Source organism: Ranitomeya variabilis, chromosome 7, assembly GCF_051348905.1.
Source record: "Ranitomeya variabilis isolate aRanVar5 chromosome 7, aRanVar5.hap1, whole genome shotgun sequence".
Classification (NCBI taxonomy): domain Eukaryota; kingdom Metazoa; phylum Chordata; class Amphibia; order Anura; family Dendrobatidae; genus Ranitomeya; species Ranitomeya variabilis.
In genome coordinates this window covers 79,908,588-80,196,945 of record NC_135238.1, presented here as the reverse complement: position 1 = coordinate 80,196,945, position 288,358 = coordinate 79,908,588, and the positions used below count along the sequence as shown (strand labels likewise).

At 44.0% G+C, this 288,358-nt stretch overlaps 2 protein-coding genes and 1 long non-coding RNA gene across 13 annotated transcripts in view; 1 reads left to right on the top strand and 2 right to left on the bottom strand.

Annotated features, from left to right (window-relative positions):
- LOC143786117 (uncharacterized) overlaps window positions 1–188 on the top strand; it is a 1,997-nt gene extending 1,809 nt beyond the window's left edge. Inside the window, exon 3 of the long non-coding RNA XR_013218242.1 lies at window positions 50–188. This is a non-coding gene — a long non-coding RNA (uncharacterized LOC143786117). The remainder of the gene's footprint in view (window positions 1–49) is intronic.
- A 51,608-nt stretch (window positions 189–51,796) lies between these two features.
- Window positions 51,797–115,309, bottom strand: LOC143786116 (acyl-coenzyme A amino acid N-acyltransferase 1-like). The gene is made up of 4 exons (XM_077275362.1): window positions 115,177–115,309; window positions 70,343–70,837; window positions 59,427–59,629; window positions 51,797–53,744 (listed from the first exon to the last, which is right to left on the bottom strand). The coding sequence occupies exons 2-4, from the start codon at window positions 70,803–70,805 to the stop codon at window positions 53,166–53,168; spliced, it is 1,245 nt and encodes a 414-aa protein (XP_077131477.1). The 5' UTR covers window positions 70,806–70,837; window positions 115,177–115,309; the 3' UTR covers window positions 51,797–53,165.
- A 20,212-nt stretch (window positions 115,310–135,521) lies between these two features.
- Window positions 135,522–257,678, bottom strand: USP22 (ubiquitin specific peptidase 22). Of its 11 annotated transcripts, none has more exons than XM_077275344.1 (17): window positions 257,346–257,579; window positions 253,346–253,792; window positions 243,979–244,260; window positions 240,807–240,939; window positions 233,807–233,920; window positions 229,841–229,885; window positions 208,656–208,700; window positions 205,534–205,635; window positions 204,039–204,208; window positions 172,420–172,567; window positions 154,664–154,769; window positions 152,915–153,073; window positions 144,728–144,854; window positions 142,835–142,926; window positions 139,829–139,891; window positions 137,174–137,323; window positions 135,522–136,353 (listed from the first exon to the last, which is right to left on the bottom strand). In XM_077275344.1, exons 3-17 carry the CDS (start codon window positions 244,096–244,098, stop codon window positions 136,311–136,313), a joined length of 1,617 nt encoding a protein of 538 aa, XP_077131459.1. In that variant the 5' UTR covers window positions 244,099–244,260; window positions 253,346–253,792; window positions 257,346–257,579; the 3' UTR covers window positions 135,522–136,310. The 11 variants fall into 11 exon arrangements, with proteins under 11 accessions (XP_077131459.1, XP_077131460.1, XP_077131467.1 ...); XM_077275345.1 differs by having other exon boundaries at window positions 257,350–257,579; XM_077275352.1 differs by lacking the exon at window positions 208,656–208,700 and having other exon boundaries at window positions 253,394–253,792; window positions 257,533–257,590.
- Window positions 257,679–288,358: the final 30,680 nt, after the last annotated feature.

Genomic DNA, 288,358 nt, shown 5'->3' with positions numbered 1-288,358 from the left:
AATATTCTGTTGCTCCATGTTTAGTCATAATCTGTTATTGTTTCTGCAGAAAAATCAAGAAATTGCTGTGAGATCCAATAAAGAACAAGGAATCCAGCAGGAGATGACGACTCCGCCACAACTCCATTACATGGTGGCTACCATGTGAGGATCAGGCAACCTGTGATTAAGCAAAAAGAGGCAGATTCCGGGCTCGGTCTCTGCTCTCACCTATGGATATGACACTTACCGGACTTTCCACAGGCAGATATATTCACGTAAAAGTGACTTATCTGCTGCATAAGGAGGCAGATTCCAGGCTTGGACTGCTCTCACCTATGGATATGACACTTACCGGACATTGCACAGATGTGTTCACGGACAAGTGACTTACCTGCTGCATGAAGAGGCAGATTCCAGGCTTGGACTGCTCTCACCTATAGACTTGACACTTACCGGACTTTCCTCAGGCAGACGTGATCATGGACAAGTGACTTACCTGCTGCATGAAGAGGCAGATTCCAGGCTTGGACTGCTCTCACCTATAGACTTGACACTTACCGGACTTTCCACATGCAGACATGTTCACGGACAAGTGACTTACCTGCTGCATGAAGAGGCAGATTCCAGGCTTGGACTGCTCTCATCCATGGATATGACACTTACCGAACTTTCCGCAGTCAGATATGTTCACATAAAGTGACGTACCTGCTGCATTAAGAGGCAGATTCCGGGCTCGGACTGCTCTCAACCATTCATATGGCATTTGCTAGACTTTCAGCAGCCAAGTGTACTCACAACACAGGTGAGGTACCGGCTGTAAGAAGAGGCAGATTCCGGGCTCGGACTGCTCTCATCCATTAATATGGCATTTGCTAGACTTTCAGCAGCCAAGTGTACTCACAACACAGGTGAGGTACCAGCTGTAAGAAGAGGCAGATTCCGGACTCGGACTGCTCTCATCCACTCATATGGCATTTGCTAGACTTTCAGCAGCCAGGTGTACTCACGACACAGGTGAGGTACCGGCTGTAAGAAGAGGCAGATTCCGGACTCGGACTGCTCTCATCCATTCATATGGCATTTGCTAGACTTTCAGCAGCCAAGTGTACTCACAACACAGGTGAGGTCCCGGCTGTAAGAAGAGGCAGATTCCGGGCTCGGACTGCTCTCATCCATTCATATGACATTTGCTAGACTTTCAGCAGCCAAGTGTACTCACGACACAGGTGAGGTACCAGCTGTAAGAAGAGGCAGATTCCAGGCAGATTCAGTCTCTGCTCTAACCTATTCGCAGCCCAAGGGAAGGGCACTCCTTTAACCATGGTTCCCTAGAGGTTTCCACCATTGGGGGTTTTTCCTCTCCTGAGTGTTAAAGGACAACTCATTCTGAGTCAAGGGCCCATCATCATCAGGGCCACATTTAAGATTATTGTCCTGACTTTTAATGAAAACTTCCACATTATCCAACTTGAATAAAGATATTAATGAAGTCAGTGTATATCATGTGTATCTGAGCTTTTTTATGGATCTTTACAATACAGCAGAAAATACATAGCATTTGACTACTTTGTATAGTCATTACCTTGGTCACAGTTGAAGGGAAGATGAATGCAGCATTTTATCATCAAATACTGGAGGCAAATTTGCAATCATCAGCCTGGAAGCTGCACATGGGACGTGCTAGGATGTTCCAACATGACAACGATCCAAAACATAAGGCCAAGTCAACCTGTCATTGGCTACAACAGAACACAGTGAAGGTTTTGGAGTGGCCATCTCAGTCTCCTGATCTGATTATCATTGAGCCACTCTGGGGAGATCTCAAGTGCGCAGTTCATGCTAGACAGCCTAGGAATTTACAGGAACTGGAAGCTTATCGTTCATATTCTCTCTAAAAAAAAAAAAAGGCCAAGAAAGCAAAAATTTTACTGGGGTATTTAAACTTTTGAGCCCAACTGTAGGTGTATCTGCAGAAATATATGAAAAAAGGAGGTCCAGTAAATGGCATCACAAAGCAAACATTTTTTAAGTTCTTTTAAAGGCATAACTTAAAAAATAAAATAATTAAAAAACATGTCCATACAGTTGTCATCACAAAACAGCAGTACAACAACTCTATAAACCAATGAAGGCTAAAAAAGCGAATAAATGCCACCGGATCCCATGGATTATTAAGTTAGGATCCTGTGACTCACAGTTTATTTATCGCTTTTTCAGAAAAACCCACAATGGTCACAGAAATAACTTGAATCTGAAAAAAGTAATAATAAATAAAAGATCTATGAAGATAAACAAATGAAAGTCAGACATTACTTTTCAGCTACGCTTCCACAGAATTTAAAAAAATAAAACTCATGAAATAGGCCTGGACAGAAATGATGGTACCCCTGAAAATAATATGATGAAAGGGACATGTTAAATCAAGGTGTGTCCACTAACTAGCATCACAGGTGCCTACAATCTTGGAATCAGTGACTGGGCCTGTATATAGGGCTACAGATACTCACTGTGCTGTTTGGTGACATGGTGTGTATCACACTCAACATGGACCAGAGGAAGCGAAGGAAAGAGTTGTCTCAGGAGATTAGAAAGAAAATTATAGACAAACATGTTAAAGGTAAAAGGTATAAGACCATTTCCAAGCAGCTTGATGTTCCTTTGACTACAGTTGCACATACTATTCAGAAATGTAAGATCCATGGGACTGTAGCCAACCTCCCTAGACATGGCCACAGGAGGAAAATTGATGACTAATCAAAGAGACAGATAATAAGAATGGTAACAAAAGAGCCCAGCAAAACTTCTAAACAGATTAAAGTTGAACTTCAAGCTCAAGGAACACCAGAATCAGTGTAAGCAGGTGCAAGAATGTGGATCGCCACCAAGGGCCGTGGGATATTCGTTACCGGGCCGGTTCTTAAAAGGGATGTGGTCACGGCAGCAGTGATCCGGTCCCTGGCCCTGGGCGTCCAAGTAAAAGGGGAATAAAGTTTATGGGATAAATGTTTCAGCAGACGTACTTTACGGCCTCATGACAAAATTGTTCCCAGTAGAAGAAAGTGTGTCTCCCATACTGTTTTCTTATGCATTGAATGCAAGGCCTGCCCTGCCCCAAAGTTACATGCACCCCAATAAGCCTTTCAGCAGATGTACTTTACCGCCTCATAACAAAATTGTTCCCATTAGAAGAAAGTGTGGCCGCTCGTTTTTCTTTACTTAGCTGCTTTTTTCTTGCCATAATACAAATTCTAACAGTCTATTCAGTAGGACTATCAGCTATGTATCCACCAGACTTCTGCTCAACACAACCAATGGTCCCAACCCTATTTATAAGGCAAGAAATCCCACTTATTAAACCTGACAGGGCACACCTGTGAGGTGAAAACCATTCCCAGTGGCTACCTCCTGAAGCTCATCAAGAGAATGCCAACAGTGTGCAAAGCAGCCATCAAAGCAAACGGTGGCTACTTTGAAGTACCTAGAATATAAGACATAATTTCAGTTGTTTCACACTTTTTTGTTAAGTATAGAATTCCACATATGTTAATTCATAGTTTTGATGCCTTCAATGTAAATGTACAATTTTCATAGTCATGAAAATACAGAAAAATCTTTAAATGAGAAGGTGTGTCCAAACTTTTGGTCTGTACTGTATATATATATATGTATTCTATGTGTATATTTCTATTCTACATATTCTATTCTAACCTGTCAGTGTGATTTTACAGTACACCGCACATGAATTACCAGCTTTTCAAAGGACACCGGTGCGTAAAAAACGGACAGCACTCGCATGCTCTGAGTCCTGTGCATTTTTTTCTCGCACCCATAGACTTGCATTGGCGAGACTTGGACGATATACATTTAAAATCGCAACATGCTGCGATTTCACTCACACGTAGAATATGCCCGAGAAAAAAAATGGTGATGTGAGCTTCCCCATAGATTAACATTGGTCCGAGTGCTATGCAATGTTTTATCGCAACGCACTCGTCCGTATGATACGCTAGTGTGACGCCGGCCTAAGAGCACCACTCAATGACAATTTAGATGTAATGTGTATGAGGCACTCCTTTATGTCTAATACAGGGTGTATCTGATCCTTCTTCTAATTTTTGGAAGTTCTTGCTTCCTTCATAAATTACACTGACATTTCCAATTTTTAAATACAAAATTAATAAAAATTAATACAAAATTCAATTTTTGTTTACTGAAATTATTATTTTTTTTAATCCTTTTAAAATGTGCTTTATATACAAGTCATTATGCAGCAAAGAATGTAGGGTCTGCCAGAGAAATGCTCGTATTTCCCATTGACTTCCATTATACTTGTTACTCATAGCAAGCACCCGAGCATTTGGAATTGCTTGGCATGCGTAACGAGCATCCGAGCATTTTAGTGTTTTTTCATCGTTATTCTAAACATTTGTTGGTTAAAACTGTGTGCATTTTCTCACTATGTTAAAAAATAAAGAAGGCTTTATCTTGGAATACACATGTCAATAGCATGATTGCTACAGTTATCTTCACAGTATGCAGGAATGCTAAACATTATTGATATTTTTCTGCCAATTACTCATGTTATCTATTATGTGAACACCTTACAGATCATATATACCACAGTGGATTTCCTCCCTTTTTGAAACATTATCAATACATCCAGATTATTTTTCTACATGGCAGCTCCAGCAAGAACTGTGTGATATCTCATCACAGAAGGCAGTATGGCTTGTTGTTTTCTATTTTGAACACAATTTTTAATGCTCCCTATAGCTTTACCAAAACATGCAATGTACCTTTTGTACCTCCTTTTCTAATTAGGGCTCCATTACCTTTTGATAGGGAACAATCCGAGATGAAACCGCTGTAAAAATATGGAGAAATATAATTTGTAATTTTATTTTAATGTTTTAAGATTTATTTCTACAAGAAATTGTAGCTTCAAAACTGCAAGTTTACTGTTACAACACCTGGCAAAAATTATGGAATCACCGGCCTTGGAGGATGTTCATTCAGTTGTTTAATTTTGTAGAAAAAAAGCAGATCACAGACATGGCACAAAACTAAAGTTATTTCATATGGCAACTTTCTGGCTTTAACCCCTTAAGCCCCAAGGGTGGTTTGCACGTTAATGACCGGGCCAATTTTTACAATTCTGACCACTGTCCCTTTATGAGGTTATAACTCTGGAACACTTCAACGGATCCCGGTGATTCTGACACTGTTTTCTCGAGACATATTGGGCTTCATGATAGTGGTAAAATTTCATTGATATTACCTGCGTTCATTTGTGAAAAAAACAGAAATTTGGCTAAACTTTTGAAAATTTCACAATTTTCCAACTTTGAATTTTTATGCCCTTAAATCACAGAGATATCTCACACAAAATACTTAACAAGTTACATTTTCCACATGTCTACTTTACATCAGCATAATTTTGGAACCAAAATTTTGTTTTGTTATGGAGTTATAAGGGTTAAAAGTTGACCAGCAATTTCTAATTTTTACAACACTTGGGGGTCACTTGGGGAATAGTGATCACAAAATAATAAGTTTTCATGTATCCTTTAATAAGATGGGTAGTAGGGGGGTGACAAGGACACTAAACTTCAGGAGGGCAAATTTCCAACGGATGAGAGAGGATCTTGGTGCAATTAACTGGGACAATATCCTGAGACACAAAAATACACAAAGAAAATGGGAGACGTTTATTAGCATCCTGGATAGGACCTGTGCACAGTATATACCGTATGGGAATAAACATGCTAGAAATAGGAGGAAACCAATATGGCTAAATAGAGCTGTAAGGGGCGCAATAAGGGACAAAAAGAAAGCATTTAGAGAATTAAAGGAAGTAGGTAGTGAGGAGGCATTAAATAAATACAGAAAATTAAATAAATTCTGTAAAAAGCAAATCAAGGCAGCAAAGATTGAGACAGAGAGACTCATTGCCAGAGAGAGTCAAAATAATCCCAAAATATTCTTTAACTATATAAATAGTAAGAAACTAAAAAATGACAGTGTTGGCCCCCTTAAAAATAATCTGGGGGAAATGGTGGATGAGGATGAGGAAAAAGCCAATATGCTAAATGACTTTTTTTCATCAGTATTTACAAAAGAAAATCCCATGGCAGACAAAATGACTAGTGATAAAAATTCCCCATTAAATGTCACCTGCTTAACCCAGCAGGAAGTACAGCGGCGTCTAAAAATAACTAAAATTGACAAATCTCCGGGCCCGGATGGGATACACCCCCGAGTACTGCAGGAACTAAGTACAGTCATTGATAGACCATTATTTTTAATCTTTAAAGACTCCATAATAACAGGGTCTGTACCACAGGACTGGCGTATAGCAAATGTGGTGCCAATATTCAAAAAAGGGGCAAAAACTGAACTCGGAAATTATAGGCCAGTAAGCTTAACCTCTACTGTGGGTAAAATCCTGGAGGGCATTCTAAGGGATACTATACTGGAGTATCTGAAGAGGAATAACCTTATGACCCAGTATCAGCACGGGTTTACTAGGGACCGTTCATGTCAGACTAATTTGATCAGCTTCTATGAAGAGGTAAGTTCCGGACTGGACCAGGGGAACCCAGTGGACGTAGTGTATATGGACTTTTCCAAAGCTTTTGATACGGTGCCACACGAAAGGTTGTTACATAAAATGAGAGTAATGGGGATAGGGGAAAATATGTGTAAGTGGGTTGAGAGCTGGCTCAGGGATAGGAAACAAAGAGTGGTTATTAATGGAGCACACTCGGACTGGGTTGCGGTTAGCAGTGGGGTACCACAGGGGTCAGTATTGGGCCCTCTTCTTTTTAACATATTTATTAATGACCTTGTAGGGGGCATTCAGAGTAGAATTTCAATATTTGCAGATGACACTAAACTCTGCAGGGTAATCAATACAGGGGAGGACAATTTTATATTACAGCATGATTTATGTAAACTAGAAGCTTGGGCTGATAAATGGCAAATGAGCTTTAATGGGGATAAATGTAAGGTCATGCACTTGGGTAGAAGTAATAAGATGTATAACTATGTGCTTAATTCTAAAACTCTGGGCAAAACCGTCAATGAAAAAGACCTGGGTATATGGGTGGATGACAAACTCATATTCAGTGGCCAGTGTCAGGCAGCTGCTACAAAGGCAAATAAAATAATGGGATGTATTAAAAGAGGCATAGATGCTCATGAGGAGAACATAATTTTACCTCTATACAAGTCACTAGTTCGACCACACTTAGAATACTGTGCACAGTTCTGGTCTCCGGTGTATAAGAAAGACATAGCTGAACTGGAGCGGGTGCAGAGAAGAGCGACCAAGGTTATTAGAGGACTGGGGGGCCTGCAATACCAAGGTTATTACACTTGGGGCTATTTAGTTTGGAAAAACGAAGACTAAGGGGTGATTTTATTTTAATGTATAAATATATGAGGGGACAGTACAAAGACCTTTCTGATGATCTTTTTAATCATAGACCTGAGACAGGGACAAGGGGGCATCCTCTACGTCTGGAGGAAAGAAGGTTTAAGCATAATAACAGACGCGGATTCTTTACTGTAAGAGCAGTGAGACTATGGAACTCTCTGCCGTATGATGTTGTAATGAGTGATTCATTAATTAAATTTAAGAGGGGACTGGATACCTTTCTGGAAAAGTATAATGTTACAGGGTATATACACTAGATTCCTTGATAAGGCGTTGATCCAGGGAACTAGTCTGATTGCCGTATGTGGAGTCGGGAAGGAATTTTTTTCCCCATGGTGGAGTTACTCTTTGCCACATGGTTTTTTTTTGCCTTTCTCTGGATCAACATGTTAGGGCATGTTAGGTTAGGCTATTGTCATGATTCTCAATGGCGAGAGAACATAGCCCAGCATATATGAGAACTAGCTCTTGGAAGATGGAAACTATACTGACCATGAACTAAACCTGCCGCACAACTAGAAGTAGCCGGGTAGCATGCCTACGTTTTTTAACCCTAGATGCCCAGCGCCAGCCGGAGAACTACCTAATCCTAGCAGAGGAAAAGACAGTCCTGGCTCACCTCTAGAGAAATTTTCCCAAAAGGCAGACAGAGGCCCCCACATATATTGGCGGTGATTTTAGATGAAATGACAAACGTAGTATGAAAATAGGTTTAGCAAAATCGAGGTCCGCTTTCTAGATAGCAGGAAGACAGAAAGGACACTTTCATGGTCAGCAGAAAACTCTATCAAAACACCATCCAGAAATTCCTTTAAGACTCTAGCATTAACTCATAACACCAGAGTGGCAATTTCCGATCACTAGAGCTTTCCAGACACAGTAACGAAACAGCAGCTGTGAACAGGAACAAAATGCAAAAACACACAAGGACAAAAGTCCAACTTAGCTGGGAGTTGTCTAGTAGCAGGAACAAGCACAGAAGGCTTCTGATTACATTGTTGACCGACAAGAAACTGACAGAGGAGCAAGGTTATATAGCGACTCCCACATCCTGATAGGAGCAGGTGAACAGAGGGGATGATGCACACAAGTTCAATTCCACAAGTGGCCACCGGGGGAGCCCAGAATCCAATTTCACAACAGTACCCCCCCCTCAAGGAGGGGGCACCGAACCCTCACCAGAACCACCAGGGCGATCAGGATGAGCCCTATGAAAGGCACGGACAAGATCGGAGGCATGAACATCAGAGGCAGTGACCCAAGAATTATCCTCCTGACCGTATCCCTTCCATTTGACCAGATACTGGAGTCTCCGTCTGGAAACACGAGAGTCTAAGATCTTTTCCACAACGTACTCCAACTCACCCTCAACCAACACCGGAGCAGGAGGCTCAACGGAAGGCACAACCGGTACCTCATACCTGCGCAACAATGACCGATGAAAAACATTATGAATCGAAAAGGATGCAGGGAGGTCCAAACGGAAGGACACAGGGTTAAGAATCTCCAATATCTTGTACGGGCCGATGAACCGAGGCTTAAACTTAGGAGAAGAAACCCTCATAGGGACAAAACGAGAAGACAACCACACCAAGTCCCCAACACAAAGCCGAGGACCAACACGACGACGGCGGTTGGCAAAAAGCTGAGTCTTCTCCTGGGACAACTTCAAATTGTCCACCACCTGCCCCCAAATCTGATGCAACCTCTCCACCACAGCATCCACTCCAGGACAATCCGAAGATTCCACTTGACCGGAGGAAAATCGAGGATGAAACCCCAAATTACAGAAAAACGGGGACACCAAGGTGGCAGAGCTGGCCCGATTATTAAGGGCGAACTCCGCCAAAGGCAAAAAAGCAACCCAATCATCCTGATCCGCAGACACAAAACACCTCAAATATGTCTCCAAGGTCTGATTAGTCCGCTCGGTCTGGCCATTAGTCTGAGGATGGAAAGCAGACGAAAAAGACAAATCTATGCCCATCCTAGCACAGAATGCCCGCCAAAATCTAGACACGAATTGGGTCCCTCTGTCAGAAACGATATTCTCAGGAATACCATGCAAACGAACAACATTTTGAAAAAACAGAGGAACCAACTCGGAAGAAGAAGGCAACTTAGGCAAGGGAACCAGATGGACCATCTTAGAGAAACGGTCACACACCACCCAGATGACAGACATCTTCTGAGAAACAGGCAGATCCGAAATAAAATCCATCGAGATGTGCGTCCAAGGCCTCTTCGGGATAGGCAAGGGCAACAACAATCCACTAGCCCGAGAACAACAAGGCTTGGCCCGAGCACAAACATCACAAGACTGCACAAAGCCTCGCACATCTCGTGACAGGGAAGGCCACCAGAAGGACCTTGCCACCAAATCCCTGGTACCAAAGATTCCAGGATGACCTGCCAACGCAGAAGAATGAACCTCAGAGATGACTCTACTGGTCCAATCATCAGGAACAAACAGTCTACCAGGTGGGCAACGATCAGGTCTATCCGCCTGAAACTCCTGCAAGGCCCGCCGCAGGTCTGGAGAAACGGCAGACAATATCACTCCATCTTTAAGGATACCTGTGGGCTCAGAATTACCAGGGGAGTCAGGCTCAAAACTCCTAGAAAGGGCATCCGCCTTAACATTCTTAGAACCCGGTAGGTACGACACCACAAAATTAAACCGAGAGAAAAACAACGACCAGCGCGCCTGTCTAGGATTCAGGCGCCTGGCAGACTCAAGGTAAATTAAATTTTTGTGGTCAGTCAATACCACCACCTGATGTCTGGCCCCCTCAAGCCAGTGACGCCACTCCTCAAAAGCCCACTTCATGGCCAAAAGCTCCCGATTCCCAATATCATAATTCCGCTCGGCGGGCGAAAATTTACGGGAAAAAAAAGCACAAGGTCTCATCACGGAGCAGTCGGAACTTCTCTGCGACAACACCGCCCCAGCTCCGATTTCAGAAGCGTCGACCTCAACCTGAAAAGGAAGAGCAACATCAGGCTGACGCAACACTGGGGCGGAAGAAAAGCGGCGCTTGAGCTCCCGAAAGGCCTCCACAGCATCAGGGAACCAATCAGCAACATCAGCACCCTTCTTAGTCAAATCAGTCAATGGTTTTACAACATCAGAAAAACCAGCAATAAATCGACGATAAAAGTTAGCAAAGCCCAAAAATTTCTGAAGACTCTTAAGAGAAGAGGGTTGCGTCCAATCACCAATAGCCTGAACCTTGACAGGATCCATCTCGATGGAAGAGGGGGAAAAAATGTATCCCAAGAAAGAAATCTTTTGAACCCCAAAAACACACTTAGAACCCTTCACACACAAGGAATTAGACAGCAAAACCTGAAAAACCCTCCTGACCTGCTGGACATGAGAGTCCCAGTCATCCGAAAAAATCAGAATATCATCCAGATACACAATCATAAATTTATCCAAATAATCGCGGAAAATGTCATGCATAAAGGACTGGAAGACTGAAGGGGCATTTGAAAGACCAAAAGGCATCACCAAATACTCAAAATGGCCCTCGGGCGTATTAAATGCGGTTTTCCACTCATCCCCCTGCTTGATTCGCACCAAATTATACGCCCCACGGAGATCAATCTTAGAGAACCACTTGGCCCCCTTTATACGAGCAAACAAATCAGTAAGCAGTGGTAACGGATATTGATATTTAACCGTGATTTTATTCAAAAGTCGATAATCAATACACGGCCTCAAAGAGCCGTCTTTCTTAGACACAAAGAAAAAACCGGCTCCTAAGGGAGATGTTGAAGGACGAATATGTCCCTTTTCCAAGGACTCCTTTATATATTCTCGCATAGCAGCGTGTTCAGGCACAGACAGATTAAATAAACGACCCTTAGGGTATTTACTACCCGGAATCAAGTCTATGGCACAATCGCACTCCCGGTGCGGAGGTAGTGAACCAACCTTGGGTTCTTCAAAAACGTCACGAAAGTCAGACAAGAATTCAGGAATCTCAGAGGGAATAGATGATGAAATGGAAACCAAAGGTACGTCCCCATGAGTTCCTTTACATCCCCAGCTTAACACAGACATAGCTCTCCAGTCGAGGACTGGGTTATGAGATTGCAGCCATGGCAATCCCAGCACCAAAACATCATGTAGATTATACAGCACCAGAAAGCGAATAACCTCCTGGTGATCCGGATTAACACGCATAGTCACTTGTGTCCAGTATTGTGGTTTATTACTAGCCAATGGGGTGGAGTCAATCCCTTTCAGAGGTATCGGAGCCTCCAGTGGCTCCAAATCATACCCACAGCGTTTGGCAAAGGACCAATCCATAAGACTCAAAGCAGCGCCAGAGTCGACATAGGCGTCCGCGGTAATAGATGACAAAGAACAAATCAGGGTCACAGATAGAATAAACTTAGACTGTAAAGTGCTAATTGAAACAGACTTGTCAGGCTTCTTAGTACGCTTAAAGCATGCTGATATAACATGAGTTGAATCACCACAATAGAAGCACAACCCATTTTTTCGTCTAAAATTCTGCCGCTCGCTTCTGGACAGAATTCTATCACATTGCATATTTTCTGGCATTTTCTCAGTAGACACCGCCAAATGGTGCACAGGTTTGCGCTCCCGCAGACGCCTATCGATCTGAATAGCCATCGTCATGGACTCATTCAGACTCGCAGGCACAGGGAACCCCACCATAACATCCTTAATGGCATCAGAGAGACCTTCTCTGAAAATCGCCGCCAGGGCGCACTCATTCCACTGAGTAAGCACAGACCATTTGCGGAATTTTTGGCAGTATATTTCAGCTTCATCTTGCCCCTGAGACAAGGACATCAAGGCCTTTTCCGCCTGAAGCTCTAAATGAGGTTCCTCATAAAGCAACCCCAAGGCCAGAAAAAACGCATCCACATTGAGCAACGCAGGATCCCCTGGTGCCAATGCAAAAGCCCAGTCTTGAGGGTCGCCCCGGAGCAAGGAAATTACAATCCTGACCTGCTGTGCAGGGTCTCCGGCAGAGCGAGACTTCAGGGACAAAAACAATTTGCAATTATTTTTAAAATTTTGAAAGTGAGATCTATTCCCCGAGAAGAATTCAGGCAAAGGAATTCTAGGCTCAGACACAGGTGCATGAACAACAAAATCTTGCAAATTTTGTACCTTTGTGGCGAGATTATTCAAACCTGTAGCTACACTCTGAAGATCCATTTGAAACAGGTGAACACAGAGCCATTCAAGGATTAGAAGGAGAGAAAGAGAGGAAGGCTGCAGTATAGGCAGACTAGCAAGTGATTCAATTAAGAGCACACTCAGAACTAGAGGAAAAAAAAAAAAAAATTGTAGCAGACTTCTTTTTTCTCTCCTTTCTCAGCCAGTAATTTAACCCTTTTTTGGGCCGGTCAAACTGTCATGATTCTCAATGGCGAGAGAACATAGCCCAGCATATATGAGAACTAGCTCTTGGAAGATGGAAACTATACTGACCATGAACTAAACCTGCCGCACAACTAGAAGTAGCCGGGTAGCATGCCTACGTTTTTTAACCCTAGATGCCCAGCGCCAGCCGGAGAACTACCTAATCCTAGCAGAGGAAAAGACAGTCCTGGCTCACCTCTAGAGAAATTTTCCCAAAAGGCAGACAGAGGCCCCCACATATATTGGCGGTGATTTTAGATGAAATGACAAACGTAGTATGAAAATAGGTTTAGCAAAATCGAGGTCCGCTTTCTAGATAGCAGGAAGACAGAAAGGACACTTTCATGGTCAGCAGAAAACTCTATCAAAACACCATCCAGAAATTCCTTTAAGACTCTAGCATTAACTCATAACACCAGAGTGGCAATTTCCGATCACTAGAGCTTTCCAGACACAGTAACGAAACAGCAGCTGTGAACAGGAACAAAATGCAAAAACACACAAGGACAAAAGTCCAACTTAGCTGGGAGTTGTCTAGTAGCAGGAACAAGCACAGAAGGCTTCTGATTACATTGTTGACCGGCAAGAAACTGACAGAGGAGCAAGGTTATATAGCGACTCCCACATCCTGATAGGAGCAGGTGAACAGAGGGGATGATGCACACAAGTTCAATTCCACAAGTGGCCACCGGGGGAGCCCAGAATCCAATTTCACAACAGGCTATGGGTTGAACTAGGTAGTTACAACCATAGCCAGTATATGGATAGAAGCAAGATAAGACACCAGACAGGAGGTGTATATAACAAACGCCTTTATTAGATACAGTTGGCAAACATACGTATATTTAAAATACTCATAAAACAAAAAAGTACACATAAGGACTGAAAATATATATACCAAGATAATGATAAATATTATAAAAGGATATATAGAAAAGATGGCTGACCTCAACCGTAATAAATATGAGATAGAGGGTGTGACTCCTACCCCATGTATATATCTAAAAACCCATATATATATATATATATATATATATATATATATATATAATTAAATACCGAAGCACTAAAAACAAATATATAGACAAAGTGCAGAGAAGAATAAGTATAGACACCACAACCAATCACTGATGTAAATACTAGACCACATGGATCAAAGTATAAAGAGCAAAATATCTAAAAAAAGAAAATTCTTTTTAAAATAGTATATAGTGCAAACACCAATGTGCACATCACATTACAAACCATATGTGAAAAAGAAAACTAAAAATACAATGTGCAAAAAAGGCACAAACAGTAATAAAACTAGCGCAGGAAAAATATCAATCCAATATATCTATATCCTATGGTGTGAATATAGAAAGCAAAAAAGTGCGACAGTGCAGTATTGCCAAATGAGTGGGAGCAGTTGCGCGGTATAATACCAACATACAATATATATGGGAAAATATTGCTAACTCAGTATTTGTAGAGAAAGCAATGTAGAGAGTCACTAAGGATCGCATGTGGCCCTAAGTGCCACAACGGACCAAACAATCACGCTGTGATAGCAATGAGGGAGCACACTGTACCTCAATCAATAGCTCAGATCAGCGAGGTCAGCCCAGTCCTCATGTGAACGCGCCCCGACGCGCGTTTCGGATAGTGATCCTTCGTCGTCCCCCTGACGAAGGATCACTATCCGAAACGCGCGTCGGGGCGCGTTCACATGAGGACTGGGCTGACCTCGCTGATCTGAGCTATTGATTGAGGTACAGTGTGCTCCCTCATTGCTATCACAGCGTGATTGTTTGGTCCGTTGTGGCACTTAGGGCCACATGCGATCCTTAGTGACTCTCTACATTGCTTTCTCTACAAATACTGAGTTAGCAATATTTTCCCATATATATTGTATGTTGGTATTATACCGCGCAACTGCTCCCACTCATTTGGCAATACTGCACTGTCGCACTTTTTTGCTTTCTATATTCACACCATAGGATATAGATATATTGGATTGATATTTTTCCTGCGCTAGTTTTATTACTGTTTGTGCCTTTTTTGCACATTGTATTTTTAGTTTTCTTTTTCACATATGGTTTGTAATGTGATGTGCACATTGGTGTTTGCACTATATACTATTTTAAAAAGAATTTTCTTTTTTTAGATATTTTGCTCTTTATACTTTGATCCATGTGGTCTAGTATTTACATCAGTGATTGGTTGTGGTGTCTATACTTATTCTTCTCTGCACTTTGTCTATATATTTGTTTTTAGTGCTTCGGTATTTAATTATATATATACTGTATATATATATATATATATATATATATATATATATATATGGGTTTTTAGATATATACATGGGGTAGGAGTCACACCCTCTATCTCATATTTATTACGGCTGAGGTCAGCCATCTTTTCTATATATCCTTTTATAATATTTATCATTATCTTGGTATATATATTTTCAGTCCTTATGTGTACTTTTTTGTTTTATGAGTATTTTAAATATACGTATGTTTGCCAACTGTATCTAATAAAGGCGTTTGTTATATACACCTCCTGTCTGGTGTCTTATCTTGCTTCTATCCATATACTGGCTATGGTTGTAACTACTTGGTGTTCAGTGGGTCTCCACTAACCTTCCACAGCGCACTGGTCACGTTTATGGTTTTTAATATAGACTATTGTTACATTTATATGTGTATGTATACCATTGTGCTCTGTGGATTTGTCTAAATCTATGGGTTGAACTAGATGGACTTACAGTCTTCCTTCAAGGGAACCTATCACCCCGTTTTTTTCGGTATGAGATAAAAATACTGTTAAATATGGCCTGAGCTGTGCATTACAATAGTGTAGTTTGTGGACCCCGATTCCCCACCTATGCTGCCGAAATACGTTACCAAAGTAGTCATTTTCGCCTGTCAATCAGGCTGGTCAGGTCGGATGGGCGTGGCTTCTTCCCCCAGATATTGCGTAGTTTTCCGTTGGTGGCGTAGTGGTGTGCGCATGTCCAACGTCCCCAATCCTGCACGGGGGGGTGAAAATAGCAGCGATGTCCGTTATTCCATTGGTGGTCGGTGGGCGCGGTCTTCCTTTGGCCGCGCGTGCGCAGAAGCGGCGCTCTGCTGGCCGCGGCTTCAGGAAAATGGCCGCCGCGATCTCCATCTGCGCACGCGCGGCATCCCGCGGCCATTTTCCTGAAGCCGCGGCCAGCAGAGCGCCGCTTCTGCGCACGCGCGGCCAAAGGAAGATGGCCGCGCCCACCGACCACCAATGGAATAACGGACATCGCTGCTATTTTCACCCCCCCGTGCAGGATTGGGGACGTTGGACATGCGCACACCACTACGCCACCAACGGAAAACTACGCAATATCTGGGGGAAGAAGCCACGCCCATCCGACCTGACCAGCCTGATTGACAGGCGAAAATGACTACTTTGGTAACGTATTTCGGCAGCATAGGTGGGGAATCGGGGTCCACAAACTACACTATTGTAATGCACAGCTCAGGCCCTATTTAACAGTATTTTTATCTCATACCGAAAAAAACGGGGTGATAGGTTCCCTTTCAACCTTAATAACTATGTAACTATGTAACACCATTTTCTTTAGGGACCACATTACATTTGAAGTCATTTTGAAGGGTCTATATGATAGAAAATAACCAAGTGTGACACCATTCTAAAAATTGCACCCCTCAAGGTGCTCAAAAACACATTCAAGAAGTTTATTAACCCTTCAGGTGTTTCACAGGAATTTTTGGAATGTTTAAAAAAAAATGAACATTTAAAAAAAATTTACTTCAGCTCCAATTTGTTTTATTTTACGAGGGATAACAGGAGAAAATGGACCCCAATAGTTGTTGTAAAATTTGTCGTGAGTACGCCAATACCCCATATGTGGGGGTAAACCACTGTTTAGGTGCATGGCAGAGCTCGGAAGGGAAGGAGCGCCATTTGACTTTTCAATGCAAAATTGACTGGAATTGAGATGGGACGCCATGTTGCGTAAGGAGAGCCCCTGATGTGCCTAAACATGAAACCCCCACAATTGACACCATTTTGGAAAGTAGACCCCCTAATGAACTTATCTAGATGTGTGGTGAGCACTTTGACCCACCAAGTGCTTCACAGAAGTTTATAATGCAGAGCTGTAAAAATAAAAAATCATATTTTTTCACAAAAATTATATTTTCGCCTCAAATTTTTATTTTCCCAAGGGTAAGAAAAGAAATTGGACCATAAATGTTGTTGTGCAATTTGCCCTGAGTACGCTGATACCCCATATGTGGGGGTAAACCACTGTTTGGGCGCATGGCAGAGCTCGGAAGGGAAGGAGCGCCGCTTGACTTTTCAATGCACAATTGACAGGAATTGAGATGGGAAGCCATGTTGCGTTTAGAGAGCCACTGATGTGCCTAAACATTTAAACCCCCCACAAGTGACACCATTTTGGAAAGTAGACCCCCTAAGGAACTTATCTAGATGTGTTGTGAGAGCTTTGAACCCCCAAGTGTTTCACTACAGTTTATAACGCAGAGCCGTGAAAATAAAAATTCCTTTTTCTTTCTGCAAAAATTATTTTTTAGCCCCAGTTTTGTATTTTCCCAAGGGTAACAGGTTGTTGTCCAATTTGTCCTGAGTACGCTGATACCTTATATGTGGGGGGAACCACCGTTTGGATGCATGGCAGAGCTCGAAAGGGAAGGAGCGCCATTTGGAATGCAGACTTAGATGGATTGGTCTGCAGACGTCACGTTGCATTTGCAGAGCCCCTGATGGTCTTAAACAGTAGCAACCCCCACAAGTGACCCCATATTGGAAACTAGACCCCCAAGGAACTTATCTAGATGTGTTGTGAGAACTTTGAACCCCCAAGTGTTTCACTACAGTTTATAACGCAGAGCCGTGAAAATAAAAAATAATTTTTTTCCCACAAAAATGTTTTTTTAGCCCCCCAAATTTTTATTTTCCCAAGGGTAACAAGAGAAGTTGGACCCCAAAAGTTGTTCTCCAAGTTGTCCTGAGTATGCTCATACCCCATTTGTTGGGGTAAACCTCTGTTTGGGCGCACGGGAGAGCTTGGAAGGGAAGGAGCACTGTTTTACTTTTTCAACGCAGAATTGGCTGGAATTGAGATCGGACACCATGTCGCGTTTGGAGAGCCCTGATGTGCCTAAACATTGAAACCCCCACAATTGACACCATTTTGGAAAGTAGAACACAGTGGAAACCCCCAATTGCAACTGATACCCTATCCCAAACACAGCCCTAACCCTAATCCCAACCACACCCCTAACCCCAACCACACCTTTAACCCCAACACACCCCTAACCCTAATCCCAACCCTAACCACACCCCTAACTCCAACACACCCCTAACCCTTATCCCAACCATAACCCTAACCACACCCTTAACCCAGACACACCCCTAACCCTAATCCCAGCCGTAAATGTAATCCAAACCCTAACCCTAACTTTAGCCCTAACCCTAACTTTAGCCCCAACCATAACTTTAGCCCTAACCCTACATTTAGCCCCAACCCTAACCCTAACTTTAGCCCCAACCCTAACTGTAGCCCTAACCCTAACTTTAGCCCCAACCCTAACCCTAACTTTAGCCCCAACCCTAACCCTAACTTTAGCTCCAGCCCTAACCCTAACTTTAGCCCCAACCCTAACTGTAGCCATAACCCTAGCCCCAACCCTAACCTTAGACCCAACCCTAACCCTAGCCCCAACCCCAACCCTAGCCGTAACCCTAGACCTAACCCTAACCCTAGCCCTAGCCCTAACCCTAGCTCTAGCCCTAACCCTAGCCCTAACCCTAACTTTAGCCCCAACCCTTTCCTTAACTTTAGCCCTAACCCTAACTATTGCCCCAACCCTAACCCTAACTGTAGCCCCAATCCTAACTGTAGCCCCAACCCTAACTGTAGCCCTAACCCTAACGTTAGCCCCAACCCTAACCCTAACTTTAGCCCCAACCCTAACCCTAACTGTAGCCCTAACCTTAGCCCTAACCCTAACCCTAATGGGAAAATGGAAATAAACACATATTTTAAATGCTATTGCAGCGCCCCAGAGTCCTGGTCGTTGCAGTACTGACGCTCCGCCGCTAAGGGGAGTGATGGTACGTCTGATGGCACTTAAGGAGTTCACCTGACCAGGTATCACAGTCACACTTTACACTTCACATTCTGGCCACCAGGGGGAGCAAAGGGTTCTATGTATTAGGCCACGCCTCACAATTTGGTAAAACTGGGGGCTTGATAGGAAGTTAGTCAGAAGCTGACTGGGTTGGATCCAGGCAACATCCTGTGGCAGAGGGTGTTGTAGGGGAAGATTCAGGGGGGTCTCTGTCAGGGGTGGGATCCTGACAGTGGCCTAGCGAACAGAACAGAACATTACAGAGCCGCGTCTGCACCCGTTGTGGCGGCATCCTAAGAAAGGAAACGAAGCGAGGTTTATTGTGGAGAAGCCAGTAGGAGTTGTGCCGTAAGATCGAGGCAACATCCTACTGAGGCGCGTAGCCGGTGGCCGGAACGCCGAGGAAGTATTAGGCTCCAAGCAATACTTCAAACAGCGGCAGGACAGTTAATTTTAGGTTGGCTGTCTCACCTAAATCACCTAAGCAGACATAGGGGACAATTGTGGGAGAGGGGCGACGCTAAGGTCCCGGAAGAACTCCAGGCCTACCCGTCATACGGGTGCGTCCTATCCATATCATCTGGGGGACGGAGAAAGAACATCAGAACAGATACGAGTTGTGAGAGAAGAACATCAGAAACAGACACAACAGTTGTGAGGACTATCCCGTGGTGCTCAGCAGGGAGATACTACAACACACAGGCGCTAGAAGATAGGCACTGATTTCCACCTGCAAAGGAAACTCTGGATATGCCTTCGGACCGGCCGGTCTCAGCCAGCCCTGTAGCAGTACTCTGGATTGAGGATCCTGAAGCCTTCAGTAAAGAGGTAAAGAGACTGCAACCCTGTGTCCTCGTTATTCATCGCGACCTGCACCACGCACCATCATCACATCTTTCATTGGATGCCCCTTAGCAGTGTCACAGACCGGGCTAGCCACCGTGAAAATTCCAGAACTGAGACAGAGAGTCCCGGTACCGAGTACCCCGCGGCCCTGTGTCTGGGGGCGCTCCACTATTATTTTTCCATAACTAAGGGGGTGATGAAGGGGGGTTTGATTTACTTTTATAGCGGGTTTTTTAGCTGATTTTTGTGATTGGCAGCTGTCACACACTAAAAGACGCTTTTTATTGCAAAAAATAGTTTTTGTGTCTCCACATTTTGAGAGCTATAATTTTTCCATATTTTAGTCCACAGAGTCATGTCAGGTCTTGTTTTTTTGCGGGACGAGTTGACGTTTTTATTGGTAACATTTTCGGGCACGTGACATTTTTTGATCGCTTTTTATTCCGATTTTTGTGAGGCAGAATGACCAAAAACCTGCTATTCATGAATTTCTTTTGGGGGGGGGGCGTTTATACCGTTCCATGTTGGGTAAAATTGATAGAGCAGTTTTATTCTTCGGGTCAGTACGATTACAGCAATACCTCATTTATCTCATTTTTTTAAGTTTTGGCGCTTTTATATGATAAAAACTATTTTATAGAAAAAATAATTCTTTTTGCATCGCTTTATTCTGAGGACTATAACTTTTTTATTTTTTCGCTGATGACACTGTTTGGCGGCTTTTTTTTATGAGACAAGATGATGTTTTCAGCAGTACCATGGTTATTTACAGTGCCTACAAGTAGTATTCAACCCCCTGCAGATTTAGCAGGTTTAATAAGATGCAAATAAGTTAGAGCCTTCAAACTTCAAACAAGAGCAGGATTTATTAACAGATGCATAAATCTTACAAACCAAAAAGTTTTGTTGCTCAGTTAAATTTTTATAAATTTTAAACATAAAAGTGTGGGTCAATTATTATTCAACCCCTAGGTTTAATATTTTGTGGAATAACCTTTGTTTGCAATTACAGCTAATAATCGTCTTTTATAAGACCTGATCAGGCTGGCACAGGTCTCTGGAGTTATCTTGGCCCACTCCTCCATGCAGATCTTCTCCAAGTTATCTAGGTTCTTTGGGTGTCTCATGTGGACTTTAATCTTGAGCTCCTTCCACAAGTTTTCAATTGGGTTAAGGTCAGGAGACTGACTAGGCCACTGCAACACCTTGATTTTTTGCCTCTTGAACCAGGCCTTGGTTTTCTTGGCTGTGTGCTTTGGGTCGTTGTCTTGTTGGAAGATGAAATGACGACCCATCTTAAGATCCTTGATGGAGGAGCGGAGGTTCTTGGCCAAAATCTCCAGGTAGGCCGTGCTATCCATCTTCCCATGGATGCGGACCAGATGGCCAGGCCCCTTGGCTGAGAAACAGCCCCACAGCATGATGCTGCCACCACCATGCTTGACTGTAGGGATGGTATTCTTGGGGTCGTATGCAGTGCCATCCAGTCTCCAAACGTCACGTGTGTGGTTGGCACCAAAGATCTCGATCTTGGTCTCATCAGACCAGGGAACCTTGAACCAGTCAGTCTCAGAGTCCTCCAAGTGACCATGAGCAAACTGTAGACGAGCCTTGACATGACGCTTTGAAAGTAAAGGTACCTCACGGGCTCGTCTGGAACGGAGACCATTGCGGTGGAGTACGTTACTTATGGTATTGACTGAAACCAATGTCCCCACTGCCATGAGATCTTCCCGGAGCTCCTTCCTTGTTGTCCTTGGGTTAGCCTTGACTCTTCGGACAAGCCTGGCCTCGGCACGGGAGGAAACTTTCAAAGGCTGTCCAGGCCGTGGAAGGCTAACAGTAGTTCCATAAGCCTTCCACTTCCGGATGATGCTCCCAACAGTGGAGACAGGCAGGCCCAACTCCTTGGAAAGGGTTTTGTACCCCTTGCCAGCCTTGTGACCCTCCACCATCTTGTCTCTGATGGCCTTGGAATGCTCCCTTGTCTTTCCCATGTTGACCATGTATGAGTGCTGTTCACAAGTTTGGGGAGGGTCTTAAATAGTCAGAAAAGGCTGAAAAAAGAGATAATTAATCCAAACATGTGAAGCTCATTGTTCTTTGTGCCTGAACTACTTCTTAATACTTTAGGGGAACCAAACAGAATTCTGGTGGGTTGAGGGGTTGAATAATAAATAACCCTCTGAAAAGACTTTTCACAATTTAAAAAAAAAATATGAACAAAGAAATAACATTCTTTTTTGCTGCAGTGCATTTCACACTTCCAGGCTGATCTACAGTCCAAATGTCACAATGCCAAGTTAATTCCAAATGTGTAAACCTGCTAAATCTGCAGGGGGTTAAATACTACTTGAAGGCACTGTATATCCGTTTTTTTGATCGCTTGTTATTCCACTTTTTGTTCGGCGGTATGATAATAAAGCGTTGTTTTTTGCCTCATTTTTAGTTTACGGTGTTCACTGAAGGGGTTAACTAGTGGGACAGTTTTATGGGTCGGGTCGTTACGGACGCGGCGAGACTAAATATGTGTACTTTTATTGTTTTTTTTTATTTAGATAAAGACATGTATTTATGGGAACAATATATTTTGTTTTCTTTATTTTGGAAACATTTTTTTTTATTATTTTTTTTTACACATCTAAATATTTTTTTTTTTACATTATGACATTGTCCCAGGGGGGGACATCACACTATATTGACAGATCGCTGCACTTTGCAGAGCACTGTGTCAGATCAGCGATCTGAGCAGGCACTTGTAAGCCACCTCCCTGCAGGACCCGGAAGTAGCCCCGTGGCCATTTTGGTACGGGGCCTGCAGGGAGGACACGCTCGGTACAAGGTGAGTACATTGCCTTGTACCGAGGGTTTCAGAGAAGCCCGCAGGGGGCCCCCTCCCCACGCGATGCTTCCCTATGCCCCCGGAACGCTGCGATCATGTTTGATCGCAGTGTCCAGGGGTTTAATGTGCCAGGAGCGGTCCGTGACTGCTCCTGGCACATTGTGCCGGATGTCAGCTGCGATAGTCAGCTGATACCCGGCCGTGATCGGCCGCGCTCCCCCCGTGAGCGCGGACGATTGCATATGACGTACTATCCCGTCATTGGGAATTAAGTCCCAGGTCACCTTGACGGGATAGTGCGTCATATGGGATTAAGGGGTTAAGAAACACTAAAAGAAATCAAGAACAAAAAATGTGGTAGTCAGTAATGGTTACTTTTTTTAACCAAGCATAGGGAAAAAATTATGGAATCACTTAATTCTGAGGAAAAAATTATGGAATCATGAAAAACAAACAAAAAACACTCCAAAACATCACTAGTATTTTGTTGCACCACCTCTGGCTTTTATAACAGCTTGCAGTCTCTGAGGCATGGACTTAATGAGTGTGAAACAGTACTCTTCATCAATCTGGCTCCAACTTTCTCTGATTGCTGTTGCCAGATCAGCTTTGCAGGTTGGAGCCTTGTCATGGACCATTTTCTTCAGCTTCCACCAAAGATTTCCAATTGGATTGAGATCCGGACTATTTGCAGGCCATGACATTGACCTTATGTGTCTATTTTCAAGAAATGTTTGCCCAGTTTTTGCTCTATAGCAGGATACATTATCATCTTGAAAAATGATTTCATCATCCCCAAACATCCTTTCAATTGATGGGATAAAAAAGTGTCCAAAATATCAACATAAACTTGGGCATTTATTGAAGATGTATTGACAGCCATCTCCCCAGTGCCTTTACCTGACATGCAGCCCCATATCACCAATGACTGTGGAAATTTGCATGTTCTCTTCAGGCAGTCATCTTAATAAATCTCATTGGAACGGCACCAAACAAAAGTCCCAGGATCATCACCTTGCCCAATGCAGATTTGTGATTCATCACTGAATATGACTTTCGTCCAGTCATCTACAGTTCACGAATGCTTTTCATTAGCCCATTGTAACCTTGTTTTTTTCTGCTTAGGTGTTAATGATGGCTTTCATTTAGCTTTTCTGTATGTAAATCCCATTTCCTTTAGGCGGTTTCTTACAGTTCGGTCACAGACGTCTCCAGTTTCCACCCATTCGTTCCTCATTTGTTTTGTTGGGCATTTCCTGTTTTGAAGACATATTGCTTTAAGTTTCCGGTCTTGACGCTTTGATGTCTTCCTTGGTCTACCAGTATGTTTGCCTTTAACAACCTTCCCATGCTGTTTGTATTTGGTCCAGATTTTAGGCACAGCTGACTGTGAACAACCAACAGCTTTTGCAACATTGTGTAATGATTTACCCTCTTTTAAAGGGAAGGTGCCGCATTTTATTTTTTTGTATTAAAAATGGTTGTTTATATAAACAATTATTTTTAATACAAATTTACATTTTTTAACTTTAACATTTTTTTATTATTAATTATTTTTTCAGCCACTTTGCTTTTTGCTTTGCAGGAGTGTAAGTGTAGCTGCACGACACTTACACTCTGCAAATATGGCTGCCCTGGGCATAGGAGACTGCGGTCGGAAGCCGAACCTATACTTTATTTTGAGCTTCTCCCTGCTGTGATCTGGCTATGCCCCCTGAGCCATCCACATCACAGCAGAGGGAGGAGATCAGCTCCATCTTTCTGGAGCTCACAGTGTGTCTGTGAGCTCCAGTTTCCCAGTATATTCGCAGGAGCCGTGCGGTTATAGGAGGAGGAGACCAAGGACGGAACAGGAGGGAGAAAGGACTCAGCAGTGGAGCAGTGAAGTAAGTATCAGTGGGGGAGGGGGAGGGGGAGAGGTAATCTAATCCTATCCTTTGTGATGCTGACTCTGAGCAGTGTATCTCCTCCCATGTGTGTTACTGTGCTGAGATGTGTATCTAATCCTCTCCTGTGTCATGCTGTCTGCTGAGCCATGTATCTAATCTTATCCTGTGTGATACTGACTGACCTGTGTATCTAATCCTCTACTGTGTGATACTGTCTGCTGAGCCATGTATCTAATCCTACCCTGTGTGATACTGTGCTGAGACGTATATCTAATCCTCTCCTGTGTGATGCTGTTTGCTGAGCCCTGTATCTAATACTATCCTGTGTGATACTGACTGAGCTGTGTATCTAATCCTCTCCTTTGTGATACTGTCTGCTGAGCCATGTATCTAATCATACCCTGTGTGATACTGTGATGAGACGTGTATCTAATCCTCTCCTGTAGGATACTGTGTGCTGAGCCGTGTATCTAATCCTATCCTGTGTGATACTGTCTGCTGAGCCATGTATCTAATCCTATCCTGTGTGATACTGACTGCAGAGCTGTGTATCTAATGCTATCCTTTGTGATACTGACTGCTGAGCCATGTATCTAATCCTATCCTGTGTGATACTGACTGAGCTGTGTATCTAATACTGTCCTGTGTGATACTGACTGCTGGGCCATGTATCTAATCCTCTCCTATGTACTCCTCTCCCCCCTGTTTTGTGTGATCTATATGGCGGTATTATGTGTGATCTTTATGGTGGTATTATGTGAGAACACTGGCGGAATTATGTGAGATCTATATGGCGTCGTTATGTGAGAAGTATATGGCGGTATTATGTGTCAAGTATATGGCGGTATTATGTGTCAAGTATATGGCGGTATTATGTCTGATTAATATGGCGATATTATGTGAGATCTATATGGCGTCGTTATTTGCGATCTGTATGACGGTATTATGTGAGAACTATAGGACAGTATTATGTGTGATCCGTATGGCGGTATTATGTGAGAACACTACGGCAGTATTATATTCAGAAAGGGGACCCAATCTAGGGTGGTTCTGGTTGAGCAGCTGCACACGGGTCTGGGGTAATAGAGGAAGCAGCATGACCTCCAGTTAGGTGCAGTCAGGGGAAGGCTGGTGAGGCAGCTGGAGAGAGGGGTCTCATTTTTATCATTACTATATGGCTATGGAGCGCCCCCAGACGCAGGGCCGCGGGGTACTCGATACCGGGCCTCTCTGTCTCAGTTCTGGGGTTGTCACGGTGGCTAGACCCGGTCCGTGACCCTGCTAAGGGGCGTCCAGTGAAAGGTGTAGGTGGTGGTGCGTGGTGCAGGTCGCGATGAATAACGAGGACACAGGGTTGCAGTCTCTTTACCTCTTTACTGAAGGCTTCAAGATCCTCAATCCAGAGTACGGTTAACAGGGCTATCTGAGACCGGCCGGTCCGATGGCACCTCCAGAGTTCCCTTTGCAGGTGGAAATCTGTGCCTTCCTTCTAGCGCCTGTGTGTTGTAGTACTTCCCTGCTGAGCACCACAGGATAGTCCTCACAACTGTTGTGTCTGTTTCTGATGTTCTTTCCCACAACTTATGTCTGTTCTGATGTTCTTCTCCGTCCCCCAGATGATATGGATAGGACGCACCTGTATGACGGGTAGGCCTGGAGTTCTTCCGGGACCCTAGTGACGCCCCTCTCCCACAGTTGCCCCCTATGTCTGCTTAGGTGATTTAGGTGAGACAGCCCGCCTATAATTAACTGTCCTGCCACTGTTTGAAGTATTGCTTGGAGCCTAATACTTCCTCGGCGTTCCGGCCACCGGCTACGCGCCTCAGTAGGATGTTGCCTCGATCTTACAGCACGACTCCTACTGGTGTTATCTCCTTTTTGCTTTGATCTCGTTTCTCACTCTCCACAATAAACCTCACCTCTTGTCCTTTCTTGAGATACCGCCGCGATGTAGTGCAGGCGCGGTTCCTTAACGTTCTTTCCTGTTCGCTAGGCCTCTGTCAGGATCCCACCCCTGACAGGGACCCCCCTGGATCTTTCCCCGCAACACCCTCTGCCACAGGATATTGCCTGGTTCCAACCCAGTCAGCTTTCTGTCTAACTACCAAAGCCCAGATGTGAGTCTTCGAAGCCCTGAAATAGGCCCAGACAATTAATCACATGGAAGTGAGGGCACCCCAGGGCCGTGGGGCACTTGGATCGATGGTACAGCTCTCCACGGGTAGAGCAAGGCCCCAGGGCAGTTATAGGGTAAAGGTACCGTCACACTCAGCGACGCTGCGGCGATATAGACAACGAGCCAACCTAAACTAGATCGCTGGAGTGTCGCTGTTTAGGTCGCTGTAGAGACATCAAACATAGCAACTCCAGAACGATGCAGGGGCGATCCAGCGACGTAACGGCGACTCACTTCTCGTTCTCGCTGGTTGTTAGCTCCATTACATCCATTGTTATCGTCGTTGCTTTTGATGTCAAACATGACGATACACGCCGACCTGGCGCCGAAAAAAAGTTCTGGACTTCTAGCTCCGACCAGTGATGGCAGAGCGGGATCCAGATCGCTGCTGCGTGTCAAACGCAATGAGATCGCTATCCAGGACACTGCAACGTCACGGATTGTTGTCGTTCTCTTTGCAAAGTTGCTGAGTGTGACGGTACCTTTAGTTTGCTGATGGGAACTGTTGTAGTAGAGGCAGGTGACGCAGTAAATAATTCTGAGGACACAGCAGGGTGCAGTCTTCACACTTTACTCACAGTCTCCAGGTTACAATCACCAGCCGGGTGCTGTGTCCTCCAGGTCAATGGTCCAGTCAACTCTCTGGTAGTTTGGGGTGCACTTTTCCAGGACCCCTTCTTCTGTACCTTTCCAGGTCCCCTTTCTGCTCTGACTCAAACCATCCTGACCTGTGCCATACACACAGTGTCCCAAGCCGGGAGCCTCAGGTCCTGTTGGGCGATGTCCTCCTGATCCCCTTGACCCTATGTGGCTAGCTTTTAGTGATTATGTGTAGATTTGGCTGTGGCACATACAGACACCACAGCTTCCAGTTTGCTAGCTGAGTCCTACAGTCTCTCCACTAGTCTGGGGCCGTTCCCCATTGTGGCCTGGTACCTCCACCCGACTACGGTCAGCATGGATTCGGGTCCCATGGGTGGATTCCTCACTTCCCTGGTCCTTAGGAGCACTTCTCTCTGGAGCTCCTCTCAGACACCTGCGTCCTCCTCTCACAGACTCCTCACTAATTTTGCTTCACTCCCGCTTCCTGGAAAACTTCACACCTTCAACTGTCACTCTACCTCATCCACCCACACCCTCTACCTAGTTCACCCTCCAGCCTGAGATGGGGTCCTTCCTAAATAGGGTCCGCCCAGATCCCCTGGCCTGGAGTGCTGTTGGATGCTAGTATGTGGGTACCGGGTAGTGCCCCCTCCTTAACCGAGACTGGGACACCACACTTCTGGCTGAGCTGCAGTACCTCTGTGGCGACTGGACCCTCGGGCTCCACAGAAGCACGCCTGCCCTCCTGCAAAGACCGATATGGAGCATGAGAAAGTTCAATGGAGCTGGGCAGATGGAGCAGGGCCCGACTAGAGATAGGTGTGTAACATTTGCTTTATTTTTTAATTGCTGATCATCGTTGTATCTACAGGTAAATAGTGTTTCTGGAGATGACAAGTTCCCTTTAAAACCAGCATTTTAGAACATTGCTACATATTTTATACTTCTTATGATTTCTTTAAATAGGATTGAAATTATTTTTTTTTACAAATATTATAATTCAAATATTAAAATAACTTATAATGCATATAATAAAGACATACTGTACATCTTAATGCAATTAAATATACACTGAATTGAATTGTAAGGACAAAAACTTATTCATTCTAAAACCTGTCAGGACTGGCTGTGATGCTGTTATTCCAGAATGCAGGGTGGTTGATTGGGAAACATGTAGCTGAAATGGGAATGGATAATTGGATTATAGTGCAACTCTTCGAGAAAAAAATGTTCCCCAAAGATTGTAAATGGAGAGACATGCAGACAAAGTTCTTGATGAAGATTTGGTCTTTTAAAACAGTGCTTTTCCAACTGTGAGGCTGACTTCACCCGTGAGGCACCCCCTAGTTGTTGGCGATGTGCTCAGCTGGTGAGTCTGCTTTCATAGAAGTGATAATATGCTGCACAGTCCTTGTCTAGGACTTCTGGTTTATTAATATAATTGACATATTCCATACTTTTTAATAAACTCCTACAAATATTAAACATCATACAGTAGTAAATGTAAAATAAATGCTTTATTATTATATTACATACAATGGCATGTAAACGTTTGGGCACCCCTGGTCAAAATTACTGTAATTAACTGTTATTATGAACAATTAAGTAAGTTGAAGATGAAATGATCTCTAAAAGGCCTAAAGTTAAAGCTGACACATTTAATTTGTATTTTAGGGAAAAAAATATATACATTTTCATCTTTTACATTTAAAAATTGCAAAAGCGGAAATGGTCCAGTGCCAAAGTTTGAGCACCCTGCATGGTTAGTACCTAGTAGCACTCTCTTTTGAAAGTATCATAGCTTGTAAACACTTTTTGTAGCCAGACAAGAGTCTTTTAATTCTTGTTTGAGGGATTTACGTCCATTCTTCTTTGGAAAATTCCTCAAGTTCTGTGAGATTTCTGGGTTGTCTTACATGCACTTCTAATTTGAGGTCTAGCTACAGATTTTCAATGATATTATGCACAAAATTACCCACAGCAAAATCAAATTGTTGGACAGAGGACTCAACTCATAATCAGAACTTCAACAAAACGGAACTAAAACGCTCATGGCATATAATCCAAAATATCAAATTTTATTAATCACATAAAATATTATTTTTTTCTAATAAGGTACAGAGACTGCCAAGCTACACTGAAGGGAACACACTGACTAAATTCATAAAGTGCAAAGTGCAAAGCTATGTAAACAATAAATTGTGCAAAGTAAGGCAAATTTCTACCAGATTTTCTTTACAGTAGAACAATGTACCACAACTCAAATCTTTCTGAAGTTTTTTTGCAGTCATCAAGTGGAGGTTCTGATTTGCCTCTCAAGCAATCCAAAGAGCAGCACTCACTGAAATTTTGCTTGGTCTTCCAAACCTTATCTTGACCTTTGTGACGCCCCAGGGTCCTGGTCGTCACAATGGTATTGCTTTCCTCATGGGGAGAATGATGTCACGCTTGAAGGCAAGGAAGGATAACTTTCACCAGGTTAACACAAACATGCAACATGCTCACACTCCAGGACACAAGGGGGAGCTTTTGATCCTAATCCTAGGTGACTTCCCTATATATATTGTGGTTTTGGAGAAAAAGTGAGTCAGTTCCTATCAGAGAGACAGAGGGAAAGGAAAAAGAGGGGCAGTGCAGCCACGAGAAAGTGCTGCAGATCCTGGACAGAGACAACACCAAAAGAAGACCAGATTTTAGTGAGCATGTAGGAGAGAGAGGCACAGGCGAGGACACCAGGGGGAGGACAGCAGCGAACAGACTGTCTCCCTGGCAAAGTGCAGATAACCGGTAGCCGGAACACCGAGGTTGTAAGGGACTCTAAGACTTACAGCAGAGACCGGTAGGGCAGCTGAACTGCAAGTTACCTGTCTGCCTCAATACCCAGGAGGCACAGTGACGCATAGAGCCCGGGGCATGATAGAGTCCCTGTAAAAAGGCTCGAGTCACCTGTCATACGGGTTTATGACCTATACTATATGGGGGACAGAGAGAAGAACTGTGAGGACCTTATCAGAAGCCATAGGCAGTAAGGGACTACAACACCACCACGCTAGATGAAGGCTTTCATCTCCACCTGGAAAAGGGGACTCCCAACTTGCCTCCAAGCCAGCCGGACCCTGCCTGTACCTGTGATCTGGTGCCCTGGACTGCGGTTGCCTGAATTCTTCAGGAAACAAGAGACTGCAAACCTGTGTCCTCATTCCTTACTGCACCATTCACCATCCTCCATCTACACACTGGGAGCCCTGGGGACATACTTCACCTGTGGGAAGTTATACCATCTAGCTGCCATAACATCACCCCAAAGGACCCCTTAAAGCAGCGTCGGTCCCCACTGACCGAATACCACAGGTGGCATCACGAACATAAACTTTATTCAATTTCCCTTTTACATGGGCGCCCAGGGCCACGGACTGGGTCACCGTGACATCCCCCTGTGAACACCGGACCCGGTACCGGGTACCCTACGGCCCTGGTGGGCAACTCACCTTCACTGTTCCCGTTAACTGCCATTTCTTAATTACATTTCCAACTGAGCAAAGTGCAACTTGAAAATGCTTTGCTATCTTCTCATAGCCTTCTCCTGCTTTGTGGGCCTCTACCGTTTTCATTTTCAGAGAGCTAGGCATCTTGTTAGAGGAAAAAATGGCTGCTGTGTTTTGGCACAAGTTTAGAAGAGGCTGGGTTTTTATAAACTTGGGGAATTTGCATTACCTGACCTTTCCTAATGATGATAGTGAACAAGCCATAACCCTAAGGTTATGTGCACACGCTGAGTAAATGAAGGCAGAAATTTCTGCACCATTTGTACATCTCTTGGCAGAAAAAGTGCAGTTGCAAAAAAGCGCATTTTTGATGCATTTTTGTCAGCATTTTTGCCTGGGTTTTTGCCCTCCATTTTTCTGACTGCTTTGAGTGAGGTGAAAAACACTGGCAAAAACCCACAGAGAATTGACATTCTGCAGATTATTTTCTGCACCAAATCTGCAAGTCAAAAATACTCAATCTCTGCATAACAATTCAGGTTTCTCATCCACTTTGCTGGCGTCAAGATTGCTTCAGATTTTGCAAACAAACCTGCATGGCAAAAATGCACCAAATCTGCAATGTGTGCACAAGCCCTTACAGGCTAATTAAGGTCTGAATCCTAGGTCAAAGTTATCTGAGCACACAAATCTCTAAGGGTGCCCAAACTTTAGCATTTTCTTTTTTTGTAATTTTTAAAATGAAAAAAAAAAAGACATGTTTTTTGCCTAAAACACAAAGACTTTAACTTTATGCCTTCTAGAGATCATTTCATCTTCAACTTGCTTAAGTGTTCACAATATCAGTAATTTTGACCAGGGGTGCCCAAACTTTTACATGCCTCTGTGTAAAAAAACTAAAATGGAGTAATATAAAAGGCACATTCACACAGAAACATGAGTCCGCAAACTGTATGAATAAGCAGTGATACATAGTAAATACATAATCTATACAGGCAGGTTCAGTGGGAAAAAAATATTTCATATACTGACGATTTTGCAAGTTTTCCCACCTACAAAGAATGGGGAGGTCTGTTATTTTTATCGTAGGCACAGTTCAACTGTGAGAGACAGAATACTACAAAAAAAAAACATAAAATCACATTGTATGATTTTTACATAATTAATTTGCATTTTATTGCATGAAATAAGTATTTGATACAATAGAAAAACAAAACTTAATATTTGGTATAGAAACCTTTGTTTGCAATTACAGAGGTCAGATGTTTCCTGTAGTTTTTGACAAAGTTTGCACACTGCAGCAGTGATTTTAGTCACTGGGGAACATTGAGTTTCCACTTCTTCCAAATCTTCCTACAAAAATTTTCTATTGGGTTCATGTCCAAAAACTGGCTAGACCACCCCAGGACCTTGAAATCCTTCCTATGGAGCCACTCCTTAGTTGCCCTGGGTGTGTCTTTCGGGTCATTGTCATGCTGGAAGACCCAGACATGACTCATTTTCAATGCTTTTACTGAGAGAAGGAGATTTTTGGCCAAAACCTAGCAATACATGACCCCATCCATGCTCTCTTCAATTGGGATGGTGTTTTGGGGGCTGTATTTCCTCCAAACACGGCGAGTGTAGTTGATACCAAAAAGTTCTATTTCGGTCTCATCTGACCACATGACCTTCTCTCATGCCTCCTTTGTAACCTCCAGATGGTCATTGGTGTCCACTACAAAGATGGCGGAATTTAGCGCTACTGCACATGCGCCGACGTCTGCTATTGGCCTGCAGTCCAGGATAGTATTATGACGTGCCAGACCTGCGCACTAGATTCTTGTGAACGCCGATAGACGAGATGGTGTCCTCCATTACTAGCAAGTCTCTATGGCGGTAAGAACAGCGTAACTTGGAATTATGTATACATAAGAGGCAGAATTATGCACATACGCACTTTATATAATGTACTGTATTACATGCACTTAAGTAATTACAAATGGCTTTGATCAAGGACTGTTAATTATCTTAAAACACTATATATATGCACTATAATGTTGTACTCACTGCTTGACAAAGGCTCATTCAGAGCCGAAACGTCACACAGACATGTGGGTCTGATTAAAATCCTGCACATTTTGTAAAGAAAAATGGAGTGCTGCCTTCTTTTTTGAATTTATAGATAGATAGATAGATAGATAGATAGATAGATAGATAGATAGATAGATGGATAGATAGATTAAAAGGTGGCAAATGATCTGCCATGTACTGTATAATCACAGACTGACAGGTTAGAATAGAATAGATAGAATAGAAATATACACATAGAATATATATATATATATATATATATATATATATATATATATATATATACATATATATATATATATACACTACATGTCAGTAACACACACACACATATATACAGTATATGTATTCATATTGCACAGAAAGATAGATAGAAGAAAAGCAGGTAATTCATCTGCCGGCTTCTATAAAATCACTGCAGGAGCCGACAGAAGAGATGGATTACATACAGTAAATAGAAATAGAATAGATAGATATATAGCTGTCAGTGACAAGTACAATTAGTACAGTGTGTGTGTAAATTACTGGACATGTATTTATTTACTAAAAGATTATTTTGGGGAAAAAAATGGCATGGGCTCATGCGCAATTTGGGAAACCAGCAGGGGGAAAGCCAGCGACTGAGGGCAGATGTTTATAGCCTGGGAAGGGGGTAACACCCATGGAGCTTCCCAGGCTATTAATATCAGCTCACAGCTGTATACGTAGCCTTTACTGGCTAATAAAATAGGGGAGCCCCCCAAAAATGATGTGGGGTCCCCCTAGAATTAATAACCAGCAAAGGCTATGCAGACAGCTGTGGTCTGATATTAATAGCCTAGGAAGGGGCCATGGATATTGGCCCCCCTGGCTAAAAAGATCAGCAATCAGCCGCCCCAGAAAAGGCTCATCTCTAAGATGCGCCAATTCTGGCACTTAGCCTCGCTCTTCCCACTTGCCCTGTAGCGGTGGCAAGTGGGGTAATAGTTGTGGGTGTTGATGTCACTGTCAGGTGACATCAAGCCCCAAGGTTAGTAATAGAGAGGCATCAATAAGATGCCCCCATTACTAACCCCATAGTCAAATTGTTAAGAAAACACAGACACCCAGTAAAAAATCCTTTCATTGAAATAAAGACACAGCGGAATGAGCTGCTGAGAGGGGAGCTTCAGTGACTAGCGGTGATGTCACTGAAGCTGCGCTCCCTCACAGCCTGAACTGCAATGAACTCCGGACCGTGGGAAAATGACAGTGCATTTTCTCATGGTCCAGAGTTCATTGCAGCTCAGGCTGTGAATAAGTGCAGCTTCAGTGACGTCACCGCTAGTCACTGAAGCTCAACTCTCAGTAGTTCATTCACCAATGGTTTTCAGCCAGGATCGTTGCATCTTGGCACTGTCCAGGTTGAAAACTGTATACCCCCAGATCTAGATTACTGCGTGGGACACAACGACGGACAGGTATGGGTATATTGTTGGTTTATTATTTAACTTTTATTACAGGAGATCAAGGGAATCGGGGAATTAGGTGTGGCAGTAAGTATGGTGTAATTTAGAACATTAAAGGAACCTGTGTCTTTATTTCAATTAAAGGATTTTTAACTGAGTGTCTATGTTGTTGTTGTCCAATTTGTCCTGAGTACAATGATACCCCATATGTGGGGGGAACCACTGTTTGGGCGCATGGCAGGGCTCAGAAGGGAAGGAGCGCTGTTGTGAATTCCGCTCTTGGGCTCCCTCCGGTGGTTTTAAGTGGAACGGCTGCTCCTTGGATTTAGCAGTCAGCAGCTGCTTCCACTGATCGTCTTTTCTTAACAGTTTGACTATGGGGTTAGTAATGGGGGCGTCTTATTGACACCTCTGTTACTAACATCGGGGCTTTATGTCACCTGACAGTGACATCAAACCCCACAACTATTATCCCACTTGCCACTGCTACAGGGCAAGTGGGAAGAGCAAGGCTAAGTGCCAGAATTGGCACATCTTAGCGATGCGCCTTTTCTGGGTTGGCTGAGTGCTGTTGTTTTTAGCTGGGGGGGGGGCAATATCCATGGCCCCTTTCTAGGCTATTACTATCAGCCCACAGTTGTCTGCATAGCCTTTGCTGGTTATTAATCCCTTAAGCCCCAAGGGTGGTTTGCACGTTAATGACCGGGCGAATTTTTACAATTCTGACCACTGTCCCTTTATGAGGTTATAACTCTGGAACGCTTCAACAGATCCTGATGATTCTGACAATGTTTTCTCATGACATATTGTACTTCATGATAGTGGTAAACTTTCTTCGATAAGACTTGCGTTTATTTGTGAAAAAAATGGAAATTTGGCAAAAATTTTGAAAATTTCACAATTTTCCAACTTTGAATTTGTATGCCTTTAAATCACAGAAATATGTCACACAAAATACTTAATAAGTAACATTTCACACATGTCTACTTTACATCAGCACAATTTTGGAACCCCAATTTTTTTTTTTAGGGAGTTATAAGGGTTAAAATTTGACCAGCAATTTCTCATTTTTACAGCACCATTTAGGGACCACATCTCAATTGAAGTCATTTTGAGGGGTCTATATGACAGAAAATAACCAAGGTGCTCAAAACCACATTCAAGAAGTTTATTAACCCTTCAAGTGTTTCACAGGAATTTTTGGAATGTTTAAATAAAAATGAACGTTTAACTTTTTTTCACACAAACTTTACTTCAGCTCCAATTTGACTTATTTTACCAAGGATATCAGGAGAAAATGGACCCCAAAATTTGTTGTACAATTTGTCCTGATTACGCTGATACCCCATATGTGGGGGTAAACCACTGTTTGGGCGCATAGAAGAGCTCGGAAGGGAAGGAGCGCCGTTTGACTTTTCAATGCAAGTTGACAGGAATTGAGATGGGGCGCCATGTTGCGTTTGGAGAGCCACTGATGTGCGTAAACATTTAAACCCCCCACAAATGACACCATTTTGGAAAGTAGACCCCCGAAGGAACTTATCTAGATGTGTAGTGAGCACTTTAACCCACCAAGTTGTTCACAGAAGTTTATAATACAGAGCCGTAAAAATAAAAATCATATTTTTTTACAAAAATGATCTTTTCGCCCCCAATTTTTCATTTCCCAAGGGTAAGAGAAGAAATTGGACCCCAAAAGTTGTTGTGCAATTTGTCCTGAGTATGCTGATACCCTATATGTAGGGGTAAACCACTGTTTGGGCGCATGGCAGAGCTCGGAAGGGAAGGCGTGCCATTTGACGTTTCAATGCAAAATTGACTTGAATTGAGATGGGACACCATGTTGCGTTTAGAGAGCCACTGATGTGCCTAAACATTGAAACCTCCAAAAGTGACACCATTTTGGAAAGTAGACCCCCTAAGGAACTTATCTAGATGTGTTGTGAGAGCTTTGAACCCCCATGTGTTTCACTACAGTTTATAACACAGAGCCGTGAAAATAAAAATTATTTTTTTCCCCAAAAAATTATTTTTTAGCCCCCAGTTTTGTGTTTTCCCAAGGGTAACAGGAGAAAAATCATATTTTTTCACAAAAATGATCTTTTCTCCCCCAATTTTTTATTTTCCCAAGGGTAAGAGAAGAAATTGGACCCCAAAAGTTGTTGTCCAATTTGTCCTGAGTACGCTGATACCCCATATGTGGGGTAACAGGAGAAAAATCATATTTTTTCACAAAAATGATCTTTTCGCCCCCAATTTTTTATTTTCCCAAGGGTAAGAGAAGAAATTGGACCCCAAAAGTTGTTGTCCAATTTGTCCTGAGTACGCTGATACCCCATATGTGGGGGGGAACCACCGTTTGGGCGCATGGCAGGGCTCGGAAGGGAAGGAGCGCCATTTGGAATGCAGACTTAGATGGATTGGTTTGCAGGTGTCACATTGCATTTGCAGAGCCCCGAATGTACCTAAACAGTAGATACCCCCCCACAAGTGACCCCATATTAGAAACTAGACCCCCCAAGGAACTTATCTAGATGTGTTGTGAGAGCTTTGAACCCCCAAGTCTTTCAATACAGTTTATAACGCAGAGCCGTGAAAATAAAAAAATCATTTTTTTCCACAAAAATTATTTTTTAGCCCCCAGTTTTGTATTTTCCCAAGGGTAAGAGAAATTGGACCCCAATAGTTGTTGTCCAATTTGTCCTGAGTACGGTAATACCCCATATGTGGGGGGAAACCACCCTTTGGGCACATGGCAGAGCTAGGAAGGGAAGGAGCGCCATTTGGAATGCAGACTTAGATGGATTGGTCTGCAGGCGTCACATTACGTTTGCAGAGCCCCTAATGTACTTAAACAGTAGAAACCTCACACAATTGACCTCATATTAGAAACTAGACCACCCAAGGAACTTATCTAGATGTGTTGTGAGAACTTTGAATTCCCAAGTGTTTCACTACAGTTTATAACGCAGAGCCGTGAAAATAAAATATCATTTTACCCCACAAAAATGGTTCCTTAGCCCCCAAATTTTTATTTTCCCCAGGGTAACAAGAGAAATTGGACCCCAAAAGTTGTTGTTTAATTTGTCCTGAGAACGCTGATACCCCAAATGTTGGGGTAAACCCCTGTTTGGGAGCACGGGAGAGCTCGGAAGGGAAAGAGCACTGTTTTACTTTTTCAACACAGAATTGGCTGAAATTGAGATCCATGTCGCGTTTGGAGAGCCCCTGATGTGCCTAAACAGTGGAAACCCCCAATTCTAACTGAAACCCTAACCATAGCCCCAACCCTAACCCTAGCCCCAACCCTAACCCTAACCCTAGCTCCAACCCTAGCCCTAACCGTAAACCTAACCCTAACCCTAGCTCTAACCCTACCCTAGCCCTAACCCTAGCCCTAACCCTAGCCCTAACCCTAGCCCTAGCCCTAACCCTAGCCCTTACCCTAGCCCTAACCCTAACCCTAGCCCTAACCCTAATGGGAAAATGGAAATAAATACATTTTTTTAATTTTATTATTTTTCCCTAACTAAGGGGGTGATGAAGGGGGGTTTGATTTACTTTTATAGCGTTTTTTAGCGGATTTTTATGATTGACAGCCGTCACAGGCTAAAAGACGCTTTTTATTGCAAAAAATAGTTTTTGTGTCTCCACATTTTGAGAGCTATAATTTTTCCATATTTTGGTCCACAGAGTCATGTGATGTTTTGTTTTTTGTGGGGCGAATTGACGTTTTTATTGGTAGCATTTTCGGGCACGTGACATTTTTTGATCGCTTTTTTAAAAAAAAATTAGAATGTCCCTTTCTTTCCTTCCACATTACTTTGATTCCTGTGAAGCACCTGAAGGGTTAGTAAACTTCTTGAATGTGGTTTTGGGGACTTTAAGGTCTTTAGAATGGTGTAATTTTTGGTAATTTTCTGTCATATAGACCCCCCAAAGTCAAATGTGATGTTCCTAAAAAATGGTTTTGTAAATTTTGCTGGAAAAATGAGAAATTGTTGATCAACCTTTAACCCTTCTAACTTCTTAACAAAAAAAATAAATTAACAAAATGGTGCTGGTGTAAAGTAGATATGTGGGAAATGGTGTTTATTAACTACTAGACTGTGGCCCGATTCTAATGCATCGGGTATTCTAGAATATGCATGTCCCCGTAGTATATGGACAATGATGATTCCAGAATTCACGGCAGACTGTGCCCGTCGCTGATTGGTCGAGGCAACCTTTATGACATCATCGTCGCCATGGCAACCATTATGACATCTACGTCGATACTGTGCCCGTCGCTGATTGGTCGAGGCCTGGCGGCCTCGACCAATCAGAGACGCGGGATTTCCAGGACAGACAGACAGAAAAACCCTTAGACAATTATATATATAGATTTTCTGCGACATAACTCTTTGGATTAAGTGCATTAGAATTAAGTTTGAAAATTGCTAAATTTTCAACATGTATGCGAAATTTCTGATATTTTCACAAATAAACGCAAGTCATATCAAACAAATGTTAGCACTATCATTAAGTATGATATGTCGCAAAAAAACATTCTCAGAATCACTGGGATCCGTTGAAGTGTTCCATAGTCATTACCACATAAAGTGACAATGGTCATAATCGTAAAATTTGGCCTGGTCATGAAGGTGAAAACAGGCTAGGGGGGGTGAAGGGTTAAAGAATATGGCATAAATGGAATATAACATATTTTTTTACCACGTTTTATCAATTTTTCGCTATGTACCCTGCCCTGCTCTGGATTTTTACTAGGGAACCTAATCTGACCCCAAAAAATCATTAAATAATATTTATTTAAAAATATATCAATTTGTTAAAGAAAATTGCATAATTGAAATATAAAGAATTTTTTTTTGCTAATTAATAAGAATCTTTTCTCTTCCTGCCCATCCGTGCACAGTAGATGAGGATGATGCTGATTAGGGATGCAGATTGACCAACAGAAAAAGTATCACAAGGACCAGAAGGAGGACTTTTTGAGCCTTGTTCATTTCGATGGTCACTTTTCTCTCTCCATATTTGCTTTCTCCAAGTGCTGACGGAGCTACATAGTTGCTAGTCGGTAAGTGCAAAGATGTGCATGGCTTATTTTCCAAAAGGAAGAACCTGCGCAATGGCAATAGATTGGTCCTCTGGCAACATGGAAAAAAATTCCCACACCTGAAATGTTTGGACATAGGACCCACTAGCACCACTATGACCACCACCACAGCTTTTAGGCACTGTTGAGCTTTCTACATGAACATGATTTGCCACATCTCCTGCTCCCGAGCTGACCGTAGAACAAGCAGATCTTGCAGCATAAGATGTTTTGGCTGGATATGTTTTGGCTGAATTTTTTTTTAATCGGATCATGTTTATTAAGAAAATTACACAGTAAAATTTTTACAAAAAGAGGTCAGTAGAACGAAGAGATTTTCAGTATTACATGGTATCAATATAATTGTTATACAGTACATAAAATACAATAAAGTTGTTATCTTCTTCCAAGGATTCGATTTTTTTCCATTAAAACAAACTAATGTAACCCTCCACCCCCCAACCACTGATAACACTCCAGAGAAATCCATATTCATTCTATTTTTATGATGTATATACACTCACCGGCCACTTTATTAGGTACACCATGCTAGTAACGGGTTGGACCCCCTTTTGCCTTCAGAACTGCCTCAATTCTTCGTGGCATAGATTCAACAAGGTGCTGGAAGCATTCCTCAGAGATTTTGGTCCATATTGACATGATGGCATCACACAGTTGCCGCAGATTTGTCGGCTGCACATCCCAAAGATGCTCCATACAAGGCAGGATGGATCCATGCTTTCATGTTGTTTACGCCAAATTCTGACCCTACCATCCGAATGTCGCAGCAGAAATCGAGACTCATCAGACCAAGCAACGTTTTTCCAATCTTCTACTGTCCAATTTCGATGAGCTTGTACAAATTGTAGCCTCAGTTTCCTGTTCTTAGCTGAAAGGAGTGGTACCCGGTGTGGTCTTCTGCTGCTGTAGCCCATCTGCCTCAAAGTTCGACGCACTGTGCGTTCAGAGATGCTCTTAGGCCTACCTTGGTTGTAACGGGTGGCGATTTGAGTCACTGTTGCCTTTCTATCAGCTCGAACCAGTCTGCCCATTCTCCTCTGACCTCTGGCATCAACAAGGCATTTCCGCCCACAGAACTGCCGCTCACTGGATTTTTTTTCTTTTTCGGACCATTCTCTGTAAACCCTAGAGATGGTTGTGCGTGAAAATCCCAGTAGATCAGCAGTTTCTGAAATACTCAGACCAGCCCTTCTGGCACCAACAACCATGCCACGTTCAAAGGCACTCAAATCACCTTTCTTCCCCATACTGATGCTCGGTTTGAACTGCAGGAGATTGTCTTGACCATGTCTACATGCCTAAATGCACTGAGTTGCCGCCATGTGATTGGCTGATTAGAAATTAAGTGTTAACAAGAAGTTGGACAGGTGTACCTAATAAAGTGGCCAGTGAGTGTACATTAGAATATCTGCCATTCAGTTGTAATAATTACCTTGTATGTGTAATGGCCATACCTATATCATTTAACTTGGAATGATCATGCCACAAGTGTTCCTGAAGCTAGAAGCTAGAGCCATATTTTATCTCTCAGGAGTTCTCCAGATCACAGGGCTGGCTGGACCATTCAACCAGGATCCCAAATGTTTTCAAATTTGATTGCTTTTCTCTGTCTATATACCCATTTTTCCAACCACATAATATTGCTTAGCTTATGTATTAACTCATTAACGGTGGTCAGTGGTTGAGCGTCTAGCCAATGTTGTGAAATAAGATTGCGTGCTTGATACAGTGTTTGTGAAAGACGTAAAGCTATCAGGGATTCAAAAATCGACCAATTCTCTCAAATATCTCAACAGCTCAGTGTTCTATATACGCTATGAATAAGGTATATCTGTGAGAGCCTCTGAGATTCACATGGGGACAGTCTTGGAGTGAGTTCCAACACCTCTTTCCACTGTTCTTCGGTAATTGACCCCATATCTGCTTTCCAATTGAATTTAGCTGTCAGGGGATTGTCTCTCATGCGAGACTGTAAGAGTTGCTGATAGATTTTTTAAATGAAACCAGTTGTTTATTTTGCTGCTGCTATTGAGTCTAGTAAATAATGATTCTGTATATACGATGCCACAGCATTATTATTATTATTATTATTATTATTATTATTATTTATTATTATAGCGCCATTTATTCCATGGCGCTTTACATGTGAGGAGGGGTATACATAATAAAAACAAGTACAATAATCTTGAACAATACAAGTCACAACTGGAACAGGAGGAGAGAGGACCCTGCCCGCGAGGGCTCACAATCTACAAGGGATGGGTGAGAATACAGTAGGTGAGGATAGAGCTGGTCGTGCAGCATTAAACTGCATCGGCTATGCATGCCTTGTAGGTGTTGAAAGAAGAGGCAGTGAGGCAATCCAAACTCTTGTTGTAGTTTTTTAAAGCTTTTAAGTGTTCCATTTTCTATTTTCTGATCTAAAGCCTGAATTCCCCTTGATTACCAACCTCAAAAAGCAGTCAATTTGCCAAACTCCACCAGTCGCTGATTTTGCCATAATGGGGTAAAATTAGAGTATTCCCTTATCCCCAACAGTCTCTTCCCCGTCCCACACCTTGTTCATCATTGCTGAGGTTAGTCTCTCTCTATCTGTGTACTTAGTACCCACCTCCAGTACATATATGGGCAACACCTATTTTTTGTCTTGAAGGACAAGTCTACCATTCTTGCCCACACTTTTACTTTCTTCCCACCCATGAAAATATTGCATCTGTGAAGCTATAAAATATATCCATGGATCTGGAATCGCCAAGCCTTCCTCAGTTTTGTCCCTTTGAAGTGATGCCCATTTTATCCTTACATTTTGCTTCCACCATATCAGAACAATGATTGCACCTTTCGAAATATGGGAAGGGGGATCCACATGGGGAATTGTGAACAAATTCAACATTTGTGGCATCAAAATCAGGCTCTGCCTTTAATATGAATACACCACCCTCCCCCTCTGATATCACCTCCTTGGGCCCCCAATCTAGTTCCCAATCGTAAGCCAAATTATTCATGAATCAGATTACAGTTGTCACAGTGTGATATATGTCCTGAGCTCACTGCCCTCTCACCTCATTACCACCTGTAGATTCGCCCTGACTCAGAGGGCTTCTAGCACTCCCAGTGATCTCACCACCACAACTGGCAGAGCCAGCAGCACAGAGAGACGTTTGAATCGTGTCCTCCACCTGTGCCCCATGCCATCCAAGTACAATGGCTGCTTCTCCATCTCATCCAATAAATCAACACAAAAAAGTTGTTTTAGCAGATGAGGGTGTCACTGACATCATAGAAAGCCTGCTTTGTAAATAATAGGTGATTTGGTGGAGGAAGATGACTGTAAAGAACACTGACTCAAATTATACTGGTACCGGTGGTTCTATTGCCTCTATTGCTAATGGCTCACAAATTATGTGCTGTGGTATGGGTTTTTATCAGTTTACTCTACCACATGAGTTGGCAGTGCCACTTCCTCCTTCAAGAATAATGTCATTACTGATAGGCCCGGTCTAGTCTCTTCTCTCCCATTGCCAGGGTTCTGTTAGTGCGCTCTGCTCTGTAGTCTCTCTGAACCTCAGCAAGGATATTGAACACACTGAGTATGCATCAGAAAGACGACAAATGCTCAGTGTTCTCTCTTCTTGCCAGTGTTAATAGCGGCATCAGCACAGCAAACTGACAGAACGCTGGCAAGGACTGAGCAGACATTGAGTATCTATGAGAATGGACAATCAGTTCATGCTTAGTGTGTCTCTGTCCTTTCCAGTGTTCTGTCAGTGCGCTCTGCTCAGAAGCCTTTTGGAATACCCTCAGCATGAATCGGTTGTCTATTCTACTGCTCAATGTCAGTGCTCTCTGCTCTGAAGACTTTCAGAATACCCTCAGCATGAAACAGTGTCTATTCTGCAGCTCACTGATTTGAAGCCTTTTGGAATACCCTCAGCATGAAGTGTTGTCTATTCTGCTGCTCACTGTCAGTGCACTTTGCTCTAAAGCCTTTCGAATACCCTCAGCATGAAGCTGTAATAATTATAGGGGATAACTCAGGAGACTCTTTGCGTGGAACAAAACAACTACAGGACACAGTTTTATAAGTGGTAAAATCTATATTATCACACGGTGATTCAAACAGGTGCAGAGAGAAACTCAAGTCCACAACACTTGGTGCAAATATCAAATGCAGCTCAGCCGTCTATAGGAAACTTCAGAGGAAAATGCAATCACGCAGAAAGTCTATGAAACACAATTATTCTTGAGGATACTTGACACGAATTAGTCTTTGCTTAGTCCAAAACACAGATAGATATGCTTATAAGGCAGTTCAAATAACATCTTAGCTCAACCAGGGAGGTCTGGGTAATAGTCTCAGGTTCTCGCAGAGCAGAAACAGCTTACATGTCCAGCAAATGCAGATGGAAGCAAACACGAGCAGCAGATGGAGGAGGATTACTGGAACTGGTGTATGCAGCAGGAACTCAGAGCAGAGTAGCAGGATAACCCCACAGGTTCACAGAAGCAGGTATATAGCCAGGGAGTCACCAGAGGTCAGGAGCTGGATGCAAGGCAGAATACTCTAGCACAGACTGAAGGCTGGGGTGGAGTTTTATAGCAGGAAGACACAGTGCACATGAGACCAAAGACGCCATCTTGGAAAAGGGCAGTAATGCACAAAAAGGTAAAAAAAATGTTCAGAGTCCTGACAGAAGCAGTGTCTATTCTGCTGTTCACTGTCAGTGCGCTCTGCTCTGAAGCCTTTCGGGATACCCTCAGCATGAAGCAGTGTCTATTCTGCTGTTTACTGTCAGTGCACTCTGCTCTGAAGCCTTTCGGAATACCCTCAGCATGAAACAGTGTCTATTCAGCTGCTAACTCTCAGTACGATCTGCTCTGAAGCCTTTTGGAATACCCTCAGCATGAAGCAGTGTCTATTCTGCTGCTCACTGTCAGTGCTTTCTGCTTTTGAAGCCTTTTGGAATACTCTCAGCATAAAGTGTTGTGTATTCTGCTGCTCACTGTCAGTGCACTTTGCTCTGAAGCCTTTCGGAATACACTCAGCATGAAACAGTGTCTATTCTGCAGCTCACTGTCAGGGCTTTCTGCTCTGAAGCCTTTTGGAATACCTTCAGCATAAAACAGTGTCTATTCAGCTGCTAACTCTCAGTACGATCTGCTCTGAAGCCTTTTGGAATACCCTCAGCATGAAGCAGTGTCTATTCTGCTGTTCACTGTCAGTGCGATCGGCTCTTATGCCTTTCGGAATACCCTCAGCATGAAGCAGTGTCTATTCTGCTGTTCACTGTCAGTGCGTTCTGCTCTGAAGCCTTTCGGAAAACCCTCAGCATCAAGTGGTTATCTATTCTGCTGCTCACTGTCAGTGCGCTCTGCTCTGAAACTTTTTGGAATACCCTGAGCATGAAGTGGTTGGCTACTGGGCTGCTCACTGTCAGTGCACTTTGATCTGAAGCCGTTCAGAATACCCTGAGCATGAAGTTGTTGTCTATTGGGCTTCTCGCTGTCAGTGAGCTCTGCTCAGAAGTCATTCGGTATACCCTCAGCATGAAGCGTTGTCTATTCTGCTGCTCACTGTTAGTGCACTCTGTTCTGAAGACTTTTGGAATACCCTCAGCATCAAGTGTTGGCTATTCTGATGCTCACTGTCACTGCGCTCCGCTCTGAAGCCTTTCATAGTACCCTCAGCTTAAAGCGTTGTTTATTCTACTGCTCACTGTCGGTGCACTCTGCTCTGAAGCCTTTCATAATACTCTCTGCATAAAGCATTGTCTATACTGCTGCTCACTGTCAGTGCGCTCTGCTCTGAAGCATTTTAGAATACCCTGAGCATGAAGCGGTTGTCTATTGGGCTGCTCACTGTCAATACGCTCTGCTCAGAAGCCTTTCGGAATACCTTCAGCATGAAACGGTGGCCTATTGGGCTGCTCACTGTCAGTGCACTCTGCTCTGAAGCCGCTGAATGTTGGCAGTTAGACGGATATGTGTTGCAAGAGTAATAGTTTCCATCTTGACACATGCATACATATCCACACTGTTTTTGAATATTTTGACTTAAGGGAATGTGGGGAGAATGTAGCGGCTCAAATCATGTTGATTTTCTAGTCTCACAAATTACTAACCTTGAATCTGTCTATTATATGATCTACACTACAGTTCCAAAGTTTAGGGTCACTTAGAAATTTCCTTATTTTTGAATGAAAAACTGATTTTTCCAATGAAGCTAACATTAAATGATTCAGAAATACACTCTATACATTGTTAATGTGGTAAATACTATTCTAGCTGCAAACGTATGGTTTGTAATGCAATATCTTCATAGGTGCATAGAGGCCCATTTCCAACAACCATCATTCCAGTGTCCTTATGGTATTTTGTGTTTGCTAACTGTGTAAGAAGGCTAATAGATGGTTAGAATACTCTTGAAAACCCTTGTGCAAGTATGTTAGCACAGCTGAAAATAGTTTGGCTGATTAGAGAACCTATAAACCTGACCTTCCATTGAGCTAGTTGAGAATCTGGAGCATTACATTTGTTGGTTCCATTAAACTCTCAAACTGGCCAGAAAAAAATAACTTTCATATGAAACTCGACAGCCTATTCTTGTTCTTAGAAATGAAGGCTATTCCATGCGAGAAATTGCCAAGAAACTGAAGATTTCCTACAACGGTGTGTACTACTCTCTTCAGAGGAGAGCACAAACAGGCTCTAACCAGAGTAAAAAGAGAAATGGGAGGCCCCACCGCAGAACTGAGCAACAAGCTAAGTATATTAGCGTCTGTAGTTTGAGAAATTGACGCCTCGCAGGTCCTCAACTGGCAGCTTCATTAAATAATACACCCAAAACGCCAGTGTCAACGTCTACAGTGAAGAGGCGACTCCGGGATGCTGGCCTTCAGGGCAGAGAGGCAAATAAAAAGCCATATCTGAGACTAGCTAATAAAAGGAAAAGATTAATATGGGCAAAAGAACACATACATTGGACAGAGGAAGATTGGCAAAAAGTCTTATGGACAGACGAATCCAAGTTTGAGGTATTTGGATCACACATAAGAACATTTGTGAGACGCAGAACAACTGAAAAGATGCTGGAAGAGTGCCTGACGCTATATGTCAAGCATGGTGGAGGTAATGTGATGGTCTGGGGTTGCTTTGGTGCTGGTAAAGTGGGAGATTAGTACAAGGTAAAAGGGATTTTGAGTAAGGAAGGCTATCACTCCATTTTGCAATGCCATGCCATATCCTGTGAACAGTACTTGATCGAAGCAAATTTCATCCTACAACAGGACAATGACCCAAAGCACACCTCCAAATTATGCAAGAACTATTTAGGGAAGAAGCAGGCGCTGGTATTCTATCTGTAATGGAGTGGCCAGCGCAGTCACCAGATCTCAACCCCATTGAGCTATTGTGGGAGCAGCTTGACCGTATGGTAAGCAAAAAGTGCCCATCAAGCCAAACCAACTTGTGGGAGGGGCTTCTGGAAGCATGGGGTGAAATTTCTCCAGATTACCTCAGCAAATTAACTACTAGAATGCCAAAGGACTGCAATGCTGTAATTGCTGCAAAGAGAGCATTCTTTGACAAAAGCAAAGTTTGAAGGAGACAATTACGGTATTTCAAATAAAAATCTTTTTTTGTCAATGTCTGGACTACATTTTAAATTCATTTGGCAACTCATTTGATTAATAAAAGTATGAGTTTTCATGGAAAACACAAAATTGTCTGGGTGACCCTGAACTTTGGAACTGTAGTGTAGTTCTAGTAAGTTTCACTGTGCTGTTGTTAAAATCTCAAGGTTGGTGTCTTACTGAACTTGGTTCCCAGTAAACTGTCTGTGGGAAACTTCTACATGATTGTCCATTAGCCATCTGTGTTTTTTGTCTTAAAGGTGTTGTCTGTGACTTTTATATTGATCGCCTGTCCTTAGGTTAGATTGTCAATATCTGATTGCTGGGGGTGTGACACCCAGTACTCCCACTGATCAGTGGGGGCCAGATATGCTCAGATGTAGAGCTGCACAGCTCCATGGACAATATAGTGGCCACCCAGGGTACTGTACAGTCGCTTCCTATTTGAATCAATAAGCAGCTAATCTGCAGTAACTGGCTGTGGACATTACACAGTGGAGCACATTTATAAGATTATCTCAGCACGGGAACATTTTTTTAAACACATCCAATTGTGGAAATTATTATTATTATTATTATTATTATTATAAGATCTATTGATTAAAGTGTACTTTGTTAATGGAGAAAATCCCTTTAAGTTACAAATCAGAATTCACTGAATGTGACTGCAGACTTGTGAATTCCTATATCTGTGAAGACTACCAGCCCCTAGACTGGTTTGTTTGCCCCATAAGTTATCCCTCTTTATCTGGACTGGAAAAATGCTCATGATTTTGCAGCCATTCTGATATTCATATTCAAAGTAAGTGCACCTGCCATGTCAGGTATAAGATATCCATTCAATAGCGTATGCAGTTTGTATCATGTAATCTGATGAAAGAACCACTTGTTAAAGGGGTTGTCCTGTAAAAGCAAGATATCACCTAACCTAGAGATAGGTGATGAGCTATTGACCGGTGGACCCCATCCATTGGCAGAACAGGCACTTTTATCCCTGTTAGGATGGAGTATGCAGTGCGGATACTTGAACGCTGCCCCATTCATTCCCTATGGGCCTGCTGAGTGCTGTGCTCAACTTTACCTGGCAGCCCCATCGAGAATTAATGTAAAGGCGATTGGCCATGCGCACTGCCACTCCATCAGTAGAGAATACCCTTTTTTGCTGATTGGTGCATGTCAGACCCCCACCAATCTATACCCTCTGGAAAGGTGATAATTTGTTTTCAATTAAGAAACCCTTTAAAGAACTGTGCATGTATCTAACATTTGTGTAGTTAGCACATAGTGTAAGAAGCAGCAGCACTGGAAGAAAAGAATGTAGAATGTGACCCAGCAGACCAGTATGTAATAATGCAGCAGGCTGAGATGGTACGCCAGTGCCAGAAGATTGTAGAATGTGACCCAGCAGACCAGTATGTAACAATGCAGCAGGCTGAGATGGTATGCCAGTGCCAGAAGATTGTAGAATGTGACCCAGCAGACCAGTATGTAATAATGCAGCAGGCTGAGATAGTACGCCAGTGCCAGAAGATTGTAGAATGTGACCCAGCAGGCCAGTATGTAATAGTACGACAGTGCCAGAAGATTGTAGAATGTGACCCAGCAGACCAGTATGTAATAATGCAGCAGGCTGAGATGGTACGCCAGTGCCAGAAGATTGTAGAATGTGATCCAGCGGACCAGTATGTAATAGTACGACAGTGCCAGAAGATTGTAGAATGTGACCCAGTGGACCAGTATGTAATAATGCAGCAGGCTGAGATAGTACGCCAGTGCCAGAAGATTGTAGAATGTGACCCAGCAGACCAGTATGTAATAATGCAGCAGGCTGAGATGGTATGCCAGTACCAGAAGATTGTAGAATGTGACCCAGCAGACCAGTATGTAATAATGCAGCAGGCTGAGATAGTACGCCAGTGCCAGAAGATTGTAGAATGTGACCCAGCAGGCCAGTATGTAATAGTACGACAGTGCCAGAAGATTGTAGAATGTGACCCAGCAGACCAGTATGTAATAATGCAGCAGGCTGAGATGGTACGCCAGTGCCAGAAGATTGCAGAATGTGATCCAGCGGACCAGTATGTAATAATGCAGCAGGCTGAGATAGTACGCCAGTGCCAGAAGATTGTAGAATGTGACCCAGCAGACCAGTATGTAATAATGCAGCAGGCTGAGATGGTACGCCAGTGCCAGAAGATTGTAGAATGTGACCCAGCAGACCAGTATGTAATAATGCAGCAGGCTGAGATGGTATGCCAGTGCCAGAAGATTGTAGAATGTGACCCAGCAGACCAGTATGTAATAATGCAGCAGGCTGAGATAGTACGCCAGTGCCAGAAGATTGTAGAATGTGATCCAGCGGACCAGTATGTAATAGTACGACAGTGCCAGAAGATTGTAGAATGTGACCCAGTGGACCAGTATGTAATAATGCAGCAGGCTGAGATAGTACGCCAGTGCCAGAAGATTGTAGAATGTGACCCAGCAGACCAGTATGTAATAATGCAGCAGGCTGAGATGGTACGCCAGTGCCAGAAGATTGTAGAATGTGACCCAGCAGACCAGTATGTAATAATGCAGCAGGCTGAGATAGTACGCCAGTGCCAGAAGATTGTAGAATGTGATCCAGCGGACCAGTATGTAATAGTACGACAGTGCCAGAAGATTGTAGAATGTGACCCAGTGGACCAGTATGTAATAATGCAGCAGGCTGAGATAGTACGCCAGTGCCAGAAGATTGTAGAATGTGACCCAGCAGACCAGTATGTAATAATGCAGCAGGCTGAGATGGTACGCCAGTGCCAGAAGATTGTAGAATGTGACCCAGCAGACCAGTATGTAATAATGCAGCAGGCTGAGATGGTATGCCAGTGCCAGAAGATTGTAGAATGTGACCCAGCAGACCAGTATGTAATAATGCAGCAGGCTGAGATAGTATGCCAGTGCCAGAAGATTGTAGAATGTGACCCAGCAGACCAGTATGTAATAATGCAGCAGGCTGAGATAGTATGCCAGTGCCAGAAGATTGTAGAATGTGACCCAGCAGACCAGTATGTAATAATGCAGCAGGCTGAGATGGTACGCCAGTGCCAGAAGATTGTAGAATGTGACCCAGCAGACCAGTATGTAATAATGCAGCAGGCTGAGATGGTACGCCAGTGCCAGAAGATTGTAGAATGTGACCCAGCAGACCAGTATGTAATAATGCAGCAGGCTGAGATAGTACGCCAGTGCCAGAAGATTGTAGAATGTGACCCAGCAGGCCAGTATGTAATAGTATGACAGTGCCAGAAGATTGTAGAATGTGACCCAGCAGACCAGTATGTAATAATGCAGCAGGCTGAGATGGTACGACAGTGCCAGAAGATTGTAGAATGTGACCCAGCAGACCAGTATGTAATAATGCAGCAGGCTGAGATAGTACGACAGTGCCAGAAGATTGTAGAATGTGACCCAGCAGACCAGTATGTAATAATGCAGCAGGCTGAGATAGTACGCCAGTGCCAGAAGATTGTAGAATGTGATCCAGCGGACCAGTATGTAATAGTACGACAGTGCCAGAAGATTGTAGAATGTGACCCAGCAGACCAGTATGTAATAATGCAGCAGGCTGAGATAGTACGCCAGTGCCAGAAGATTGTAGAATGTGACCCAGCGGACCAGTATGTAATAGTACGACAGTGCCAGAAGATTGTAGAATGTGACCCAGCGGACCAGTATGTAATAGTACGACAGTGCCAGAAGATTGTAGAATGTGACCCAGTGGACCAGTATGTAATAATGCAGCAGGCTGAGATAGTACGACAGTGCCAGAATATTGTAGAATGTGACCCAGTGGACCAGTATGTAATAATGCAGCAGGCTGAGATAGTACGACAGTGCCAGAAGATTGTAGAATGTGACCCAGCGGACCAGTATGTAATAGTACGACAGTGCCAGAAGATTGTAGAATGTGACCCAGCAGACCAGTATGTCATAATGCAGCAGGCTGAGATAGTACGCCAGTGCCAGAAGATTGTAGAATGTGATCCAGCGGACCAGTATGTAATAGTACGCCAGTGTCAGAAGATTGTAGAATGTGACCCAGCGGACCAGTATGTAATAGTACGACAGTGCCAGAAGATTGTAGAATGTGACCCAGCGGACCAGTATGTAATAGTACGACAGTGCCAGAAGATTGTAGAATGTGACCCAGCAGACCAGTATGTAATAATGCAGCAGGCTGAGATAGTACGCCAGTGCCAGAAGATTGTAGAATGTGACCCAGCGGACCAGTATGTAATAGTACGACAGTGCCAGAAGATTGTAGAATGTGACCCAGCGGACCAGTATGTAATAGTACGACAGTGCCAGAAGATTGTAGAATGTGACCCAGTGGACCAGTATGTAATAATGCAGCAGGCTGAGATAGTACGACAGTGCCAGAAGATTGTAGAATGTGACCCAGCGGACCAGTATGTAATAGTACGACAGTGCCAGAAGATTGTAGAATGTGACCCAGCGGACCAGTATGTAATAGTACGACAGTGCCAGAAGATTGTAGAATGTGACCCAGTGGACCAGTATGTAATAATGCAGCAGGCTGAGATAGTACGACAGTGCCAGAAGATTGTAGAATGTGACCAGTGGACCAGTATGTAATAATGCAGCAGGCTGAGATAGTACGACAGTGCCAGAAGATTGTAGAATGTGACCAGTGGACCAGTATGTAATAATGCAGCAGGCAGAGATTGTACAATCTTCTGGCACTGTCGTACTATGTGACCCAGAAGACCAGTATGTAATAATGCAGCAGGCGGAGATGGTACGACCAGAAGCTTGCATTCGCCTGCTGCCACGTGTCCGCTAACAGATGCATGCTTATAATGGCAGGGCAGCATTAGGAGAGTATAAGGGTCTAACACCGCTGTGGTTTTTGCTCTGAATTATTGAGTAGACAGCACGTTACAGCCTGATAGATTCAATCAAAGAAATCATTTAATAATTTTTTTTGATCCTTTAAACTGACAGATTTTTTTTCCCTTTTTAAATGCTTTTTTTCAAGAAACAAGAGAGGAAAGGGAGTATTAAAAATGGTTTGACAGAAGAGAAAAACCTGAAACAGAAATCCTTTCTCATCTATAATACCATGTATAGAAAAAACTGTTTCAAACAAAGTCATCACATAGCATTAATGATTAAAGGGGTTGTCCAGCTTTAGGCTACAAGTTTGCAGTCACTTTAGAGCAGCAGGTTTGTGACCACAAGTATACAATTTGCATATGTGCAGTCACATGCCGACTAGATGGGCAGGGCCTCACTCAGTGCAACTGTACTGAACGAGGCCGGACACGTCTAGGCGGAATGTGGCCGGAAGATGCAAATCGCACATTTGTGGTCACATGACTGAGAATCCTCACAGTGTGTAGTGCGCGCGAGGATTCATAAGGATTCATAAGTCTGCAGTAACAAAGATTAACTGTAGACTAGTAGCATAAGGCCGCACAACCCTTTTACAATGTAGATGAACTAAAACTCACACAAAATGACAAGAATATTTCAATGTGCTAAACCTTTTGATCAAAATTTTGTTAGATATTTTCTTTGTCTTCTTAATTGCAAGTAGTTCAATGGAGCTCCAGGTCCTGAGACCCCACCGATTGCTAAAAAATGTCTATGCTTTCTATTGTAGAATAGTAGGCAATCATTGATGAATTTTTACAATCTGTCTCAACAGCTGCAAACATATGTTATTGTCATATTTCACTACACATGTCTAAGCCGGCATCTGGTTGCTGTTCATGTGAATCAGCGTGTCTACACTCTTTGCTTCTGGTGGCTTTCCATCCATTCTGCTGCTCTTCTAGGTTCTGGAGTCAGATCATCACCGCACGCCCTCAGGAGAGGAGTGTGTGAAGGGTTGGTGACCATCCAACGAATCTAGATCGCAGAAGAGAGGCAGATTGGATGGAAAATCACCAGAGGAAAAGTGTTGAAAAATATTGAATCAAATGAATGGCATGTAATGTAATAAGACAATTACAAATATGCTTGTCTGCAGTTATAAAGACACTAGAGGGGCCATAATCTACTGGAAATTGCCTTGATCAGGTATTTGTTGGATTCAGTTTTTAGAGATTGCTAGATAGAGTTAGATGCTGCCGAAAAAACAACTGAATTTCTTTCCAGATTGCATTCTCAGCTTGACAATGAGGGATTACATCTCCACCCCATACGATCGGTAACTTACGACCACGTAGATGCGAGGCTAAGCAAAAAGGGTATCCTGGAGGCTCTATTAGATGACCAGCCCCGGGGTAGGAGATGATTCTTCCATTCTGCCTTCCATGTTTCTTCATTCTAGATAGAGCCACTTCAGCAAAATATTTACTGCTGTAATACTGATCAGCTTCCCCAGCGATAAAAAGGATTTGCCCTTGAGCTCTCTCTACCGGAATATATGATGTAGGGGTCTCCTGATAGAACCCAGCCAGTTTCAGGAAACCCTCTGGAGTGATCACCATCTTCTCCTGCGCGTACGGTGCTCCTTTAATGAGAGCTTTACCATCGTAATAAATTGTGCCCCCATATACGTTGCAAGATCCATTAATGCTGACTGTAGCCCCTACTTGGGGTAAATAGGAAGCTACAACAAGAGCAATCTCTGCACCTTTTGAGACGCTTAAAATTCCAACATTTGGCTTAGAAACCTAAAATAAATAAAATCAGAGATATTTAGTTTAATGTTTTTGTCCAAAAGTTACCGTAGTATAAGATTTAACTTTCATGTTAAAATCTCCCAGCACCTTCAACAAAATAAAACTTCCATTAAGTTGAAGAAGATATGGTCGGGGATGTGTATGTTGACGGTTTCCAATAATCTTCAGAATTCTGAATGTAGCTCTGGACTACTGTACTTCAGATTGGTCTTAAAGGGTTATTCCCAGGCTCATAAATGGTTTTTTTTGGATAGTTCATATAAATACAAATAATTTTGCCATGTACTGCTTATTGCCACTTTCAGCCATTATTGGGATATTATTTTTCTTTTGTTTACAGCCCGTTGCTTTGGAGAATGACCACTTCTGCTAAACAGTAGAATGTGTGCAGTGCTTACAAACTCTTCTCTATTGAGCTTGTAAGCACTGTTTTGAAACTGGAGAAGTTCACTGTATCGCTCGCTTACCACCTAAACCCTGCATTGCTTCAGTGCACAGCTTACAGTCTAGACGGCAACATTGGTTGGTCTCCTAAGCAGCTATAAACAAAAGGGTTACTATCTCGAGAACAGATGCAAATTTTAACAATCAGTAAAATTGCAAAAGTGCTTGATTTTCCGATCACTGTCTCGGAAAATGGGAATAACTCTTTTGATCATACCAATCATTATGGCTTTATTGCAAAAGTCAATAAGGTATGTAAAATAATACACTTGTGTTTCTAATTCCAAGTACTCCAAAGTTTAGGCAGGTCCACTTCTACTTTGAGTTCAACACAGTGGAGATTTTTCTGCATGGTCATGTGATCAGTGCAAAATGTAAAGGGGCTGGTTGAATGCTCATTTTAATAGCTAAGCCAGCTCCCTTTTTTCCTATGCATGATACAGAAAGGGTCTTACTTGACTTTTGAAATAAGCAGTAAAGTGCCCCCATAAGTAATGCTAACCCATGTCAAACACAAGATAGAAGTGGAGTTGCCGGAACAACAGACTGCTGTTGACATCTAAAGGTGGAAGAACCCCTGTAAATACAAATATAATGATAATGTCATAGTTTTATAGAAACACATGTAAAGATCTTTTTTTTTTTTTTTTCCTTTTACCCCTTTTCAACATTAGCTGTACCAGTACGTCCTGGTGATTGTGAAGGCACAGGAGCTGTGCTAGCATGATCGCTGCCGGGAGCTTGACTTTAAGTGATAGCCGAGCCCTGCCTGTCACAGCCAGGGGCGGTGCTCGCACCAACCCCGCTGAATGCCTCAATCAATAGCGATCGCAGCATTTACAAGGCTAGCAGACGGAGGGGGCGTCTCTAAATGTAATTTTTTCTTTCTTCACCGCTCAATGATATAAAATTCTGTGAGGCACATGTGGTTTCAATATGATCACTGCACCACTAGATTAATCAATTGGGGGTGTAGTTTGTAAAATGAGGTCATTTAAGGATGGTTTCTGCTATTTATGGCTCCTCAGTGGCTCTGCCAGTAAAGCATGGCACCCTCAAACCAATCCAGCAAATTCGCCAATATGATGCTTCTTCCCTTCTGAACTTTGCACTGTACCTCAAAAGAAGTTTTTAACCCCTTTCTGACATTAGACGTACTATCCCGTCGAGGTGGTCTGGGCCCCTATGCCCACCGATGGGATAGTACGTCATCACCGATCACCCCCCAGTGATCACCGATATCACCAATCATCCAACCGTGAGCGCGGCCAATCGCGGCTGGGTGTCAGCTGATTATCATGGCTGACATCCAGCACTATATGCCAGGACCGGTCACAGACAACAACTTTTGGGGTCCAATTTCTCCTGTTACCCTTGTGAAAATACAAAATTTTTAAAATTACGTCACGGCTTGTGATTGGTTGCGTGCCGCCCATGTGACCGCGACGCGACCAATCACAGCAAGCCGTGACGTAATTTCAGGTCCTGATGCCTATTTCTGCATTCAGGACCTGAAATTACGTCACGGCTTGCTGTGATTGGTCGCGTCGCGGTCACATGGGCGGCACGCAACCAATCACAAGCCGTGACGTAATTTTAAAAATGCGTGCGTCTCCTGCCTCCCGTGACGTCACGGCTTGTGATTGGTCGCGTGCCGCCCATGTGACCGCGACGCGACCAATCACAAGCCGGAACGTAATTTTAAAATCATGAATGCCTAGAATTAGGCATCGAGGACCTGAAAATTACGTCACGGCTTGCTGTGTTTGGTCGCGTCGTGGCCACATGGGCGGCACGCGACCAATCACAAGCCGTGACGTCACGGAAGGAAGTAAAAGCGCGCATTTTAAGCAAACAACGCTGCCGGTTCCCTCGGTAAGGTCCAGGCTGCGTCGGAGAGGTGAGTATAGCAATATTTTTTATTTTAATTCTTTATTTTACACATTAATATGGATCCCAGGGCCTGAAGGAGAGTTTCCTCTCCTTCAGACCCTGGGAACCATCAGGAATACCGTCCGATACTTGAGTCCCATTGACTTGTATTGGTATCGGGTATCGGTATCGGATTAGATCCGATACTTTGCCGGTATCGGCCGATACTTTCCGATACCGATACTTTCAAGTATCGGACGGTATCGCTCAACACTACTAGGAACCAAAATGTCTGTGGAACCCTGTGAGTTAAAACAAAAAATCTGCAGTGATCATACTGCTGTGGGGACACTGAAAAGTGATGATTTAGTATGTACTGGATGGATTACCAAAGGCGACAGAGTCTGGGGCCCTCATATAATGTTTAAATGTCAATTAAAATTTCCACCTGTCCTATTAGCTCGCAGGGTGGAGAATATCCCCATCTGTTCTGCTGCTGTAAGGGACGTAAGGCCGAAGTCACACTAGACCGTAATATGGATTAAAAAAAATAAAAAATCTCATAGCACTTGGACCAATGTTAACCATCTTCCCTGTCCCTGCATCATGCCCAAACCATAATGCTGCCCCCACCATTTCTGACAGTGGGGATGGCGTGTTCAGGGTGATGAGCTGTGCTGCCTTTACGCCAAACATATCGTTTGGCATTGTGGCCAAAAAGTTTGATTTTGGTTTCATCTGACCAGAGCACCTTCTTCCACATGTTTGGTGGGTCTCCCAGGTGGCTTGTTGCAAACTTTAAATGAAACTTTTTATGGATATCTTTGAGAAATAGCTTTCTTCTTGCCACTCTTCCATAAAGGCCAGATTTGTGCAGTGTACGACTGATTGTTGTCCTATGGACAGACTGTCCCACCTCAGCTGTAGATCTCTGCAGTTCATCCAGAGTGATCATGGGCCTCTTGGCTGCATCTCTGATCAGTCTTCTCCTTGTTTGAGATGAAAGTTTAGAGGGATGGCCGGGTCTTGGTAGATTTGCAGTCGTATGATACGCCTTCCATTTCAATATGATTGCTTGCACAGTGCTCCTTGAGATGTTTAAAGTTTTGGAAATCATATTGTATCCAAATCCGGCTTTAAACTTCTCCACAACAGTATCATGGAGCTGCCTGTTGTGTTCCTTTGTCTTCATGATGCTCTCTGTGCTTCAAACAGAACTCTGAGACTATCACAGAGCAGGTGCATTTATACAGAGACTTGATTACAATTACACACAGGTGGATTATATTTATCATCATTAGGCATTTGCATTGGTTCATTCAGAGATCCACAATGAACTTCTGGAGTGAGTTTGCTGCACTGAAAGTAAAGGGGCCGAATAATATTGCACGCCCCACTTTTCAGTTTTTGAATATCCACGAAAATTTAAAATAACCAATAAATTTCGTTCAACTTCACAATTGCGTTCCACTTGTTGTTGGTTCTTCACCAAAAATTTACATTTGGTATCTTTATGTTTGGCCGGTTTCACACGTCAGTGGCTCCGGTACGTGAGGTGACAGTTTCCTCACGTACCGGAGCCACTGACACAGGTAGACACATTAAAATCAATGCATCTGTGCAGATGTCATTGATTTTTTGCGGACCGTGTCTCCGTGTGCCAAACACGGAGACATGTCAGTGTTCGTGGGAGCGCACGTATTATACGGACCCATTAAAGTCAATGGGTCCGTGTAAAACATGTACCTCACACGGACGTTCTCAATGTGGCGTGCAGGAGACAGCGCTACAGTAAGCGCTGTCCCCGCCACATGGTGCTGAAGCCGCGATTCATATCTTCTGTGCAGCAGCGTTTGCTGCATAGAAGATATGAATAATAGTGTTTAAAAGAAAGATCTATCTGTCCGCCGCCCTCCCACCCCCTGTGCACCCCCCGCTGTTCTGAAAATACTCACCCGCTTCCCTCGTTGGCTGTCGCTGCTTCCTGTGCTGGCCGCACCTTCTACTGTATACGGTCACGTGGGGCCGCCGATTACAGTCATGAATATGCGGCTCCACCTCCCATAGGTGCACAGAAGATATGAATCGCGGCTTCAGCACGATGCAGGGGACAGCGCAAAACTTTAGCGCTGTCTCCTGCACGCTCTGTGTGGTACCCACTCGGCACACGGGCGGCACACGTGTGCCGCACGTATGGCCTACGTGAGCTCACGGGCACACGGACACGGATAACTCCGGTACCGATTTTTTCCGGTACTGGAATTATCTGGACGTGTGGGACAGGCCTTTGAAGCATGATATGTGGGAAAAGGTTGAAAAGTTCCAGAGAGCCGAATACTTTCGCAAGGCACTGTGTGTGTATGTATGTATTATATGTCCATTTTGCATGACGGCGAGAAAATCTCGCCATACGGATGACTCACGGATATTTTTGGGAAAAAAAATGCATCCTCACACTGCACACGGATCACTGTTCATGAAACCGATTTTTTATTTTTTTTTATATACGTTGTGTGTGACTCCAGCCTAAAGGTACCGTCACACATAACGATTTCGTTAACGATGTTGTTGCTTTTTGTGACGTAGCAACGATATCGTTAACAAAATCGTTATGCGTGACAGCGACCAACGATCAGGCCCCTGCTGGGAGATCGTTGGTCACTGCGAATGATCAGGACCTTTTTTTGGTCGCTGATCACCCGCTGTCATCGCTGGATCGGTGTGTGTGACGCCGATCCAGCAATGTCTTCACTGGTAACCAGGGTAAATATCGGGTTACTAAGCGCAGGACCACGCTTAGTAACCCGATGTTTACCCTGGTTACCATTGTAAATGTAAAAAAAAAAAACACTACATACTCACATTCCGGTGTCTGTCACGTCCCTCGCCGTCAGCTTCCCACACTGACTGTGAGCGCCGGCCGTAAAGCACAGCGGTGACGTCACCGCTGTGCTGTGCTTTACGGCCGGCGCTGACACAGTCAGTGCGGGAAGCTGATGGCGAGGGACGTGACAGACACCGGAATGTAAGTATGTAGTGTTTTTTTTTTTTTACATTTACAATGGTAAACAGGGTAAGCATCGGGTTACTAAGCGCGGCCCTGCGCTTAGTAACCTGATGTTTACTCTGGTTACCCGGGGACTTCGGCATCATTGGTCGCTGGAGAGCTGTCTGTGTGGTCGTGATCGTTGGTAAATCGTTAAGTGTAACGGTACCTTAAGGGTTCTTTTCAGAACTCCTAAACAATTCAGTAATGTCTCAAATTTCAAGTTACCGAAAACACTCGTTTTTCTGTGTTCATCCTCCAATGAAATTGAACCTTCATAAATATATTTGGCTAAAAGTGACATTTAATACCTTGGGATGTTTCAGAAGCAGATCTGCAGCTTCTTCAAAATATTCCAGCTGTAGTTTTTCAAATGATCGCGGTAAATCAGAATATCCAAAATATGCCAGAGCGAGCACCACAAATCCATGGCTGGCGAGGAGACTAGCTCTATATTCTGCAAGGCCTCCAGCTCCACCATACAGGTCAATGATGCCAGGGAATGTTCCTTTGCCTATTACAGCATGAAATACAAGAATATAATTTCGGGGTTTTTATTTTTTTCAACTGAGTTGAAATTCTTACATGAGCAGAAATAAAGTATGTTTATTAAAGAAATGGAAGAAAATAAGATCATTGGATGAAAACATTAACACTGATTACAAAAAGTTGAGCAGATAAACTGGTTTTATAAAAATAAAGTCTATTAATTGCATATTTACAAGTTATACATTTTTTCTTTATAACTCACAATTTTGTGGTAGAGAATGGAAACACTGGTACGATTCATTAAGACCAGCATTGTTCACGCCGGTCTTGATGAGGGAATATGTTCAAGTCAGACGCCCCTGACTCATGGCAAGGCGTACACCTCTTCAGGGAGGTCAAAAGTCCATACCTATAAGGCCGGGGTCACACATGCGTGTTTTACGGACGTAAGAGCGCAGAAACTACGTCCGTAAAACTCGCATTACATACGGCACAATTATTCTCAATGGGGCTGCTCCTATCAGCCGTATATTACGGATCCGTAATATACGGCTTTCTACAGCCGTACAAAATCGCAGCATGCTGCGTTTGTCAGCGTATTGCGCAAAAAAATCGCCAATGAAAGTCTATGGGGGCGAGAAAAATACTGATTCCACACTGACCAGCAGTGTGACTTGCGAGAAATACGCAGCGGTGTGAGTGAAAAGTCGGTAATTCAATTGCCGGCTTTTCATTTCTCCTGCACAAACCCGACAGGATATGAGACATGGTTTACATACAGTAAACCATCTAATATCCCCCTTTTTTTTGCATATTCCACACTACTAATGTTAGTAGTGTGTATGTGCAAAATTTCAGCGCTGTAGCTGCTAAAATAAAGGGTTAAATGGCGGAAAAAATTGGCGTGGGCTCCCGCGCAATTTTCTCCGCCAGAGTGGTAAAGCCAGTGACTGAGGGCAGATATTAATAGCCAGGAGAGGGTCCATGGTTATTGGCCCCCCCGTGGCTACAAACATCTGCCCCCAGCCACCCCAGAAAAGGCACATCTGGAAGATGCGCCTATTCTGGCACTTGGCCACTCTCTTCCCACTCCCGTGTAGCGGTGGGATATGGGGTAATGAAGGGTTAATGCCACCTTGCTATTGTAAGGTGACATTAAGCCAGATTAATAATGGAGAGGCGTCAATTATGACACCTATCCATTATTAATCCAATTGTATGAAAGGGTTAAAAAACACACACACACACACACACATGATTTAAAAGTATTTTAATGAAATAAACACAGCGGTTGCTTTAATAATTTATTGCTCTCTCAATCCATCAGCAACACCCTCGCTTGGCAAAATAATAAACGCACAAGATACATACCTTCTGATGTCCTATCACGTCCAACGAGGTAATCCATCTGAAGGGGTTAACTAATATTACAGTCACGAGCTGCGATAAACCACTCGCTCGTGCCTGTAATCCCCGGGTGCTGAAAGGAAAGCAGTGATCTATACTTACATTGAGTTGCGGTGATGCGCCCCTGCTGGATGTTCTCATGAACTGCAGCCTGGGAACTTTTTCCCACGCTCCAGGTCATATGAGGACATCCACCAGGGGGCGCATCACCGCGACTGAAGGAAATGTAGGTCAATGACCTACATTTCATTCATTCGCCGGGGATTACAGGCACGGAGCACAACTGCATTTGCAGGGCTCCTGCCTGTAAAATTTTTTAACCCCTTCAGATGGATTACCTCGTTGGACGTGACGGTTCAGCTGAGGGTATGTATCTTGTGCGTTTATTATTTTGCCAAGCGAGGGTGTTGCTGATGGATTGAGAGAGCAATAAATTATTAAAGCAACCGCTGTGTTTATTTCATTAAAATACTTTTAAATCATGTGTGTGTGTGTGTGTGTGTTTTTTAACCCTTTCATACATTTGGATTAATAATGGATAGGTGTCATAATTGACGCCTCTCCATTATTAATCTGGCTTAATGTCACCTTACAATAGCAAGGTGGCATTAACCCTTCATTACCCCATATCCCACCGCTACACGGGAGTGGGAAGAGAGTGGCCAAGTGCCAGAATAGGCGCATCTTCCAGATGTGCCTTTTCTGGGGTGGCTGGGGGCAGATGTTTGTAGCCGGGGGGGGGGGGGGGGGGGGGGGCAATAACCATGGACCCTCTCTAGGCTATTAATATCTGCCCTCAGTCACTGGCTTTACCATTCTGGCGGAGAAAATTGCGCGGGAGCCCACGCCAATTTTTTCCGCCATTTAACCCTTTATTTTAGCAGCTACAGCGCTGAAATTTTGCACATACACACTACTAACATTAGTAGTGTGGAATATGCAAAAAAATGGGGATATGAGATGGTTTACTGTATGTAAACCATGTCTCATATCCTGTCGGGTTTGTGCAGGAGAAATGAAAAGCCGGCAATTGAATTACCGACTTTTCACTAACACCGCTGCGTATTTCTCGCAAGTCACACTGCTGGTCAGTGTGGAATCAGTATTTTTCTCGCCCCCATAGACTTTCATTGGCGATTTTTTTGCGCAATACGCTGACAAACGCAGCATGCTGCGATTTTGTACGGCCGTAGAAAGCCGTATATTACGGATCTGTAATATACGGCTGATAGGAGCAGCCCCATTGAGAATAATTGTGCCGTATGTAATGCGAGTTTTACGGACGTAGTTTCTGCGCTCTTACGTCCGTAAAACACGCATGTGTGACCCCGGCCTAATAGTGAATGGGGCTGTTCACAAGTCTGTGATTTGTCACAGACCAACTAGTCCTTGCAAAACTGTTGAAGTGTCCCATATTGATTAGCGTGTCAGATCAAAATTGCCAATTCAATTCTATGGGTCCATGAAAAAAATCAGAGAGCACTCAAATGCCATCCAAGTGTGGCCTGATTTTCACAGACTACTAGAAAGAAGGTGTATAATTTTTTTTTTCCCGTATATCAGAAAAACTGACGAAAATTAGACTAAACTTTGATAAAGATCAAATAACACTGATGAAAATCTGATCACTAATGAAATTTGGTCTGTTTTTTTTTTTTTAATGTGAAAAAAATGACAACTGAATGAGGCCTTAGGCCGGCGTCACACTGGTGTTTTAAACGGCCGAGTGCAATGCGATAAATAATCGCATTGCACTCAGACCAATGTTAACATATGGGGCAGCTCCCAGCAGCTGACTTTTTGTCTGCCATTTTCTTCGGTCTGAGACAATCGCAGCATGCTGCGATTGTCTCGGACCGAGGAAAACTCTGGGCTCACTCGCACCCATATAAGCCTATGGGTGCGAGTGAGACAGCGCACACCACTCGGACATCATCCGAGTGCTGTGCGTTATAAGCGGAACCCAGCAATGGAGGAGATGGAGAAATTCATTTCTCCGCCTCCTCCGCAGCTGTGCTCCGATCCTCCCTGTGTGAGAGAATCGGAGCACAGACGCATGACACTCGGGTCCTGCACTGCTGCGAGCAGGAGCCGAGGGTCATTAGCATATCGCATCCGATGATCTCGCATCAGATGCAATATGCCAGTGTGACGCCGGCCTTAGTCTAGGTTCCCACAATGAGTTTTCGGTGAGTTTTTTACACTGTATTTTCGGAAGAAATGCACATATCCTGCTTAACTTAATGGGTGCAGAAATGGTGCAGAAAATCTGCAACATCAGAAACTCACCAAAAGCTCATTGTGGGAACCTAGTCTAAGGCCACGTTCACACATTCAGTATTTGTTTAGTATCCCCTTCAAGACGCAGCCCTTTTTCGTTTTTGCATTTTCGTTTTTCACTCCCCTCCTTCCCAGAGCCATTTGGCCATGTGAGGGCTTATTTTTTGCAGGACGAGTTGTACTTTTGAACGACACCATTGATTTTACCATGTCTTGTACTAGAAAACGGGAAAAAAATTCCAAGTGTGGTGAAATTGCAAAAAAAGTGCAATCCCACACTTGTTTTTTGTTTGGCTTTTTTGCTAGGTTCACTAAATGCTAGAACTGACCTGCCATTGTGATTCTCCACGTCATTACGAGTTAATAGACACCAAACATGTCTAGGTTATTTTTTATCTAAGTGGTGAAGAAAAATTCCAAACTTTGCTTAAAAAAAAAAAAAAAAAATTGGCCATTTTCCGATACCAGTAGCGTTTCCATTTTTTGGGATCTTGGGTTAAGTGAGGGATTATTTTTTGCGTGCCGAGCTGACATTTTTAATAATACCACTTTTGTTTAAATACGTTCTTTTGATCGCCCGTTATTGCATTTTAATGCAATGTTGCGGCAACCAAAAAAACGTAATTCTGGTGTTTTTAATTTTTTTTTCTTGCTATGCCATTTACCGATCAGGTTAATCCTTTTGTTTAATTGATAGATCGGGCGATTATGAACGTGGCGATACCAAATATGTGTATTTTTTTTATTATTATTTTATTTTGAATGGGGCGAAAGGGGGGTGATTTAAACTTTTATATATATTTTTTTTTTTCATATTTTTAAAAACATTTTTTTTACTTTTGCCATGCTTCAATAGCCTCCATGGGAGGCTAGAAGCTGGCATAGCCTGATTGGCTCTCCTACATAGCAGCGATCATCGGATCGCTCCAATGTAGCTTAATTACAGGCTTGCTATGAACGCCAACCACAGGGTGGCGCTCACAGCAAGCTGGCATCAACAACCATAGAGGTCTCAAGGAGACCTCAGGTTGTCATGCCGACGCATCGCTGACCCCGATCACATGATGGGGGTCGGCGATGCGCGCATTTTCAGCCCGATGGCCGGAAGCGGTAGTTAAACGCCGCTGTCAGCGTTTGACAGCGGCATTTAACTAGTTAATAGCGGCGGGTGGATTGCAATTCCACCTGCCGCTATTGCGCGCACATGTCAGTTGTACAAAACAGCTGACATGTTGTGACTTTGATGTGGGCTCACCGCCGGAGCCCACATCAAAGGGGGAGACACGACATGCGCCGTACTAGTATGGCGCATGTCGTGAAGGGGGTATTTTAACCTCAGTATTTGTAAGTCCGAATCAGGAGTGGGTGATAAATACAGAAGTGGTGACGTGTTTCTATTATACTCTGATTGTTCCACTCCTGGTTTTGGCTTAATACTGAGGTAAAAAAACCTCACCAAATAATGCATGTGTGAACGTGGCCTAAGGGTGCATTTACACCACATGATTATCAGAGACAAGCCCTTCAAGGAACACTTAGTACCCAAAAATCAGGCAGTGTAAACAGGATGCTAACGAATGAGCAAAAGGCTTGTTTGTTGGGAGTAATTAATTTTAAGCTTCTTTAAAAAATCTTTCTTTTCGGGAGCACATCGTCCTGTTTAAACAGATCATGTGCTGCCCAGAACATTTACAATCTTTGTCTAGGGAACAGTCTATTAAAAATCGTTCTGTGTGCCTGTCTGACAAGCTATTAAATTGCCTTCTATGTAGCTGGTGGGAGGTTATTGACATCCACAATTTTCCCACTGCTGCGCTGACCCACAAATCCAAAGTGAGTCAGAAGTAAAAGTTGCTTGCGTAATATGTGGATTTAACTGTACTGACCTGGGGTTTCACTACTACTAGATTGAAAGGTGTTAAATCTAAACTTAAAATCTTACAAGGTGCAGATTTCACGATTCGCTTGGTGTGTCAGTTGGGGTACGTGCACATTTTTTTAAGAAGTTTTAGAGCAGAAACAGAGCAGAAACGCTGCAAATCCTGTTGAAAATTCCTTTTTATCTTGTAGTTTCTGCTCAGTTTCCGCTGCAAAAACTCTGCTACAAGACTCAGTATGCACATACCCTTTCTGCATGTGGTAAAAAAATGTAAAATCTCATCCACATGTGTAGGAACTGTAAACAGTTGTGAACTGCAAATCTGCAGGCAAAATCTGAAACATTTCTGACTCGATAAGACATTAAATGCCTTGACAAGAACCAGAAACTTTAAAAATTAATAAATTATATCAGAAATAGTCATAATACTTTATCGCACAATGGTTAAATGCAGGGGCATAAAGATTGTGGTCGCACAGGGTGCGACCATGACTGGGCCCGAGCAGGAGGATGCTCGCCGACCCCAGCTCCTACTTCAGCTGGATGTGCATCAGGCCAGCAGTTGACATTGGTGTGCCAGACATTGGCGTCACATGGCAGTGACATTATATGTTGCCATAGCAGGCACGCCGGTGTCAGAAGAGGATGCCGCAAGTCAAGGGAGCGGAGGAAGGTGAGAAGAATTTTTTTTATATGTAGACCATTCCATGCCAGAAAGGAGCCCAGGATGAGAGGACATATATATATATATCAGGATGGGGGACATTTATACCACAAAGGGAACCAGAATGGGGGACATATGTACCAGGATAGGGGCATATATATGCCAGGATGGGCCCAGGATGAGGGACATATGTACCTGGATGGGAGCATATATACCAGGATGGGGGACATATACACTCACTGGCCACTTTATTAGGTACACCTGTCCAACTTCTTGTTAACACTTAATTTCTAATCAGCCAATCACATGGCGGCAACTCAGTGCATTTAGGCATGTAGACATGGTCAAGACAATCTCCTGCAGTTCAAACCGAGCATCAGTATGGGGAAGAAAGGTGATTTGAGTGCCTTTGAACGTGGCATGGTTGTTGGTGCCAGAAGGGCTGGTCTGAGTATTTCAGAAACTGCTGATCTACTGGGATTTTCATGCACAACCATCTCTAGGGTTTACAGAGAATGGTCCGAAAAAGAAAAAAAATCCAGTGAGCGGCAGTTCTGTGGGCGGAAATGCCTTGTTGATGCCAGAGGTCAGAGGAGAATGGGCAGACTGGTTTGAGCTGATAGAAAGGCAACAGTGACTCAAATCGCCACCCGTTACAACCAAGGTAGGCCTAAGAGCATCTCTGAACGCACAGTGCGTCGAACTTTGAGGCAGATGGGCTACAGCAGCAGAAGACCACACCGGGTACCACTCCTTTCAGCTAAGAACAGGAAACTGAGGCTACAATTTGTACAAGCTCATCGAAATTGGACAGTAGAAGATTGGAAAAACGTTGCTTGGTCTGATGAGTCTCGATTTCTGCTGCGACATTCGGATGGTAGGGTCAGAATTTGGCGTAAACAACATGAAAGCATGGATCCATCCTGCCTTGTATGGAGCATCTTTGGGATGTGCAGCCGACAAATCTGCGGCAACTGTGTGATGCCATCATGTCAATATGGACCAAAATCTCTGAGGAATGCTTCCAGCACCTTGTTGAATCTATGCCACGAAGAATTGAGGCAGTTCTGAAGGCAAAAGGGGGTCCAACCCGTTACTAGCATGGTGTACCTAATAAAGTGGCCGGTGAGTGTATACCAGGAAGGGCCCCATGATGGGGGATATATATACTTGGAAGGTGCCCAAGGTTGGGGGACATATATACCTGAAAGGGGCCCAGGATGGACTGACATGTATACCTGGAAGTGATGGGGGACATTCCTACATAATGAAGTGGGGGAGGGGGGCAAACATGTATCTCTTTAAAGGATTTAGAATGTCACAAGGGCCCATACATCTGACCAAAATGTCAGGGGACCCAGGTCCAATTTTGCATCAGGGCCCATCGTATTCTAGTTACGCAACTGGTTAAATGTGTTGTTGAGGATTAGAAAACCATGTTTTTTTCCTCCACAAACTGTGCGGCACCTTTGTGCAGGTTGTGTGTGATCCTACAGCTCATCCCCATTCACTTAATAAGAGATAAGCGGCAATATCAGGTACAACCAATAGACAGGACTGAGTGATGCTGTTTCTGGAAGAAAGCAGCCAGTTAATCCTAAAAAAAAACCCTTTATGATGTACTAACTTAAAAGGGTTGTCCATCTCTGGGGACGTTTTTTCCTTGATTACATCAATTCACTTATTTTGGGTTAAAAATCATTATTTTTACTTTGTTTAACTAACCCCTTTCTTATGTTGGGAGTAATAATACGCCCTTGTCGGACTCCCTCCCTTTGACGTGGGTTCGGGCGCTGAGCCCACATCTTTCCCGGCACATATCAGCTGTTTTGAACAGGTGAAATGTGCCTCTAAGGCCGGTTTCACACGTCAGTGGCTCCAGTACGTGTGGTGACAGTTTTCTCACGTACCGGAGACACTGACTCAGGCCGGTTTCACACGTCAGTGGCTCCAGTACGTGTGGTGACAGTTTTCTCATGTACCGGAGACACTGACTCACGTAGACAATGTGACGTAGACAGAGACAATGGGTCTCTGCACATGTCAGCGTGTTTTCACGGACCGTGTGTCCGTTTGAAAAACACGGAGATATGTCAGTGTTCGTGGGAGCGCACGGATCACATGGACCCATTAAAGTCAATGGGTCCGTGTAAAACACGTACCGCACACGGATGCTGTCCGTGTGCCATGCAGGAGACAGAGCTACAGTAAGCGCTGTCCCCCCAGCGTGTGGTGCTGAAGCCGGAATACATTCCTTCCCCCAGCAGCTTTTGCTGGAGAGAAGGAATGAATGAACCTCCCATAGGGGTGGAGCCGCATATTCATCACTGTAATGAGCGGTACCACGTGACCGCTCATACAGGAAGAAGCTGCGGCGTGGAGGGGAAGCATCGAGGGAGCCGGGTGAGTATTTGATTGCCAGCGGGCGGGCGCACAGGGGGTGGGAGGCGGGCAGTGACTGGGATCTTTATTTTAAACACGCAAAAAATAAAAAAACAATGATTTTTCATTCATTCTCTCCAGCGAACGCTGCTGGGGGGAAGGAATGAATTCCGGCTTCAGCACCAGATGCAGGGGACAGCGCTTATCTCTAGCGCTGTCTCGTGCACGGTCCGTGTGGTACCCAGTCGGCACACGGGCGGCACACGGCTGCCGCACGTGTGCCACACTGATGTGCCACGTGAGCACACAGACACACGGACACGGATAACTCTGGTACCGATTTTTCCGGTACTGGAATTATCTGGACGTGTGGGACAGGCCTAACAGCGATCCACGCACATCTGTTAACTAGTTAAATGCCGCTGTCAATCTTTGACAGTGGCATTTAACTTGCTCTTTCCGGAAGCGCGCCGGAAATCCAACCCATCGGTGACCTCTTCACGTGATCGCCGGTCATCGATGGGTTGGCATGACAACCAGAGGTATCCAGGAGACCTCTATGGTTGTCATAGCCAGATTGCTATGAGCACTTCGCAGTGGTCGACGCTCATAGCAAGTGAGCATTTCTGCTGCATACAGGCGATCTGATAATCGCCTGTGTGTAGCACAGGTGATCAGACAACTGCAGCTTCTAGTCTCCCATGGAAACTATTGAAGCATGCAAAAAGTAAAAAAAAAAAAAGTTATTAAAATAAAAAAAAGGAAAAGTTAAAATTACCCCCCATGCGGCCCATTAAAAGTAAAACAATAAAAAAATCAAACATACACATATTTGGTATCGCCGCATTCAGAATCACCCGATCTGTCAATATAAAAAAAGGATTAACCTGATCGCTAAACGGCGTAACAATAAAAAAAGTCAAAACACTAGAATTACGTTTTTTTGGTTGCCGCTACATTTCAATAAAATGCAATAACGGGCAATCAAAAGAACATATCTGCACCAAAATGGCATCAATAAAAACGTCAGCTCCGCGTGCAAAAAATAAGTGCTCACCCAACCCCAGATCACGAAAAATGGAGACGCTACGAGTCTTGGAAAATGGGGCCTTTTTTTTTTTTTTTTTTACCAAAGTTTGGATTTTTTTTCACCACTTATATAAAAAAAGAACCTAGGCATGTTTGGTGTCTATGAACTCATAGTGACCTGGAAAATCATAATTGCAGTCAGTTTTAGCATTTAGTGAACATGGTAAAAACAAACAAACAAAAATAAATGTGGAATTGCACTTTTTTGCAATTTCACCTCACTTGGATTTTTTTCCCCATTTTCCAGTACAATATATGTTAAAACCAATGGTGCTGTTCAAAAGTACAACTTGTCCGGCAAAAAACAAGCCCTCACATGGCCATTTTGACGGAAAAATTAAAAAGTTATGGCTCTGGGAAGAAGAGGAGCAAAAAACAAAAACTCAAAAACAAAAATACCTCTGGTCGGTAAGGCGTAAAGATATTGCACCTTTTGCCTTTTGCAAGATCTTTGTTTCTCTGCACCCAACTTTTGATATGGTCGGTGGTCATAAATTAGCAGAAAGGAGTTCAGAAAAAGAATAGAGTGAAATGCAAGGAAAAAAGCCGATATTGGCACAGCCCCAGAGAATACCATTGGTCCAACAGCCATATGATGTTTTTTCAGATCGAACTTGGACCAAAAATACAGTCATGTGCAAGAGCCAAAGGCAAATAAGAGTTAGAAATTCTCCTCTTGGACTGTGAGTTCACTGACCGATGCTTATTTAACCCATTCAAAAACCAGAACACACAGTGCAACATACAGGCTAAGGAAGGCAAAGGGTGCAATATTGTCAATGAAACCCAATTACAAAAATGATTTAGCCAAAATATATCCACTTAAGGAAGAAAAACAAATTGGCACCAAAAGTGGACAACTCGTAAAGTCTACAGCTTAACACAAACCAATATCAATGACATTTTATTTGCTATCCTGTATTATACTATAGACGATAAGAAGCCATTAAACATGAGAAATTAGCAGTCAGAGGAAACCAGGAAAGGATTGTAATCACTGTATATGTAAAAATATAGCACAGCCTTTATTTTATTACCTGTAGGACAAAATAAAGCGCCTCTGATCTTCCCTTCTTGGATCACTGTTCTTTGTATTCCTGGAGCCATATGCCATCTCGTACACGTCTTGGATAGAATAGGCTGTGGATCGGCAGAAAGTCCTAATGCCAAATTATCGATCAGATCCACTGTGTATTGGAATGGGCAGTTTTCAACATCTTTTTTCATAGGAGTTTGAAATGGTTTTAAAGGTTTTAAGGACCACACTAGACCCATGGGATGTATGCCTTGGTAGGTTCCTCCAACTGCAGGCGTTTTATCCAAGCTTACTTCTCCTAGATTGTCAGCTTCATAGAACGCCCGTGACTGGAAGAGTTCACCCTTGTCATCCTTGAGTGTTAATCGAATAGTCACTTTTTGGGAAGGTTGGAGTCCAGTCACCTTAATAAGCATAGGCTCATCTGTCAAACCTTTCTCAGGGACAACAGTAAGGTTGGCCATTTTTGGAAGATAAAAATTTTTGCAGATAAAACCTTAAAAAGAAAGACAAAGTAAAGTATTTTCCAGATTCTTCAGCAAATAAAGAGATTGTAAACTCAACATCATACACTTAATTCTGATTTAATAAAGAAGGATTTTCGGTTGAGGATCACCATTTCTTGGACACAAAGGTAAAAAAAGATCATCTCTAATTCTGGAGGACCTGTCTTTAATAGTGTTGAGCGATACCTTCCGATATTCGGAAATATCGGTATCGGATTGGATCGGCCGATATCCAAAAAATATCGGATATCGCCAATACCGATACCCGATACCAATGCAAGTCAATGGGACACAAATATCGGAATTAAAATAAGCCCTTTCTGTCCTTGTACATCCTGTTCCGGAGGGGGGAAGAGTGTGGGCGGAGACTGCGTGACTGTGTGGGACCGTGGGGGGTCTGTGCGGGCCTGCCAGGGGTCTGTGCTGGCCTCTCGGGGGTCTGGGCGGGCTGCCGGGGGTCTGTGCGGGCCTCTTTGGGGTCTGTACGGGCCTCTTTGGGGTCTGTGCAGCCTGCCGGGGGTCTGTGCGGCCTGCCGGGGTCTGTACGGGTCTCTCGGGGGTCTGTGCGGCCTGCCGGGGATCTGTAAGGGCCTCTCGGGGGGGTCTGTGCGGCCTGCCGGGGGTCTCTGCGGGCCTCTCTGGGGTCTGTGCGGCCTGCCGGGGGTCTGTGCGGCCTGCCGGGAGTCTGTACGGGCCTCTATAGGGGTCTGTGCAGCCTGCCGGGGGTCTGTGCGGCGTGCCGGGGGTCTGTACGGGCCTCTCTGGGATCTGTGAGGCCTGCCGGGGGTCTGTGCGGGTGTGCAGGCATCGTCCGATGGGACTACAAGTCCCATCGGGCTATGCCTGCTACAATGGCAGTGATTGACACATTAGCCAATGATGGGACAGTAGTAGTCCCATCATCCGGCTAATGTGTTGAATGTTAAAAAAAAATAAAAAATACAACATACATACAACATACATGCAACATACATACAACATACATACTACATGCATACTACATACATACATACATACAACATACATACTACATACATACATACATAGTACATACATAGTATATACACTGTGTTCCAAATTATTATGCACATAGAGTTTAGGAGTGATAAGGTTAGAATTTTTTTGTTTGTCATTTAAACTCATTGATGGTGATGTGTGTCAGGGCTCTTTATATCACTTAAAGCAATTGCAGATACCTGTGCAAATTAGTTTGGCAGGTGTGTCCAAATAAAGGCAAGACTACTTAAGAAGGCTGTTCCACATTATTAAGCAGCCTACATTTTTCGCCAAAATGGGAAAGAAAAAGGATGTGTCGGCTGCTGAGAAGCAACAAATTCTGGAGTATTTAGGTCAAGGCATGACTACAATCAACATTGCCAAGACACTTCATCGTGATCATCGCACAATCAAGAAGTATGTAGCTGATTCCCAGCACACACGTGTGCGTGCTGATAAGGAAAAATTGAGGACTCTTTCCAACAGGCAATTGCGTAACGTTAAAAGAGCAGCTGCAAAAATGCCTTGTCATAGCAGCAGACAAGTTTTTGAAGCTGCTGGTGCCTCCAACGTCCCCAGAACAACAAGATGCAGGGTCCTTCAGAGGTTTGCAGCTGAGCGTAAGCCATCCTGTCGACCACCTCTATCCACTGCAACAAGCAGAAACGGCTCCAGTGGGCCAAACGATACATGAAGACTGACTTCCAAACTGTTTTGTTCACCGATGAGTGCCGTGCAACGCTCGATGGTCCAGATGGATGGAGTGGAGGATGGACACCCCATGAAAACACGGCTAAGGCACCAACAAGGAGGAGGTGGAGTAATGTTTTGGGCTGGAATCATGGGGAGAGAGATTGTCGGCCCCTTTATGATCCCTGAAGGGGTAAAGGTGAACTCCATAATCTATGTGGAGTTTCTAAAACAACACTTCCTGCCATGGTTCAAGAGGAAGAACCGTGCTTTCCACAACAAGATCATTTTCATGCATGATAATGCACCATCTCATGCTGCAAAAAACACATCTGCATCTCTGGCTGCTATGGGCATAAAAGAGGACAAACTTATGGTGTGGCCACCATCTTCCCCTGACCTCAACCCCATTGAGAACCTCTGGAGCATCATCAAAAGGAGTGTCTATGATGGCGGGAGGCAGTTCACATCTAAGCAACAGCTCTGGGAGGGTAGTCTGTCCACATGCAAAACAATTGAAGCAGAAACCATCCAAAAACTGACAAATTCAATGGACGAGAGAGTTCAGAAGCTTCTTTTGAACAAGGGGTCCTACGTGCAAATGTAACATCACCTAGAATAAAGTTTTCACTTGAAAACTGTTTGATTTAATTTTGTAATAAGCTGATAATGCTTATAACTTCACAGTTAACCATTTTTTTGTTCAAAATAAAAAAAAAGGTTGAAAACTCTGCTGTGCATAATAATTTGGAACATGCATTTTGAGTGTTTATTTTTTTTAAAAAGATACTGTTTTCATAGGCAGTTTTTTCCAAAACATTGCAATTATATTAGAATAGTAGATGACTGGAAAATAACAATGACTGCAATTCAGATAGGTTATTTAGAGAAAATATGAGGAAATATTATTTGCATAATAATTTGGAACACAGTGTACATACTACTAACTACATACATACAACATACATACATACATACATGCTACATACATACAACATACATACTACATACATACAACATACTACATACATCCATACAACATACATACAATATACATACAGACATACAACATACATACAACATACATACAACATACATACATACATACATACATACATACATACATACTACAAACATACTACATATATACTACATACAATACATTCATACATTACATACAATATAGACATACAGTACATATAACATAGATTACATACTCACCATCACTTGTCATTTTGATCCCCGAAGCCAGTGTCATCTGTAAAAAAGATTAAAATAACAAACAACCAACATACTCCCTGATCCGCAGACATCCACGAGTGTCCCACGACGATCTCCCGTGGAGAACGGCAGCATCAGCTGATGCAACCGCTCTCTAGGGGCTCCAGGAACACAATGACGGGAGGAAGGTATCCTTCCGCACTGTATTCCTCCGCCACTGTAAAGAAAATAGTCCCTAGTCTCACTTTTGGCATTGCTGTGTGAGAAATTTTCCCACGTAGCAATTGCCATAAAGTGAGACTTTGAACTCTAGTAACCTCTCAGTGATGCACTGCGGGAGCCATTGTCTCCTGTCAGTGTGTCACTGAGGGTCCTATAGAGCAGTGACATCACCCGATGTCACTGTTCCATAGGGGAGATCATCGTGGGACACTCGTTATTAATTGGACTACGGTGGACAGGTAGTATACGGTTTATTATTTTACGTTTTTTGCAGGCACTGAAGTATGGTAAGTATGGTTAAATGAAGAATATTAAAATACTTTTTTCCTAATGTGTGTGTGTTTTATTAACCCTTTACTAGTATTGGATTAATAATGGATAGGCATCTTATTGACGCCTCTCCGTTATTAACCCGGCTTAATGTCACCTTACAATAGCAAGGTGACATTAACCCCTTATTACCCCATATCCCACCACTACACGGGAGTAGGAAGAGAGGGGCTAAGTGCCGGAATTGGCACATCTTACAGATGCACTATTTCTGGGGCGGCTGCGGACTGGTATTTGTAGCCGGGGGGGCCAATATCCATGGCCCCTCTCTAGGCTATGAATATCAGCCCGTAGCTGTCTGCGTAGCCTTTCTGGCTATAAAATATAGGGGGACTCCACGTCATTTTTTTGGTGTCCCCCTATTTTAATAGCCAGTAAAGGCTACACAGATAGCTGCGGGCTGATATTCATAACAGGCTACAAATATTGGCCCCTGGCCGTCGGCTTTCCCCCTCTGGCGCAGAGAATTGCGCAGGAGCCCATGCCGTTTTTTTCCATTTTGTTGTTTGTTTTTTTTAAATTAAACGCTCATTAAGGCCTCTTTCATACTTGCGTCGGTACGGGTCCGTCGCTATGCGTCAGGCCGACGTACTGACGCACGTTGTGAAATTTGTGCACGACGTGGGCAGCGGATGCAGTTTTTCAACGCATCCGCTGCCCATTCTGAAGTCCAGGGAGGAGGGGGTGGAGTTTCGGCCGCGCACGCGTGGTAGAAAATAGCAGACGCGACGGACAAAAAAAACCATTCACGACGGTCCGCCAAAATACAAGTCTATGGGTAAAAAACGCATCCTGCGAGCACATTTGCAGGATCCATTTTTTTTCCGCCGGATCCGTTTTTTTCTCAGAGTTGTATTAGCTCCGGATTGCGCCTGATGGTCACACGTTTCATCCATTTTTTGCCGGATCCGTCAAAAAAGCTGTTTCCGCCGGACAGAAAACGCATACAGAGGAACGTTTTTTCTGTCCGGCGAAAACGCCCACAGTGATGGATCCGGCAAAAAATGGATGAAACATGTGGCCATCAGGCGCAATCCAGCGCTAATACAACTCTATGAGAAAAAAACGGATCCGGCGGAAAAAAACGCATCCTGCGAGCACATTTGCAGGATCCGTTTTTTTCCACCGCATCCGTTTTTTTCTCATAGAGTTGTATTAGCGCCGGATTGCACCTGATGGCCACACATTTCATCCGTTTTTTGCCGGATCCGTCAAAAAAACTGTTTCCGCTGGATGGAAAACACTTACAGAGGAACGGTTTTTCTGTCCGGCAAAAAAACGCACAGCGACGGATCTGGCGAAAAACGGATGAAACTTGTGGCCATCAGGCGCATTCCGGCGCTAATACAACTCTATGAGAAAAAAACGGATCCTGCAAATGTGCTCGCAGGATGCGTTTTTTACCCATAGACTTGTATTAGGCCTCTTTCACACTAGCGTCGTGCACTGCACGTCGCTATGCGACGTTTTGCAGAAAAAACGCATCCTGCAAAAGTGCTTGCAGGATGCGTTTTTTCTCCATAGACTTTTATTAGCGATGCAGTGCGACACATTGCCACACTTCGCATCCATCGTGCAATGGATCCGTCGTGTTTTGGCGGACCGTCGTCACGAAAAAATGTTCAAGTGAACATTTTTTTTGTCCGTCTCGTCCGCCATTTTCTACCGCGCATGCGCGGCCGAAACTACGCCCCCTCCTCCCCGGACTTCAGAATGGGCAGCGGATGCGTTGAAAAACTGCATCCGCTGCCCACGTCGTGCACAAATTTCACAACGAACGTCTGCCCGACGCATAGCGACGGACCCGTACCGACGCAAGTATGAAAGAGGCCTTAATGAGCGTTTAATTAAAAAAAAACGGCGTGCGCTCCCGCGCAATTTTCTGCGTCAGAGGGGGAAAGCCGACAGCCGGGGGCCAATATTTGTAGCCTGCTATGAATATCAGCCCGCAGCTGTCTGCGTAGCCTTTACTGGCTATTAAAATAGGGGGACCCCAAAAAAATGACGTGGGGTCCCCCTATATTTTATAGCCAGAAAGGCTACGCAGACAGCTACGGGCTGATATTCATAGCCTAGAGAGGGGCCATGGATATTGCCCCCCCCCCCGGCTACAAATTCCAGTCCGCAGCCGCCCCAGAAATGGCGCATCTGTGAGATGTGCCAATTCCGGCACTTAGCCCCTCTCTTCCCACTCCTGTGTAGCGGTGGGATATGGGGTAATAAGGGGTAAATGTCACCTTGCTATTGTAAGGTGACATTAAGCCGGGTTAAAAACAGAGAGGCGTCAATAGGACGCCTATCCATTATTAATCCAATACTAGTAAAGGGTTAATAAAACACACACACATTAGGAAAAAAGTATTTTAATATTCTTCATTTAACAATACTTACCATACTTCAGCGCCTGCAAAAAACGTAAAATAAACCGTATACTACCTGTCCGCCGTAGTCCAATTAATAACGAGTGTCCCACGACAATCTCCGCTATAAAACAGTGACATCGGGTGATGTCACTGCTCTATAGGACCCTCAGTGACACACTGACAGGAGTGATGGTGAGTATGTAATCTATGTTATATGTACTGTATGTCTATATTGTATGTAATGTATGAATGTATTGTATGTAGTATGTATGTATGTATGTAGTATGTATGTATGTTGTATGTACGTATGTAGTATGTGTGTTGTATGGATGTATGTAGTATGTTGTATGTATGTTGTATGTATGTAGTATGTATGTATGTATGTATGTAGTATGTATGTAGTATGTATGTATGTATATAGTATGTATGTAGTATGTATGTTGTATGTAGTATGTTTGGTGTTTTTTTTTTTTTACATTCAACACATTAGCCGGATGATGGGACTACGACTGTCCCATCATTGGCTAATGTGTCAATCACTGCCATTGTAGCAGGCATAGCCCGATGGGACTTGTAGTCCCATCGGATGATGCCTGCACACCCGCACAGACCCCCGGCAGGCCACACAGACCCCCGGCAGGCCGCACAGACCCCAGAGAGGCCCGTACAGACCCCCGGCAGGCCGCACAGACCCCCGGCAGGCCGCACAGACCCCCGAGAGGCCCGTACAGACTCCCGGCAGGCCGCACAGACCCCCGACAGGCCGCACAGACCCCAGAGAGGCCCGTTCAGACCCCCAACAGGCCGCACAGACCCCCGGCAGGCCGCGCAGACCCCTTGAGAGGCTCGTACAGACCCCTGGCAGGCCACACAGACCCCCGAGAGGCCCGTACAGACCCCTGGCAGGCCCGCACAGACCCCCCCACGGTCACGCACAGACGCAGTCTCCACCCATGCACCGCCCACACTCCATTATAGTGCATCATTGCACTATAGGAACTTCCGATTCCGGTATCCGATATCTTAAATATATCGGAACTCAGTATCGGAAATCCTATACAGTGAATATCGGCCGATACCCGATATTTGCAGTATCGGAATGCTCAACACTAGTCTTTAATTAGATGGACTTCCATTAATTTGAATGTACTTTTGATAATGCTGAATTTCTCCTATGGTGGTATTGAAGGGAAATTGAACACTTTTTGCCAGGATTAATCCCAGATTACAGCTACCTTCATGTGGTCCTAGCAGTTAGATTCTTTTGGACTATTTTCTTTTTCTTTTATGGGCCTAAGAACTTGCAGATAGTTTCTAACTACCTGCCTGTGGTGCCAAGCGCCGATCTCTGCCAACACAGAGTGGTCGGTGACCACTCCTGTTTCTGCTGACATCGCAGGTGAGACCAGTCCTGAGGGTCCACAGGATACTGTATAGGATAAATTAACCAATAGATGTTTTACCCTATCAAGTACTGTCTGTGTTTCTTTTTTTATAGAAACTGTAACTGGATCAACTCTAGGTAATGTCACTGTTGTGTCAAATGTAAACCACTTTTTGATGTCCATCTCCTCAGTGTTCCTTGTTTTATCTAATGCCTTGGAAAAGTTTTTGTACCCTTTTCCTCACTCAGAACAATGAGATCCCTTTGCTGTGTTGTAAGTTGTTTATGACTTTTACTGGAAAATGTCAGGAAACTCCCACTAGAAAGCTAGCTAAACCTTATTTGGGGTTAATCAGAATCACTGTAAATGATGGCAGCCGTGTACTGACTAATGTTATGGCTAATTCTGAAAAAAGAAAATGAATCGCCCCCATTGGGCCGTGGGGTACTCGGTACCGGGTCCTCAGGACATCTCGGGGGGATGTCACGGTGGCTGACCCGGTCCGTGGCCCTGGGACGTCCGTATTAAAGGGAAAGGTCTTTAAAGGGACTCTGTCACCTGAATTTGGAGGGAACAATTTTCAGCTATAGGGGCGGGGTTTTCGGGTGTTTGATTCACCCTTTCCTTACCCGCTGGCTGCATGCTGGCTGCAATATTGGATTGAAGTTCATTCTCTGTCCTCCGTAGTACATGCCTGCACAAGGCAATCTTGCTTTACGCAGGCGTGTACTATGGAGGACAGAGAATGAACTTCAATCCAATATTGCAGCCAGCATGCAGCCAGCGGGTAAGGAAAGGGTGAATCAAACACCCGAAAACCCCGCCCCTATGGCTGAAAACTGTTCCCTCCAAATTCAGGTGACAGAGTCCCTTTAAGGGGAATGTTCGTGATGCCACCTGTGGTATTCGGTCAGGGTGACCGATGCTGCTTTAAGGGGTCCACTGGGGTGATGTTATGGCAGCTAGATGGTATACCTTCCCACAGGTGAAGTATGTCCCCAGGGCTTCCCGGTGTGTAGATGGTTGGTGGTGAGAGGCGCAGAGAAGAACGAGGACACAAGGTTTCAGTCTCTTTACCTTTACTGAAGACTTCAGCATCCACAGTCCAAGGTACCAGATCACAGGGCAGGCAGAGTCTGGCCAGTTTGGAGGCAAGTCCAGAGTTCCCTTGTCCATGTGGAAATCAGTAGCCTTCCCTTGCGCTGCGGTGGTGTAGTCCCTTACTGCCTATGGCTTCACATAAGGGTCTCACAGATGTGGTTTTTCATTCTCTCTCTGTCCCCCGTATAGGATAGGACAATACCCGTATGACTGGTGGCTTGAGGCTGTTTATAGGGACTCTAGTATGCCCCAGCCTCTGAGGGTTGCCACCGTGCCTCCTGGGTGTAGGTACGGACAGGTAACCTGCAATTAGCTGTCCTGCCGGTCTCTGAAGTAAAGCATAAAGGTCCGTACTCCCTCGGTGTGACGGCTACCGGGATTCTGCGCCTCAGAAGGAGGCAGCCTGTGCAGGGCTGGTCCCCTTCTGGTATCCTCTCCTTTTCTTTCCTTGCGCGCTCGCTGCAATATGTCCGGCTTTCTATCCATCTGTTTCCTAGGAGCTGCAGCACTTTAGGCCACAGGGCTCCTCTCCTTCCTTTCCCTTTGTCTCTCTGACAAGAACTGACCCTTTCCCTCCAGATCAGGATGTTCTTATAGGGGAGTTCACCTTAAACAGGCTTGGAGCTCCCCCTTCTGGTCTGGAGTGTGAACATGTTGCATGCTTTTGTTACCTGACAAAGAGTTCTCCTTCATTGCCTCCAAACGTAGCATCACTCTCCCCGAGAGGAAAGCAATACCACTGCGACGACCAGGACCCTAGTGCGCCACAAAAATACATCCCAAAGTTCAAACTTATGCAACCACATTATTTTAGTTTTGTTTTTATCCTCCCTCAAAATTATTTTAGTTTATTTCTCAATGTATTAGTACAGAATACGGGTGACATGGAAAGATGGAAACATTTCTGAAATAATACTACTTTGTACGATTTTTTAACATGACAAAAACCTGCCATTTTAATAGGGGTCTGTAGACTTTTCAACTACACATCCACAGCTCTGCAGTGTGTGCTGGTGCAATGGATATACTTGCACATCACAAGACAGGCGTATACAAGAGTTGTATCCATATTATTTGCAGTGGAAGCCAACTGAAGTAAACAGCTTAACTTCAGCTTCACCTCTTTAAATCTTGATAGTGACCCCTGGAGAAGAGTGACTCTTTTTGAGGCTAATTACATTTGCCTCAAATTTTACAACCAAAAAAAGTTTTCCCCGTGTCTGATTTTTTATGATGTGCTTTGAGCACATTTGTAACATGATTGATTGGCAATTGCAAAGGAAGCCCTAGTGCATTCATTGCTACAGGACATTCTTTAGGCAACCCCTTCAAGACCTTGCCCTTTTTAATTTTTGCATTTCTGTTTTTTGCTCTCCTTCTTCCCAGAGTCATAGCTTTTCTATTTTTTGGTCAATATGGTCATGTGAGAGCTTGTTTTTTGCAGGACTAGTTGTACTTTTGAACAACACCATTGGTTTTACCATATCATGTACTCAAAAATGGGGAAAAAAATACCAAGTGTGGTGAAATTGCAAAAAAGTGCAATTCCACAAAGTTTTTTTGGATTATTTTTTACCATGTTCACCAAATGCTAAACTGACCTGCCATTATGATTCTCCAGGTCAATAGTTCATAGACACCAAACATGTCTAGGTCACTAAGGGGTTAATAGCCTCAATAATAGTCAAGGTGTGTATGTGTGTGTATTTCTGCAAGTGGCACTCATACTTAATACTGAATAAATAAGTGTTTTGAAAACGTTGACCTCAATTTCTCAAAGCATTCAAAAGTTGCAAAAATGTTGCGACTTTTTAAAGCTTCTGTGCCATTTTCTCACAGCTCCGACAAAGTGAAAGATGCAGGGGCGTGACAAGGTGCGGAGACTTCACTTGTTAAATTCACAATGAGCAGTCATGTACCTTAGGCTAAAACTGTTGCTCCAGTAATGGGCTGGAGTAAAATGTGTGGCCATTGGCACAGAGGTTCATGTCACTTTGTGCCTCGCCTAAATCATTAAGAGGTGCGCGCCTCTTAATGAATCAGGCACTTTGCACTCCACCCCGACCTCTAATAAAAACTGGAGTGAAAATTGCCATCTTGATGAATTAGGGTCTTTGCATTTTTTCATCATTTGCATATTATTAACATGTATGTCAAACCCTTGAACCTTCCACAGTCTCACCACCCACTCTTGGAAAAACTCCACTTCTGCACCATGTCCTCACCAATCACACAATAACAGGTCCCATCAAACACCATATCACATACATAGCCAACAGCTTTTGTTTTGGCCAAAATATTTTTAACCCCTTTCTGTCATTGGACGTACTATTCCATCCATGTGGGGTGGGCCCTACTTCCCAAGGATGGAATAGTACGTCCAGCGCGATCGGCCGTGCTCATGGGGGGAGCGCGGCCGATCGCGGACGGGTGTCAGCTGACTATTGCAGCTGACATCCGGCACTATGTGCCAGGAGCTGTCACGGACCGCCCCCAGCACATTAACCCCTGGCACACTGCGATCAAACATGATCGCAGTGTTCCGGCGGTACAGGGAAGTATCGCGCAGGGAGGGGGCTCCCTGCGTGCTTCCCTGAGACGATCGGTACAAGGGGATGTGCTCATCTTGTACCGAGCCTCTCCTCCTTGCAAGCCCAGGGTCCAAAATGGCCGCGGGGCTGCATCCGGGTCCTGCAGGGAGGTGGCTTCACAGCGCCTGCTCAGAGCAGGCGCCGGGAAGCCTCCCTGTGTGTGCTGTGTGATCGCCGATCTGACACAGTGCACAGCAAAGTGTCAGATCGGCGATCTGTCACTTTACTGTGATGTCCCCCCCTGGGGCAAAGTAAAAATGTAAAAAAAAAATAAAAATTACATGTGTAAAAAAAAATAAAAAAATCCTGAATAAATAATAATAATAAAAAAATATTGTTCCAATAAATACATTCCTTCAGCTAAATAAAAATAAAAAAACAATAAAAGTACACATATTTAGTATCGCTGCGTCCTTAACGACCCGTCCTATAAAACTGTCCCACTAGTTAACCCCTTCAGTGAACACCGTTAAAAAAAAAACAAAAAAAAAACAACGAGGCAAAAACAATGCTTTATTATCTTACCACCGAACAAAAAGTGGAATAACATGCGATCAAAAAGACGGATATAAATAACCATGGTACCGCTGAAAACGTCATCTTGTCCCGCAAAAAGCGAGCCACCATACAGCATCATCAGCGAAAAAATAAAAAGGTTATAGTCCTCAGAATAAAGCGATGCAAAAATAATTATTTTTTCTATAAAATAGTTTTTATCGTATAAAAGCGGCAAAACATAAAAAAATGATATAAATGAGGTATCACTGTAATCGTACTGACCCGAAGAATAAAACTGCTTTATCCATTTTACCAAATGCGGAACGGTATAAGCGCCCCCCCAAAAGAAATTAATGAATAGCTGGTTTTTGGTCATTCTGCCTCACAAAAATCAGAATAAAATGTGATCAAAAAATGTCACATGCCCGAAATGTTACCAGTAAAAACGTCAACTCATCCCGCAAAAAACAAGACCTCACATGACTCTGTGGACCAAAATATGGAAAAATTATAGCACTCAAAATGTGGTAACGCAAAAAACATTTTTTGCAATAAAAAGCGTCTTTGAGTGTGTGACGGCTGCCAATCATAAAAATCCGCTAGAAAACCCGCTATAAATAGTAAATCAAACCCCCCCTTCATCACCCCCTTAGTTACGAAAAATTAAAAAAATGTATTTATTTCCATTTTCCCATTAGGGTTAGGGTTAGGGCTAGGGTTAAGGCTAGGGTTAGTGCTAGGGTTAGGGATAGGGCTAGGGTTAGAGTTAGGGCTAAGGTTAGGGTTAGGGTTGGGGCTAGGGTTAGGGATACAGTTAGGGTTAGGGTTGGGGCTAAAGTTAGAGTTGGGGCTAAAGTTAGGGTTGGAGCTAAAGTTAGGGTTAGGATTACATTTACAGTTGGGAATAGGGTTGGGATTAGGGTTAGGGGTGCGGTTAGGGTTACAGTTGAGATTAGGGTTAGGGGTGTGTTTGGATTAGGGTTTCAGTTATAATTGGGGGGTTTCCACTGTTTAGGCACATCAGGGGCTCTCCAAATGCGACATTGCGTCCGATCTCAATTCCAGCCAATTCTGCGTTGAAAAAGTAAAACAGTGCTCCTTCCTTTCCGAGCTCTCCCGTGCGCACAAACAGGGGTTTACCCCAACATATGGGGTATCAGCGTACTCAGGACACATTGGACAACAACTTTTGGGGTCCAATTTCTCCTGTTACTCTTGGGAACATAAAAAATTGGGGGCTAAAATTAATTTTTGTGTAAAAAAGAAAAAAAATATATATATATTTTTTATTTTCACGGCTCTGCGTTATAAACTGTAGTGAAACACTTGGGGGTTCAAAGTTCTCACAACACATCTAGAAAAGTTCCTTGGGGGATCTAGTTTCCAATATGGGGTCACTTGTGGGGGGTTTCTACGGTTTAGGTACATTAGGGGCTCTGCAAATGCAACGTGATGCCTGCAGACCATTCCATCTAAGTCTGCATTCCAAATGATGCTCCTTCCCTTCCGAGCTCTGCCATGCGCCCAAACGGTGGTTCCCCCCACATATTGGGTATCAGCGTACTCAGGACAAATTGGACAACAACTTTTGGGGTTCAATTTACACTGTTTCCCTTGGAAAAATACAAAACTGTGGTCTAAAATATAATTTTTGTGGGAAAAAAAAGAATTTTTATTTTTACGGCTCTGAATTATAAACTTCTGTGAAGCACTTGGTGGGTCAAAGTGCTCACCACACATCTAGATAAGTTCCTTAGGGGGTCTACTTTCCAAAATGGTGTCACTTGTGGGGGGTTTCAATGTTTAGGCACATCAGGGGCTCTCCAAACACAACATGGCGTCCCATCTCAATTCCAGTCAATTTTGCATTGAAAAGTCAAATGGCGCTCCTTCGCTTCTGAGCTCTGCCATGCGCCCAAACAGTGGTTTACCCCCACATATGGGGTATCGGCGTACTCAGGACAAATTGTACAACCACTTTTTTGGGGTCCATTTTCTCCTGTTACCCTTTGTAAAATAGAACAAATTGGAGCTGAAGTTAATTTTTTGTGTAAAAAAGTTAAATGTTCATTTTTATTTAAACATTCCAAAAATTCCTGTGGAACACCTGAAGGGTTAATAAACTTCTTGAATGTGGTTTTGAGCACATTGAGGGGTGCAGTCTTTAGAATGGTGTCACACTTGGGTATTTTCCATCATATTGACTCCTCAAAATGACTTCAAATGAGATGTGGCCCCTAAAAAAAAAATGGTGTTGTAAAAATGAGAAATTGCTGGTCAACTTTTAACCCTTATAACTCCCTAACAAAAAAAATTTTTGGTTCCAAAATTGTGCTGATGTAAAGTAGATATGTGGGAAATGTTACTTAATAAGTATTTTGTGTGACATATCTCTGTGGAAAATTGTGAAATTTTCAAAATTTTCGCCAAATTTCCATTTTTTTTTTCACAAATAAACGCAGGTAATATCACAGAAATGTTACCACTATAATGAAGTACAATATGTCCCGAGAAAACAGTTTCAGAATCACCGGGATCCGTTGAAGCGTTCCAGAGTTATAACCTCATAAAGGGACAGTGGTCAGAATTGTAAAAATTGGCCTGGTCATTAACGTGCAAACAACCCTTGGGGGTAAAGGGGTTAAAGTCGCCACCTCATCAAGGTAGACTCTTTTGGTAGGGCCCTTCTCTACTCTACTCTAACCCTATTAAACACTTCTTAAAATATCAAATACTCTTTTTAGGTATATTTTTTTTAATTTATTTTTCCTTAAGGAAATGTGTTACATACATTTTTTACAATTAACAATAATGCCACATGCAAGAGACAAATACCGTCACACCATGGCAGGACCAAATATTACCACCACACAGTAATTGAATACTACAATACTGATCATTAATAATAAAAAAAATAGTTAGATTACCATAAGTACCATTAGGCTAGGGTCACATTGCGTTAGGGCAATCCGTTAAGCGCATAGCACTAGCGGATTGCGCTAACGCAATGCTTCTCTAGGGTCCGCGTTCGGCGTCCCCGCTAGCGCAGATCCCCGATCTGCACTAGCGAGGAACGGACCTCGGGCGCGCCGTGAACGCTGCAAGCAGCGTCCGAGGTCCGTCACTCAAATGACACGACATCGCTAGCGCACGCCCAATGTGGGTGGGCGCTAGCGACGTGCTCACCATTACAGGCTATGGCGGCGTTAACGGACTACGTTAACACCGCGTTATGCCGCGGTGTAACGTAGTCCGTTAAACGCGGTCACATAACGCAATGTGACCCTAGCCTTATACACAGGAGCTCTGTACAAAGTATACAGTGTCCATGTACAGGTAATACACTGACTCACCACTGACATTATACACAGGTGCGCTGTATATAGTGTCAGTGTACAGTAATCACAACTGACATTATTCACAGGAGCTCTGTATATAGTGTATAGTGCACAGGTAATACAGTGATGACCAGTGACATTATATATAGGAGCTCCGTATATAGTGTCAGTGTACAGGTAATACAGTGATCAGTGACATTATACACAGGAGCTCTGTATATAGTGTCAGTGTACAGGTAATACAGCGATCACCAGTGACATTATACACAGGAGCTCTTGTTATGGTAAATAGTGTAGAGGTAATACAGGGATCACCAGTGATGTTATACACAGTAGAGCTGTGTATAGTGTATAGTGTACAAGTAAGGCCGGGGTCACACTTGCGAGTGCAATGCGAGAGACTCGTTTAAGTCTCTCACTTGAATACCTGGCACGGCCACCGGCATTCGGGACCAGAGCATGCCACTGTATGTATTTTTATGCAGCCGCACGCTCCGGTCCCGAGTGCCGGGTATTGATGCGAGAGACTCACGTGAGATTCTCGCATTGCACTTGCTGACTCACAAGTGACATCTCTAGTTGAAGATATTCATCTTCACTTTTCTTCTTCATCCAGCGCAGACCTCCATCACTTCTTCCTGCTAGGACTCATCTCTATAGAAAATAACACACCGTTATCTAGAGCACCACTTTCAGATCAAATTCCCGAATATTTCCCCAACTTCTACAGTACATCAGATTAAAAAAAAACATAGTGTTGCCCTGCGCAGTAACAGGACCTTAATCACACTGAAAACAGCATCCTCAAAAATAAAATACTTTACAGCAATATTATCCCTTAATTAGCTTCTACAGTAATAATTTCCCACATCCTGGCCTTCCTATAATAATAATGTCCCCATTCTGTCCCCCATATGTTCTCCCATGCTGGCCCCATATATTCTCCCATTTCGGCCCCATGTGTCTCCATTCTGCCTCCATATCATCTCCCATCCCATGCCCCATGTATCTCCATCCTGGTCCTATATGCTCTCCCATTCTGGCCCTGTAAGTCTCCATCCTGCCCAATAAGTCTCCATCTTACCCCATATGTTCACCCATCCTATCCCTATATGTTCTCCCATCTGGCCCCCATATGATCTCCTATCCTGGCCCCCTGTGTCTCCATCCTGGCTCCATATGTTCTCCCATCCTGGTCCCATATGTTCTCCCATTTTGGCCCCATGCATCTCCATTCTGCCCCCATATGATCTCCCATCCCATGCCCCATGTATCTCCATCCTGGCTCCATATGTTGTCCCATCCTGGTCCCATATGTTCTCCCATTTTGGCCCCATGCATCTCCTTTCTGCCCCCATATGATCTCCCATCCTGGCTCTGTGTCTTTATCCTGGCCCCATATGTTCTCCCATCCTGACCCTATATGTTCTCCCATCCTGGCCCCATGTGTCTCCATCTTGCTCCCATATCATCTCCCATCCTTGGCCCATGTATCTCTATCCTGGCCCCATATGTTCTCCCATCCTGGTCCCATATGTTCTCCCATTTTCGCCCCATGCATCTCCATTCGGCCCCATATGATCTCCCATCCTGGCTCCATGTGTTCTTCCATTCTGGCCCTATATGTTCTCCCATCCTGGCCCCATGTGTCTCCATCTTGCTCCCATATTATCTCCCATCCTTGGCCCATGTATCTCCATCCTGGCCCCATATGTTCTCCCATTCTGGCCCCATGTCTCCATCCTGCCCCATATGGTCTCACATCCTGGCCACATGTGTCTTCCATCCTCCCCCATATGATCTTATCCTGGCCTCATGGGTCTCTATCCTGCCCCCATATGTTTTCCCATCCAGTCCCCATATGTCTTCATCCTTCCCCATATGTTCTCCCATCTTGGCCCCATATGTCCTATGATCCTTGCCCCATATGTCCTCTCATCCTGGCCCTATGTGTCTCCATACTGCCCCCATATGTTCTCCCATTCTGGCTCCATATGTCATCCCATACTTGCCCCATATGTTATCCCATCTGGCCCCCATGTGTCCTCCCATCCAGGTCCTATGTGTCTCCATCCTGACCCCATATTTCCTCCCATCCTGGCCCCATGTGTCTCCATACTGCCCAGATATGTTCTCCCATTCTGGCCTCATATTTCCTCCCATCCTTGCCCCATATGTTCTCCCATCCAGTCTCCATATTGCGGCTTTCAGTAAAAAAAAATAAAAAAGTTTCTCCTTACCTGGTATCGGTCCAGCGCTGCCCTCTTCCTCCTCCAATTGCTGTGTGGATACGCCAGCACATGGCAGTGATGTCATATGCTAGCAATGTGTGCCCCGATGTCAGCTACCAGCCTCTGATTGCCTGACGGTTGTTAAATATTGTCGTGCAGGAAGCTGGTGGCTTCTTGTATGGCAATAGATGTCAACTGAACATATTTCCTTGGACACACGTTCAGCTACTGAACCATCCGAATCCTGCCCCTGGGGCCCAGTGAGCCGAAGCAAAAAGCGGGAGACCTGGTCTGATTCCTCTCTCCTTGCTTCTGCTCACCAGGCCCCAAACTCAAGTAAGGGCAGTAATGTCCTGATGGCGACCCTGGAGCAGTGTATATTTTATTTTATTTCTAAAATTTCCTTTGTGATAAAATGATGTCCTTTATTTAGATAATCTGGACAATCAGGCGGTAGTGCAGCATGCAGGGGGTGACATGTAAGGGAACAGGTGGACAATGGCCATTTTGCGCTCGAATAGCGCTTCTACTGGTTCAATCTAATACACAGGTGTGAGTCATTTCCTCTTGTAGGAAGTGCACACTCCAATATTAACATACTGTATATTTACATATAATACCAATTCAAATGCAAAGCTATAAGAAAATGAACATGTCTAATTTTTCATTTAAGCCTAATGGGCCCTGTGCTCCAGCATTTAAGATCCATTTTCCCTCTCTGATTAGTAATAAATGATTATAATCTCCTCCTTGTATCGGATATTTAATGTTTTCTAGATCTGCAAAATGCAAAGTATGGATTGGCGTTGTGATGTTGCTGCATATGTCTAGTCAATCTAGATGAACCTTTACCTGATGTAATAGATTTAAAGTGCACTCTGAACCTAATAAAAAGTGGACGAATAGTTTTTCCTATTGTGGTGTATAGGACTTTTACGGATTTTCCTGTAATATGCAGATTGCAAAAAGAACAATTTCTGCATTTAAAATTCCCTACTAAATTGTGTTTGTCAAGGCATGTGCTTTTTTTCTCTGATAGGAATCTGTTATTGGCTAAAATATCTCCTAAATGTTTGCTTCTTCTATAAGAAAATAGTTTTTTTAGTGCTATATCTTGTAAGTTGGGATCACTTTCAATTGAATGCAATTTTTTCTGATAGGGTTTTGTATTAAATTTGAGTTCGAATTATGCTTATAACTGAAGATTAATTTCTTAGATTGTTTGGAATCATTAGTCTTAATTTTATATCTTTGTTTTTAATCAATTCCTCGTGTTTTTTTGTATGTTTTATTTTGTGCTTCTTGTAAAAGAGATTGTGGATATCTGCGTTTTATTAATCTCTCAATTAATTCTTCAGCTTGTTTTAGGAAAGTATAATTTTTATTATTAATTTGCCTGAGCCTGAGATACTGACTGTATGGTATGGTTTTTTTAGTGTGTTGCGGATGTGCACTATTGGTCGCCGTGTTTTTTTTTTTCTAAATGTTTTTGTGTTAATAGTTCCTTCCACTATATCAATTTTGATATCCAAAAATTGTAAGGAATCTTTTCCAAATACTGAAGAAAATTTCATATTGAAGTTATTATTTTCATTTAAATATTTTACAAATCCTAGAAATTGCTGTTCTGTGCCATCCCAAATGATAAAAATATCGTCCACATGGCGATGGTAAGTTTTACCGTGTTTAATGAATTCATTATTAGTACTGTAAATATGTGTTCTCAAATTCAGATAGAAACAAGTTAGCAAAGGTACATGCGACAGGCGTAGCCATCGCTGTACCAGTGGTTTATAAAAACCAATCTTTATCAAACTGGAAAGCATTATGAGCGAGAATAAATTATAAAGAATCAATAATAATATCAATATTGTGCTTGTATATGTCTGAATTTGTTAGAACATTTCTAATAGCTTTCAGACCTGTTGTTTGGGGGATACGTGTATGTAAATTTTCTATATCTATTGATGCTAGCTCCTAGCTGTGAACCCTCCTGCCAATCGATCTTTCTTAGAGTTTGTAGAAAGTCACCTGTGTCCTTGATATAAGCTGGAATGCTATGTAACAAAGGTTTTTAGCAACTAAACAAGGTATTTAGAAAGTGCCTCTGTGACAGAACCTGTCCCGATACTATCGGGAGGCCGCGGGGAGTTCCCGGGTTTGGGGACTTTAGGTATATGGTACCAGTGTGGTTTTATTGGAAAGATTCTCTGCTGTTCCTATGAAGATAGCTCCATTATTTAAATGTGTTCTTAGAAGTGTCCTCAATCGGTCTTTAAATTTATTAGTTGGATCACAATTTAGTTTCATATATATTTTTTCATCTCCTAAAGATTCCTTTTGCTGATATTCTTTTGTCAAGATGTCTATATTATTGCCTTTATCGGCTCTACGAATTATTTCATCTTGCCAATTGTGAATCTTCTGTTTCTTTTTTTTACTAAAATTACTGGGAGTTTATGTATAGATGAAAGATGTAAGTACAGTAGATTTAATACTGCCTTTAAAGAGACAAGGTGGATCTAAGTTGTTATTCTCTTTTGACACATCATCATTTAGACTTAACAGTTCAATATTCGTTTTTGTGGTTTTATCTTCTGGTACCATTGTCATAAAACCCAACAAATCCGAAGTGGTAACATTCTTGTTCTCACTCGGAGATTTTCCGGTCGTGGTGTTTTTAACCCCTTAAGCCCCGAGGGTGGTTTGCACGTTAATGACCGGGCCAATTTTTACAATTCTGACCACTGTCCCTTTATGAGGTTATAACTCTGGAACGCTTCAACGGATCTTGGCGATTCTGACATTGTTTTCTCGTGAGATATTGTACTTCATGTTAGTGGTAAAATTTATTCGATATAACTTGTGTTTATTTGTGAAAAAAATGGAAATTTGGCAAAAATTTTGAAAATTTCACAATTTTTCAACTTTTAATTTTTATGCCCTTAAATCACAGAGATATGTCACACAAAATACTTAATAAGTAACATTTCCCACATGTCTACTTTACATCAGCACAATTTTGGAACCAACATTTTTTTTTGTTAGGGAGTTATAAGGGTTAAAAGTTGACCAGCAATTTCTCATTTTTACAACACCATTTTTTTTTTAGGGACCACATCTCATTTGAAGTCATTTTGAGGGGTCTATATGATAGAAAATAACCAAGTGTGACACCATTCTAAAAACTGCACCCCTCAAGGTGCTCAAAACCACATTCAAGAAGTTTATTAACCCTTCAGGTGTTTCACAGGAATTTTTGGAATGTTGAAATAAAAATGAACATTTAACTTTTTTTCACACAAAATTTACTTCAGCTCCAATTTGTTTTATTTTACCAAGGGTAACAGGAGAAAATGGACCCCAAAAGATGTTGTACAATTTGTCCTGAGTACGCCGATACCCCATATGTGGGGGTAAACCACTTTTTGGGCACATGACAGAGCTCGGAAGCGAAGGAGCGCCATTTGACTTTTCAATGCAAAATTGACTGGAATTGAGATGGGACGCCATGTTGCGTTTGGAGAGCCCCTGATATGCCTAAACATTGAAACCCCCCACAAGTGACACCATTTTGGAAAGTAGACCCCTTAAGGAACTTATCTAGATGTGTGGTGAGCACTTTGACCCACCAAGTGCTTCACAGAAGTTTATAATGCAGAGCCGTAAAAATAAAAAATCATATTTTTTCACAAAAATGATCTTTTCGCCCCCAATTTTTTATTTTCCCAAGGTTAAGAGAAGAAATTGGACCCCAAAAATTGTTGTGCAATTTGTCCTGAGTACACTGATACCCCATATGTGGGTGTAAACCATTGTTTGGGTGCATGGCAGAGCTGGGAAGGGAAGGAGCGCCATTTGACTTTTCAATGCAAAATTGACTGGAATTGAGATGGGACGCCATGTTGTGTTTGGAGAGCCCCTGATGTGCCTAAACATTGAAACCCCCCACAAATGACACCATTTTGGAAAGTAGACCCCTTAAGGAACTTATCTAGATGTGTGGTGAGCACTTTGACCCAACAAGTGCTTCACAGAAGTTTATAATGCAGAGCCGTAAAAATAAAAAATTATATTTTTTCACAAAAATGATCTTTTCGCACCCAATTTTGTATTTTCCCAAGGGTAAGAGAAGAAATTAGACCACAAAAGTTGTTGTTCAATTTGTCCTGAGTACAACGATACCCCATATGTGGGGGTAAACCACTGTTTGGGCGCATAGCAGAGCTCGGAAGGGAAGGAGCGCCATTTGACTTTTTAATGCAAAATTGACTGGAATTGAGATGGGACACCATGTCGCGTTTGGAGAGCCCCTGATGTGCCTAAACATTAAAACCCCCCACAAGTGACACCATTTTGGAAAGTAGACCCCCTAAGGAACTTATCTTGATGTGTTTTGAGAGCTTTGAACCCCCAAGTGTTTCACCACAGTTTATAACGCAGAGCCGTGAAAATAATTTTTTTTTTTTTTTCAGAAAAATGATTTTTTAGCCCCCAGTTTTGTATTTTCACAAGGGTAACAGGATAAATTGGACCCCAAAAGTTGTTGTCCAATTTGTCCTGAGTACGCTGATACCCCATATGTGGGGGGGAACCACTGTTTTGGAGCATGGCAGAGCTCTGAAGGGAAGGAGCGCCATTTGGAATGCAGACTTAGATGGATTGGTCTGCAGGCGTCACGTTGCATTTGCAGAGCCCCTGATGTACCCAAACAGTGCAACCCCCCCACAAGTGACCCCATATTGGAAACTAGACCTCATGAGGAACTTATCTAGATGTGTTTTGAGAGCTTTGAACCCCCAAGTGTTTCACTACAGTTTATAACGCAGAGCTGTGAAAATAAAAATTCTTTTTTTTTTTCAGAAAAATGATTTTTTAGCCCCCAGTTTTATATTTTCACAAGGGTAACAGGATAAATTTGACCCCAAAAGTTGTTGTCCAATTTGTCCTGAGTACGCTGATACCCCATATGTGGGGGGGAACCACTGTTTGGGCGCATGGCAGAGCTCAGAAGGGAAGGAGCGCCATTTGGAATGCAGACTTAGATGGATTGGTCTGCAGGCGTCACGTTGCATTTGCAGAGCCCCTGATGTACCAAAACAGTACAACCCCCCCACAAGTGACCCCATATTGGAAACTAGACCTCCTGAGGAACTTATCTAGATGTGTTTTGAGAGCTTTGAAGCCCCAAGTGTTTCACTACAGTTTATAACGCAGAGCCGTGAAACTAAAAATGCTTTTTTTTTTTCAGAAAAATGATTTTTTAGCCCCCAGTTTTGTATTTTCACAAGGGTAACAGGATAAATTGGACCCCAAAAGTTTTTGTCCAATTTGTCCTGAGTACGCTGATACCCCATATGTGGGGGGGAACCACTGTTTGGGCGCATGGCAGAGCTCAGAAGGGAAGGAGCGCCATTTGGAATGCAGACTTAGATGGATTGGTCTGCAGGTGTCATGTTGCATTTGCAGAGCCCCTGATGTACCCAAACAGTATAAACCCCCCATAAGTGACCCCATATTGGAAACTAGACCTCCCAAGGAACTTATCTAGATGTGTTGTGAGAACTTTGAACCCCCAAGTGTTTCACTACAGTTTACAACGCAGTGCTGTGAAAATAAAAAATCCTTTTTTTCCCACAAAAATGATTTTTAGCCCCCCAAATTTTTATTTTCCCAGAGATAACAAGAGAACTTGGACCCCAAAAGTTGTTGTCCAATTTGTCCCGAGTACGCTGATGCCCCATATGTTGGGGTAAACCCCTGTTTGGGCACACGGGAGAGCTCGGAAGGGAAGGAGCACTGTTTTACTTTATCAACGCAGAATTGTCTGGAATTGAGATCGGACGCCATGTCGCGTTTGGAGAGCCCCTGATGTGCCTAAACAGTGGAAACTCCCCAATTCTACCTGAGACCCTAATCCAAACACACCCCTAGCCCTAATCCCAACTGTAACCCTAACCACACCCCTAACCCTGACACACCCCTAATTCTAATCTCAACCCTAATCCCAACCGTAAATGTAATCCAAACCCTAACCCTAACTTTAGCCCCAACCCTAACTTTAGCCCCAACCCTAACTTTAGCCCCAACCCTAACTTTAGCCCCAACCTAACTTTAGCTCCAACCCTAACCCTAGCCCTAACCCTAGCCCTAACCCTAGCCCTAGCACTAACCCTAGCCCTAACCCTAGCCCTAACCCTAGCCCTAACCCTAGCCCTAACCCTAGCCCTAGCCCTAACCCTAGCCCTAACCCTAGCCCTAACCCTAACCCTAGCCCTAACCCTAGCCCTAATGGGAAAATAGAAATAAATACATGTTTTAAATTTTATTATTTTTCCCTAACTAAGGGGGTGATGAAGGGGGGTTTGATTTACTTTTATAGCGTTTTTTATATCGGATTTTTATGATTGGCAGCTGTCACACACTAAAAGACGCTTTTTATAGCAAAAAAGTTTTTGCGTCTCCATATTTTGAGACCTATAATTTTTCCGTATTTTGGTCCACAGAGTCATGTGAGGTCTTTTGCGGGACGAGTTGACGTTTTTATTGGTAACATTTTCGGACATGTGACAGTTTTTGATCACTTTTTTATTTCGATTTTTTTGAGGCAAAATGACCAAAAACCAGCTATTCATGAATTTCTTTTGGGGGAGGCGTTTATACCGTTCCACGTTTGGTAAAATTGATAAAGCAGTTTTATTCGTCGGGTCAGTACGAATACAGCGATATCTCATTTATATAATTTTTTTATGTTTTGGCGCTTTTATACGATAAAAACTATTTTATAGAAAAAATAATTATTTTGGCATCGCTTTATTCTGAGGACTATAACTTTTTTATTTTTTTGGTTATGATGCTATATGGCAGCTCGTTTTTTGCGGGACAAGATGACGTTTTTAGCGGTACCATGGATATTTATATCCATCTTTTTGATCGCGTGTTATTTCGCTTTTTGTTCGGCGGTATGATAATAAAGCGTTGTTTTTTGGCTCGTTTTTTTTTTTTTTCTTACGGTGTTCACTGAAGGGGTTAACTAGTGGGACAGTTTTATAGGTTGGGTCGTTACGGACGCGGCGATACTAAATATGTGTACTTTTATTGTTTTTTTTGGTTTTTTTAGATAAAGAAATGTATTTATGGGAATAATATATATATATATTTTTTTTTTTACACATGTGGAAATTTTTTTTTTCACTTTTTTACTTTGTCCCAAGGGGGGGACATCACAGATCGCCGATCTGATAGTGTGCACAGCACTCTATCAGATCGGCGCTCTCACTCACATCGCTGCAGGCTGCAGCTTTCATCTGCTGCCTGCTCCGGACCCGGAAGTACTCCCTGCAGGACCCGGATGCAGCCCCGCGGCCATTTTGGATCCGGGGCCTGCAGGGAGGAGATGCTCGGTACAAGGTGAGTACATTCCCTTGTACCGATCGTCTCAGGGAAGCCCGCAGGGAGCCCCCTCCCTGCGCGATGCTTCCCTGTACCTCCGGTACACCGCAATCATGTTTGATCGCGGTGTGCCGGGGGTTAATGTGTGCCGGGGGCGGTCCGTGACCGCTCCTGGCACATAGTGCCGGATGTCAGCTGCGATAGGCAGCTGACACCCGGCCGCGATCGGCCGCGCTCCCCCCATGAGCGCGGCCGATCGGCTATGACGTACTATCCCGTCACTGGGAATTAAGTCCCAGGTCACCTTGACAGGATAGTACGTCATATGGGATTAAGGGGTTAAAAGTCTTTTGAAGATGTATTTTTCTAGCTGATTTGTACAAGTCAATTTTAAATTCTGTCATATCAAATTGTTCCAGGATACAAAAATTGAGTCCTTTCTTTAGTACATTGATATGATTAAGAAGGTGATTGGACAAAATTAATGATTTCTTTACCATCTGTTAGGGGTCGAGTTCCCGCCTCTGCACAGGGGGAATCTCTGGCCATCTCCGCTGCGGTCTCCCATTCTTCTCCTGCCGCAGTGGAGCCTGCTCAGCAGAGACGCCGGTCCCTGCGTCTCGCTCAGTCTGACTCTGTACAAAGGGTTACTGCTGCTTTTCCAGCTTCTGCCATTGAAGCCAGTGCTGGGCAGCGGCGAGCAGACGCTTCTGGGACTAAGTCCTGCTTTTCTCGTTCTGAGCATGCCCAGAGTAAGGTCTCTCAGTGGAGATCGAGGGTCACATGTTCAGATACTGCAGCTAAATCCATTGGTCCTCCAGGAAGGTCCTGAAGGTGCTCAGGCTCTGTAGCAGCCTCTCATTGGTCCTTCTAGGTACTTGCTGCAGCTATTTAAGGCTCTCATGACCGCACGGCCATGTGCTAGTATTGAATCAGTTATGTGCATGAGCCAGTGTGGTCACATTTATGTGTGTTCAGGGACTCGGCTGAAATAAGCCACTAGAATGCCAGCACCTCCGGCGAGGAGATTGTGTGCATGGATTTAGGGCCCCAGCTGAAATAAGCCCTTAGAACACTGGCTCCTCCGGTGAGGAGATTGTGTGTTTGTGTTGCCACACACTGCCATCAGCTCGGCAGTTGCTGGATACTCCTGTGAAGTCAACAGGGTTCCGCGTATCTTAGTTGCCAAGATCTCAGCTGCTGACTCGGGGCGTCCTCAGGCGCGGGCTCAAAAGCCACCGAGGGTCAGAGTGAGACCTGGCACAGCGTCTCTGTGAAGTAACAGAGTTCGCTTCTACCGCCATAAAGGGCCGCCATTTGCCAGCAGCAGGTCCTCTCCTGCACGGTGGACCCCGGGCTGCGAACGCACCAAATGACATCTCTCAATTAACTCGGTGCGTTCCGACGGCCCTAACACCATCCATTTCATGTTTTATGTTCGTCCACCTGCCCCCCCCATGTCTCCCCCTGCATGCCGTACTGTGGTCAAAAACTACTTTTGACTCACAGTGTAAAGCTCAGAAGGGAAGGAGCACCATATTGAAGGTCAGTTTGCTGGAATGGACTGAGGGTGCCATGTCCCATTGACCAGAGTCCCCGAGTTGCCAGAACAGCAGAAACACAAATAAATGACCCTATTTTACAAACTACACCTCTCGATGAATTTATCTAGTGGTGCAGTGATCTTGTTGACACCACATGTCTCACAGAATTTTAGACCATTGGATGGTGATGAAAGAATAATTACATTTTTATCACTAAAATATTGTTTCAGTCCCAAGTTTTTAATTTTCATAAGGGCTTATAAGAAAAAATGACACCACAGTTTGTTGTGCAATTTCTCCTATGTGCGCCAATACCCTTCATGTAATCGGGAATACTTTGATGCACAGTGGAAAGCTCAGAAGGGAAGAAGCACCATATTAAAATTCAACTTTTGCTGTTCTGGTTTGCAGGTGCCATAACCCACTGAAAGAGCCCCTGAGGTGCTAGAACAGCATAACCTCCCATAAGTGACCCCATTTTACAAACTACACCTCGCATTTAATTTGTCTAAGGGTGCAGTGATCATATTCACACCACGAATTTGTCACAGAATGTTACACCATTAGACAGTGAAGAAAAAAATATGGGTAAAACGTACACCAAATTTGTCACACAATTTCTGCTGAACGTGGCAGTAGCCTATATGTGGCTGTACAGTACTGGTTAGCCGCTAGTTGAGACTCGGAACAGAAGAAGTGCTATTTGAGTCTTGGAGAAAAAGTTATCGTAGAATAGTTTGGGGACTACATATACAGTACCCCTAAGTGCTAGAAGAGCAGAATCCCCCCTCAACTGACCCCATTTTGGAAATTACACACCTCTGGAGATTTATCTACAGGTGTTGTGACAATTTTGACTTCATATGTGTTTCCAGAAATGAGCAGCAGTGGATGTTGCAGAGTGTAAATTGCTCCTGTCCCACATCCTGCAGCTCTGCTCTGCTCCCGTCCGGCATCCTACGGCTCTGCTCCCGTCTCGCATCCTGCGGCTCTGCTCTGCTCCCGTCCCGCATCCTGCGGCTCTGCTCTGCTCCCGTCCCGCAGCCTGTAGCTCTGCTCTGCTCCCGTCCTGCATCCTGCGGCTCTGCTCCCATCCCACATCCTGCGGGTCTGCTCCCTTTCCGCATCCTGCGTCTTTGCTCTGCTCCTGTCCCACATCCTGTGGCTCTGCTCTGCTCCTGTCCACCTGCCTGCCAGAGTGCCAGCCGTGCCCTTCGGTACTTGCCCGCACCTGTCCCTGGTGTTCCGTCGCCCAGTGGGATCAGCTGCTACAGCTGGAGTGGTACCTGGTAGCTACCTGCCGCACAAGCCTGACCTCACTAGAGGCTCCAGTAAACACCAAGGTAGCTGCTTAGTCATGTCCCTCCAGGGTAGTCTGGTGTATTGCACAGTGGGGGCACAATCCTCGCTCGCATCACCCAGTCAGGGTGCGAGTGTGACATTATATATATATATATATATATATATATATATATATATATATACACTCACCGGCCACTTTATTAGGTACACCTGTCCAACTTCTTGTTAACACTTAATTTCTAATCAGCCAATCACATGGCGGCAACTCAGTGCATTTAGGCATGTAGACATGGTCAAGACAATCTCCTGCAGTTCAAACCGAGCATCAGTATGGGGAAAAAAGGTGATTTGAGTGCCTTTGAACGTGGCATGGTTGTTGGTGCCAGAAGGGCTGGTCTGAGTATTTCAGAAACTGCTGATCTACTGGGATTTTCACGCACAACCATCTCTAGGGTTTACAGAGAATGGTCCGAAAAAGAAAAAAAATCCAGTGAGCGGCAGTTCTGTGGGCGGAAATGCCTTGTTGATGCCAGAGGTCAGAGGAGAATGGGCAGATTGGTTCGAGCTGATAGAAAGGCAACAGTGACTCAAATCGCCACCCGTTACAACCAAGGTAGGCCTAAGAGCATCTCTGAACGCACAGTGCGTCGAACTTTGAGGCAGATGGGCTACAGCAGCAGAAGACCACACCGGGTACCACTCCTTTCAGCTAAGAACAGGAAACTGAGGCTACAATTTGTACAAGCTCATCGAAATTGGACAGTAGAAGATTGGAAAAACGTTGCTTGGTCTGATGAGTCTCGATTTCTGCTGCGACATTCGGATGGTAGGGTCAGAATTTGGCATAAACAACATGAAAGCATGGATCCATCCTGCCTTGTATGGAGCATCTTTGGGATGTGCAGCCGACAAATCTGCGGCAACTGTGTGATGCCATCATGTCAATATGGACCAAAATCTCTGAGGAATGCTTCCAGCACCTTGTTGAATCTATGCCACGAAGAATTGAGGCAGTTCTGAAGGCAAAAGGGGGTCCAACCCGTTACTAGCATGGTGTACCTAATAAAGTGGCCGGTGAGTGTATATACACATACATATACATATATATATACACTCACCGGCCACTTTATTAGGTACACCATGCTAGTAACGGGTTGGACCCCCTTTTGCCTTCAGAACTGCCTCAATTCTTCGTGGCATAGATTCAACAAGGTGCTGGAAGCATTCCTCAGAGATTTTGGTCCATATTGACATGATGGCATCACACAGTTGCCGCAGATGTCGGCTGCACATCCCAAAGATGCTCCATACATAGCAGGATGGATCCATGCTTTCATGTTGTTTACACCAAATTCTGACCCTATCATCCGAATGTCGCAGCAGAAATCGAGACTCATCAGACCAAGCAACGTTTTTCCAATCTTCTACTGTCCAATTTCGATGAGCTTGTACAAATTGTAGCCTCAGTTTCCTGTTCTTAGCTGAAAGGAGTGGTACCCGGTGTGGTCTTCTGCTGCTGTAGCCCATCTGCCTCAAAGTTCGACGCACTGTGCGTTCAGAGATGCTCTTAGGCCTACCTTGGTTGTAACGGGTGGCGATTTGAGTCACTGTTGCCTTTCTATCAGCTCGAACCAGTCTGCCCATTCTCCTCTGACCTCTGGCATCAACAAGGCATTTCCGCCCACAGAACTGCCGCTTACTGGATTTTTTTTCTTTTTCGGACCATTCTCTGTAAACCCTAGAGATGGTTGTGCGTGAAAATCCCAGTAGATCAGCAGTTTCTGAAATACTCAGACCAGCCCTTCTGGCACCAACAACCATGCCACGTTCAAAGGCACTCAAATCACCTTTCTTCCCCATACTGATGCTCGGTTTGAACTGCAGGAGATTGTCTTGACCATGTCTACATGCCTAAATGCACTGAGTTGCCGCCATGTGATTGGCTGATTAGAAATTAAGTGTTAACAAGAAGTTGGACAGGTGTACCTAATAAAGTGGCCGGTGAGTGTATATATATATATATATATATATATATATATATATATATATATATATATATATATATATATATATATATATACACACACACACAATGCCTACAAGTAGTATTCAACCCCCTGCAGATTTAGCAGGTTTAATAAGATGCAAATAAGTTAGAGCCTTCAAACTTCAAACAAGAGCAGGATTTATTAACAGATGCATAATTCTTACAAACCAAAAAGTTTTGTTGCTCAGGTAAATTTTTTATAAATTTTAAACATAAAAGTGTGGGTTAATTATTATTCAACCCCTAGGTTTAATATTTTGTGGAATAACCTTTGTTTGCAATTACAGCTAATAATAGTCTTTTATAAGACCTGATCAGGCCGGCACAGGTCTCTGGAGTTATCTTGCCCCACTCCTCCATGCAGATCTTCTCCAAGTTATCTAGGTTCTTTGGGTGTCTCATGTGGACTTTAATCTTGAGCTCCTTCCACAAGTTTTCAATTGGGTTAAGGTCAGGAGACTGACTAGGCCACTGCAACACCTTGATTTTTTGCCTCTTGAACCAGGCCTTGGTTTTCTTGGCTGTGTGCTTTGGGTCGTTGTCTTGTTGGAAGATGAAATGATGACCCATCTTAAGATCCTTGATGGAGGAGCGGAGGTTCTTGGCCAAAATCTCCAGGTAGGCCGTGCTATCCATCTTCCCATGGATGCGGACCAGATGGCCAGGCCCCTTGGCTGAGAAACAGCCCCACAGCATGATGCTGCCACCACCATGCTTGACTGTAGGGATGGTATTCTTGGGGTCATATGCAGTGCCATCCAGTCTCCAAACGTCACGTGTGTGGTTGGCACCAAAGATCTCAATCTTGGTCTCATCAGACCAGAGAACCTTGAACCAGTCAGTCTCAGAGTCCTCCAAGTGATCATGAGCAAACTGTAGACGAGCCTTGACATGACGCTTTGAAAGTAAAGGTACCTTACGGGCTCGTCTGGAACGGAGACCATTGCGGTGCAGTCCGTTACTTATGGTATTGACTGAAACCAATGTCCCCACTGCCATCAGATCTTCCCGGAGCTCCTTCCTTGTTGTCCTTGGGTTAGCCTTGACTCTTTGGACAAGCCTGGCCTCGGCACGGGAGGAAACTTTCAAAGGCTGTCCAGGCCGTGGAAGGCTAACAGTAGTTCCATAAGCCTTCCACTTCCGGATGATGCTCCCAACAGTGGAGACAGGTAGGCCCAACTCCTTGGAAAGGGTTTTGTACCCCTTGCCAGCCTTGTGACCCTCCACGATCTTGTCTCTGATGGCCTTGGAATGCTCCTTTGTCTTTCCCATGTTTACCATGTATGAGTGCTGTTCACAAGTTTGGGGAGGGTCTTAAATAGTCAGAAAAGGCTGGAAAAAGAGATAATTAATCCAAACATGTGAAGCTCATTGTTCTTTGTGCCTGAACTACTTCTTAATACTTTAGGGGAACCAAACAGAATTCTGGTGGGTTGAGGGGTTGAATAATAAATGACCCTCTGAAAAGACTTTTCACAATTTAAAAAAAAAATAAACAAAGAAATAACATTCTTTTTTGCTGCAGTGCATTTCACACTTCCAGGCTGATCTACAGTCCAAATGTCACAATGCCAAGTTAATTCCAAATGTGTAAACCTGCTAAATCTGCAGGGGGTTGAATACTACTTGTAGGCACTGTATATATATATATATATATATATATATATATATATATATATATATATACAGGTCCTTCTCAAAAAATTAGCATATAGTGTTAAATTTCATTATTTACCATAATGTAATGATTACAATTAAACTTTCATATATTATAGATTCATTATCCACCAACTGAAATTTGTCAGGTCTTTTATTGTTTTAATACTGATGATTTTGGCATACAACTCCTGAAAACCCAAAAAACCTGTCTCAATAAATTAGCATATTTCACCCGTCCAATCAAATAAAAGTGTTTTTTAATAACAAACAAAAAAAACATCAAATAATAATGTTCAGTTATGCACTCAATACTTGGTCGGGAATCCTTTGGCAGAAATGACTGCTTCAATGCGGCGTGGCATGGAGGCAATCAGCCTGTGACACTGCTGAGATGTTATGGAGGCCCAGGATGCTTCAATAGCGGCCTTAAGCTCATCCAGAGTGTTGGGTCTTGCGTCTCTCAACTTTCTCTTCACAATATCCCACAGATTCTCTATGGGGTTCAGGTCAGGAGAGTTGGCAGGCCAATTGAGCACAGTAATACCATGGTCAGTAAACCATTTACCAGTGGTTTTGGCACTGTGAGCAGGTGCCAGGTCGTGCTGGAAAATGAAATCTTCATCTCCATAAAGCATTGACCCTGCCCTTGATGAAACACAGTGGACCAACACCAGCAGCTGACATGGCACCCCACACCATCACTGACTGTGGGTACTTGACACTGGACTTCAGGCATTTTGGCATTTCCTTCTCCCCAGTCTTCCTCCAGACTCTGGCACCTTGATTTCCGAATGACATGCAAAATTTGCTTTCATCAGAAAAAAGTACTTGGCACCACTTAGCAACAGTCCAGTGCTGCTTCTCTGTAGCCCAGGTCAGGCGCTTCTGCCGCTGTTTATGGTTCAAAAGTGGCTTTACCTGGGGAATGCGGCACCTGTAGCCCATTTCCTGCACACGCCTGTGCACGGTGGCTCTGGATGTTTCCACACCAGACTCAGTCCACTGCTTCCTCAGGTTCCCCAAGGTCTGGAATCGGTCCTTCTCCACAATCTTCCTCAGGGTCCGGTCACCTCTTCTCGTTGTACAGCGTTTTCTGCCACATTGTTTCCTTCCAACAGACTTACCATTGAGGTGCCTTGATACAGCACTCTGGGAACAGCCTATTTGTTGAGAAATTTCTTTCTGGGTCTTACCCTCTTGCTTGAGGGTGTCAATGATGGCCTTCTTGACATCTGTCAGGTCGCTAGTCTTATCCATGATGGGGGTTTTGAGTAATGAACCAGGCAGGGAGTTTTTAAAAGCCTCAGGTATCTTTTGCATGTGTTTAGAGTTAATTAGTTGATTCAGAAGATTAGGGTAATAGGTCGTTTAGAGAACCTTTTCTTGATATGCTAATTTATTGAGACGGGTGAAATATGCTAATTTATTGAGACAGGTTTTTGGGGTTTTCAGGAGTTGTATGCCAAAATCATCAGTATTAAAACAATAAAAGACCTGACAAATTTCAGTTGGTGGATAATGAATCTATAATATATGAAAGTTTAATTGTAATCATTACATTATGGTAAATAATGAAATTTAACACTATATGCTAATTTTTTGAGAAGGACCTGTATATATTATACACTGCTCAAAAAAATAAAGGGACCACTTCCAGTTGTAAATCTTTATTCATTACATAGTGGAATGTGTTGAGAACAATAAAAACTAAAAATGATCAACGTAAATCACAACTAATATCCCACAGAAGTCTGGAGCTGGAATGATGCTCAAAATCAAAGTGGAAAATGAAGTTACAGGCTGATCCAACTTCAGTGAAAATGCCTCAAGACAAGGAAATGATGCTCAGTAGTGTGTGTGGCCTCCACGTGCCTGTTTGATCTCCCTACCACGCATAGGCATGCTCCTGATGAGGCGGAGGATGGTTTCCTGGTCGATCTCCTCCCAGACCTGGACTAAAACATCCGCCAACTCCTGGACAGTCTGTGGAGCAAAGTGACGTTGGTGGATGGTGTGAGACATGATGTCCCAGATGTGTTCAATCGGATTCAGGTCTGGAGAACGGGCGGGCCAGTCCATAGCTTCAATGCCTTCATCTTGCAGGAACTGCTGACACACTCCAGCCACATGAGGTCTGGCATTGTCCTGCATTAGGAGGAATCCAGGGCCAACCGCACCAGCCTATGGTCTCACAAGGGGTCTGAGGATCTCATTTCGGTACCTAATGGCAGTCAGGCTACCTCTGGTGAGCACATGGAGGGCTGTGCGTCCCTCCAATGAAATGCCACCCCACACCATTCCTGACCCACTGCCAAACCGGTCATGCTGAAGGATGTTGCAGGCAGCAGATTGCTTTCCACAGCGTCTCCAGACTCTGTCACGTCTGTTACATGTGCTCAGTGTGAACCTGCTTTCATCTGTGAAGAGCACAGGGTACCAGTGGCGACTTTGCCAATCCGGCAAATGCCAAGCATCCTGCACGGTGTTGGGCTGTGAGCACAACCCCCATCTGTGGACGTCGGGCACTCGGACCATCCTCATGGAGTCGGTTTCTAACTATTTGTGCAGATACATGCACATTTGTGGCCTGCTGGAGGTCATTTTGCAGGTCTCTGGCAGTGCTTCTCCTGTTCCTCTTTGCACAAAGGTTAAGGTAGCAGTCCTTCTGCTGGGTTGTTGCCCTCCTACGGTCCCCTTCACATCTCCTGGTGTATTGGCCTGTCTCCTGATAGCGCCTCCAGCCTCTGGACACTACGCTGACAGACACAGCAAACCTTCTTGCCATAGCTCACATTGATGTGCCATCTTGGATGAGCTGCACTACCTGAGCCACTTGTGTGGGTTGTAGAGTCTGTCTCATCCACCCCGAGTGTGAAAGCACAACCAACATTCAAAAGTGACTAAAACATCAGCCAGAAAGCATGGGTACTGAGATGTGGTCTGTGGTCCTCACCTTCGGAACCACTCCTTTATTGAGTGTGTCTTGATAATTGCCAATAATTTCCATTTCTTGTCTATTCCATTTACACAACAGCATGTGAAATTGAATGTCAATCAGTGCTGCTTCCTAAGTGGACAGTTTGATTTCACAGAAGTTTGATTTACTTGGAGTTATATTCTGTTGTATAAGTGTTCCCTTTATTTTTTTGAGCAGTGTATGTAGATAACTATCTATCTATCTTTATATATATATATATATATATATAGTAGTGCAGCAGGGTTGGTGCAGTGTGACAGACAGGTAGTGACCACAGGAACGTTCAAAGCAAAATCTCTATTGTTCAGCGTAGTCACAAAACAGAAAACAAATGGTATCCTCCAGATCGCAGCTGAGAAACAAGGCAGTCCGTATCCGAGACCTGTTGCCATGGGCGACTGCATCGCTGTATACACTGAAGGGTTGCCCAGCCTTTTGACTCCATGTTGCTTCACACAGGTTGAAGCTTTGCAGAGCCACCTGCTCTGCAGTTTTCAAACCAAGACTGACACACCTAACCATCTGCTGCAGGGTTTTTAAAGTGGAATCTGTAACCATGGGCCACTTGCAAGACCCGGCCTGGATGGATCGACCGGCCCCACTACCATCCTGTAGATCGCTCCAAAAATAAAAGCCTGTAAGAATGTGAACTGTAATGACATCAGAAGGGTATTAGGACCCTGCTGCTTTTGCATGTCTGAGCTGGAAGCAGGAGCCCAGGAAATTCTGTGGGCGGAGAAGTTGCAGAGAGGTGAAGGGAGGGGAGAAAGGAACTGCTGTGTGAGAAGCAGCATGGGGCAGGTGATGTGAAGTGAGGAGTCTGGACTCTGTAAAGACTGTTTGCTGCCAGTGAGGATGTTAACCCCTTTCTCTTGTGAACATGTGGTTCTGCTGTGGAACAAGTGGAATCCCTGCTGTGCTGAGCTGGAAAACGAACTCCGCTTCAGGAAAATGGCCGCCGCGATCTCCATCTGCGCACGCGCGGCATCCCGCGGCCATTTTCCTGAAGCCCCGGGCAGCAGAGCGCTTCATCTGCGCACTCGCGGCCACAGGAAGATGGCCGCCCCCACCGATCACCAGGGGAATGGTGCAGATCGCGCTCTTTTCCCTCCCCTGTGCAGTGGATTCTGGACTTGGGCATGCGCACACCACTACGCCACCAACGGAAAAATAAGCAAGATCTGGGGGAAGACACCACGCCCATCTGACCAGACCAGCCTGATTGACAGGCGAAAACGGCTACTTTGGTAACGTATTTCGGCAGCATAGGTGGGGAATCGGGGTCCACAAAATACACTATTGTAATGAACAGCTCAGGCCCTATTTAACAGTATTTTTATCTCATACGGAAAAAACGGGGTGATAGGTTCCCTTTAATATAGATTAAGTATATAAGAACGATTGTTTATATATATATATATATATATATATATATATATATGTATATATAGTGTGTGTATATATATATATATATATATATATATATATTCATATTGTCAGTTTTTGATAAGTTTATAGTCAGTGTGCCATCCCAGAGGCTCCAATAAGACCTCTTCATCAGATTTACACCTGCTTCTCAGATAGTTTATTAAAGACTAGAGATGAGCGGTGGTCGAGTCGAACTGTTCGCCAATCTCAAATTCGAGCTGTTTTGGGCGGTGTTCGAGTCGTTCGACGAACTCGAACAATTTGCTTAAAATTCGGCTGTTCGAGTTTCTGTTCGATAACTGTTCGTTCACTAAAAGCCTAGCTTGATTTGCACATTAAAATTGTTTATCATTGTTAATAGACTGTTTCAGTGTATAGTGGGCGGGGGATAGATCTGTGCTGAAATAACACCGATCTCCATTTTTTTTTTTCTTTCCCGCATTTACAGAGGGGCGGTGCAGTCTCTCAGCCTATCAGCAGTGCACACACACACACAGCAATGTGCATGTGATGCACACAAGCAAGGGCATGTGTCATTGGCTGTGTATGTCACATGTCCTTGCCCTATAAGAACCAGCCATTTGCCCCGTCGCCACCATTTCCTCACTGCTGCAGCTTAGTGTTAGACGGCACCACTGCTGCTGTGGGCGCTATACAGTATAAGGCTACATTCACATTTGCGTTGTGCGGCGCAGCGTCGACGACGCAACGCACAACGCTTGCAAAACGCATGCAAAACGCAGCTTTTTGTGATGCATGCGTCCAATTTTGGCATGATTTTCGGCACAAAAAAATGCATCATGCAGCATCCTGTGCGCCCTGACGCTTGCGCCAAAAATGACGCATGTGTCACAAAACGCAAGACAACGCATGTCCATGCGCCCCCATGTTAAATATAGGGGCGCATGACGTATGCGCCGCTATGCGTCGCCGAACCTGCGCCCGACGCAACACAAATGTGAACGTAGCCTAAGAGTGTGAATTGTGAGCGACTTTGCAGTTAGATAGAGAGAGATAGGTTTAGGGAGTCGGGACTAGTTGTAATATCAGCCCTTTTCAGGGTAGGTTACAGCAGTTCATAGCACTGTTTGTCAGGCAGGTCTGAGCCAGAGCTGTGCAAGTGTTAGTCACAGCATTTGGTGTAATCTAGCTCAGCCAATCCTTTTGGGCTAGTAGCATTGTCTGATAGTCATCTGAGTAGCCCGCCTGTGAAGCTAGCTACACCGCCTGTGTATCTCAATTTTTACTGCATCTAACCCAGTAAATAGTTTTGGAGTTTTGGGCTAAAGGCCCCGTCTCACATAGCGATTTACCAACGATCACGACCAGCGATACGACCTGGCCGTGATCGTTGGTAAGTCGTTGTGTGGTCGCTGGGGAGCTGTCACACAGACAGCTCTCTCCAGCGACCAACGATCAGGGGAACGACTTCGGCATCGTTGAAACTGTCTTCAACGATGCCGAAGTCCCCCTGCAGCACCCGGGTAACCAGGGTAAACATCGGGTTACTAAGCGCAGGGCCGCACTTAGTAACCCGATGTTTACCCTGGTTACCAAAAAAAACAAACAGTACATACTCACCATCTGATGTCCGTCAGGTCCCTTGCCGTCTACTTCCTGCTCTGACTGACTGCCGCCGTACAGTGAGAGCAGAGCGCAGCGGTGACGTCACTGCTGTGCTCTGCTCTCACTGTACGGCGGCACTCAGTCAGAGCAGGAAGCAGACGGCAAGGGACCTGACGGACATCAGATGGTGAGTATGTAGTGTTTGGTTTTTTTTACATTTACGCTGGTAACCAGGGTAAACATAGGGTTACTAAGCGCGGCCCTGCGCTTAGTAACCCGATGTTTACCCTGGTTACCAGTGAAGACATCGCTGGATCGGTGTCACACACACCGATTCAGCGATGTCAGCGGGACCTCAACGACCAAAAAAAGGTCCAGGCCATTCCGACACGACCAGCGATCTCACAGCAGGGGCCTGGTCGCTGGTACGTGTCACACATAGCGAGATCGCTACTGAGGTCGCTGTTGCGTCACAAAACTTGTGACTCAGCAGCGATCTCGCTAGCGATCTCGCTATGTGTGACGGGGCCTTTAGTAGCAGTGTCTGCACGTCAGCAGAGTAGCCCGCCTGTGAAGCTAGCTACACCGCCTGTGTATCTCAATGTTTACTGCATCTAACCAGTAAATAATTTTGGGGTTTTGGGCTTAGTAGCAGTGTTTGCACATCAGCAGAGTAGCCCGCCTGTGAAACTAACTACACCGCCTTTGTATTTCTATTTTCACTGCATTTAATCCAGTTAACAGTTTTGGGCCTAGGAGCAGTGTCAGCACGTCAGCAGAGTAGCCCGACTGTGAAACTAACTACATTGCCTGTGTATCTCTATTTTCACTGCATCTAATCCAGTTAATAGTTTTGGGCCTAGGAGCAGTGTCTGCATGTCAGCAGAGTAGCCCACCTGTGAAACTAACTACACCGTCTGTGTATCTCTATTTTCACTGCATCTAATCCAGTTAATAGTTTTGGGCCTGGGAGCAGTGTCTGCACGTCAGCAGAGAAGCCCGCCTGTAAAACAAACTATACCGCCAGTGTATCTCAATTTTCACTGCATCTAATCCAGTTAATAGTTTTGGGCCTAGTACCACAGTTTGGCCACTCAGTTCTGCTCGGTTTTCATCCATCGGTTGTTGTGCCAACAACTACAGATACAGAGTTGCCAATTAGTTAAGCACTAAAATGAGTGGCAAAAGGCCTGCTGCTGGTGGAATGGGGAATAGGCGTGTTGGAAAGGTGAAAAAAAGGTTGTGTCCGTGGGGTAGGTGGTAAAGCAACAGTAACATCTGCAGAAGAAAGACCATCTTCCAGCCAAAGTAAGATGTCTACTTCTTTTCGTGGACAATCTGATATGATCCCTTTCTTACGACCATCGCTACAAGCATCGCCAAAAATTCCAGATGAGGCACAAAATAGCAGGTGCTTGAACGGATATCAAGTGCTCATTCAAGTGGGCTCTCCTCCATGTCAACTTCAACATAACAACTACTCCAGTCCTCAGAGTTGTCACCCAAATCGCACTTGCTTCCTCACAGCTCCCAAGTCTCCAGCTGCCTGTCTGAGCATGGGGTAACACACATGGTTGAGTCTGTAGAGCTGTTTACGCATACTATAGCCTGGGAATCAGAGGTCTGCTCCAGAGCTTCTGTGATTCCAGACGAGGAAATGATCTACACTGATGCCCAGAATCTTTGTGAGTCGGATCCAGGCCCAGATAAAGAAGGTTCTGAGCATAATGTAGACCCTCGTTCCCAAACTGTAACTCCTGCTGGTGGAGACAATGAGGAAGATGATGATGAGACTGAGATACCTGATTGGAATGAAAACTTGACTTTTCGGTCGGGGCAGGAAGAGGTTGGCTCTGAAGACGACGGGTGTGAGAACACACAGGATGATGATGATGACGAGGTTGTAGACCCCACTTACTGTCAACCCCCAATCCGCCAGTCCATGAGGTCAGCAGAGGAGGTGGAGGAGGATGCTAGAGACGAGTCTGACGACGAGGTAACAGTGCGCCTTCCTGGACAGAGACGGAGTACTGGAAGCATGTCAACAACTGCATCCTCAACCCCAACTGTGCCTCAGACCAGAAGTCGTGGTGGCTCTTCAGGTTGCACGGGCTCTAAGCCTTGCATAGCCTGGGCATTTTTTGACTTTGCAAAGGATGACCCAACTCATGTTGTCTGTAAGATTTGTCAACAAAATCTCAGTAGAGGCCAAAAAATCACTAGCTTGAGTACTTCATGCATGAACCGTCACATGGATATGAGGCATAAATTGCAGTGGGAAGCTCACTGTGCTACAATGCGGCCTAGTGGGCCGGGTCAACCACCGTCTCCCCAATCTAGTGCATCCGCGTCCTCTTCATCCTCTGTGACTGTGGGGACAGCAGTCGCACTTGGTTTTGGATGCAGACCTTCCACCTCTTTACCCGCAACAGCCAGTGTGATTGGCAGGTCATCAGGACATTTGCAAGTGGAAACACCTGCTGGTGTTGAGCGCTCTCCGACATCGACACCACATTCTGATCAAGGCAACATAACATCTCCGCTTGCACCTTCCTCACAGACCATCAGTTTGCCGGGGACACCCTACTCAACTCCGTATAAGCACTTCAGCCAGCCCTCAGTCGTGGACAAGTAAAAGACCTTTCCTCCTAGCCATGACAAAACAAAGAGGTTGAATTTCTCCATCTGCAAGCTGTTGGCTACAGAAATGCTGCCTTTCCGCCTGGTGGACACAGAGGATTTTCGAGACCTTATGTCCATCGCAGTGCCCCAGTACCAGATGCCCAGTCGCCACTACTTCTCAAAGAAAGCTGTGCCTGCGCTACACCAGCATGTCGCACACAACATCACCGCTTCCTTGAGAAACTCTGTGTGTGACAGGGTGCATTTCACCACAGACACTTGGACGAGTAGACATGGACAGGGGCGTTACATGTCGGTGACTGGGCACTGGGTAACTATGGCGACATCAGGAGAAGGGGCTGCTGTCCAAGTCTTGCCGTTCCCACGAGTTGCTCGTTGATCCTCTGCATCTAGAAGTTCCTCCACTGCTTCTGCCTCCTCAACCTCCTCTCAGTCCTCCACCTGCACCCAAAGCCTGTCTGGTAATGCCACCTGCATTGTAACTGCGCAGAAGGAATCCTGCACACCTCCTCACTATGCTGTCACCAGGGCTCAACGGCATCAGGCAGTGTTTACATTGAAATGTCTGGGAAATGTGAGTCACACAGCTGAGGATTTGTGGTCAGCTCTGGAGACAGAGTTCCATCAATGGTTATCTCCACTCAACCTGCAGCCAGGTTGCGGCCCTTCGCCGGGGCAATGTCACACACGTGCCTTGTATGGCTCATGTTTTGAACCTGGTTGTCCAGCAATTTTTATCTCACTATCCCGGACTAGATGGGCTTCTGCAGAGGGCACGGTCGCTGTGTGTTCACTACCAACGTTCGCATCCCACAGCTCGATGACTTGCATTTCTACAGAAGTCGTTGGGCCTGCCAGTTCACCGGCTGAAATGCGATGTGCCCACGCGGTGGAATTCAACTCTGCACATGTTGCATCGACTGTGGCAGCACCGACGAGCCCTGGTGCAATACGTTGACGTATAGCCTGGGCCAACGAGATCAAGAGGTGGGGCAAATCACGCTGCAGGAGTGGTCTCAGATCAGGGACCTATGCACCATTCTGCACAGTTTTGAAATAGCAACGAAGATGTTTAGTGCTGACGATGCTATTATGAGCATGACCATTCCGGTGATTTACATGCTGGAGCACACCTTACACAGTGTCCAGAGTCAGGTGGTGGAACAAGAGGAGGAGGAGGAGGAGGAGGAACAGGAGGAGTCGTATGTGGAAGGGATCATATCTCCAAGGTCAAGAAGGTTGGTAGCACCAAGGCGGCTGGCATTGGAGGCTGGGGGAGAGGGATTACCGAGGGCGCATGGTAGCAGCCAAACTGTTGAGGAAGGTGCAGGAGGCGAGGAAGAAGTAGAGGACGAACTGGCGCTGGGCATGGAAGACTCATCAGATGAGGGAGACCTTGATCAAATTTCTGTTGTGCGAGGTTGGGGGGGAGAGGACAGACGAAGGAAGCATGATTCTCACCTCACTACCACCAAGACAACAAGGACTTGGTCCTCCTGGAAGTGCCTTCTTGCTGCACTACCAGCAACATGACCCTCGGATTGTCAGAATCCGAAGTAATGCCGACTACTGGGTTGCCACACTCTTAGATCCCCGGTACAAAAGCAAATTTGGCGAAATAATTCCTGCCATAGAAAGGGATTCACGCATGCAGGAGTATCAGCAGAGACTGTTACAGAATCTAACATCTGCTTTTCCACAAAACACCAGTGGTGCACGTAGTCAATCTCTGAGTTCTAAGTTGCCAACAGTGGGACTATGGAGTCATCACTCTAACCGTAACAGTAACATCGTATCTGGTGGTAACAGTAATTTTTTTCCAATCGTTTCAAGATTTTTTTAGACCATCCTTTGCAAGGCCACAGGAGACAAGAAGTCTGACGCACAGCCAACGCCTAGAGAGGATGGTACAAGAGTATCTCCAAGTTAACATCGATGCCATGACTGTGGAACTGGACCCTTGCTCATTTTGGGCTTCCAATCTTGAAAAATGGCCTCGCCACTAACGGCTTGGAGATCTTGTCGTGCCCCGCAGCCAGCGTTCTCTCTGAACGTGTGTTCAGCGCTGCTGGTGGTGTGCTGACAGATAAGCGCATGCGGCTGTCCGGTGACAATGTAGACAGACTAACGTTCATCAAGATGAACAAATCCTGGATCCGCAAGGACTTTTCTACCCCTGTGTCATCTTGGGGAGACTAAAAGCTTGATGATTTTTGAAAATCACCTCACCAACCGTTTTAAAAAACTCGAAATTGATGCCACTTAAGTGGTGTCTGTGGCCGAATTTTTTGAAAAAATGGAAACTCTTATTTAGTCCCCTTGCTGAGGTTTACATGACGTTGCCATCATCATTTCCAGGTGGGTGGGGTCGTCTGCAAAGTTGTTTACTCATACTATGGCCTTGGATTTAGAGGTCTGCTCCAAAGCTTCAGTGTCTGCTAGTCAGCAGAGTAGCCCAGCCACCCACCGCCTGTTTACCTAAGTACTATTTTTAACGGCATCTGGCCCAGGAAATCCTTTTGGGCCTAGTAGAATTTCGTGCTACTCAGCAGCGTACCCTACCCATGAAGCAAACTACACCGCCTGTTTACCTAACTACTATTTTGTAACGGCATCTAGCCCGGGAAATCCTTTTGGGCCTAGTAGAATTTGGTGCTACTCTGCAGAGTACCCCACCCATGAAGCAAGCTACACCGCCTGTTTACCTAACTACTATTTTGTAACGGCATCTAGCCCAGAAAATCCTTTTGGGCCTAGTAGAATTTAGTGCTACTCAGCAGTGTACCCCACCCATGAAGCAAGCTACACCGCTTGTTTACCTAACTACTATTTTGTAACGGCATCTGGCCCAGGAAATCCTTTTGGGCCTACTAGCAATTTCTGCTACTCAGCAGAGTACCCCACCCATGAAGCAAGCTACACCGCTTTCTTTCTTTCTCAATCTAACCCCTCGGCTCTGGGGTGTCCACTCTCCCTCCAGCTCTCTCCTTCTCACAGGTGGACTACCGCGTGTTTTCACACTGTGGCGAATCTTTTGGGCCCAGGCATAAGAAGTCATCGAGGTAATGGATATGTGCCGCCTTACAAACATCCATGACGACACATTCGAGGAAGCAACTAAACGCCTCAAATAGTGAGCAGGATATGGAGCACCCCATGGGCAAACAACGATCTATGTAGTATGCTCCTTCACAGAAGCAGCCCAATGGGAGGACACTATTCGGAGGCACAGGTAGTAACCAGAACGCCCCCTCAATGTCTGTTTTGGCCATTAGGGTGCCCATTACCAACTTCTTGACCCGCCTGATTGCCTCATCAAAGGAGGTACAGTACATAGTACTGTACTTGGTTCCGCGTCGATGTTGTCGTTTACTGACCTGCCCCATGGATATGACAAATGGTGAATTAGTCTGAATATATTGGGTTCCTTTTTTGGCACAACTCCCAACGGGGGTACCACTACGTCTTCTAAGGAAAGTGTTCAGAATGGACCCACCGCCATTCTACCTAAAGATATTTATTTTTTTATTTTTTTTGTCAAGACGTCTGGGTGTTGGTAGAGTGAGTTTAGATTTTTACTCCAGCCTTTCTTGATTTTAGAAGGGCATGACATGCCTATATCTGTGTCTCCACCTCCTTTTACTCCTCCACCTCTTTTCTTTTCGCATGACTATATGTAGTTGTGACTTTTCCATGTGTTTGTTGTGTCTTCTGAGCAGTTTGTCAGCTTTTGGACACCTTTTAAGGTGTTTTCTATGTGTTTTCCATGTGTTTGTATGTGTTTGTGTTTGCCTGCCATTGGTTTCAATGGGGTTCGACGAACAGTTCATCGAACACCTCCCTGTTCGACGAACCGAACCGAACCTGAACACTAGGGAGGTGGCTCATCTCTATTAAAGACCTTGTTTAACTTAGTGGTTATAACACCAAAGAAAAAACAAACCCCCACAATATGTGCCCACCACGCGTTTCGCACAGAAAGCTTCGTCCAGGGGTCAATGTTTGTGTGGTGGGCACCTGGATATCCACACTGTGTGGTAAATATGCATTGGTTTACTTGATTTATATAGATGCATAATGCCTGGGTTTACTATGTTGTATTATGTTTATAGTTTGCACAGCATGCCACTGTCTTACTATTGATGGTCCTATTTCATACCTACTGATGTGTCCTGTTTAATCTGATTGATGGTTATTTTTTTTATTTTTTATGAGCACTTGCACTTTGGGATTTATGCTGTATTTATTTATTTATATTATGTATTTCCCGGTGTAACGCAGTCCGTCTAACGGATGTCTAAAACGCAGTATGAACCCAGCCTTAGCAAGAAGTCATCAAAAAGTTCCACTATTTAAAAAAAAAAGGCTCATTTGAGTCAAAACTTTGCCACAGCATGTGGGTTTGAAATAAAACCACATTTTTTCATCTTTAAACTATGGAGTGCTGCCTGCATTTTTTTCCTATGTCTGGAATGAGGCAAGTCTTGGATGTTTTGTCTAGGAGCCGTGCACCCACCTATTGGTAAAGTGCTGTTCCAATTTTCTATGTTTATATACAGATTTGCACATTACACACACAGCTCTGCACTGAACACTTGTAGCACACAGGTACAAAGTTCAGACTTTTGTTTTGTACAAATCCATATAGAACAGCACAGACACCAGGCAATCTGAGGAGTACAGACTACTATTTCCCCTAATGACAAGAGTGAAACAGGAATGTGTAATCTTCAATGAAACCAGAAAGGGAACAAACCTTGTACATGTGAGCCATAACTACAGCACATGGATGATAAAACACATACCTTGTGATAGCACTAATGTCTGGCAGGCTTCACAGCAGCTCTCAGCTGAGCTTCCCTCTCTGGACTAGATATCAAACAGTAAACTGCTGAGATATGTCACCTCCCAGTGTATGACTGAGTGAGGTCATAGTACAAGTCCTGCACCAATATTCTCAGTGATTAAAACTGCATTGCTTGTCATTAATACAGTATGTGTATGATCTCCACCTGTGGGTAAGAGTACATGTAGGATCTCTACGTGTGGTTAAGAGTAAGTGTAGGATCTGTACGTGTGGTTAAGAGTAAGTGTAGGATCTCTACGTGTGGTTAAGGGCACGTGTAGGATCTCCACGTGTGGTTAAGGGCACGTGTAGGATCTCCACGTGTAAAAATTCACAGACGCACAAAAAGGACTAAAAATCCTACAGAAAATTGACAAAAAAATCACACAGAGAAAAGCAGAGGTGATTACCTGCTGAAGCCTCCAAACAAATGCACCAGCAGGGCGCATCGGACCCGATTAATGATGGCAAAAAACAGGTGCAAAAAATACCGATGAAACAACCACTTTCAATCCAGTATTGGTTGTTTGGCATTAGTGCACAAAAGGATAAGCGATAATAGTCTGTATGTGGCATTGTTCACACAGGCAATGCAGAGCATCTGGTCTACAGCCTATTACTAACGCACATACAGGCGGGCTGCCCAGTGCTACACAATGCATGCTGTGTGAATAGAGGCCTACCGGGCCATCATTAATCGGGTCCGATGAGCCCTGCTGGTGCATTACTTTGGAGGCTTCAGCAGGTAATCACCTCTGCTTTTCTCTCTGATTTTTTGATCTCCACGTGTGGATAAAAGTAGGTGTAGGACATGTAGTTACTATATATTGTGAAGGTGGAAAATTACATGCCTCTTATTCTCTAGTGCTTGTCATACAGTGTATACGGAATTAAAAAATGCCCTAGTTGTGTGCTCCCCTTGGCCATCTACAATTGACAATTTTTTTTGTTTTCCCCCTTTACAATGATGGGGAAAAAGCTGTCAGCAAACAGCAGGAGAGCAGGGGGAGAAACTGCTGTGGAGTAAGAGGACTCCAAGCTAAGCCTCAACTTTTGATCTCTTTCTTCTTGACAAGTGACACACCTCTATAGTCATCAGGTCTCTGTCACTACTTTATGCTGCAATCAGATAGGTCAGCAGAAACCTGGTGACAGAATCTGGTAAGTTAGGGTATGTGTCCACGTTCAGGAAACGCTGCGTTTTTGACGCAGCGCTGAGCTGCAGCGTCAAAAACGCAGCGTCCAGATGTTACAGCATAGTGGAGGGGATTTAATGAAATCCCGTCTCCACTGTGCAGTAAAAAACGCATGCGTTTTTCCTGCGAAAACGCACATGCGGTGCGTTTTTACAGAACGCAGCATGTTGCTACAATGAGCAAAACACGCAGGAACACCGCAGGTGACCTGCCAGTGACCTCAGGTGCATTTTTGGTCAGGATCCTGACCAAAGCCTGAAGCAAACCTGAACGTGGACACATACCCTAAGGGTATGTTTCCACGGTCAGGATTGCATCAGGATTTGGTCAGGATTTGACACAGGTAAAATCTGCACCAAATCTGCACCTGAGGCCACTGGTAGGTCACCTGCGTTTTTCATGCGGATTTGTGTGTGTTTTTGTAAGATAAATAAAGATATAGAAAAAAAAAAGAATTGTGATGTCATTTCTTGTCCAACCTCTTCATTTACGTACTCCATTGAAGAATATACACACACAGCTAGATAGATACAATAGATACGATAGATATCTATTGTATCTTTCTATCTACCGTATCTATCTATGGATCTATCTATCGTATTTATCTATGGTATCTACCGATATATCGATCTATAAATATCCAAATGCAAGTGGAGAAATAAAAAATGCGGCACTCACCCAATTTTGCTGTGTGACACGTAGTATTTATTACTGACAAGCTTTAAAATCCATCAGGACTGCGGGAACATAGTGAGGGTGCGGTAAATGGAGTACGGACGATGGCCGTTTCGCACTGCAAGTGCTTCGACGGGTCCAGGTCTTGCACTTGCAGTGCGAAACGGCCGTCGTCCGTACTCCATTTACCGCACCCTCACTATGTTCCCGCAGTCCTGATGGATTTTAAAGCTTGTCAGTAATAAATACTACGTGTCACACAGCAAGATTGGGTGAGTGACGCATTTTTTATTTCTCCACTTGCATTTGGATTTACAGCGCTGTTTTTTCCTATGCTGAGCACCGAATGCCCATAGCTGTTGTGAGACCTGCTGTTTCAGAGGTTCGTTATCAGCCAAACGCTGGGGAACTTGTATGGTTCTAGTGCCGCCCTGTTATCTCTTATTGTGCTATCTATAAATATATCTATATATAGATATATCGATAGATATATAATAGATATGATAGATAGATAGATACGATAGATGATATGATAGATGGATACAATATAGATATGATAGATATGATAGATCATATCTATTGTATCCATCTATCGTATCTATTGTATCCATCTATCGTATCTATTGTATCCATCTATCGTATCTATCTATCGATATATCTATCTATAAATATATCTATCTATAAATAGATATATCGATAGATAGCTAGATAGATACAGTACAGACCAAAAGTTTGGACACATGTTCTCATTTAAAGATTTTTCTGTATCTTCATGACTATGAAAATTGTACATTGACACTGAAGGCATCAGAACTATGAATTACCACATGTGGAATAATATACGTAACAAAAAAGTGTGAAACAACTGAAAATATGTCTTATATTCTAAGTTCTTCAAAGTACCCACCTTTTGCTTTGATGACAGCTTTGCACACTTTTGGCATTCTCTTGATAAGCTTCAAGAGGTAGTTACCGGAAATGGTCTTCCAACAATCTTGAAGGAGTACCCAGAGATGCTTAGCACTTGTTGGCCCTTTTGCCTTCACTCTGCGGTCCAGCTCACCCCAAACCATCTCGATTGGGTTCAGGTCTGGTGACGGTGGAGGCCAGGTCATCTGGCGTAGCACCCCATCACTCTCCTTCTTGGTCAAATAGCCCTTACACAGCCTGGAGGTGTGTTTGGGGTCATTGTCCTGTTGAAAAATAAATGATGATCCAACTAAAAGCAAACCGGATGGAATAGCATGCGGCTGCAAGATGCTGTGGCAGCCATGCTGGTTCAGTATGCCTTCAATTTTGAATAAATCCCCAACAGTGTCACCAGCAAAGCACCCCCACACCATCACACCTCCTTCTCCATGCTTCACGGTGGGAGCCAGGAATCTAGAATCCATCCGTTCACCTTTTCTGCGTCGCACAAAGACACGGTGGTTGGAACCAAAGATCTCAAATTTGGACTCATCAGACCAAAGCACAGATTTCCACTGGTCTAATGTCCATTCCTTGTGTTCTTTAGCTCAAACAAGTCTCTTCTGCTTGTTGCCTGTCCTTAGCAGTGATTTCCTAGCAGTTATTTTACCATGAAGGCCTGCTGCACAAAGTCTCCTCTTAACAGTTGTTGTAGAGATGTGTCTGCTGCTAGAACTCTGTGTGGCATTGACCTGGTCTCTAATCTGAGCTGCTGTTAACCTGCGATTTCTGAGGCTGGTGACTCGGATAAACTTATCCTCAGAAGCACAGAAGCAGAGGTGACTCTTGGTCTTCCTTTCTTGGGGCTGTCCTCATGTGAGCCAGTTTCTTTGTAGCACTTGCTGGTTTTTGCCACTGCACTTGGGGACACGTTCAAAGTTTTCCCAATTTTTTGGACTGCCTGACCTTTATTTCTTAAAGTAATGATGGCCACTCGTTTTTCTTTACTTAGAATTTGTATTATGGCAAGAAAAAAGCAGCTAACAGTCTATTCAGTAGGACTATCAGCTGTGTATCCACCAGACTTCTGCTCAACACAACTGATGGTGCCAATCCCATTTATAAAGCAAGAAATCCCACTTATTAAACCTGACAGGGCACATCTGTAAAGTGAAAACCATTCCCGGTGACTACCTCTTGAAGCTCATCAAGAGAATGCCAAGAGTGTGCAAAGCAGTCATCAAAGCAAAAGGTGGCTACTTTGAAGAACCTAGAATATAAGACATTTTCAGCTGTTTCACACTTTTTTGTTACGTATATAATTCCACATGTGTTAATTCATAGTTTTGATGCCTTCAGTGTGAATTTACAATTTTCAGTCATGAAAATACAGAAAAATCTTTAAATGTGAAGGTGTGTCCAAACTTTTGGTCTGTACTGTGTATCGATAGATATATTGATAGATAGATAATAGATACGATAGACAGATCTATATATATATAAATCGTCTGTCTGTCTGTCACGGAAATCCCAAGTCGCTGATTAGAGGCGGCCAGCGGCCGCAACCAATCAGCGACGGGCAGTCACGCCGTGAAATGGCCGCTCCCTACTCCCCTGCAGTCAGTGCCCCCTCCATAGTCCCTCTCCCAGTCAGCGCACGCCGCCCACATAGCATTTTAGCAGTCTGTTAAACCAACTGCGTTACACCGCGGCATAACGCGGTGTAACGCAGTCTGTTAACGCTGCTATTAACACTGTGTGATGAACTTTTTACTATTGATGCTGCCTATGCAGCATCAATAGTAAAAAGATATAATTTTAAAAATAAATTTTTAAAAAATGGTGCTATTCTCACCTTCCGCCGTCCACCGATGCGCGCGAGCGGCGAGGCTGCCGCCAGCTTCCGTTCCCAGAGATGCATTGCGAAATTACCCAGATGACTTGGCAGTCTCGCGAGACCGCTAAGTCATCTGGATAATTTCGCAATGCATCACTGGGAACGGAAGCTGGTGGCAGCCTCACCACTCGCACGCATCGGTGGACACAGGAGGGTGAGTATATAACTATTTTTTATTTTAATTCTTTTTTTTAAACAGAGATATGGTGCCCACACTGCTGTATCCTACGAATTGACGCGGGATTTAAACCACGCTTTGCTGATCAGCGATATTGGCGCGGTATTTAAATACTGCTTCGGTCTTTGGTCGTCCCTGGCCGGCCGCGGCCAATCAGCGACAGGCGCAGTCCAGCCGCGAATTGGCGTCAGATTTGTACCATGCTTCGCTGATCGGCCAGCCGGGCGTGACCAATCAGCGATATTGGCGCGGAATTTAACCCCCACTCACAGCGCGACATACATACATACATATTCTAGAATACCCGATTTGTTAGAATCGGGCCACCATCTAGTAATAGATAATTGATAGATGGATACAGGGCCGGACTGGCCATCGGGCTGTTGCCAGTAGTGAGCCGCTGCGCGTCGACTCACCCCCCACCCCCGCATTCAACTATACCGGTGTCTGACGCCGGTACAGTTGAATGCAATGATGGAGGAGAGTGTCCGCTGTCGCTCCCTCTCCCATCATTCCCCGCTGTGCCTCTGACACTGCGGGCACGCACGCACTCACTGTGTGCGCGGCAGCTGCTGGCACAGGAGCAGGGAGCAACGCGGGCCGAGGAAGGGTGAGGAGTGTTTTTTTTTTTTACCGGACTGTGGGGCCATTCTCGGGGGGGAGAGATGCGGACTGTGCTGTATACTACTGTGTGGGCAGTGCTGTATACTACTGTGTGGGCTGTGTTATCTGCTACGCAGGTTGTGCTATATACTATGCGGGCCTTGCTATATAGTATGGGGGGTATATATTTTATGGGGGAGGCAGTGGTATATACTATGTGGCTGTGTTATATACTATGGGGGTATATTATATTCTATGGGGGAGGCTGTGTTATATTCTATCGGGGCTACATTATATATTATGGGGAGGTGGGCTGTATTATATGGGGGGCTGTATTAGATTTTATGAGGGATGATTGCATCATACTCTTTGATGGGGCTGCATTATATTCTATTCGGTCGGGGCTACATTATATTCTATGGGGGGCTGTATTATATTTATATTTTTTGAGGGGTGATTGCACCATACTCTATGAGAGGGCTGCATTAAACTATGCATTAAACTATGAGGGGGGGTGGCTGCATTATACTATATGTGGGCTGCATTATACTGTATCGAGGACTATGGGGAATACATTATACTATATGAAGAACTATGGAGTGCATTATACTATGGGAAGTGAATTGTACTACATGGATGACTATGGCGGGGCATTATACTATATGGAGCACTATGAAGAGTGTATTATGCTATATGGAGCACTGAGCAGTGTATTTTAATATATGAAACTATAGGGAGTGTATTATACTATATGGAGGACTGTGGTGCACAATATAATATATGGAGGACTATGGGGTGTATTTTACTCAACAAGTAAAATGCTGCATATTCAGATTGTTTTTGCTGGAACAAAAATCATTGTTCTCAGCACATCGCCGGTGTAAACTGTAGATGTGCTGCTGATAACATGATACTGTATGGAGATCTGTTGGTGATCTATTAGTGATCCTTCTGTCCCATCATTATTCCTGAGACGGTGGAAAGAGGCCGGGAAACAAGCATTGAGCAACTTCAGTATTGTCGATCAAACTCATTTAGCGGCCTAAACTCAGAGCATGTAAATACAACCGAAATGCTTCTGTGTGATGTGCAATATGTTAGCATTTGGGGCCCCATTTTAAACTTTGCCAAGGGCCCCACTTTGCCTAAAACCGGCCCTGCCTACAAGTGTACAAAGATATTATATAGTCACCATGTGACAAGTGGGCCTGTGTAACTTTAAATGCCAGGGCTGAATTTTAGTCCCAGTCCGGCCCTGGATGGATACGATAGATGGATCACACAAGTGAGAAACTCGGACGAGTCTTGCATCTTAATACCCGGCACTGCCGCCAGCACTGAGAAGCGAAGCGTGCAGCTGCATGTATTTCTATGCAGCTGCATGCTCCGCTCCCGAGTGCCGGCGCAAGTGTCGGTTATTAAGATGCGAGACTCGTCCGAGTTTCTTACATGTGTGATGCCGGCCTTAAATAAAGACACATGAAATCTGCGTTAGGCCGGGGTCACACTCGCGAGAAACTCACAAGTCTCGCTTCAATACCTGGCACTGCCACCGGCACTCGGGAGTGGAGCGTGCGGCTGCATGAATTTCTATGCTGCTGAACGCTCCGGTCCCGAGTGACCCCAGCCTTAAACGCAATGTTTAATTTAAAAAAAATGTATATATATTTTTTCAAAATGGCGTGGGCTCCCACGCAATTTTCTGCGCCAGAGAGGAAAAGCCAGCACCTGGGGGACTGATGTTTGTAGCCTGGGAAGGGGTTAATACCCATGGAGCTTCCCAGGCTATGAATATCAGCCCGCAGCTGTCTGCGTAGCCTTTACTGGCTATAAAAATAGGGGGACCCCCCAAAAAAATGACGTTGGCTCCTCCTATATTTTATAGCCAAAAAGGCTTCGCAGACAGCTGCGGGCTGATATTCATAGCCTAGAGAGGGGCCATGGATATTGTACTGCCACCCCGGCTACAAATACCAGCCCGCAGCCGCCCCAGAAATGGCACATCTGTAAGATGTGCCAATTCCGGCACTTGGCCCCTCTTCCCACTCCCGTGTAGCGATGGGATAAGGAGTAATAAGGGGTTAATGTCACCTTGCTAATATAAGGTGACAATTAAGCCCGGTTAACAATGGAGAGGCGTCAATAAGACGCCTATCCTTTACTAATCCTATTATAGTGAAAGTGTAAAAAAAAATAATAAAGACACAGCCAGAAAAAAGTATTTTATTATTCTTAATTTCACCATACTTAACATACTTGAGCGCCTGCAAAAAAAAAAGGAAAAATAAACCAACCGTATACTTACTTTCTGCCGTAGTCCAATTAATAACGAATGTCCCACGACGATCTCCCCTATAGAACAGTGACATCAGGTGATGTCACCGCTCTATAGACCTCCAGTGACACACTTACAGGAGACAATGGCTCCTGCAGTGTATCACTGAGGTTACCTTAGTTCAGAGTCTCACTTTATGGCAAAGCTGTGTGGGAATTTTCCCACACAGCAGTGCCACAAGTGAGACTAGGGACTATTTTCTCACAGGGGCGGAGGAATACATTGTGTGGAATACATTGTGGAAGGATACCTCCCATCACTGTATTCCTGGAGAGCGTTCACAACAGCAGCTCTCTCTCGTTTTAATTGGATATCTGCGGATCAGGGAGTATAGTTTGTTTATTTGTTACAGGTGACAATGGCTTTGGGGATCAAGGTGATGGTATGTATTCTGTTTAATGTACTGTATGTCTATATGTATGTACTGTATGCATGTTATGAATGTTGCATGTGGTATGTTGCATGACGCATGTGACATGTTGCATGTCTTATGTTGCACGTCACATGTTGTATGTCGCATGTCACGTGGTATGTTGCATGCAGCATGTCGTATGTTGCAGTCACGTTGTATGTAGCATGTCGTATGTTGCACGTTGCATGCCGATGTCGTATGTTGCATATTGCATGTCACATGTAGTATGTCACCTGTAGCATGTCGTATGGTGTACGTTGCATGGTGTATGTTGCGTGTTGTATGTGCACACAGGCTTGACGAGTCCAGCTCTGCTACATCTGGATGCCTGACATCCAGATGTAGCAGAGCCTGTAGATCAGTGTTTCTCAACTCCAGACCTCAAGACCCACCAACAGGTCAAGTTTTCAAGATATCCTTAGTATTGCACAGGTGATAATTTCATCACCTGCTCAAGCATTAATTCCATCACCCATGCAATACTAAGGAAATCTTGAAAACATGACCTGTTGGTGGGTCTTGAGGACTGGAGTTGAGAAACACTGCTGTAGAAGATCGCCAGAGATAACTCTCCAACGATCACCTACACTGTAGCGTTCGGACAATCAGCTGATTGTGAGAACCAGACTAGTGACGGGAGATAATCCCCGGTCACGTACACGGCAGTTCTCGCGATAAGTTCTCGCGAGATCTGCAGAGGACGCGGGACTTCCGGCGGCGGGGCAGGTATGCCGGCATGTAAATTAGGAGACATGCGTAGTAAGCTGCGTTTACGCACTTACTACACATGTGACTAATCTTTAGATGCGGTTTTACCGCATCTAATGATTATCTATGGGTAATTTATGGTGCGGTGACGGAGCGTCGCCGCATTGTAAACAGACATACTGCGTTCTAAAAAGACGCGCCGCATGTCCGTTTACACGGGTCTGCCGCCTGCGTGTTTTAACGCATAGTGGAGACGGGATTTCAGGCAATCCCCTCCACTATGCTGTAACATCTGGACACTGCGGGTTTGACGCGGTGGCTCTACGCAGTGTCAAACACGCAGCGTTTCCTGACCGTGGACACATCCTAAGCATACAAGCTAAATCTTTTAACAACAGAATATATGAATAAAAACCTGACCTTGCCCTACCAAAGCAGTTACTTGCAGAAAAGGGCAACCATACTGTACTCCGTGTTGGTGTGATGTTGGAAACCACAATAGAAAATTATTTAAAGTTGAAAAATTCTTACTGTAGACCTTATTCTCAAAACTTGTTGAGGGAGCAGTTCCTCTTCATCTGTAATCTGCTAGGACTATACAGTGCCTTGAAAAAGTATTCATACCCCGTGAACTTTTGCTCATTTATTTTCATGTTACATTTGCAAACGTGAATATATTTTATTGGAATTTTACATGATGTACCAACACAAAGTAGCATGTATTTGTAAATTGTAAAGGAAATGAAAATTGTGATATGCATTTAAATGTATTGAACCCCCTGAGTCAATTCTTTGTAGGACCACCTTTCACTGCAATTACTGCTGTAAGTCTTTTGGGGTCTGTCTCTACCAGCTTTGCACACTAGAGGTTGAAATATTTGGCTATTCTTCGCACACTCGCTCTAGCTCAGTGAGATTGGATGGAGACGTCTGTGAACAGCAATTTTCAAGTCTTGCCACAGATTCTCAATAGGATTTAGGTCTGGACGGTGACCGGCCCATTCACACACATGAATATGCTTTGATCTAAACCATTCCATTGTATCTCTGGCAGTATGTTTAGGGTCATTGTCCTGGTGGAAGGCGGACCTACGGCCCAGTCCCAAGTCTTGTACAGACAACAGGTTTTTCTCCAGAATTGCCCTGCATTAGGCTACGTGCACACGTTGCGGATTTGGCTGCGGATTCACAGTTTTCCATGCAGTTTACAGTACCATGTAAACCTATGGAAAAACAAATCCGCAGTGCCCATGGTGCGGAAAATACAGCGCGGAAATGCTGCAGATTATTTTCCGCAGCATGTCAATTCTTTGTGCGGATTCCACATCGTTTTACACCTGCTCCTCAATAGGAATCCGCAGGTGTAAAACCACAGGTGAAATCCGCAGTAAAATATATATTTTTTTTTTACTTTTTGCATGCTTAAATAGTCTCGATGGGAAATTAGAAGCTAGGATAACCAGATCACCTCTGCTACACACAGGCAATGATCAGACCGCCTGGATGTAGCAGAAATGCTGACTTGCTATAAGCGCTGACCTTAAAAAAAAAAAAAACCAGACCACAAATCAGGTGAGCAGTGAAAGTAAGGCCGGAGTCACACTAGAACTTAATACGGACGAGTGCTATGCGATTAAAAAAAAAAAAAAAAATAAAAAAATCGCATAGCACTCGGACCAGTATTCTATTCTCAGTGTGCGAATGAAATCATGGCATGCTGCGATTGTCACCGACACTCGGCCGAGTCTCTGCTCACTCGCACTCATATACAGTAAGCCTATGGGTGCGAGTGAGACAACGCACATCACTCAGATATCATCCGAGTGATGTGCGTTATACGCTGACCCCGGCAATGGAGAAATTAATTTCTCCGCCTCCTCCACAGCTCTGCTCTGCGAGAGGATCGGAGTACAGTAGCATGACACTCGGCTCCTGCTGACAGCAGAGCAGGAGCCAAGTGTCATTAGCATATCGCATCCGATACAATATGCTAGTGTGACCCCGGCCTAAGAGTTAAAACTGGTCCCTTTTGAACTGTTGACAGGTCCTCTTTAAAGCCACATACATGTACCTTATGTGGGTAAACATATAGACCCTGCGGGGTCCATAAAGCACCACGTTATCCTGGAAATAATAAGTATAGGTACAAGGATAATACAATGAGTGAAAGAGAGGAAATGAAGACCGGCAGGTCCAAGTGGTGAATAAAAGCAAGTTTCTTTATTCTAAAGCCATAAAAAAGAAAGTCGGGGGGTTTAAAAACTGGTGAATTTCTGGCATACTAGACACCCTTAATCGTAGTATCTATTCACCACAGGGTGTTTAGCATTAACTTAAATACATGCAAAAATTATTATTTTTGATTACTGGGTTAGTAATGGGGTGTCAGTAATGGAGAGTTGTCTTATCAAACACCAGGGATGTCAGCTGGGATTTCTGACAAATTACAACTGAAATCAACCACAAGTCCTATTACCCAGATTGCCAGGGCAGTTGGGAAGAGCTAGGCAAAGTGCCAGAGTTTGCGCCTATCATGTGATGCGCCACTTCTGGGGAGCCTATGGGTTGTATTTTTAGGCTGATAGGACCAAATGACCATGGACCTTCCCAGCTTGACATCAGCTGTCTGCTTTACCTTTGCTGGTTGTCAAAAATAGTAAAAAAAAAAAAATATGTATTAGGTGAAACAAAGCTAAACACCATTTACTGCCACATGAAAGGCACTAAAGCACATGTCAAATTCTGGCCCGTGGTCCATATCTGGCTCAGAGTGTGAATATATTTGGCCCGCAAAGCAGGGTGGGTCTGACATCACACTTTCAACTGTATTGGTATCCAGGATACTGACAGTTGAAAGCAACGATGTAAGAAGGATCATCACATGATGCTCCCTCTCCTATCATTCCTCCTCTGCATCGGACGTTCAGCGCAGCAGGCATGATGTTATTACAACGCGCCCGCTTTGCCAAGATGTGCAGAAGATCAGAAGACACCATGAAGAGACCAGAGCAATGAGGGAACTGGGATAGACGAGTATTGATTTTTTTTTTTTTTTTTTTAAATGTGGGGCCCATTATACTACATGAAGCACTATGTGAGGCCATTATCCTGTATGGAGCACTTTGTGGCCATTACACAGTATGGAGGACTATGTGGGACTGTTATACTATATAGATCATTTTTTGTTGTCCTACTGTATGGAGGACTATATGGGGCCATTATACTGTATGGAGGGTTGTGTGAGGATTACAGTTGGATAATCATACTGTCATAGGGGTCAATATACTTTGCTGGAGGGATTGGGAAGGGGTACAGTATGGTCATCATACTGTGCATGCAGAGAGGGCACTGTGTTTGGGGGGCACTTTTGTTGGGATCATACTTTTTCTAAATCTATATTATTCAAGGTTTTTTTTTATCCCTTATTACATATTTAAATTAGGCCATATGATTTTTACTGCTCGTACATAACATTATATTATTCCTAGATTTTATTGTAAGATCTACTAATTAAAATGTACTTTGTGAGACAACCCCTTTGTTTTCCTATGAAAAAGTTAATCGTTATATTTGATGAGGAAAAATTGTAGACTTTTTAAAAATAAATACCAAGGTTGCGCCGCAGCTTTGTCCACGCTTTTAATTTGGCCCTCTGTGTTTGACATCCCTTCACTAAAGGCTGCAAATTATATGTAGGGGGACTTGTGAAATTATATATCTGCAGGATATCCATCTAACATCTTTCTATCATTTATCCTTATATAAGATTGCTTTACTTTTGTAAATAGATTTGTTACAGATTATTATAGTATGTAGAAGACTGTTAAAAACAGATTGCATATGGACACTAGGCGAGGGAAGAAAAAAAAAATTTGCACACTTGCATTGCACGTGCAAGCCATATGCATGACACTCCTCCCAACTTTTCAGGATGAACATTGGAGCGATTTATAATACGCTGAAGTGAGTGAACTCTTATCCATAGGCAATAACCCCATGAGACAGATTCTAATTGCACATTAACCCCTTCACAGCATGGCCAATTTCAATTTTTTTCCTTACCTTCTGCCAAGAAACAACTGTTTTATTCTTCTGTCCACAAAGGTGTGAGGGCTTGTTTTTTGAGGGATAAGTTGTACTATGAATAATACTGTTTATTTTACATAGTTTGTACTGAATAATGGGAAAAAAAATTAAAAGAGGTGAAATTGAGAACCCCCCCCCCCTCATCCCAGAATTCTGACATTGTTTTTATGTACAGTTTATCCTTGTGTTATAAAAGTTACCTGGCAACATGACCCACCTCATCAGTACAATTACGGCAACAATAAACTTGTCACTTTAAAAACAATCACTTTTAGTGTTGAAAAAAAAACAAAAAAAACGTTTTGCGATTGTGAGGCCATTTCGCCCCACAATGTTTTCAATCTGTGAATGTGGGCAAGGCAAGAATGTTTTCATTGATAATATTTTGGGGTAGATATTACATTTTAAGAAAAGCATTCTGCCCCTTCTTGAACGGTTTAGTGAATCGAGCATTACAACATCATGTGGCAGAGTTCCATGCTCCCACTGCTCTTACAGTAAAGAATCAGTCGGTGATTATGTTGAAACCTTTTATTTCCTATAGATCTAAAATGTTCATTAGAAAGATCTCTGTACAGTAAGATCATGTCGATTGCACTTTAGCCTTCTTTTTCCCCCAAACGTGATACTTCAACCTGATGGTGGCCCTCCTGTGCACCTGCTCTAGTACAGCAATGTTCCTTAAAAATGGACACAATGTGGGAGATTTATCCAGCCAAACAAGCCAGAATTCTCGAGTAATTTGAACAAAAAAAATTATATATAATATATAGAAAATCTACACGTTTTAAAAAACTTTTTGCACCCTATCTGACAAAGGTGTGACCATGTATGAGTTTTTCCTGCCAACACCAGTATTTGCAGATTTTTTCAAATACTGACCGTGTGCACTTACCTTAAGAATCACTGTATTGATAAGTATGCACTTTTTTATTTTATGGCTTGAATGGTTCCATTAATCTAAGTTCCGTGCACTTAGTATTATACTTACCAACCACCACTCTAGTTTGCGACCTGCCAGATCGCTCCAGGCATTGCCGAGTAATCAAATGTAGGAGAGCAAGAATGAGGCTCAGACTTTCATTGAAAGCTTGTGACTTATCTCCGACTTACGGACAGTCAGAAGTTGTGGCCACAAAATGGCAGTGCGGGACCAGAGTGGCGCCAGGAAGAGCTTAAGACAGCGGCTGGTAACTTACACTAAGTGCAGGGAACTTAACATGTGGCACCAATCCAGCGCAGAAAAAAAACCTACTGGAATGGTGCTTTCACTGGTATTTGCCTCTGCCAGAACTGTCCCCAGGACAGTTTTACAGGTGACATTTACGCCGCCAAATTCGCATAATTTTAACCCCTTCACGCCACGGCCCTTTTTTGTTTTCGTTTTTTGCTCCCCTCCTTCCCAGAGCCATAACTTTTTTATTTTTCCGTCAATATGGCCATGTGAGGGCTTATTTTTTGCAGGGCGAGTTGTACTTTTGAACAACACCATTGGTTTTACCATGTCTTGTACTAGAAAACGGGAAAAAAATTCCAAGTGTGGTGAAATTGCAAAAAAGTGCAATCCCACACTTGTTTTTTGTTTGGCTTTTTTGCTAGGTTTACTAAATGCTAAAACTGACCTGATATTATGATTCTTCAGGTCATTACGAGTTCATAGACTCCAAACATGTGTAGTTTATTTTTTATCTAAGTGGTGAAAAAAATTTCAAAACTTTGCTAAAAAAAAAACAAAACGCCATTTTCCGATACCCATAGTCTCCATTTTTCGTGATCTTGGTTCGGGTGAGGGCTTATTTTTTGCGTGCCAAGCTGACTTTTTTTTTAATGATACCACTTTTGTGCGGACACGTTCTTTTGATCGCCCGTTATTGCATTTTAATGCAATGTCGCGGCGACCAAAAATGTAATTCTGACGTTTCAAATTTTTTCTCACTATGCCGTTTAGCGATCAGGTTAATGCTTTTTTTTATTGATAGATCGGGCGATTCTGAACGCGGCGATACCAAATATGTGTAGGTTTGTTTTTGTTTTGTTTGTTTTATGTTGGATGAGGCGAAAGGGGGGCGATTTAAACTTTTATATTTTTTTTCGTATTTTTAAAAACTTTTTTTTAACTTTTGCCATGCCTCCATGGGAGGCTAGAAGCTGGCACCACTCGATCGGCTCAGCTACATAGCAGTGATCATCAGATCGCTGCTATGCAACTGAAATGCAGGCTTGCTATGAGCGCCGACCACAGGGTGGCGCTCACAGCAGGCCGGCATCAGTAACCATAGAGGTCTCAAGGACCTCTATGGTTACCATCCTGACGCATCGCCGACCCCCGATCATGTGACCGGGGTCGGAGATGCGCTCATTTCCGACCGCGCGGCCGGAGCGGTAGTTAAATGCCGCTGTCAGTGTTTTGACAGCAGCATTTAACAGGTTAACCCCTTTCTGACCTCGGACGGGATAGTACGTCCGAGGTCAGAAGCCCCGCTTTGATGTGGGCTCCGGCGCTGAGCCCACATCAAAGTCGCGACATGTCAGCTGTTTTGTACAGCTGACATGTGCGCGCAATAGCGGAGGGTGAAATCGCGATTCACCCGCCGCTATTAACTAGTTAAATGCCGCTGTCAAACGCTGACAGCGGCATTTAACCGGCGCTGCCGGCCGGCCAGAAATGAGTGCATCGCTGACCCCTGTCACATGATCAGGGGTCAGCGATGCTTCTGCAGAGTAACCATAGAGGTCCTTGAGACCTTTAACAAAATGTGAAAAAAATAAAAAAAATATAAAAGTTTATATCACCCCCCTTTCGCCCCATTCAAAATAAATCAATAAAAAAAAAAAATCAAACCTACACATATTTGGTATCGCCGCGTTCAGAATCGCCCGATCTATCAATAAAAAAAAGCATTAACCTGATCGCTAAATAGCGTAGCGAGAACAAAAACTGAAACGCCAGAATTACTTTTTTTGGTTGCCACGACATTGCATTAAAATGCAATAACGGGCGATCAAAAGAACGTATCTGCACCGAAATGGTATCATTAAAAACGCCAGCTCAGCACACAAAAAACAAGCCCTCACCCGACCCCAGATCATGAAAAATGGAGACGCGACAGGTATCGGAAAATGGCGCAATTTTTTTTTTTTTAGCAAAGTTTGGAATTTTTTTTCACCACTTAGATAAAAAATAACTTAGACATGTTTGGTGTCTATGAACTCGTAATGACCTGGAGAATCATAATGGCAGGTCAGTTATAGCATTTAGCGAAACTAGCAAAAAAGCTAAAACAAAAAACAAGTGTGGGATTGCACTTTTTTTGCAATTCACCACACTTGGAATTTTTTTCCTGTTTTCTAGTACACGACATGCTAAAACCAATGATGTCGTTCAAAAGTACAACTTGTTTCGCAAAAAATAAGCCCTCACATGGCCATATTGACAGAAAAATAAAAAAATTATGGCTCTGGGAAGGAGGGGAGCGAAAAACGAACACGGAAAAACGGAAAATCCCAAGGTCATGAAGGGGTTAATAGCGGCGGGTGAATCGCGATTTCACCCGCCGCTATTGCGCGCACATGTCAGCTGTACATAACAGCTGACATGTCGTGACTGATGTGGGCTCAGCGCCAGAGCCCACATCAAAGGGGAAGACACGACATGCGCAGTACTAGTGCGGCGCATGTCGTGAAGGGGTTAATGAATCAGCAGGGCCAGCTCAGTTACAGCCCTACATATGCTTCACTCATTATTGTGAAATCACTAAATGTAACATTTTTGCTCAGGTTCTAGTTGTGCTAATATTTTGCAAAAAATAAAGGCTTTTTAAAACAGAAAGATGGCATAAGCCCTCACATCAGCACCATAGGATGGAAAAATCTTGTAACCGTCAACTAAAAAAAAAAAAAAGAGTGGAGATTTGACTGCGCAGAATAAGTAATACATTGGAGATGCAGGTCCTCCTTGTGCAGGGTTCAGTACGCACATGATTAGATACTCTCCTGCTATAATGCTGGGATATTAGAATTAAGTGTGTACCTTTAAGAGTCATATCATCATGTGTTATCGGTACGCATTGTATACCTTTGCACTGTGGCGTTGTTATACTACCTGCATTTTATCAGATTATGCGGTCAGTCAACTCCAGCTGTCAATAAAACATCAAGGCTGTAACCATTTCCATCTGTTTGTGTAAAGACCTGTAGTCATTTAGTAGCCGGTGTACACAGGCTGAGAGCATTTCAGATGAGCGCTGGATGATCTGTAGGCTGCCATTGCTCTCGGCAGCACAGACCCTGTGTACATACAATGATGTGCTGCCTAGAGCAATGATCTTTTGGGCAAAGTGTAAGAGCTTTTACCAGATGAACGATCTGTTTCTTCAATTGTCAGGTGATTGGATCTTGTTTAGACTGTACAATTATTGTGAACAAGTGGTTTTATGAGAAAATAGCAGACATTTACACTGCCAGATTATCGTGAACACTCAATACTTGTGCGGAATATATGTACACCACATCCCATCTCCCTCCCCCAAAAACCACTGATATTATCCATAGAAGTATATGGATTGGTGTGCAATTCTTTTAGAAACTCCCCCAAAGTAGGTTTTTTTCTACTCCATGCTGTGGTTTCAAAATGATATGAAAAGTAGCTGGTTCCACTCTGCCGATTATGAATGGAATTAGACTTCCATGTTTCATGGTCCACAAAGTGTGGGCAGACTGTTGGGCATAGAGAGCTGTACATGGACTGTGAAACACAGATGTTTGATTTCAGCCTTTCATTCTAATGAGTAGGATAGCACTTGTACAAAACTTGTTAAAGGGAATCAGTCAGTAGTATCAGCCCTCCTAACCATCTATATGGGCATGCAGGTCACAGGAAGCTGAACAACATGACACCTAGATATCTGCGATCCCTTCATGTCTTGTGTCCTAGTCTTACACTTACCAGTCACCGTCTTCAGCTCTTCCTGGATCCGCTGTGGTCCGGCAACGCCATATTGTGACTGCAACTTCTGATTGAGCAGAAGTCAGATATAATGGGTCACAATCTCTCAGTGTTAGTCTACAAGACCCCCTTTCTGGCTCGCATAGACTTACTCCGAGTTGTGACTTCCGGCTCGTCCAGCAGACACGGTAGAGACACAGACCGCTGGAGGCGACTGGAGTGGCCCTGGTAACAGATGAAGCCAGGGCTGGTATGAGACCGGGGGCAGGGAACTTCGATTAGTAGCACCACTCCAGCGCGGCAATAAAAACACCTGCTGGAGTGGTGCTTTAATGTAGGTTTAAACAAATAATAAAGCACAACCTGACAGTGTGGCCCGATGACAGGAATACAATGCTTTCCTGTTCATTATTACATGCAATACCGATTTTCACGTCTGTGTACATCTAGCCTAAAACCAAATTCACTTGCAGTTATTTCTATCTTATTGCACCATTTTCCATGCAAATAATTATTTGGGAACATAGCCATAAAAAACAACAGAAGTGAGAAGACACATGATTAAATGTATTCTGAGACATCGTTTTGCCTTGGGACTTGCTGAGAAACTTAAAACTTTGCAAACATACATTAATCAGACTCGCTATGTACAAGCAAAAGAAAATGTAACTTCTTAAACAAATTGCACGGCATGTGTCACTGGTTATAATAAAGCACAGCTTTCACTTTTCAGAGCTGGAGAAGAAAATAAAAGCTGTGCAGGGGTTGCTGCTATGGGCAATAAAGACAGAATTTTATTCTTTTACGTCGTCAAAACAGAAATTAATATAAAGCACCCCATACACTTAATTAGGTTTCAGATGAACGCTGGTTCAGCAGGCAGGCGTCCGACTCCCACACACTCGCCTCTGCCGCGCGCTCCCGTGTCCTCTATGAGTGAGCCGCTACCAGCTTATCTCATGGAGAACAGGAAGGATCGGCATGTTCAAAAATCAGACATCCTGGATCCTTGTCTCTTTTTAGGCTGGGTTCACATTGCGTTTACAGCAGCCCGTTCAACACATACGGTAACGGGCTGCTGTAAACGTAAGTGCCGGTATGGCAGCACGCTAGCGCTGATAGAGCATCTGCTAGCTCTATCTGCGCTAGCAGTGACGGACCCGGAAACGCTGCAGCCCGCGTCTCAGGGTCCGTCACTCAATGACGGCACATCGCTAGCGCACGCCCATTGTGGGCGTGCGCTAGCAACGCATCTGACATAGGAATTAATGGTGGCCCTAACAGACTACGTTACACCGCGTTTATGCCGCGGTGTAACGTAGTCCATCTAACGGACGCCACTAAGTAATGTGAACTCAGCCTAAGTCATCTGTCAAGGGCCCCCATACACATTACACTGTTGGCCGGATCCATTGATATTGGCCGATGTTAGGTTAATGTGGATGGAGGGTTTAAAGTGAACCGTTCATCCCGAATACCATTAGTCACCTGAAAAGATAGGGGTAATGTGTAGGTTAATAATTAGCATTAGGAAGGAGTCCAGTTGCCTTAAGGAAAGCCCAGCTACTGGAAAAAATGACATTTATTCCTCTGTGGGAGCCGGCGGCTTTCAGTCACAGAGGCACAGCTGGTGCTGCCACAGTCACTGCTCTCAGCAGAGCACCGACTGGGCTGTAATCACACTCTAACTTTGACTGACAGCCACGTCTGCTCTCATGAGCCGGCTGTCAGTCACAATGCTGGAGCATGCTCATAGTACAGTGAATGGTGACACTAGCCACGTCTGACTGAAAGCTGGCTGCTCCCAGGAGGAATAAAGTCCATTTTCTGCAGGGAGCCACACTTTCAGCACAGCAGCCAGGCACCTTCACCACGCTATGAACCTGCACATTAACCCTATATCTGCAGGTCAATAGCATTATCAGACCCAGGAGAACTAATGTGTATTGGCAAATTACCAATATACAACAGCTGACAAATCAAAGTTTAGCACAATGACAAAGTTTTAGCGACATGTAAGGGTGAATTCACAAGCGGCAGATTGTCTGCAGATGGCTGAGAGACTGAAAATTAGGTCCATTCATCAGAATGCAGTCATTTCCATAGCTTGGATACAGATTTCTGCAAGACTCATTTCTATTGCCCTTTGTGATTATACCTCAGGGTGTAATACTGATCTTATATCCAATATTAAGTGCATAGTTTTGCCCTATATTACCCAACATAAAGCTGCAGAATTTTACAGTATTTTCAGTCTTGCTCTACACTGCAGTATAAATAACACACACGGATAAGGATTAGACACCACGACCAGATGAGGAAAGATCCCAACTTTTTGACAAGAACGAATGCAGACCATATAAACATTAAAGACATGTCAGTGCATTTGCTGTCTTTTCTTTTACTGATGACTGCATTGATGAAATAAAGTTTCATGAAAGACATATTGCAATTCAATGCAAAACAAAAAACCATCCATGATGGGGAAACAAAGGAAAAACAAAAATAATTATGATTCCTGAGTTTTCAGGAGCAGTCCACATTATAAGACATACAGGAAAGAAGTCCCCTGTAACAGCTGAATCTGTCCACAATCCAGGATCTCTGAATGCTGGCTGAGAAAGACAGATAGCTTAGTAGTTTCATACTGTATTTATTTTATAACTAAAATCACAAATAGAGATACTTGCAAAATACTCTTATTCCTTTTCCACCTTGATTCAGAGATACCGACCTGGTTGCTCTTCGTAAGCCTTCAGTCCAGTGTGCACCAACAGATGGCCGCGGCTTTCCTTTATCGTAACTGCCATGTTTGGTCAGATGCATCTCAAGCACCAAATGGAGAGGATGTTTTAGTGATGGTATCTGGAGATGTTTCCTCCCCCCTCCCCGCCCCAGCCTTCCCATACATATTCCCAGAAGCACGATGAGAGATGTTTAGTACCAGACTTTCCTGTTAGATCTCCCGTTGTGTGTGCTGCAACTCTCTAGTTCTTCCTCCCGTTCAAGAGTCAATGGGCAGATGCGACACCGGCATTGCTCCTGTCTGATGTCGGCTTTGTCTGAAAAATTCAGGTAGGTCTGTGTGTCGTCAGATAAGTCTTGCTTGATTTTGTTTTTATTCACATTTCAGACAAACGCAGATAAAATTACTCATACTCCAGAAACTGCTTGTGATAAAAAAGCAAATACCTAAAAGGAAGAAGGATAAGAAGGTATCAATGTCCTTCACATATAAAGTGAACGTCAATGAACACTGAGAAACAGTGATGTTGCAATAATAGTAATAATGTAAATATATTGCATAATATCCATAATAGATGCATAACAGCAGATAAAGTGCATGGACACTGCACGATTATTGGGAAGGAGCATTCCTAGGAACAATAGTGCAGTGTAAACAGGCTGCCAAGCAACTGATGAAATGTTCTTGTGGCTGGCATAATATAGTGCTGTGGTTGGCAGCACATCGTCCTGCTAAACAGGAACTATGCGTGAAGAACGACCAGTCCGCATCACCAGCATCGGAGCGACAAACAAGCTAGCTGATCGGCGGTCGGTTAGAACGTCACAAATGGCCTCCTGTAAATGAGCCTTAAGGGTGCAGTCAGATGGTCATATACATCAGACCATGATGGAATCACAATGTATGGACTGGCCGGCAGGTCTCCCCAACTCTGGGGTGACTGCTCCATATATTTCTATGCCGCCGTCACGCTCTGGTCAGAGAGTCACAACTAGTCCGAGCATTGCGGTCTCATCTCGGTGCGATTTATAAGTCCATCTGACTGCGCCCTTACATGTATATCTCAATTTCAAGCAAGAAATCTAAATATATAAAATAAATGATGCATCACAGGACAAAACCACTTAAACGTAACAAGTAAAATGTGGCCATCATTGACAATAGTGTAAGTACTTTACAGAGCACAAATATCAAGAAGCATACCAAAGAATATCACCTGTGAATGGCATAAAATATAAGAGCACAGTAACACAAAACCCAACTCACCCTTCGCTATCTAGAACATCTTTAATGCTAGCCTTGGTGATAATCGCATCATCACACTTAAACCACTGGTCTTTGTGTTGCCTGATGAAGCTAGTGTAATGCCCGCTCTCCAAGGTTCCCTGGTGGTTAACTACTGCAAACAAGGAATACCTGTAAAGAGCACACAAGAATAAATCATTCCAGCAGGGAACTTTTATAGACCCCTTTCAAACAAGCAACATGCACATTCGGATTTGCATTGGTGAAATGTATGCAGACGAAAAAACTGGGGGTCACCAGCACTACTCATATTGCCCAGGTTCAGCACAATACGTCTGAAGTCACTCTACATGACGGCAGATCTGTGAATCGTCACAGCTCATGGTTAGGATTTTGCAGTGCTGGTGGTCATGCGACCACAAGTATGCGGATATGATTACTTCCAGCCACTATCGGACTAGACATGCGCAGCCTCACCCATTTCTCTTGCACTGAGCGAGGTCGAGCACGTCTAGCTGGGATGTGCGCTGGGAGGATTCACAAGTCTCTAGTCATTAGGGACACTGCAGACTTTTGTGCCAAACCTGAACACCACAAGGACCTTGTGAAAGATTATGAAGAATTGTATGCATGTAAAAAGATCAATCCATGATCTTTGGTAGAAACAAACTAGATAGATCTAAGGAATGATGTGGTTCTTAAGTGTTATTTCAGGAATTACGGCCACTTTCCAATGTTAGTATGATGGTCCGTATTTCATGAGCGGGACTAACCTTCAACAAGGTGCCTAAATCTTTGCATTATACCTTTTTTGGGGGTTGATTACACTCTTGGGTCATAACGGTGTATTTCTATTGGTAAGTGAAAGCCAGAACACTGCCACGTGTAGGTGGAATTATTTCTGTACAAGATAAGGAAAACTGGTTTCTGCCTAATGGGGCTTCTACCCTTCGTGTGGATGACCATTGCAGGACGACCGGCTGAAATACATTGGCTTGTGTCCTTTTCACACTTAGAAATTCTTATTATGACAGCATTGAAAGAAAACAGAAAATAGCGGCACGTGTTAAAACAGCAAATAAGCCTTCCTCTTCTCCAGCACCAGTGGTCCTGTACTGGCTGCCAGTCTTTATTTACATGGCGGTAAATACACTGCAGTCAGAGGGGTAACCAGGGCTGTGGAGACGGTGTCCATTTTGGTGGCGTTGGAATAAAATGGACTGACTGAAAATATAGAATTAATTGGGATCAGTAGTTCAGCGCAGGATGTGCTGTAAATGTTTCATAATAATTTGGGAAAGTTATGAATTGTCCTATGTCTGTTCTGTTCCTGATCTGAGTATCTCGGCTTTTAGTTGAGATGAATCTGTGCTGCACTTCATGTACAACCTCAGGAGTTACCAGGGCTGAGGGGTCTGAGTCTAAAGACAGGGAAATTGAGGGGTCCGAGTCTGAGGTCAGGGAAATTGAGGAGTCCGAGTCTGAAGTCAGGGAAACTGAGGGGTCCGAGTCTGAGGTCAGGGAAATTGAGGAGTCCGAGTCTGAAGTCAGGGAAATTGAGGAGTCCGAGTCTGAAGTCAGGGAAATTGAGGGGTCAGAGTCTGAGGTCAGGGAAATTGAGGAGTCCGAGTCTGAGGTCAGGGAAATTGAGGAGTCCGAGTCTGAAATCAGGGAAATTGAGGGGTCCGAGTCTGAAATCAGGGAAATTGAGGGGTCCGAGTCTGAAATCAGGGAAATTGAGGGGTCCGAGTCTGAAGTCAGGGAAATTGAGGAGTCCAAGTTGGAAGTCAGGGAAATTGAGGGGTCCGAGTCTGAAGTCAGGGAAATTGAGTAGTCCGAGTCTGAAATCAGGGAAATTGAGGGGTCAGAGTCTGAAGTCAGGGAAATTGAGGGGCCCAAGTTGGAAGTCAGGGAAATTGAGGGGTCCGAGTCTGAAGTCAGGGAAATTGAGTAGTCCGAGTCTGAAATCAGGGAAATTGAGGGGTCCGAGTCTGAAGTCAGGGAAATTGAGGGGTCCGAGTCTGAAGTCAGGGAAATTGAGGGGTCCGAGTCTGAGGTCAGGGAAATTAAGGGGTCCAAGTCTGAAATCAGGAAAATTGAGGGGTCAGAGTCTGAAGTCAGGGAAATTGAGGGGTCCGAGTCTGAAGTCAGGGAAATTGAGGAGTCCAAGTTGGAAGTCAGGGAAATTGAGGGGTCCGAGTCTGAAGTCAGTGAAATTGAGTAGTCCGAGTCTGAAATCAGGGAAATTGAGGGGTCCGAGTCTGAAGTCAGGGAAATTGAGGGGTCCGAGTCTGAAGTCAGGGAAATTGAGGGGTCCGAGTCTGAAGTCAGGGAAATTGAGGGGTCCGAGTCTGAGGTCAGGGAAATTAAGGGGTCCAAGTCTGAAATCAGGAAAATTGAGGGGTCAGAGTCTGAAGTCAGGGAAATTGAGGGGTCCGAGTGAGTCGGAAGAGTGGCTTACCCACTCAACAGCCCTTGGGGTAGCTGGTAACAAAACCATTGCTGCCGGAGTAGCAGGAGATATAATTATGGGATGTTTAGTTACACGCGTTGGCGATAGGTTTTTTTTTTCTTAAATATGGCACAATTATTTCTTTTAATTCAAGCAAAAAAAAAAAACGCCAAAAAGATGAAAAACTTGTAAATCAGAATCTATTGGTAAATAGTAATACTCACTTATTGTCATTGTTTAAACTGTCTTGAGGCTGCTGATACTGACCATTCATTCTGCTCTCTTTGCTACAAACATAAATTAGGACACAATTGCATCAATACCTTACTGTGGCTAGAACAATATCCTTCATCCAAATACTTTTAAAAATATATTACAAATTTTCTTTTACAAGACAACCCTCCAATGAGGTGGGCTTGTGAGCAAGACGAAAACTAATGTGATATCATAATATATATCAGGAACACATGCAACATCCTCTGCAAGGAAGGTCTACTGACCAGAGCTAAATATTTCATTAATGCCTATGTGATAGTCAGTTCAGATCAGCAGACCCAGTGCTCTGGCTGGGGCATTGCAATCTTAACACTGTCTGTTTCACAAATGTGTGAAACTGGCCTACAGCCTCTGCGCTGATCTACTTTCTACATCTGTACCCATTACAACTCAAGTCTGGAAGCCACAAAACTATGTTCAAACTTGTGAATTCTTAGATTTTTCCCATAAGTCATTATTACAATAAATAAAAAAAAAAAAAATCATTTTTCAGAATTCATGGCCCTGTGTAAACATAAGGAATAATCCCATTTCAGGCCAGTATATGACTTGGATCCTGCATTTTTTCACCAGTGTTCCCCTCTACGGTCATTCCCAAATTTTCACTTCTCACTGAGCTAGTGAGTGGAGTCTAGCTGCCATGTCATCTCCCATACTTCGTACACAGAGAGGGAGTTATGCACTTTATGTAGCACACAAATAGAAGCGTCAAGGAGGACAATAAACTGAAGGACAAAGCTGTAGCTTATCTCGCTCTAGGGTGAAATAATTTACCATGCTTGCTAGGGATCCAAGAAGTATCGTTTCTCCTTGCGGAGTGTGACATGTTAAGCATGTCGAGATGAGGAGACTTAAAGCCGCAATGCTCCTCTGGGAAATATGCTAATTGTCTCTTCAGAGAGGAGGAGGACTAGAACTCTAGTGCCACCTATTGGAAGTAGCAATCTAACAGCCAATGTCGACCCTTTAACAAGCCTTGTCACATGACTTACTTGCTAGAGGCTTCAGGATGGAACAGTTTCTCAGATTTTGTCAGTCCCTCTCCTCTTTACTCCCCACACATTTTAATACGCTTTGTAACCCCTGACAACTCTCTGTGCTAAGGCTACTTTCACACTAGCGTCGTACGACGCACGTCGCAATGCGACGTGGCGACGTACCGACGCATACTGTGAAAGAGCCGCACAACGGGGGCAGCAGATGCAGTTTTTCAACGCATCCGCTGCCCCATTGTGAGCTCCGGGGAGGAGGGGGCGGAGTTCCGGCAGCGCATGCGCGGTCGAAAATGCTGGACACGACGCACCAAAAAACGTTACATGCAACGTTCTTTTGTGCCGACGGTCCGATGCAACACGACGCAACCGTCGCACGACGGTTGCGACGTGTGGCAATGCGTTGCTAATGTTAGTCTATGGAGAAAAAGCAATTTTGCAGGATGCGTTTTTTCTCCAAAACGACGCATTGCGACGTGCGTCGTACGACGCTAGTGTGAAAGAGGCCTAACTGTCCATGGTAAAAGCAAGAAACATTTTAGGGAAAAAAACAAACAAACAAAAAAACAGATGAATTTAACATTGGGCTTACAAGAACGAGTGTAAGATCATAAACCCGTTTCTCAGCAAGTACCGTATTTTGCAGTTTATAAGACGCATCCCAAATTTTGAGGAGAAAAATAGGACATTTTTTTTTTTTTTTTTTAAATTAAACGGTGGTGCTTCTTATAATCCATGCATCTTATTGCTTACCGGGGATGGTGGCTGCGGTGAAGCGGGGTCCCAGTGTCACAGCTGGCGGAAGCAGGAGTGGGGTGATGCTGCGGACCCCAGTCTGGGAGAAAGGGGTGTTCGGATGTGCAACCGCTGCGGGAGTTAGGTGGTGCGGGGGCTCCGCCAACATTTTGTGAAAGCCCAGAGCCCCCATACTTCCATGGTTTACTTTGTGGTGGGCTCTGGGAAAATGGCCACTGGAAGGGTGGCACATACACAGATGGAGATCTTGACACCGAGATCTCAACTCCCGAGATCTTGGTGCAGAGATCTCCATATGTTCATGCGAAGCCCCCAGCAGCCATTTTCCCCGGAGTCCACCGCAATGTAAATCATGGAAGTGCGGGGGTCCTGGGCTTTCACAAAATGTCGGTGGAGTCTCTGCACCACCGAACACCCGCAGTGTCGCACCTCCAAACACCCCCTCATCCCAGCCAGCAGCAACGCACCACTCTTGCCTCCTCCAGCAGGGACCCTGGGATCCAGCACCACTGTGGCCGATAAGGTATATTCGAACTCTAAGACACCCCCCCCCCCCACTTCCCCTTAAATTTGGGGGGGGGGGGGGGGTAGGAGGGCGTCTTATAATCCAAAAAATACGGTACATTTTTTCCTTGCCTGGTTCAGACTGGCATAGTCTAATGCAATGTTCCTCAACTTCAGTTTTCAAGAGACACCAAAAGGTCATGTTTTCAGGATATCCTTGGTTTTGCCCAGGTGATAATTGCATCATCTGAACAGGCAAGAATTCTATCACCTGGGCGATACTAAGGAAATCCTGAAAACATCTTTTGGTGGCCCTTGACAAAAGAAGTTGGGGAACACTGAATGCTTCTAGACGATCCAGGGCTCATTCTGATGAAACTGGTAAACCTTGATGAAATTCAGACTATTTTCCTCATATGAGACAATTACTGATGTAGGAAGGATCCCCCCCTAAAGATATTTGGTCCTTACATGAATTACCGTACTTTTAAGAAAATTATTTTCTTTGCGCCCCTTAAACCACAATGGTCTACATCCAATATCTGGTAACTACCAAAAACTTAGCTTGGTTAAACCTTCAGAAAATATGTTAAATATTTCACTATAAAAGTTGTATTAAAAGCCCAAACAAATGTTAAGTATATTGGATTTTCTTCTGAACAGGAAAGTATCAATATCTTTTCCCCAAAGACAAATACATACCTGGAGGCCATGAATGGTGTCATATCTAACTCCAAGGGGAATGACACATATGTTGTAATCTTCCGCCTTAATTTAGCCGAATGTTCAAACCGCTGTGCCAGAAAAAAAAAAAAAAAAAGTTAAAGGTGTCATTATTATACTACATATAATGGTATGTGTATGCTCCTGGATTTAGTCATAAATGGTACAAAAGCTGGATCACAAGTGGTCACTGCAGTGTGATGATGGCACTTGTTTAGCACGGTGTGCTCTCTCTATGATGCATACTCAAAACACGAGAAGTCGTAAGGACATCATTTCTGACACAATCGCAACATTCATGGGCGATATATTCTGTACCAAAACTTCAAGCAAATCTGAAAGGCCACAGACCCTTTTTTAACTGCACTTCGTGTGTGTTAGAAGTTCATTTAAATTATTGTTTTTTTTAATTTGCTCCTGCAGTTTGCAAGTATTACAATTAGTGATGAGCGAATATACTCTTTACTCGAGATTTCTCGAGCACACTCGGGGGTCCTCCGAGTATTTTTTAGTGCTCGGAGATTTAGTTTTTCTTGCCGCAGCTGAATGATTTACATCTGTTAGCCAGCATAAGTTCATGTGGGGGTTGCCTGGCTGCTAGGGAATCCCCACATGTAATCAAGCTGGCTAAGGCTACTTTCACATTTGCGTTAGAATCCGCAGCGTATCATCCGCAACCGCATGCAAAAACGCATGCAAACGTCTGATAACGCGTTTTTTATCCGCATCAGCTTACGCATGATGGTAAAAAAATGCAGCGTTTGCATGCGTTTTTACATGGGTTTGCAAACCGCAGACGACGAAACTACGCAGGAGTCGTCAAACGCGGCAAAACGCAACCGATCGCAGACTCATGCGTTCCTAATGTTAAATATAGGAAAACACAACGCATGCGGATAATTGCGGAAGAAACGCTGCGGACACAACCGCAAATGTGAAACCGGCCTTACAGATGTAAATCATTCAGCTGCGGCAAGAAAAACAATCTCCGAGCACTAAAAAATACTCGGAGGACCCCCGAGCGTGCTCGAGAAATCTCGAGTAACGAGTATATTCGCTCATCACTAAATACAATACATTGCAAGCCGCTCGATGCTGTTCGGTTCTGATTATATCCAATAAGTATTGAACTGTCTCTCCCATAGCCTTTTTGCTATAAAGTGCATATTTGCACCATTATTCTTCATGATAAGGGGAGATGTATCAACCAATATACTGTCCTTAGACGATAATATGGATACTACTGATTAGTAGGTGGTTTGTCATAGATAGCTACGTTGTTGAAATGTATGAAAGGAATAAATGTCATTTAAGGCTACTTTCACACTAGCGTCGTACTCAGCCCGTCGCAGAGCGTCGGGCCGACGTACCGACGCTAGCAGTGAATGCGCCGCGCGCACAATGGGGGCAGCGGATGCTGTTTTTCCACGCATCCGCTGCCCCATTGTGAGGTGCGGGGAGGTGGGGGCGGAGTTCCGGCCGCGCATGCGCGGTCGGAAATGGCGGTCCGTCGGCGGCAAAAAACATTACATGGAACGTTTTTTTGCAGCCGCCGGTCCGCCACAACCGTCGCACGACGGTTGCGACGTGTGGCAATGCGTCGCTAATGTTAGTCAATGGTGAAAAAACGCATCCTGCAAGCACTTTTGCAGGATGCGTTTTTTCGCCAAAACGACACATTGCGACGTATTGCAAAAAATGCTAGTGTGAAAGTAGCCTTATTTACATACTTCTTCAATAAACATTTTGAAAGCCACTTTAAAGTGTTATCCTCTTAAAAAAAAAAAATGAAGATGGCTAAAAGTGGGCATCTCTCACATTATGGCAGGATTACTACATTTGTCAGCATAGCCATTATGCACTGAAGCTTACTTTGAGATGAAAACAAGCCACAATAGGCAGTTTTTTCATAGTGAGCTGCTTCGTAGACTCTTGGTAACTATGGCAACCACTGCATTTGATTTTGGCACTACTTCCTAGATGCTCTGGCCGCGTAAACCTGGAAAAGAACAGTCAATGTGGCTTCATGATATCAGTGCATCCAGCTATACACACATACTGCGAGATCACACACTGTCTATTGTACGCTGGTCTCTGGTCCCACAGAAAAAAGCCCCAGTAATGCAATCATCCCATTTTATATATTTCAGGAAAAAGTAATCCAAAATAGACAAACAACAATTCACATTAACAAATATGCTTTACTGCACTACTGTCTTATCTATCATTAGCAAGATATCTAAGGTGCAAGGCAAAAATAAGTAACATGACAGAAGATCTCTAGAAATCATGACATGCAGCTCATCTCTCTGCAGTCCGTGTAATACTGGGACCCTTTACAGCAGTGTTTTCAGGATTTCCTTAGTATTGGAATTATCACCTGTGAAATACTAAGGAAATCCTGAAAACATGACTTGTTGGTGGCTCTTGAGGACCGGACTTGGGGAACACTGCTTTACAGCATGTATTCTGGGCGATGAGTTGCAATGTTTGGATGGAGTCTCATACTGCTTTTCTATGGACCACTTCCTAAAAGAGAGCTTGCATTTATTTTGCTTGCACCCGTACTTTACCTGCAATCATTACACTATAAATAAATAATAATAATGATGATAATGAGACGAGTATCTGTCTTAAAGAGTCACTCCAGTGGAGTATTTTTTTTCCCAATGCTGGAGTGGCACTTTAAGCCCCCTGCCTGTCCTACACTCGCCTCTGGCGTCTTCACCGTTTTTCAGGGCTGCTCCAGTCCTGCGGCACCATCTTGTGACAGAAGCTGGCTGCAAGTCAGAAGCTATGTCACAAGCTCTCAATACAAATCTATGAGAACCACAATGTGGTCAGAATGAAGCTCTCATAGACATACTGAGAAACGACCTCCGCACAGTTTCATGAAAACAGGATTTTTGGCTACTCACCATAAAATCTGTTTCTAGGAGCCTTCATTGGGGGACTCCGGAAACTATGGGTGTATGTTTGCCACTAGGAGGCTGACACTATGCACAAAAAATTAGCTCCTCCTCCGCAGTGTACACCCCATCGTCTGACACTAGGTTAATCAGTTCGTGAGAAGGCATTAGGAGAAGGAACATGTAAAAGAAAAACAAAACCACAACTCAAGACTAACAATATAACACAGTAGTCAGAGCTGTTAAACATGTCAGGGTGCTGTGTCCCCCAAAAAAGGCTCAGAGAAACAGATTTTTAACGGTAATTAAAAATCCTGTTTTCTCGATCGCTTCATTGGGGGACACAGGAAACCATGGGATGTCCCAAAGAGGGGGGGAGGTAAGGAATAGCAGAAAACTTTGTTCAGGTCGGAGAACTCACCACTGCCACCTGCAAGATCCTTCTACCTAGGCTGGCATCTGCCGAAGTGTAGTTAGGGACCCTATAAATTTTGGCAAATGTGTGGATGGAGGACCAGGTTGCCGCTTTGCAGAGTGGATGCCCTATGGTGTACCACCCAAGAGGTGCCCACTGCCCGGGTAGAGTGTGCCTTAATCTCAGTGGGAGGCACTCTGATCTTGACCCGGTATGCCTCCAAAAATGCAGTCAGGATCCAGCCTGCATTTGTAGCCTTTGAAGCCAGAAGGCCTCTATGAGCACCCTCAGGAATGGAAAAAAAAAAAAAAAAAGTCTGTCTTACTGAAGGGGGCGGTCCTAGCCAGATAAACCTGCACTGCCCTGACCAGGTCTAACCTGTTCAGTGAACGTTCCTGAGTCGGAACCGGGCAAAAGTAAGGGAGGACAATATCCTCATTTAGGTGAAAGGCGGACACCACCTTGGGAAGGAAAGAAAGTAAGCGCAAAACCACTTTGTCCTGGTGGAGAACCGGGAAAGGGGGGGCGATAGGAAAGAGCCGCCAATTCCGATATGCGCCTAATGGAGGTGATGGCCACAAGAAACACCACCTTCCAAGACAAAGGACGGAGAGACCTCTTGAAGTGGTTTAAAGGGTGAACTCCTAAGGGCCTCCAGGACTAGATTGAGGTCCCAGGGGTCCACGGGTGTCCTGTACGGGGGCGCAGCGTGCGCTACCCCTTGGAGAAAAGTTCTGACCTGAGAACGGAAGGACAAGTTTTTCTGAAAAAGAATAGAAAGCTCTGAAACCTGTCCCTTTAGCCAACTAATGGCGTCAAGTCCTGCCTGGAGAAACGCCAGAATGGAAGGGAGAGCAAACGACATAGGTTTTGAAATAGGTTTTCAAAGTCCGATAATATCCACGGGACGACGACTGCTTCCTAGTACGGATCATGGTCTGAATCACCTGATCTGAAAATCCAGAGGCTCTTAAAACCACAGTTTCAACAGCCAAGCCCGTTAACTTGAGCGCCCAAGAATATTGGTGGCAGATCGGCCCTTAGGACAAAAGATCCGGTCTGTCTGGGAGTCTCCAGGGGGCATCGATGAAAATTGAAGATCTCTGCGAACCAAGACCTCCTGGGCCAATCCGGTGCTATCAGAACGACCAGCAACCCTTCCGCATTGATCTTCAACAGCCTGGAAATAAGGGGGAGGGGAGGAAACAGATAGGGAAGAACAAACTGTAACCAGGGTACTGCCAGAGCGTCTGTGCCCACCGCGAGAGGGTCACGGGACCTGGAAACGAACCGTGGAACCTTCTTGATCAGTCAGGATGCCATGAGGTCTACATCCAGAGTGCCTCATCAAAGGCAAATTTGATGGAAGACTTCCTGATGTAGAGCCCATTCTTTCACCACGAGACCCTCATGGCTGTGAAAGACAGCGGCCCAATTGTCTATGCCAAGGATATTCACTTAAGATATAACCAGAACCGTCGCCTCTGCCCAGAGGAGAATCTTGGATACCTCGGCCATCGCCAAGGGACTTGGCTACACCCCCGCCGAGAAGACTTGTGTTCATCGTCACCACCTGCCAGTGACCTGGAAGGAAGGACTGACTCTGGAAGATGAGAGGGGATGACAGCCTCCAACTGAGAGATTGCTTGACTCTGGAGGAGAGCAGAATCGAGAGAGAGAGAGAGAGAGAGAGAGATCGAGAGAGAGAGAGATCGATCGAGAGAGATCGAGAGAGAGATCGAGAGAGAGATCGAGAGAGAGATCGAGAGAGAGATCGAGGGAGAGATCGAGGGAGAGATCGAGGGAGAGATCGAGGGAGAGATCGAGAGAGATCAAGAGAGAGATCGAGAGAGATCGAGAGAGAGATCGAGAGAGAGATCGAGAGAGAGATCGAGAGAGAGATCGAGAGAGAGAGAGAACAGACTTGTTCCATTGCGATAAGATGGCCTACTGAAGTAGTCTTAAATGGAACTGCGTGAAAGGAATCGCTTCAGACGCTGTCACCATGCTTCCCAGGACCGCCATGGCCAAGCAGAAAGATGGAGGCCGAGGGCCCAGAAGAGAGCGAACCTGCACTGGAGGATTGCTCTTCTCTTTGGGAAGAAAAACCCTTGTCTGACAAGTGTTGAACAGCATGCCTAGAAAACTGAGGCGCTGAGTTGGGACAAGGCAAGACACTGCCCTGTTGATTATGCATCCGAATCAGGTCAGGGTGTCGAGAACAATGGACAGACTTTCCTGGGCCTGGTAAAAGGACGGAGCCTTGACGAGGTGGTCATTGAGGTACGGGATGAACACTAGACCACTGATCTGCAGAATGGCCATTACTGCTGCCATGATTTTTGTGAAAACCCTGGTAGCGGTTGCAAGCCCGAACGACAGGGTGAGGAACTGAAAATGGTCCTGCCGTACTGCAAAATGCAGAAATCTCTGATGCCCTGGGAAGATAGGGACATGGAGATAGGCGTCCTGGATGTCTATGGAGCACAGGAACTCCTGCGGCTTCCTGGAAGAAATTACAGAACGAAGGCACTCCATGCTGAAATGTTGCAGACAGACCCTTTTGTTCAGTTACTCTGGATCCAGGATGGATCGGACCGAGCCTTCCTTCGGCAAAACAAATAGGTTCGAATAAAACCCTGTGAAACTATCTTGGTCTGGGAGGGAACAATGACACAAACTGAGAAGGGAGGCAATGGACGCGAAGAATCCCGGATCCAGAGAAGCATCTCTTGGAGGAAGGGATTTGAAGAATAGATCTCGAGGACGCAAAAAAAATCTATTTTGCATCCTGAGGATACAACCTCCCTGACCCATGCGTCCTCCACCGAAGCGTGCGACTCTGAAAAACTGGAGGTAGCCACCCAGCCTGGGTGATTCCCTGGAATCTGGAGAGGAGTCATGCAAAGAAAGATCTGCCAGGTCTAGACGTGGTAGATCTACCCTGTGCTTACGGGGACGCCAGGAGGGGGTGGGTTTAAAGGAAGCCCTTTTCCTATCCTGGCGAGCCTGTGGACTTCTCTTGGCATGAGAAATCCAATGAAGAGAAATGGAAAAAGGGCAGAAGCTTATGCTTCCGGAGAGGCTGGCGAGGTTTGGACTGAGGAAGGAGGGAGCTCATCCCTCAGGTGGCCTCCTTAATAATTTGGTCCAACTTGGAGCCAAATAGATGAGAACCCTGGAAAGGCAAATTGGTAAAGGACTTTTTTGAAGATAAGGTGTGGCAGGTGGACACACCTTAAGCCAAATAGTCCGTCGGATGTCCACTAAATTACTGGACGCCTGAGAAGCACATGAAGCGGCATCCAGAGAAGCCGATACCATGTACTTCCCTGCATTAGAAATCTCGTCCGCGAGGTCAGTCAATTCCTCCGGTTGGGATCCAGAAAGAATGCCATGACTGAGTTGTGTAGCCCATGCAGCTATGGACTTTGACACCCAGGTGGTGGCAAAGTAAGGGCACAATTTGCAAAGGACTTTCTGATCCTGTCATTGGAGTCCTTGAGTGATGCTCTATTTATAAGAGGGGGGACCGTGTTGGTGTTCTGTCTGGAAACTGGAGGCTACACGGTCGGAGAAGCAGTCCAGTTCACAGTGAGCTCAAGGATGTAGGATGCCGAGGCGCTTCCCTCTTTGGAAGCATCTTATCAGGTTTTCCCGTTCCCTGGAAAGCACCTCCTCAAATTCTCTGTGTGGGGCAAAGACCTTAGAAGCTGGTCTTGACCGTCTAAAGGAAACCACATGTTTTGCGGGTTTCCGTAGCGGTATCCTTAATGTAAAAGGTCTGGCTGACCGCCACAATGAGGCTCTGGTCCATGTCTCTCATATTAGAGACCTGGTCAGAATCCAGGTCCGAGTCATGCTCTGACAGTACATCTGAAACCACCTCGCCTGACTCAGGGGAGGAGGCCCGGGAAGAAGCTGTCTGCCAGGAGAGACCAGGGGGTAGCAGGAGGAAGACCTAGAACGACGCTCCTGCCTAGATCTTACGGCCCATGTTGGTAGGTACAGACAAAGAGTCCTGCGATCCGCTAGTAATGGCAGAGGTAGGAAGGGGCAATATGTCAAGAACGGACACCAGGGTCTGCAATACCTTGGTAAAAGTTCACCACAGATTGTGCAGAGAGGTAGCCCACACTGGTATAGGGACACCACTCTCTCCTAGGGCAGTAGGGGACTCCTAGGTAGCAGGCGCAGGGGGAATGGGGAAGGGGCAATATGTCAAGAACGGACACCAGGGTCTGCAATACCTTGGTAAAAGTCCACCACAGATTGTGCAGAGAGGTAGCCCACACTGGAATAGGGACACCACTCTCTCCTAGGGCAGTAGGGGACTCCTAGGTAGCAGGCGCAGGGGGAATGGGGATGGGGTTGCTGAAATCCTGACAGAAGGGAAAGGCGGGCCTGAAGGGAGTTTACATTTACACGAAGCGCAAACAAAGTGCCAGACAAGAACGGAGGAAGAAGAGGAGGCAGGAGGAAGAGAGCGATCTCCTTTAGGATTAGGCTTAATAAGAAGCAGACCCACTAACTAATGCCAGAAGGTTAGGGGACAGAAAAGATATGAGCTGAGGAGAGTGTCAGTCTGCGTAGCAGAGCTACTCACAGGAAGATGCAGGTCCTGTCTAGTTCCAGGTTGTAGGGGAGCTCCAGGACAACTGCAGGAGGAGATGTAGACCTTCCTGCAGAGAGATGCCACCCTCCGGGGTTCCGATGCCGGCAAATGGCGACAGCAGGGAGAAAAACGAGGGCCCGCAGAGTGAAAATCCTGTGGAGATTCCGCGCCACTGGAGAGGGGCGGGCAATGTGCATAAAGAACTTGCACGGTGAGGCCAGGAAAAGGGGCAGAGCTAACCAATGGAGCTAAGAGGAGGGGCAGAGTTGCCACCGAGGCTAGGCTGCACTGAAGCCGGGGCCTAAATTGGAAAACAACTGATGAAACGGGAGGGCGGCGCGGAGACCCCAAAGTTAATAGTATGGTAACCCTGTGCCCCTGATCCTTGCTGAGTTGCTCGTCCCCAGTGCCTGTCCACATAGGAAACCAGGGGGACAGTTGCACCAGGGTTTGCTTGCACCAGTAAACATACCCTAAGCAGTAAACCTAGAAGATAAGCCCATTATAGACAGAAAGGTCTATACATGACCTAAATCCTTAAATAAAATAAGGGAAAGTTATATCTTCCTTCTTAGGCTATGTGCACACGTAGGAAGGGTCTTCTGCGGGTTCTCCCGCAGTGGATTTGATAAATCTGCAGGGCAAAACCCCTGCGGTTATCCCTGCAGATTTATCGCGGTTTGTCTTGCGGTTTCCTCCTGCACTTGTTTTACTATTGATGCTGCATATGCAGCATCAATAGTAATGTTAAAAATAATTAAAAAAATGGTTAGACTCACCCTCCGACGTCCCGATCTCCTCGGCGCTGCACGCGGCGGTCCGGTTCCAAAGATGCTACGCGAGAAGGACCTTCGTGACGTAACGGTCGTGTGACCACGACGTCGTCGCAGGTCCAGCTCGCATAGCAACCCTGCGACCGGACGGCCGCGTGCAGCGCTGAGTATATCATTATTTTTATTTTAATTCTTTTTTTTTTTTTTTTTTTTTACACAAATATGGTTCCCAGGGCCTGGAGGAGAGTCTCCTCTCCTCCACCCCGGGTACCATCCGCACATGATCCGCTTGCTTCCCGCATGGTGGGCATAGCCCCATGCGGGAAGTAAGCGGATCAATGCATTACTATGTGTGCAGAATCGCCGCGATTCCGCACAAAGAAGTGACATGCTGTGGATTGTTCCCGCACGTTTTTTTCCACAGCATGTACACAGCGTTTTCGGTTTCCCATAGGTTTACATTGAACTGTAAACTCATGGGAACTGCTGCGGACCCACAGCTGCAGAAACGCTGCGGATCCGCAGCAAAATCCGCAACGTGTGCACATACCCTTAGTCTTCCACTATCTTTCCTTTTTTCTTCATACTTTAGTGGGTAGGAGACGGGGGCCAGGACCAGTGATCTGATCACCTAAACACTCTTCATGTGTTAGGGGTTGGGGTCCTGCCGGATAGACGTATTGGGATATGGGGTGGCAGTACACGCCGTACTCATTGTCTCTACTTGGGAGAACAGTGTGACTGTTCACACTGTATCCCTACAGAGGTAAAGGAGAAGATCCATCTAATAAATAAAAAAGGGGAGATTTTACAGGAAAACACAGAAAAGTGAGGTAGATATGTATCTAGTAAAAGACAGGTCTCCACCTCCTCCAGACACTAAGCTAAAAAAAGATTAACCTAGTGCCAGTCGGTGGGGAGTACACTGCGGATAATTTTTTGTGTGTATAGTGTCTGCCTCCTAGTGGCAGCAGCATACACCCATGGTTTCCTGTGTCCCTCAATGAAACAATAGAGAAACACTGAAGCTGCCGGCAGGCCACTTTTCGCCAGATAACACTAAAAACAGATGAAAACGCCGGAAGGAGAGTATCAGACAGACTGGGGACTTCCATTTAAGGCACCAAATGAGCGTGCAATAAAAAGCAAGAGAAGAAAAAAAAAGCTGGAGTGGTCAAAAACACAACTGGTAACTACAATAGCACATATCAGCAGAATAACTAGTCTGTATAACACGTCCATTTTGCTCAAAATCTGGCCACAGTATTGGTGGAGGCTCTCCAAAGACGCCCAGCTGTATGTGACAGAAACGTCTCTAACAGTCACACAATTAGTGATCAGGGTTACCTTCTCAGACAATCTGTTAGTGTTGTCGTTCCAGACACATGACTTTCCCCGTTCACAACACCACCGTCACCCCCTGGGCTCAGGGGCCAAAAAGGGCTTGAAGAACCAGGTAAATCCAGGCTGATGTCCCAAAACGGATCTATCGTTGTGGAAACACCACTGCAATGAAAGAATACAAAAGATGTGCAGTTTATTTAGACTTGAGATGTTTTGTCCGCTTACGTACATTTTAAGTTTTACATTTCACTTTTTATCAGAATGGGAATCTTGAGGCTTTTTAGTTAGTGTTGATCGAATAGCTTCGGATAAGCACTTATCCAAATAGCTATAGCGATTACCGAAGAGCTACATTTGGAACCCAGATACCTGGAGCGCTCCCGATAGTCAGCTGTTCGGCACCGGAGCTGCATGTGTCACGGCTGTGTGATATTCGATCAACAATAGCTATAGTACTAAGCACCAAGGCTGTGATTCATTTTGTACATTGGAATACTGGTGAAAAATACTTTATTAAGTCGATATATTTGTGAAACTCTGAAGATGCGCAAAAAATAGTGACATTTGCTGTTTACATGAGTCCTGGCCAGCTAGGCCAATATGGGCGTTTAATAGACTGGAGAGGTCATGGCTATGCCTGCCAATAAAATTAATGAAAAAAAGTTAGGCCACTTTAGAGGTGTAACTTACTCCAGAAGCGTACACCAGGCCTTGCCTACAGTTCATTTTTGGTGACAGCACATGCCAGTTACACACGAGCCCAATTCATTTAGCGGCATGTGTCTGTTGATGAATTAGGCTCATCCTACTCCAGCGAGCCCCTTCATTAAGGCTGGCATGCACAATGCCAGTCTTAATGAATTGGGCCCCAAGAGTGCAAATATACTTTAGTAGAGACTAACTTTTACCTTAGCAACAACTCTAAAAATATATTGGCCCAGATTCAAAAAGCTTTGAAATCTTGCAAAATGTTTGCACAAGGCTGTGCTAATATGTTGGGACTTTCAAATGTTTTCACACCATTTTTGCCCAGCTCCAATAAATTAGGCAGGGTCGTGGCAACCCCTGGTCATTAACGTCATGACAAGCGGTGGAGGTCCTCACGCCATAATTTTACTCCAGTTCCCGACTAGAGTAAGATTTGTGGCAAGGTGCACAAGGAAGGGCACATTGGTGCCAATGAGATTCTAGGACATGCTAAAATAGCAAGTAAAAATAAAAAGCATTAAATATAATTAAAAACTTTGAATCTGAAGTGAAAACCTTTTAGAAAATAGTCAATTCTTTACTAACGCAGGTTACAGCAGAAGCATGAAATGATGGGTATAAGCTCTAAGAGCTCTAGAAGGGTTATCACACATTGTCTCCACAGCCCCCTAACGTCAATGTATTTATAATAATGTAATTCTGCATAACAAAGAGCCTAACAGACGACAGGTCTACAAATCTGACAGGTAACGTACACTGATCCCAGTACAGTACAGAGCGCCTAATGTGATTTTCTACCCAAGAGCAAACTTTCCACAAGCAGTGAAGCTCAAGTGTGTTGGGTTGTGAATTAGGTAGCCGGTAGCAGTGCCTCTCATGTGACCACAAGCACATAATTTGCATACTTTCGGGTACGTGCTGAATAACTTATCCCACTCTCTGCTTGCTGAAAGTTTGCCCTGGAATGGAAAACCCCTTGAAGGTCCACCTACCAACAGTGAAGGGGTCACCCAGCCCCTATTCATAAACGGAGAATTGACTCACTGGCACACTTGACAGGTTACATCAGACTGGAGGCCTCCTGTGAAAATTTGGTCTATAATGCAGTTACAGTGGTTCGGATTGTTGGCCTTTTTCCCATTGTCATCACCTGGCAAAATAAAAGCAGATTATGGAAGAGCACGACAAGGTGTGTTATGGACAAAAAGTAAGCTTTATCTAACTCCCCCCCCCCCCCCGACATATGGAAGTGAATTTTATAAATATACGTGAAGAATAAATACATGGAAAGTTTTAAAGGGAACCTGTCACCCCCAAAATCGATGGTGAGGTAAGCTCACCAGCATCAGGGGCTTATCTACAGCATTCTGTAATGCTGTAGATAAGCCCCCGATATTACCTGAAAGATGAGAAAAAGACGTTAGATTATACTCACTCAGGGGCGGTCGCGGTACGATGGGTGTCGCAGGTCCGATCCGGGGCCTCCCATCTTCATTCCATGACGTCCTCTTCTGGTCTTCACGCCGCGGCTCCGGCGCAGGCGTACTTTGTCTGACCTGTTGAGGACAGAGCGAAGTACTGCAGTGCGCAGGCGCCGGAAAGGTCAAAGAGGCCCAGCGCCTGAGCACTGCAGTACTTTGCTCTGCCCTCAACAGGGCAGACAAAGTACACCTGCCCTGGAGCCGCGGCATGAAGACCAGAAGAGGACGTCATGGAATGAAGATAGGAGGCACCGGAGCGGACCCGAGACACCCATCGGACCGGACCGCAGCGGCACCTCCCCTGGGTGAGTATAATCTAACCTCTTTTTCTCCTCTTTCAGGTAACATCGGGGGATTATCTACAGCATTACAGAATGCTGTAGATAAGCCCCTGATGATGGTGACCTTACCTCACCATCGATTTTGGGGGTGACAGGTTCCCTTTAAGTCTTCAGATTAGATTCCTAGACTTTGCTCACAATAGCTTATTTTTCTAGCCATCAGTGTTCCAGTGTTTTTGATGGCAAAACCAGCAGCAAAACTATTCCTTAAATTTGGCGTCCTGCATCCAGATACCTTTGCTTGCACAAGGGGCTGGTGGTCCCTCACCCATCAGAAATTTATTTGTGAATAAGCGGGTTTTCCATGCATCTCATTGATGACATGTTTTCAGGATTAGCTGTTATTGCCTTCATGGATAGTTCACCATTATTACATACCCGGGACAACCCCTGCGAGAACCATATATTCACCCCATTGATTTTCTCTTTCCCACAGAGCCAGTGTCCTCCTTCCTGATCAGGCTAGAGAGTTTTTAAATCTGACTTTTGTCACTATTTGATGATAATTTGGGTATTTTTCTTCCAAGCCTAGTGATACGAAGGATGTTTTTTCATGAGACACTGTACCTCAGAAGTTAGTGATAAACTTAGGAAGAGGTGAATATATGCAATTCATATCTTCCTAATGGGGCGATTTTCCATTTTTGCACTTTAGGTTCTTCCTCTCTTTCTTCCACGAGATATAACTTATTTTTCGTCCACATAGACATATGAGATCTTGTTTTTTGAGGGACGATTTGTTCATTTCAAAAGACCCCATTAATTTTTATCATGTGCAGTCTTGGAAAGTGAGTAAATAAATCCGTTTATAGTGAAATAGGGGGGGGGGGGGGGAAACAATTGTGGAGTTTTTAGGTTTTTTTTTTGTTTGTTTTTTACCATGTTCAGTATATTCTAAAACTGACCTGCATTATAATTCTCCAGGTCAATATTATTAAGCAGACAGCAAACATGCATAGTTTTACTTAAGTGGTAAAAAAATAAAAAATAATAATTGGAAATCTGTAGGTTAAAAAAAAACAATTAGCTTAGGTAGCTGTTTTACAAGACCTTAACCCCTTCACCCCCGGAGCTTTTTTCATTTTTCGCTCCCCTCCTTCCCAGAGCCATAACTTTATTATTTTTCCGTCAATATGGCCATGTGAGGGCTTATTTTTTGCGGGACGAGATGTACTTTTGAACGATACCATTGGCTTTACCATGCCGTGTAACAGATAACGGGAAAAAAATTCCAAGTGCGATGAAATTGCAAAAAAAGTGCAATCTCACTTGTTTTTTGTTTGGCATTTTTTGCTAGGTTCACCAAATGCTAAAACTAACCTGCCATTATGATTCTCCAGGTCATTATGAGTTCACAGACACCAAACATGTCTAGGTTCTCTTATCTAAGTGGTAAAAGAAAAATTCCAACGTTTGCTAAAAAAAAAAAAATTGCGCCATTTTCCAATACCCTTAGCGTCTCCAATTTTCGTGATCTGGGGTCGGGTGAGGGCTTATTTTTTGCGTCCCGAGCTGGCATTTTTAATGATACCATATTGGTGTAGATACGATCTTTTGATCGCCCGTTATTGCATTTTAATGCAATGTTGCGGCGACAAAAAAACGTAATTTTGGCGTTTTGATTTTTTTTCTCGCTACGCCATTTAGCGATCACGTTAATCCTTTTTCTTTTTTGATAGATCGGGCGATTCTGAACTCTGCGACACCAAATATGTAGGTTCGATTTTTTTTTAATTGTTTTATTTTGATTGGGGCGAAGGGGGGTGATTTGAACTTTTATATACACTGTGTTCCAAATTATTATGCAAATTGGATTTAAGTGTCAAAGATTTAATTGTTTTGTTTTTCAAATAAACTCGTGGATGGTATTGTGTCTCAGGGCTCAATGGATCACTGAAATCAATCTTAAACACATGTGATAATTGGTTTTCCAGGTGATTCTAATTAAAGGAAAACTACTTAAAAATGATGTTCCACATTATTAAGCAGGTCACAGTTTTCAAGTAACATAGGAAAGAAAAAGGATCTCTCTGCTGCTGAAAAGCATCAAATAGTGCAATGCCTTGGTGAAGGGATGAAAACATTAGAAATTTCCCGAAAACTGAAGCGTGATCATCGTACTGTTAAGAGATTTGTGGCTGTATCTGAGCACAAATGTGTTTGTGCTGATAAAGGCATAATGAGGAAGATTTCTGCCAGGCAAGTTCATCGGATTAAGAGAGCGGCTGCTAAAAAGCCATTACAAAGCAGCAAACAGATATTTGAAGCCGCTGGTGCCTCTGGAGTCCCTCGAACCTCAAGGTGTAGGCTCCTTCAAAGGCTTGCTGTGGTGCATAAACCTACTATTCGGCCACCCCTAAACAGTGTTCACAAGCAGAAATGGTTGTATTGGGCCCACACATACATGAAGACTAATTTCCAAACAGTCTTGTTTACTTATAAGTGTTGAGCAACCATGGATGGTCCAGATGGATGGAGTAGTGGAAAGTTGGTGGATGGCCACCATGTCCCAACAAGGCTGCGACGTCAGCAAGGAGGTGGAGTCATGTTTTGGGCCGGAATCGTGGGGAAACAGCTGATGGGGCCCTTTAAGGTTCCTGAAGGTGTGAAAATGACCTCTGCAAAGTATATAGAGTTTCTGACTGACAACTTTCCTCCATGGTATAAAAAGCAGAAATGTGCCTTCAGGAGCAAAATCATCTTCATGCTGACAATGCCCCATCTCATGCTGCAAAGAAAACCTCTGAGTCATTGGCTGCTATGGGCATAAAAGGAGATAAACTCATGGTGTGGCCACCATCTTCCCCTGACCTCAACCCTATAGAGAACCTTTGGAGTATCATAAAGCAAAAGATCTATGAGTGTGGGAGGCAGTTCACACCAAAACAGCAGCTCTGGGAGGCTATTCTGACTTCATGCAAAGAAATACAAGCAGAAACTCTCCAAAGACTCACAAGATCAATGGATGCAAGAATTGCGAAGGTGATATCAAAGAAGGGTTCCTATGTTAACATGTAACTTGGCCTGTTAGGATGTTTAGGCGTTAAATAGCTTTTTTGTTCAGTGAATGTGACCTCCTAATGCTGCAAATTCCACAAATGAGACTTTTCAGTTCTTTAAAACATATCAAATGTTTAGAAATTCTACTGTGCCTAATAATTTGGAACAGTGCATTTTAAGTTTTTATTCATTTTGGAGATTATACTGTTATCATTGGGAGGTTTATTCAATAAAATTCGATGTATACTCTAATGGGTGATGACTTTTATCAGACTGACTGTCATTTGCACCAACCATTTAGGAAAATCTGAGAAAAACGTCATTTGCATAATAATTTGGAACATAGTGTATTTTTTATTTCTTTTATATTTTTAAACACTAGTTTTTTTTTTATTTTGGCATGCTTCAATAGCCTCCATGCACTACACGATCGCCTCTGCTACATAGAGGTGAAGCACAGATCACCTCTATGTAGCAGAAATGCAGGGTTGCTTTGAACGCCGACCACAGGGTGGCGCTCAAAGCAATCGGCCATCAACAACCATAGAGGTCTCAAGGAGACCTCTGGTTGTTATGGCAATGCACCGATGACCCCCGATCATGTGACAGGGGTCAGCGGTGCGAGCACCTCTGGCCGCGCGACCGGGAGCGCTAGTTTAATGCCGCTGTCAGCGTTTGACAGCTGCATTTAACTAGTTAATGGGCGCGGGCAGATCGCGATTTTCGCTCGCGCTCATTGCGCACACATGTCAGCTGTACAAAACAGGTGACATGTCGCGACTTTGAGGTGGGCTCACCACCGGAGCCCACCTCAAAGCGGGGGTTCTGCCAGCTGACGTACTACTGACGTCGGCTGGTAGAAAAGGGTTAAACATTTTCAATTTTTGGTCGATGGCGCTGTGTGAGAGCATATTTTTGGCGCCCGAGCTGCCATTTTTACCGATAACATTTGGAGGTAGATCACCTCTTATTGCGTTTTATTGCAATGTTCCTGTAGCAGGACCTTTCCCCCTCACAATACAGGCATTTCGAATTTTCTCATTATGCTTTTTACAGATAAAATAATTAACACTATACATTGACAGATCAAACTTTTACTAACACAGCGATACCAAAGGTGAGTAATTTTTATAAAATTTTAATGTGTGATTTGAAAGTTTATATTATAGTATTGCTATGTATAGCAAAAATCATTGTCTCCTACAACTCCTAACAAAAATTATGTAATCACCAGCCTTGGAGGATGTTCATTCAGTTGTTTAATTTTGTAGAAAAAAAGCAGATCACAGACATGGCACAAAACTAAAGTTATTTCAAATGGCAACTTTCTGGCTTTAAGAAACACTAAAAGAAATCAAGAACAAAAAAATGTGGTAGTCAGTAATGGTTACTTTTTTAACCAAACATAGGAGAAAAATTATGGAATCACGAAAAACAAAAAAACACTCCAAAACATCACTAGTATTTTGTTGCACCACCTCTGGCTTTTATAACAGCTTGCAGTCTCTGAGGCATGGACATAATGAGTGTCAAACAGTACTCTTCATCAATCTGGCTCCAACTTTCTCTGATTGCTGTTGCCAGACCAGCTTTGCAGGTTGGAGCCTTGTCATGGACCATTTTCTTCAACTTCCACCAAAGATTTTCAATTGGATTGAGATCCGGACTATTTGCAGGCCATGACATTGACCTTATGTGTTTTTTCAAGGAATGTTTTCACAGTTTTTTCTCTATGGCAGGATGCATTATCTTGAAAAATGATTTCATCATCCCCAAACATCCTTTCAATTCATGGGATAAGAAAAGTGTTCAAAATATCAACATAAACTTGTGCATTTATTGAAGAGGTAATGACAGCCATCTCCCCAGTGCCATTACCTGACATGCAGCTCCATATCACCAATGACTGTGGAAATTTGCATGTTCTCTTCAGGCAGTCATCTTTATAAATCTCATTGAAACGGCACCAAACAAAAGTTCCAGCATCATCACCTTGCCCAAAGCAGATTCGCGATTCATCACTATGACTTTCATCCAGTCATCCACAGTCCACAATTGCTTTTCCTTAGCCCATTGTAACCTTGTTTTTTTCTGTTTAGGTGTTAATGATGGCTTTCATTTAGCTTTTCTGTATGTAAATCCCATTTCCTTTAGGAGGTTTCTTACAGTTCGGTCACAGACGTTGACTCCAGTTTCCACCCATTCGTTCCTCATTTGTTTTGTTGTGCATTTCCTGTTTTGAAGACATATTGCTTGAAGTTTCCAGTCTTGACGCTTTGATGTCTTCCTTGGTCTACCAGTATGTTTGCCTTTAACAACCTTCCCATGCTGTTTGTATTTGGTCCAGATTTTAGATACAGCTGACTGTGAACAAACAACATCTTTTGCAACATTGAGTGATGATTTACCCTCCTTTAAGAGTTTGATAATCCTCTTTTTTGTTTTAATTGACATCTCTCCTGTTGGAGCCATGATTCATGTCAGTCCACTTGGTGCAACAGCTCTCCAAGGTGTGATCACTCCTTTTTAGATGCAGACTAAGGAGCAGATCTAATTTGATGCAGGTGTTATTTATTTTTGGGTATGAAAATTTACAAGGCGATTTCATAATTATTTCCTCAGAATTGAGTGATTCCATAATTTTTCCCCTATGCTTGGTTAAAAAAAAGTAACCATTACTGACTACCACATTTTTTTGTTCTTGATTTCTTTTAGTGTTTCTTAAAGCCAGAAAGTTGCCATTTGAAATTACTTTAGTTTTGTGCCACGTCTGTGATCTGCTTTTTCTCTACAAAATTAAACAACTGAATGAATAACCTCCAAGGCCGGTGATTCCATAATTTTTGCCAGGGGTTGTAGAAACACTAGCTACAGCAGACCTCTAGCTGTTACGGCAACTCATCATTGCACCGCAATCATGTCACGGATGGGCTCATAGAATGTCTTTCTACCTGCGTCTGTCACAGCCAGATGATGGCTAAATAACACCGCTATCATCTGCGGTACGGCTATATTATATGTCGGTAAGAAGTTAAAATATCTGAAGTTTGACAAATTTAGAAAAATTTGCTGTTTTCAAACATTTAAATGCCCTTAAAAAGGTTTGTTCTAAACTTTTGCCAGTGACTGTGCACTTCTGAAAATTGACAGTTCAGACCAGTGGCATGGATGAGCTGCTCTTGGAACAGAGCACTCAAATTGCAGGGCAAGGAGACTGGACGATCCAACAATCCAGCCAGCTTCAAAGTGCTGGAAATAACCGGCCACTCAGACAGCACAGTAGCTGCAATTGGATCCATTTAACAACTTGAGACAACTCCTTTAACCAAACATAATAAAACATTTCCCATATGTATACCTTACATCTGCATCAAATTTTCAAACTTATTTTGTTTAGGTATCAGAAGACTTAAAAAGTTTAAAACAGGTTTCAATTTTACAAAGACTTTTTTTTTTTTTTTTTTGTTACTGGGGGTCACTTGACATTTGAAGTGACTGAGGGAGCCATGTTACAAATCCCCCCAAAAAGCCACTGAAAAAATTCAAAGCTGCTACATAGAAATAAAAAATGGAATGAAAATTTAATACATTTTATACACTAAAATGCTGCTTTGGCCTCAATTGCTTTTTTATATAAGGGGTGATAGGAGAAAATGGACCCCAAAATTTTAACCAAACACCGCAATATTCCAGCTGTGGAAAAAAAAAACCCAAACAATTTAATGGGAGGGCTTTTTTTATTGCAGGATGTGAAGATTGCAGAAGTGATGACATCTTAGTTCTTCAGGTCAGTATAATTACAATTATACCAGATTTACAAGTTTAGGTTTTCACACTTTACCAATTATACACTACACAATTCTTGCAAAAAATAATTTTGTTTAAAAGTGCCAAATTCTGAGAGCAATAACTTATTTTTCCACTGAGAGCTGAGTGGGGCCCTAGCTTTTTAGGAGTTGATTTTTAGTTATACCATATACAGTCAGAGGCTGTTTAACCCACTAAATGCCGCGAGTATACCTATTTGAATCTATGTAAAAAATAAAAAAAAACTACACATTTGGTGTCACCGCATCCACAACAACCTGATCCCTAAGACTGTTAAACTAGTTAACACTGCAAAAAAGTTAAATAAAAAATGTGGCACACGCACCGCTTTTTATTCATACCAACAAAAAAATAAGAACAAAGTGCAATAAAACGCGATCAAAAAGTCAAATAAAAATGGTATACCTGAAAATGTCATTTGTTCTCAAAAAACAATCCGCCATACAGCTCCATTGGTGGAGAATAAAAAAACAAAAAAAAAACTGTAGCTCAATTTAGTGATGCAAAACATATTTTTCTGTAAAATTTGTTTCTGTGCAGAAGCACATGATGTAAATATGGTATTGCAGTAATTGTACGGACCCAAATAATAAATCCACCTTACCAATTATACCATACTGAACAGTGTTAAAAAAAGCCCTCAAAACAATTCCTGAATTGCTGGTTTTCGCTCACTCTGCCCCCTAAAAATTGGAATAGAAAACGATAAAAAAAAAAAAAACTGTGTGACTGAAAACTGTACCAATAAAGATAAAGACGTTAACTGGTCCCACAAAAAAGCCCTCAAATGACTGTTGGAAGAAATATAGAAAAATTATAGCTCCCAAAATTTTGTTTTGTAAAAACAAAGCACATTGGTCTTTTAGTGTGACAGCAGCTAAAAACAAAAACAATATACAGTACATCTGGTATTGCTGTAATCGCACTGACCCAAAGAATAAAGTAGTCTAATCACTTACACCACAAAAGGAACGGCATAAAAAATAAAACCAATTCTTCCCCTACTGCACATTTTTTTTCATTCTGCCTCCCAAAGATCTCCCAAAGGCAGGGCTCACATCATCCTGTGCCCTACGCTGGGCGCTTACACAGTGGTTTCCATGTAAATCTGTAAAATTGGAAGATTCCCTATGACGAGGCAGATGGAGTCACTGTGGACGCCGTCTGCCCTGTGATCCGGCGGTGTCCATCTCCCTCCTGAGCCCCAGTGTGGAATTACTGTAGAAATCATAGCCCACCTAATTTACAGGTGTTTGTCTCCAGAACGAGCTGGGCACAATATACAGAGAGCTACAATGTACTGAGCACAATTTTCACTCAAACATCCACTGCGGATTGTTTTTGGAAAATACCAATAGAGTTAAAATCATTACTACGCCTGTAGATAAATACCCAAAATGGGATCACTTGAGGAGGATTCTGCTCTTCTAGCACTTAGGGGCTCTGTATAGGGAGTTCACAAAACTATTCTACAAAAATCTGGGCTCCAGGAGGAAAATAGTGCTCCTTACCTCCCGAGTCTCTCTGTACGGCTAAGCAGTATTCTACAGCCACATACAGTGGGTACGGAAAGTACTCAGACCCCTTTAAATGTTTCACTCTTTCATTGCAGCCATTTGGTAAATTCAAAAAAGTTCATTTTTGTCTCATTAATGTACACTCTGCACCCCATCTTGACTGAAAAAACAAAACAAAAAAAACCCAGTGCATTTGACTGCGTGCCGACGCCAGACAGCATAATAATGCTGTTAACCTGCAGACTAACAGCATGATTCCTGGTGATAAGTTCCCTTTTTTAATTATTTTGTGTTGTATATCTTATTTAAGGACATATAAATTCAAAGTTTAAAAAAATTGCTAAATTGTCAGTGTACATTTTTTTGATATTTTCATAAATAAAAATCATATTGACCAAAATTTACCATCAACATGAAGTAAAATATGTCACAGAAAAAAAACAATTAATCAATCTTACCATCACTGTGACATGCTGAATTGTTCCAGAGTTATCAGTGACACTGGTCAGAATTGTAAAATTTGGCGTGGTCATGAACAGAGATTGGCGGACTGCTGGATATTCAGGTCCTGCCGAACAGTTAAAAAAAAAAAAAAGTTTGGGTTCAGGTACCAGAACAGTACCCGAACATCCAGTGTTTGCCACATTGTTTTTCCAACAAATTTTTATTGGTTTTACAAATTTAACAAAGGTAAGGGTAAAGGGTGCAGGAAAAATAGGATACATGGGATAATAGGGAAAGAAAGGGGAACAGGACTTCCATACTTTAACATACTGTAGCTTACTCAAATAGAACCAGGACAACTGTCGCTTACTCAAAAGTCAAATATGGTTCAAAAGGAAAAATAAATACTTCCTGGGATGTCTGGAATCACCTTTAGGTGTTCCGATGACCTTGTGGGGGCAAAGTACGGTTCAAAAACAGGCTACATTTGAGGAATAAATGAAGAAAAGTCTTTCTGAGCGTTCAAATAAGAGTCATTATGTTCAATAAGGTGTTGTTTGTAGTACTTCTTCATTTGGGACAAAGATCAGATTTGGACTTCGAGAGGAGTCCGTGGAGGATATTATGCCTGCACCTATCAGGAAGTCAGCTCCCTCCGCCGGAGATGAAATATCGATCAATTTGGATGCAAATTTAATTTTTAGCGTTGAGATCCGAGACCAATTGTAAGGTATTCCAGCTTTTCGGAGTTCACAGGTAGTGGACTGAAATAATTTTCGCTTTTGTAATGTTTCTTTAGATAGGTCTTTGAAAAAGACCAAGTGGTTATATGGAGAAGAAAGGAATTTTGGCTCCTTTGGTATATTTAGTAAAGCATTTCTAACCCAATTGGGGTAGGAGGAGACAATGACATCTGTTTCGACATCAGGTGGAAGAGCAGATGGTCTGCGCGCTCTAAAGGCCTTTTCAATTAAATTTTCCTCTTTGGCGTTAGGAAGTAGATAAGAAATTAATGAAGAGATGTAATCTTTTAGTTGGGAGTTCTGGACCGACTTTGGAATCCCTCTAATTTTTACATTATTTTCTTTTTAAAGTCTTCAAGATTGTTTAGATTTTTTCTATAAGAGTTGATATCATTTTGGATATTTTTCAATGAATCAGAGAGTGTAGCAAGATTTTGGTCCTCATTAGGATATGAGGACCTTTGATTTTTGACTGAATAGTTTGTTTTTTTTTAGTTATAGAAGGAGTTATCAGAAACTCCATAAGAATTTGAGTGTGTTAACAGCTATGTATGATAACATATCTTTAAAGAGCTCTTTAATGAAACTCTCGGACGCTTTGGCTCTTTAATGAAACTCTCGGACGCTTTGGTATTGTTTAAGTGTATAGAGTCATCAGATTCCAAATCTGTTTCAGATATTTTTTAGTCATCATCAATAGTAGTATTTTTCACTGAAACTAGGAGGGCTTTACATATGCTAATCATAAATTTTTCTGTTGGATTATCTGTTGCTTGGATATCGTTTATCAATGAGTTGTTGTTAGAGTGCCCTCGTAATTTTTTCTGAGTTGGTTTGATTTGGTTTAGTTTTTTGCTTACATTTTTCATAAAATTCAGAGTTTTCACTACTAGATTTGTGTTCTGAGGAAGAATATGGCTCTGAAGAAGAGATGTCATCAAGGGCCATATCATCTGAAAAAAGTCACCTCTATAATCAGATAAATCTGTATCGCTATAAAACTCCCCAAAATGACCATTTTCCATCTGTCCTGATGAGTTATTGAATTCATCTGATTGATAGGAAACAAAATTTGTCTGTGTTAGAGAAATTTGCTGTTTCTTTAACAGTTTAGCAGAATAAGGAGCTATATTAGGAAACTTCCCTTTAATTTCCCTAAATTGTAATCTCTAGTATTGTATGAGGATTTAGAAGGGGAATTTTTTTCAGGTAGAGAAATCAGATGCAGATCAACACCCCCATCATCAGATAACATTTTGGCCTCATCTGTCTTTAGATTAGATGATTCTTTGAAAGATCCATCTCCTGTGATTACCTGGTTATACAATTGTTTTGTATGTGTAGGGTTCCCCTTTAAATACTCTATTTTTATGGCTTTTAAGTAAAGAAGTAGATGTGGCACCATTCTTTACATTAAGTAATGGTTGATGATTTTTATTTTTTAATATCGGTAATTTGCCAACTGCTGCATTTGAATGTCTGATAAGGTCACCTCTGATTTTTTTCTTTTTTTTTTTATATCTGAATTATGGAAGAGGGTTTTCCCTCTGTGTCCATGTACACTGTGATTTTCAGAGGGTTTTTCTCTGACCAGCCAACATGGGGTGTTTCTGACAAGCTCCGCAGTTGTATAACACTTCCTTCCTTTTCCTTTGTCGCATTAAATGATCTGCCTCCCTCAGCGCTTATCGGCCCTGGCACAAAAACCGGCGCATCATGTCTCAAATTACTTCTTTGATCTATGGTAGCCGAAGAGATCCCTCCCCCACCGTGTGGTGATAATGCCGGTGATTCTCCTTCCTTTCTCCTCTGCATCGTCGTAGCATCATGTCTGTGATCACTACTTTGGACACGGAGTGCTGAGGAGAACTCTCCGTGTCTGTGCAGCACTGAAGATGGTGAATCACCATCTTTTTCTGTTTGCTGCGTCATACCTTGTGAGAACTCCGCGGCTCCCCCGCTCCTCTTCTTATGTCTGGCAGCTTGCATTGGAGTCTCGATAGGAGCGAGGATCTCCATCATCTCCCTGTCTTCTCCTGCTTCCTCCTTCCGCTGTGTCACAGCTCCGGCAGCCATCGCGATCCCTCGGCACATGTTTGGATATCTGTCAGCTGGAGCTCCAGAAAGGGCGGGAGTTGTTGCCGCATCGCCATTTTCTCCTCTCCGCTGCTTCTTCGTTGCCTCAGAATCTCCCACGCTCCTCCGGTTCCTTTGCAGGACAGCATCAGCTGATGTCTCGGAGAGTGCAGGATGTTTTATAACAGATGTCTTACAGGCCATATGACTGTTGTGAAGCTGTGACTCTGGTTTTTTGCAGGGATCCATATTGTGAGGCAAAGGCTTTGTCACCTTTACCTCAGATGAGAGCAGGCTTTCCTTAGATCTTCTCCAGGTGTCCCTCCGTTTTAATAAAGGGATTTTCTTGGTTGAATGTTCTTTTTTCTTCTTATAACCCAGTCCAGGCATGTTTTAGTAGGTTTTATAACCAGGTATTCCACAATTTAATATGCTTTAGGTAGCTGAAATAGGGGAATATTAGGAGCTACATAAAAACACGTCTGTTCCTGTTCCCCGCAAACCACCCCCCCCGTGTTTGCCACATTGTAATGTGCATGACAGTGTGGCAAACACTGCTTCTGATAGGCGGTAAAAATCTTTATCACCGGTCAGACAGCCACGGTTCTCAAGCTGTCAAATGACAGTATGAGCCCGCAGCTATAATCAGAGGTAAAAGGTTTACTTCCGGTCACTGCCGTCAGCTGATGGGACTACTATTCCCATCAGCCGACGCCTGCTGCGGCTAATAACAGCGAGAGCAGGTGGCGGCTGATGGGAGTATTTATAAGCCAGCAGCTGCAATATGAATAAATTAAAAAAACGAAACCAGTGTGGGTTTCCCTGTATTTCTGATAACCAGCCAGGCAAAACTGACAGCTGGGGGCCTCAATCCTCAGCGTTAGCAATGTTGGTTGTGAAGAATAGAGGGGGCCCCAAGCTGTTTTTTTTTTTTTTTTTAATATTCAAATAAATTATAAAACAAAAAAAAACACAACACGGGGTGGGGTCATGGGGCCATGCTTAGGCTATGTTCACACTTTGCGGTTTTTGCTGCGGATCCGCAGCGGATTTGCAGCTGCGGATCCGCAGCAGTTTTCCATGCAGGGTACAGTACAATGTTACCCTATGGAAAACAAAAACCGCTGTGCCCACTTTGCATTTTTCCGCTTGAAAATCCGCGCGGATTTTCTGCGGAAAAAAAGAAGTAGCATGTCAATTCTTTCTGCGGATTCCGCAGCGGTTTTCCACCTGCATTAATAGGAAAGTGCAGCTGGAAACCCACAGTGGAATCCGCAGTTGAAACCGCACAAAAAACCGCAGTGAAAACCACCGCGGTTTTGCACTGCGGTTTTTCCAAATCCGCAGCTGAAAAATCCGCAGCAAAAAAAGGAACGTGTGAACAAGGCCTAAAGCAGACAGCTGGGGACCAGTATTCTCAGGCTGCGAAGGAGCCATGGATATTGCCCCCCCCCCTCTAAAAATAGCAGCTGACAGCTGCCCCAAAAAGGCACATCTATTGCTTTCCCCGACTCTTTCCACTTGCCCTGCAGCGGTGGCAAGTGGGGTTCATATTTGTGGGGTTCATGTCACTTTTGTATTGTCAGGTGACATCAAGCCCACGGCTTAGTAATGGAGAGGCGTCTACAAGACTTGAAATACGTGTTCGGTGTCCGTGCCCGAACAGTAGTTCGGTACGTACGCCGAACTTTACTGTTCGGGCTTGCCCATCTCTAGTCATGAAGGTGAAAACAGGCTGAAGGGGTTAAAAATCAAAGTAAAACAAAAAAAACACAGGTGTGGTATTGCCGCATCCAGAAAAGTCAGATCTATTAAAAAATAAAAATAATTAACCTAATCGGTTGACACCATAACCACAAAAAAGTTAGACTGCTAAAATTATAATATTTTTTTAGTCGCCAAATGCCATGAAAACTGCTGAAAGAACAAAAAGGTAATTTCTATTTTAAAATGTTATCAATAAATCATCATCTTGCAAAAAATAAGCATCACACAGCTCCATTGACCGAAAAAGTAAAAACATTATGGGTCTCAGAAAACGCAGACAATCAAAAGGTTTTTGTTTTTTTGTTTTTCTTTAAACAAATTAAAGTTTTTTCATTACTAAATAACAAAAATTGGACAAGATATCACAGCAATAGCACTGATGAGAACCATTACCAGGTCATTTTTACTACAGTATGTATGCAAGTAAAGACAAATCTCATAAAATAATGTCAGAATTACGTTTTGGTTTTCTATTTGTGTAATTTCACCATACTTGGATTTTTTTTTCCCTCTATACGGTGTGTTAAAATAAATGGTGTAATTTAAAAGTACAATTCGTTGTGCGAAAAGCAAGACCTCGTACATCTTGTGGACATACAGTGGGTACAGAAAGTATTCAGACCCCTTTAAATTTTTCACTGTTTCATTGCAGCCATTTGGTAAATTCAAAAAAGTTCATTTTTTTTCTCATTAATGTACACTCTGCACCCCATCTTGACTGAACCCCCCCCCCCCCTGAAATTTTTACAAATTTATTAAAAAAGAAAAACTGAAATATGACATGGTCATAAGTATTCAGACTCTTTGCTCAGTATTGAGTAGAAGCAACCTTTTGAGCTAGTACAGCCATGAGTCTTCTTGGGAATGATGCAACAAGTTTTTTACACCTGGATTTGGGGATCCTCTGCCATTCTACCTTACAGATCCTCTCCAGTTCCATCAGGCTGGATGGTGAACGTTGGTGGACAGCCATTTTCAGGTCTCTCCTGAGATGCTCAATTGGGTTTAGGTCAGGGCTCTGGCTGGGCCAGTCAAGAATGGTCCGAGTTGTTCTGAAGCCACTCCTTTGCCATTTTTAGCTGTGTGCTTAGGGTCATTGTCTTGTTGGAAGGTGAACCTTCGGCCAAGTCTGAGGTCCAGAGCACTCTGGAAGAGGTTTTCATCCAGAATATCTCTGTACTTGTCCGCATTCATGTTCCCTTCAATGGCAACCAGTCATCTTGTCCCTGCAGCTGAAAAACACCCCCATAGCATGATGCTGCTACCACCATGTTTCACTGCTGGGATTGTATTGGGCCGGTTATGAGCAGTGCCTGACTTTCTCCACATATACCACTTCGAATTATCACCAAAAAGGTCTATCTTCGTCTCATCAGACAAGAGAATCTTATTTCTCATAGTCTGGGAGTCCTTCATGTTTTTTTTTAGCAAACTATGCAGGCTTTCATATGACTTGCACTGAGGAGAGGCTTCCGTCGGGCCACTCTGCCATAAAGGCCCGACTGGTTGAGGACTGCAGTTATAGTTGACTTTGTGGAACTTTCTCCCATCTCCCTACTGCATCTCTGGAGCTCAGCCACAGTGATCTTGGGGTTCTTCTTTACCTCTCTCACCAAGGCTCTTCTCCCACGATTGCTCAGTTTAGCTGGATGGCTAGGTCTAGGAAGACTTCTGGTGGACCCAAACTTCTTCCATTTAAGGATTATGGAGGCCACTGTGCTCTTAGGAACCTTAAGTACTGCAGAAATTCTGTTGTAACCTTGGCCAGATGTGTGAATTGCCACAATTCTGTCTCTGAGCTCCTTGGCCAGTTCCTTTGACTTCATGATTCTCATTTGGTCTGACACGCACTGTGAGCTGTGAGGTCTTATATAGACAGCTGTGTGCCTTTCCAAATCAAGTCCTATCAGTTTAATTTACCACAGCTGGCCTCCAATGAAGGAGTAGAACCATCTCAAGGAGGATCACAAGGAAATGGACAGCATGTGACAAATGAGTGTCTGAGCAAAGGGTCTGAATACTCATGACCATGTGATATTTATTAAAAAACAAAAACTGAAGTAAGCAAAAATGTCTACATTTCTGTTTCTTTCAGTCAAGATGGGGTGCAGAGTGTACAATAATGCGAAAAAGAGAAATTTTTGGAATTTACCAAATGGCTGCAAAGAAACAGAAAAATTTTAAGGGGCCTGAACACAATCCGTACCGTGTGCGTATGCGTGTGTATGTGTACATGCGCGTGTATATGTATATATATATATATATATATATATATATATATATATATATATATATATATATATATATATATATATACACACACACATATATATACATACACACACACACGCAAACCGTATATACTCGAGTATAAGCCGAGATTTTCAGACCTTTGTTTTTAGGCTAAAAGTGCCCCTCGCGGCTTATACTCGAGGCATTATCCCAGGGGTCGGCGGCTGTCACATCATACTCACCTGCTCCCGCGGTCTCTGCACTTCCCTGCTTCTACGATGGTCTCCGGCGCCCGTAGCTCTTTTTGTGTTCAGCGGTCACGTGGTACCACTCATTAAAGTAATGAATATGGACGTGACTCCACTCCCATAGGAGTGGCGCGCATATTCATTACTTTAATGAGCAGTACCATGTGACCACTGAACAAAGGAACAAGCTGCCAACGCCAGAGACTGTCGGAGAAGCAGGGACAGTGCCAAGATGGGGTGAGTAGGACGGGGGAGGGTGAGTAGGACGGGGGAGGGTGAGCCATGCAATATTCACCTGTCCCCGTTCTACCGCCGGGCTCTGCCTTCCGCGTCCTCTAGCTGTGACGTTCACGTCAGAGGGTGCGATGACGTGGTTAGTGCGCCCTCTGCCTGAACAGTCACTGCAGAGACCCGGAAGAGACAGCGGCGCACGGCGGTGGAACGGGGACAGGTGAATATCACAAGTGCCGTGTCCTGAGCCAGCGGCGCCTCCTGCACCTGGCCCCCATAGCGCGCCGGTGTCCCCGCCTGCTCAGGATACTAGCACTCGGCGCCCAGCGACGAGAGGTGCGTATGTCATTTTTTTTTTTTAAATCGCAGCAGCATAAGGGGCATATTATTCCATGGAGCATCTTATGGGGCCATCAACCTTTATGGAGCAGCATATGGGGCATAATATTCTATGGAGCATCTTATGGGGCCATCATTAACCTTTTATGCAGCATTATATGGGGCATATTTTAATATGGAGCATCTTATGGGGCCCATCATGAACTGTATGGAGCATTGTATGGGGCTCCTGATTCAATATCCATATCCTACTGATGTCTCAATCAATTTTACTTTTATTGGTATCTATTTTTATTTTTAAAATGTACCAGTAGCTGCTGCATTTCCCATCCTAGGCTTATACTCGAGTCAATAAGTTTTCCAAGTTTTTTGTGGCAAAATTAGGGGTCTCGGCTTATACTCTGGTTGGCTTATACTCGAGTATATAGGATATATCTGAAGAAGGGTAGGAAAAACTAAAAGAAGTTGGTCAAGTGGTGTAAGGGGTTAATAAAGCAAGCAGCAGCTGTAACATGAATGGAGAATGGGTGGGGGCATGGCTGTAGATTCTTACCTTTGCAGTGCCTGTGCAGTACATCTAATGCAGCAATTAGAAATTCATGTGCATCCTGTTGCTCGTACCCTGCTAAATGCCGTGCGTGTGTCCATACAAGGTGCAGTAGCCTATACGGAATGTGTGGAGATCGGTGCCCAGAGTAGAACTAAGAGGAGACAAAATAAGACAATAAATCACTATCGGATGCTGTATGTCAGAATGACATGGTGACAAAAGCAGCAATAAAAGCATGGCATAATACATACAGTACTTTGGAAATCATGTAACATTCTAATGGCATGGACACTACATAAATAAGTAAAACTTCTAAGTTACATTATCGCCATCTAGAGGTGCAGAAAGAGGTATGCCACCACATCGCAGACCCAAGGCCTAGTACCAGAAAAAAGTCCAAGTCATCAGTGAAGTATCCTGCCATGTTAAGGACGTCTAGGTAGCATTTTAAGACGATGGCTTCTGTTCGGATGGCCATCCACACACTGCACCTACATGGAGCTCAGACAACACAAAACTTGTATTTTTATCTTGGCGCATAACCATCACATATGGCAATAAGTGCCATGTTGTGACTGACATCTCCAGCATTTCAGATCATATGAGCCATTTCTCAGGGGTGAACTGCAGTCTAGCTAAAACTTTGCTTTCTTGCATACAAACACATTTAGAGGTCATGTAAACCTATAGAAACATAGTTATACAGTTATGGCCGAATGTGTTGGCACCCATGAAATTGTTCCAGAAAATGAAGTATTTCTCCCAGAAAAGCATTGAAATTGCACATTTACTTCCTTTGTGTGTATTGGAACAACATAAAAACAAAAAAAAGGCAAATTGGACATTTCACACAAAACACCAAAAATGGTCAGGACAAAATTGTTGGCACCCTCAACTTAAAGGGGCTGTCCGGTCCGCTGCGGGGATTCACCAGTTTGGGAGCCATGACTGGAGAGTATATACAAGTTTTACATAGTCCCATCCAGTGGGCACTACCTCACTACATACAAGTGTATGGAGTGAGGTCACGTCCACTAGACAGGCCCTGCCCGGGAGTATGTACAATCATTTGGTAATCTTCAGATTTCACGATTACTTGCACACAGACGAGGCACCCAGCTACAGTGGCAGCAAAGCAAACCCAAAACATCTTTGAACCTCCACAATAATTGACTGACTGTAGGTATGGTTTTCTTTTCTTTGTAGGCCTCATTCTGTTTTCTGTAAACAGTAGAATGCTGTGCTTTACCAAGGAGAGCTTGAATTTCTTTGGAACTTGATTGGGGCAGTTTATCCACCATCTGGACTACCCTGGGTTACAACCTTTCATCAATTTTTCTCTGCTGCCCAGGGAGATTACCTACAGTGCTACGGGTTGTAAACTTCTTTATTACGTTGCACATCGTGGACAAAGGAGCATCATGATCTCTGGAGATGGACTTGTAACCTGGAAATTGATGGTATTTTTCAATAAGTTTGGTTCTCAATTCCTCAGACAGTTCTCTTCTCTTCGCTTTCTGTTCTCCATGCTTAGTGACACCGACACAATGAGTCAACTTCTCTCCTTTTTATCTCGTTTTAGGTGTGATTTTCAAATTGCCCACACCTGTTAAATGCCACAAGTGAGTTTGTACAAGCATCACATGCATGAAACAATTAGCCACAATTCTGGAAAGATGTCAACAATAGTGATGAGCGAGTGTACTCGTTGCTCGAGTTTTCCCGAGCACGCTCGGGTGATCTCCGAGTATTTGTTAATGTTCGAAGAATAAGTTTTCCTCGCCGCAGCTGGATGATTTACAGCTATTAGCCAGCTTGAACACTTGTGGGGATTCCCTAGCAACCAGGCAACCCCCACATGTACTCAGCCTGGCTTTTAGCTGTAAATCATTCAGCTGCGGCGATGAAAACTTAATCTACGAACACTAACAAATACTAGGAGATCACCCGAGAGTGTTCAGGAAAACCCGAGCAACGAGTACACTCGCGCATCACTAGTCAACAATATTGACCAGCCCATTTTTGAGGTTGTGTGTGAATTGGTGTCCAATTTTCCTTTTTTCCCCCCTCTTTGTGTTCCAGTATACACAGAGGAAATAAATGTGTGTAACAAAACATGTGCAATTGCTATCATTTTCAAGGAGAAATACTTAATTTTCTGGAACACGGTAATTTCAAGGGTGCCAACACTTTCAGCCATGTCTGTATATTTGTTTATTAACTACATGTAGAAGTCAGTTTAAGGGCAAGTATCTATTCATCTCTCAAGAAGTAAATTCCTTGTTTAAGTCGAGTTCCCAAGAATAAAAAAATTCCCAAGCACTTGCTAATGTCTGCGAGAATCCTTATCCTGACACTTTGGAAATCAGATATGGCTCCATCACATTATGCAATAGAGATATAAAATAGAACAACTCTATGGGCTTGAAAAGCTAGATACCGGTAGTGGGAATACAGGAGACATGAACAGTTCAACGACTTAGTCCCCTGGGCAACTCTCGAAGGACCAACCACCACTTTAATTTCTATTTTTAAAAAAAACAAAAACAAAAGTACCGTACACATGAAAATAAACATCTTTATAATGTATCTTATCAGAGAAATCTGCTTCTTTCTCCTCCAGGACAGATCTTTTATTTTCAAAATTCTCAATTCCTGGTTAAATCTGTATTCAGTGAAGACAGACTATTACATTACTGAGATAAGAGATGGCAGATACTAGTGATAAGATTCTATGTACAAGGAGGGAGTAGGTCTGCCTCCAACTCTCTCCTCTCCCCTCTACAGTTGTATCATCATCACCTGCCATCTTCTCTCTCAGTAATGTAATCTGTCTTCACCGAATACAGATATTACCCTTGAATTGAGAATTTTGAGAATCATCAGTCCTAGTGAAAAAAAAAAAGATAGCTATGATCAGATATATCACAAAGTTACTTACGGTATTTTCTTGTGTACTACTAATTTATGAAAGAAAAATTAAAACTACAGCTACTCTTAGAAATGGAGAGATAACCATGAGAGACATTATATTGCTGATAGTCCACCACATATTGCTAAATATTAAGAGTTTATCCCAATTTTAGTGAGATGATTTATCAGTTATTCAGTCAGATAGTGAGATTGTTGGAGGAATATCCCTCCTATGGAATTTAGTATGAATCCCTCCCCCACCCCTTTTCTATACTCCTCACCCCTACTTTCTACCTTCCCCTGCTGTCCTTACCACACTGAAATCATCTACTGGAATTAATGCACATATAATTGTGTTTCTATTGTACTTATCTGTATTCAGTCATTCCCAAAATATAACAATGTGATTCTTGTCATATAGTCTGAAAATTTATTAAAGAGAATTTAAAAAGAAAACTTGCTGCCAGAGCCAGTGGTGCCAATATGGTGTGCATTGGTAGCGTAAGGCAAGGGAACGGTGACACGACTTATCTGCATGGTGTTTGCAGAAATCCACATGCCTGCAGCAGATTAATGGATGATCAACCCCAGAAACTGCTGAAACAAATCTACCACTTATGATTAGATCATTACAGTAAAGGGAAGACGAAGTCTCAAAAGCTACTTACAAGGATTGCTAGGATTTGGTGAAATGTGATAAAACCATCACAGTGCATCCTAAAAATCCTCCTCTAGTGCAAAGTGGCGGCTCCAGTGGTCATGGTACCTAGTTATGTGCCGTACATCATTTACGTGACCAAAGCAGTCAATCAACGGCCTCAGTGGTCATGTGCCGAATGTCCCACAAGCAGAACAAAATGACGCACCACACTAGGAAGTACCACATGAACGACGTACCACGTGACCAGCTTCAGAAGCAGCGGCGGATGACAAAACAAGACGGCGATTTAGAAGGTGCGTCAGGGTCTGTTTACACATACCGATTGGCGGCACGACTAGCAATAACTTTTGCCAATAGGTGGTTGTTTGAGTACCTGTTTACACAGGCAGATGCACATTGAGCAATCTATACTAAACGTCGGCCATGGCCATCAGCAGTGGGAGTCCTGTTAACACCGGAAGATGCATCGCCAAGAACGACGATCTTTTATGCTGCACAAAAGATCAATTCACCTGATGAACAAACCATTGTGCTCGTTCACCGGTGACTAGCAGCCTGTGAAATGGATGTTCTTTACGCTATTCATGATTATCTAGCATTGTTAGTGCATTTCCTATCAGTATGTTCTCACATTAAGACTTATTAGATAAAAACCCAGACAACCTCTGTAATTACAATTTGATAGAGGAAATGTAATTAGAAGTGTCAAGTGTGTAACGGTGTCAAGTTTTCATTTTTATACAAAGCAGACCACGAAAAACAGAAACCAGTTTCCCCTTGTGTGATGCTGATTAGAACGCTCTTCTAGTAAAACTGAGGCCCACAATACTAGAGCTCAGCTTTCATTTCACTAGAGCAGTTTAGTAAATGCGGCCCACCGTATCCTTTCCTAACCATCAAGTGTGGGGCAGAAAAGTGCCAACAAAAAAATTGCGATACTGGAGGCCTATGTGATCACATGCTCAAAGAAACACAGGGCTGTTTTTTGCTGGTCAGTCTTCAGACCTTCCCATCCCAATGAAAAGCAGAAGGGTGCAGCATATTGCTACTGGACATGACGTTGGGTGGCCATGTGGACTTCCATCATCTCCTGTATAGGGTAAGTACATCATTAGTCCATTTCCCCGTCGAACCACACGAGAGAAGCAGGCTTCTGTTTCCTGCATAATTAGCGTAAAACGGACAAATTGTAATAAACCAATTTATTCTCAAGAATCAAAAAAGCCACAATGTGCCCTAATGTGTAAAATATTTCAACAATGTAACCACTGATCAACAAGCTAAGGCTTTGTTCTGCTCAGTCACAGGACCAGTGTGTAAAATATAAAGTACCAGATCCCAGAAACGAAGCATCGAGAAGCATCGAAGAGAAAGCAATTGGCATGGCCCTGCAAGTGTGCAAGTCACATGTGAGCAGTCATGAGGATTGCAAAGCTGCAGAAGTGGGACCCCAAGTACGTTATATACATTGTTAGGGGTTACAAGGTTATAATAAAGGGTCCGTCAATATCATCATATGGTTGGTATCTTGTTAGGCTTCTTTCACACTTCAGTTTTTTGGCGTCAGTCACTTCCGACAATGATGGATCGACGGTTCCGTCACAATAGTTGAAAAAACGGATGTAACGGATCCGTTTTTTTGACGGATCCGTTACTCGGGGGTTGTATATACTTTTTGGAGCATGCGCAATTGAAAAAATTTGAAAAAACGGATTGGAGCGACGGATCCGCCGAAATGACGGTCGCGACGGATCCGTCGCCCATAGGTGGCCATTCTATGAAATGACGGACGCGACGGATCCGTCGCGATCCGCCATTTCAACGCAGACAAAAAACGTTGCAATGACCGTCAATGTCTAGATGACGTCCGCCAAATTTTGACGGATCCGTCGCATGACGCATGGAATGGACGACCATCCGTCACAATTAGTGTTGAGCGATACCGTCCGATACTTGAAAGTATCGGTATCGGAAAGTATCGGCCGATACCGGCAAAGTATCGGATCCAATCCGATACCCGATACCAATACAAGTCAATGGGACTCAAGTATCGGACGGTATTCCTGATGGTTCTCAGGGTCTGAAGGAGAGGAAACTCTCCTTCAGGCCCTGGGATCCATATTAATGTGTAAAAGAGAGAATTAAAATAAAAAATATTGCTATACTCACCTCTCCGACGCAGCCTGCACCTTACCGAGGGAAGCGGCAGCGTTCTTTGTTTAAAATTCGCGCTTTTCTTTCCTTACGTGAAGTCCCGGCTTTGTGATTGGTTGCGTCGCAGTCACATGGGCGACGCAACCAATCACAGCAAGCCGTGACGTAATTTCAGGTCCTTAAGGATTTTAAAATTACGTCCCGGCTTTGTGATTGGTTGCGTCGCAGTCACATGGGCGACGCAACCAATCACAAGCCGTGACGTCACGGGAGGCTGGACACGAAACATGCGGTACAGGGATCCTAGCAGCGGCAATACTCGGTTGAGACTTGAGTATGCTCAGAAAACTCAAGTAATGAGCACACTGGCTCATCATTAGTCACCAGCCCTTTGAGTTCATAATAAATGAAGACTGACATACAAGTTCAGTGGCCCCTGAGCTCATGTCATTATCTTGATTTATGATTCTCTCACAGTATAGGTGATGTCAGAGAAATTCCTGTGATAAAACAGACAGGGAGAAATGTGTGTTCTATGTACTCGCTTATCACAAGTGACAAATTCTCACCCAAGAACTATCCATCGTCCATGTGCTGTCCATGAACTGCTTCAGCTATGCATGGTCGCACGCATAAGTTACAGAACAAAGCAAGGGAACATTTGCAACATTTCAGCGCACAAACTTTTTTTTTTTTAAAATGCGCGCGTGTCCAGCCTCCCGGCTTGTGATTGGTTGATCGCGAAGCAACCAATCACAAGCCGGGACGTCACGGGAGGTTGGACAAGCGCGCATTTTAAAATGCGCGCGTGTCCAGCCTCCCGGCTTGTGATTGGTTGATCGCGACGCAACCAATCACAAGCCGGGACGTCACGGGAGGTTGGACAAGCGCGCATTTTAAAATGCGCGCGTGTCCAGCCTCCCGTGACGTCACGGCTTGTGATTGGTTGCGTCGCCCATGTGACTGCGACGCAACCAATCACAAAGCCGGGACGTAATTTTAAAATCCTTAAGGACCTGAAATTACGTCACGGCTTGCTGTGATTGGTTGCGTCGCCCATGTGACTGCGACGCAACCAATCACAAAGCCGGGACTTCACGTAAGGAAAGAAAAGCGCGAATTTTAAACAAAGAACGCTGCTGCTTCCCTCGGTAAGGTGCAGGCTGCGTCGGAGAGGTGAGTATAGCAATATTTTTTATTTTAATTCTCTCTTTTACACATTTTTACATTAATGTTGTTTCGATACCGATACCACAAAAGTATCGGATCTCGGTATCGGAATTCCGATACAGCAAATATCGGCCGATACCCGATAGTTGCGGTATCGGAATGCTCAACACTAGTCACAATCCGTCGCTAATCCAAGTCTATGGGGGAAAAAAATGGATCCGTCGAAAAAAAAACGGATCCGTTTTTTGAGGAAAATGGTGGATTTAGACTGACGCCAAACAACTGAAGTGTGAAAGAGGCCTTAGACAAAACATAGCAGCACACTAGTGGAGTTAGCGTATAGGTGAACACGGGGCAGGGACAGAGCAGGAGATTAAAGCAGTGTGATTGTTCTCATTCTGGTGGCTGGCTTTCAGAGATCAGAACTGATAAAGCTATATCTTACACTTATTAAGATGGAAACAACCATTTAAAAGGAGATTTCCAAATAATAAAATACATTGTAATTCATATATCTTGGAACAATAGGTAGTTCCACAATTGGATGTATTAAAAAAAAGTTTGTGCGCTGAAATGTTGCAAATGTTCCCTTGCTTTGTTCTGTAACTTATGCGTGCGACCATGCATAGCTGAAGCAGTTCATGGACAGCACATGGACGATGGATAGTTCTTGGGTGAGAATTTGTCACTTGTGATAAGCGAGTACATAGAACACACATTTCTCCCTGTCTGTTTTATCACAGGAATTTCTCTGACATCACCTATACTGTGAGAGAATCATAAATCAAGATAATGACATGAGCTCAGGGGCCACTGAACTTGTATGTCAGTCTTCATTTATTATGAACTCAAAGGGCTGGTGACTAATGATGAGCCAGTGTGCTCATTACTTGAGTTTTCTGAGCATACTCAAGTCTCAACCGAGTATTGCCGCTGCTAGGATCCCTGTACCGCATGTTTCGTGGCTGTAATACAGCCACAATAAACATGGCTACAGTTTAACCATGTATGGCAGGAAATCCCTGCATCTTTCTTTAAGCCAAGCAACATGCAGGGCAAGGATCGGAGCATCACATCCGAGCATCGCATCCGAGCACCGCCAATACTTGGTTGAGAATAGAGCATGCTCGGAAAACTCAAGTAACGAGCACACTCATTCATCACTACTGGTGACAACAGAAACTCACTCCTGTGATTAAACAAGCAAGGAAATTTGTTCCCTCATACAAATAGCTGTGAGGCTCTGCTGTTTCATTATGCTTCCTCCCCTGGCCAGGAGCTGTGGTGTGTGTTGACTGAACGGCAGCAGCTCTGCATGGTCAAACACAGTCATTACATGGTATATAGCATTTATAACATTATCTCAGCACAGGAACATTTTTTTTTTTTTATACAACCAATTGTAGAACTTATTTCAAGATCTACTGATTAAAATGTACTTCGACTTCGCACAACCACTTCAAGTTACCCAAGCCACCTTAGGCTACTTTCACACTAGCGTCGTTTGCAATACGTTGCAATGCGTCGTTCAAGTGAAAAATCGCATCCTGCAAAGTTGTCTGCAGGATGCGTTTTTTTCCCCATAGACTTACATTACCGACGCATTGCCACACGTCCCAACCGTCGTGCGACGGTTGCGTCGTGTTTTGGCGGACCGCCGGCACAAAAAAAGTTACATGTAAGGTTTTTTTGTGCTTCGAGTCCGCCATTTTCGAACGCGCATGCGTGACCGAAACTCCGCCCCCTTCTCCCCGGACCTTGCAATGGGGCAGCTGAAGAGTCGTAAGACTGCTTCCGCTGCCCACGTCAGGCATTTATTTCACAGCATGCGTCGGTACGTGGGCCCGACGCACTGCGACGGCCCCGTACCAACGCTAGTGTGAAAGCAGCCTTAATGTATAGCTGAGGTAGTTACATTTTTACTGACATTGGGGAAAATTGCACTTTTCTTGCTACTTTTGACTTATGTGCCTCAATTACAACTTGTTTTCACCAGGCAAACCTCTTATCACCTATCCACAGTACTGGCGATAACTCACTGATCGCCGAGTGTTGCACCTCCAGCACCAGCTACAACAGGCAGAAAGGTGGACTTTTACCCTCGTTGTAAAACAGAGTAGCAGCTTCGATGCCCGAATGCCACATCATTCATATTCTAAAAGGCTGCCGAAAGAGCAGAGAGCAGCACTCATCAGCCCTATAGAGAATGAAGTGGCCGAGAAGAGGGAGCACTATAGCCAAATTCTAACGGGGATAATTGCTCCTCGTTCTGCTATCACAGTATACACAGATGGAACAAAGACTGGTCAGTAAATCATCACTGGACAACACCTTCAATGTCAATCTTCCTACAACCAAATAAGTTTCATGGCCTGTAACACTGTATTTACTACCAATAATGGAGCTGTCCACTATATTTTATATTAAATGGCCCAGGGGATAATAAAATAAAAAAAATATATATATATCATGTGTGGTGTCAGACACAGGCAGCAGGGGTCCAGCAAGATAAGATAATAAAATATATATATATATATATATATATATATATATATATATATATATATATATATATATACATATATATACCAATGCCTCCATTGGCTCATTCATACATATAGCAAAGATGTATTGGACAACCCCTTTAAATTGAGTTTCACCAGCTGTGATTACAGCCATTTGCTCTTCAGGGTAGAATTAAGATTTCCAAGCCTTAAAACTGTGCCAGCATTCTACAGTACTGCCATGTAACGTGCAGACATACTGCTTCCTGAGAACCACCATTTTTCTTCCAATAATTCCTCCCTACTGCTTGCTTAACACCCACAATTTATGGCTTATGTAGACAGATTTTTCTCTTGTTCAATCACAAGTCATAAGCCTCTTTTTTGCAAATACATATTTTCTTGATATTGCTGGTTCATTATTTTATAGAAGGTATGTGACTATTTATTAGACATACCAAAGATGCAGGCAAGATCACTTTAGGTTATAAAAAAGTAAAATTCGCTGAACAATAAACTACTTGAAAAGAAGCTTTCAGAAGAAACTTTTTATTGTCTAAATGTTTATGTAGTGTGTGTATGGTATTATTCTCACCGATCACAGTCTTCCCAAGTTCTAGTACTGCTTCGGTCGTCTTCTAGGTTACACGACTTCTATTCTGAGTTGCTGGATTACACTGGGGTCCATGTGAGAGCCAGAATTTGTTTTTTACAATGTAAGCCTATGGAGGGTCAGAACAAAGCTCCATAAGTCACAAACTCCAGTGTGATCTGACAAGTCAGAATAGAAGTTACGTGACCCAGAACAGGACTGGAGCTGGAAACTGTGGGGCACGGCGATCGGTGATTAAACTTATCCGAACGGAAGTGTGGTAGACACGAAGTCTTGTGGGAGTGCTTGTCAGTAGGATATATCCCTTTAAGTTGTCTATATGGGCATGCAGGTCATAGAAAATTGAATAAAATTATCATCTTGATATCTACGATACAATTCAAACGAAAGAAAGCCATGGTGTTTCTTTGTAAGCTGTTTAGATCTATGGGCCGGACACTGATTTTCCCAAGAACCTGCCTCCAGGGATTATTATAAATTAATGTAGGGGTTACCAGTGTGAGACATATACATACATATATATACATACATACATATACATACATATACATACACATACATACATACACACATACATACATACACATACATACATATACATACATACATACATACATATACATACATATACATACACACATACATACATACACATACATACACATACATACATACATACATACATACACATACATACATATACATACATACATATACATATATATACATATATATATACACACACACATATATATATATATATATTTAAAAAGAACCCATATTAAAATGTCCAACTCTGGTGACTTTTGCTTTTGTATTTGAGGCTAAAATATGTTGCAATTGGATTTCACAAAAAAAATAGCAATCTGCACAGTACAAGGGATGATCTGAAACATAAAATTAATTTATCATAATAAATGCCTATCTAACCCCTCAGTGAACAAGCCAATTTGAACCTTAAAATGGGTTATCCAGAACTGTCCAAAAAAATGTACCTAAGCAACCAACAGGCAGGTAATTGCGACTTACCTGCCCGTTGTGCACGGCACAGTTTTTCCTCGGCACAGACCGCTACTGTCGGGGATTCAGCTCCCTCTGCTGACACGATGAGGTGTGACTTCCGAAATCATTTTGATTGACAGCAGGATGCCCGCTGCCTAATGGGGGGAGTCAGGTGTCAATCTGAACGACCTCGGAAGTCCCGCCCCATCGACAGAGCGTACAGGAAAAGAATCCTCCGCTCTATGGACGCGGTGTCAGTAGAGGCTTCTGAATCCATGACAGTAGCACCTGTGACTGCTCTGTGCCGGGGAAGAAGGACACCGTCCACAACAAGCAGATAAGTTGCAATCATCTGCCTTTACGTGTTTAAGTACGGTACATATTTTGTTAAGTCCCGGATATACCCTTTAATGACCAGGCCAAATTTTTTTAAATCTGACCAGTGTCACTTTACGCGCTAATAACTCTGGAATGTTTCAAAGTATCATAGTGATTAGTAATATTAGTAATATTTTCACAAATAAATGCAGAACAGTTCAGAACTGTTGCAAAAAATTTATTTACAGAACTTGATTCTTTAGGGACCTACTCAGATTGAAACGGACTTTGGAGGGGTCTATATTTTGTAAACTCCCCAAAACTGATACCAATTTAAAAACTATACCCCTCAAATACTTCAAAACTGCTGTCAAATTTGTTTTTAACCTTTCAGGTGCTACACAAGAATACAAAGTCGAATGAAAAAAATAAATAATTTTTACTCTAAAATGTTGCTTTACCCCAATACTTTTACAAGGAAATGCATAAGTAAAATGACGCCACTATTTGTTACCTAGTTTCTTTAGATACTGCACAGAAACCTGTTTGGAAACAAATTTGGCTGAAATAGATTGCAGGCACTATGTCGCATTTGTATGGCCGCTAAGGCACCCAAAAAGCAGAAAACTCCAACAAGAGACCCCATTTTGGAAACTACACCCCTCAATGATTTTATCCAGGGAAAGAGAAAAAAAAAAATCTTTGTACAGTGCTAGCCAGTAGATTTGTCCATCGTGACGGATTTTTTGCTGTGCTGCGTAGAATGGCTGCTGGAACGCCTGCTCCACTTGCCTGTAGAAGCATGCCTCTTGGGTTGCTGCCATTGTGGTGGCAGCTGCCGTGGTTCGCTGTCCTCCATCATGCCTGGGACCACTTGCAGCAGGGAGCGTCTCCAGGCTTTCCCCCTTTTTAAATCTGCAGCCCGGCGTCCTCAGCCCTACTTCCTGTCTGCCCTGGGAGTACATCCTCTGTACTGATCTCCCCGGCTGCGTCATCAGGGGGCGCTTTGGCGTGTCTCCACGCGTGTGCCGGCTGGAAACCTGGAAGTCCTGCTCCCAGATCATGTGAATTAATATTTATACACAACAGGACACAGGAATAAATGCAATAGATAAGACAAATGACGTGAATAACTATCAGGATGGGAGAGGGAGAAACCGTTGTGGCCATAAATATTGGTTCTCTCATAGCTAGAGTGTGAAAGTTTTATTGTCCTGCGATTGATGTCTGGTCTATGGTTGTGATGTCCTCAAATGGCATGAGGAGCACATTCCTTAGTTAATGTAGAAAGATATAAATCCATGTGACACATTCATTCCTGCACTGAGTGTGTAAAAGGTCATCATGAGTTTGTATTCCCACATTTTTCGATCTTTCTGAGATTTGAAGTTAACTTTTAATACCAGTAATTTAATGTTCATGATGCTATGGTCAGGGATACGAAGTATTCTCTATTTTGTGCGGCGATGAGAATTCATCCTTGTTCTAAGTTTTTTCCTGTCTCCCCTACATACACACCCCTAGTTGGACATTTGGTACATGAAGAAAAAGAAAGCACTACCGTAATGCCTGCACACTACACCACACAATTATAGTATAAGAAAAATAAGCTTTATTTGGCACACAATAACAAAAAAACCTAAAACATGAGTAAAACCATATGGGAACCCCACTCATGGACCCCCACCATAGAATATATATATATATATTTATTAACACACACACACTAGATGGTGGCCCGATTCTAACGTATCGGGTATTCTAGAATATGTACGTAGTATATAGCACAGGCTACGTACTATATTGCACAGTGGGGTAGTATATAACACAGCTACGTAGTATATAACAGAGCTACGTAGTATATAACAGAGCTACGTAGTATATAACAGAGCTACGTAGTAAGAGAGTACATAGTATATAACACAGCCACATAGTATATAACATAGCCACGTAGTGTATTGCACAGCAACGTAGTTTATTGGTCAGCCACGTAGTATATAGCACAGCCACGTAGTATATTGCACAGGCACGCAGTATATTGCACAGCCACGTAGTATATAACATAGCCACGTAGTATATTGCACAGCCACGTAGTATATAACAGTCACGTAGTGTATTGCACAGCTACGTAGTGTATTGCACAGGCACGTAGTATATTGGTCTGCCACGTAGTATACAACACAGTCATGTAGTGTATTGCACAGCTACGTAGTATATTGGTCAGCCACGTATATAGCATAGCCACGTAGTATATTGTAGAGCCACGTAGTATATTGCACAGCCACGTAGTATATTGCACAGCCACGTAGTATATTGCACAGCCACGTAGTATATTGCACAGCCACGTAGTATATTGCACAGCCACGTAGTATATTGCACAGCCACGTAGTATATTGCACAGCCACGTAGTATATTGCACAGCCACGTAGTATATTGCACAGCCACGTAGTATATTGCACAGCCACGTAGTATATAACAGTCACAGTGTATTGCACAGCTGTGTAGTATATTGGTCAGCGACGTAGTATATAGCATATCCACGTAGTATATAACAGCCACGTAGTATATTGTAGAGGCACGTAGTATATTGCACAGCCACGTAGTATATTGCACAGTCGACGTAGTATATAACAGAGCACATAGTATATTGCACAGCCACGTAGTATATTGGACAGTCACATTGTATATTGCAGTCACATTGTATATTGCCCAGCTACATAGTATATAACACAGAGATGTAGTATATAACAGAGCCCAGGCAGTATGTATTTAACAGCCCACGTAGTATATAGCAATGTGGGCACTATATGCGTGGTTAAAAAACACTTAAAATAAAAAATAAACATATACTCACCTTCCGAAGGCCCCTTTAAGTCCTGGCGCATGTGCGTGGTGCACGCGGCAGCTTCCGGTCCCAGGGTTGGTATGAGCGCAGGACCTGTGATGATGTCGCGGTCACATGACTGACGTCATGGCAGGTCCTTCTCGCATAGCATCCTTGGCACCGGAACCTGCCGCTTGCACTGCCGAGGACAGCGCGCGACGACAGAAGGTGAGAATAGCAGGTTTTTTATTTTTAACATTACATCTTTTTACTATTGATGCTGCATAGGCATCAATAGTAAAAAGTTGGGGATACACAGGGTTAAAAGCAGCGGTAACGGAGTGCGTTACACCGCGGCATAACTCGGCCCGTTACCGCTGGCATTAACCCTGTGTGAGTGCTGACTGGAGGGCAGTATGGAGCGGGCGCCGGGCACTGACTGCAGGGGAGTAGGGAGGGACTAATCGGACTCCGCCCGTCGCTGATTGGTCGCTGCAGCCATGACAGGCAGCTGGCGAGACCAATCAGCGACGCAGGATTTCCGTAACGGAAGTCGCCGACAAAGACGGAAGTTCCCCCTAGACAAATAAAAAAATATATATATATATATATATATATATATATATATATATATATATATATATATATGTATATGTATATATATATATATATATATATATATATATATATATATATATATATATATATATATATATATATATACACACATACATACATACATACACACACATACATACAGTATATAGGGTGACTGATCATGGGGATGGCATCGTGGCAGTTCTGTACTTTTTTGATTTGATTTCGGATTCAGATAGAATGCACGATTCTTTTATAATTGATTTGCTGGATTTCATTTTGAAACATAATTATTTCTTGTTGGACAGAACATTTTTTCTACAAGTTTCGGGGGTGGCCATGGGGGCACGTTGTGCCCTGAACCTCGCCAACCTATTTTTGGGATGGTGGGAGGCCACCATGGTTTACCCTCTGGAACTCTTTAAGACTTATGTACGCTATTGGCAACGTTACATTGATGATTTATTTTTTGTTTGGACAGGGACGTCAAGGGAGTGCCAGGACTTTATTGATGCTTTAAATCACAATTCACATAATATAATTTTGACTCACTCAATGTCTCAATCATCGGTGACGTTTTTGGATCTTTAAGTGACTGTGGAGAACGGGTCACTCTCTACGAGTTTATACCGTAAGCCAACGGCTACAAACTCTCTCTTGGAATATCATAGTTTCCATCCAGTACATACCAAGAGAGGAGTGCCAATTGGACAGTTCCTGAGAGTTAGACGGAACTGCACTGATGATGACTATTTTCGCATGGAGGCACGTGAATTGACGACACGACTCAAAGGAAGGAACTATCCAAGGAGATGCATTTCGGCGGCCTATGAACGGGCTTGGTCTCAAACACAGGAATCCCTACTCACTACAAAAGCTAGAGCTGTTGACTCCAAACCTCAGTTTATTACTACATTTAACACACATTGATCACAAGTGAGAGACATTCTCCAGAAACATTGGGGTATTCTAACTACAGATCTTCAAACTACTAACATTGTCAGTGAGCAACTATTGCTTACGGCCAGGAGGGCTCCTAATTTTAGGGACCTCCTTACCAGAAGCCACTACACTAGACAAACTAGGAAATTACATCGTGGTATATTCTTGAAGGGCTTGTTTGCATGTGGAAACTGCAACATTTGCCCACACATGCATACCCACAGAGAATTTTTTGTTAACCCTAGGGATGGAGCAAGGCATACCTTGAAATCTTATATTAATTGCAAAACTAATTGTGTCATATATGCTATAATCTGCCCATGGCAACTAGTGTATGTGGGGCAGACATCTCAAGAACGTCGACGGCAGACTCAAACATTTTTCAACCATCAATCTGGCTTCTACGGACCAATCGAAGGGTAAACCTTTGACTTCAGTCGCAGCTCACTATCTCGCCCACCACTCTAGTAAAATCAATAACACACGGGTGGTGGGTTTAGAGAAAATCCATATGTTCAATAGAGGGGGTTGTCCTAGAAAACTACTTTTGCAGTCTGAGTCCCGTTGGATTTTCAGTTTGGGCTCCATTACTCCCATGGGTCTAAATGAGGAATTATTGTTTACGGGTTTCCTGGGGTAATAGTTATTTTCGCAGTGTACTGCATACCTTTTACCCTGGTAGATGCTGTTGATTTGTCAGTTAGGGGGCCTGTTTAGTATTATCTGCTCATATTCTCTCTTGTCTTTGGTGATTTGTTGATCTCGATTTAATTTTATGTCCTTTTTCTACACAGGTCCCCTTGAACTTTTTGGTTCCCAACTGGGCAATTTTCTACCTCAACCATATGTGGACTACACTTACTGCCTCTTTGTTGGAGTTATATTTCACCTTGGTACTGGACAACGGATGCACTATATGGCAATCTTTTTAGGGCTTTTTTTCTTTAATCATATGTTGACTTGCATTTACTGCCTCTCTATTGGAGATACATTTCACCTTCGGACTGGACAATGGATGGACTATACGGCAATCTTATTAGGGTTGTTTTTTGGACATATTGTGCAATATATATTGCTTCTTTTTCTCCCACGGGTTATGTATATAGGGAGATACAGGGAGGGGGAAATATAAGTGATTCAATGGATTATTATGGCCCATATGCATGCTTGGACTTGGTTTACAGTTTGACAGTTTTTGATTGTCCGGTTTTATCTGTTTCTTCTTAAACATACTTGTATTATCTAATTTTTCCCCTTTTGTCTCTGTGTGCATCCGTGTTCTTTCATTCATGTGCTGTGCGTGTGTTGCCCTGCTCCTACTTTGTTCTTCTGGTTATGCCCATGTGGATGTTGCCTGTGCGGTTTGTGTTGTGTTTGTCTTCCCAATGTGCATGCTATCCCTTTCCCCAGACTCCCGGGAGCTGCGCAGGCGCTACATCTATACCGACATTCATGTTTTCTGTGTCTGGTAGGCGGGCTATTTGCGTTGCACTTCGCGCATGCGTGGTTCACCTGCGATTCACTTCGCGCATGCGCCGTTACTACCTTGGTCTATGCGCTCTGTTCGTGAGCTCACTTCCGGCCTCCGTGCACCGTCCTCACCATGATGCAGAGTTCCACACCAGTGTGTGATATACTAATTATTTTTAAGGTATTTATAGATACTTTGGTGGCTCTAACAACCACTTCCCCTGACGAAGCCGTACAGGTTACAGCGATAAGCGTTGGGTCTCTTTAGGGGTGCCCTACTCCTTGTTCCATCTTGTTTGGTCCCCCATTCGGTTGGACGCTCCACTTGTCTCTGGCAAGTTTCATTCTCAATACTGTGGGTGTTTGCCTTCATTTATAACTTACTGACCACATAATTATTGTGGCTTATACTCATTCATTCCTGGCTGGTTTCTATAGCCTTATAAGCATATATGCTATTACCTTTTAGCTATTTTTTTTCATCCATATGCATTTGCAGCAATTTTGGCCAGGTTTGGATATATTCTGTGTTTATCAGGTCACACTCATGTAGGAATTACCTACCGGCGCATGTTATAACCTGCTCTGAATCTTTCCAGGGTAATTTTGAGGTGTCCACCGTATTATCAAATCTTTATATTATCTGGGGTGCATTGGATATATATACATATTTATATGTGTTGTACTATCATACACTTATTTGTTGTGTATTTATTTGATTGATTTCTCGGCTATATATATATATATATATATATATATATATATATATATATATATATATATATATACAGTGGGGCAAAAAAGTATTTAGTCAGTCAGCAATAGTGCAAGTTCCACCACTTAAAAAGATGAGAGGCGTCTGTAATTTACATCATAGGTAGACCTCAACTATGGGAGACAAACTGAGAAAAAAAAATCCAGAAAATCACATTGTCTGTTTTTTTAACATTTTATTTGCATTTTATGGTGGAAAATAAGTATTTGGTCAGAAACGAACAATCAAGATTTCTGGCTCTCACAGACCTGTAACTTCTACTTTAAGAGTCTCCTCTTTCCTCCACTCATTACCTGTAGTAATGGCACCTGTTTAAACTTGTTATCAGTATAAAAAGACACCTGTGCACACCCTCAAACAGTCTGACTCCAAACTCAACTATGGTGAAGACCAAAGAGCTGTCAAAGGACACCAGAAACAAAATTGTAGCCCTGCACCAGGCTGGGAAGACTGCATCTGCAATAGCCAACCAGCTTGGAGTGAAGAAATCAACAGTGGGAGCAATAATTAGAAAATGGAAGACATACAAGACCACTGATAATCTCCCTCGATCTGGGGCTCCACGCAAAATCCCACCCCGTGGGGTCAGAATGATCACAAGAACGGTGAGCAAAAATCCCAGAACCACGCGGGGGGACCTAGTGAATGAACTGCAGAGAGCTGGGACCAATGTAACAAGGCCTACCATAAGTAACACACTATGCCACCATGGACTCAGATCCTGCAGTGCCAGACGTGTCCCACTGCTTAAGCCAGTACATGTCCGGGCCCGTCTGAAGTTTGCTAGAGAGCATTTGGATGATCCAGAGGAGTTTTGGGAGAATGTCCTATGGTCTGATGAAACCAAACTGGAACTGTTTGGTAGAAACACAACTTGTCGTGTTTGGAGGAAAAAGAATACTTAGTTGCATCCATCAAACACCATACCTACTGTAAAGCATGGTGGTGGAAACATCATGCTTTGGGGCTGTTTCTCTGCAAAGGGGCCAGGACGACTGATCCGGGTACATGAAAGAATGAATGGGGCCATGTATCGTGAGATTTTGAGTGCAAACCTCCTTCCATCAGCAAGGGCATTGAAGATGAAACGTGGCTGGGTCTTTCAACATGACAATGATCCAAAGCACACCGCCAGGGCAACGAAGGAGTGGCTTCGTAAGAAGCATTTCAAGGTCCTGGAGTGGCCTAGCCAGTCTCCAGATCTCAACCCTATAGAAAACCTTTGGAGGGAGTTAAAAGTCCGTGTTGCCAAGCGAAAAGCCAAAAACATCACTGCTCTAGAGGAGATCTGCATGGAGGAATGGGCCAAAATACCAACAACAGTGTGTGGCAACCTTGTGAAGACTTACAGAAAACGTTTGACCTCTGTCATTGCCAACAAAGGATATATTACAAAGTATTGAGATTAAATTTTGTTTCTGACCAAATACTTATTTTCCACCATAATATGCAAATAAAATGTTAAAAAAACAGACAATGTGATTTTCTGGATTTTTTTTTCTCAGTTTGTCTCTCATAGTTGAGGTCTACCTATGATGTAAATTACAGACGCCTCTCATCTTTTTAAGTGGTGGAACTGGCACTATTGCTGACTGACTAAATACTTTTTTGCCCCACTGTGTATATATATATATATATATATATATATATATATATATATATATATATATATATATATATATATATATATATGTATATGTGTATGTATGTATGTATGTATGTATGTATGTATGTATGTATGTATGCATGCATGCATGCATGCATGCATGCATGCATGTATGTATATATATATATATATATATATATATATATATATATATATATATATATATATATATATATATATATTTCTATGGTGGGGGGTCCATATGGTTTTACTTATGTTTTTTTATTGTGTGCCAAATAAAGCTTGTTTTTTTCTTATACTATATTTGTGTGGTGTAGTGTGCAGGCATTACGGTAGTGCTTTTTTTTTCTTGTACATTGTCATTTACTACCAGCTTTTTGCACCTCCCTTCAATTGTGTTTATTAGGGTTGTTGCGCCTGATTTAAAATTATATGGACATTTGGTACATATGATTAAGTACACTACATTAGATGTGATGCAACTGAAAGTACCTGGGATCTTGGAACTAAACTAGTTGACCCGAGTCCAAGAATAGGGACATTCTACATGCTTCCCAAAATCAACAAATCCGGAAATCCAGAAAGACCAATTATTTCATGTGTGGGCACCGTTACCGAGCAAACCTTACTGAGCAAGTTTCTGGATGGGTGGAGGGTATTCTTAAACCCCTGGTAAAGGATACACCCAGCTAAATTCAGAACACAACTGACCTACTGAATATACTAGCAGCAATAGGTCTTCTACCAGTAGGAGCCATCCTGGTCAACATGGATGTGGAAACTGTACTCGGATATCCCACCCAGGATGGATTTAATGTCTGCAAAGTTTTCGTGGAAAATTCTGGAATTAACGCCAATTCTGTGGCGAAACTTACAAAATTCATCCTCACCCACAATTATTTTGAATTTGATAACATTGGCATTGATATTGTTTTCCAGGGCTAATTATCCATATGTGCACACATATATATGCTGCACTTTGCCTATTCGGTTAGACAGCGGCATTCAACTAGTTAATAGCCACAGGTGGATCGCGATTCCACCCGCGGCTATTGCGGGCACATGTCAGCTGTTTAAAACAGCTGACATGTCCCCGGATAGATGTGGACTCGCCGCTGGAGCCCACATCAAAGGGAGGGATACTGACATCGGCGTACTAATACGTCCGATGTCAGTAACGGGTTAAAAAAGAATAAGACGTCTAGTTTTTGCGTTATGAGGAAATTGCATAACAGAGACCTCACACAAGATCAAAAACGAATGTTTGTGCACATGGCAGGGCTCGGAAAGGAAGGAGGTACCATTTGATTTTTGGGGCGTAAATTTGTCTGGAATAGAATGTGAATGCCATGTCGCATTTGCAGAGCCCCTGATGGGCCAAAACAGCAGAAACCCCCAGAAGTGACCCCATTTTTATCAATAGTCACTGTATCCCCAAAAATTTTTTTTACCTTATCTTGGCATCTTTGGTTCAACTAATCAAATCCAAGCAGTTTTCACTACGGTCAACAGGCACATTCAGATAGAGAATCCATAATTTTAATTACGTAATTATTTGTATTTAATCCTTTATATATCGGTGTGTGATTTTTGTCCATTTACACATTTGCTCAAATTGGGTTTTAAAGCGCAGATTCCGTTTAAACAGATTGTGGGCTAGATCAGCAGAAACCCCCACAAGGGACCACATATTGGAAACATCACTGCTTAAGGACTTCATCTAGGGGTGTAGTAAGGGCCATATTTTGAACACTGGTGCCTCCCAGAATATAACATTGGGATGAGGAAATACAACATTTTAGTGGTAAAAGTGTATTTTTGTTTTTTGCTGCCAATTTGTCAGTTACATAAGGCTTAATGGGGGAACCTAGACACTTCAGTTAATTGTGCAATTTCTCCATAACGCAGTGATACCTATTATATCATAGGAAACTACTGTTAGGCCACCCGTCAGGGCTAAGAAGAAAAGAGCGCCATTTGGCTTTTGGAGCCGTAGAATAGTTTGCGGGCAATGATTACAGACCCCCTAAGGGGCCATAAAAGCAGAAAACGCCCCCCAAAATAATTCTATTGTAGAAATGACACTTCTCAATGAACTCATCTACGGCTGCTGTGACTATTTTGTAACATCCATGCCAGGCTTAATATCTGGAGAATTGTAAATATGCCAATGTTTAGCGCCCATACATTTGGCCCCCATACAGTGAAAAGCCCCCCATGTACTGCGCCCATCTTGTGCTTCTGGCGATATGCACCCCGTAAATTGTTAAGTGCTCTGTCCCCACTACAATAATGCCAAACATGTGGCCGGTTACTGTGGTTTAGGCACAGTGGGGCTCTGAAGGGTGTATTTGGATTGGGAGGGGGGGGCGCAGAATTCACTGGATTTTATTTTGTGGGGTGGGAGCCATGTTGCTTTTCCAGAGTCTTCGTTCTACCCCTGCTTAAATGCCCAAGATCTCCCTGTAAAGTTAGAAAGGCTTATACCTGCCTCCCGTAACCAGCGCCATTCTAATGATTGTTGGTGCAGGGTAAGAAGCGCTCACGTGACAATTTTATGTTATACGAGTGCTGCAGACATGTCAAGGTGCTGGTTTGTTTGCAACATAAATCAGTGAAGTCCATATGCTCCTAACCCCCAACAACCCCCCCCCCCCCCCAAAAAAAAAAAAAAAAAAATGCCTCTGAGTTTTTTAGGCATGCATTGGTTAAAAATGATAAATAACCTCACTGTTGTACAACCCCTGTAATGATACATTTGTATTTGGTATCCTATTGTTACTGGTGGGAGCATGCTGACTGCACCATGACTAAAGTTATACAAGAAAAATGTTTAGAATTGAGAGTCCTCAGTGGTTGATACCTTTTAATGGCTAACTGAGAAGATGGTAACAAATTGCAAGCTATCGAGACTACTCAGGTCTCTTCATCAGGCAAAGACTAATACAAATTCTGAAGAATCACATATTTATGCACAACATAGCACAGAAATAAAGAAAAAAAAAACATGGATAAGACAGGTGGGCATGAAGCAGAATTACAATGAGTGATAAACAGTTCTGTCCATAAATGTTGGGCCAATTCTTAGATAAGGATTGTTTTATTGTCCTCTGATTGGGGTCGGGTTCTGTTGTGATGATGACCCCTCATAGTCTGAGGGGCAAGTTCCTTAGTTGATGTAAAAATACATAAATCCGTGTGACACATTCATTCCTGCATTTAGAGTGTCAAAGATCGTCAACAGTTTATATTCCCATACTCTTCTGTCTTTCTGCGATTTGAAGTTACCCTTTAACACAAGTAATTTCATGTCCATAATGTTATGATTTGGGAGACAGAAATGTATTGCCACAGGTATATCCATTCTTTTTTCTCTTATTGTGTGGCAATGAGAGTTCATCCTTGTTCTCAGTTTCTGCCCTGTCTCCCCCACATACAGACCCCCAGTTGGACATTTAGTACAAATAATTAGGTACACCACATTAGATGTGATGCAGCTGAATGTACCTGGTATCTTGTAGTCCTGATGTGAATTGGGGATCTTTATCTTGTCCGTGGTCATAATAAATGGACAGGTTTTACATTTTTTCTGATTGCAGGGAAAGGTACCTGCAGCTGTTGGGAGAGGACAGGGAGCTTCTGACAATGATGCTTCTTAGATTTGGGGGCTGCCTAAAACACAGTAGTGGGGGGTCTGGGAAAATGGATCGTAAGCGGGCATCTTTTGGTAGTAAAGGTTGTAATTTCCGTGCAGCTCCCCTTAGCACCTCCAGATTTGGATTGTAGGTAACTACTAGAGGCACCCGGTTATTTTCTTCTTTAGCTTTGTAATGTAGCAGGTGATTCCTTGATATTCTGGTGGCTCTTGTAATCTGGTTTTCAATTGTTCTTGGATGGTAGCCCTGATTCAAAAAGGTCTTTCTGAGGTGACCAAGGTGTTCATCCCTATCCATTGGGTTGGAACATATACGATTGTATCTGATGGCTTGGCTGTAGACAATGGAGCTTTTTATGTGTTTTGGATGGAAACTGTCCCATTTAAGGTATGTTGGACGGTCGATTGGCTTCTGATACAGGGATGTCTCTATTTTATTGTTCTGCAGCTTAATGATGGTGTCCAGAAAGTTAATTTCAGTGCAGGAGTAGTTCAGTGTCAAGTTGATGGTAGGGTGAAATTGATTAAACTGTTCATGGAACGTCTTTAGCTGCGGTTCAGACTCCGTCCAGATGATTAAAATGTCATCAATGTAGCAGTAGTAAGCCAGAGGCCTGATGGGACATGAGGACAAAAAGTCGCTTTCAAGCATGGCCATGAAAAGATTTGCATACTGTGGGGCCATTTTACTTCCCATTGCTGTGCCAGTCTCCTGTAGATAGATCTTCTTGTCAAATTCAAAGTAATTGTGGGTGAGGATGAATTTTATAAGTTTCACCACAGAATTTGCATCAGTCCCTGTGTTTTCCAGGAAGAATTTGCAGGCATTTAATCCATCCTGGTGTGGGATACTGAGTACAAAGATTCCACATCCATGGTGGCTAGGATGGTTCCTTCTGGTAGAGGACCTATTGCTGATAGTTTATTCAATAGGTCAGTTGTGTCCTGAATGAAGCTGGGTGTATATTTTACCAGGGGTTTAAGAATACCCTCTACCCATCCAGATACCTGCTCAGTAAGGGTGCCCACACATGAAATAATTGGTTTTCCTGGATTTCCAGATTTGTGGATTTTGGGAAGCATGTAGAATGTCCCTGTTCTTGGACTTTCCGGTATCAGGTCATTGGCTCTTATGGATTCGTCGGGCAGACAAGATACCAACTTGTTTAGTTCCTTGTAGTAGTCCTGTGTAGGATCCAACTCCAATTTTTTGTAGTAGCGTGTGTCCATAAGTTGTCTGTTTGCTTCCTTTTATATAGTCTGATGTGTTCATCATGACTATTGCACCTCCCTTGTCAGCAGGTTTGATGATGATTTCTTTGTTGGTTTTCAGAGACTGTATGGCCTTTCTCTCCTGGGCACTGATGTTGGATGCTTGTGTCCTGTTAGTATCTATGATGGTGGATTTTATCAAATGTCTGAAGGAGTCTATATATTTATCCAAATGATGGTTGCGTCCAGGTGGAGGTGTCCAGTCTGACCTCTTCTTTGTTGTTAGGATCCCTTTTCCTTCAGTCCAGGTGGGTTCTGAATCTTCTGTATCATTGAAATATTCCCTCAGGCGCAGTCTCCTGAAAAAATGTTCCATATCACTGCAGAGTTCAGTTTTATCCAGGGCCTTAGTAGGACAAAATGAGTCCTCTGGAAAGCACGGCCAGCTCCACTTTGTTGGGTTTATAATCTGAGAGATTAATGACACAGTTAGATGCTTTTGTGTCTGGAATGGAGTGGTTGTCCAAGTTGTCAGGTTTTGGCTTTGTTTTGTATCTGTTTGCATAGAGTCCTGAATTGAGGCGCAATCTGTGTAGTTTCTTTTCCTTGTTATGAATCAGAAGGGTCCGTAGTTTGTTGGAATATTGTTGTAATTTTTGCTCTGTGTCTTCTGTATGTGTTTTCCTCAGAGTTTCAAATTGCCCTTGGACTTTACTCTTTATGCTGTAGCAGACATGCAAAAGATGATTCCTTAATCTCTCAGAAGTCCTGTGACACAGGTTCTGTGCATAATGGGTATTGTAGGTATGAAGAATTGGGTTTGTAATCCAGAGTCCTTTGGGAATTAGATTCTCCTTTTTGCATTTAGATAGGAAAAAAATGTCGCTGTCCATTTGTGCATTTTTCTTCAGAAGTGGTTTCAGTTCCATAAAGATGCGGTACATTCTGGTATCCTCCATTTTGATACAGGAAAGATATATATCTTGGTACCGTGTTAGCCAGTAGATAGAAAAATATTTAGAATTGAGAGTCCTCAGTGGTTGATACCTTTTAATGGCTAACTGAAAAGATGGTAACAAATTGCAAGCTTTCGAGACTACACAGGTCTCTTCATCAGGCATAGACTAATACAAATTCTGAAGAATCACATATTTATGCACAACATAGTATAGAAAAAAAAACATGGATTAGACAGGTGGCATGAAAGTTATACAAGCAATCACTCAATTTCCTCTTGTAACATTTCCATTCATGGTAACACATACTATGCAGAATGTGCCGAATCTTCCCAGTATTTTGTTTTTGCTCTAATCCTGCCATGATAAAGTAACTGATCAGTTTGTATGTGTTTGGAATCTACCACTATACCGGTCAGGCTACATACACGAGCATGTGAAAGGTGTAGAAGGGAGAGGCCTAGCTTTCCTAAATTCTGATAAAATAACTACCGGTATATAGATGATAAAAGGTAACATGCAGCTGCATGCAGCCACCTCTAGAGGGAGCGCTCCCAGGTATGTGCCCACTGGGTAATTACAGCAGACATTTCTACTTCAAATGGCAGGAAAAACGCTGCTTAACCCCTTTACCCCCAAGGGTGGTTTGCATAATGACCAGGACAATTTTTACAATTCTGACCACTGTCCCTTTATGAGGTAATAACTCTGAAACGCTTCTATGGATCCCGGTGATTCTGACATTGTTTTCTCGAGACATATTGTACTTCATGATAGTGGTAACATTTCTTTGATATTACCTGCGTTTATTTGTGAAAAACACATATTTGGTGAAAATTTTGAAAATGTAGCAATTTTCCAACTTTGAATTTTCATGCCCTTAAATCACAGAGATATGTCACACAAAATACTTAATAAGTAACATTTCCCACATGTGTACTTTACATCAGCACAATTTTGGAACCAACATTTTTTTTTTTTGTTAGGAAGTTATAAGGGTTAAAAGTTAAACAGCAATTTCTCATTTTTACAACACCTTTTTTTTTTTTTTTTTTTAAGGACCACATCTCATTTTAAGTCAATTTGAGGGGTCTATATGATAGATAAATACTGCACCCCTCAAGGTTCTTAAAAGCACATTCAAGAAGTTTATTAACCCTTCTGGTGCTTCACAGGAATTTTTGGAATGTTTAACCCCTTAATCCCATATGACGTACTATCCAGTCAAGGTGACCTGGGACTTAATTCCCAGGGACGGGATAGTACATCACAGCGATAGGCAGAGCTCACAGGCGGAGCGCGGCCGGGTGTCAGCTGACTATCGCAGCTGACATCCGGAACTATGTGCCAGGAGCGATCAAACATGATTGCAGCGTTCTGGGGGCAAAGGTAAGCATCGAGCAGGGAGGGGGCTCCCTGCGGGCTTCCCTGAGACCCTCGGTACAAGGCGATGTGCTCACCTTGTACCGAGCTTCTCCCTGCAGGCCCCGGATCCAAAATGGCTGCGGGGCTGCATCCGGGTCCTGCAGGGAGGTGGCTTACCAAGCGCCTGCTCAGAGCAAGCACTGGTAAGCCTGCAGCCCTGCATGTCAGATCGCTGATCTGATACAGTGCTCTGCAAAGTGTCAGATCAGCGATCTGACCTTATAACATGATATAACATTATAAAATTCCTGTGAAACACCTGAAGGGTTAATAAACTTCTTGAGTGTGGTTTTGAGCACCTTGAGGGATGCAGTTTTTAGAGTGGTGTCACACTTGGTTATTTTCTATCATAAAGACCCTTCAAAAGGACTTCAAATGTGATGTGGTCCCTTAAAAAAAATGGTGTAAAATTGAGAAATTGCTGGTCAACTTTCAACCCTTATAATTCCCTAACAAAAAAACAAATTTTGTTTCCAAAATTGTGCTGATGTAAAGTAGACATGTGGAAAATGTTACTTATTAAGTATTTTGTGTGAGATATCTCTGCGATTTAAGGGCATAAAAATTCAAAGTTGGAAAATTGCGAAATTTTCAAAATTTTCGCCAAATTTCTTTTTTTCACAAATAAACGCAGGTAATATCAAAGAAATTTTACCACTATCATGAAGTACAATGTGTCTCGAGAAAACAATGTCAGAATCACCAGGATCCGTTGAAGCGTTCCAGAGTTATAACCTCATAAAGGGGAAGTGGTCAGAATTGTAAAAATTGGCCCGGTCATTAACGTGCAAACCACCCTCGGGGCTTAAGGGGTTAAAAAAAAAAAAAAAAATGAATATGAACATTTAACTTTTTTCACTCAAAAGTTATTGTGCAATTTATCCTGAGTACGCCGATACCCCATATGTGGGGGGTAAGCCACTGTTTGGGCACAAGACAGCTCAGAAGGGAAGGAGCGCCAGATTTTACCGTCATGGTTTGCAGGTGCCATGACCCACTGGGAGAGCCCATCAGGTGCCAAAACAGCAGAACCCCCCCATAAGTTACCACATTTTACAAATTACACCTCTCAATTAATTCATCTAGAGCTGCAGTGATCATATTGACACCATGGGTGTGTCACAGAATTTTATACTATTGGGCAGCAATGCGGAGAGACTCGGGAGGAATGGAGCGCCATTTACCTATTCAAGTGAATGGGTCTGTGCATATGTCAGTGTGTTTCCACGGACCGTGTATCCGTGGGCAAAACACGCTGACATGTCCGTTTTTTAATGTCAGCACGGGCCACAAAACATCCAGCACACGTACACACGCATAACACACATGGATGTCATCCATGTGACGTGCATCGGCGCCCGGGAAGAAGCCTTACAATAAGCGCTGTACCCCGATGCCGGGTGCTCAACACGGACCTCATCATTCTCCCCTGGTCTGTCGGCGATCGGCACAAGCAGGAGAGAATGATGAGAGCAGTGCTCAGCACCCAGCGCTGGGGAACAGCGCATATTTTTATAATGCTTCTTCCCTGGCGCCTGTCCTTGTGGTACTGATGCGGCAGACGCATGCCACACATGTGCCGCAAGTATTACACACACGGACACTGACATCTCCAGTATAGTAAACAGGACTAGTGATGAGCGAGTGTACTCGTTGCTCAGATTTTCCCGAGCACGCTCGGGTGGTCTCCGAGTATTTGTGACTGTTCGGAGATTTTAGTTTTTGTTGACGCAGCTGCATGCCGAGCGTGCTCAGGAAAACCCAAGCTATGAGTACACTCGCTCATCACTAATCAGGAAAGAGGCGTTATAGCGGGTTTTTATGTTTGGCTACTGTCACACACTAAGGCTGTGTGCAAATTTTTGCTATAAAAACGTGATAAAAACACACAAAAAAATACATTAAGCATCCTATTAGAATGCAATCCGCAATTTTTGTGCACAGGTTGAGTTTTTTTCGCGGCGGAATCGCATTCCGGAAAAAAAACACAGCAAGTTGATTTTTTTTGTGCGGAATTTCAGGGATTCCGCACACATAGGCATGCATTGATCCGCTTACTTTCTGCATAGGGCTATGCCCACCATGCAGGAAGTAAGCAGATCATGTGCGGTTGGTACCCAGGGTGGAGGGGAGGAGACTCTCCTCCAGGCCCTGGGAACCATATAATTGTTTTTAAAAAATTAAAGAATTAAAATAAAAAAATCATGATATTCTCACCTTCCGGCGGCCCCGGCAGCCTTCCCGCTCCTCGCAATGCTCCCCTTCCCAATAATGCCTTGCGGCAGTGACTTGTGATGACGTAGCAGTCTCACGAGACCGCTACATCACACAGGTCATTCTCGCAATGCATTACTGGGAATGGGAGCATCACGAGCAGCAGGAAGACTGCAGGGGGGACGCAGGAAGGTGAGAATATCACAATTTTTTTTATTATTATTATTTTTAACATTGTATCTTTTTACTATTGATGATGCATAGGCAGCATCAATACACTTGTCAAAAACTATGTTTGACAAGTGTGACCAACCTGTCAGTTTTCCAAGCGATGCTACAGCTAATTACGCTTGCAAGATGCTAGTGTTTAGCACGAATACGCATGCCAATTCTGCAACCTGCGCACTTAGCCTAAAAGACGCTTTTTATTGCAAAAATTCGTTTTTGCATCACCACATTTTGGGAGCCATAATTTTTCTATATTTTGGTCCACAGAGTCATGTGAGGTCTTGTTTTTTGCGAGACGAGTTGACATCTTTATTGGTACCATTTTCAGGCACATTACATTTTTGATCGCTTTTTATTCCAATTTTCGGGGGGGCAGTTTGAACAAAAACCAGAAAATCATGAATTTATTTTTTTGGGGGGGAGGGGGCGTTTATACGGTTCCACGTGTATTCTTCGGGTTAGTACGATTACAGCGATACCTCCTTTATATAATTTTTTATGTTTTGGCGCTTTTATACAATAAAAACTATTTTATAAAAAAATTAATTTTGCATCGCTTTATTGTGAGAGCTATAACTTCTTTTTCCACAGATGGTCTGTATGGCTGCTTGTTTTTTTGCGGGACAAGATGACATTTTCTGCGGTACCATGTTTATTTTATCCGTCTTTTTGATCGCGTGTTATTCCCCTTTTTGTTCGGCGGTATGATAAAGAATTGGTTTTTGCCTTTTTTTATGGTGTTCACTAAAGGGGTTAACTAATGGGACAGTTTTATAGGTCGACTCATTACGGACGTAGCGATACTAAATGTGTCTACTTTTATAGGTTTAGATTTTTTCAAATATTTATTTGATAGAATAAATGATGATTTTTATTTTTTTTTTATATTTTTACAACTATTTAAAAAAAAAGAATTATTTCATTCTAAGTTTTACACTTTGCCCCACTATGAGACAATCATTTTGTGCACGCTGATCGCTTCTACAGCATGCAGATGAAGCAACATCTGCATGCTATAGAAACGGTCAGCGCTGCAACCCATGCACACTGACTTGACTGACTTCCTGATCATCACTGCGCATGACAGGAAGTCTCAGCTCTGGAGACTCGGATGTCGTCATGATGACATCAGGTCTCCATGGCAGCGATCGGGACCGTGGGGTCTCCGATCCGAAGGCAGAGGGGCTGTCAGCCCCTTTGCCTGCTCTGGAACGCTGTGATCTTGTTTGATCGCAGTGTTTCGGGGTTTAAAGTGCCAGGAGCGGTCTATGACCGCAACGTGTGCATTTGATCTCAAAAATCTCCTTTACTTTGCTGGGAAAAAAAAAATCAACGTGTGCATTTGATCTCAAAAATCTTTTTTACTTTGCTGGGATAGTAAAATGTGTTGGTTTTTTTTTGGCAAAAACAGAAAATTGCGATGAATGTACTCTAAAGCGGTACCTAGAAAATCACTCCAATGGAGACCGCAGGCAGCCAAAAGGTGAGCGCTTACAACAAGGGAGCACAGTCTATTTTTTGATCCAAGGAGCACTGTGCCAGATCTAGCCAACACCTTGGCTGCAATAATACCTCACTACATCATTATCTAATAGGTGCCAATTTCATTTTAAGGGTTTCCATTTATCAAGAGGACAGAGGTCCTCTTCTCTCCCGTTCACAACCCAGAAAACCAAAGACCACGGCTTCAGCCTTCTCCATTGTAGTTAATGCGAGACGCTAGCAGAGTGCAGGGTTTCCGTTCTCCCATAAACTGCAATGATTATGTTAGCTCTAGGCATCCCCTTCTTTCATTCATTACCTGGATGATGACTTGGTGACACACACGGCCAAATTACTGATCCCTACAGTGCTACCCGACACTGCTCTACTCCCCAACAAGGAAAATACACATGAGCAGCCCCCAGACACCAGCCGGCATCTCTGTGACCATGGAAAGGTATGGAGGGCTGCAGGTTGTGCATCCCTGGCTTTAAGTGTCTCTCCAATTCCAATCTCTGACCTGGGGCATAAAGCGCTTGCACACTGGGTGGTAAATTCGGTGGAACACAGTACGTTTAATATGTCTTACTGTCGTCTAGACGTGCACTAGTGTTCCTCCCCAAACAACGGTGAATTAGGAAGGAGTCCAGAACTGGAGGAACAGTATAATGGCCTACTCCGGTGATCTGGAGCAGAGACCCCTCCTACAGCTATAAAGATATATTGAGAGCACAGAAATGATGAGCACACAAGCCGTTCAGAAGGGACTCGGTACTAGGTTTCAGCTAATCTCCGGGAATAATCATTGCGCAGGTCATTATTAACCAAGATGTCTCATAAGACACAAAGAAGCTGCTGTATTCAGCTGTCAGGTACCTACCTCCTGAAAGAGTGTTGACATTTCACAAACCAAGCAAGAGTTTGGGCTTTGCATTTCACATTTGTGACGGTCAGAAAGGAAAAAGTCTCGCAGCAGAGGAGTGTGGGTGAGTGCCTGGACAATACAGTTCATAAAACACGTGTTCCCAAGATTGATTAAACCTCGCAAACCTAATGGAGATTAAGAGAAAATCTGTCAGAAAGGTAATAGGTTAATTACACAAAAATATATCTAGACGACAGTAGACTGTCAAAAACCAGTGAAGCCACATGGGTAACATGTGCCTACCCATAAAGTGCATTTATCATAGACATGTTGTTACCTACATGGTCTCCAAAACCATCTCCGGCTATTGTTGCATTTATGGCAAAAGCAGGACTCATTGCTGAAGAGGACAGATATCCATTCTAGCCTCCATTTCAGTCTCGCATTGCACCATGATAGCCTGAGCTCAGTTGGGTGAGGTCAAAGAAGAAACCTTCATGAGGGAAGGTCACAACTGTCCTGCTGCTGGAATAACGTGGGGTGGAACACTATTCGGAAGCCAGACCCCTCTAGTCTTCACGCCAGGTACACTAACTGCTTGGTGGTCTTTGGAAACGGTGGTAGGGCCTTTTCTCCAAAGTGTCCAATGAAGAGTTTTTTCAACACAACAGCAGGACGCATGTTGCTTGTGGTACTGTGGTTCTACATGTGATACCATGGCCAGTAGATCTCCAGACTCGTCTCGCATTGGGTTCATTTGGGACGTCAGTGGCCACTAATGGCAGAGGGAGCTGCCGGCAGATCTTGATGATTTGCTGCCCAAGTGCATTCAGTGTGCAGAATACTCAAGACAACCATTAATAATCTCATTGTTAGCAGCCAAGGCAACTAGGTGCAAGGATTTCTGCACATGCCGTTAATACGCAATAATGAATAGAGAGGTTTTGAAAATGTTGCTTCCATTTTATCATTTTCATATGATTATCCTGTGATTTCCGTAATTCCATGACTTTTCCTTACTGGTGTTGAAATGTCAATGTTGAGAAGAGTAGTTTTATATTAGTAGTCTCTCCAAATAATTTACAGATGAGAAAATGACCACCTGATCATCCATCTCATGCTTTGGACTTTAATACCCAGTTATGAAGGGGCTGATACAACAGGACTGACACCATTAAGACGTCTCCTGGGTGAGATGCCCAAAACTCATTAAAAATGTCGGTGCACCAGAATCGGAGATGTACACTAGCTGTGAGCTGGAAAACATTTCTGATATAATACTGCCACTCTCTGGAACCGTCTAAGCTCCATCACTTCTTAAAAATGTCGCAGGCCAGTGTCAGGTCACCAAGTTACAAAAAATTGTGACTTTACACACCATAAAAGTGAAGTAAAATGCATGATGATTTTTCTTCCTGTAAGGTTCCCATGCAACAATCCACCCACCCACCCCCTTTAAAAAAAACAAACAAAAATAAACCAAGTACTAGAACTTCACTCCTCTGCCTACCGATGGTGCAGTTTGTGGTTATTTTCCTTCTCTTAGGGTTATGTCGTAACAGCTCTAGCTCCCTCTTTGTTGGCTCCCAGGTTGAATACTTTTCTCCAACACCTAAAACATACAAAGCACACATTACAGGTAAGAGACACTGGCACCAAGTTCTACAACTTTGCAACAATCGCGAAGATTAACATCTGTATCAAAACTCTGTCTGCAGCCCCCACTGCAGATTCAGTCATCTCATAGGAAGGAAAACACGCAGGACTATTTTTCCTCTGAAAACTATGAGCATGACGACAGAATCCATTGACTCAAGGGGGATCATCAGTTGGCACTAGTGTTCTTCATGCAACAGATCTGGCACCACTTTGTGGTTACCGCTTATAATGAAGCCCATAATGCATGACGTGAACAAAGCCCCAAAAATACTACATACAACAGCACTAACAAAGCAGACAAAAGATTGCATGTTCGTATATTTCAACATATTTAGCAGTATAGTATCAGCTAGTATCTGCAATACATGCCTTACATCTAGAGTTGAGCGGATTTTTCAAAATTCGGTTCAGATTACGATCAGCGGCGAATATTGTTTTTGCAATACTCACCGAATGTCATTGGAGTGAATGGGAGTAGAAATTACTGAATATGTTTGGAACTGATCAACACACACAAATTTGGCACAAATCGGGTACCAATATGGCACAAATATGGTAAAATCAGATTTGGCAACAGCTTCCGAACAAATTCGCTCAACTCTATTTACAGCCACCAAATACACATTAGAAATGTTGACAGGACCTTCCCACAAATACAAGGGCTTCTCACAAAATTAGAATATCAAAAGTTCATTTCAGTTCTTCAATACAGTGAAACTCATTATATAGAGTCGTTCTAGAGCGATCTATTTCAATTGTTTATTTCTGTTAATGTTGATGATTATGGCTTACAACCAATGAAAACCCAAAAGTCATTATCTCAGTAAATTAGAATAAAAAAAAAAACACCTGCAAAAGCTTCCTAAGCATTTAAAAAGGTCCCTTAGTCTGTTTCAGTAGGCTCCATAATCATGGGGAAGACTGCTGACTTGACAGATGTCCAGAAGGCAGTCATTGACACACTCCACAAGGAGGGTAAGCCACAAAAGGTCATTGCTAAAGAAGCTGGCTGTTCAGAGTGCTGTCTCCAAGCATAGTAATGGAAAGCTGAGTGGAAGGAAAAAGTGCGGTAGAAAAAGGTGCACAAGCAACTGGAATAACTGCAGCCTTGAAAGGATTGTTAAGAAAAGGCCATTCAAAAACTTGGGAGAGATTCACAAGGGGTGGACTGCTGCTGGAGTCATTGCTTCAAGAGCCACCACACACAGACATATCCAGGACATGGGCTACAAGTGTCGCATTCCTTGTGTCAAGCCACTCATGGCCAATAAACAACGACAGAAGCGTCTCACCTGGGGCCAAGGAGAAATATGGTCCAAGGTGTTTTCAGATGAAAGTAAATTTTGCATTTCATTTGGAAATCTAGGTCCCAGAGTCTGGAGGAAGAGTGGAGAGGCCACAATCCAAGCTGCTTGAGGTCTAGTGTGAAGTTTCCACAATCATTGATGGTTTGGGGAGCCATGTCATCTGCTGGTATAGGTCCACTGTGTTTTATCAAGACCAAAGTCATCGCAGCTGTCTACCAGGAAATTTTAGAGCACTTCATGCTTCCCTCTGCTGACAAGCTTTTTGGAGATGGAAATTTCATTCTCCAGCAGAACTTTGCACCTGTCCACACTGCCAAAAGTACCAATACCTGGTTTAAAAACAACAGTATCACTGTGCTTGATTGGCAAGCAAACTCACCTGACCTTAACCCCATAGAGAATCTATGGGGTATTGTCAAGAGGAAGATGAAGAGACACCAGACCCAACAATGCAGATGAGCTGAAGGCTGCTATTATCAATGGAACTTGGGCCTCCATAACACCTCAGCAGTGCCACAGGCTGATTGCCTCCATGCCACGCCGCACTGATGCAGTACTTGATGCAAAAGGAGCCCTGACCAAGTATTGAATGCATTTACTGAACATACATTTCAGCAGGCCAACATTTCAGATTTTAAAAACAATTTTCAAGCTGGTGTTCTAAAGTATTCTAATTTACTGAGATAATGACTTTTGGGTTTTCATTAGCTGTAAGCCATAATCATCAACATTAACAGAAATAAACACTTGAAATAGATCACTATGTTTGTAATGACTATATAATATAGGAGTTTCAATTTTTGTATTGAAGAACTGAAATAAATTAACTTTTTGATATTCTAATTTTGAGAGAAGCACCTGTATGTACAATGCAGCAATGGAGTGTAATAAGGAGCTGAGCCTCCATCAGCAGCCAGTGTTAGAACTAGAAAGGACTGTTGCAATGGCCATGAGCGGAGCTACCACCATTTACAGACATTTAAAGACAATCTGTCACCAGGATTTTGCCACCTAATCTGAGAGCAGAATGATGTAGGGGCAGATACCCTCGATTCCAGCCATGTGTCCAATACCGAGCTGCTTGCTTTATTTTTTATAAAACCACTTTCAGTGAGAAGGAGATTATCACTAGAGGACTAGTAATCCTGCAGTCATGTCCTCCATATTCATAATCTCTGTATAACCCCACTCCCATCACTGATTGACAGCTTTCTGCCCATGCAGTGTACACAGAGAGCTGCCAATCAGTGATGTGGGAGGGATTATACAGAGCTCAGCATTCAGAGATCGGAAAGAGAATTTTTTTATTTTTTTATTTATAAAACAAAGTAACACAACAAGCAGCTACATAAGTCATGGATTGCAATAATTGGGATCTCTTTCCCTATATCATGCTGCTCTCAGATCGGAAGGTAAAAACCTGGTGACAGATTCAATTTAAAGGGACTGTCAGCACAGAATAACTGTTCATACCAAGTACAGACGCTCGGTGCATCATGGCGGGGCATGTATATATATGCATGTATATATATATATATATATATATATATATATATATATATATATACACATACACACACACACACATATATATATACACACACACACACACATATATATACACACACACACATACATATATATATTCATACATATATACACTCACCTTCCCACCTGCTTGGTTTCCATCTACCTCCAGCCTTCTCTGGCCCTATGAAGTCAAAGAGGTCAAAGAAGGTGGTGGAAATTAAGAAGAAAAAAAAAACAAAACACAACAGCAGGCGGGAAGGTATAGTTAAACGACTGGCACCACCATGAAGCACCGAGTGGTGGGACTTGGTTTGGACAGTCATTCTATACTGACAGAGTCCCTTTAACACCTTAGATTTTTCCTGCAGGACAATAGAGTGACGACTGTTGCCAGAGCAGCAGGGGGCCACAGCAGCAGGGGGCCACTCAGTCTCCCTTCTACAGAAGCCTATCAAAGGGATTGCCGACTACTCTGATAAACCTATGATTCCCTTTGTAAAATTACATCTATACTCGCCTGCGGTTCCAGCGGTGTTGGTACAGGCTCTCCTGGGATCCGGTAACTTGTTAAGTCACGTGATCCCTGTGGCCAATCAGTGCTGGCTTCACTCACCACTCCATCAGAGAAATCTCAATTCTGGCATTTTTTTTTATATTTTAATAGCTCTGACTATACCAAATAATGCTTTTCCTTCATATTTAACAGCGGAAAAAGGGAGATCATTGGAATTTTTATAAGGTTATATTTTTTAGTCCCCTTAAAGAACTTAACCTGAAATTGTGCAATTGTACTATGCACTGGAATGCCACAGGAATAAAAAAATAAAATCTCGGTCTTCTATGAAGTCCACACCCAGGCTGGGCTTCACAGGAGTATCACACCAGCGACTAGACCAATGAATGATTACATCCTGTAGGGACCGAGGGAAAACCAACAATGTTTTAGAAAAGTAAAGGAAATTGACAACACATCCGAGATCCTACAGGCATAGATATAGCTGCGGAGAGGAAAGCAGCTCCATAACCGCTGCCACTCTTCTGGGAAGGCTTTGTACTTGATTTTGTCTGGGGGAATTTTTGCCCATTTATCCAGAACAGCATTTGTGAAGTGAGACGCTGGTGTTGGATGAAAGTACATGGCTTGCAGTCTCTGTTGGAGTTCATCAAAGGTGCGGCCGGTTATTTTCTTCCTCAAACTCCCCCAACCATGCCTTTATGGAGTGTACATTGTGAAGTGGGGCACAGGGATGTCAGGACAGAAAAGGGACTTCTCTAAACTGTCCTAACAAACCTGAAAACCTAGCACTGTCCAATATGTCTTGGCAGGCTGACACATTAAAGAGACTGTCCGCACAGGATGATCAAACCAAGTATCGTCGCTGGGTGCTACATGGCACGGCCAAATATTTACCTGCACCTTCCCACCTGCTTGTTCTCCCTCAATCTTCACCCAAGCAGGTGGGAAGGTGTATATAAATGACTGGCCCCGCCATGGAGCACCAAGCGCCTGTACTTGGTTTCAGTAGTCATTCTGTGCTTCCAGAGTTTTTTTTAAGAATTCCCTTCAATGGAACTAAGGGGCCTAAGCAAACTCCTGAAACTAACCCTACAGCATAACCTGTCCTCCACCAAAAATTACAGTTGGCACACTGCAAACAGGCAATATTTTCCTGGCATTTGCCAAACCCAGGCTTGTCCATCAGAGACCACATAGAGAAGAATGACTAGTCCCCTCACAAAACAGATCTCTACTGTTCCAGTGTTATACCCCACTCCATCTAATGCTCGGCATTCTGGTGACATAAGGCCATGGAAACTCATGCTACGACGTTCCCAGTAGACAGTTTTGTGCTGCCGTTACTGACAGAAGTTTGGAGCTCCGCTGATATTGAGGGCTGGTGCCATGTCCCCCCACCGTACTATGCAACACTGCTCTAACTTTATATGACTCGTCACCAATCTATGTCTAGGTATACAGTTGTTGTCCATTTTAGCCAGTATTAGAAAATGTATTTGGCTATGTGTGCACGTTGCAGATTTGCTGATGTAAATTTCTGATCAGATTCTTCCTCTCTTGGCAGAAAACGCAGTTGAAAATCCACACAGTTTTGATGCGGATTTTCATGTGGTTTTCTCTGTGGATTTGCAAGCTAAATAAAGATCTATTTATTTAAAAAAAAATATATATATATATCTCAAGCCAGAGGTTCAGTAATTAACAGGTGTCAGCCAGATACCCTCATTAATGAAATGGTACATAAAGAGTATGTTCTTACGCAGGTGATTCCGCATGTTTTCATTGAACCGTGCAGAATCACTGCACCCAATATACTGTACGGGGGCATTTATCTTGCGGAAACTGAGCGTCTCAGCAAGATAAATTGACATGATGCAGTCTGGAAAGATGCGCCGCATGTGCGTCTCCGCAGGGAAGCCGCGGGTGCCGATGCATGCATAATAGAGATGGGATTTCTTGAAATCCCATCCACTATGCTGTAACATCTGGACGCTGCGAATGTACGGAGCGTCCAACCAGCAGCGTTTACGGACCGTAGGAACATACCCAAGGAGATAAATAAGACATACACATTCTGCATGAAACGCAATATGTTTAATTTTCAAAAAATGTATTTAAAAAAATAATAATTGCGTGAGCTCCTGCGCAAATTTCTTAACCAGCAGAGGGAAAGCCGATGGCTGAGGTTAATATTCTGGGAAGGAGCCAATGGCCATAAAGGTTCCCAGGCTATTAATATCAGCTCACAGATGTTTGCTTAGCCTTTATTGGCTAGTTTACAGGGGTACCCCAGAAACAAAATTGGCATGGGCTCCCCCTATAAAATTGAACCAGCAAAGGCTAGGCAGACTGCTGCGGGCTGATATTAATAGCCTGGGAAGGGGCCATGTATATTGGCATCCCCATAGGCTCTCAGCTCTCCGCTGCCCCAGAAATGGTGCATCTTATAGATGCGCCAATACTGGCACTTAGCTTTGCTCTTCCCACTTGCCCTGTAGCAGTGGCAAGTGGGGTAATATTTGTGGGATTGAGGTCACCTTTGTATTGTCCGGTGACATCAAGCCCACGGATTAGTAATGGAGAAGAGTCAATAAGACACCTATCCATTACTAATCCTATAGTTATATGGTAACTAAAGACACAGCCAGAATAAAATCCTTTAATTGAAATAATCACACAGACTCCTTTATTAATCTTAATTTATCATAGTTAGCCTACGTTCACATTAGCGTTAAGCTAATGTGCGTCGGGTTTGCGTCGGCGACGCAGCGGCGACGCATGCGTCATGCGCCCCTATACTTAACATGGGGGACGCATGCGTTTTTTTTTGTTGCGTTGTGCAACACATGCGTCTTTTTTGCCGCAAGCGTCGGACCAAGAAAACGCAACAAGTTGCATTTTTCTTGCGTCCGATTTTCGGCAAAAACCGACGCATGCGTCGCAAAACGCAGCGTTTTTGCGTGCGTTTTGACGCGTTTTTGCGTGCGTTGTGCGTTGCGTCACCGACGCAACGGCGCACAACGCTAGTGTGAACGTAGCCTTACTGCATCACCTAATCCCAGACTCCCTCGATCTCCTGCAACAAAAATAAAATAAACCAACATAAATACTCCCTGTCCGCCATAGTCCATTTACCGATTGTCCCACAACGATCTCACGTGTAGAACAGTCACATCTGAAGATGTGACCGCTCTACCCGGCCTCTGGCGATACACTGACAGGAGGTTATCGCTCCTGCAGTGCATCACAGAGTTCACCGAAGTTCGTGCTCTCACGGCACTACCGCTGTGAGAGAATTTTCTCATGCAGCGGTGCCGCAAGTGACAGGACGAACTCCGGTGAACTCTCATGGCGGCGCAGTGATACACTGACAGGAGATAATCACCCCCTGTAGTGTATCGCCAGAGGCCGGGTAGAGCGGTCACATTGTGAAGGGTTAAACTAAGATCAAAATTAAAGCAGGCTTTATTTTGTGCTTTTCGACTATCTTGCTGTTTTGAGATACATTTTTGTTACTAGGTAAAGTTCACAGCTGTTATGAGACCTTGATTGTTTCAACCTGGACAGGACATGAGACTGAGGGTGTATTGTTCTACGAGACTTTGACGTACAGACTGTTCCTGCATTCTTATAGGTTAAGAACTGTGAGCGTGTCCTTATGCTGATTGCTTGAAGTATAACTTCAATGATTATGAAAAGTGATACACAATAAACGGGGGCCAGAGATCTGCTCGATCCCCCCAAACAGAGACACACATCTCCGTCTGGTCATTTCCAGTTGCCGGAAACGCCCTGAGGATCAATTTGAAAATCACTGAGTTAACCGTGAAGGGTCACTTCAGATACTCCCTCAACAGCTTGGCGCCCGAACGTAGGGCCCCAAACAGGAACGCTTCTGCCCCCGGAGGACAACAAGACAAAGGACCCTCGGACCGGACACAGGCACTGGAAAAGGGGACTGATCATCCCCCACAACAACCACAGTAAGGCTAGGTTCACACTGCGTTAGCAGCAGCCCGTTCAGCACATACGCTAACGGGCTGCTGTTAACGCAAGTGCCGACGTTACATCGCGCTAGCGCAGATAGAGCATCTGCTAGCTCTATCTGTGCTAGCAGTGATGGACCCGTAAACGCTGCAGCCCGCGTCTCAGGGTCCGTCACTGAATGACGGCACATGGCTAGCGCACGTCCATTGTGGGCGTGCGCTAGCGATGCGTCAGACATTGCATTCAATGGCGGCGTTAACGGACTACGTTACACCGCGTTATGCCGCGGTGTAACGTAGTCCGTCTAACGGACGCCAAGAACGCAATGTGAACCTAGCCTAAGTTGGCAGTTATACTGTTCAGACTGACCGTTTGGTGTGGTTTTCCAGTGTTTGTTGCTGCAAAGAGGATCTGAGGTTTGTCCCCGATGGTGGGGTGATTCTTGGGTGGAATCATATAGAGGTGCAATACAATTGAATGGGGCCATTCTTAGTGATTGTAGTGATTCCATCTAGCAGTAATTATTACATCTTTGGGTGCTGCTTTAGTGAATCCTATACGCCGGTGCGTTCTTGTGGTGGCCTTTGGATGCTACGGATCACTTGGGGCCCCAGTGGTCTCCAGCTCCCTTTGGCCCCCATTGGACGTCGCCGGCGCTATGGTGTTCATGAAATTTCGCAACTATTTAGCGTTGTGGTTTCCACGGAGTTACGTTCTTTTCCTGACGCTGCTGCGTTTTGATTTGCCATGTTACAGCGTTTTCTTTTTGACGCTTCTGCGTCATGGTTTCCACGGTACTGCGTAATCACTTTGATAGCCACGCCCCTATACTTCCGGTATATGCGGTCACTGTTTCTTTCTTTCCTGTTGCCGTACGGACTATTTTGGTCGTTGCACCCGCTCATTTCCGGTCCGGGAGCTTTTTAAACCCATGTGCACTCACTGTCTTTGCCCCCTGATGAAGGTGTGATCGCCGAAACGCGCGTTGGGGTGGAAGCGTGCCTCCAGTACTACAGTCCTCTGTGCGGTGGGTACCTTGCTCCAATAATATCTACTATGTTTGTTTGATAGGCTATGGGACTTCAATTAGGTTAGCACTATAGCGGTTCTTGTATTTACCTATCTTATATGTGAACTGTTGTTATTTGGCTTGGTATTCCTGACTGCAGTAGGATCAAATTATTATTTTTGTTTATTTAGTTTTTTACTATTTGTTTCCTATTTTTGCTTATTTTTTCTACTCTGATAATGTATAAGCCTGTAGGACTGGTATTCCTGGTGGCACCCTTCCTGTTAACTCTATAACAGAGGTTTTTGTGCTGTTACTACCTTCCCTCCTTTCACCTGGTTTTAATATTGTGGTATGCTATTAATAAAGTTTATAGTATTTCTATTTATTGTGTGTGACCATTTGTCATCTTTTTTCTTTCCGCGTTATGTGCTTATCGTGATGATAGGTCTTGTTGGTCCTTTTCACCTATGGTACAGATTTTTGTCATATTATGAGTTACCATGGTGTTTAGTCATATAAGTTGTTATTTATTTATTTATTAACAACCACAGTAAGGCTAGGTTCACACTGCGTTAGCAGCAGCCCGTTCAGCACATACGCTAACGGGCTGCTGTTAACGCAAGTGCCGACGTTACATCGCGCTAGCGCAGATAGAGCATCTGCTAGCTCTATCTGTGCTAGCAGTGATGGACCCGTAAACGCTGCAGCCCGCGTCTCAGGGTCCGTCACTGAATGACGGCACATGGCTAGCGCACGTCCATTGTGGGCGTGCGCTAGCGATGCGTCAGACATTGCATTCAATGGCGGCGTTAACGGACTACGTTACACCGCGTTATGCCGCGGTGTAACGTAGTCCGTCTAACGGACGCCAAGAACGCAATGTGAACCTAGCCTAAGTTGGCAGTTATACTGTTCAGACTGACCGTTTGGTGTGGTTTTCCAGTGTTTGTTGCTGCAAAGAGGATCTGAGGTTTGTCCCCGATGGTGGGGTGATTCTTGGGTGGAATCATATAGAGGTGCAGGTCCGTTGGGGGTCCTGTGCTCGAACCGTACCTCATAAGGGATGGACACCCTGGATTGACCAGTGATGTAATTCTCTTTATAGTCAAAATATCCTGAAATCCTGATCATAGTTAGAATCAGGCGTGGTGATGTGATCGAAGATGGGTAGGATGCGTAATTCAGGAATGAATATATATATATATATATATATATATATATATATATTTATATTTTCTCCTCCTTTCACTGAGTACCGCGTTTTTTGGGTTGTCCCAGTGGGGGTGGGGGGGGGGACGGGGACAGGTAGACCCGGTGGAACAGACCACGGCCGCTTTAGTACTGTGCACAACTACAACTAAAGTAAGGATATTTAGCTCTAAAGGAGAATCAGTTTCCGTGGAAGAAAAGGAAGAATTTGTGTGATGAAGGCTTTGTAAAAATGAATTAAGTCTGAGAACTGCTGTATTCTGTTTGTGTGAAATTTCTAAAAATCTGATGGGAGGGGCAGTCTTAACAGCTGCGCGATTGCTTTCTCCTTTCTGTGTTGAGGAATGCTATGAATTCTTATCTCCGCTAAAGTGTTGGATGGGAGGGGGCACGTAGCTGCGCTCAAAAAAGCTCTGTATATTCTGTCCTTGGTGTAACGCGCGCTGGGAGATGTGTTTTGTTTAAAGCAACAGTACTGTATTGACGTAGAAAGAAATATTGTAAGCTGAAGTTGGAAGTTGAAAGTGAAATACGGTGCCTAGTTTTAGAAGGAAACTTGTAAGTGATTGTTTGGTTATCAGTGTGATTGAAAGATTGGTAAAAGATTCACCTGCTTCAAGTTGAGTGATTGATATATAGCAAATTGAGGATCAACAGAGGAAGTGAGTTCTGATTGTTTCAGTTATTGTTACGTTGAAAAAGGAAAGTTGAGAAAGTGCTTGAGGGTAATGTGCCAGAGAGACAAACAGTTAAAAATGATCATTTGGGACAGGGGGGCTCCCTGTTAGAGGATATGGTCCCTCCCCAGGAAATTAAGCCTCTTCTCCCGACTGTAAGCCCTATGCCCCTTAACCCCAAGACACCAATATATCCTGGACTGCCGAGAGTTTTATGGGCGTCTTATGGTAGTATTAGTAGGTAGTAAAGATCTGGGATTCTCATTGTAAAATAAAGCCCATTCACACATTTTTGTGGCAGCTTTAATGTCTGGCCTTAAATCTGAATTGAAAGAGGCAATAATGTCAGTTAGACCTGATATCGAGACTTCCACTCCAGATGACGCATTGAAAATAGTAAAAAAGTTTTCCGAAGAACTTAGCCCGCTCTGCATCAGCAGGGAAATTAAAGGTTAAACCAATGGTCGCAGCGATTCCTGCTCCAACCTCAGCCCCCACCCCAGCTACAAGGACACAGCTCGTTCCTTATCAGTGGCCTGGCAGCGGCAGCAGTAGACTCCAGCTCCAGCCCTCCTCCCATACACAAATCCAGTCCCATACTCCAATATCTCTTTTAACCCTATGTCTGGGAATCTCACTCCCCAGCCCCGCCATGTCAATTCTCAGACCAAGAGCTTGTTTTAATCGGTGTAGATGACAGACCCAATAAACATACTCTTACAAAACCCATCCCTGTGAGACCTTTCCCTGAAGTTACGGCCCAGTTCCTAATTTCTCCCACATGTCTGGTAAATTTACTGGGGGCAGATTTATTATCACAGTTCTGCTCCAGAATACAATTCCAAGATGATGGTCAGATGGTCCTCACATTATATAACCCCTATGCAGATGAACACAGTGAGGAGATCTGTATCCTATATGCCCTTCCCACGGTTATGATGGCCCCGATAGGCCCAGATCCACCCCCAATAATGCCTGTAGAACCAGTAAAAAAGTGTTTCTCAAACCTGGTGCCCCTTTTCCCAAAGTCCATCAATACCCTTTGAAACATGATCAGGAGCGGGGCCTCAAGGGGCAAATACAAACGTTACTCGATAATGGTGCCCTGGTACCCTGTGTTTCCCGATGTAACACGCCCTTGTTTCCCGTTAAGAAAAAGACCCCACCCGGCCAACCCCGTGTATCGGCTGGTACAAGATCTAAGGGCAGTTAATGCTGAGTTCTGGAAACTCCGGTGGTGCCTAATACACATACTCTTTTGTACCAAATACCTGAAGACGCTGCTTGGTTCACAGTCATCGACCTTGCCAATGCCTTCTTCAGCATTCCATTACACCCAGATTGCCAGTTTCTGTTTGCATTCACTTATCATGGTCGACAATTGACGTGGACAGTTATGCCACGAGGGGCCCAAAACAGTCCCAATCAGTTTGCAAAAAATACGGGCCAGTGTCTTTTACCCTGGCAGTTAAATCACCCCTATGTCACGCTGCTTCAGTATGTGGATGATCTTTCGTGGTGTGCACGTACAGAGCAGGAAGCCATTGCTGCCACTGTTAGCCTCCTCAAGTATCTGGCAGATCTGGACTGTCGGGTTTCGGCCTCGAAACTTCGGTTCTGCCTTGATCAAGTGACATTTTTGGGTCACTGTCTCCTTCAGGGTGTCAGACACCTCACAAAAGAAAGAAAAATTGCCATCAGTTCCCTTCCTTTTCCGAAAGATGAGACTGAACTCCAGCGTTTTCTTGTATGTACTTATTGTCGTCAGTGGATACTGGACGCATCCCGTATAATGCAACCTCTCTACAATGCCCTGAAAGACGGTTCAAGATATGCTGATGATTTTGGCAGATTCCACACTGGATACGCTGTTACTACGGAAGACACTGTAGTGCACGCAGCTGCACTCCCTCCCTCACAGTCAGCACAAGAAGCAGAGCTACAGGCTCTGTCTACTGCATGTGTTCTGGCCAAAGACAGGTGGGCTAATATATACACGGACTCACAGTATGCATTTGGTATTGCTCATGATTTCGGAGCCCTATGGGCCAATCGAGGGTTTATTACTACCACCGGGACTCCAGTGAAGAATGCTGAAGCTGTTAAAACACTCATGGACTCAATCAATTTACCTACCCAGGTAGCCATTATCAAAATTAAGGCGCACGGTCCTAGAAACAGTCCACAGACTGTTGGTAACACCTTTGCAGACCACACGCTCTCAGCGTAAACAGTTACAAGAAATACTGACTCTACAGGAACCTGATGATCTGCGCCAGACTGAGGTTTTCTGCCGGACCCCGCGAGAAGGCTTCATGACGATGCAGAGAATGTCCCCAAAGGAAGAAGTTAAGCAGTGGAAGGCTGATGGAGCACGTATGTACAATGGTCTCTGGAAAAAGGACCAACTTGTGTGTCTCCCTAAGCAGATGTACCCTGGTATTGCCACGTGGGCACATGGGCCCACACATCGAAGAAGAAAAAAAAAAAAAAAAAAAAAAAAAACAGGCCCTAGCCCTGGTACTAAACTTCTACTGGGCTCCAGGTATTTCTACAGTCCTGACAGCACTCAATCGTGCATGTAATATCTGTCAGACCTGCAATCCCGGTCAACTTCAACGTGTACCCCCGAAGCATCTTGCTAAGCCAGACTATCCTTTCCAAAGGCTCCAGGTGGACCATATCCCGTTGCCTAAGTCAGGAAGGTATGAATATTGTCTGGTGGTTGTCGACATATTCTCCAGTTGGCCGGAAGCATTCCCCGTTACCAACATGAATGCAAAAACTACAGCGAAGAAACTGTTGATGGAAAGTCATATGCAGATATGGTGTTCCAGAAGTCGTTGAAAGTGACCAAGGCCCGGCCTTTTCTTCTCATGTGTATCAGGAGGTTCTGACAATGCTTGGATCCACTGTAGCCCTCCATACTCCGTACCATCCACTATCCAGTGGGAAAGTTGAGAGGCTGAACGGCACACTGAAGGGACAATTGACCAAAATTATGCAGGAGACTACGGCTCCATGGCCAGAGCTCCTACCCATTGTACTGTACCACATTCGTACTACTCCTATTGCAAAACATGGCTTGTCCCCATATGAGATATTGTTTGGTGCTAGGCCCCCAGTTGCTAATTTCCAGCCTCAGTAGTTATCAGAAGAAACTGACCGTGCTGTTCAATATGTTATTCAGCTGAGTAAAAATCTTGCTAACACCCATGCTCTAGTTTCTTCTTCCCTTCCAGATTCAGCAGAAACCGATATTTGTAATAACTTAAAGCCTGGTGATTTTGTGGTCGTGAAAAGGCATGTCAGAAAACACGGACTAGAACCCTTGTATGACAGTCCCTATAAGGTCCTCCTTATCACTCCTACGTCAGTAAAGCTGGAAGGAAGGCCGACGTGCATCCACGCATCGCACTGCAAGACTAGTGGCAGATAAAGGGGCATAATGTTTTGTTTTTTCTCTTTGGGGAGACCACATGTAGTGCTGATGGGTATAGCCAATAAAATTGTCAGTTCTATTTTCATTTACCCTATGATTACACAAATGTGGGATAAATTGGTTAGGGCCACAGACTATCTAGATGATCAAATTTGGGATATATTGGATATACTTAATACTACTGTTGCTGTCCAAAACCAACTCATCATAGTCACTAATCAACATACTGTAGTACTGGATTACCGTATTTTTCTGACTATAAGACGCATTTTTGTTCCCCCCAATTTTGGGGGAAACTGGGGGGTACGTCTTATAATCCGAATCTGTGTGCTGTGCTGTAGAGGAGGGGGAGCAGCTCTGGAGTGGTGTCAGGGGGCTGGAGTGGGCTGGCTGCAGGCTGCAGAGACAGCAGGAGGTTCTGTGCTCCCGCTCATTAGCCTCATGTAATATTCACTGCACCTGCTCTCTATCACCTCGGTGCTGAAGCTGCCAGAGTTGATTCACAGGGGAGCAGCGAATATTACATGTGCCTGCATCTCCCCCCCCCTCCCATCATGGATATGGCCCCCCGGTCACTTTTATATGCCCCCCCTGTGTTGCTGGCAGGCACATATGCCCCCCCTGTGCTGCTGGCAGACATGATAAAATAACAAACACTTAACTCACCTTCTGATGATGGCTCCGTGCTCACAGCTCCTTTGTTGTGCTTCCTGTGTCTGTGCTGACATCTGATCATGTGATCGGCACAGCGATGACATCACTGTATGCCCAGGTCACATGATCCGATGCCTGGGAAACAGGAAGCACAACTGAGGAGCTGTGCCAGCAGCACAGGGGGGGGGGCATGCGTCTTCCAGCAGCACAGGGGGGGGGGGGCATGTGTCTGCCAGCAGCACGGGGGGGGGCATGTGTCTGCCAGCAGCACGGGGGGGGGGGGGGGGGGGGGGCATGTGTCTGCCAGCAGCACAGGGGGCAGGGGGGGGGGCGGGCATGTCCTGCCAGCAGCACAGGGGGGGGGGGCATGTCCCTGCCAGCAGCACAGGGGGGGGGGGGCATGTCCCTGCCAGCAGCACAGGGGGGGGGGCATGTCCCTGCCAGCAGCACAGGGGGGGGGGGGGCGGCATGTCCCTGCCAGCAGCACAGGGGGGGGGCATGTCCCTGCCAGCAGCACAGGGGGGGGGCATGTCCCTGCCAGCAGCACAGGGGGGGGGCATGTCCCTGCCAGCAGCACAGGGGGGCATATAGTGACTCGGGGGGCATGTATCTGCCAGCAGCACAGGGGGGCATGTGCCTGACAGCAGCACAGGGGGGCATGTGCCAGCACAAAGACGGGGGTTATATAGATACCAGGATGAGGGACATATGATTTGTAAGACGGACACTGGTATTATAAGACAGACCCCCATTTAACATAAAAAAATGTTTTTTCTCTTTTTCTTCACCAAATTTGTGGGTGCGTTTTATGGTCCGGTGCGTCTTATAGTCCAAAAAAAATACGGTACTTAACAGCAGCACAGGGTGGTATGTGTCAGGTTATTGGACCCTCTTGCTGTCATTATATAGATCCCAATAGCACTATGAAGTTAAAGTTAGAAGACATTCAAAGACTCAGATCAATATGATAAAGACAATGACCGTAATAAGGACAGTTGTGGGCAGACTCCTTCTCCTTTCTCAATCCAGCCAATTGGTTCAAAGAAATTGGGAGCTGGGCAGCCGGAATCTTGCAAAGTTTGTTACACATCGCTGCCTTTATCCTTGTAATGAAAATAAAACACTGCGAATCAGTGTGGAATTTTCTGCAGCATTTGTACACCAATTCTGGATTCCCATTGATTAAAGGGAACCTGTCACCCCCAAAATCGATGGTGAGGTAAGCTCACAGTCATCAGGGGCTTATCTACAGCATTCTGTCAGTCAAATCCGCAGCAAAACCACAGGTGTAAAAGATTTGAGTGTGAAAACCGCTGCAGAAAGGCAGGAGGAAGCGTGTGTGGGCGGAGAATATGTGCGGGTCTGTGTGTGTGTGCATGGCTGTGTGTGCTTGCGCGTGTCTGCGGGTGTGCGCGCGGGTGTGTGTAGGCAGGCATCGTCCGATGGAACTATTAGGCCATGTTCACACTTTGCGGTTTTTACCGCGGATCCGCGGCGATTTTGATGCTGCGGGTCCGCAGCAGTTTCCATAGCGTTTCCATTAACATGTAAACCCTATGGAAACTGCAAACCGCTGTGCACATGCTGCGGGAAAAACCGCGCAGAAACGCAGCGGTTTAAAACCCGCAGCATGTCACTTTTTTTCTGCGATTCTGCACCCATAGAAATGCATTGAACCGCTTACTTCCCGCATGGGGCTGTGCCCACGTTGCGGGAAGTAAGCGGATAATGCACGGTTGCTACCCGGGGTGGAGGAGAGGAGACTCTCCTCCAGGCCCTGGGAAGCATGAATAGTGTAAAAAAAAAAAGAATTAAAATAAAAAATGATGCTATACTCACCTCTCAGCGCTGCCCGCGGCCGTCCGGTCAGAGTTGCTGTGCGAGCAGGACCTGTGGTGACGTCGCGGTCACATGACCGTGATGACGCCGCGGTCACATGACCGTGACGTCACGAAGGTCCTTCTCGGCACAGCAGCTTTGGAATCGGACGGCCAAGTGCAGCGCCGAGGAGATCGCGACGTCATAGGGTGAGTATAAACCATTTTTATTTTTTTTATCATTACTATTGATGCTGCATATTGCTGCATATGCAGCATCAATAGTACAGGAGTAAACCCGCAGCGGAAACCGCGGAACAAACCGCGATAAATCTGCAGGGATAACCGCAGCGGTTTTGCCCTGCAGATTTATCAATTCCGCTGCGGGATAAACCCGCAGAGCACACCGCAAAGTGTGAACCCGGCCTTAGTCCCATCCGGCTATGTCTGCTGTCACATAGAACAATGTCTTATTGACACCTCTCCATTACTAAGCTGTGGGCATGATGTCACCTTACAGTACAAAGGTGACATCAACCCCACAACTATTACCACACTTTACACCGCTACAGGGCAAGTGGGAAGAGAGAGGCGCCAAGTGCTGGAATTGGCGCATCTTAGAGCCATTTCTGGGGCGGCTGAGAGCTGGTGTTTGTAGCCGGGGGTTGGCAATATCCCCTTCCTAGGCTATTAATATCAGCTTGCAGCTGTCTGCATAGTCTTTTTCTGGTTATTAATTATAGGGGGACCTCACGTTTGTTTTTTTTTTGGGGGGGGGTCCTCCCCTATTTCAATAGCCAGTAAATGCTAAGTATACAGCTGTGAGCTTATATTAATAGCCTAGGAAGCTCCATGGGTATTCACCCCTTCCCACGCTATAAACATCAGGTCCCAGTCGCTGGCTTTCCCTCTCTGGCTTCAAAAATTTCACGGGAACCCAAGCCATTTTTAAAAAATAAACAGATAATGCGTTTAAGGTCGGGGTCACACTTGCGAGAAACTTGCACGAGTCTCGCATCTCAATACCCCCCACTTCCACCGGCACTTGGGACCGGAGTGTGCGGCTGCATGTATTTCTATGCAGCTGAACGCTTCGGTCCGAGTGCCGGGTATTGAGGTGCGAGACTCATGCGAGTTTCTCGCAAGTGTGACCGCGGCTGAATGCAGTGTGTGTGTGTGTGTGTGTGTGTGTGTGTGTGTGTGTGTGTGTGTGTGTGTGTGTGTGTGTTCATCTCTTTATGTACCATTTCATTATGTTTATTACTAAACATCGGGCTTGGTATTATCTGTTTGTAAACTTTATTCTTCAATGGAGTATGTAAAAAATTATGTTGGACAAGGAAACGACATCACAATTTTTTTTTGTTAAATAATATTTCTTTATTTAGCTTACAAAAACGCATACAAATAAGCATGAAAATCTGCATCAAATCCACGCCGATTTTCAACTGCGTTTTCTACCAATAGGGGAAGAATCTGCGCAGAAAATTCCACAGGCAAATCCGCAATGTGTGCATATACCCTAATAGTGTGGGCAGTATAATGTGTTTATGCAGGATATGGTTTAGACTTAAGTGGATTTTTTTTTCTAAAGAAGGATGGTGGTTTTTAGAGACCTAAATAATTTGGGAAATGTAATAGGACAGAGACCTAAATAATTTGAGAAATGTAATAGGACTTATGTACATATTTGGGGAATACTGAGGCATTATTTACTATCCTCCATGATGTCTGCAGACATATTCAGCATAGTTGTGTTGCCTCTGTTTTTGTATGACATCATGGAGGAGATATTCATTCTCCGTAACCAATTATTGATAATCTACTTGGGATTCTGGTTGGTGTGATGTCACCCCCAGAAGAAGGCAGAGCGTCGAAACGTGCGTTGGGGCAGGCACCATCCACAAGAGGTAATACATTGTATCTGAAGTACTTTGTTATTCTTATGTGTTTTTCTCTACCCGGAGTTCTTTGTTTTGTCTCCAGACACGGTCTTTATGGTATAATAAAATATGGTTATGTACGAAGCATAACTCTTAGGCTATGTGCACACGATGCGGATTTAGTGCGGATCCGCAGCGGATTTTTCCGCGCAGAAACACTGCAGATCCGCACTGTGAATTACAGTACAATGTAAATCAATGGGTAAAAAAAAAAAAGCTGTGCAGATGGTGCGGAAAAATCAGTACGGAAATGCTGCAGATTTAAAAGAAGTGCATGTCACTTCTTTTGCGCGGATCTGCAGCGTTTCTGCACCCTTCCATAATAGAAATCCGCAGTGGGAAAAACCACAGAAAATCCGCATCAATTCCACGGCAAATCCACACAAAAACCGCGGCAAATCCGCAGCTGCGGATTCTGCAAGGAGATGCGGATTTTGTGCAGAAAATTCTGCACCCCATTCCCTACGTGAGCACATAGCCTTACAGCCTCCGGTTTAGTTACAATTGTGGGTGTGTGGTGCCACCTTGTGGTCTCCTACTTTTCATCAATCTTTTATGTATTTTTTATGTGTAAAAAAGATTACCGTATATACTCGAGTATAAGCCGAGATTTTCAGTCCAAATTTTTGGGCTGAAAGTGCCCCTCTCGGCTTGTACTCGAGTCACGGTCGGCGGTGGGGTCGGCGGGTGCGGGGGAGAGGGCGCTGAGGCATACTCACCTAGTCCCGGCGCTCCTGGCGCTCCCCCTGCCTGTCACACGGTCTTCGGTGCCGCAGCTCTTCCCCTGTTCAGCGGTCACGTGGGACCGCTCATTAGAGAAATGAATATGGACTCCACTCCCATAGGGGCGGAGCCGCAAATTCATTTCTCTAATCAGTGGTGCCGGTGACCGCTGATAGAGGAAGAGCTGCGGCACCCGAAGACAGTGTGACAGGCTGGGGGAGCGCCAGGAGCGCCGGGACTAGGTGAGCATTTTATATTCACCTGTCCACGTTCCAACCGCCGGGCGCCGCTCAGTCTTCCCGTCCTCTGGCTGACTGTTCAGGTCAGAGGGCGCGATGACGCATATAGTGTGCGCGCCGCCCTCTGCCTGATCAGTCAGTGCGGAGAGACGCCGAGACGGGACGCTGAGGAGCTGCAAACAAGAAAGGGGAGTATGTGTTTTTTTTTTTATTGCAGCAGCGTTATATATGGCACAGATTTATGTGGAGTATCTATGGGGCAACGGTGCAGAGCACTATATGGCACAGATTTATATGGCACATCTATGGGGCAACGGTGCAGAGCATTATATATGGCACAGATTTATATGGCACATCTATGGGGCAACGGTGCAGAGCACTATATATGGCACAGATTTATATGGCACATCTATGGGGCAACGGTGCAGAGCATTATATATGGCATATCTATGGGGCAACGGTGCAGAGCACTATATATGGCACAGATTTATATGGCACATCTATGGGGCAACGGTGCAGAGCATTATATATGGCATATCTATGGGGCAACGGTGCAGAGCACTATATATGGCACAGATTTATATGGCACATCTATGGGGCAACGGTGCAGAGCATTATATATGGCATATCTATGGGGCAACGGTGCAGAGCACTATATATGGCACAGATTTATATGGCACATCTATGGGGCAAAGGTGCAGAGCATTATATATGGCACAGATTTATATGGCACATCTATGGGGCAACGGTGCAGAGCATTATATATGGCACAGATTTATATGGCACATCTATGGGGCAACGGTGCAGAGCATTATATATGGCACATCTATGGGGCAACGGTGCAGAGCACTATATATGGCACAGATTTATATGGGACATCTATGGGGCAAAGGTGCAGAGCACTATATATGGCACAGATTTATATGGCACATCTATGGGGCAACGGTGCAGAGCATTATATATGGCACAGACTTATATGGCACATCTATGGGGCAACAATGAACAGTGCAGAGCATATATGGCACAGCTTAATAAGGAGCATCTATGGGGCAATAATGAACAGTGCAGAGCATATATGGCACAGCTTAATAAGGAGCATCTATGGGGCAAGGCAATAATGAACAGTGCAGAGCACTATATATGGCACAGCTTTATAAGGAGCATCTATGGGGCAATAATGAACAGTGCAGAGCATATATGGCACTGCTTTATATGGAGCATCTATGGGGCAAGGCAATAATGAACAGTGCAGAGCACTATATATGGCACAGCTTTATAAGGAGCATCTATGGGGCCATAATGAACAGTGCACAGCATATATGGCACTGCTTTATAAGGAGCATCTATGGGGCCATAATGAACAATGCAGAGCATATATGGCACTGCTTTATATGGAGCATCTATGGGGCCATAATGAACGGTGCAGAGCATTGTATATGGGGCATCTATGGGGCCATAATGAATGGTGCAGAGCATATATGGCACTGCTTTATATGGAGCATCTATGGGGCCATAATGAACGGTGCAGAGCATTGTATATGGGGCATCTATGGGGCCATAATGAATGGTGCAGAGCAATGGCACAGCTTTATAAGGAGCATCTATGGGGCCATAATGAACGGTGCAGAGCATTCTATATGGCACAGCTATATATGGAGCATCTATGGGGCAATAATCAACGGTATGGAGCATTATATATGGCACAGCTTTATATGGAACCTCCTTTGGGGCAATAATGAACGGTATGGAGCATCTATTTTTATTTTTGAAATTCACCGGTAGCTGCTGTATTTTCCACCCTAGGCTTATACTCGAGTCAATAAGTTTTCCCAGTTTTTTGTGGCAAAATTAGGGGGGTCGGCTTATACTCGAGTATATACGGTATACATTTTTTACTTTATAGTGCGGGTACATTTTTCTATATGATTTGATTGAACTGAACCCCCCCCCACCTTCTCCATGGTAGTTTGTTGGCACTTTAACCCGTTAACAACCAGGGGTATTTTTAGTTTTGCATTTTCACTTTTTGCTCCTTCTGCTTTCTTGCAGAAAATTTCAGGTTTTTCTCAGGAAATTTCTGCAAGAAATCCTGAACGTGTGCACATAGCCTAAAAGTAAAATTAATTGAGACATATGTAGTTTAAGTGTTTTTGAATATCCATATTGAATCAGGAGCCCCATATAATGCTCCATACAGTTCATGATGGCCCCATAAGATGCTCCATACAAAATAAGCCCCATATAATGCTCCATACAAAATAAGCCCCATATAATGCTCCATACAAAATAAGCCCCATATAATGCTCCATACAAAATAAGCCCCATATAATGCTCCATACAAAATAAGCCCCATATAAGCCACATACTCACCTCTCTTTGCTCAGGCCCCCGGCACTTGCGATAGTCACCTTCCTCGTTCCACGCTAATCGCGTCATTGTGCCCTCTGACCTGAACAGTAAGTGCAGAGGATAGAAGACAGAGCAGCACGCAGCGGTGGAACGAGGAAGGTGACTATCGCGCAATGCTCACCTCCCCCGATAAAATCACCTGCTCTCGGCGCGGTCCCTGGCAGCGTCTCACCGTCAGATGGTCTCCGGGAGCCGGCGGCATCTTCCTGTGGTCAGCGGTCACGTACCGTTCAATACAGTAATGAATATGCGTCCATATTCATTACTTTAATGAGTGGTACCACGTGACCACTGAACAGAGGAAGAGCTGCCCGGAGACCATGGGACATGCAGGGAAAGCGCCAGGAGCATGTGAGTATGTCACAGCGCCGCTCCCCCATCGACCCCCCGCCAACAATGACTCGAGTATAAGCCGAGAGGGTCACTTTCAGTCCCAAAAAAGTGGGCTGAAAATCTCGGCTTATACTCAAGTATATACGGTATGTGTATGTTTGATTTTTTTTTCTGTTTTATTTTGAATGGGGCGATTTGAAATTATATATTTTTATTTTTTAAAAACTTTAATTTTACTTTTTACTTGCTTCAATAGTCTCCATGGGAGACTAGAAGCTGCAGTTGTCCGATCGCTTGTGCTACATAGAGCAGGGCTGCAGCCCTACTCTATGTAGCAAATATGCTCACTTGCTATGAGCGCCCGACCACCAGGCAGCTATCATAGCGATCCAGCAATGACAACCACAGAGGTCTCCTGCTGACCTCACGTCGTCATGCCAACCCATCGGCGACCCACGGTCAAGTGACACGGGCGCCGATAGAAGGTAATGATGCGCTTCCAGCGTTTGACAGCGGCATTTAACATGTTAACAGCCGTGGGTGAATCGCAATTCCACCCGCGGCTGTTCTGGGCACATGTCAGTTGATCAGCTCAGCTGACGTGCTGAAAAAGGTACGGGCTCCGGCGATGAGGGAGGGGAGAGACTGTCCATCATTGGAAGTCATGGGGTTAATATCGCGATAACGTTCATATATCTTTTTAGAGGCGCCACAATCAGACACAACTCCCTTCTAATTAGATATTGAGGGCTGGTGACTTTTGTGCCATGTCCCTCCGCCACGTTATGCAACCCCACTCTAACTTTATAGGATTCGACAACTCATGGCTAAGTCTCTCTGGTTTCTAAATGAATCCACTTTTTAATAATACCACTCAAAGTTAATTAGTGGAATATTTAGGTGGGAAGAAATTTCATAAACGGATTTGCTACAACAGTGGGATTCAATTACAGGATCGCGCTTGATTTCCTAAGAACGAGCCATTCTTTCTCTAGGGTCTGCAGAGGCACACCAAGACTAGGTGCTTCATTTACACATCTTTGGTAACGGGCCGGAATGAAAATCCTGAACTCAATGAATAAGAGGCGTAATCCAATACTTCTCTCCATACCGTTCGGTCAGACTGTGGATTTGCTGAAGCAAAATGAGCTTGTATGAGTCAGCACACAGATATTTCCCACCTAAGAAAGAGGCATAGACAACATGTTGGGAACATGCCACAGGCGAACATGGTCCTTGACTTCTACAGTGACCTGACCTGCCCAAGCTATACATAAAGTGCTTCCTTTTATTTGTATGTTTCATTGGTGGCAATGCAAAAAAAGGAATTATTTCTCTTCTACAACGGCTTCTCATCCAAGTGTGGAGAGCTGTTCCCCCTTCACGCTGCCAAGTGTGGCTTGAGGCATGGCAGCCAGTACGCTGGTGATGATGCCTCATGAGCGGGGTGATCTCTTACTCTGTACTTTTAGAAGAGGCGATGCAATATACTAAAGCATCGTCCCATCATCATTTGCAATAAGGTTGGTAGCAAAGTGGATCAGTCACCAGATTTAACACTATGAATTGATGGATCTCCTGAGGATAATGATGCTTCATGATGGGGGTGGTGTATTTAATCTGAAAATAAATGACACAATGGCTGTATAATCCCATGTAAAAGTTGAACTTTCTGCCCACCTCGCCTGATTGAACATCTGCTACTGCTCTGTACTAGCTGCTGGATGGGTTGGAAGACACTGACTTATGAGCCATTTCATTCCATTCCAGGACTCATAAATAGAACATTTTAATATAAGAATTACATTGTCACCCTGATATGCATAGTCCAAGTAAATACACCAGCCTCATAATATCCATGTAATAACGCACAGTGCTTGTATTGTGAAATCCGGTTATTGATCAATCTTACAGGAAACCTGTCTTCTGATGGTGCCTGAATCCCGGACAGCACACATCAAGTCTGGCTGCGTCATTGCAGCCGTTCAGATCGTCTTCCGAAGTGCTGCAGCGTTTCAGAGCAAACATACCTTGACAAGCTGGCCGGGGACCGAGTCTTGGATGACTAGTCTGAGGCAAGTCCCCGGAGGCTTCCCTCCACCCCAAGCCATTTGACTAGTAGGGCTTCCCTATGCACACACGTATGGCGAGACCCATGGGCATGGAGAAGATGCCGGGGCTCAGCCCTGGACAATTTTGAAATGATGTTTTGGCTGAAACGTTGCAACTTTTTGAAGTAGAATATGGCTGCAATAAAACAGACAGATTCATTCTGGCTGTGATCCGGGCAGCAGGACTCAAATGAAAGGTGCCCATAAATGGAGAAAACTTTACAAAAAGGATAAATAAAGCATCTTACCTGTCATTGCATACTGGTAAGGAGATACCAAGGACGGAGCAAAAGCTTTATTAAAGACAAGAAAAACAAAGCTACGTATTACTGCTGTGAATAATTAACATTACAAGGCATTATACGGTCTTAGAAGTATAGGAAAGGACATAGGTACCAGCGCCTACAAGAACAGTACATAGATAACTACCTCATATTGCTTTTAGACAATGCAGTCACTTATCAGAAATGTTTCTAAAAGGAACACTACTTCAATGAAAGGGGTTGTGAAGGGTGGCCGAAACACGCTTTTGTCCAGGAGCAGCGCCATATAAGTCTTTGGTATATGTAAGGCAACTTTTATTCACTTAAGTAAAAGTACCAAAGATGCAATACTGCATACCACCTGTAGAGAAGTGTGGCGCTATATCTAGAAGTCAGGTCTTACAAGACTAATAATACAATATGGCGATTATTGACCTGCTCTTGCCCACATGCCACGAGGGATACAGCTTTAGGGAGGGCTCACATATCTATTCTGTCAGGGGACATGGACGTTGCATAGAATAAATTAAACATTGTATTCTGATTTGCCCCCAATCTTACCAACCAGTTGAGTGAGGCAAACAGCATTTCCCAACTTCACACCTGGGTTGGGGGTAAAATTACCTCAGGGAACTCCAAACAAATTTTCCTTTACAAAATGACCAAACAATTTTTTTTATTCAAAGCCACAAAGCCAAGATTTCAGTACATAGAGGACTTAAGGGGCACTGCTCACACGGCCATGCTCCCTGAAGGCTCGGGGATTTCACTTTGGAATTACCAATAGTGACAAACATTTTGATAATGAAGTAAGTGATCTCCCATTCCGGTTTTATTCCGCACAAGACAGTCCTAGGTGTTCTCAAACTGTGGGGAAAGACCCAACACTGCCAAATGTAACCTGACAAGTGCTGTGACAGACATGTTGTGCAGACGGAGCAGTGTGCGGCCTCTACCAGTCACCAACTCAATTCACAAAATACAGATGAGCAGGGCTTCATCTGCACAGGCCGGAAAAATGGCCGCTCATAGGGAGGGTGCTTCAGTGCCTCCAACCAGCCTCTCTCAACCGATGGAAAAGGCAAATGGATGTCACTGTCTGCAAGAGCAGATCAGCAGCAGGCATTGGGCCCGGTTGTGCCATCAGCAGCTTAAGCAATCATTCTTGAGGGGAAGACCTGTACATAAGGCTGTTCTCATCCCACCCACCTCCATGTTTACTGAGAGGATAACACTGCAGGAAAAGCATGCCTCTAAATCTGATTTTATGGCTGACTTCCCATCATCACAGCAAATGAATATTTTATCACAAAGCAGCTACGTTATGCTTTGGAAATCAAATATTTTAATTTCACACATTTTAAGATCAGATGACAGGGATCATCGGTAATGCTATAAGCTTGATAGGGGAATTGTGATAAATTGTTAAGGTAATGGCCTCCTATGGCCCAAATGCTGGCTTTCAGTCACAACTGCAATGCTCAGAGGATGCAATGCCTGCATGGAGGTTGCCATGGCAGCACAGTGACGACACCAGGATTTCATCTATGAGGGAGATTTCCAGGAGGCACAAGACCAAGGCAACACTGGGCTGGTACAAAGCAGCAGTTATCAGGTGGTCCGTAATCCCCGGGGGGGATCTGCAGCCACATCCGATGTGTATAGCAGACATATACTGGGGCCTCCTGCTTCCCAGAATACAGGCGGCCATTGTCTACAGCGGTGCACATATTAAATTACAAGGGGTGCAGTATACTACATGATATCTCAGTCACAGAGATTGGACTTTTGTTATAAACTGCTCAAAAAAATAAAGGGAACTCTAAAATCCCACATCCTAGATATCACTGAGTGAAATAGTCCAGTTGCAAATCTTTATTCATTACATAGTGGAATGTGTTGCGAAAAACAAAACAAAAATGATCAATGTAAAATTAATATCCAATGGAGGTCTGAATTAGGAATGATACTGAAAATCAAAGTGGAAAAATCAAATTACAGGCTAATTCAACTTCAGTGCAAATGTCTCAAGACAAGGAAATGATGCTCAGTAGTGTGTGTGGCCACCACTTGTCTGTATGACCTCTCTACGCCTGGGCATGCTCCTGAGGAGGTGGTAGATGAGCTCCTGAGGGATCTCCTCCTCCCAGACCTGGATCAGTCAACTCCTGAACAGTCTGTGGTGCAACGTGGCATTGGTGGATGGAGCCAGACATGATGTCCCAGATGTGCTCGATTAGACTCAACGGGCAAAGCCAGTACATAGCATCAATGCTGTCATCATGCGGAAACTGTTGACACTTGAGCCACATGAGGCCTAGAACTAGTTCTTTCTTCTCCCACACTTTGTGGCCTGACACACATATGGTTAGACTCTTTATGCATTTTTTATTACAGCGTTTCACCTTTGCCGTTCTGCCATATACTGGATGTCTTAGTGGAGTCTGCATACAAGTCTTAGCTGGGATCCTCACCCAAATCATCTTACTTTCTACTGTTATTTATTTTTATTTAACTATGTTTCCCTCCCTTTTTTGGTGTGATCCCTGTGGACCTGGCAGCTCTATATTAGTAATTTAACCTGTTAGAGGCATTGCCTTCTTTCTACCTTGGACAAACTATACTGTACTATTTGTATCATCCGAGACAAGCCTTGTTACCATTATATTCTCTGCAATGAGTGGCTATTATTGGAGCATTATGTCGGATTATTGTATACCCTTCATTATGGTTTTTTTCTCCTCGTTATATTGTATATTATCTTGTGTCTTATTTTTTGTTGTCCCTACAATGTAGGTTTGATAAAGGTCTTTACTGAATAAAAAGTTGCGTGTGATACACAATATCTCTAAGGAGCACTGTAATAAAAGTCTCATTCTTTTCCACTACACTCACGTCAGCTTCTTAGAGCCTCTGATTCTTCCTGCCCATGGTTTGGGCAGCATGAGTGAGGTGACAAGTTCCCGCTAACTCTTTAATGACCTTTGCCGTACATTTTCATCATAGGACACTATGGAAAGAATGAAACCAGCTCAGGAGCAGAGACTGCTTCATAGGCGGCAGACAGTTATGCTACATATCATATCCACCATTTGCTGTAATTGCAGCGACTGGAGCTCTGACAGTGTGCTTAAATTACATCATTTAAAATGACACCGGCTACCAATTGCCACCGCAACGTGACTGCAAGGAACCAATGGGTTACCATGGCGGTCACATAGCTTTCTGCCACTTGTAGGATGGGCTTCATACTTTGCACAGCGTTTTGATGATGAAAATGTACGTTGGCAGTCTTCAAGGAGTTAACGGAACCCGTCACCCAATTCACACAGGAGGACCCGTAACTGCCATTTTGGTCTCCCATTGAAGTTCAGCCATAGAACAGCTATTTCACTACATACTGCAATGTGGTATTGCATTATATCATATAAGTGATCGAACAGAGGTCCAAGTACCATATTACACTAAAAACATTTAGAGGTTTTTTTTAATATTCAAAAGAAATTGAATTACGGTAATAAAGATTCAGTATCGTTGTGACTGAATAAGTTGATAAAATATAAAATTAAAATATACATTGGAAGAGGGAATCGGAAAACCAGAATTGTGAGTTACGAAAAAAAAAAAAAAAAAAAACAAAAAAAAAAAAAAACACAAGTGCAAACAACATGGCATATTTACCCAAAATCGGCACCAAAATCCACAGCTCAGGGTCCAAAAAAAGAAAAGGAAAAAAAAAAAAAAAAAAAAAGGCCCCTCAAAGCATCACAGCACCACAATGTGAAGGTGTACAGGTGTGAGAAAATAGCCACACTGTTTTTACAAATCAGTTCTCTCGCACCCTTGGAGCACACCCAAATATAACACTGACAGCGACAACTGGAATTACCCCTATGGTTTTCGACTGGGGAACATAATGACGTTACAATATTATATTGTGAAGAGACATACCTTGTAGCTTCCAAGCTTTTCTTTGTTCTTCTTTGGCAACTTGCTCCATGTCTTTATCATATATGTAGTCTTGACACATAAAGCAGTATATACCCCCATACAACAAATCTATGGCTGAAGAAGAAAAAATTCAAGAATTCAAGAAGTTGTAAGTAATGTAGGAAAAAAATACTTTTGAATACTTGTGACAGATAAGATTGGCTAAAATGTAACTATTAACACAGGGGAAGTGTGACCCATTATAGAACGGTTCAATTGAGGGGCATGGAATGCTTACATATACAAATAATATATAAATATATAGGGGGCTGGTCAATCACTGAGTTTTTAAAGGGGTTATCCACATTTGTTGACTTTTTATTTAAATGTATGCAATTGGGGCAAAGAATCTTTTGCAATTCGCTTTCATTAAAAATGTTGCACCATTTGCCTCCTATAGCTGCTGTATTACAAGGTCTATTGCTGGCTGCAGAACGAAGTATCGGGTCGGCCACATTATCTTTATTTTATGAATTTTAGGAGATCTGTTGAGAACATGATTTTGCAGCACTTACTGTTATCTAGACATGACGGTTCTCCAGCTCCTGTTACTGAAAACCCCACAAGAAAACTGCTTTTCTATTGGAAAAGACTGATGGACATGTGTGGTCACATGCTCTTCCACCAGCTCCATTGTATGGACCAGCGAGCTGAGCAGTCTGTGCGGGAAGCTGCAGTGACCGGAGCAGGAGGAGAACCAGTCATGGCTACATAACAGCAAGTCTCCTGGATTTTTATCAGTAGCACAGAGGATCCGCTTATTCCTTTTGGTCCTGGACCCGCTTGACATGTAGGAAACACCACTAAACCAATCAGTGACTAAGGCGGAGCACTGGTGCAGCCAGCGATTGGCGAACAGGAATATCCTTCTGTGCGGCCAGGTAGGAGAGACCAGCGCAAACAAGGGAGTGAATGAAGAATCTGTAGTGTGACTATTGCTCGCTATGCCACTCAGCCTTCTAAATAAATCACACTTCTGCCACACTTCTCTCTCCCTAATGCCTAGCAACACAACATGTGCTGAAGTGATGGAAAAAGCCAACATGACGTTAGTGAAACGGATCACAGGTATACTTATCCCTTCATCTCCCAAATAGACAACTTTTTTAACCCCTTAAAGGTCCAATGACTGATATATCAGTCATTGGACGCCTCCCCCTGCTTTGTGTGGGCTCCGGCAATGAGCCCGTACCTTTTCCGGCACATGACAGCGGATCTGATGAGCTGTCATGTATCCCTGACAGCTGTGGGTGGAGTCATGATCCATCCGCAGGCTGTTAACATGTTAAATGGCGCGATTAAAAAAAAAAATGGAAATGCAAAAACGGAAAAACCCCTGGTCCTTAAGGGGTTAAGCAGAAGGCCAACCATACATTCTTTCAGCTATATACACTACCATTCAAAAGTTTAGGGTCACTTAGAAATGTCCTTATTTTAAAGAAAAGCACAGTTTTTTCAATGAAGCCAACATTAAGTGATTCAGAAATACACTCTATACATTGTTAACATGGTACATTTATTCTAGCTGCAAACGTCTGATTTGTAACGCAATATCTTCATAGGTGTATAGAGGCCTATTTCCAACAACCATCACTCCAGTGTTCTTGTGGTACTTTGTGTTTGCTAACTGTGTAAGAAGGCTAATTGAAGGTTAGAATACCCTTGTGCAAGTATGTTAGCACAGCTGAAAACAGTTTGGCTGATTAGAGCAGTGATTTTCAACCTTTTTTGAGCTGCGGCACACTTTTTATACTTAAAAAATCCCGGGGCACACCAACCACCAAAATAGCACAAAATGACACTAAAACAGTACATATTCTACATATAGTTAATAATATAGATTCTAAATGTATTTATACTCAGTGTGAATATACAGCGTTTCCGCGCTGTATTTTCCGCACCATGTTCACAGTGGATTTGGTTTTCCATAGATTTACGTGGTACTGTAAACGTGATGGAAAACTGATACGAATCCGCAGCGACCAATCCGCTGCGGATCCGCAGCCAAGTCCGCACCGTGTGCACATAGCCTAATTCTAACCCTAATTCCAACCCTAACCCTAATTGCAACCCTAATTCTAACCCTAATTCCAACCCTAACCCTAAGTGCAACCCTAATTCCAACCCTAACCCTAAGTGCAACCCTAATTCCAACCCTAACCCTAAGTGCAACCCTAATTCCAACCCTAACCCTAAGTGCAACCCTAATTCCAACCCTAGCCCTAAGTGCAACCCTAGCCCTAAGTGCAACCCTAGCCCTAAGTGCAACCCTAGCCCTAAGTGCAACCCTAGCCCTAAGTGCAACCCTAGCCCTAAGTGCAACCCTAAGTGCAACCCTAAGTGCAACCCTAAGTGCAACCCTAAGTGCAACCCTACCCCTAACCCTACCCCTAACCCTACCCCTAACCCTACCCCTAACCCTACCCCTAACCCTACCCCTAACCCTACCCCTAACCCTACCCCTAATCCTACCCCTAATCCTACCCCTAATCCTACCCCTACCCCTAACCCTACCCCTAACCCTACCCCTAACCCTACCCCTAACCCTACCCCTAACCCTACCCCTAATGGAAAAACAAAAATAATTATATTTTCTGTATTTTATTATTGTCCCTACCTATGGGGGTGATAAAGGGGGGGGTTTATTTACTATTTTTTTATTTTGATCGCTGTGATAGAACTTATCACAGCGACCAAAATGTATAGGAACGAATCTGCCGGCCAGCGTACTGCGCATGCGCCCGCCATTTTCCAAGATGGCGGCGCCCATGGTGAAGACGGACGGACACCGGGAGGGACATCGGAGCTAGGTAAGTATGGGGGGGGGGGGGGATCGGAGGAGCGGACAGGAGATCGGGGCAGAAAGGAGGGGGCACCATAGTTTGGGGAACTTTCCCCGCGGCACACCCGACCATGTGTCGCGGCACACTAGTGTGCCGCGGAACACTGGTTGAAAATCACTGGATTAGAGAACCTATAAACCTGACCTTCCTTTGAGCTATTTGAGAATCTGGAGCATTACATTTGTTGGTTCCATTAAACTCTCAAAATGGCCAGAAAACAAATAACTTTCATTTGAAACTTGACAGTCTATCCTTGTTCTTAGAAATGAAGGCTATTCAATGAGAGAAATTGCCAAGAAACTGAAGATTTCCTACAACAGTGTGTACTGCTTCCTTCAGAGGAGAGCACAAACAGGCTCTAACCGGAGTAGAAAGAGAAGTGGGAGGCCACGCTTCACAACTGAGCAACAAGACAAGCACATTAGAGTCTGTAGTTTGAGAAATCGATGCCACACAGGTCCTCAACTGGCAGCTTCATTAAATAGTACATGCAAAACGCTAGTGTCAAAGTCTACAGTGAAGACGCGACTCTGGGATGCTGGCCTTCAGGGCAGAGTGGCAAAGAAAAGCCATATCTGAAACTGGCTAATAAAAGGAAAAGATTAATATGGGCAAAAGAACAGACATTGGACAGACGAAGACTGGAAAAAAGTGTTATGGACAGACGAATCCAAGTTTGAAGTGTTTGGATCACACAGAAGAACATTTGTAAGACGCAGAACAACTGAAAAGATGCTGGAAGGGTGCATGACGCCATCTGTCAAGCATGGTGGAGGTAATGTGATGGTCTGGGGTTGCTTTGGTGCTGGTAAAGTGGGAGATTTGTACAAGGTAAAAGGGATTTTGAATAAGGAAGGCAATCACTTAATTTTGCAATGCCATGCCATACCCTGTGGACAGCGCTTAATTGGAGCCAATTTCATCCTACAACAGGACAATGACCCAAAGCACACCTCCAAATTATGCAAGAACTATTTAGGAAAGCAGGCGCAGCTGATATTCTCTCTGTAATGGAGTGGCCAGCGCAGTCGCCAGATCTCAACCCCATTGAGCTATTGTGGGAGCAGCTTGACCGTATGGTATGCAAAAAGTGCCCATCAAGCCAAACCAACTTGTGAGAGGGGCTTCTGGAAGCATGGGGTGAAATTTCTCCAGATTACCTCAGCAAATTAACTACCAGAAGGCCAAAGGTCTGCAATGCTGGAATTGCTGCAAAGAGAGCATTCTTTGACGTAAGCAAAGTATGAAGGAGAAAATTATTATTTCAAATAAAAAAAAAATCTTTTTTTCGAACCTTGTCAATGTCTGGACTAGATTTTCAATTCACTTGGCAACTCATTTGAGTAATAAAAGTATTAGTTTTCATGGAAAACACAAAATTGTCTGGGTGACACTAAACTTTTGAACGGTAGTGTATGTAGCTATGCAAGAAAGATGTATGCTCAACATGGCCCCTTACCTTATTATTCCATTGATAGACTTTATGCTCCACACTTGTAGTGGCCCCTAGCTGTGCATGAATGCAGATCACTGTAGTGTGGTGGCGTTTTGTTAATTTACTGTTGTGTGCCTCATGAATTTGGCGCTTCTTCTAACCACTGCCATGCACCACTCCCACTTGAGTAGCGCAAATTATGATGAATCTAACTCTGATATCCTGTTCTGGTCCAGCTCCAGCCTCTTTGGCTTAAAAATAGAGTTGTGCAAAAGTTTTGCAACATTTCAATGTGTTTCACCTCGAAAAACTGGCAAAAACTCACTACTGAATTCAGACCAAACCGTTTGCCACACCAGTATTTTGCATTCCTTTAAACAGTACACTTACATTGTGCTCGCACTGTGCGTTTGGTGTATCCACCTGGAAAGCTACAGGGCTCCTGACAAACTCCATATGTAACAAGCGCCAAAATTCAAAGGAGGACTTTTTTTTTTTTTTTTTTTTTTCCCAGACAATCAATTTTACCAGTATGTTAAGCCAAAACAAGAAATGCGACAAATAGAGGAAAAATCTGGAAAGATTGTGTCTTTGCTCCACTAATGGAAATTGGCAATCCTCCAGTAGACCGAAAAACGGCAGTGTTGCCATCTAGAGGTAGCCCAAGAATAATCCAGGCCTGCCTTAAAGGACCGATCAACTCCATACAAGACTATCGGCTGTCGTTTACCTGCCTGTGTACACGGAGTGACGATGCGCTACTGAACATAGCACAGGAACGCCAATTGGTGGCTTGTCTTTACTGATCTCAAGTTAATTTGCGATCTATTAAAGATAATCAAATTTCAAGACTTATGGGTCGGATGTTGACGTGCAGTGTAGATATCTATAGGTGGCACTAGTTTTCTTGCCTCTGGACGAGAGCCAATTTGTTTACTTCTACTCAGGGACCATACACCCATGCTATTGCCACATGGAAATTTGGTACTTCTGAGAAATATGAATGCAAAAAACTCAACCAAACACTGACACGAGAAAGTGGCCAAACTTGATTCTGAATTATAATTTACTACTGGGTGAGATGTAGGCGTCATGTAACAAAGCTTCAGTTCCCACCAGTAAAGGTATAGGAGCACATTTTGAAGTGTTGAATTTTTTTTTTCCACGTTAGAGGTTCATTATTTGGGTTAAGACGGAACCATTGTACAGTATGGTATAGGGAAAGTGAAGCTGAGCAGAACACGGGTTTGCTGGAAAAAAAAAATAAATCAGCAGAAGTAATTTAATTCATTAAAGGGAACCCGTCCCCCCCCCCCCCGGCGTTTTTAACTAAAAGAGCCACCTTGTGCAGCACTAATGCTGTATTCTGTGAGGGTGGCTCTTTTTTTGGGGGGGGGGTCCCTTCCAACGCTGCAATATCACTTTTTATAATTTGCCAGCCATGCCTCTAGTCTGTCCGGGGGGGCATGCCTTTTCCCCCGGACACAAACGCCTCCCAGCCATCGCTCGGCCCCTCCGTGCTCCGGGTGCCGCCTCCTGTGCCTACATTAACGTCCCCGGCGCCTGCACGATTAGTTCCTTTTTCAGGCATGCACAGTTTGCGCTGCCCTTCGCCTCACATCACATGATGGGAACTTACAGCGCAGGCACAGGGGGTGTTAACGAAGGCAGAAGAGGCGGCGCCCAGAGGGGCTGAGTGATGGCTGGGAGGCGTTTGTGTCCGGGGGGAAAAGACGTGCCCCCCGGACAGACTAAAGGTATGGCGGGCAAATTATAAAATGTGATATTGCAGCGTTGGAAGGGACCCCCCAAAAAAGAGCCACCTTCACAGAATGCAGCATTAGTGGTACACAAGGTGGCTCTTTTAGTTAAAATAGATTAAGGGGATCGCAGTCCAAAATGCAAAAGGAGTCCTCAGAAAAAATAATATCACATAGTAGAGTAATCTGAGAACTACTAAAAGTCAATGCCAGAAAAATCACCTCATCACCACAGCGGCGTTTTTCCAACTCTCACATGGCCCCATCTTCAGCTTTGATCACTATACCGCCATACAGATAAATCACCTTGACAAAGGCCCCATAGGCTGAAACGTTGGTGTATAGTATGACTGGTCATAGTATTGAATAATAAAAGATTTTTCTGGCATTGACTTTTAGTAGTTCTCAGATTACTCTTAGTTAAAACCACCAGAGGGGGGTGACAGGTTCCCTTTAAAATCCCTGGAGTTTGTATACATGAGTCCAGCAGGTGGTCCTACTCAGTGATTGACATGTCATTGCATGCAGTCATACAGGGACCACCCACTGGACTCATGTCTACAAACACCAGGGATTTCAATTAATAAAATACAAGCTCTATTCAAACTTTTCCAACAAAATTGTTCAGCAATCTGATCGTCTCCTCCTGCTCTATGACATGCTGCTCACTGATCATATCCCACTTTCAATATGTCGAATTCCGGGAAATACTGCAATTTTATTTTACAGGCCCAAGTAGCTGGGGTAAATGGCATTTGCTGAAAATTTGAGAGAACACTAGGGTGGTGGTCCTTTCTAAGGGAAATCGGCAGGGTTAATACACCCAGATTGTGACAACCCCCCCCCCCCCCCAAACAAGCAATATAACAATCCACACTGGTATACTGGCCAGACGCATTTTACAGTCCGCGGTCACCACTCACCTAGATTGTGTCTCTTGACTTTAGCGTGCTCGTGAATGTGTTTCTTCGTGAAACAACCAAAGAACACGCAGTACAGGCAAGAGTGTAGTCTGTTCAGGTGGGCGCCACACATGTGACAAATGCACGACTTGGCCTGTCAACGAAACGTTCCAGTGTCAAAAACATAAAAGCAATCTTATACAAAAAAAAATAGAAAATAGGAGGTTCTTTCAATGACAAGCCGGCAGCAATGACAATCAGTCGTGAACATACATGTGATACAGTGACAGAACTCATATAGAAAGACATTTGACATTAACGAGGAATTGGCTTCCAACCCCCCCTTTATTATTTCAGCTGAGTCTGGATATAGTGGAAAAGCCCCACTGAAAATGTAACGTGGGCGACAGTCATCACTGCGGTAAAGGGTTAATAGTCCAGTGGTAATGGCAGGGACACGCACAGAGGTATACTGCTCTGCGCTATATAAAACATGGCCGCTCCACACTGGAGGGATTCCCATGGCAACCCCACTGTGGAAGCCCTGTATCCACGCTGGGTGGACCGATGCTCACACTGCGCAGCACAGCAAATATCACGCTGTGGACAAACATTCCATGTAACATCCAACACGTGGGTGATCTTTGATGATCCATCCAAGCAGCTGCATTAGAAAGATTAATTACCCTTTTGATCAGGACACAAACTATGGAAGTGGTGTTGAAATAATGGGTAAGGGAGACAACCCCCATCATGGACACCTATGATCTAGGACAGATGTCTGTATGAGCAGGCTTTCCTTTTGGTAAATTCGAGCAGTTACTGCATTACATGGACGACCACCATTTAATAGTGCATAAACCTTTCTGGATGGCTCTAGTGTCACTGCCAAAGTCATGAGGTGGTCTATGGCTGCAAGGAGACCACCCAATTAAGGGGTATCATAACTAAATGCCTGACGTGTCAGATATTTTGTTTGGTGGTGATGGTGGGGGGTTCACATGCAAAGACCTCAATGATCTCAAAAACAGCGCCTGCACCCATCAAGATGTTAACATGCAGGAAGTTTTTACAGTAACACAATGTTGCATCTGAAAAGATGCAGAAGTTGCAATATAAAAATGTTTTTAGGGGGATGAGGGGTGGGAGAGGGTGTCAGTTCAATGATGTAAGGTCTATTATGTCAGGCAGCAGACAGAGGCCAAAATTTGGATTCCATTATTTGTTTTTACAATGTTACACAGCAACCATCAGACCTGCAGCCTCTTGTCGGATTGTCTTCCTCATGAACGAATATGCCCGTCATATACAAGCACTTAGCCTAACCGCAGATGTTAGAAGCCGGCTAGACTAGTGCAGTGGTAAGGACATTAGAAGAAGGAACAAATGAAGACTCAAACGGGTACAACAAAAAGCCATCTGCAGTAACACTGCACTAGGCCACAACCTGGTTACCAATGAGGCCCTGTTCACACACCGCTGCAATGGTCTAGCATTTGTAGTGGCAAGATAGCCATGATCACTAGAAATTGCATACAGCCTGTAGTACTTTGCCCAGCTCTAAACTATTCTATGCCATCTGCCAGTTTTTTTTCTATTTTATTATAAAGGACCAAAAAAAATAAAAAGATAAGGAGTCAGTCTTAAGGCTAAATTCACACTAAGCGTTTTTGCAGCTTTTTTTTAATGCACATTTTCAGCTGCGGTTTACAGTACCAGCAAAGTCTAAGACTTCAGAACTCTTTTGCACACAGCTTTTTTTTTGTCTTCAGGATTTTATGCTTTGCATGTTTTTTTGCACAATGGAGCATGTCACTTTCAGCATTTTGTCACCCGTCGAAATGAATGAGTGGTGAAAAAAAAAACATTCAGGCATCAGTTTTGCTGCATTTTTTGTACCAAAACCTGATTCTATAGAATAGGGATTTTTTTCAACATTAACCTTATCAGCAAGCACAAGAGACAATTTGAGCATGGCAAAATGGCAGCAAAAAATGCAAGGAAAACCAAAGGAAAAAAAACGCTGAAAACAATGCCTAGTATGAGATTACCGTTAAAGGGAACCTGTCAGCAGATTCTGCCGCTTTCAGATGCGTCCACTGCCTTTCAGGGCTTATCTGCAGCATTCTATAATACTGTATATAAGCCCCCGATCCGACCTGCAAGTGAAGAAAAATAAGTTTTATTCTACTCACCTGCAGGACGGTCCGCTCCCATGGGTGTCGCAGGTCCAGGGCCCCCCATCTTCTTGTGACGCCGCCCTCCTGCTTCATCGCTCCCCGGAATCGGCGCTCCTGCGCAGGCGCACTTCTCTGCCCTGTTGAGAGCAAAGCACTGCAGTGCGCAGGGGCCGGGAAAGGTCAGAGGCCCAGCACCTGTGCACTGCTGTACTTGGGTCGGCCTTTAACAGGGCGAGGAGTACGCCTGCGCAGAAGCGCAATGCCAGGGGGCCATGAAGAAGCAGGAAGGCAGCGTCACAAGAAGATGAGAGGCGCCAGACCTGCGACACCTATCGGACCGCACAGGATCCCCCCCCTGGGTGAGTAGAATATAACTTATTTTTCTTCACTTGCAGGTCGGACTGGGGGCTTATATACAGTATTATAGAATGCTGTAGATACGCCCTGAAAAGCAGTGGCCGCATCTTATAGCGGAAAAATCTGCTGACAGGTTCCCTTTAAGTTGTCCTGAACAGCACTCCAACATCCTGCTTATAAGTGCCCAGCTGCCCCACATTGCTAAGGAAATCTATACTGTATGCTAATCGGTGTGGCCGGGGCGATGTGTGGTCTGTGCTGACGTCTCCTCAGTCTTCCTCCTGCCTGGATTGACATGTCTAACATCTCCTACATCAGCCAGTCTGTTCAACTCTCACAGCTGCACAATATAGAGCAGGAGCTGCGCAGGCGCAACAGACTATGGACGATGCAGGAGACATGAGCCACATCAATTAAAGAGGGCCGGCAATGGAGGGGGAACGAGGCGCTGAGCACAGACCGGTAGCACCCAGACCGATCAGCATACGGCACAGGAGGATTGTACAGGGATTTTCTTAGATGTGTGTGGCAAGCCAACCTAAAGTTGGTGGATTTGGTTTATATATGGAAAACCTGGTGACAGGATGCCTTTATATAAGCACACTCCAATCGTCTTACTACAAGAGTAGCCCAATAAATATCGGATACAAAGTTACCTTCCTCTTCCGGGTTTCCGGCGTCCCGCTCCACACAAAGCACTGGTAAATAGCACGCAGGTTCTGCTTCCAATTATCCACTTTAAAGCTGTTCACATGGGAGCAGCCGGCCGGACTCATGACAAACCCACATACACTCTCTCGGGGTGGGGGTCCGAAGACACAAAAGTTTGCTCTCCGGAGAGGAGGAGGACAGGGCCAGATGCCCCGCCCTCCTCCTTAAGCAGTTTGTCCAAACTTTTGGTGAGAAGTCTATCGCCGACACATCAATACGGCGGTGTCCTGCAAACAAGCAAGAAAACAATATTAAGCGACATAAAAAGTCAGTGATCAAACTTCAGAAACTAAATAAAACCCAATATAGAATATCATACATCTGTGAAGGTGTCGGAGCCTGCAGGAATTTCCCTTACTTATTAGTAACAAACAACATGGTGCCTGAACACAGCACTTCGGTCTGCCGGCTGCCCTGAGATTCAGGTATACTACAAATGGTGGCTCAATAATCCATAAGTGACAAATCCAAACTGCAGACACACCAGAGAATATATACCGGGCAAGTAACAAACAGCAAGACGTGTACACACCATGGTCACCTCCTCTAGACCAGTGGGGCACAAACGGTGGCCCGCTATGCCTCCTGCCCGAGTGTGGCTGACTGCATATAATTCTCAGAAAGAAACACAGGTTGTTGGATTCCTAAGCCAACTGTTGGCTACGAGCACTATTATTCCCATAGGCGCAGGTCCCACTTTCTGGGCTTCTATGGCATGATGATGATCTGCTAGAACTGTGTCAAATGGCAATCCCTCTATTGTGGCCCTCAAAAAGGCAATGTAGCCCTCGGGTCAGAAAAGGCTGCACACCCCTACTCTACACAGGCTCATTACACTCTGGGTCCATTGTCCGTGAATTCTGTTAATGTGTTTCATGTCAGAAAGCCTTGATCATTGACATCAAAACCTAAGCACAACCACATTCTACAAAACAGCATTTATTCAGAGCTGGAGAAAAATAAACCTCATACCAATCATGTCCAGGTAGCCTCACAACTGGCTGCAGGGCCATTCTAGGCTTGTCGCCTGGTTGGCCATTTTAACATTTCATGGTTTCTCCTTAGAAACAGGCAGCAGTGCTGAACTCTTCTATAAAATATTAATTATCTGCATGCAAATATCATTCATCACTACAGCCTCCACATGCACACTACGGCTATGCTCACAGGGCCATCTGTGCAGTGCAATCTGTGGCTGACGCTTCCATTTCTGCCACGGATTTGCAGTTTGCACTGCAGTGGGTGCACATACTTAGGCTATTTGCACACGTTCAGGATTTCTTGCAAAAATTTCCTGTGCAAAACCGGACATTTTCTGCAAGAAATCCGCATGCGTTTTTACCGAGATTTTACTGCGTTTTTGGTGCTTTTTTTTTGCGGATTTTTCCGGAGGTTCCCAATGCAATAATAGTGGGAAATCTGCAAAATTAATGAACATGCTGCGTTTTTTACTGCGATGCGTTTTTTTTCGCAGAAAAAAACGCATCATGTGCACAAAAATTGCGGAATGCATTCTAAATGATGGGATGCATAATGTATGCGTTTTTATAGCGAAAAAAAACGCGAAAAATCTGCAACGTGTGCACACAGCCTTATTGTCCCCATTCGGTTCGGTGCATGACTGCCAGCGCCATGTCACTTCTTGAAACTTTTTCAGATCTGCAGCATACAATTCCGTGGCTGTATAAACAGCAACAATAATGCAAAGAAAAAGCTACAGACCATAACAGGGATCACAGCACAATATAAAAGATTTTTATTGAATACACAACAGACAAATACCAGTAAAAACATTTAAAAAGTCATAAAAATAACGTATAGAAAACCCTGGTGGCTTATAATAAAGCCATAGGCAACCCCCCAACAGGCCAAAATACACAAGTTTACAGTGGCCACAGATTGATATATATGTTATAACATATCAATCTCTATCATACATGTAATCCTATCCCTTGGACAAATTCATTTGTGACACTCAATACCAACTATATACAATGTACATGTGTGGATAAGATACATGTGGATAAGATACAATGTATATGTGTATCTTATCCACACATGTACATTGTATATAGTTGGTATTGAGTGTCACAAATGAATTTGTCCAAGGGATAGGATTACATGTATGATAGAGATTGATATATGTTATAACATATTTGCATCCAATCTGTATTTTGGCCTGTTGGGGGGTTGCCTATGGCTTTATTATAAGCCACCAGGGTTTTTAAATGTTTTTACTGGAATTTGTCTGTTGTGTATTCAATAAAAACCTTTTGTATTGTGCGGTGATCACTTATGATCTGTAGCTTTTTCTTTGTATTATTGATCATGTGTTTGTACGGACTTCAGGTGTATCCCCATATATATTGTGTGGTGACCTCCCAAAAAACTTTTTAGCTCCATATATAAAACAGCAACACAAATGTCCCAATGAAAGCAGAGCGAGGTGGTTTGTGAACTAAATCATGGAATACGGTGAAAACCATGTAAGAAATAATAAAACAAAAAACTAATACAATCACATCTTCAGTTTTAAAAGGAGTTTATCAACCTTACAATTTTATTTTTGACACGTTATTTTAAGTCCCGATGCCCCATGAAGGCACTTCTTAACACTCATTTAGAAAAGTGCCTGTTCTTCCGGGTCCTGCTAGGCCGTATTGACATGTTACCGCTGCAGCCAATCACAGGAGGCACTGTAACCATAGCGGTGTAAATAAGTCTATGCTACAATGATGAAAGAGCAGAGACTGACGGGGAACCAGGGAAGCCTTGGCATTGGATTGCCAAGGTATACGGTATACCACATATTGTCTTTCTATAGAATGCATAACCATTAGTGTTGAGCATTCCGATGCTGCAAGTATCGGGTATCGGCCGATACTTGCTGTATCGGAATTCCGATACCGGGATTCCGATACTCTTGTGGTATCGGGTATCGGGTATCGGAACAACATTAATGTTAAAATGTGTAAAATAGAGAATTAAAATAAAAAATATCGCTATACTCACCTGTCCGACGCAGCCGGGACCTCAGCGCAGGAACCGGCAGCGTTGTTTGTTTAAAATTCCCGCTTTTACATGGTTACGCGAAGTCCCGGCTTGTGATTGGTCAGGGCGGCCATGTTGCCGGGCCGCGGACCAATCACAGCAAGCCGTGACGAAAATACGTCACGGCTTGCTGTGATTGGTCCGCGTCCCGGCAACATGGCCGCCATTAACCAATCACAAGCCGTGACGTCACGGGAGGCTGGAAACGCGCTCATTTTAAAAAGGGCGCGTGTCCAGCCTCCCGTGACGTCACGGCTTGTGATTGGTTGCGTCGCGGTCAACCAATCACAAGCCGGGAGGCTGGACACGCGCCCATTTCAAAATGAGCGCGTCCAGCCTCCCGGCTTGTGATTGGTTGATCGCGGCGCAACCAATCACAAGCCGTGACGTCACGGGAGGCTGGACACGCGCCCATTTTAAAATGAGCGCGTGTCCAGCCTCCCGTGACGTCCCGGCTTGTGATTGGTCAGGGCGGCCATATTGCCGGGACGCGGACCAATCACAGCAAGCCGTGACGTAATTTCGTCACGGCTTGCTGTGATTGGTCCGCGTCCCGGCAACATGGCCGACCTGACCAATCACAAGCCGGGAATTCACGTAACCAAGTAATAGCGCGATTTTTAAACAAACAACGCTGCCGGTTCCCTCGCTGAAGTCCCGGCTGCGTCGGACAGGTGAGTATAGCGATATTTTTTATTTTAATTCTTTCTTTTACACATTTATATGGTTCCCAGGGCCTGAAGGAGAGTTTCCTCTCCTTCAGACCCTGGGAACCATCAGGAATACCGTCCGATACCTGAGTCCCATTGACTTGTATTGGTATCGGGTATCGGTATCGGATTGGATCCGATACTTTGCCGGTATCGGCCGATACTTTCCGATACTTTCAAGTATCGGACGGTATCGCTCAACACTAATAACCATCTTAAAAATACTTTGGAACGCTTAAAAAAAAAAAAAAAAAATGTAGGTGGCTGAAATATTCTTTTAATGTTCCCTCCAAACTGTAATCACAGACTTGGCAGAAAACTACCCTGCTTCTGACAAGACAGTAGAGACGGGGATGATATTACATGATGTCTAAACCCAACAAGATTTCTTAATAGTTCTAGAATTCATATTATAGCCTAGAAAGCGCAGTGCAAGCAAGCCAACCAGCGCCATCATATTCCGCAGTGCGTTACCGACATCATCATCTCTGTCCCCATTGGGGCTCACAATCTAAATTCCCTGTCGGTATGTCTTTGGAAAGAGAGGAAAGCAACAGTGCTAACCAGTGAGCCACTGTTAAGCTGGACACAGCCAAGATGCCTAGTATTCACCTGTAGCAGTACTGGAGGATGTGGATCATAGTATTCCAAAGAGACATTTACCTGCCTAAAATCAGACTGATTCATGCCCACCTCAGTTTGAGCTGCATGAATCAGATGAGAGGTTCCCTTTAACATCATGGCAAAAATCAAAACAAATCAGCTAAGGCATCAGAAAAGGAATTGTGGACACTCGCAAGTCTGGCACATCTTTAGGAACAATTGCCAAAGACTTAGAAGTCCCACGCTCATCTGTTCAAATGATAATACACAAGCTTAAAACAGCCATCATACCGTTCAGAAAGAAGATGCGTCTCCTAGAGATTAATGTCATTTTGATAAGAAAAATAAAACCCATTCAAGAGCAAAAGCAAACAATATAGTGAAAATGCTGGAGAAAACAAGTAGAAAACTATCGATATCAACAGTAAAATGTACCTTGTATCAACTGGACCCAAAAGACCACTTTGTGAGAAAAGAAGCCACTACACCAAAATCTCCATAAAAAGACAAGTTACAGTTTGCAGCTGCACATGGGGGAAAAATGTCCACTGGTCTAATGAAACAAAACTCCCATCCCCCCACACTGACTGCTGTGAAATGAATGTGAATTGTTTGTAATCAGTCCGCTCTACGTAATTTTACACAGTAGCAGCAGTGACCAGGGCTGAGAGTAGGACTCATTACAAGTTTCACCCTGAAGAAAGCCTGTTCTCGGCTTATTCAGAGGGGTGTTTTCTTTACCCTCCTACATGGGGCACTTTACTTAAGATTGGTCAATGTCATGCAGGAAAAGGAACACACGGCCCTTTTCTCTGGCAATACCCACTCATCAGAAGTTATAACCTAAACCTTACAAGCCAGTCTCCACAACAGAGAGGAGAAAGTAAAAAGTAGATTTCATTCCACCCCACAGCCACTCTTCTGTAATGTGGCCAGCTTTACAAGCACAAATCTGTGAAAGGGCCTTTTTAAAAAGACAATGCTGCCAAACCAACCGTGTGTATGGAAACCTCGGAGCCATAGGGAGGGTAAAGAGAATAAAATGCTGAAATAAGTCATTGTCTCTAGCATTATCCTGCCATTCACATTCTTGAGAACATAGTACTGATCTTAGCTGACCGAGGCGAGGGGCTGACTACTAGGTTTAAATGTCAGCAATTGGGAAACCGGCATTAATGAATGTAGCCAAGGCGTAGATAAAACTAGGACTTCAGCTGTCAGAAGACCGCGACGGCCATTACTATGGCATTATTAGCCATAGTTCAGCATTTATTTCTAAACTGTGCCGGAAAAAAAATAAGATGAACTCTGGTTGCTGCGGGCAACAAGGCCCATTATAGGCTCACACACCTCATATAATGTCACCTGGAGCATCACCATGAGCAGCCGGTGAGCGCACAGGTAGAGAGCGTCCAACTCAACCACCGCACCAGTCAATAACTATTTTTAGCATGTACACAGCTCCCTTTCATCTGCTGCTGCAGGATTTTACTCACAGTGCTCCACAATAATCCAGCAGATAAATAACCCCGGCTCACCGCCTCCCTCAGGGGCTACAGCACTTTATACAGCAAGAAAAGCTGAGTATTCTAGGCAATTCTTACCTTTACAAACATTGGAAACCAACAATTCCCACCAAGTCCTGTGGCTCAATCCCCGAGCATTCGGACAGCTCTGTCACAACTCTCGTTAGAAGCCATGACGCCAGTACGTCTCATCCAATTTAATAAAGCAAAAAATCCATCAAGTGCCAATCTCATTACTTGTGGACAAAACAAACTCACACAGAAAATAGAAATTTGGGGAAATATTTAAATGAAAATACAGAGGAGAAACCCAACATGAAAACATATTAAAATATAACTTTTACTTGATTTAGTTTATAAAAAGTGAAATAAACACATACCACCAAAGTATCATATAGACACGGATAGAAAATACCTAGGGAGGTGCCTGTCCCTATGATATACGGAACTTACCCTAACAGCAGAGGTTGGCACCCTGGATCCTGCGCACTGGCACCCCGCTCGTCGTAGACTCACCTGCTGGCCCTGTCAACCCTATTCGGATCAGCGGAGAGGACAAAAGACACAAAGATAGATGGAAATGTCAGAATTTGTGGCACTTGTAGGTTTATAGGAGTCTATCTTTGGTTGGAAGGTATTGTGTGTCTATTCATCCCTATGATCTTCAAGACTACCTGACAGCGGGGGTTGGCACCCTAAGTATAGGGAGAATGGAGCCCCCAGTCCTTGGCGGCTGTCCTTTCTGTCCCTTCTTAAAGGGAACCTGTCACCCCGTTTTTTCCGTATGAGATAAAAATACTGTTAAATAGGGCCTGAGCTGTGCATTACAACAGTGTATTTTGTGGACCCCGATTCCCCACCTATGCTGCCGAAATACGTTACCAAAGTAGCCGTTTTCACCTGTCAATCAGGCTGGTCTGGTCAGATGGGTGTGGTGTCTTCTCCCAGATCTTGCTTAGTTTTCCGTTGGTGGCGTAGTGGTGTGCGCATGCCCAAGTCCAGAATCCACTGCACAGGGGAGGGAAAAGAGCGCGGTCTGCGCTATTCCCCTGGTGATCGGTGGGGGCGGCCATCTTCCTGTGGCCGCGCATGCGCAGATCGAGCGCTCTGCTGCCCGGGGCTTCAGGAAAATGGCCGCGGGATGCCGCGCGTGCGCAGATGGGGATCACGGCGGCCATTTTCCTGAAGCAGGGTTCGCATCTCTGCTTCAAGAAAATGGCCGCCGCGATCTCCATCTGCGCACGCGCGGCATCCCGCGGCCATTTTCCTGAAGCCCCGGGCAGCAGAGCGCTCGATCTGCGCATGCGCGGCCACAGGAAGATGGCCGCCCCCACAGATCACCAGGGGAATAGCGCAGATCGCGCTCTTTTCCCTCCCCTGTGCAGTGGATTCTGCACTTGGGCATGCGCACACCACTACGCCACCAACGGAAAACTAAGCAAGATCTGGGGGAAGACACCACGCCCATCTGACCAGACCAGACTGATTGACAGGCGAAAACGGCTACTTTGGTAACGTATTTCGGCAGCATAGGTGGGGAATCGGGGACCACAAAATACACTATTATAATGCACAGCTCAGGCCCTATTTAACAGTATTTTTATCTCATACGGAAAAAACGGGGTGACAGGTTCCCTTTAAATTTAGTTTTGTAGGAAAAAATAAAATAAACAGTCTTTTAGAACCAGCTAATCAATGTGTATTTTAGGTGACTGGAAACACATCTGCTACATCCTCTGAGGTTAACAAGGCACTAATCACTTTATTAGAATATCTTTATGTTGTTATTATATTATAGCACCATTTATTCCATGGCGCTTTACATGTGAGGAGGGGTGTTCATAATAAAGACAAGTACAATAATCTTAAACAATCCAAGTCACGACTGGTACAGGAGGAGAGAGGACCCTGCCCGCGAGGGCTCACAATCTACAAGGGATGGGTGAGGATACAGTAGGTGAGGATAGAGCTGGTCGTGAAGCGACTTGGTGGATCGGTGGTTACTGCAGGTTGTAGGCTTGTCGGAAGACGTGGGTGACAAATCTATTGCCAAACTCAACACATTGTAATTTATACATATATGGTCTTTCCCGTTATTTTACTTTTTGAGTGACAACATCAAAACCTACATCACTATAGTAGTTGATATAACTTTTTCCTGCAAAATTACATTTAATAAGGGACAGAAAGGACAGCCACCGAGGAGTGGAGCCACCATTATCCCTGTATTTAGGGTGCCAACCCCCACTGTCAGGTAGTCTTGAAGATCATAGGGATGAATAGACACAATACCTTCCAACCGAAGAATCCCTCCGTGGTAATTGACTCTTATAAACCTACAAGAGCCACAAATTCTGACATTTCTATCTATCTTTGTGTCTTTTCTCCTCTCCACTGATCCGAATACGGTTGACAGGGCCAGCAGGGTGAGTCTACAATGAGCGGGGGCGCCAGTGTGCAGGATCCAGGGTGCCAACCTCAGCTGTTAGGTTGGGTAAGTTCAGTATATCATAGGGACAGGCACCTCCCTAGGTATTTTATATCAGTGTCTATATGATACATTGGTGGTGGTATATGTTCAGTTCACTTTTAATCAACTAAATCAAAGTTATATTTTAATATATTTTCAAGTTGGGTTTGTCCTCTGTGAATTTTCTTTTAAGCTAAAACTCACATCCAAAAAGATCCTTCTGCTCTATCCACGCTCATCCCCTACAGCTAAGTGACTACTTCCAGGTAGGTATTCAATAGGACTGGCTATTGCCCAACCACAGTGCCATTCACCAACCATGCACAGGAGAGCAGCCCTCCCAGGACTGAACTAGATGCTGGCAGGGGGGGCTCCATCGGCAATCACTCATTCCCTACAGCCAAGTGACTACTTCCAGGTATGTAATCAATAGGACTGGCTATTGCACCAAAGTGCCAGTCACCAGCCATGCACAGGAGAGTAGCCATCCCAGGACTGCACTAGATGCTGGCAGAAGGGCTCCATCGGCAATCACGACCTACAGCCAAGTGACTACTTCCAGGTAGGTATTCAATAGGACTGGCTATTGCACCAACCACAGTGTCAGTCACCAGCCATGCACAGGAGAGCAGCCCTCCCAGGACTGAACTAGATGCTGGCAGGGGGGGCTCCATCGGCAATCACTCATTCCCTACAGCCAAGTGACTACTTCCAGGTAGGTAATCAATAGGACTGGCTACTGCACCAAAGTGCCATTCACCAACCATGCACAGGAGAGCAGCCATCGCAGGACTGCACTAGATGCTGGCAGAAGGGCTCCATCGGCAATCACTCATGACTGCACTAGATGCAGGCAGGAGGGCTCCATCGGCAAGTGCACTGACGTGGTTGTCAATGAGATACACATTTCAGATCTGAAATTCATATTCGGAACAGAAAGAAATTTAAGTACCTATGTAGACTTCAGGTAGCAATTGAGATTTTCTTCTCTATCACTTACAGCAAGCAATTCATTAAAGTGACACTTCAGCCAGGTCTATAGTGTATCCGGCACTATGTGGACTCCAGAAAAGGTTAAAACTGTGACAAACAGCACTGATCATAAAAAAGTATTCAGAGCAATTGCCAGCCCTCTTGTATTTCTTTGTTCTCTTCAAAGTTAAGCGTTGACAGTGGTATTGGCCGACAGTTATGCCCCTGAATGAACAGTCAGCCAAGATATTAATGTGGGGGTCCAGAGAGTTGACAGCAGAGCATTTCTCTAATGTGCATGGTCAGTTTTAGAGAACTCAAACTTGATGTCTGATGAGTAGCATCGTGCTCCCTCGTGTGGGCCGACAGGTACGAAATTTCAGACAAGACGCGTGCCTGATGTATTGATATCATGTGGGCTCCGAACCTACAAAACATTAAATTGATACCATCACAATCCTGTCTGGAGAAACATCTATTGCTGCCTAAAGTATTCAGAATATGGAGCTACTGGACTAAGTCTCCTTAGCTGCCATTGTACAAATAGCGTCGCCTGACCCACAGAACTGGTGTTATTGGCATTGTCTGTATGTGGTCCCCAGCTGGACGCTGCGCCATCAGAGTGGAAGCACTTAAAGGGCCTTAGTGACCTGCATATCCTGCCCTCTACTGTCAGGAAAGACATCTGCAGCAAAACTGGGTAGAAATATGGTGCACATATGGAGAATGCAGCAGACTGCAAGATCCGAGCCGATTTATATTCCGCAAAGTGCTAAGAGTGTAATAAAAGCCCCTTCATTTATGTATGTGGTAGTGGATTTTCAGTGTGGAAAGCGCCAGGTGTACCCCGATTTCTGAACACGACTAAACGCAGTTTGGCAGCTGTAACACCAGCTAAAAGAAGCAATTAGAGGGCACGTATCAAAATACACTAAATAGGTGGAACTTTGGTACTTTGTGTTGTCCACAGCACCAGCCACTAGCACCCTGCTGATGGCGATCTCCACCAAAAACATTAACTTCCGCCATACTGACAGGTTATTTATAAGAGTAAGGGATCGAGCAGCCAGACAAGTCCTCGTCCTATCACTGCCATGATTTCTACCACACCACGCAACACTCCTCACACCCACTGCAGGTATGGCCGGATATTACTGCACAGACCCCACATATCAGACACTGGCGCCACATGTCGAATGTAGGGTACCATGGAGCCGAAACATCAGGACCTCAGTCATTACGAGCCGCATGTATAATTCCTTGTGAAGCCGTTCCTTATTAGTGAGGTCACCGCGAAACCCAAACAGCTCGGCAGCAGCATGGCAATGGCACCGGGGTACTGCAGCATCTCAAGCCAGCAGGGTGCGTGGCCAAGATTACGGAGGACCATAGAAAAACATCTGTAATGTGGGTTCTGAAGAAGATTTTACTCCAAAACATTTATCAATTTGACCTGTGTGCCCACCCATTGCACCCACCCACTGCCCACACCGCCCGAACCAAATGATCCATTTGTATAAATGATGGCCTTCAGTGTGCGGATAATTCACTGTGCAGGTAAAGAAGTGTTTAGCAACCTCCACACCCCACTATCTGCAATGGTGACCTTGTATGTAACTGGGAAACCATCAGGATGACAATGATCGTCCTCGGTGACATGGCCGTGTGTTTATCTGATCATTTTTCAACTTCACCTCAAAACCTTACACCTTATCTGCACTCGGTGCATTTTGTTACCTGGCATCAGAGGACAGGTGTCTAATACAGCAGCCTGCATGCCCTGCGGAGTTCCCTCCCCGCTCCCAGCACGCTCGACGACACTGGCATAACAGCACGCTTTGCGGAGCTCCCATCCCATGTTCCTGGCATACTCTGCACTCCTGGAATCATGGCATCCTCTGCGGAGCTCCCAGCATGCACCTGGCATAGTCACAAGCTTTGCACTCTTAGCATTACAGCAGCAGGTGCGCTCCTGGAACCACCGCACACTCTGCGCTCTTCGCATTGTGGCAGCAGGCGCACTCCTGGATCGCCGCACGCTCCACACTCTTAGCATTACAGCAGCAGGTGTGCTCCTGGCATCACCACATGCTCCACGTTCTTAGCATTATAGCAGCAGGCACCGCCGTGCGCTCCGCAATTAGTGTTATGGCAGTAGCAGCTCTCCTGGATCACCGCACGATCCGTGCTCTTAGTATTATAGCAGCAGGTGCACTCCTGGCACCATCCTCCGCGCTCTCAGTATTATGGCAGCAAGAGCACTCCTGGATCGCCGCACGGAACGCGCTTTTAGCATTATGGCAGCAGGCGTGCTCCTGGATAGCCACACACTCCGCTCCCGCTCTTAGCATTAGGGCAGCAGGTGCGCTCCCGGATCGCCGCATGCTCCTGGCACCACCGCACACTCCGTGCTCTTAGCATTATGGCAGCAGGCACGCTCCTGGATAGCCACACACTCCGCTCCCGCTCTTAGCATTAGGGCAGCAGGTGCGCTCCCGGATCGCCGCATGCTCCTGGCACCACCGCACACTCCGTGCTCTTAGCATTATGGCAGCAGGCACGCTCCTGGCGACCCCCGCATGCTCAGTGCTCCTGGCACCGCCATGCTCCTGGCACCGCCATGCTCCTGGCATCACAGCATGCTGGCACCCCTGCACACTCCTGGCATCATAGCACGCTGGCACCCCCGCACACTCCGCGCTCCTGGCATCATAGCACGCTGGCACCCCCGGCATCATAGCAAGCTCTCCTGGCACCCCGCACACTCCGTACTCCTGGCATCACAGCACGCTGGCACCCCCGCGCTCCTGGCATCATAGCACACTGGCACCGCCACACAATCCGCGCTCCTGGTATCATAGCACACTGGCACCGCCACACAATCCGCGCTCCTGGCATCATAGCACAGTCGCACTATCCGCGTTCCTGGCATCATAGCACGCTGGCACTCCTGGCATCGTAGCACACTGGCACCACCGCACGCTCCTGGCATCATAGTAAGATGGCACCACGGCAAGATCTCCTGGCACCCCCGCGCTCCTGGCATCATAGTAAGATGGCACCACAGCAAGATCTCCTGGCACCCCCGCGCTCCTGGCATAGCACACTGGCACCGCCACACGCTCCGCGCTCCTGGCATCATATCACACTGGCACCGCCGCACGCTCCTGGCATCATAGTAAGCTGGCACCACCGCAAGATCTCCTGGCACCCCCGCGCTCCTGGCATCATAGCACACTGGCACCGCCACACAATCCGCGCTCCTGGCATCATAGCACACTGGCACCGGCGCACAATCCGCGCTCCTGGCATCATAGCACACTGGCACCGCCGCACGCTCCTGGCATCATAGCACACTGGCACCGCCGCATGCTCCTGGCATCATAGCACACTGGCACCCACGCACACTCTGTGCTCTTGGCATCATAGTAAGCTGGCACCACCGCAAGATCTCCTGGCACCCCCGCGCTCCTGGCATCATAGCACACTGGCACCGCCGCACGCTCCTGGCATCACAGCACACTGGCATCCCCGCGCTCCTGGCATCATAGCACACTGGCACCGCCGCACGCTCCGCGCTCCTGGCTCCGCGCTCCTGGCTCCGCGCTGCCGGCAGTGAGGACGCAGCCTCCATACACGGCACCTGTGCCCCCGGTCGTACATGGAGCACGTCCCCACACATGGCTCCTCAGTGCACGGCGCAGGCAGGACACAGGCTGCAGTGCCCATTGTACTGGCCGTGCAGCAGACACGCCCGGAGGTGCAGACACCTCAGTGGCCAGCAGCCCCGCACCGCCGCCACATTGTGTCCACACTGGGGATGCTACTGGTCCAACATCCGCCCCCGCAGGACGGTCCAGAGCCCCGGCACCGCGCTGCCCTCCGCGTCATGCCCACACTCCCATACCTGCTCCGTGCCCCGTACCTCCACCCTGGGGGTCGCTCCCCGCTCCCTCCTCCTACTCGTGTCTCCGCCTCACCCGCCTGGGATGCAGACAAAGCGCCTGACGCCACTGCGCTGCGCACAAGGAAGAGGCGCCTCCGGTCCCGGCCGCTCCACGCCGGACAGGAACCCGCTCCTCAGCGCGCTCCCGGCGGCCTCCTGCTAGCACTGAGGCTTTCCCCGTCTCCCCAGTCTCCGGAGGCGAAGCAGACCAGGAATCCCACCTCTCCCGCCGGCCGCGCCACACGACGAGGAAAGGCCGCCCTCCTCCCGGGGCCTTCCAAGCCAAATCACCTAGTCATTGGCTGCACAGATTGCCATTCTGCCGAGCCCCGCCCACTCTGTCCCTCACCATGGCGTTTTGCGCACTCAGGGGGCGTGCCTAACCGTCAATCATAACTGCTGGTTCCGCCCCATGTGACGGCTCAGTTATTGTCTCAGCCGTTGATTGGCTGGAGGAGACGTCACTCTTGGAGGCGTGTTTTTTCCGCGCTAGTGTGCACGAATGATTGGCAGAAGGAGTAGTCTGTCGCTAGCGAGGCTCACTGCCGGGTCCGCCCCCTGCTGGCGCTGCTAGGTCACTTCCTCCCGGTGTAGTCGCCTCCGTACTAGTGTCCCGCAGGGAGGAAGGAAGTGTTGTGGATGTGAGCAGAGCGGGCGCTCATTGGTCGTGTCTGTGGAAGGATGTGATTGCTGCGGGTGGGAGAACTCCCAGTACAGCTTGTCACTGGTCCCACGCACAGCAGTGACCTCTGCAGGACCGGGGCTGCCCTAGTCTACGTCCAGTCCTTACTGGCTGACCTGTGGGGGCGGCTGACCTGTGGGGGCTTCTGGCCTTGGTATCAGTGCAGATAGCGCATCATCCTGCGTTATTGCTCCTCACTGGTCGCCAGCACTGGAGTATGGAAACAGCCAGCTGGGGCACAAATACAACTGTGTGGAAATTAGAGGGGTTGTCCATGTGTGGGACGAATGTGTGCTGTCCACGCGGTGCCCTCACGCTTCCCTGATGGGCAGTCATGTGACCTTGGTGCATGCGCTCTACACACTGGCGGCCAGTTGCCCACCAGACACCTGGGCGGCTCTCGCGTCAGTCCGCAGTCACACGGCTACTGCAGACTTCTAGCCCAGCCCGGACCATAAATGTACGGTGCTCCCCATCCAGTGACGCCCCGGGATGCCCCCGTAGTAACGGCTCGGTGTGTTCCCAAATCTATTGTGATTGGTGGATCCTGTGTCATCAGCCGCTTACAGAGGAGTAACCCGTCATTGCAATCCTCAGTGATAGAAAAACTCTAAGGCCGGGATCACACATACATGAGATACGGCCGAGTCTCGCAGGTGAAAACCCAGCTCTGGCGCCGGCACTCCGGAGCGGAGCGTGCAGCCGCAGAGCAATACATGGAGCTGCACGCTCCGCTCTGGAGTGCCGGCGCCAGAGCTGGGTTTTCACCTGCGAGACTCGGCCGTATCTCGCGTATGTGTGATCCCAGCCCAAGGGGACAGGATGGGGCCCTAAAAACAAGCCAGGGGCCAATGGGAAAATTGCAAAAAAAAATTTTAATACAGATTGTGATATGAGAAAAGTTACATTTTTGTAAGACAAAACCTGATTTAGAAATGATCCCTTCTGTGATGGAGCATTTCCTTGATATCTGTCCTTTTATTCGGTGGCTTTCCACTGCAGATTAGCACCTGGGGTGAAATCTGCTGTTAGTCCACAGCATTGCTGCACGTAATCCACGGGATTGGGTGTGGATTTTTCTACGTCGGATCAGATCTACGGAGACCCCTCTGTGTTTATAGCATCTGCAGTGGGCCAGCAAGAGAATGTAAAGCCCCCGATCGATAGGAGTAAGGGGGCTCGGGAATATTGGCCTTGGTCATGAAAACATTTATTAGGCACTGTGTATGTCTAATTGTTCTTTTCTCTGAGTTCCACTAAGGGTTAATGAGAACATTGAAGACTTACCAGGTTCCTGCGCAGAAGTGTGGTGCATGGATCCAGCTTTTCCAGCAAATTCTGGCTCCAATGATTTGAGGATCAGGTTTCTCCAGACCATTTTTATCCCCTGGACCCATGATCCTCTGCTCATTACTGACAAGAAGTTTCAGGTTTTCCCCTCCCACCCTTCCCTTTAATAAATTGCATTCCGTTGCATAGCTTTATTGAAGGGAGAACTTTACGCAAGGCCAAAGTATATGTCATGGGGTTACCGCGACAGAGAGGAGCCAGATGACTGCAGTACCTGATTTCTCCTACTGCACTAATTAGAAGCGCTTCACCTTCATATTAAACGGTGTAACTTTATTTTGGCAGTGCAGGGGTTAATCTGCTCTGTTGAGAGCTCCTGGAGCATTTAGGCTCTGCGCTGTGCACTGTTAGCCACTTCCATCTCCTATACACATTGGTCCCTGGCTAGCACTCATTGTCAGAGTTAGCTTATGCTGCTTGGCTGGAGGTTGTTGTTGGTTATTAGAGTAGGCATTTGATGGATTTATCTGTGACTTTTGCTAGGTTTTGGATGTGTGATAATTCCCTTCTCCTACTTTGGTTTAACCCCATCCTCCACTACCCCGTGCGTCCCTCTGCTATTTGTGTCTATATATTTGTATGTTTGGTATTTTTCGTTACCCCTGTTCGTACTACCTTGTTAGTCTGGTTGGTGTATTACGGTACACTACTACTCCCCTCTTCCCTGGGTGGGGGATGGGTTCAGACTGAGGGCGGGTTCAGGAGCTAAAGCAAGTGCTATGAATGTGATTCTGCCAAACATCATATATCAAACCATAAGAGCTAAGATAAAAGAGAGCAGAATAACCATAGAAAATATGTGCAATTACCTCAAAAGTTGTTTCTGGGGACCCTCCACACCCGATGCGCGTTTCGCCGTTTCGCACAGAAATGCTTTGTCCAGTGACCCCTACCTATATATGCATTTTTGTTAATAGTGATGGGCTCGCCTTTTTCTTGATTGGACATTAGATGGTACTGTCTGTTTAACTGACTACTTTAGTGAGAGGTAATCGTTATACTGATATTGCTGACAAAAAAAATGTAGGTATGAGGAGCATATACTAATGTTAAGCTATATCCGGGTGTACCCACCTATTGTCTGTACCGGTGGGGTTTTCATTTTTTACCTTTGATTTTATAATGTATTTAATAAAATGTATATATTTTTAATGTATACTTTGGCCTTGTGTAAAGTTCTGTTTTTGGAGTTTCTATGATTCTTTGCTTTATGGCCACAGACATAGAGGATAAATATTTTTGTGTATTTGTTGAAGGGAGGTAAGACCCAACTCTTTAGCTGCAGGTTTATTATTATTTATGAATGGACTGAATGATCGGCTCGAGGCAATTAAAGGGAACCTGTCACCATTTTTGTGTCATACCAGCTAAAAATATAATGTTGGTCAGTGTCTGCTATGCATTCCCTAAATACTTATGCAATCCCCTGACTACCCCGTATAGACCTGAGAAACCTTTTTTATTTCTCCCTTGCTGTATTGTAATTGGGTCCGTCCGGTCCGATGGGCGTGGCTTTGGGCCACTGTTCACCTCCCCCGGCTGCTGCTCGGCGTCCTGAACGTGGATGACGCCTCCTGCATCATCCTCTTCGCTGTGAGAAATTTCACATCTGCGCAGACAAATAGTGTCAGTAGAGGTGCTGAAATGGCCGCCACTGTCCCCAGACCTCAACCCAATCAAACACTTGTGGGTAGAATTGAAGAAAAAACTGTACACATACACAAGAGAGTCGACCGATTTTGCACCAACTTTGTGAATGTGTAGAAGAGACCAGGGATCAAATTTAGGTCGACACATTTGAATCTGATCGAGAGCATGCCCAGAAGGATTCAGGCAGACGTGAAAGCCAAAAGATGGATTTACAAAATACTAACAAAATAATACAAATTAAAATTTAGATCTTTAGGAGCAAAACAGTAACAATGCAGTGACATGAGAAGAATCTGCATAACTAATCATATGCTAAATAGCTGCAAGTCAAATTTATGTATGAGATATCCAAGATGATTGTCTATATAATGATGGCAGTCTCAAGTCCAAAGCAGAAGTGGATAATGAGGTATGGAGCCTGAAAGTCAAAAGGTCAAAGCACTGTTACCCTTTGCTCTTCAATGTATATGCCATTATCCTAGTATATGTTCCTTATCCTGGCATAACATCTTGATATATGCCCCCATTCTTGTATATGCCCCTCCATCCTGGTATATGCTCCTCCATCCTTGTATATGTTCCCCCAATCCATGTATATGCCCCTCCATCCTGGTATATGCTCCCCATCCCATGTATATGCCCCAATCCTTGTATAAGTTCCCCATCCTTGTATATGTTCCCCCAATCCATGTATATGACCCTTCATCCTGGTATATGCCCCTCCATCCTTGTATGGAATCAATGGTGCTATATAAATAAATAATAATAATATGTTCCTCAATCCATGTATATGCTCCTCCATCCTTGCATATATTCACCCAATCCATGTATATGCCCCAATCCTTGTATAAGCTCCCCATCCTTGTATATGCCCCCCATCCTTCCATATGCCCCCATCCTTGTATATGCTCCCCACTCCATGTATATACCCCCATCCCATGTACCTATGGGACAGGGACAATTAGGGTCCCAGTTCCAGGGACAGTTTGTGGCCTCCCTTATTGAAGACCGTCATGGCTTGACATCATCCTTGTATATGCCCCCATCCATGTGTATGCCCCCCATCCTGGTATATGCCCTTCATCCTGGTATATGTGCTCCCCATCCTGGTATATATGCTTCCCCCATCCTTGCATATGCCCTTCATACTGGTATATATGCCCCCATCCTTTTATATGCCCTTCATCCTGGTATATATGCCCCCATCCTGGTATGTGTCCCCCATCCCGATGGTGCCGCTGTTATTCAAAACATAGAAAAACACATAATAAACGCTGCTTTTCACCTTCCTTCTTCTCACCTGCCGCGTTGTCTTAAGCTGGCAGCTGACTTCAGCATCCAAGCAAGGGGGGCGAATGACGTTACTGCCATGCGCCCATGCGTGTGTTCACAGACGTGAGCTGCTGCCTCTGATTGGCCAGCAGCATGTATTGTGGCGCATGGACCTGGCAAATTTGTGCTCTGCAATCCACTTCAGCTGGATGTGCGTGCGTCCTTGGACGCACTTCTAGCTGAAGTAGAGGCTGACTTCGCTGGGCTCCTCACCCGCTGGCCCCCGATTCACAGATGCTGAATGGCGATGGTGCGCGTGCCCACATGGAGGGCTCTGCGTGCCCCCTCCCGTGTGCCATAGGTTCGCCACCACTGACCTATTTGAACACTATATTTTTCATAAAAGGTTTGATTCACCCTGTTGCAACCAAACCAGAGAGACCGGAGCAATGGCAGAAAGCTGGCCCTGGACCTAGGGAGGGTGAGTATTACCTGCTTAAGTTATCGTACATGACAGCATTAGAGGTTCACTGTTCTACTGGAAAATCCATATAAGTGGAATTCCAGGCCCCCCATTCATAAAGACCGAAGTCCATCAATCACCACAAAATAAACCAAATTCTTTAATCTGATCTTCTTAGATGCTGTAAATGTCATTATTCGGTAAGGGACGCTCACATCGAGTCATTGCCACCAAATACAGAGATCTGACGAGAGATTTTTTTCCAATCAAGGCAATTTTTATATTAATTTAAATGTGCATCCAATAGTCGGTCATGACTGATTTTTAACCCCTTTCTGCCGCAACAAAGTTTTGTACTTTTGTTTTTCACTCCAGTTCTTCCAAGAATCAGATTTTTTGTTTAAATAGCCTTATGGGGGTTCGCTTTTTGCAGGGCAAGTTATAGTTTTGAATGACACCATTCATATTACTATACAATGTATTGAAAAAGCGAGGAAAATTCCAAGTGGGGTAAAATTGTCACAAAACACATCATCACGTCATTGTATGTTTTTTCTTTTGACGGCATTGTATTTATTGTTTGGTAAAAATGACCTGGCGGTTGGATTCTTCAGACCGGTACAATTACATTGATACCAAACTTCTACAGTGTTTTTTATTTAGGCAGTGAAAACAATTTCAGAACTTAATAAAAAATAATAATTTGGGTTATGTTTCACTTTCTAAGACCCATCTAAGGCTGCCGTCACACTAGAAGTATTTGGTCAGTATTTTACATCAGTATTTGTAAGCCAATGCCAGGAGTGGAACAATTAGAGGAAAAGTATAACAGAAACATATGCACCGCTTCTGCATTTATCACCCACTCCTGGTTTTGGCTTCCAAATACTGATGTAAAATACTGACCAAATACTGCTAGTGTGACGGCAGCCTAAGACCTTTCCATTTTTTCGTCAATTATACTGTGTGAGGGCTGTTTTTTGTGTGAGGAGCTGTAGTTTTTATTGGTACCATTCTGGGTACACAAAATTTGTACATTGATCGAAAAATGGCAATTCTGGCATTTTGATTTTTTTTCTTTGTGGAATTTAACCTCTGATAGATTGTACTTTTGCGGACAGTGCAATGTCAAAATATGTTTCTTCATTTTTTTTTTATTTTTGTATAAGGAAAAATTGTGAAAATGTGGTGATTTACCGGTAAACATTTATTACATGTTGTTTAATATATTTAAAGTTTTTTTTATTCTTTTTATTTGTATTATTTTCTTTATTTGCTTATCACCGTAGTACATTTTTATAGCTTGTCCTCAGTGCTGCAATACTACAGTATTGTGTTATACAGTGAAAATGTTGTTCTTCTATGTTCCCAACCCTTGTGTCATTGATATTGTAGTTTTACCTCAAGAGGATTTCAGCACTGTTATGCTATGTTCCCACATTGAGTTTTTGGTGATTTTTTTTTACCTCTGTGTATTTTCGAAATAATACACTTAATGGGTGCAGAAGTGAGGCAAAAAATCTGAAACATAAAAAACTCATCAAAAACTGATCATAGTAAAGTAGCAACAAAGTTACATTTTAGTCCACATTCACAGTATTTGGTCAGTATTTTACATCAGTATGTATGTAGATTCTATGGTCCATTTATTGGTTGTCCCATGTCTGACTTCACTGAACCACCGTGTGCATTCACAATCACCACTTCTCCAAGTAATCACAAAATGTAGTTTTTAAATGAAGGCCTTTATTATAAAGGGACAAAGAATCCCAAACCAAATGAGAAACTAAGTAATTGAGATCTATCAGACTAGAAAAGGTTATAAAGCCATTTCTAAAGCTTGGAGACTCTAGCAAACCACACTGAGAGCCGTTATCCACATATGGTGAAAATATGGAACACTGGTGAACCTTCCCAGGAGTGGCCGGCCAGACAAAATTACCACACGAGTGCAGCGACGACTCATCCAAGAAGTCACAACATCCAAAGAACTGCAAGCCTCACTTTCCTTGGTTAAGTTCAGAGTTCAGGACTCCACCATAAGAAAGAGACTGGGCAAAAATGGCCTGCATAGTAGAGTTCCAAGCAAGAGTTGAGCAATAAGAACATAAAGACTCATCTCAGTTTTGTCAGAAAACGTCTCGATGATCCCCAAGACTTTTGGAAGAATACTCTGTGGACTGACAAGGCAGAAGTTGAACTTTTTAGAAGGTGTTTGTCCCACTACATCTGGCCTAGAAGTAACACAGCATTACAGAAAAGGAACATCATAGAACAGTAAAATATGGTGGTGGTAGTGTGATAGTCTGGGGCTAGTTTGATGCTTCAGGTCCTGGAAGACTTGCTGTGGTAAATGAAACCATGAATTCTGCTGTCTGCCAAAAATCCTGAAGGAGAATGTCCGACCATCTGTTGGTGACCGCAAGCTGAAGCGCACTTGGGTTATGCAGCAGAACAATGATCCAAAACACACCAGCAAGTCCACCTCTGAATGGCTTTAAGAAAAACAAAATTAAGACTTAGGCTGGAGTCACACATGGCGTAAGACAATACGCCACGTATTATACGTCCGTACTACGGCCGTAATACGGAGAAATGTTCCCAAAATATTGATCCGTAGGCAGGGTGTGTCAGCGTATTTTGCGCATGGCATCCTCCGTATGTAATCCGTATGGCATCCGTACTGCGAGATTTTCGCGCAGGCTTGCAAAACCGACATCTAATGGATTTATGTGCTCAAATGTTAGGGAAAACATATATACAGTATATATATATATATATATATATATATATATATATATATATATATGTCATTGAGACACATATATATATATTCTGTATTTAGATTTCATTCAGCGCGATATCTGTGAACAGCCGGTAATTCAATTGCCGGCTTTTCATTTCTCCTGCACAAACCCGACAGGATATGAGACATGGTTTACATACAGTAAACCATCTCATATCCCCTTTTTTTTGCATATTCCACACTACTAATGTTAGTAGTGTGTATGTGCAAAATTTCAGCGCTGTAGCTGCTGAAATAAAGGGTTAAATGGCGGAAAAAAATGGCGTGGGCTCCCGCGCAATTTTCTCCGCCAGAATGGTAAAGCCAGTGACTGAGGGCAGATATTAATAGCCAGGAGAGGGTCCATGGTTATTGGCCCCCCCGTGGCTAAAAACATCTGCCCCCAGCCACCCCAGAAAAGGCACATCTGGAAGATGCGCCTATTCTGGCACTTGGCCACTCTCTTCCCACTCCCTGTAGCGGTGGGATATGGGGTAATGAAGGGTTAATGCCACCTTGCTATTGGAAGGTGACATTAAGCCAGATTAATAATGGAGAGGCCTCAATTATGACACCTATCCATTATTAATCCAATTGTTGGAAAGGGTTAAAAAACACACACACACATGATTTAAAAGGATTTTAATGAAATAAACACAGCGGTTGTTGTAATAATTTATTGTTCTCGCAATCCATTTCCAGGCCCTCGCTTGGCAAAATAATAAACGCACAAGATACATACCTTCTGATGTCAGATCACGTCCCACGAAGTAATCCATCTGAAGGGGTTAACTAATATTACAGGCACGAGCTGCGATAAACCACTCGCTCGTGCCTGTAATCCCCGGGTGCTGAAAGGAAAGCTGGATCTGTACTTACATTGAGTCGCGGTGAGGCGCCCTCTGGTGGATGTTCTCATGAACTGCAGCCTGGGAACTTTTTCCCACGCTCCAGGTCATATGAGGACATCCACCAGGGGGCGCATCACCGCGACTGAAGGAAATGTAGGTCAATGACCTACATTTCATTCATTCGCCGGGGGATTACAGACACGAGCACACCGCTGCATTAGCAGGGCTCCTGCCTGTAATATTAGTTAACCCCTTCAGATGGATTACATCGTGGGACGTGATCTGACATCAGAAGGTATGTATATTGTGCGTTTATTATTTTGCCAAGCGAGGGTTTGCAAATGGATTGCGAGAACAATAAATTATTACAACAACCGCTGTGTTTATTTCATTAAAATCCTTTTTAATCGTGTGTGTGTGTTTTTTAACCCTTTCCTACAATTGGATTAATAATGGATAGGTGTCATAATTGATGCCTCTCCATTATTAATCTGGCTTAATGTCACCTTCCAATAGCAAGGTGGCATTAACCCTTCATTACCCCATATCCCACCGCTACAGGGAGTGGGAAGAGAGTGGCCAAGTGCCAGAATAGGCGCATCTTCCAGATGTGCCTTTTCTGGGGTGGCTGGGGGCAGATGTTTTTAGCCACGGGGGGGCCAATAACCATGGACCCTCTCCTGGCTATTAATATCTGCCCTCAGTCACTGGCTTTACCACTCTGGCGGAGAAAATTGCGCGGGAGCCCACGCCAATTTTTTCCGCCATTTAACCCTTTATTTCAGCAGCTACAGCGCTGAAATTTTGCACATACACACTACTAACATTAGTAGTGTGGAATATGCAAAAAAAAATGGGGATATGAGATGGTTTACTGTATGTAAACCATGTCTCATATCATGTCGGGTTTGTGAAGGAGAAGGAAAAAGCCGGCAATTGAATTACCGACTTTTCACTAACACCGCTGCGTATTTCTCGCAAGTCACACTGCAGGTCCGTGTGGAATCCGTATTTTTCTCGCCCCCATAGACTTTCATTGGCGTATTATTTGCGCAATACGCTGACAAACGCAGCATGCTGCGATTTTGGACGGCCGTAGAAAGCCGTATAATACTGAACCGTAATATACGGCTAATAGGAGCAGCCCCATTGAGAATAATTGTGCCGTATGTAATGCGAGTTTTACGGACATAGTTTTTGCGCTCTTACGTACGTAAAACACGCATGTGTGACCCCGGCCTTAGAAGTGGCCTAGTCAAAGTTCTGCCCTTAATCCGATTGAGATGCTGTGGCATGACCTTAAAAAGACGGTTCATGCTCGGAAACCCTCCAATGTGGCTGAAATACAACAATTGTGCAAAGTTGAGTGGGCTAAAATTCCTCCAGAGAGTTGTAAGAGACTCATTGCCAGTAATCCCAAACACTTGATTGCAGTTGTTTCTGCTAAGGGTGGCCAAAACAGTTATTAGGTTTGTGGGGCAATCACTTTTTCACACAGGGCACTGTAGGTTTGGATTTCTTTTTCCCTTAAAGGGGTTGTCCACTACTTTCAATTAACCTCCCAATGTATCCCCCCGGGGCCCCTAATGAATTGTGTAAATACCTTCCGTTGCCGTTTTCGCCTGTGAGAGGTGCTATGCTGGCGGCTGAGTCCAGGTCACGTGACCCCCAGGCTGCACCCGCCGCTAATTTCCGCCGATGTCATGTCAATTTCCAGACTCTGGAAATTGACGTGACGTCATGAGCTAACGTGACGTCATGAGCAGGTGTGACCCAGCCTCACAGTCAGCAGTCACTCATCAAGAGTGACTGGGCTGTGGGCGGGGCTGCTGGGCTGTGCTGGGGGTGGGCGGGGCTGTGCTGGGGGTGGGCGGGGCTAGGCAGGGATGTGTGGGCGCCGGGGGTCTGCGTGCCGGCGCCGGGATGTGCAGGCGCCGGGGGGCTGGATGCCGGCGCCGGGAGTCTGCGTGCCGGCGCCGGGATGTGCGGGCAGTGCTGGGGTCTGCTGGCCATGCTGGGGTCTGCTGCGGCGGGGGGGCGGTAGGTCATTGGTGTGTGTGTGTGTGTGTTTGTGTCTCTGTGTGCAGGCATCGTCCGATAGGAATATAAGTCCCATCGGGCTCTGCCTGCTACAGTGACAGTGAGTAACACATTAGCCAATGATGGGACAGTAGTAGTCCCATCATCCGGCTAATGTGTTGAATTTAAAAAAAAAAAAAAAAACACATACATATACAGACATACAACATACACCATGCGACATGTGACATCATGCGACATGCAACATGCGATGACATGCAACATGCTACGACATGTGATAACATGCGATGACATGCAACAACATGTGACATGCGACATGTGTCAACATGCGACGATATGCAACATGTGATATGCGACATGCGATGACATGCATGTGACGACATGCGATGACATGCAACATGCGACGTGACAACATGCGACGACATGGAACATGTGACATGCACCATGCGACATGCGATGACATGCAACATGCGACAACATGCGACATGCAGCATGCGACATGACATGCGACGACATGCACCATGCGACATGCGATGACATGCAACATGCGACGACATGCGACATAACGATATGCAATGACATGCAGTATGCGACGACATGCGACATGCAACATGCCACATACAGTACATACATACAACATACATATAGACATACAGTACATATAACATAGAGTACATACTCACCATCACTTGTCACTTTGATCCCCGAAGCCAGTGTCACCTGTAAAAAATATTAAAATAATAAACAAACACTATACTCCCTGATCCGCAGAAATCCAATTAAAACGAGTGTCCCTCGACGATCTCCCGTGGAGAATAGCAGCATCAGCTGATGCGACAGCTCTCCAGGGGCTCCAGGAATACAATGATGGAAGGTATCCTTCCACAATGTTTTCCTCACAATGTATTCCTACGCCCCTGTGAGAAAATAGTCCCTAGTCTCACTTTTGGCATTGCTGTGTGAGAAAGTTCCCACGCAGCAAATGCCATAAAGTTAGACCAGTGAACTAAGGTAACCTCTCAGTGATGCACTGCAGGAGCTATTGTCTTCTGTCAGTGTGTCACTGAAGGTCCTATAGAGCAGTGACAACACCCAATGTCACTGTTCTATTGGTGAGATCGTCGTGGGACCCTCGTTATTAATTGGACTACAGCGGACAGGTAGTATACGGTTTATTATTTTACTTTTTTTGCAGACGCTGAAGTATGGCAAGTATGGTTAAATGAAGAATAGTAAAATACTTTTTTCTGGCTGTGTCTTTTTTTTTTTTTTAACTCTTTCACTACTATCGGATTAATAATGGATAGGCGTCTTATTCACGTCTCTCCATTATTAACCCGGCTTAATGTCACCTTACAATAGCAAGGTGACATTAACCCCTTATTACCCCATATCCCACCGCTACACGGGAGTGAGAAGAGAGGGGCTAAGTGCCGGAATTGGCGCATCTTACAGATGCGCCATTTCTGGGGCGGCTGCGAACTGGTATTTGTAGCCGGGGGGGGGGGGGGCAATATCCATGGCCCTTCTCTAGGCTATGAATATCAGCCCGCAGCTGTCTGCGTAGCTTTTCTGGCTATAAAATATAGGGGGACCCCACGTCATTTTTTTTTAGTGAGGATCCCTCTATCTTTATAGCCAGTAAAGGCTACGCAGACAGCTGCGGGCTGATACTCATAGCCTAGAGAGGGGCCATGAGTATTACCCCCTTCCCAGGCTACAAATATTGGCCCCCGGCCATCGGCTTTCCCCCTCTGGCGCAGAAAATTGCGCGGGAGCCCACGCCATTTTTTTTGTTTGTTTTTTTTTTAACTGAAACATTGTTCATTAACCCCTTTCTGCCAGCTGATGGAATAGTACGTCAGCTGGCAGTATCCCCTGCTTTGAGGTGGGCTCCGGCAGTGAGCCCACTTCAAAGCCACAACATGTCAGCTGTTTACAATACAACAAAAAAGATTTACATGATCACTAAACGGCGTAGCGAGAAAAAAAAAATCAAAAGCCAAAATTACAGTATGTATTTTTGGTCGCCACAACATTGCTTTAAAATGCAATAACGGTCGATCAAAAGAACGTATCTGCACAAAAGTGGTATCATTAAAAACGTCAGCTTGGCACGCAAAAAATTAGCTCTCACCCAACCCGATATCTCAGAAAATATAGACGCTACGGGTATCGGAAAATGGCGCAATTATTTTATTTCTTTTTAGCAAACTTTGGAATTTTCTTTTCACCACTTAGATAAAAAATAACCTAGACGTGTTTGGTGTCTAAGAACTCGTAATGACCTGGAGAATCATAATGGCAGGTCAGTTTTATGCTGTGTGCACACGTTGCAGATTTGGGTGCAGAATTTTCTGCACAAAATCTGCATCTCCTTGCAGAAAACGCAGCTGCGTTTTTGATGCATTTTTTTTCAAGTTTTTTTCGCGGTTTTGATGCAGGTTTTTTGTGCGGTTTTGATGCAGTTCTTGGTGCGTTTTTTGCGTGGTTTTGATTCAGTTTTTGCTGCAGTATTTGATGTGTTTTTTTGCGTGGTTTTGATTTAGGTTTTTTATGCTTTTTTATGCAGTTTTTGGTGAAGTTTGATGCAGTTTTTGGTGCAGTTTTGATGTGTTTTTGGTGCGGTTTTGATGCAGTTTTTGGTGCGGTTTTGATGCAGTTTTTGGTGCAATTTTTGGTGCAGTTTTGATGCGTTTTTGATGCAGTTTTGATGCGTTTTTGTTGCAGTTTTTGCACGGTTTTGTTGCATTTTTGAAAGCTAAATAAAGATGTATTATTGAACAAAAAAAAAGATTTGTGATGTCATTATTGTCCAACCTCCTCTTTTACATTTGTCCAACCCACACTCAATTACACACAGATAGACATATAGATGATAGATAGATAGATAGATAGATAGATAGATAGATAGATCTATAGATGCATACATCTATCTATTCATATATCTATCTATAGATATATCTGGATAGATATATCTATTGATAGATGTATGGATAGTGTAGGGTGCGTGTCCACTGTCCGGATTACATCCGAATTAGCTGCAGATTGGATGCTGCGTACTTGTAGTCCCATCGGATGATGCCTGCACACACAACCCAAAAGACCCTCCACACAGCCCCGCACACACCCGAACAGTCCCGCACACACCCGAAGAGCCCCGCACACACCCGGACAGTCCCGCACACACCCGGACAGCCCCACACACCCCCGAACAGTCCCGCACACACCCGAACAGTCCTGCACAGTGCCGCACACATCCGAACAGTCGCGCACACACCCGCACACATCCGAACAGCCAGGCACACACCCGCCCAGCCCCGCACACACCCAAACAGTCCCGCACACACCCAAACAGTCCCGCACACACCCGGACAGTCCCGCACACACCCGGACAGCCCCGCACACACCCGGACAGCCCCACACCCCCCCCGAACAGTCCCGCACACACCCGAACAGTCCTGCACAGTGCCGCACACATCCGAACAGTCGCGCACACATCCGAACAGCCCGCAAACCCCAGACTCCGCACACACCTGAACAGTCCCGCAGAGCGCAGCACACATCCGAACAGTCCGCAGACCCCGCCCACACACCCGAACAGTCCTGCACACATCCGAACAGCCCGCAGACCCCGCCCGCACACACATACACGCACACAGTCACCGCCCACACACTTCCCTCCTCCCAAAATGCAGCGTTTCTCGGACCCACATCCGCAGGAAAACTGCAGATCTTTTTTACATCTGCAATTTTGCTGTTGATGTGCCCGACTCAATGAAAGTCTAAGGCTGTGTTCACACTTTGCAGCGTGCTCTGCGGGTTCTCCCGCAGCGGAATTGATAAATCTGCAGGGCAAAACCGCTGCGGTTATCCCTGCAGATTTATCGCAGTTTGTTTTGCGATTTCCGCTGCGGGATTACTCCTATACTATTGATGCTGCACATGCAGCAATATGCAGCATCAATAGTAATGTTAAAAATAATAAAAATTGGTTAAATACTCACCCTCTGATGTCCGGATCTCCTCGGCGCTGCACGCGGCGCTCCAGTTCCAAAGATGCTGTGCCGAGAAGGACCTTCGTGACGTCACGGTCATGTGACCGCGACGTCACCGCAGGTCCTGCTCGCACAGCAACTGAGACCGGACGGCCGCGTGCAGCGCTGAGAGGTAAGTATAGCATCATTTTTTATTATAATTCTTTTTTTTTTTTACACTATGCTTCCCAGGGCCTGGAGGAGAGTCTCCTCTCCTCCACCCCGGGTACCACCCGCACATTATCCGCTTATTTCCCGCATCGTGGGCACAGCCCCATGCGGGAAGTAAGCGGATCAATGCATTTCTATGGGTGCAGAATCGCTGCGATTCTGCACAAAGTAGTGACATGCTGCGTGTTGTAAACCGCTGCGTTTCTGCGCGGTTTTTCCCGCAGCATGTGCACAGCGGTTTGCGGTTTCCATAGGGTTTACATGTTAATGTAAACGCTATGGAAACTGCTGCGGACCCGCAGCATCAAAATCGCCGCGGATCCGCGGTAAAACCCGCAAAGTGTGAACATGGCCTAAGGGTGCAGAAATGCTGCAGTTCGGCCCAAAAGAAGTGACATGCTGCGGAAAAAAAAAAGCTACGTTTCGGTGCGGCTTTTTCCGCAGCATGTGCACAACAAGTCCCATAGACTTACATTGGTTGTGCACTACACTGCGGATTTGATGCAATTCTGTGCAGCAAAAAACCCTGCGGATCTGCAATCAAATCCACAACGTGTGCACACAGCCTTAGCATTTAGTTTTCCTAGCAAAAAAGCCAAGCAAAAAACAAGTGTGGGATTGCAATTTTTTTGCAATTTCATCGCACTTTTAATTTTCTTCACATTTTCTGTTACACGACATGGTAAAACCAATGGTGTCGTTCAAAAGTAGAACTTGTCCCGCAAAAGATAAGCCCTCACATGGCCATATTGATGGAAAAATGATGGCTCTGGAAAGAAGGGGAGTGATAAACGAAAAAAGCTCCAGGGGTGAAGGGGTTTAGAAACATGGATGTGGACATATCTATGGAAATAGACATAGATATATAGATACATATCTATTATCTATCTATCTATCTATCTATCTATCTATCTATCTATCTATCTATCTATCTATCTATCTGTCTGTCTGTCTGTCTTTCCCTCTATCTGTGTGTAATGGAGTGTGGGTTGGACAAATGTAAAAGAGGAGGTTGGACAGAAATGACATCACAAATCTTTTTGAAGACAGAGGAGGGAGGGGTTTGGGTGTATTTTGGAGTGGGTGTGGTAGGTTCGGGCTTAGTGGCCAGTGCAATGCATCATGGAACTTGTAGTATTAGAGCACAATAACTCAGGAGAAAGGAAGTTGTCAATTAACCCCATGAGAGCTGGATGCAGCACTGAAGATGCGCTGCTACAGCATGATTAAAGGTAATATTGCTAAAATAAACACAGTGGATGTTTTCAGTGGCACATAATAGCAAGATTTATTAAAAAAAAAAAAATTATTGTAGTGGACAACTTCTTTAACCCCTTTACCCCCATGGGTTGTTTGCGCGTTAATGACCGGGCCAATTTTTACAATTCTGACCACTGTCACTTTATGAGGTTATAACTCTGGAACGCTTCAACGGATCTTGGCGATTCTGAAACTGTTTTCTCGAGACATATTGTACTTCAAGATAGTGGTAAAATTTCTTTGATATAACTTACGTTTATTTGTGAAAAAAACGGAAATTTGGTGAAAATTTTGAAAATTTCGCAATTTTCCAACTTTGAAATTTTATGCCCTTAAATCACAGAGATATGTCGCACAAAATACTTAATAGGTAACATTTCCCACATGTCTACTTTACATCAGCACAATTTAGGAACCAAAATTTTTTTTGTTAGGGAGTTATAAGGGTTAAAAGTTGACCAGCAATTTCTCATTTTTACAACACCATTTTTTTTTAGGGACCACATCTCATTTGAAGTCATTTTGAGGGGTCTATATGATAGAAAATACTCAAGTGTGACACCATTCTAAAAACTGCACCCCTCAATGTGCTCAAAACCACATTCAAGAAGTTTATTAACCCTTCAGGTGTTTCACAGGAATATTTGGAATGTTTAAATAAAAATTAACATTTCACTTTTTTTACACAAAATTTAATTCTGCTCCAATTTGTTTTATTTTACCAAGGGTAACAGGAGAAAATGGACCCCAAAAGTTGTTGTACAATTTGTACTGAGTACGCTGATACCCCATATGTGGAAGTAAACCACTGTTTGGGCGCATGGCAGAGCTCGGAAGGGAAGGAGCGCCATTTGACTTTTCAATGCAAAATTGACTGGAATTGAGATGGGACGCCATGTTGCGTTTGGAGAGCCCCTAATGTGCCTAAACATTGAAACCCCCCACAAGTGACACCATTTTGGAAAGTAGACCCCTTAAGGAACTTATCTAGATGTGTGGTGAGCACTTTGACCCAACAAGTGCTTCACAGAAGTTTATAATGCAGAGCCGTAAAAATAAAAAATCATTTTTTCACAAAAATGATCTTTTCGCCCCCAATTTTTTATTTTCCCAAGGGTAAGAGAAGAAATTGGACCCCAAAAGTTGTTGTGCAATTTGTCCTGAGTACGCTGATACCCGATATGTAGGAGTAAACGACTGTTTGGGCACATGGCAGAGCTCGGAAGGGAAGGAGCGCCGTTTGACTTTTCAATGCAAAATTGACTGGAATTGAGATGGGACACCATGTCGCGTTTGGAGAGCCCCTGATGTGCCTAAACATTAAACACCCCACAAGTGACACCATTTTGGAAAGTAGACCCCCTAAGGAACTTATCTAGATGTGTTTTGAGAGCTTTGAACCCCCAAGTGTTTCACTACAGTTTATAACGCAGAGCTGTGAAAATAAAAATTCTTTTTTTTTTTTCACAAAAATGATTTTTTAGCCCCCAGTTTTGTATTTTCACAAGGGTAACAGGCTAAATTGGACCCCAAAAGTTGTTGTCCAATTTGTCCTGAGTATGCTGATACCCCATATGTGGGGGGGAACCACTGTTTGGGCGCATGGCAGAGCTCGGGAGGGAAGGAGAGCCATTTGGAATGCAGACTTAGATGGATTGGTCTGCAGTGCAATGGGGCAATAAACCCCAATATATAAACACACGCCCTATACTGAAAATATACCAGAGATAAACATCATAAAAATGTCCTATTCAAGTGATATAACATAGGTGGTACAATATATACCTAAAGGGTGTCAGGATATATGTGCACTACTCCTAACAATAAGGCAATAATTAATATGCAACCCTATGGTATCTCCCTACCTAGGTGCGGGGGTTGGCACCCTAAGAAAATACGAGAATGGCGCCCCCGCTCGTACGGCGGCTATCCCTGGTCTCCTAACAATTCCCTATAAGGGATAGAATGAGAAACAGAAGGCCAGTGGGCTGTATTAACTTGTCAAAATATGTGATACCATTAACACAGTATATTAGGCCCGCATTCTGCAATGTGCTGTAAGATAGGGATAGAGGTAGAAGTTAAATATCACTCATTAACGGAAAAATGATATCTAATAAACAATGAACATATACGATATACTCAGCATTATAAAGGACTAATACCATGAAGTATATTAATGCCATAAAAAGCAATAATCACAACGAGCCCCCACCACAAAAGGCTGGATATGGACAAATTAATGCAATCAGCTCAGTAGAAAACGCAGTAAGTGATGGAAATACATATAAATAAAGATTGTAGTATACTCATCTGCTGCAAAAAACAACCCAGCCGAGCGTCCATCCAGCAATAGTGGCTCATATAGTGAATCAGGGCAAACCAGCTCCGTAAAAAACCTCTCGACGCGTTTCCCCCATAACCATGGGTTCATCAGGAGAGTTAGGATATCAACATGGCAATAAACGATATATGTAGATACAAACAAAGATAGGGCTGCCCTATCTTTGTTTGTATCTACATATATCGTTTATTGCCATGTTGATATCCTAACTCTCCTGATGAACCCATGGTTATGGGGGAAACGCGTCGAGAGGTTTTTTACGGAGCTGGTTTGCCCTGATTCACTATATGAGCCACTATTGCTGGATGGACGCTCGGCTGGGTTGTTTTTTGCAGCAGATGAGTATACTACAATCTTTATTTATATGTATTTCCATCACTTACTGCGTTTTCTACTGAGCTGATTGCATTAATTTGTCCATATCCAGCCTTTTGTGGTGGGGGCTCGTTGTGATTATTGCTTTTTATGGCATTAATATACTTCATGGTATTAGTCCTTTATAATGCTGAGTATATCGTATATGTTCATTGTTTATTAGATATCATTTTTCCGTTAATGAGTGATATTTAACTTCTACCTCTATCCCTATCTTACAGCACATTGCAGAATGCGGGCCTAATATACTGTGTTAATGGTATCACATATTTTGACAAGTTAATACAGCCCACTGGCCTTCTGTTTCTCATTCTATCCCTTATAGGGAATTGTTAGGAGACCAGGGATAGCCGCCGTACGAGCGGGGGCGCCATTCTCGTATTTTCTTAGGGTGCCAACCCCCGCACCTAGGTAGGGAGATACCATAGGGTTGCATATTAATTATTGCCTTATTGTTAGGAGTAGTGCACATATATCCTGACACCCTTTAGGTATATATTGTACCACCTATGTTATATCACTTGAATAGCACATTTTTATGATGTTTATCTCTGGTATATTTTCAGTATAGGGCGTGTGTTTATATATTGGGGTTTATTGCCCCATTGCACTGATTTATTAGATAAGGGCTATATGTATATATTTTTTAGTGTAATATTCAATAAAGTATTCCATTTTATGGGGGATATTCTTCTCTTTGTAAGCTATTTTTGGTTTTCCCTCAATTAATAACTTTTTTGTTAGTAAGTCGGATTGGTCTGCAGGCATCACGTTGCAATTGCAGAGCCCCTGATGTACCCAAACAGTAGAAACCCCCACAAGTGACACCATATTGGAAACTAGACCTCCCAAGGAACTCATCTAGATGTGTTGTGAGAACTTTGAACCCCCAAGTGTTTCACTACAGTTTATAACACAGAGCCGTGAAAATAAAATAAAAAATTTCCACAAAAATTATTTTTTAGCCCCCAGTTTTGTTTTTTCCCAAGGATAACAGGAGAAATAGGACCCAAAAAGTTGTCCAATTTGTCCTGAGTATGCTGATACCCCATATGTGGGGGGGAACCACTGTTTGGGTGCATGGCAGAGCTCGGAAGGGAAGGAGCGCCATTTGCAATGCAGACTTAGATGGACTGGTCTGCAGGTGTCACGTTGCATTTGCAGAGCCCCTGATGTACCCAAACAGTACAAACCCCCAAAAGTGACCCCATATTGGAAACTAGACCTCCCAAGGAACTTATCCAGATGTGTTGTGAGAACTTTGAACCCCCAAGTGTTTCACTACAGTTTACATCGCAGAGCCATGAAAATAAAAAATCTTTTTTTTCCCACAAAAATGATTTTTAGCCCCCCAAATTTATATTTTCCCAAGGGTAACAAGAGAACTTGGACTCCAAAAGTTGTTGTCCAATTTGTCCCGAGTACGCTGATTCCCCATATTGTGGGGTAAACCCCTGTTTGGGCGCACGGGAAAGCTCGGAAGGTAAGGAGCACTGTTTTACTTTTTCAATGCAGAATTGGCTGGAATTGAGATCGGACGCCATGTCGCGTTTGGAGAGCCCCTGATGTGCCTAAACAGTGGAAACCCCCCAATTATAACTGAAACCCTAATCCAAACACACCCCTAACCCTAATCCCAACGGTAACCCTAACCACACCCCTAACCCTGACACACCCCTAACTCTAATCCCAACCCTAATCCCAACCGTAAATGTAATCCAAACCCTAACCCTAACTTTAGCCCCAACCCTAACCCTAACTTTAGCCCCAACCCTAACCCTAACTTTAGCTCCAACCCTAGCCCCAACCCTAACCCTAGCCCTAACCCTAATGGGAAAATGGAAATAAATACATTTTTTTAATTTTATTATTTTTCCCTAACTAAGGGGGTGATGAAGGGGAGTTTGATTTACTTTTATAGCATTTTTTTAATAGCGGATTTTTATGATTGGCAGCTGTCACACACTAAAAGACGCTTTTTATAGCAAAAAAGTTTTTGCGTCTCCACATTTTGAGACCTATAATTTTTCCATATTTTGGTCCACAGAGTCATGTGAGGTCTTGTTTTTTGCGGGACGAGTTGTCGTTTTTATTAGTAACATTTTCGGACACGTTACAGTTTTTGATCGCTTTTTATTCCTATTTTTGGGAGACAGAATGACAAAAAAACAGCTATTCATGAATTTCTTTTGAGCGGGGGCGTTTATACCGTTCCACGTTTGGTAAAATTGATAAAGCATTTTTATTCTTCGGGTCAGTACGATTACAGCGATACCTCATTTATATCATTTTTTTATGTTTTGGCTCTTTTATACGATAAAAACTATTTTATAGAATAAATAATTATTTTGGCATCGCTTTATTCTGAGGACTATAACTTTTTTTATTTTTTCTTTGATGATGCTGTATTGCGGCTCGTTTTTTGCGGGACAAGATGACGTTTTCAGCTGTACCATGGTTATTTATATCCGTCTTTTTGATCGCGTGTTATTCCACTTTTGGTTCGGTGGTATGATAATAAAGCGTTGTTTTTTGCCTCGTTTTTGTTTTTTTTTCCTACGGTGTTCACTGAAGGGGTTAACTAGTGGGACAGTTTTATAGGTTGGATCGTTACGGACGCAGCGATACTAAATATGTGTACTTTTATTGTTTGTTTTTTTATTTAGATAAAGAAATGTATTTATGGGAATAATATATATATTTTTTTTTTTCTTTATTTAGGAATTTTTTTTTTATTTTTTTTTACACATGTGGAATTTTTTTTTTTTACATTTTTACTTTGTCCCAGGGGGGACATCACAGATCGCTGATCTGACAGTTTGCACAGCACTCTGTCAGATCGGCGATCTGACTTACAGTGCTGCAGGCTTACCAAGCGCCTGCTCTGAGCAGGCACTTGGTAAGCCACTCCCTGCAGGACCCGGATGCAGCCCCGCGGCCATTTTGGATCCGGGGACTGCAGGGAGAGGAGGTAAGAGACCCTCGGAGCAACGCGATCACATCGCGTTTCTCCGGGGGTCTCCGGGAAGCACGCAGGGAGCCCCCTCCCTGCGCGATGCTTCCCTGTACCGCCGGCACACCGCGATCATGTTTGATCACGGTGTGCCGGGGGTTAAAGTGCCGGGGGCGGTCCGTGACCGCTCCTGGCACAAAGTACCGGATGTCAGCTGCAATAGTCAGCTGACACCTGACCGTGAGCGCGGCCGATCGCGCTGGACGTACTATCCCGTCGGTGGTCATACGGGCCCACCCCACCTCAACGGGATAGTACGTCCAATGTCAGAAATTAATTTAATCATTTAAAAACTGCATTTTGTGATTACTTGTGTTATCTTTGTCTAATATTAAAATTTGTTTGGTGATCTGAAACATTTAAATGTGAAAACATGCAAAAGAATAGGAAATCAGGAAGGAGGCACAGACTTTTTCACACTACTGTATGCCTATTAGATGTCCTCGCTATAAATTTCAGTGCCTCCTTTCTCCCCAAACGCCCCCCTTACGAATCAGGGTGAAATGCATGTTGGGCCGTACGGACACTTGATCCAGGCAGCAGCTAAGTATGTCACTATTTCTAAGCATGGGGCGTTCTCTATACAGTAGATGTATTGATACTTTTTACTTTGATGTTGTTTTTTATTCTTAGCCAAGCATATGCATCCTGTGGCTATTACTATTTATACCCTTAGCATTTATTAATGATATTACTCGCTTGTATTGCATCTCACTCTATGTTGCTTATGTCAATTGTAAGGTTGCAGCTGGAGGAGTCCTGCATGGAGTGTATGTATCACTGGGGTGCCTGGCCTCGGTGATGTGAAACCTGGAAAGAAGGCTCCTTCATGACTGTTGGAAGCTTTGCTATTACAATTATTTATATTTATTCCTTTTGTACAAGTGGCTGCTGTCATACATATTTTGTATCATTTTTATGTTCCTCACCTTTAAGTTACTTTTTTGTTTGTTGTACTATGTCTACTTTTTAACATTTCAATAAATTAGTCTTTTACCAGTAAGTGGACTATTGTTGTATGGCTCTTTTTCACCTGGGCATTTTGACTCAGGACTTATGTGTTTCTAATATTATAAATTAATAGGTTGGATTTTTGCAGACAATGCATTACCAAATATGTTTTTTTTATTTCAATAAATAGGAAAAACTGGAATAACAACAACGCGCAAATAGAGTTTTAGCTGAGTAGAAAAGTTGAGACTAAAGGCAATGGTACTCATCCGGCGTGGTGCATCCACAACCACTAAAAGACTCAAAGCTGCTGCAGACCCACGGCTTGGAAAACAAGTAGTTGGAACATAAGGTTTAATTCTGCTCTGCTGGTATGGAAGAAGAAAAGAGAAGAATATCCCGGAATGCAGTTTATTAGTCAACGCATTTCGAAGTTTCAAACTTCTTCATCAGGAACTTCGAAATGCATTGACTAATAAACTGCATTCCTTGATATCATTCTCTTCTTCCATACCGGCAGCGCAGAATTAACCTTTAGGCTGTGTGCACACGTTGCGGATTTTTCGGGGTTTTTTTTTCCTGTTTTTTCGCTATAAAAAGGCTTTAAAAACACATAAAAAACGCATACATTATGCATCCCATCATTTAGATTGCAATCCGCAATTTTTGTGCACATGATGCGTTTTTTCCTCGAAAAAAAACACATAGCGGAAAAAAATGCAGCATGTTCATTAATTTTGCAGATTTTTCCCGCTTTTCCGCTATTTAATGCATTGGGAAGCTCCGGAAAAAAAAGCATCAAAAACTCAAAAAAAACGCATGCGGATTTCTTGCAGAAAATGTCCGGCTTTGCTCAGGAAATTTCTGCAAAAATTCCTCAACGTGCAAGGACATGCGTTCGCTTGCGGTTGCGTACACATGCGTTCTTATGAGTAAACATGCTTAGGAACTTGTTTTAAGCCACCCCCCAAACAAACCTTATAAAAGAAGATGTGGGCAGTGGAAGTCCACTACTCTCAAGACTCTGGAAGCAATACAAGCATTGCAGCATCAAGTTTGGAAGACTCTATCAAAATGTAAGTATACAAGCTATATGTCTGCCTGTCTGTTTTTCTCCCTGCAGTCTGTAATCATTTCGTTGTCTCTTGCAGCATTCTTCATCATGTCCTCCACTGAAGATCAGAGCTCACACAGTGGACAGGAGACTGAAGTGAGTACATTTGCTCCTGATTGGTAAGTATTCACTGTCACTATTACACATGTGGCAAAATATATATTTTTTTCTTCCAGTGCAGATGAGCAGGAGCAGCAGACTCAGGTCCAAGCTCCAGTGGCAAGATGGCGTGTAAGTATTCTTTACTGTTTTTATTTATTCTTGACTGTTGTTGGTACTCTTGACTGATTTTATTTATTCTTGACTGTTTTTGGGACTCTTGACTTTTTTTTTCTTTTTGACTGTTTTTGAGTGTTTTATCTTTCCAACATTAATGTCTTTTTTTCTTTTCTAGGTCCCACAATGGGAGGAGGACTTTATAGACAATGACCTCATCACCTTGGTGCAGGAGCAAGTTCCGTTGTGGGACACCCGGGACCAGCAGCACTCGGACGCTGTGGTGATTCGGTGGCTGTGAAATGAGGTGGCCCAAGCGCTGATGGATGACTGGGACAATGCCATGTCACGAGTCAGAAAAGCTTTTCGTAAGTATTGCAGTGTGGTCTGATGTGGCAGTGAACCTGAAAGCTGGGATCACACAACCGTGAGTGATGTGGTAAACTCCTGCGAGTTTCTCGCATCACACACGGTTGTGTGATCCCGGCCTGAAGTGCATTGTTTAACAATTTTTTTTTCCTTATTCATAGTGATCAAAGTCAAAACCCATTGGCGTTCGATGAAGGATCGCTTCAACTAGGACCTGAGACAGGAGATCCACGTTCGCAGAAATACGAGTACCACCGGCTGCTGGGGCCTGTCCTTGCTCAGAGAACGTAAGTATTTTTGTGTTGTATTCCATTGTGTTGTATTCACTAATCTGAATTTTTCTATTCCACAGGAGTTGGCACTTTTACAATTGTTATTTTTTGATAGTAATGTTTTACTTTTCTTTTCACAGAACCTGTAGCAGCACCCTCGAACCTGGATCATCCTCTGGAGCGGTCCCTCATCGAACTGCCATGGACCAGTCCCAGCCATCTACCAGCGAAGCAGCAAGTGGGCCAGCGTCACAGGCTAGAGAACAGGCAGCTGGTCCTTCAGGTGTTCCCCTGTCCCAGTCCTCTGCCTCTTTTTTGGGGGCCTCTTCCCGCCAGCGGCAGAAGGCCTCGGACATGCCCGAGTTTCTCCACTTGAGCTCGGTCTTCCAGAATGGCTTAAAGGCGCTGGTAGACTGGAAACTGGTCTGACCCATATTAACACACTTTTCCAGGATGTCAACAAATGTCTTAACCATCTGGAAGCCGACCTCCAAAGACCAGCACACCATTTTTTTAACAAGATAGAGCAGGGCATGTCGGAACACCTTACGCCTGAACTCCAGCTCAACGTGATGCAGGCCTGCAACACTGCTTACGTTCAGGCTATGCAGCAGACTCGGTACTATCACTAGGCACAGGTGGTATTTCCACCTGTGCCACCAATTACACACTTAACATCAATACCGAGTTCTGCTGCATACCACTGTACAGCCACCACCATGCCCAGTCCTGCCACACCACTACACCGCCACCACCATGCCGGGTGCTGCTGCAATCCACTCCACCACCACCATGCCAAGTCCTGCTCCTGCACGGCTGACCATCGCCACCATCAGTATGCCGCCAGAAGATCCTGCACAGCTGCCCACCGCCACCACCAGTAGGCCGCCTGAAGAACCTGCACGGCTGTCCGCCGCCACCACCACTAGGCCTCCAGAAGAACCTGCATGGCTGTCCACCACCAGGCCGGGTCCAGTTCATACACGCCCTGCTGACCCCACCACTCCCACCCTCCCAAGGAGACACAAAAGAAGGAGGATGTCGCATAAAACTGGACAGAAAGCAAAAAGGACTAATGGCAGCAGAAGTGTTGTACTGCCTCCACCCTCATCTCCCAATATGTCTGTGTTGTCCAGTTTTTCTCTCCCTTCCAATGTGTCTCTCCCATCCCATGCTTTCACTCCTAATGTGTCTACTTCCATCGTTGACCTCCCAGACCCCACAAGTTTAGTTACCCCTTCCCCTGGAACCCCTTCATCATCCACCCGTAGACAATCCTCCCAGCTCCACACCCTCCAGGTCCATAACATTTCCCCCTTATCGGTTCGTAAAAATAAATTTTTTTTTTTAAATAAATTTTTGTTGTTTTCCCCCAATCACTGCTTGATCTTTGTCTCTTTCGGCACCGCAACACACACCGTGCGCCGTCAACACACATGTTGCTGTGTACACACACTGTGATTTTGCCATCTCAGAGCTCCATGACACACAATCTACTGCTCCTCTTTTTTATTTGCTTTACACAGCAGCTTTGCTTCTTGTGTGTGTAATGGAGCTATGAGGTAGCAAAAACACAAAGAGGACTGAAAATCCTCCAAAAACATTTATTAATACAGCAAAAAAGGTCAGGGGTCAACAATGCTCACCTGCCCGTGTGTCCGCACTTGTGCACTCAGGATGCTGTGCTTTCTGCATCCTGAGTGCACTAGTTCTGACACACGGGCAGGTGAGTAGAGATATGAGATGGCTTAGCTTCATCATCTCTTCAGTCTGCATTAATACATATAAATATAGAAATGCAGACTGAAGAGGCGATGGAACTAATCCAATGTCACCTACCATAACACTGACCTCAGAAAGAAGAGGTGTAGTGTAGATCATGGGTTACATAACCCAAGTTGGGTATAATCCAATCCCTGTCTCATGCAATCTGCATGATACAGCGAGTGTATTTTATAAAAACTGTTGTTGTGAACCGGTGATCACCTTATTAAACTTAAAAAAAAAATGATTCTAATACTTGGAACAGGTGTTTTATTGTCAGGAAACATTAAAGTACATTTTAATAATTACAGGTACATAACAATACACAAGATTACAAGAACGCTAAACCATGTCATCTTGCCAGGATAGACGTCCACTCTCAGAAACAAAGTAGAACGCAAATGTATCCCTCATCTGGGCAACTTCAACTGTTGTCCTGAGAGGGTTATGATGGCAATCTGGCAATGGGTTACAAACAGGTTCATCAAGTTCAATGTTGGATCGCTCTTTAGCCATTATATAGTTGTGCAGATCCACACACGCCTTGACCACCTCACCGACTGTCTCAATTTTCAGATTAATGGCTATCCCTAAAATGCGCCATTTTGAGACAAGGATACCAAAGGCACACTCAACAGTTCTTCGTACCCTGGTCAGTCTGTAATTAAAAATCCTTTTTGTGTGGTTCAAGTCCCGACTGGAGTATGGTTTCAGGAGGTTTCCACACATCTAAAAGGCCTCATCCCCAACCACAACAAATGGCATTGGCGGGCCTTGAGTGTTGGGAAGAGGTTGTGGCAGGGGGAAATTAAAATTATTCCCATACAACCGTTGGCCCATGTCCGAGTTTTTAAATGTATGGGAGTCATTACCACGGCCAAAAGATCCAATGTCCACGGCGACAAACCTACAGTCCGCATCTGCAATCACCATGAGCACTATGGAAATTTTTTTTTTTATAATTAAAGTACTCGGATCCAGTTTCAGCCAGTTTGGTAATACGAATATGTTTTCCATCCACTGCTCCCAAACAGTTGGGGAAATGACAAACTTCAAATAATTGGTCTGCAGTTTGCTGCCAGATTTCCGTGGTGGGTAGGGGGTAAATTCCGAACGGAGCACATCCCTCAAAGCCCGACAGGTGTCTGCGATAATCCCAGAGAGTGTGGAAATTCCTATCTGGAACTGGAAATGGTGCGATGATAGGCTCTCTCCGGTAGCCAAGAATCTGCCGAAAAGAGAAAGAAAAAAATAAATCAGACCAATCATTTTTATGATTGGGGTTTTGCAAAACAGAAACAAATAAAGAAAAAAAAAAAGAGAAAGAACATGGCTTTTATAACAATAATATTTAGGACAGTATTTAAGCAAAACAAAAAAAGGGAAAAATATTAAGTACATTGCAGAACAATAATAATTATGACAGGAGTTAATGTTAAAATATTACGTACCTTAGTGTCACCAGCAGACTTTCCTCAGCAGGAATCACTCTACGGAGCTGGGTGTCCTGCCTGCTGATGGCTCCATGTACACGGTCCAACAATTCCATAAAGCTGTCTTTACACATCCTCATGTACTCAAAATATTTCTCTGGGTTTTCACAGAGCTCAATGAATAAGGAGCGGTAGGCTCCACGGCTCTGTCGGAGTTCAAGAATTGGGTCCTGCCAAAAACGCCGAAGCCGTCTTCTCTGTTTTTCTCTTTTCCGTTCTTGCTCACAAGCAAATGTAAAGGGAAGAAACAAGTTGATATCCAAATCCAGATTCTGATGGAAACTCTCCATGCGAAGATCCATCTTGATACAGGAGCAAAATGTGAGGATTTCGTCTGTACAAGGGTTTATATAGAGAAATCCCATGAACCACGCCTATTTGGCGTGGCTTGTTTTGAGGAAATTCTTCTTGAAAAATGTTTTCCTATCAAATGTATGCTCATAAAAAACGCGAACACATGCAAAAAAGCATGAAAACGTTGCATTTTTTATCCATCATGCATAAGTTGATGCGGATAAAAAACGAAGTGTTATTATGCGTTTGCATGCGTTTTGCAATGTGTTTGCGGATGAGACGCTGCGGACTTAACCGCAAATGTGAACCTAGCCTTAGACCCATTTTAAACTCACTTTGTACCAATATGGTTACACTTTAAAAGTGTCCAGAAGTCGGACACATACATTCCAGGGACATTGCATGCAGTATTGTTAATTTGTAAACAAAAGAATACAGCACAATCTAAGTTCCAATATATCTGCAAACATATATGTAATGTAACCAACATTGCATATTTACAGAGGCATGGGTGAGTCCACAGCCAAATATGTCCCTTCTCCAGAAACTAGGAATAGGTTGGCATATGAAGGCGTACAGCACAGGCCACATCAATGGCAATGCTGCAACACTGTGAATATAATGATCTTTGAATATAAAATTATTGTGGGTTACAATGGTTTCTCACAGCTCAAGGACCAGCTCGCAGAATGGCCATCCCTGTTTCTAGTCATCTGGAAGAAGCGAATCGCCCCCAGCCAATCAGAATGTCATATACAAGTATACAGTGACTCCATGTTGGCCCTTACCAAATACATATCCCCATCAAGGCCAATACCATTGATTCTAGCCATTGATTGTAGTGACTTAATCAAAAGTTTAAGATAATAATCAGATAACTTACATACAGTGGGGGAAATAATTATTTGATCCCTTGCTGATTTTGTAAGTTTGCCTACTGACAAAAAATAAAATCCAGAAAATCACATTGTGTAAATTATATAAATGTATTTGCATTTTGCAGTGAGAAATAAGTATTTGATGCCCTACCAACCATTAAGAGTTCTGACTCCTTCAGACCAGCGCTCCTAATCAACTTGTTACCTGCATTAAAGACAGCTGTCTTACAGTGACCTTTATAAAAGACTGCTGTCCACAGACTCAATTAATCAATCAGACTCTAACCTCTACAACATGGGCTAGACCAAAGAGCTTTATAAGGATGTCAGGGACAAGATCGTAGACCTGCACAAAGCTGGAATGGGCTACAAAACCATAAGTAAGATACTGGCTGAGAAGGAGACAACTGTTGGTGCAATAGTAAGAAAATGGAAGAAATACAAAATGACTGTCAATCGATATCGATCTGGGGCAACATGCAAAATCTCACCGCGTGGGGTATCCTTAATCATGAGGAAGGTGAGAGATCAGCCTAAAGTTACACGGGGGGAACTTATTAATAATCTCAAGGCAGCTGGGACCACAGTCACCAAGAAAACCATTGGTAGCACATTACGCCGTAAAGGTTTAAAATCCTGCAGTGCCTGCAAGGTCCCCCTGCTCAAGAAGGCACATGTGCAGGCCCGTCTGAAGTTTTCTAATCAACACCTGGACGATTCTCTGAGTGATTGGGAGAAGGTGCTGTGATCAGATGAAACAAAAATTGAGGTATTTGGCATTAACTCAACTCGTCATGTTTGGAGGAAGAGAAATGCTACCTATGACCCAAAGAACACTATTCCCACTGTCAAGTACGGAGGTGAAAACATGTTTTGGGGGTGTTTCTCTGATAAGGGCACAGGACTACTTCACTGCATCAATGCGAGAATGGATGGAGCCATCTACCGTAAAATCCTGAGTGACAACCTCCTTCCCTCTGCCAGGACATTAAAAATGGGTTGTAGCTTGGTCTTCCAGCAAGACAATGACCCAAAACATACAGCCAAGGCAACAAAGGAGTGGCTCAAAAAGAAGCACATTAAGGTCACGTGGCCTACCAAGTCTTCAGACCTTAATCTTATAGAAAACTTATGGAGGGAGTTGAAGCTCCGAGTTGCCAAGCGACAGCCTCAAAATCTTAATGATTTAGAGATGATCTGCAGCAGCCAGTGTTGTCCATCTATCTAATCTTTACTCGGACGCGTTCGCTCTTCGCCAGTCGTTACACTGGCTGCCCGTTCATTATAGAATCCAATTCAAAGTACTTGTTCTCACCCACAAAGCTCTCCACAGTGCGGCACCTTCTTACATCTCCCTTATTTCTGTCTATCGGCCTAACCGACCGCTGCGCTCTGCAAACGAC

Excerpts from the sequence above, each read along its gene's own strand:
- USP22 (XM_077275344.1), bottom strand. The coding sequence starts at position 244,098 with ATGAGTCCGGCCGGCTGCTCCCATGTGAACAGCTTTAAAGTGGATAAT. Across the intron at positions 240,940-243,978 it reads CGGAAACCCGGAAGAGGAAG|GCCAAGTCGTGCATTTGTCA; the intron begins GTAACTTTGTAT and ends TTTCGTTGACAG. Across the intron at positions 153,074-154,663 it reads GTAACCTGTCAAGTGTGCCA|TGGTGTTTCCACAACGATAG; the intron begins GTGAGTCAATTC and ends CTTTCATTGCAG.
- LOC143786116 (XM_077275362.1), bottom strand. The coding sequence starts at position 70,805 with ATGGCCAACCTTACTGTTGTCCCTGAGAAAGGTTTGACAGATGAGCCT. Across the intron at positions 59,630-70,342 it reads CGCTTTATTTTGTCCTACAG|GCAAAGGAACATTCCCTGGC; the intron begins GTAATAAAATAA and ends ATGCTGTAATAG. Across the intron at positions 53,745-59,426 it reads TGCTTCTGAAACATCCCAAG|GTTTCTAAGCCAAATGTTGG; the intron begins GTATTAAATGTC and ends TATTTATTTTAG.